The 230576-nt window shown below is 41.8% G+C and overlaps 6 protein-coding genes across 18 annotated transcripts; 3 read left to right on the forward strand and 3 right to left on the reverse strand.

Moving 5' to 3' along the window:
* The first annotated feature begins 698 nt into the window (after window positions 1–698).
* Window positions 699–54179, forward strand: KPNA3 (karyopherin subunit alpha 3). The gene is made up of 17 exons (XM_065860239.2): window positions 699–861; window positions 20779–20823; window positions 33980–34069; window positions 34228–34257; window positions 34360–34412; window positions 34501–34596; window positions 36907–36992; window positions 39927–40013; window positions 40407–40576; window positions 41692–41736; window positions 44296–44427; window positions 45538–45666; window positions 46567–46671; window positions 46807–46878; window positions 46974–47136; window positions 48077–48171; window positions 51448–54179. The coding sequence occupies exons 1-17, from the start codon at window positions 778–780 to the stop codon at window positions 51544–51546; spliced, it is 1581 nt and encodes a 526-aa protein (XP_065716311.1). The 5' UTR covers window positions 699–777; the 3' UTR covers window positions 51547–54179.
* Window positions 54180–66361: 12182 nt separating this feature from the next.
* On the reverse strand, window positions 66362–76775 carry ARL11 (ARF like GTPase 11). Of its 5 annotated transcripts, XM_071805476.1 has the most exons (4): window positions 76328–76775; window positions 72396–73323; window positions 71570–72118; window positions 66362–69858 (listed from the first exon to the last, which is right to left on the reverse strand). In XM_071805476.1, the coding sequence occupies exon 4, from the start codon at window positions 67689–67691 to the stop codon at window positions 67140–67142; it is 552 nt and encodes a 183-aa protein (XP_071661577.1). In that variant the 5' UTR covers window positions 67692–69858; window positions 71570–72118; window positions 72396–73323; window positions 76328–76775; the 3' UTR covers window positions 66362–67139. The 5 variants fall into 5 exon arrangements, with proteins under 5 accessions (XP_071661577.1, XP_071661570.1, XP_071661567.1 ...); XM_071805469.1 differs by having other exon boundaries at window positions 71570–73323; window positions 76503–76775; XM_071805466.1 differs by having other exon boundaries at window positions 71570–73323; window positions 76441–76775.
* A 223-nt stretch (window positions 76776–76998) lies between these two features.
* On the forward strand, window positions 76999–103473 carry RCBTB1 (RCC1 and BTB domain containing protein 1). The gene is made up of 12 exons (XM_065860052.2): window positions 76999–77213; window positions 83347–83517; window positions 84355–84505; window positions 84979–85145; window positions 87811–87969; window positions 89021–89128; window positions 90258–90400; window positions 93402–93592; window positions 97330–97456; window positions 97965–98116; window positions 98780–98910; window positions 102512–103473. The coding sequence occupies exons 2-12, from the start codon at window positions 83374–83376 to the stop codon at window positions 102650–102652; spliced, it is 1614 nt and encodes a 537-aa protein (XP_065716124.1). The 5' UTR covers window positions 76999–77213; window positions 83347–83373; the 3' UTR covers window positions 102653–103473.
* Window positions 103474–107291: 3818 nt separating this feature from the next.
* Window positions 107292–140023, reverse strand: PHF11 (PHD finger protein 11). Of its 2 annotated transcripts, XM_065859917.2 has the most exons (12): window positions 139852–140023; window positions 137094–137237; window positions 136342–136460; window positions 135312–135447; window positions 120887–120994; window positions 120016–120149; window positions 117940–117986; window positions 114369–114427; window positions 112848–112911; window positions 110855–110977; window positions 109431–109502; window positions 107292–107933 (listed from the first exon to the last, which is right to left on the reverse strand). In XM_065859917.2, the coding sequence occupies exons 4-12, from the start codon at window positions 135417–135419 to the stop codon at window positions 107794–107796; spliced, it is 855 nt and encodes a 284-aa protein (XP_065715989.1). In that variant the 5' UTR covers window positions 135420–135447; window positions 136342–136460; window positions 137094–137237; window positions 139852–140023; the 3' UTR covers window positions 107292–107793. The 2 variants fall into 2 exon arrangements, with proteins under 2 accessions (XP_065715989.1, XP_065716010.1); XM_065859938.2 differs by lacking the exon at window positions 137094–137237.
* Window positions 140024–143263: 3240 nt separating this feature from the next.
* On the reverse strand, window positions 143264–166368 carry SETDB2 (SET domain bifurcated histone lysine methyltransferase 2). Of its 4 annotated transcripts, none has more exons than XM_065859547.2 (14): window positions 166202–166368; window positions 165366–165425; window positions 161301–161423; window positions 159804–159869; window positions 158908–159010; window positions 157645–158211; window positions 156005–156124; window positions 154110–154252; window positions 153466–153694; window positions 151394–151478; window positions 150293–150401; window positions 149176–149507; window positions 147906–147994; window positions 143264–145742 (listed from the first exon to the last, which is right to left on the reverse strand). In XM_065859547.2, exons 1-14 carry the CDS (start codon window positions 166230–166232, stop codon window positions 145625–145627), a joined length of 2175 nt encoding a protein of 724 aa, XP_065715619.2. In that variant the 5' UTR covers window positions 166233–166368; the 3' UTR covers window positions 143264–145624. The 4 variants fall into 4 exon arrangements, with proteins under 4 accessions (XP_065715619.2, XP_065715502.2, XP_065715694.2 ...); XM_065859430.2 differs by having other exon boundaries at window positions 154110–154279; XM_065859622.2 differs by having other exon boundaries at window positions 154110–154279; window positions 165366–165420; window positions 166202–166277.
* Window positions 166369–166706: 338 nt separating this feature from the next.
* Window positions 166707–230072, forward strand: CAB39L (calcium binding protein 39 like). 5 transcript variants are annotated; one of them, XM_065859730.2, is made up of 10 exons: window positions 166712–167237; window positions 185259–185498; window positions 193857–194000; window positions 205251–205415; window positions 210116–210234; window positions 215695–215863; window positions 219359–219418; window positions 220960–221025; window positions 221699–221842; window positions 229691–230072. In XM_065859730.2, the coding sequence occupies exons 3-10, from the start codon at window positions 193899–193901 to the stop codon at window positions 229868–229870; spliced, it is 1005 nt and encodes a 334-aa protein (XP_065715802.1). In that variant the 5' UTR covers window positions 166712–167237; window positions 185259–185498; window positions 193857–193898; the 3' UTR covers window positions 229871–230072. The 5 variants fall into 5 exon arrangements, with proteins under 5 accessions (XP_065715913.1, XP_065715802.1, XP_065715873.1 ...); XM_065859801.2 differs by lacking the exon at window positions 166712–167237 and adding an exon at window positions 184864–185040; XM_065859841.2 differs by lacking the exon at window positions 185259–185498 and having other exon boundaries at window positions 166707–167237.
* Window positions 230073–230576: the final 504 nt, after the last annotated feature.

Here is a 230576-nt window from a genome sequence, read left to right on the forward strand (position 1 = left end):
ACACAGGGATGTCAGCCCTGAGGGAGGTGTGGAGCGGCACCCCATGCACCCTCACCCCGAGGCCGGCTCTGTGGGTGAGCCACGCCAGCGAGCTCACCACACAGCACACTGGGGGGACAAACCGCAGCTAACAAGGGCGCGGGGGCTCGGGGAGCTTCCTGGAGGCCGGGGGTGCCCTGTGCCCACAGCAGCCCCATCAGGGTTGATCCGGACGGGGCACGTAAGGCCCTGGCACCCCTCAGAACCACGAGGCCGCACCGCTGTCAGGGCCTCCCCGCCCTGCTTTACGCCCTCGGCGTCCAACAGGGTTCAGCATTGAGCGGGAACCCCGCGGCCGCAGCCGTGAGCCCGGCGGCGTCCCCGCCCGCCCGGCAGGGCGCGCTCCCGCCCGCTCCACGTGCGAGGCCGCCGCCCCCTGGGACTACACCCCCCAGAATGCAGTGCGGCACCGGCGCCCCGCCCCGCAGGGCTCCCTGCGCCGGTCACGCGGGGCGGGCGGGGCGAGGCGGCGGCGCCGCGATTGGCAGGGTCCGCCTGCCGCGTCACGTGGGCTCGCGGCCGCTCTCCCCGTCACTCAGCAACGGCGCGCGCGCTCGGCCCCCCCCCTTCGCTTCTTTCCCCCCTCCCTCCCCCTCGCGCGCTCGTCACGGAGCGTCCCGCGTCCCCCCGCCCCCCTCTCCTCCCCCCGCGCCCGCCCCTCGCGCGAGCCGCCGGGAGCCGCCGCCGGAGCCGCCTCACAGGAGCCGCGAGCAGCCGCCGCCGGGAGCCGCCGCCGCCATGGCCGAGAACGCCGCCGCCGCCGCTGCGGGCCTGGAGAACCACCGCATCAAGAGCTTCAAGAACAAGGGCCGCGACGTGGAGGTAGGTGCAGGGCCCCCGGCCGGGCCCGGCCTCCGCCTCCGGCGGGCGAGAGGAGGGGCCGGGGCCTGGCCGCGCTCGTGTCGCCGCCGGCGGGCGGCGGGAAGGAGGCGGGGAGCCGTCGCCCGGGGCGGGCGGGCGGGTGGCGGCGGGGAAAACGCCCGCGGGGGATTTTTCTCCTCCGTCATGCGGGCGCGGCCGGCGGGGGGCGAAGGAGGCGGTGGCGGGGGGCAGGGTTGGCGCGGCCGGGCCAAGCGCAACCCCGGCGGGCGGTGTGCGGGCCTCACCGCTCCCCCTTCGCCGCCTCCCCGGCTTACCGGGCTTCGGGAGAGCCCGCTGGGCCCCGCGCCGGCGGCGGTGCCCGGGCAGGGCCGGTAGGCGGGGGGATGCATCCCACCCCCCCGCGTCCCCTCCTCCCGCAGCGCTCCTCGCTCCCGGCCCAGCTGCCTCCCGTCCTGCCTCCTCCCCGGGCTCCCTCCCCCGTGCGCGGCGGGATCGGGGCTCGGGTGGGGTGGACAATGGTGTCGGCTGCCTTTTGTGCCAGCCCCTCGGGGCGGTAATAACCCTTCCGCCGGGGCGAGGGGCTGCCCTGCCCGTCCTCCCGTGCCCCGCTGTGCCGCTGCCGCACACGGAGGCCTGTGCTGGTGGTAGGGGCCGCGGCCGCTCCCACACTCTGATCCGCCTTTTTACCAGGTACCGTGCTGGCCCGTTTTGCTTCCTGTATTGCCTTAAATCAACCTTTTTTTTTTTTTTTTCCTTTCTTTCTTTTTATTCTTAATGCTTGTAGGCACAAAAGTAATCGTCTGCTGGGCGTCTCCAGCTAAATCGGGAAGGAGTGTGGTGCTTATTAAGGCTAATGGGGTATTAGTTTACTCTTCCAAATTTGAGAGACCCTGGGTGATTGGAAGCTTATTCTCTGGAGGTATTCCGAAGGTCTTCTGAATTTGTGTGACATTACCGGGGACATCTTCAGTTCTAGTCGCAATTGAAAAGGGAGGCAATCCCAGATTTTATGTTTAAGTTTCTGTAATAGGAAAGGAACGAGGAGGGAGTTGTTCTGGAATCAGACTAATATTGAAAGCTGATGAGGATTCGCTAGGGTGAAAACCTAGATAATGTGTCAGATCACTTTGACTTCACCTGAGGATGTTTTCAATGCCTCTGTTGATTTTATCACTTAATTCTGCGGTCAGCAGGGCTTGATTTTTGATCCTTTGAGAGCACATTTTATATCTTAGCAGAATCCACACCTCTGCTGCTATTGTTTGGGTGGAGACAATTTTATGCAGGTCAGGCTTAGCAGCAGCCGTGTCTTTAAGATGACATTCACGGTGTAAACTTTATCTTATTTTTTGTTTAACTTGGTGACAGTGAATCTTTTTCACAGAAAATATTGTATGTAAAGGGTATGGTAACTTCAACACTTCTGGCTAACCTTAGGAAATGTTAGAAAGTAACTAAAAATTGCCCATCATTCTATTTAGCGTTTGCTTTTCAGGGAAGGAGGAGGCGTGAGGGGTTTCTTTTTCCCCCTCTCATCCAGTGAGGCTCTTCCTACTACTCCTCATTCATTTTGTCCTTGTCTCATCTCCCTGTCTTGATTACTGACTTTGTTGCTGCTTTCTCAGTCACTGGCCTGAATCCATCAAAGCTCTAAACAGGGAAAGGTTAGGTATGTTTGTGCCTAGTGTGAGCTGATCTACCATCCATACTTGCTTATATTATAGCATGCCCGAGATTAGGAGAATTAAATATCTGCCTCTATGGCAGGAAGAAGGGAATTGACTGCCTGAGCTTTACTGAAATTAGTTATACCAGACCAGCTAAGGTAGTTTAGCTCCTGAAGGGGATTAATTATTTTGGAATTGGGTATTTGCTGTTAGGGAGTATATCCTCTAGGGTTATCTTCCAGTGTGCTGACTGGCTTCTTTTTGTGGCTGAGCCTGAGATTGCTTAGTGGATAACTCCAACAATGTTAATGTGGTTAAAGGTTTCATCCATGCTTTTGAAAAGGGTTAAAATCTGAGAAGCATCTTTCTTTTAGGGGCAACAAATAGATGAAACACAGAAGTATGTACAAGTTGTATACACATGGCGATAGGCTAAAATGAAATTTAGATTCATCTAAAGGACTGTACAAGATTAGAAATGTGTCAGCATCTTTCAAAATAGCCTAATTTGTGTTAAATGTCTGAAATTTTCTACCAGACCTCCTTTTTGCCTCTTATCTGATCTGGTACTTATTTAAATAAGTTTGTGTTAGAAGTACCCTTCCAGGTAAACTTTAACTTAACTCTCTAGAAGTAAAACAATATAAGTTCAGTTTATAGTGGAGAATGAAGGAGCACAGCAGTGCTGTATAATTGCCGTTACTTACTGTGCTTCTGTTGAAATACTGGTACACAGGCTGACCTGCTGATTGGACAGATTGTCTGTATTTAGTGAAAGTTACCAGTTCTCCACAAAATGTTTATTTTCTAAGTCAAATATTCTACATAATTCCCAATGGTCAGCAATTAAATACAATTGTTTTGGTGCCTGTGCTACAGTAAGGAGTTTTTAATAGAGATTCTTCCTCCAGTTTTCTGTATTTAACTTTGGAAACCAGGAGAAATCAGTGCTATCATTGACATTGATCTACACATTTTGTCAAATTCCACCAGAGATAAAATAAATGGTTAGGATGATGGAGTAATAAATCATGGTCTAAGATATTCCAAGCTGTATGCTCTCAAGTTCAGTTTGAGAACAGTGACATTTGAGTCACCTTCTGCATGGAGACAGTCACTACCTTTAAACTCATCAGGTTTGAATATATTCTTTAGTAATCTTCCTTTGGCTTCTTATAAATACTGATGAGTTATTACTGATGCCCTCTGGGTACAGACTCTTCTAGCAGACCAAAATACTTACTCCTTTAATTTGTAGTTAACTCAGATTTTATTACTAGGTTTCTTATGCCATATAATTGTCTTTGCTTTTTGTTAATGGAGTTTTAAGGGAAAGAAAAGATAGCTATTTTTGTTTTATGTTGAGACAGATCTCAGTATCCCATGCAACTTCTCACCATGCTCCTTTTCTGATAGCAAAGAAAAGGATCTCTTGAGCAGAAGTCAAAGCTTCTGAATCCTTGACCTGCACATTTCATAGTTTCAGGTCTGGGTGGAAGTTTCTTACCTTTGTGTTGACTTCCTCTGTTAGGAAGGTAGGTTGTGTATATAGAACTGGAATTCTGATCTTGAGGCTCTTAATAATTCCAAAACGTATTTAGCCCCCAAAAGGGATAATAGGAAAATCAAATGCCAGAAATGAAGCATTACTCAGGTAATATGAGTTTGTGTTCTTGTTTTTATTAGAGAGTCTCTTCTATTTTTATAGGTACTGACATGTGATTAGCAGCAGACAGAGCTAACCTGAACCTGCAGAGCTGAATGAAAAGGAGCCAAGACACTAGTGGCTTCATCTGGATAAACAACTGCTGGAACAGTTTCTCTGCACAACCTTCTCAATTTTATATTCTCCAGAGATGTGAAAGGGCTTTTTAAATTGTCTCATATATGAAGAGAAGGTGTTCCTGTGTTGATCATAGGCATGTAGTCTTTAGTCTCACTGGGTTTCTTCTAAGTGTATGGCACTGATTATTCCAATACAATTGCGTCTTTATAGGACAAGACTGAAAAGTTGCAGTCACTTATTTTGTGATAACCCTTGTAACTGCTGTATTTATTTGTTTACGTTGACATATAAGCTAGACTAGCTTTTAAAAAAGAAAGCCTAGTTTGAGCCTTCTGATTTTTCTATTTGCAGTTCTTCAACTTCATTCTTCGCTTAGTAACATCCTTCTTAGACTTTTTTACTCCTGTAACTTATTGGACTAGAAGTGTTACTTATTCTTTATTACAATAGCAAGCATCCATGTGTTGGCTCATTGTTCTGATGTTTAAGGTGACAAATCAAACAATCCAGCCCATTTCTTTTTGTCGGGCTTAGTCAGCATCCCTGACTAAAACTGAGGAAAAAATCTTGATAAATGGAGATGTTATAATTTGTAGGGCTGTCTGCATGACTTACTGTTATTTTTGCGTGTAATGCAGTGAGGCTATGTGGTCATATAATTAGCAAAATGCATAGTGGTTCAATAATAAAGCTCCATGTGCACTGATTTAAAAACCAAAACAACAACAAAAAGCTAAACACCCTCCCTCCCCTCCCCGCCCCCAACCAAACACACACACAAAAAAACCCCAACACCACCACCACCGCAAAAAACCCCCACAACCAAATACCAAATAAAGCCAAAACCCAAACCAAACAAACAAAAGGACAAAAGACCCAAACCAACAAGAACTAGTGAGGATTTAGTGCATTATAGCCTAAATATCTTTCTGTAAAAGCACTTGAATGATGGGGATTAAAATTTCATTTTTGTATATTTGTCACACCCCTAGTCATAAGTCAAGTGAACTTATGTTGTTTAGGCCATAGGATTAACCTCCTGAAATTTTTTGAAGGCTATTTACCAAAAGGAGATGTAGCTATTCTGTCATCTTTCATCTACTCCAACTCTGTTTGATTTTAAGCTTCAGAGGTCCTGGCCACTCCTGTCTTTTCCCCAGTTAGAGTTTTTTGGGGGCAACTGGATCACCTTTTGCTCTGTATCACCTTTGGGTCCAGGGACTTCGAAGTATTCATTTTCATTCTGTATCTTTATTCTGACCCCAGATGAGGCAGAAGAAGAAACTGCGCATAGACCACATCTCAATCATCAGCTCTGGCAGTTTCAGTGTATTTACTGTTGCTGCTTTGCTAACAGTGTGGATCTAGTTCTTGAGGATGCTTGAATTTATTCACCTTTTTCTGTCATGCTGCCATGATTATTTTTGCTAGCAGAAGAGTATCATTCTGGGGAGGCCAAATCTGTAGTTTGCGTGCATCTGAGAAAGGTATAGGTTGTCTTAAAGCCATGTTCTGATCAAAGGCTTATCGTAGTGGAGGTACCATAGCTGCGCAATGTTAAGAATGAGCAGATGTGATGCTACCGGCTCATTGCCTGATACTGGTGTTTTTGCTGTACTCCCCTTGAACACTACATGAAGCAAATAAGGCTTGTAGCAATCCCAGAAAGCCTTTTACTTCCAGATGCTCTACAACAACTGTTTCTTTCAGGAGCAAATTTTTACAAATTGATCGGCTTTCTGCCTTTTACTTTGTTGGTACAGGAACTGATACTGGCAAAAGGAAGAGATGGGAGGGAATAGGGCTGGGACAGCTGATTTAGGTTGGTTTGGGATACTGTAGACCTGCTGTCTTAATAACCGCATGGACTCAATGAATCTCAATAGTTTAAGTGAAAATACAGCTGTCAGGTAGCTTCCTGTTGAGAACTGGATTTCATATAAGATCCAGTACTTTCACACAGAGTTTCTAAGCTCCGACTCCTGCAGCTTCTTATTGCCCTCTCAGGCCAATATACTCATGGGAGACTACAGGTGTGTATTTGTACCTGGGAAAAAATAACATGGGTAAGAAGTAAGAGGTAGATGTGGGAAGCCTTCTCGGTTGCTATTGCTACAGGATTCTCCAAACTTTAATTAATCTGCAGGTAGGTAGTACAATGCCGTTAAATGTTTCTGGCTCTTGGCAGAAAGCAAACAACTTTTAGCTCCACTTAAATATGCTGGATTGTATTTTCCTTGTGAAGTCAAAAATCAATTGAATGTGTTGCATTTTAAAATGTTTAAAGACACAGATACCTTAGAAAGCCATAGTTTATTTCAGAAAACAATTTGGAGATGGCATCTCATGATGAACATAATCTTCATAAGCTGATTGGGATTGCTGCTTGCTGTATTGAGGCCCAATTATTGCTATTTGTTGTCGTGATATACCAAGCCCTAGCTAATCTTCCTGTAATTACAGAATCTGTTTTTCTTCATTGTTGTGTATTTGTAACACCATAGCAGTTACACTGATATCTCTAAAGCTGCTTCTATTAAGGGATTGATTTCTAACTTGTGAACTGTCAAAGTTGGTAGCAGCATAACTGGCATACTAGTTTTGACAGCTCTTTAGATACTTTCACATAAATTCTTTTAGGTTTTCATAATATTTTGCAATTCCAGCACAAATCCAAGCAGGACATTTTGTCCTCTAAAACTGTGTTATCTGACAAGGCAGCGATTGGGAGGATGTACCAGCTACAAGTGAGTGATCAAATCTTTATTTATTGTGGGGTTGGAAGTGGAATTAGGCATCTAATTTATAAGGTTAGGCCAGAAGGAGCAACAAACTGATTGAAGCTGATGGGGCATGTCATAAAGTAGTTAAGACAAATTTCCAAATGAACTGACTTGAAATGAAAAAGAAATCTAAACCTCCATGTTTTCCAAGAATAGGATCTATCAGTTGCTTCGAAAATACCCAGCATTGTGGAAGTCTGATACTGAATTTGTATTCCCGATTAATTCTGTAACAGCAGAATCTGTGGGCTTTGCTTCCCATTTCACAAAATTTGACATGGGTAGTCAAAAGAGCTAGTTTCTTCCAAGAAGTTAGTCCTGCATCATAGCTGGCGGTGCCTTGGAGTTAAGTAGGTACAAAGCTTTTCATATTTCCTTAATTTTCTGCTCCCTTAGCTTCCTCAGCCAGCCCTTCATGTCTGGGGAAGACCAGCGCTGGCTCATAGAGGTCAGTGTGAAGGGGAGGAGGTACACCTTGTCTTGTGATATTTAACTGTTGGATTATTATCTCTTCACAGTCAGGTTGACACCATTAAATCTATGGGGGAAGCTCCACATTGTTTCTTGTGGGTCAGCTGACACTCATCTCCTTTCTCAGGTCAAGCAAATGTTACAGTGAGTTTTAAGCTTTATTTTGTGTCTATGTTTAATAAATACAGCAAGTACAAAATAGGAACATATACTCTACAAATAGCAGCAGAACAGGAGACAAAATTAATATATTCTCCATTCAAAGACCTATTGCTGTTGATACAGGAACTGATACTGGCAAAAGGAAGAGATGGGAGGGAATAGAGCTGGGACGGCTGATTTAGTTTGGTTTGAGATACTGTAGACCTGCTGTTCCCCATATTCTGTCATGTCTGACCAGCTGAGGATCTCTTCTTGTGTGTTTTTAACTTTGGTTATTTTCAGATTCAGTAAGATGGACTTTGGAGGTAGTGATGGAATAGGTGATTTGCAAAATCAACTTGGAGAAATGACTTCCTCATTTGTTAGCCCTGATAGAGATGTACAGGGTGTTTCAAAAAGGGGGACCCGATTTCAAAACGGTGTAAGTAAAAAATCAGGTCTGTCTTTTTGAAACACCCTGTATTTTAGTGAGTGCTTGAGCATCATTGCAAACCTGCTGATGTGGAATGTAGTTAAAGCATGTTTGCAGGAGGAGAAGGTGGTCATACAGGGTGCCAGGGCGAGTTCTGGCCAGGTTTTCAGAGATGCAGTAAGAGATTCCTGGCCAGGTACAGCGTGAGATTTCAGGTTTGCAGTTCTCAGGATGCCCTGGCCCTTGTGTTTTCCTAGTCAACTACAGTGCAAGTCAGAAAGTTGATGGAATTATGCAGAGAGACATTGTAGCTCTCACCCAGGTAAGCTAAGGTCACCCTAACCAGCAGATACTGTCTTTGCATGAAGCTTTTTGGCATCAGGGTTTCTTGCTTCTTTCCCTGCACACAACTGTTAGATGCAAAGTCAGTGGTAGTGATTTCTCTGCACCAAAAACCTGACTTGCATCCAGATATAGAAGGCTTTCCACATCAAGAGAGAATCTTGAAATGAGAGAGCCCTGCTAGGAGTCAGCAGGATCCTGTTAACCACTGTTTGTCAGGCATACAAGGAGAATGTAGGCTGGTAATGGGTAGTGTTCATAACACTGAACAAACAACAGTGAAGAGCAACCTTCCAGACAAGAAGAGATGTTTAAGGAGCTCTGACACAGACAATCAAGATGATGGCGCTTTTGAGCATCAGGAGCCACCAGTTCAGAATCTGGCAGTACCCTCTCCTCATGCCCATTGCCAGTAGGGATATGGCCCACTATACCTCTATGGAACCTGTGTTTTGGTGGGCTCTATAGCTGCGAGGTTTGAAGGAGTTTTGTACTGGTTCTTGTCCATCAAAACCAGACTGCTTCTGGTGGTCTAAGTGGCTTCTTAAGGCTAGCTGATACCCTTTCTATGGAAGGATGTATAAATTGGAATTTTTAGAAACTGAAGGTATCCTCAAGGAGAAAAGTATGATACCCAACAGCAGAAACATGGAATTGGGGCTTATATCATGTTAAAAAGTGAGGTAGAAGCACCTAGCTTTCAGGATACTAAAATTATTAAATCAAAAGGGTTGCTGACAGGGTTCATAAGAGACTGTGGAATGTTGTTGGAGTGTATTTTCTAATTCTTAATGCTCCATCATCTTCCTGGGTTGTCAGCTGGGTTTGTTGTTTTATCTTACATCTTGAGCAGAATCATCTCTTCATAGATTTAATTAGGCAGCTAGCACATGTTTAATCTTTTTTTGCCTTTTGATTTTTATCTTTCAAAAAATAGATTAAAAAATCTGATTTCATTTGAGCCATGTAATATTATAAAAAAAAAAAAAAACCTTGCTGTGATTGAATATAGACTAGCTCTGTAGGGACTTGATTTGTTGTTTTTTCATGACACCCTGTGAATATATGCAAATTGCAATTATTGTTTCCTATTTTATAGATGGAATAATAGGACTTTTTTCTCTCTTCACAGGGAGGTGCTTATAAATACATCATAGAATCATAGAATAGTTGTCAGGTACTTTGATATTACAGTTGAAGACTGTTCACGTATCTGGAAAGGGAGTGTCTTTGTTCAAACATAGATTGCACAAGAAGGTATCTGGCTAGTATTTAGTCTAGAAGGTTTTATTTTATTTTTTTTTTCTTCCTAGGGGAAACTAGTATAAATACTTGGCAAGCTTAAGAGTGTCTGGTCTTCTGTGGCATTTGCCCCAGAAGTCTGTGAGACCTTTTTGACCAAACACTTGATTTTGTAATTAGATTCTTGAAAGTGGTTATATACTATTTTTATAAAAGTTTTTACATTTAAAAGAATTTATTTAAATCTTTATGCTGATCTAAAAATCAAAATTTTCGTATGATGTTTTCAGCTGGTTACTATGAATAATCATTTTAATTTTGCTCTGCTATTTTCTGGTTTTGTGTCCTGCACACAAGCAAAGACAGTATTTTGGCTCTGAAGTATGGCATTAAAAGTCTGTGGTGCATTTGGTTTCTGCTAACATCTGTTAGAACAATCTGTACCTATACCTCAGAATTGGGGTATTCTAGACTATAAGAGAGGAAAGGGACTCCTGCTCTTTTGCAATGGCAATCAGCTGTTCTGCTTGAGTAGACAGGTTGGTGTACTTTCCTCCCTCGCTAAGGGAATGGGAGGGACGCTTGCTTGGAAATTCTAGAAGACAGAGGTGGTGTCACGTCTTGGAGAGACCTAGGAGTCATATAGGTGCTTTGCTTGTTTTCTCTCAAGGGCAGGATAAACTTCTATTTCCAGGAGATTCTAAAGCATCTGCTACACTGTGCAATATGGGAAAATAACAAATATCTTTTTAATGTTCACATAACTAATAGAAATTTGTGTACTGACAAAAGCAGATTCCTGTGACAAAACTGTGACAAGTTTCAAATACTTGTAGCTTTTTAGACTGTGGTGTTAAGATCTACATCTGAATGGAAATGCTGTACAGCTTTTGACTAGGTATAATGTCCTTGATTCACGCAAGAGCAGTAACTGGAAATCTACTGGATTCTGTCATCCTTCCCCCAGCTGAGTTTTGATGTTGAATAGAGATTCTAGCTCTTCTTTTATTCTATAATAAAACAGCAGATAACACATTGATTATATCCTGGACTGCTTTGTGTCCTTCAGTATTGGTGCAATTTTTTGTTGAATGCAGCCAACTAAATTGCTTCAGGTCCAGTCTCCTGAGGATTGTTTGATATGTCTATACTTGTAAACTGGGTAATTGGTATACGAAAATTAAAACGTGTGATCACATCTCACTTCTTGACTGGTAGTAGCTCAGTATGCAGGTTAAACAAATGCATAGAGGATATCAGGACCTAGAAGAATATGCTCACAAAAGAACCAATAAAAAATAAACTTAGCAATTGCTTTTCTGCCAAGATATTTTGGGGCAATAGAAGTAGATAATGTGGATGGGCAGCTTTGTTTGTTTCCATAGGGCTTTCAGGTGAGTCAGCACCATCAGCAACAATAGTTGGAGGCTTGTGGCTTTCCATATTGACACGCATGTCCGACTTCGGTGAGTGATTACCCATCACCAGGTAAAAGAATCACAGTGGATATCTCACGCATCCAGTTTGCTGAGACTAGCCAGGTTCACATAGATACTTGAATTATCTTGCCACAGACTGGCTAGCAAAAAGCAGCTGGTATTCATTTTAGGGGCCCCAAACTGGGGATTTAAAAAAAAAAAAAAAAAAAAGCAAAAGCACAGCAGCTTGAGCTGCAAAAGAACTAGTTTTCCTTCAGTGGCCTTTCCTAACCCTGAGGAACGCAAGTCCCAGACAGATTATAGCATAAAATACAGTAGCATAAATACTGCACTCCGCTCCTGATGTACCATTGCTGCATTTAAAATTACAAGCCAGAAGAAAACTTTATAGTATTAAGGTTCTGCATCACACAGAGAATCTGAACTGAGTCCTATTACTTTCTGAAAAATTATAAAATGTTTCCATAAAAGAGGAGCAAATACCATTCAGGTCAACCAGTAATCAAATGAAATAAAACTCTTGGGGTCTCAGATCAGGAGGGTACAGGCACATTCTAAGTGTATTTGGCTGCTTTGGTGGATCTATGGTTCTATGATCTGTTGCTTGTACTGTGGAATCCATGCCCCCTGCCTGCATTTGTAACTGGGTCAGCATAATTTAATATGATAACAAAGCCAGAGGTGAAGTTGTTCTAACTTCATAGTCTATGTGACTGAAAAAAAAAAATCACTGCTTTTCTTAGAAAGACAATTTGGAGCTTTATGGGAGTACTTGGTAATTAGGTATATCTCGAACTTGGGTGTGGGGAAGGTCTGCCTAGAACATACACTGGGGGCAAAAAAAGGCTGAGTAATAATCCGTGATGCTTGTGACTGAAGGAATAAACCTAGCAGGAAGGGTTAATTTTGGCTAAACATTTGGTATAGTTTGGCATGGATGTCAAATCTTTTTGAACATTCAAAATAAATAGAGGGGTTCAGCATGCACAGCATTGTTGATTTTAATTCTTTCAGTTGTGATTAAGTAGTTGCATTCAGACCATCATGATGCTGCCCCAGAATTTTGATTTAGTAGTCCCAGAATTTTTCCTTCATGTATTGTGATTTGCTTGCAATTCTTGGACTAAGCTTTATGCACTTTAAAAGTCTGAACAGGTAGAACATCAGTGTCATTTTCTATCAGTGTCCATTTGTCTCTTTATTTTTGGCTGAAGCCAACTGTGCCAGAACAAGTAGAACAGTGTCATCATTCTGAGCCTCAGCTTTATATGTATTAATAAATTGTGTTCCTGTGCAAATATGGAATATTTAATTTCTACTGTTAACCAAAAATAGGCAGCTGACAACCTAAACCATCTGAACTATTGTATACAAAAAAGCACTTGAGGGGTTTTTTTCCTGCCCAAAACCAGCCCAGCTCCTGGCCTTCTGCATTTTCATGTGCATTGCAGTATTTCATGCTCATTAAAAGGTGTCAGAGAAGGAATAAGGAAAAAAAAAGCTAGTAAAGCAATTTCTAGGAAAGAACAGTGTTTACTTCATCAATGCAAACACCTTCTTTCACTGTATTGCACTCACACCTACATTGTAAAGTATTTAAACTATACTCTAGAGCAGGGGTGTCACACTCATTTTCACCGGGGGCCACCTCAGCCTCGAGTTCGGCTTTACATTCGGCCCTTTGAAGGCAACCGCAAGGCTGAGGTGGCCCCTGGTGAAAATGAGTGTGACACCCCTGCTCTAGAGTATGCTCATATGCAAGAGGGGAGGTATTAGTTAAATCCAATCCAGCTGTTGGAACTGGGCCAAATTTTTTCTTTCAGTTAGGCAGGTGGAAGTAGTCTGGAATTGACTTGCAAATGCTAAGCTCTTTGGGTACTGTATATCAAGCTACTTTGCTATCCCAGCTACGTATTCAGGGCAGCTCTTTCCTGTAAGCACGTGTCTTCTGTTTTTCTGAGTCTGGTTCCTGTAACGTTGAGAGGCAAGAGCAGAAATAAAGAATTTAAGTGACCAGTTATCTTTTAAAGAAGTTTGTAGATGCAGAAAAGTTAGAATCAGTCAGTGAATTTGTTCTCTTTTCCGCTTAATAGCTTGTTGTTGTTTAACACCAGCAGGCAACTAAGCACCACACAGCCACTCGCTTGTCCCCTTGCCGTCCCCCACCATGGGATGGGGGAGAGAATCAGAAGAGTAAAAGCAAGAAAACTCGGGGGTTGAGATAAAGACAGTTTAAAGGGTAAAGCAAAAGCTGTGCACACAAGAAAAGCAAAACAAGGAATTCACTCACCACTTCCCGTGGGCAGGCAAGTCTTCAGCCATCTCCAGGAAGGCTGGGCTCCATCATGCGTAGCAGTTACTTAGGAAGACAAACACCATCGCTCCAAATGTCCCCCCCTTCCTTCTTCTTACCTCAGCTTTATATACTGAACATGGCATCATATGGTGTGGAATGTTCCTTTGGTCAGTTGGGTCAGCTGTCCCAGCTATGTTCCTTCCCATCTTCTTGTGCACCCCCAGCCGACTTGCTGGCAGGGTGGTGTGGGGAGCAAAAAAGGCCTTGACTCTGTGTCAGCGTGGCTCGGCCAATCATTAAAACATCCCTGTATTATTGACACTGTTTCCAGTATAAATCCAAAACACTGCACTGTACTAGCTACTAGGAAGAAAATCAGCTGCGTCTCAGGCAAAACCAGCACAGGAGCTGAACTTTAAAAAGCAACTAAATGCACATCTTACCAAAGTTCCTGGAGATGTGTCTTGTGTATCCATAGAGTAGTCAAAACTGACCTTGTTGTGTGGTGTTTGTCTTGTCACGATGAGCCTGGCTTTCCCACTTTGTGAACTGGCTGGAGACCAGTGCGTGCTGGTTGGCCTGCGGGAGAGCAGGAGCAGCCAACGAGCTGCTTGCAGGGCAGCTGTCAGGCCAGCTGTCCTGGCAATATTGGTGTGCTGGCTGGCATAAAAACATCTCTTTCTTGCCTCTCAATCTCTGGTGTTATCTGGACTTGCTCCTGTTGCAGTGGAAGGGTGTAAATGTGTTAATTAAAAGATGACACTTCAGGTATCCCACTTAATGAGGTGGCTAGTCAGGGTGAGCACCACACTGAGCTCCAGATCTCATTGTTACAATGGTAGGTAGACTTTTTAGTCATTAGATTATGGTTATACTTTAATCTTCCATCTGATACAATTGGTGTAGCTAAAAATGGTTAAAATGTTTAAAACCATTGCAGCATTTGATTTTTTTTTCTATGCAGAGAATGTACATTATTAAACACCTTGTACATGAAACTTCATTTTTAATTTCATTTAGAAAAAATTTATCCCAGCATAATAAAAGGAATGTAATGACTTGAGCTTCTCACTAGTTTTATCATTCACACATATAAATAGTTTTGGTTTTCTGATTTGTACTGTAACTGGGGATGAAGTAATCTTATTGAGTATCCAGAATTTCTTGTCTCTGAAAGTGATAGACTTAAGGGACTTCAAAGCGCTTATAATCAATTAAGATTGATTTTTAGATATTGTGTAGAAATTTCAAATTAACAGAAACCGTAAGACTAGTTCAGTTATTTCATTGTGAATGAGATCTAACCTGCATAAAGTAGTACCAGTACTTTAAATTGTTCTTTCATAAATAAGATTATTCTGACTGCTTTGTCTCAGATAGGAGTTTGTTCTTTGGAATTAGCGTGAATTTTGTTCTTGTAGTCTTGTATAGTTCTGGTGGGGTTTGTTGGCTTCCTTTGGTTTTGTTGTTGTGTCCCCTTCAGGAAAAACTCTCTACATTATGGATTGGCTACAGAGGGTTTTGAAAAATGTTATCTTGTTCTGGTGTATGTTAGACAGGTACAGCTGATTGATTTTGGGATGCCTTAATTTTTTTTTTTTTCTTTTTTTAGTTTACAGAAGCTATATGAGTTGCCTTTCTGGCAGTTACATGTCTTACGCGGTTAAATGGGTTTTATGTTAAACAAAGGGTCAAGAAGCCAGAGAAGCTTGCTAGACTTTATTTGTTCCTTAGAATCTTAATGCTGTTCAAAAATTCAAAGTAATCTTTTTGTTCATTTGCCAGGAAGGTGTGCATGGGCTGTCTTAAGACATAAAGTGGTAGTGTTACAGCAGTGATGCTTGCTCTTTAACATTAATATGTAGTGAGCATCTCCTGCACCTTTGTACAGGGTTTCACAAACAATACTTGTGAAATATGACATAGTTGAACCAGAGGATCCCAAATGTTTAATTACATCAAAACAATTCTTTGATGTGCGGACAGTGAGGCTTACTGTTGGTATCAGGAGTTTTATGTACAGCTTTTTGTTCCATCATAAACCAAAGCATTTCTCTTCTCCACAGATGCCTTGAAATGGAGCTTTGAGTTTCTTGTCAGCTTCTTCTTGGAAGAGAGATACCAGCTGATACCAGCTGAAACACTGGTCTGAGGAAAGCTGTATTCTGTGTCACTTCTGCTCACTGAGAGTGTCAAAGGCAGTTTTACAGGGCATTCTTTGAAACCTTATTTTGGACATTCACTTGAGGCTTGCTCTGTTTTCAAGGTCAAGTGTCTTTTTTGTCAGCTTAGCATTTTTGTGGCTTGTATCACCATGAAAGAAGGTTCCTTGCAGCCCTTGACACAACAACCCTAATGTGTATAGTGATTCTTTTTTTTTTTTAATGGGCATATTAAATTAATTTCAGTTTTGATACTTTGAGGGAACCTAAGGATCCTTTTTCTTTCAACTGGAAGGTGTTGGGAAGAGATATTGGCATGTAATGCTTTGTATCTGGCTTTGGAATAGTATTCAGAATTTCAAGGTAGAAGTGAGAACATTGATCTATCTAACAGCATCTGATAGATTTATTTTATTATTATTATTTTCTGGTTTATTTATAACATCATGCAGAGGAACTTGAAATTAGAAATACTGCTGAATACTTCTGACTTGTAATAAGACTTAGGGTACTTGGTGAATTACTGTGGTTATGTCAGCCTGTCAAACACACTGGTAAGTAATTGTTCTTCACAGATGGGAAACTGCGGAGAAGAAATCTCTTGTTACAAAAGCTTTATGAACTTAAGTCTGACTTGAGTCATGTGTAACAATTGAGATGTAACATTGTAGCACAACTTGGTAAGTGTTGAATGTTCTTGTTTCTCAATAGTACATGCTGACTGATAGGTATTCATTTTTGCTTTCTGCACCTTGTGTGTGGTGCATTAGTACCCTTGTGTTTAGGTGTGGTCTCACAGTTCAGATTTTGCAAGAATAAACTGTCATAATTTTCTGTGATTTGTAGGGTTTTGTCTATGCCAAGTTTTCCCTCTCTGAGATTTGGAGTCTGATTTTCTTAATTCAGTGGAACAGTTCAGATTTGTCTTTGGGAGGTAGTTTTGAGATGTGCTGTTTCGGTGTGATGTGAAATTACTTGTTTGAGTATGTTAAGCTGAGAAGTGACCGTAGTCAGATGCTGTGCATGTCAAACACTCTATTAGGTCCGTTGGTAACATCTTGTTAGGCTTCAACTAGTGTAGCATATATAGACTTTGGCAGATGGTTGTCCTCCCAGCCTGAAAGCTGATAATGAATCTGTGGGGTTAAGTTGCAGAATAATTTTGTCTCTTCTCTCTGTTTCAGCTGACCTGTGTTAGCTGGGGAAAATGTTTGACCTTTCTACTACTGTGTAAATCTCTTGTAAGCAAGCCTGTCAGTTCCCTGCATGCTGGGGCTTACAGGTAGTATAAAAGTGTGGTATTCTGCTTACAGTGGTAATGCTCCCTTAAAGGGAGGCTCGCAGTGGTATTTAAGACTGCTTCCTTTATATACTGTTGGATTATAGTACGTTTGCTTTTTCGGAGGCTGTAGGAAGGTCCTGATAACCTGTTGTATTTCTAAAATGCTTCATCAGAAACACAAGTTTTAAATAACTACATTTTAAGAAATGCCAAATCGGGACAAAAAATTACCTGGATTGTTTTAAGTCTGACTTTGGGGGAATAAAATTTGGGATTTACCAACCTTCCCTGCCTGTCCCCACCCCCCATCCCCCCAACAGATTAGATTAGAAATTGTGCCTATCAGTCTGCAGGTTTTAAAATAAAGCTTACAAAACCCCAGCAGGAGAGTCCAATATATAGCATGGTGCTATACATATACCTTGATTTTGTGTAATGTAATGAGGTTGGAGCATGTTTTTGATCTTAAGAGTGTGGTCTCTCTAGGCAAAGAGAGCCAAATTGCAGAATTGCAGCAGTTTATTATAGAGCAGTTCATCACTAGTGTAGCAGCTCCTGTGGTAAAGAGAAGATCATGATGGGTAACAGCCTGAATAAATCCCAGTTAAGTAGCAGGCGTAAAACTGAGAAATCAGACCATTGTCAAGTGCATACATGTTTTGCATGTACAGTCTATAGTTGCAGCAATTTATACGTATGAAGTGGATTCTGTGGCCTTAAATATATTGGTATGCAATGGTCATCTCATGTCAGGGACATGGAAGTGGAATATGAATATCATCAAGTTAGAAATAATGTCAGCATACATCTAGCTGGGGGCACTGGCCATGATCCCACCATGGCAACCAAGTTTAACTACCAGAATGTACCATAGACTCTTTGAGAACTTCAGTACCTATCCTTGTAGGAAGACTTCTGGTAGTCCGAACACTGTACTACTGATTCTCGGATGATCCTGGTGACCCCAACATGCTGAGTTTTTAAAGATGTCATGCCAGCAGGAAGCTCTGCAAGACTGGGAGACCTTAATTCAATGGGAGCCAGACAAAACTCAGCACTTCTGTGAAGTTGAGGCTAAGTGATATCCCCAGTTATCAACCTGCTTGCTCTGTGAATAGAGAAGCAGCTCTGGACTTAATGGTGACTGCTGCCTGTTCTGTCTTTTAAAGGAGGAAGGAAGAAAAGCGAATGAACCAGAAATGAAAGAGAAGCTACATATAAAAAGTTTAAAGGGAAATACAGAAGAACAGCTGAAAGGATAAAGCCTAGGTAGTATGGAGATTGCCTTAAGATGCGTATTAAAGCTCAGAAAATGTATGCCACTAGTCAGCAAAACATCCACGTATTTGATAACCTTTTTGAAGAATCTTTCTGAAGAGTGGTAGCTTTGTAAATGAGGAAAAGATGAGAGATTCTTGCACATTAAATGTAAAACCATTATGGAGTAGTCAAATATTTTGAAGAACAGTTTGATAAAAGCGAAAAACTAGTAAAAAAATATTGAGACAGAATTGCAATAGGGTAGGATCAGTGGGGCTGAAATAATGGAAGTATGAAACAAAGATAAAACCCTAACTGAGAAGCTGAGTGAATTATTTGCCTTTAGAAAGAAGCTTAGAGTCTTCCCGGAAGAGCGTTTATGGATGGATGACTCTGATAAACTGTCTTTAGTCAAAGCATTGTTAAAGGAGGTTTTAGAGTAAATTGATGAAATGAATAGTAATGCCTTGACTGGGACTGCATTGTATTGGTCTTTTTGTAAACGAAAAATACTAAGCTGTTGAACTGTTGAACACAACATATAATCTTTCTTAAATCTGCCTTGCTTCCAGAAGAGTGGTAGTTGGCAAATGTTATGCTTGATCCTAAAAAGCTTCAGGTTTGGTCTGGTTTTTTTGCTCAATAGAAAATACTCTAGAGTATTATTCTACAGATAAATGAAAAAATAAATTGTAACCAGGAGCAAACTTAAGTAAATTGTGTCTTGCATCCATTAAATCACTGAGATTTCAAATCTGGCACAGTACTGGATTTTGGGGAGAAAATGTGAATAGACACTCAAGTTAACTAATTTGTTAACTATTTGGGTACCCCTTAACATTTAAGGTAAGTAGGAATAAAATATTAGATTTTAGAGTGGAGTTGGGGTGGTTGTTTCTAGTGGGAAGTTCCATAAAGGACTTTTGGTGTCTAGCATGTTTGGAATGATCGAGGAAATGAGCTTTTATAGCAGAAATCTAAGACAGCTTTGCCTTACAACATTTTTCCATTGAAATGGGAGTTATCATGGGGAAGAAGTGTTGAAAAACATTGTTAGGGTGTTTAGTGCCCTTAAATTTGATCTAGTTTTTAAGATAATTCAAATATGAAATTCTAATATAATGAGAAACTTGGATGACTGGTCTTGCTAGTTGCATGCAATGACTTCTCAGGTTCTTCAGTTTGTCCGTTCCCCACCTGCCCAATGCCCTCCCATTCCCCAGCAGTCCAGTACTGTCATACTGAGTGTTTACAGCAGGCTCAGATGTTCACAAGGATCAAATGGTTTTGCAAAATAACGAGAGGGAAGAAAAACGTAGTTCTGTTAGATGCTGTAGTGCAAGTGTTCTCTTACTGCAGTGAGGACTTGTTTTATTTAAAGTAGTGTAGTTGATGCTTGTAGATGTAAAAATTAGAATTGTGTCTGTGTTTACTTGAGTGAGTTGGTTAATCAAGCAGTGGACAGCAAAACAAGCATTACACCTTCCATACTCTCAAATCAACTTAAGGTAATAAAATGAATACTGCTATCCAAACTGGTTGAGAACAGTGAAGTTAAGGTAGTGATCTAAGCACTGAAACTACATCCTGTGTAGATTCATGGTGTGAAGTTTGCTCATTTTATTTACCTGTGTTTGAGCTTTAGCCTATTTGCTGTTTCTTTAGATGGCTGATGGGGAGTGCTGGTGTTTTCTGTGTACTGCTGTTCTTCACTAAGACTTTGTAGTTTAGGGAAGTTACTTGCCCAAACTCAAAAGGAACGTGATAGCAGCAGTGAAGGTCAGTAGCAAGGATAGGACACAGAATGTATTTTGAAGGCTAATTTTAGTTAGTGTGGGTGATCTTTGTAGGCTGCCAGCAGGCATCCAGTCCCGATTTTCTCTCTATTGCATTCTGATGGTATGTGTCTTTTCCATTGATTGTGAAATGAATGCAGGGAGATTGCCTTTACTAGGCTAAAATTGTTCTTTCTCAGGCTTGTGATCTCTTTCAGCTAAGAGGTATAGAAACACTGTAGGGGATGTCTTGAGTTCCCAGTATCTTTAAGGAGCTGAGATGTTTATGGGCTGGTTTTCCTTTACAGTGTTCAGGCTATAGAACTTAAGTAGACTCAGTGTCACTGTACTTCATTTTCTTTTACCACAAGCCTTATCTGTCTTGTTTGCATTGAGCTCAGTCATCTTCTGTCACTCATGGTTGACTTTGGCCAGATAACTGGCATAGGTTACGCGTTTAGGTTGTGAAAGTGATCGCGTGTGAATATGAGACTGTCTAACCTGTATCTGCTGCTTCTTTTGATGTGCACATGTAAGTACTTGAAGAGTCATTCCAGTGAGACTCCATGAGGAAGTCAGTGTTTTCTGCCTTTGCGATACTTATTGTGGTTTATGACAAAGCTTTCTGTAAGATGTAGTCTTTAAAAATAAAATAAAAAAGAAGAGAAACCCAAAAAACAAGTCATGCATCTTGCTAAGAAAGATTGAATTATAAATTGCACACACTGGTTTCAGTGTCTTTTTGATGAATAGCTGCACTTTTGACCTAGAAACAACTGACTTTAAACCAAAACACTAATTTCTTTACATGCAAATATTTTTTATTTTTTATTTACAGACTATGAGAAGACACAGAAATGAAGTTACAATTGAATTGCGGAAGGTGAGTCTCCTTTTGTTTGTCAACTGTGTTACTTTACTAGTAGTGCTCTGATATCCTAGGTAAATATTTTGCCATAAGCTTTGCTTCATGGCCCCAAACTTACATAAAAAAATTTGTGGATTACTAACTGCAGATTCTAATGTTAGTTTTACTCTCCAACTCCTTAAGCTCAGTACAGCGGAACAGTACTGCTGTATTCCAGTGTATCACTTGCAAATAATCCATATTCAGCTTCTGTAGCAGTTCCCATATCATTACAGTGAAGGTGTCATCAGTTTAAATGTTTAAAGTCTCCAAATGGGAAAAGGGAGAGCTTTAGGATTTAGAAAGTGTGGATGTTCGTTTATTTTGTTTTCTGGACATTACTGCTTCTGTGCTATAGAGGGGAGTTAATTTTAGGGTCAGATTTTGATTGTATTGGGTAAACGCCAATATAGCTGGGAAGAACATGACTGTGAGAGGTGATCTAGTTCAGTGCTCTGCCTAAATACAAGATATGTTACACCCTCATCTTTCATAACACTGCCAACAGCCTTTCTAAGCACCTTGAAGGATTGATTGCTGCTGGAGGACGTTTTCACAAGCTAAACCACTCTTGGGCTATGTGTGTAAAGAGAAAGGGTGAACTTTTATCTGCTTTTGGGTACCTTCAATATATTTGAGGACTGATACTGACCCCTTTAGCTTTATCCTGTTGAGACAAATTCAATTCTTCACCCTTTCCTTCAACATTGTTTCCTAGATTTGACTTGTTGTTGCTCCTCAGATCCAAATTACCTGTATCTTTCTGGAAGTGTGGATGTATGCAGGCCACAGCTGAGGTTTAAATGGGACAGTGAAAAACAATTCTTCACACAGTATTCTTATTTATATTGAGTATGTTGTTGGCCTGCACTCAGTCTGTGATCTGTTACATTCTTTGGACGCTTCTTCCTACAGTACTGCAAAGTGAGGATAGTTGTTTGTGTTCTCTATTTGCATAGTTAAATAAATGCAGAAGTTTTAAACATAGTTGCTTCTTGTCTTTTGAATTGTCTCTGCTATTCCCAGACTTTCTTAACCTGAATTCCCATTCTGTTCCCCAGAATGCTTCAAGACTTCCCCACCTTGGTATCACCCATGTTTTCTAACAGTTTCGTTAATGACTAATGATTAAGAAGTGTGTGCTTTCAGTATTCTAGTTGTAGGACAGTCTCCTTTGGGTCTCCCATGTGATGCATATCTCCAGTTTGCCAGTTGAACCATTGACGGTCTGGGCCATACTTGGGAGTGCATGTCCACCCAATTTCGTCTGAATTTTCTTTTCAGTACTTGCAAACTGAGAGAGAAAATGAAAACCTTGCTAAAATCAAGGTGAAGTGTTTCTGAATGGAAGTTATGTTGTTAAAGATTAGCCTGACTTGTTTTTGAGAAATTGTGTCTGCACTTATCACCTGATTGTGTAGGAGCTACCAAAAATGTTGTGCCAGTATGTTCTTGGGATCCTTCTGCTCTTCTTGAAGAGACCTTTTTTTTTCCCAGGTCTTATAGAAAGCCTTCTGTATCTCATTACAATAACTATCTGTAAGATTCATCCTGAAACTATAAGAATTAGTTGAGGAAACCTAATTGGACCCAGATGACTGGAAAAAAAATCATAATAACATGAACATGATGTGTCATCTAAAAATTGTTTAATGCTTTCATATTTTCCTAAGCAAAGAATCTAGCTGAAGATGTCTGAATGTGTTGTGTAGCTTAAGCTGGCTATGGCCTTACCAGTACTGGCAGATGACCAAGGTGTGGAGAAAGCGACTTTTACATACAGTGGCAGGTGCCAAGTGAAAAAGGAAATTAGCCAGTTTTTTATTAAAATGAGATTCAGGTAATTTTGGTTTCTGAATTATCAACAGCTGAATTTTATGTTGACATTATAAAGGCCTTCTCTGTTCAGAACTAGTGTGTTGACTCAGTGTAAACTCGCTGTGTAACTGAAATTTGCACTGGGAAGAATCATTCATAACACTTGGGCAGCCAATACCTGCTAGCAAAGCAGTGCTGTAAAAGATGGCTTAGCTAATGCAGCATATCCACATACATCTCGTTAAATTGAGACTGTATGCAAGCATTCCAGTGCAGACTTTGGAGAGCGCTTTGCAGTACAAAGTGAGAATTTTAATTTTAATTTAATTCTCGTAATTGTTTTTTGTAACAGGTCACAGTTTCAAGGTCATTTTATTACAGAAGCATGGTGGGGAGCAAGTCATACACTTAAGGAAACGGATTGTTCTGTATGCAAGGAGTCTTGTATGTGCCAGTAATACATGAGTGAAAATGAGGAAGAAGAAGCCTGTGAGCTGCTAGTGACTTTTCACTGAAAACTGCATGTGCAAAGATCAGTTACACATTTAGAGAAGCCTAAGCACTGGATGTAGGTCAGATTGTAAATCAAGAGTGAACAGCAGCTGCAGAACATTTAAACGCAGGAAGTTGCGTTCTTCTGGAGTGGTTGCTGAACATCTTTCACTGCAGAGGGCAGAAGAAATCTGCTTTACTAAGAGATTCAGCATGTGTCCGAGTTGTTGGTTTGCAGCAGTTGAACTGGTGCTTGTGGGCAACTGGTTTGCTGTGGGAACTCTGTGGCAGATATGAGGCTGTTGCTTCTGATCAAGAAATGGGACTGAAATATAAAGGGATATATTTTATTAAGCTCCAACAGTGGAAAGGATAAGCTGTAATTTCACTGCTTCAGTCTTCATCTTCGTGGCTAACACTGCTACCCTAGCAAGAGTATGCCAAACACAGGAAATGTTTGTGTTGGTGTGACTTTAGTAATCCACCAGTGCCTCTTCAAAACAAAGAGTCATCTTCCCTTTATCCCAGCTATCCAGATGCTGTGTGTGCACCTGGCTTTTGAAGAAACAGGAAAATTGAGCATATTCTCAATCTGTTCAGGTGAAACACTATATAGTAATGGGTTTGTCTTTTGAATATACCATAGTATAAATATTAAATGAATGGATCTGATAAAGTTGCTTACATCTTTATTTTGCAAGATGGAATAAATAAAAAAACTCACAGCTTTGAACAGTAGTAAACAATTTCTGCATGCATTAGTGTGAGGTGTTTATTCTTTTGAGATTACAGACATCAAGGTGCATTTGAAACACATTCTGTGTTTCAAAATGTATTATCTCTGTTCACTATCTTCACACCACACTGCAGCTCTTATTCAGAAAGAAGCCTTACTTTTTTTTTCCTTTTTTTTTCTTTTCCCACTTTTCTCACTTTCTGATTAGAAATTGAGCTAACAAAGCTATCTGTGACATAAAAGGATAGCGGTTGCAGAATCCTGGCTGAGGCAAGGCTTGGCACTGTGAGCCAGTCAGATGATGCTCCTGGTGGTCAGGCGCCCTTTTCTGATTCCATATTGGCCTTGCTGAACATGTGTTTTACGCATTTTGGGAACAGACCTACTAATCTTCTGGAAAGATGGTCTCTGGCTATATTGTTAGTGCAGCAATGGGCCAAAGCACATTTCTCTTGCCAGACAGACAAGATAACGATGTCAGTTCTGGTCTTGGAGACTGTCTCAGGATTTAAAATGTAAGTTTCTTGGAATAGTTTCTTTGCAAAGTCTGATTTAGAATGTTTAACGCTTAATTTTAGCATTACAGAAACCAAAAGGCTGATCTGTTAGCAACAGGGACTCTGGAATTAATTGGCTAACCTAGCTGATTAGTCTTATGCTAAAGGGGAGTGGGGTGGGTGAGTAATCTTAGGATTCAGTTTAAGGTTCCATACCTGACAAAGCCTGTAAGTCCATTGCTGTGAGAGCACCTTTCGTTCTTGGGCGCTTGGCCTTCGGTGAGGAGGAAGCTTGAGCTGGGCAGCTTGTGTGCTCTAAGAAAGGTGATCAATGCGGTGGTCACTGAGTCAGATGCCACCCTTCAGAGGAGGCCTTAACACTCCTAACCTCAGCAGAAACAGGGGATCCTGTCCTCCTTTAAGGCCTGCTAACTAACTGGAATGCTAAAAACTTCTAGGATCTCTCATAAGGTTTATTTTTTCTTTCTTGGCAAACTCCACTGCCTCTGAGAGCTCATAGACATGAGCTCATGAAGCTCTAATTGCCAATTAAGTTAGATGCAAGGCAAAGCAATTATTTGCTAAATAAGTGGTGGATTAAGGAGCAGTGGGCATATGTCTTTTTTTACCTGTTTCTCTGTCATACTGTACTTGTTGTCCCTACTCTGATCTTTCTTAAATAAGGTGGCTTATATCCACAATAGCACCTAAATAAAGTAGTGAGCCTTAAGGAAAGTAGTCTGTGTTCATCTTGCTGGGAGACCTAGGGTGGGAAAAATATTTTTCTGATTCCCAGGAAGTCTGAAAATGCAAAAAAAAATGTTAAAGAAGTCCACATTTTCATGTTCAAGACAGTAAAACTTGATTTGGTAACGTGTCTTTTACAATTGAATGTGAAAGTATAACTTTTCATTCACTGTAAAGAACATTTTTTAGGTCTAAGTCCACCAAGTTCAAAGAAACAGCTATAATCACAGGGAGACTGAAGCACTATTAGTAATTTCTTCTGGAGGGTTCTCTATCCAGTGTAAGTACCACAAATTCTTAGGAAAGAGCTTGCATCTACTCTGCCTTGACTGATTCCTCAAATTAAAAAAAAGACCTTAGGAGGAAAATTATGTCCTCAATGTGTTCTTCTGGAGACTTGGTTGAAAAGGGCTATGAAGAAATTCCTTGGAGAATTGCTCGAATCCGTTTTAGTAAGAGCTTGCTTTGGTTAACCTAACCAGCCTCAGTCTTTGCAATCTGTGCTTGAGGCCACATGCTGGTGTACATGTACATGTCTACTTATTTTTAGTCAATCTGCTCATCTTCCAAGATGTGCACTGGCCCAACAGGAACGTTGTGACTGCTGTCTGTTGTCACAAAAGTGAGTTAGCAGAGCTCAAATGTAGAGAACTAGCCCTCGTCTTCCAACTGCATTTCTGTAGCTGTGCTTTTTATCTGAAGAATAGTCTTGGAATCACTTTGATTTGATTGCCTTTGGATGCAAGGGACATAGTTCGCTGAGCATGTAGGGTGTAATTTTGATATCCATGGATTGTAAGATCATCACATTGAACTGTTCAGCCTTTTTATAGTTTGGGTTTATTTTTTTTAAATCTCTGTAGGTGCTAATCAGTTTTAAGACAGTGAGTAGAGCCAACTAATAGTCCTTTCCCAACCATTAAAGAAATAGAATCTTTCCCAACGTACATATCCAAAAGCTGTTACTAAATTTACTCAGGCTAGATAGGCCACCTGTGAAAACTTTGATTTGGAGGATATTCAGTAGAGGTTTTCAGAGCATCCCTTTACCACAATGAGATCGGAGTGGTAGGCATTTTCTTTTTCTTCATGATGGAATGTGGCGGGTGCTCTCACTCCCCAAAACCAAAATTGGACATTACGTGTAATTGAAACCTAGAAATTCAGCTCAATCAGTCACAACCATGGTAGCTTAAAAGGGACATCTGGACAACCTGAATCTACCTCCATCACTGGCCTGATCCTTTAGTCTTTCCTAGGATGTAAGAGCAGATGAAAGAGCTGCTGCTTTTCGCCTGTGAATAAAGCTAATGCTGGATGGCACTTCAGTTCCTAATGTTGAGATGTTCTTTAAGTTCTACTCTTTGTCCTCAGAGGACTCAAACATAAATATCGTAACCTTTATATAAAAAGAACTTCATCCTACTGGTTGCTGAGTTCCTAAGCCTTTCCCTGATCTGAAGAAGCATTTAATAATGGTGTTTCCTACCTGAAGGCAAAGATTTTTCTTGTGTATTTCTTTTCTCTTGTGATCTTGAATCTTCCCAACAGAGTTGAGACTCTTCACAGAGTTATCCCATGTGTCAAATGCTGAAAACCATATATAAATTTATGCTTAACACCTTTGACCACTCCTTTAGCATATCCTATTGGTCATGTGCTATAGTACTAAGTGGAATACTGCACAGAGCTGATGGACACCCTTGTTGCCCACAAGGATTCTTCTTCTGTTAATCATGTTGTCTTTGAAACTTGTTTGCATTGATAGGAACTTTTTTCAATCCTGTGGCCATCTTCCAAGAAGGTAAGCAAGAAGTACCAGGATCTGCAGGGTTTACATATTTACTGTTCATGTAGCCTGACCTTCCCACTGTCAGTGAAGCAAACAATGGGTATCTGTCATCAAAAACTCTCAACAGATCATCACACTGGACAAGAAAGTGCACACATGGTATCATTCCTGTTGTTTCTAACCATTCAACATTTTTGCCTGGCAAATGTGTCCACATACCTTTTGTTCATACTGAAACCTCTGTAGACAGTTTTAGTAGGATCTCTACCAGAATGCTGACGTACTTATAACCAGCTGTTTGTGAACTTTCAGACTTGGTTGTACATATCATGCATGGTTCAAGCAGTGGTTGAGGATCTTCACTTTTGAAGGACGTCTTCTCAGTTTTGTTGGTGATGAAGTCTTAGCCTTCATCGGGGATTTCAGTCTGAGACCTCTCCCTTGGAAAGGGCTCTCTCACCATGGTTTGAACAGGATGGCTGCATCCAGGTGTGCTCATTTGGTTTCATTTTCACCACAGGAGCCTGCAGAAGAGGCTGGTGCTGTGATTTAGGCAAAAACTTTTTAGTTTGTCACAGTATGGTCGTGCCAAGCTGCAAATCATATTCTGTTACCTCATGCAGGGGGATGGGATTTGTCTGTCAAATTACTGCATACAGTGGTTTAGCTGTCCAGGAACTGGATGCTTCTCCAAACAGGCAGAACTGTTTCAAATAGCCTTAAGGCGACTTCTTAGGACTGGAAGGTTCTGTGAACATTTTGACTTTATAAGAAATGCTAATAAGAATAGCTTTTACCTAGCAAGAAAATTTTAATGCTCTTGACTAAGCGCTAGCTTCTCTTCTTCAGGCTGCTGTGCAAGCTCCTCTAGGTGTGTTTCTGACAGTTGTTTTTCAGCCAAACCATTTGCAAACAGTGAGTAGCTACAGGAACGTTCTTGCTTGCTCACACTTCCTGGGGCTAAGGTCATTTTCTGTGGCACCACATGACTGACAGCCTGAAGATGTTGTCTGCGTTCACAGAAATTCTAGTATCAACTTGTGGTCAATTATGTCCTGTGAAGTTCAGCTGTATCTCCTAAGGAGGGTAAAATATCTTGGTATTAGAATACACCTGCTTACTCATATTTATTTTGGTCAACATTGACATTAGGAAGCATCCTCCTAGGCATGCTCATGTTGCCAAAGGAATTAGATGGTTGTGTGTACAGGTATAAAGGCTCTCTAAGGAGCTGTTAACTTGCTTGCTGGAACAAGTGAGAACTGGGCTCTTGGTTGGCTCAGTTATGGTGTCTATTATGGCCATTGTTAGCAATCAGCTACAATTAGAAGGCTTTTCAGTGTTGCTGTCTTATGGTGCTGAGATTTCTAATTAGTCTGATGCAGTTTTCCTCTTGCCAACAGGCCGTGTCTCATAGTGGAATTTAAACCTAGATTATATATGTTTGGTGGCCAGAGATTGAAAGGTTGTTCTTTTGTTATGATCTTCACCCATCGGTGGCCTCCCAGTGGGATGTCTCTGTTCCTGATAGCAGCGGAACAGTTAGGTGGATCTCTGCTTTATTTTACCTCTCAGCATGCTGCTGCAATTAGGAGAACAGTGCTTCAGTATCTGTTCACCTGGGGATTCAAGGGACTTTCCTCCAGGGAAATTGAATTTTTTTGAGGAATACTGTTTGGAGATACCCACTGCCTCAATGTAGGTATGGACAGTTGCTTGAAGTAGAGAGGCAAGTTACTGTTCTCCTGCTGTTCTTCTGTAAATATGTGTTCATTTACAACCTCCCCTCCTTTCTTCTTTGTCCAAGTTCCTGAGAGATTTCTACCAAAAAAAGTGTTCATCACCAATTCTGTAGCCCCAAGCAGAGACAATTAGTGCATGCCCCTCTAAATACTACTCAAGGGAATTATTTCAGCTAACAGTACTTGAGTGATTAACCATGAAGTGTGTATCAGATAATGGTTACAGGCAGGTAGTCTTTCTGAAGATCTTTGGGTGAAGTGGCATGAAATAATCCAGTGCTTTGTTCACTGGTACGCTTCAGACTTTCTGCCTGGTGTTTGTAGAAGGTGATTTTCTAGCTATTTGGCTGCTGAAGGCCGTGCAGCTCGTTCCTGTCATTCTGGGAGGATGCTGTTCGGTCACCCACAGTGGGACTCTTGCTTTGTTCCAGCTATATTCCAACCACTGCCATCCTGGTATTTGGGGATGTTTGAGAGAGGATCTCAAGATACACCTTCATTCTTGCTCTCTGGAGTAGCTGGATATAATAGCCCTTATGTTACACTCTAGTAGAGACACAACCCTGACAAACCCTTATCACTCAGAATGATGTGTTGTATATGTTGAAGAGACGGATACACACCTATAGAGGGATACACATTCAGTACCACAGTTGTTGCAGTGTGATTTTGCTTTTTGAATCCAAAAACTTGGAGATCTTTCAAACTAGAAAATGCATGATGTGGTTTCGGCTGTTTATGGTTAATGTCTTTTAGGGATGAAACGTATTGAGGGTGGAAGTAACATGCATGATAGATGCATTCCACATCTATGTGAATATCTAATATTCTTATCCATTTTAATAATGTGATCTTCATTCCATATGGATGCCATCTATTTAATTTCAACAGAATTGAGAAGGCTTTGACCTTGTTTGAGTTTCCACCTATGACAGCAGTGATGTGCCTTTTAATGGCTTTTTCTTATCCTCTGCATTTTGGACAGATTTCAGTCAAAGCTCCCCAAAGTGCATCCATTCTGTGCCAACATAGGTGCTTTTGTGGGGAGGAACACAGAATGGTAGTGTACCAGTTTCTCTCACAGAACGGTTGGGGTTGGGAGGGACCTCTGGAGATCATCCAGTCCAACCCACCAGCTAAAGCAGGTTCGCCAGAGCAGATCACACAGGAATGTGTCCAGGTGGGTTTTGAATGTCTCCAGAGAAGGAGACTCTACAACCTCTCTGGGCAGCCTGTTTTAGAGCTCTGACACCCTCGTTTCTCTGCACGTTTAGATGGAACCTCCCATGTTTCAGTCTGTGGCCATTTCCCCTCATCCTATTGTTAGGCACCATTGAAAGGAGTCTGGTCCCATCCTCTTGACACCCACTCTTGAGATATATATAAACATTGATGAGATCCCTTCTCAGCCTTCTCTTCTCCAAGCTGAACAGGCCCAGCTCTCTCAGTCTTTCCTCATGATCTCATAGCCTGCCACTGGACTCCCTCCAGTAATTCCTTGTCCTTCTTAAACTGGGGAACCCAGAACTGGACACAGTACTCCAGATGTGGGCTTACCAGGGCAGAGTAGAGGGGGAGAATAACCTCCCTCGACCTGCTGGTCATGCTTTTCCTAGTGCACCCCAGGATACCATTGGCCTTCTTGGCCACAAGGGCACATTACTGACTCACGGTTGACCTGCTGTTCACCAGCATGCCCAGGTTCTTCTCTGCAGTGCTACTTTCCAGCAGGTCCACCGCTAATCTGTACTGGTGCCTGGGGTTATTCTTCCCCAGGTGCAGGACTCTACACTTGCCCTTGTTAAACTTCATTAGGTTCTTCTCTGCCCAGTCCTCCAGCCTGTCCAGATCTCGCAAATGACAGCACAGCCTTCTGGTGTGTCAGCCCTTCCTCCCAGTTTGGTATCATCAGCAAACTTGCTGAGGGTGCACTCAGTCTCTTCATCCAGGTCATTGATTAACGGGTTGAACAGGACCAGACCCTGTACTGACCTGGGGAACCCCACTAACTACAGGCCTCCAGCCAGACTCTGCACCTTTGATCACAACCCTCTGAGCTCTGCCATCCAGCCAGTTCATGATCCGTGTCATTGTGCACTTGTCCAACCCATGCTTCCTAAGCTTAGCTATGTGTATGTTGTGGGTGACATAATTCTCCCCAAATATGGGGCAGTTCTATAAGGTCAGAGGATTCAGTGGTAGGGGAATCTGCTAATACAGTGATGTGAAGCACCTAAATGGGAGAATCTGCTGTTTGGGTGCTTAAAAAGCTTTTTCTTTTTTTAATTACACAAGAAATGTGAAAATAACAAGTGAGATGTAACATTTCCTAACTAGAATTTAATTTTCAGTAAGTTCAATAAAAATAGTATAGTAATAGTAAGTTCTTAGTTAGTCAATAGTTTAGCTAATAGCAAGTTCTTGAGCAATCTATTTCATCATCTCTTGAATCAAAGAATCTGCAAGAGGCCAGCATCTAAAAGACTTTTCTACAGAAATTTAAAAGTAAAGATCACCTGTCCTAATTGCAAGATCTTGTAAAACACATAGTTGAGTGCTGCTGATACTGAAAAAATTGTTTGAGAAACAAGTAAATATCACCAGCTGAATCTGTGAATAACAATTCTTACAACAAGCATATTTTCCAAAAACTCTGCAAATCTCTTGCCCTGACTTTTATGAGCACGAGATGTATAAAATTAAACCAAATACCTCAAGCAGAGCAGAACTGGGAAAAACCTGCCTTGTACCACAGTAATTTGCTGATAATGACAAAGAAACTTGAACCTTCCAAGTCGATGATTTAATATGGATTATTTGACTTGCTCCAGCATACTACTAGTGATGGTTCTGTACTAAGACAGCAATTCCTTCAGGCTGCACCTTTTCAGTAGCCAGGGAACATCTGCGGGACCAGTGTCTGCCCTCCTCCTAAATAAATATGTACATTCCTGTACGTTCATGCATGTACTGACTTGCTCATGCCCATGAACTGTGGTGACACCTCTGGGTGGGGACATAAGGACAGTTGACTCAAGACAGGACCTTCCTCTAGCTTCAGTCCCTTGTCCCAAGACTGACTTGTTTTACCCTGACAGCACAGCTGAACCTGGGGGAGCTGTTCATCTGAGGTGAGCAGGAGGCCCTTCCTCCCTGGGGAGATTTGTGTAGTGGCCCTGCGCTGAAGAAAGCTGACGTGAGCATAGGCCTCTGGAAATTTGGTCCGGTCCCTGTAGTTGCTGAAGCATAGGCTGCCGTTTAGACGAACAGTAGGAAAAGGAATTGTACTTGAGCAAAGCCGGATTGATTTGGTTTGGATGAAGTTTTCCTCATTAGGGATGTTCCTTTTCCCTAGGCTTCCCACAGCAGAGACTCAGGCACGGATTCCAGAAAGTCTTCTAAAACAAATAATTTATTCACAAGGTACAGTGTAGAGCAGCTCGAGCTGGGAGCCTCCTGAAGAGGGACCCTCAGCAGAACAAAAACTTGGATGATTATACCCGCGGAATCCTAGCCCCCCACCGCCTGGTGTGGCACTCCAGGCCAGTTGCAATATTGGAGTCTGGGGTCTCCCAGACTGTTCATTTTCATCAGGTGGGCTGTCGATCAAAGTCCTGACCTGCACCTGCAGCTGAAGAAAAAGTTCTTGGCAAACCAAAACATTCTTCTGATTTGTCTTCTTTTAGACACAGTTCTGTCCCTTTACTTATCTCCAGGGATGCAGCTCCCCTCATCTTCTAGCCTGAAGACTCTGAGGCCTTTTTTATTTAATGAAGCAGAAAGTTTCAAAGGTTCACAGCTTGCAGAAATTACGCAAAGCAAATTTTACCTATGCTAAGAGAATTCTATATAAGCACTTTCTAAACAAGTTGCACAAGAAGCAGTATACCAAATAATTCATTAAGCTAAGGTAGTCTGTTCCCTACCATTTCTTTGCTTAAAATGGCAGTGCCAAGTACTTTGTGTGGAAAAATCAAATATATTCTAGGTCTTTATAGTGAAAGCATCCCCCAGTGTCTACCTGTCTGATGCAGGTTGTCTGCGTAACACTGTTTAGCTGCCTGCTCATTTCCATCTTCCTTCTCTCCAAAACCACTTGACAACAAAATATGTTGTCTGTATGGATGTGCTCTGAGTATGCTGCCGTCATTAATATATTGCTTGAGAGCCTTTCAAACTGAGGCTGGAAAGTGGTTTTAAATTATTTTTAAGATGTCTAAAAAGTAAGCAGGTCCTAGAAATTTTTCACCTCAGGTTGCTCTTTTTTTCGAAAATAAAATAAAATATTGACATGTGACTCTCTTTAGAGACTTTTTTGTATATTACAGGCAAGGCATGATATAGTATGGTCTCTATAATCAGTATTGTTTGGTTGTCAGGTAATAGTTTGGAGACTGAAAAGCCTGTTTTTCCTTGTTAGTATATTTGTTTTAGGTGTTACAGCTCTTTGTTACACCTTTTCCAATGTTTTTCTTCATTAGAGGTTGAAATCTGAATGTGCTTATTAAAAACAAAAACAAAACCACAAAAAGGTGTTTAGCTATATATGTGCTACATCATAATCTTCAATTGCCTGTTTGATCTTTGATTGTACCTCTAGACATACCAAGCAAAAGATAAAGTCTAAAATTTAGACAACTCTGCTTCATGTGTTCTAAATAATAGCTTTAGTACCTTTTAAATTTGTGAAAACATGCATCTGGTTACAGTTACAGCTGATGATTTGATTCCTTTTTAAATTAGGGCTTTAAGTGTTCAAATATTCTAATTAAGCTAGGTAGAAATGTTAAATGGGTACTTTACCACTGAGAAGGTAATTTTTTAAAGGAGCTAAGGCTAGAGGATGCTTTATTTTGAGTCAGGAATCAGGCTAATAGTGTGAGTGGGAAGTATTTATTACAAGTGTCAATGTACATGGATCGTGCTACTTTATACACAAGATGAAAATACATGTAACCAGGGAATGTTGAAGTAGGTTTAGCTGAAAACTAATCTGACACTGGAAAATAATTTCTGTTATGTGTGGCTAAATGTTAATGTCATGCAGATCTATGTGTATTGTAAATGTCTGTTACAAAATTAATCACCAAACTATAAGTTTTAATTAATTCCAATGTCATGGGTTGTCATAGTTCTGTGATTAACAAGCTTATAGATTCTTACAGCTGAAATACTGCAAATTCTATTTGCAGTTACAAATGCATTTTAAAAAAAAAGCAGTCGTCTTAACTTTTATTTTTAAAGGGGCCATTATATCATCACCCTGTAGTAATAAACATTAAGTGTCTTTTTTGTCATTCCGTTACAGAACAAAAGAGATGAACATCTTTTGAAAAAAAGGAATGTTCCCCAAGAAGAAAGTTTAGAAGATTCTGATGTTGATGCTGACTTCAAAGCAGTAAGCTCCTTATTTTTAAAACTTTGGTAGTGTCTCAAAACATTGTAAAGTAGAATTACAAACTGATACTCTGTTAAAATCAGTTTGGTTACATTAAATGTTTAAAAATAATATAATTTAGCAACAAAATTACTAAAACTTTTTTTTTTCTTTTCAAGCAAAATGTGACGCTAGAAGCTATATTGCAGGTATGTTATGTTTAGCTATTTTTTTATTTTTAATTAGAAGTGTGTATTTTGTGCATTTTTAGGTTTTATTGATTATTTATTTATTTATTTATCCATTTTTAGAACGCCACAAGTGACAACCCGGTGATCCAACTGAGTGCTGTCCAGGCTGCAAGGTAAAAATTAAGAATGGCACAGAGATATATTTCCCACATGTTTTTTATTACGAAAGTTACTTATTTACTTCTATGTTTAATTTCACAGAAAACTTCTATCCAGTGACAGAAATCCACCTATTGATGACTTAATAAAATCAGGAATTTTGCCTATTCTGGTAAAATGCCTAGAAAGGGATGATAAGTAAGTATACTTCTAAAAATGTTCATCCTTACTGAAAATCTGCATGCAAAAAAAAACCCCCTCATTATTTCAAATGAAACTGAGGATTCATAGCGCCATATAATCTGACCCAGTTGATCACATTCCATGATGATAAACCATAAATTCTCCAGGAGTATTTATTCTGCCGCATAAATGTCAATTTAGTTTTTAGAGCTTGCATGAGCATATCCAGCTACTGGAGAAAACCTTACTAAATTTCTCGTTGGTTTTGAATATTTTTAAGAAACCTGTCTCAGACTTCCTGCATGTATTTGTGTGAAGGCAGAGAACGTGGCTGGTTGTGAACAGGGCGCTACTCTTTTCCAGAGCACACTTGTCATCTTTTTTCATTAAGGTTATTAGCTTAAGTTTCTAGCTGCTTGTGTTCTCACTGCAAGGTGGGTTTCCTGCTGGCTCTGTGCTGCTCCCTCCTGTGATGGTACAACACAGCGAACATGCGCTCTCTCCTGATTCTGTGCTTGAAAACAAGCTTCAGTAAAGGAGGTAGAGAACACGGAGCATGTAGTTGCAAGAATTTAATGACATGTAAGAAAAATGCCATATTCCACAATCTGTGAACCCCTTATTCAGATAGATGGGGACTAACATATTTGAGGTAAATGTTTTAGCTTGTCTTTGATATCAGGCAACCATACATGTATTTACAGTATTTCCATTTTCAAGGTGATTTCTGCAGCCACAAGGGCTATAAGCTTAAGAATGCAAATTGGCATATTGGGTATAATTTGGTGGTTGCAAAACATCAAGCGTGAGTAGCTTTTTTTCTAGGTTGTTTAACAAAACAATTGCCTAGAAGGCAACTGGCAATAACGTTCAAATCAGGATAGGATTTTAAAATGGGTCGTGTATGCCTGTTTGCTCTAGAAGTAGATGGTTCAGTGGTGTGAAGAATTCTTTTAATTTGAATTTTCTGTCTAGTTTTTGGGTGGTTTATGTGTGTTAAATAAGCCTTTCAGAATTGAACTCAGCATTTTCTGAAGCAGTCCTTTTAATTGTGATTGCTGTATAATATTTAGCAGAGGTAAATTCTGCAAAGACTTTGTGTAGCAGATTGTTAAAAGCTGTTGTTTATGTTATAAGGGAAAGCTTATTGCAAGAGGGAGAAAAGAAGGACCAACCTAGAACTAGAATTTTAATGCATTTGATCCTAGAATCTAAAGGTTTATAGATAGCTATTGACAGGTGCTATTTGTTTTTACAAATCCTTATTTACACATCTTGGGCCCTCCTATCTATTTCTTTTTCAATTTCATCCCCAATAAAACCTTACAATGCTTTGGAAGATAATGCACGAAAAAAAGCTTAAAGGAAGCAGGTGCTATGGCTATATCCAAAACATAATTGATAAAGATCCAAAAAAGCATGCAAATGAAAAATAGTCACCTAACAGTAAATATTCTTTGCTCCTCCCAGAGGCTGACACCTTACTGTTATGCTGACCACCATAAGCTGTAAACCTTTATAGCTTCTAGAACTCTTAACCTTGATCATGCGTTTGAACACCAGTTTTCATGCAAACTGTTTTACTAAACTGCTGTTGACATAGGCAACACGTGACAGGCATCTTGGAAGAGATGTTCCCCCAGCTTTCGTAATATTTGTGACTAATTTTATCTGCATTTAATAAGTCAGTTTTAATACAGGTATCATGCTGCATGATGCTGATGCTTGATCTTTCACCTGTCTGGGATGGAGCAGAAAAATGTCTTTATCCCAGTATATCAGCTTACACTTGATATGGGATGTAATGTCAGAAGGGCCAAGTTTTTGTTAATTATGATCATACATGGTTAATTTATTGAGAAGTCCTAATGGCAGCGAGAGAGTTGCACTTTCTTCACTAAATGTGGGTAGTGTTTGGATCAGATGAATGTGAAGAGGTCTGTGTTACCCGTTAGAGAGGCATAATTAAATTTTATTATGAGGAGTGCTAGAAATCTTTCATACAGGCTGTAACTAGTTGACTAGAGCAGTGGTCAGCTTCACTGGTTGGTATGTGCTTCAATAAGTATTACTGCTTTTATTTTTTTTGACTACTAATAGGAAGTCAGAATGATGGGTGGTTTACAAAAGTTCATAGGATCTGATATCATTTTTTTTTCCCCTCACAGCTTTTTCCTCTGAAATGTCCAGGCTTAGTGGGTTTTTTAAAAAACTGCTTAAACGTAGAGTGTCTCAGAGTGGATACAGCTATTAATACTGAAATGAACCATAAAATAATCAGCAGATCGTGTTTCAACTTATTACTATATAATTATTTCATTGCAGTCCTTCATTACAATTTGAAGCTGCATGGGCATTGACTAACATAGCATCAGGCACTTCTGCACAGACTCAAGCTGTTGTACAGTCTAGTAAGTATTACAGTTTGGTTTTGGGGGGATGGTTGATATTGTGGGTAAAAGCGAAGAAGGGATATTTGGATAACAAATGTTATCCAAATGTTATCAAAACTATTAAGAAATGCGTGGCTGTTGTATTTTTCAAGAAGTTTCTACATTGCTCTTAAACATTAATCTGTTTGTCACTAACAATTAACATAAAGGCTCCCAGACCTGATTTTCCCATAAAGAAGATAAAGAATGACAGATGATAGGAGTATGACAAAAAATGTTAGTCCTTTCTAATTCTTATTACTGGAGTGTTGTACCGTTAATTTCCCTATGGCTAAAACTTATGTTAGGAAGTAAATATTTTCTACCTCAAAGGTATGTTCATTGATGTTGTTGAAGTTGTTAATATATATAGTTATGTAAGGCTGCTCATTTAAATACAGATTTAAGAAAATTACTATACTTTCTTTGACCGTATGATTAATATCTCCTGTGCACACCATGTTTGTTGTGCTGCTTTTATTTCTTGCATAACCAGCCAGTGAGATTTCCATTGTGAAAAAAGATAGGAAATAAACAGTAAAGTTAATTGAAGATAAATTGTTCAAATTACTTTTTCAGGATTTTATATATAGATATTTTTGTATCAGCGCGCTTTTTATGCTAAATACAACAGGAGACTATCTCTAAGCAGATATGTGATAAATTGCCTTGGCTTATTCATATTCACTGTTTTTATAGGAGAAAATGGTGACTTAGTTCTTTGATTTATTTTTTTAAGTGTATGAACCTACCTTTCAAATAAAAATGCTGTTTTGTACATTTTAATAGCTAATGAATTATATCACTAATTTGTTAGATTCTGTATATTTCAAATACTGGAGCAATAGAATAAGAATGCTAATACAAATGATCTTTGAATAAAAATCCAGAACCTTTTAAAAAAAATGAATATCTTGAATTTGTTTGAAAAAGTCCTGATGTAATTTGGGCAACTCTGGTTTTAGATTGTTTTTCTGGTGTCTAAATAACTTTGAAAATCTATTCCTTAGTTTTTTTTATCCTTCCCAGCTTGTTCATTAATTAGTCGTTATCTTCCTTCTTCAAGTTCCATAGTGTTATCATATTTGAAAATGATGAATCTAATGAAAAGGCTTAAAAGAGAAAATATTGAAAAAAAATCTTATAGTGAAAATTAAAAATTAGGATGAAAATATGTACAGCACAGCCAAAAGCATTGCTGTTACCTGAACAATTACTAGAAGTTCAGGCTGGGGTATCTCTCTCCCAAAAATCTGTTTAGCTCATGCTTGGAAAAAAAAGAAAATATGATAAAATGACTTTAGAGAAGCAAAAAGCCTTTTCCAAGCTTTACGTCAAAAGACAAAATGAAAGGTAGTCTAGAAGTGTCGCTGCTTTGGCTGGAAGATGAGTAAGGGAAAGCGGCCTCTCAGCGCTACTCCCTTCAGATAAGGGATGGTTTGAAGAAACAAAGCAATGGGCCCTTGCGCTGTAGGAGAGGCTGGTGTGGCCTAAATACAAAAGAAGAAAATTAAAAAATACAAAAGATTGCCTCCTGCAATCAAGAGGGACAGATGGCAATTGGAAGGCCCAGCGAAAGAGGCAAAGTACTATACACACAGAATAGATGTTGGCAGGAGCCAGTGTGGAGCAGAAGTAATTCATTTTTTGAGACAAGGAGATAACCTGCACCTCGTGTTTTTTCCAGCTGTCCTTCTGCCTGAGTGCTGGTATGAAATAATTTCATTTGTACTTTTGAAAGCATACCAGGATTGCAATCTCATATACACTACATACTTGACCCTCCTGTCTGAAATATGTTGAATACAGGTATGGCTGAAGTGTAATCTCAGTAATCGCTGAGAAGCAAGCTGGAATATTCCACTTGAGCCAATAGAAGTGGGATGGTTGTTATAAGAACAGTGAGAGTGTTCTTAAGCAACGGTGTGTTGCCGTCACTCCCAACTTGTCAGTTGTAGGCAATTGCTGAATTACTCATCTAGGGTGGGGAAGGAATTTTAGGTTGTCTTTATTCTTCATTGCTCTGTATTTTTCAGGAAAATACATGAAGGATTTTTGGCTCATTATCACATGTTAAATTATCAACAGAACATTGATTCACAGTTGCTCACAAATTGTCTTGCAATTTTTTTTAAATTTCTGAAGCTATTTCTGAAGCTATTTTTATGAGAAAAACTACTCTTTCCTTCAACAGTGTATAAGTTGATCTATTTTACTTTGCTTAGGCTATAGCACAAGTATGATCATATATAGATTTAAAAAATTGCTGCAAGAATTATTGTCTTTCAGACAGTTGTCTGAAGGAAAGTAGTGTATGGGAATAGTAGAGGGATGGTTTTGTAGCTCTGTTAAGTTGATGAATTCAGCAGAGACTGAAATCTAAAATCAGTACCGCTTCCTTAATCTGGTATGTTGCCTGCGTTGTATAAGAGCAAACTAAAACGTGTCTTAGGAGTGGCAGATGGATCTAAATCTTCACTGCATATGGAAACTAACTATAGCCACCTCTTGGAAGGGGGCTGTTTTCTTAAAGTCAAGATTTGAAGCACGTTTGCACGAGTAGGCATGTCATTCTGTTAGGTGTGTAGCGTGGTCCTGGATAACTGGAAAATGTGAATTTCCAGGACACGAAACTCAGCACCTACATGCTTGAGGCTCTTACATATCACTTTGAGGAATATGGGGAAGTGTTTTAATGTGGGGAGCATTGTTGTTTAAGAGTTTCTTGTTCTCAAATCTATTTTTCCCCTCTCTAGATAAATATAGAAATGTTTAACTGAGGGGTTTTTTATGCTTTTCATAATAGAAGCATGTATTAGGTATGGTAGAGAAAGTGTTTTGTATTAATCAATTGAAAGCATTGTGCATATACCATATTTCAGTAAAAACAAATCCAATCTTTGCATTCTGCAGATGCAGTACCCCTCTTCTTGAGACTACTTCATTCACCACACCAGAATGTTTGTGAGCAGGCCGTCTGGGCTCTCGGAAATATTATAGGTAACTCTTGTTGTTATAGTGATCTGAATTCAGGGAGCGTTTCATTTTAGAATTTAACTTTTTGAACATTGGCATTATCATATGAGACTATGTTTCCTCTAAATTCTGTGGCTTAATATGATTTTTCATGTGGCTAGAATTATATATATGTGTCCTATTTTTTCTGAAGAAATAGTATCACTTCCTACACAAAATATTAACAGGATAAATTTTGTGTTTCGTAAAATATACATACATATCTGTGCGTATGTATATTTAATTGAACACGACCTTTTAGTAGTAGATTATTGGTGAGGAAACATAGAATTTCAGTATCCCAACATGTCATTGCATACATTTCAAGATTTTCCATTTTTAATGTAATTTCTTTTACAACAATTTTCATTTCTGTAGGTGATGGTCCTCAGTGTAGAGATTATGTCATATCACTGGGAGTTGTCAAACCTCTTCTGTCCTTCATCAATCCCTCCATTCCCATCACCTTCCTTCGGAACGTCACATGGGTCATTGTAAATCTCTGCAGGAATAAGGACCCCCCACCGCCTATGGAGACAGTTCAGGAGGTAAATAAAGAATTATGAGACAGATAATTTTTTATACTGTGGGCTAGAGGCCAAATGTTTTGCATTGTCACACTATGAATTTATGCATGTTTTTTTGCCAGTATCTTGTGCCACTTACCAGTTGTTAAATGAAGTAATTTGACCAATTTGATGCTTCTTACCAAGGTTGTAATAAAGGTATTTGTAACATCTGAAACTGAGTAAGACTGAAGACTGAGGAGCCATATATTTAAACAGACAAAACAAAACATTAACGCACTAGAAAGTGTTAACATACTCAACATTCCATTCTTTTTTTCAAAAAAAAGGCTAAGAACATGATATAGAAGCATTCAAATATTATTTTCAGTAAGAGGAAATGTAAGCAAGCTATTGAATATAGTTTGTTTTGACTAGCTGTGAACATGCAATGTCAAGTCCTCAAGAAGAAAAGCATCTGAAAATCCTTTTACACTGGTGAACAGAGCAAATGCAGTTTATAGAGTAGACACAGCTAGTAAAGAGATGCTATTTGACTAGAACTATAGTTGTATGGTAAGTTCTTAATTTTAAGATAAATTCCAAAATGTAGATAGTTTTTGAATACATGTGAAGTATAATATTGTTTGCAACTAAACTTCAATGAAATTTTAAAAGTGAAGCAGAGAATGGGGAAACTTCTACAAGTAATAATAACCAAATAAAAAGCCCTGTTCTAAGTAGTCTTCTCATAGCTCAGTTTTATATTTTCTCCATACATGAATACAGAAACAAAATTTTACTTTAATCCAAGAGGGTTTAATATATTGATATTAAACTAATGATTTTTATTATATTGTGTGGTAACAAAGCTTTCAAAATAACAGGGGGGATGTCTTATCTCAGTTGTTTGCTTGTTTTCCCTCAAAATATAGTCTGATCTGTGTGTCTTTGAAATACAGTACTGGCTTTTATTTTTACTAATTTTAAATATAATAGATATATTTTTATGTATACTTTGAGGGAAAGACCAGCTGCTGGGAAGTGTGTGAACGCAGTGTGCTAAAGCAGTCTCAAGCTTTGTGGCTGCTGTACATGGAGTCATGATTGTACAGCCAATTTCATTCTACTGTAGTGACCAATTAACTTCTTTTCAGATTTTGCCAGCATTGTGTGTTCTCATTTACCATACAGATATAAACGTAAGTAATTTCTCAAGTTTTAGATACTTAGATTCTTTGTTTTCTCTGAAGAGAAAATACTTCAAGATTGTATTTAAGTGGCAACCTTAGTTTTGTGTGTCATTTCATGTATAATTAACTAGTAAATGCACGATTAAATATGAAGACTAATATAATCATAGTCATTCAGAGCATGAAAAAGAAAGTGAAAACACCATTCCTGAAATATCTTTTCTTAAAGCTTTTTTAATCACATTTAAAAGCCACATTTTAAAGAAGTTCTGTCTTGCAGAATTGAGCACTGGAAATGTAAAGTGCCAACTTCACCATCAGTTTCACTTTAATTCTGCCCCACTTTATAATTTTACATAGATGATATATAATGCATGTGTAGAAAAAAACATAATTCTACATATCAGTCCAATGAAAATCGTGATCGTATGGGTAAATCTGAGTTTTGTAACCTGTTGGGTGCTTGACTTTGCAACCTGTTTAACGAAGGAAATCACATGCAAAAATGTACTTAAATAAACAGGAATAAATTATTGTTTTGTGGCACCTTTGACAACTTTTATTCATGTGTTTAATACTAAACTTTCAATACTTCTCACATTCCTGATCCATGGGCTTACATGTATTTTCTGAGTGAAGCCCTAGAGGAGTGGACTTACCTCCTGAAGGCTTATATTGGGACTTCAGGAGCAAAGATCCGTATAATTGAGGGATACTGAGCCACTCTCCTCCCGTCAGGACTTTGTGATGTCTTTACTCTTGCTCCCTGTAGTGATTCTCCAATTTAGGGAAGCAGGAATTGAACCCTTCTGGTGAGTCTGGGGATAGAGCAAAAGACTGGTGGAACTGTCTTTTGTTATTTCCACACTGTTGTAGTGGTGTTTCTGCTGCTTTTTTAATGGTGAAGTGGGCTTGGCTCCACAAAATATTTGCAAACAGTTTAATTTGGGATTTTGCCAGGGCTTTCCCAGTGTAATATGAGTGGGAGACAGCACATGGTGGCTTTCCAATTCGTAATTTGGACAAACTTGAATGGAAATTCGTAGCAAACCCAAACATGCTTCTAGCCTATAGGCTTTTTTTATTTCCTGACAAATTTGCGATCTCTCGCAAGCAATGATTGTGTGAGAGCTTCGTGAAGTAGATACAAGACTATGTGATGCCAGGTTTTGACTGACCTCAATTAGGGTGCCCATCTTTTTGATCCTGAGGGTCAGGTGCTAGTTTGGAGGTACCAGTCTGGTCCCAGGCCCTCCGTACTGGAGCAGCAAACCTGTCTTTGGAGATGAGTCAGTGATGGAGGTAGGTCAGCCAGCAGTCCTGTGAGCGCTTCTGGCGGCTGCTGCTCTCATCAACAGCGGGGCTGTGGGGCAGCAAGCTGGTGAGGCACTGTCTCTCACTGCTTCTGCTATGATACCGGCTCCACTGCAGCACCTTCTGCTGTCCCTGTGGCAATGGCAGGTGAGGGCAGCAGCACGCTGGGCCAGGAGAGCCTTGGGGCTGTGCTGGCTGGTCCCTGGAGCTGAGTGGAAGCAGCCTGTGGATCAGGACTTTGGTCCTTCATATGGTTCAGTGCTGTAGTATTTAGCTGTCTTAATAGCGAGAAATTTTAAATGGGTATCTTTGTTAGAAATAGAGTAGATACAGATAATTCAACAGACGATGTCCTCAGTTGCGTCCAGATGTCTCTCCCTGCAGTTCCTAATACCACCTCTAAGGGATGGAATATCCCTCTTTCTGCTGGCTTTGTTTCTGCTTTGGATACTACCTTTCAATGACTGTAACTTTTGTACCTTTCTGGTTTTGAGGGCTCTCAAATAATCCTGATGAAGTCATCAGTAACTTTGTCTTCCTTTTCTTTAAGACACTAAGATGCATGATAGTAATTTCTCTGTGAATTTTCTCTTTGCTTGAACAGTTGCCACCTTACAATAGTTGCTAGTCCTTTAGCTGGTTTGGTATAATAATTCCTTTCCTTTGCTGTGGATTTCATTCTTAATATGAAGGCAAAAAACAGCAGACATCCAGAACAGTTTGCAGTTTCTCTTGAGAACTGCATTATGAATCAGAAATGCTGAGGTGTAAGATAGATGGATTGGAGACTAAGGGGACTCAGGTGTTCTGTAACCAAAAGATGGCACAACTGACAAACTGTAGCAGTGCTAGGAGGCTGGGTTGGTATTTTCTTCAGAACGTTACCAGCATAACTACTTAGCTGAGCTCATTGTCTATCTTTGAGATGCAAATCAAACCCAACAGTTTACCTTTGTGAGATGATGTATGCTGTCATTCTGTGCCCCCAAATGTGGTATTTATTTTAAAAAAATGAGAGAGGGCATATATAAATTGTTATTCAGGAGCAAATGGCCCCAGTTTTCATAGTTGTATGTAATAATCTATCATTTTAGTAATTAGGTCTCATCATAATGTTTGAGTTTTCCCTGTAACTAAATTGCATGCTCTTTTCTTTTTTTACCCCAGACATGTGGAATGTTTATCAATAATTTAAGACTCCATTATATGGATTTTACTGCTCAGTGTGTAAACCATGTTCTTTCCAATTTGTAGATTCTTGTGGACACTGTTTGGGCTTTGTCCTACTTGACAGATGGTGGAAATGAACAGATACAAATGGTGATTGATTCAGGAGTTGTACCTTTTCTAGTTCCCCTTCTGAGTCATCAGGAGGTTAAAGTTCAAGTAAGTCTGGTTCAGTTGCTATTGAATGGTTCTTTGTAAGCTGTTTTCTAAAAAATGTGCCTTAGAGTGTTTATTGGTGGAGTACTGACGTGGGTGTTCGTAGCTGCATTTGTTGCAGGTAAAACTGAACAAAAGGTGTTACCTACACTGAGGAAAAAGCCATTATTAAAATGAAAGAAAACTCGAACAAAACACTTCTAATGTAGTTTTAAGTGAAGGTTAGACATTAATTTCCATTGTGTGATTATCAGGGGTGCCTTCCTTTTGTAGTCCAAAAATATTTAATGACAACAGATTTTACATTTTCCAGAATTCAAGTTGTATGCACTCTTTTCTGTGGCTGCATACAGGGTTGTGCATATATTAATATTTTGGGACCTTTTGAATGTTAAAATATTTGCAGATGCTGAGTCCTTTTAATAAAGTAAATTTCTAATTAGCTACAAAAGGTAGGGTAACTGCACTTCTTTGATTAATTTCAAAGACAAAGGGAAACTAAAAGTTAGTTAATGTGTGCTTGGTTTTTCTAAACCAGCCATTGCAGTTGGGAGCATTTTTACTGATCATTTGCTGTGCTTGTTTAGTCTGTACTTTGTATGAGACTGGGCTGTCTTGAAATTTGTCAGACCAGTTAACTAGATGAAAAGGAGTCTTTCCAGTATTCTGTCTCTTGTTAAAGCATTTACTAACCAATACATAGAGATAGAGAGTCCATTTCTGAAAGTCAACTGAGAATAAATAAGAAAAGTAGTCATGGGTTTTTTAATTCTGTAGTGGAGAGCTGAACGGAGAAGTAAGGAACCTTGACAGACATAGTCAAAGCCTAGAAACAGATAATGTAATTGTAGCTCAGATTAGATACGTGATTAATTAACTCTTCTATTGTTTTAATATTAAATTTTTAATCTTTATGCTTTTTGAGGTGAGCTGCAGTGTGTCTGTTCAGTAAAATCCTGTACTGTGTGTTTCTGTTTTGACGAAACAGTACCCATTTTTAGGAAGTAGCTCAGAGGATAAAGTGCTAAATTGTATTTTGCGAAGTGTTTTAGCATAAGTAACAGCAATGTCTTTAACATGCAATTTTTTTTCCTTCCCGCTTTGGATATTCAGACAGCAGCACTGAGAGCAGTAGGCAACATAGTAACTGGTACTGATGAACAGACGCAAGTTGTTCTCAATTGTGATGTTTTGTCTTATTTCCCAAATCTCCTGACGCATCCAAAAGAGAAGATAAACAAGGTAAGAGCTCCTTTTGAATGCCAAGACTGGAATTATTTTTTCATAAGGGGACTCTGTAGATGCTTTAAGTTTTGTTTGAGGTGCATGTTGTGAGACGGGCAAATACAAGTAAAAGCCAAATACACATCCCTAAAAAAAATTGAACTCATTATGGTTTTTTCCTGAAGTACTTCATAATTGGCTACTTGCCACATCTGGTTGGTTTTTACTTAACATCAGAGCCTTTTTAAGATGTTCTGTATTGCCTTGCCAAGTATCCCCCTTTGTAACCAGGCATTTATAGCTGCCATCAGATAGATGTTAGCTGTGCCAATGAACCCCTTGAAGGAGATAACAGCTGAGTCAAGTCTCAAGACTCAGAGTCCTGTCTGATCCTTGAGTGAGCTTTGGGAGCTCCACTTCATGTTTCAGGAAGAAAATGGGAGCTGGAGCTGTTTTTCCTTGTATCAGCCCAGAAAGATACTGCTGAGTGGCTAAGTCAAATATTGCAGGATAAGTCCTTTTTATATGAGGTTTTAGCAGTTTCCCTGTTTTCTTTGCAAAACTGATTTCAAGTTTAAAATATGGCTGTGATTCCAGCAATGCAAAGCAGATCTAAGGTTGAAGTCTGTATTGCTCCCAGTGTATGGAGACACTTCTTGTGCAAGTAATAGTCTGGCCCTGTTAATTAATCATGTTGATATTACATTGATCCCCTGTGCATTTGGCTTTCACAGTGCAGTAAAAGTTTGTGCACTAAAAGTGCTATTGGGGAGGAAACCTGGAGGCTCTGTTTGGTGGTTGGTCATGGTATGATTTTAGATTTTGAGGTTGTTTGGTTGGGTTTTTGGTTTTTATCTGTTGACTGTTTTTTAAGAGTGTTTTGCTTTTTTAAATTTTTTTTTTTTTTTCCAATTGTAGGAAGCAGTTTGGTTCCTTTCCAATATCACAGCAGGAAACCAGCAGCAAGTTCAGGCTGTAATAGATGCTGGGCTAATCCCTATGATCATACACCAGCTGGCTAAGGTCAGTCAAACTATCAGCTATGCAAGTTGTCATCCTCTTTTTATAAATTTGACATGAGGAGTCTGTGGTTTTTAATACTAAGCTTGACAGATGTTTCCATGCTGATTTTAATGAGCTATTAATTTTATTTTTCAGGGGGACTTTGGAACACAAAAGGAAGCTGCTTGGGCAATTAGCAATTTGACAATAAGTGGGAGAAAAGATCAGGTATGTGTATTGGGATTTCAGCTGGCACTAAAATGTTGCACATGCAGCCATTTGTAAGAAGCACAACATTGAAAGCATGTTTTTTCATTATTTAGGTTGAATACCTTGTACAGCAAAATGTAATCCCACCATTCTGCAATCTCCTGTCAGTAAAGGATTCTCAAGTGGTACAGGTGGTGCTGGATGGTCTGAAAAACATCCTGATAATGGCTGGAGATGAGGCTAGCACAATAGCTGAAATTATAGAAGAGTGTGGAGGTAAGTGCTTATTTGGCTTTCATAAAAATCAATTTTGGGGATATTATTCTGTCTTCCTTTTGCTGCTTTTGATATTTACTACAGCATTTTTTTACCATGGGCTATTTTAATAAGGAACTGAGACTTCTGTAATGAGACAAATGACTTTTTTTTTCTGTTTGTCTTGGTTTAGAGATGGTCATGTTGAAGCCCATCATTGAATGAGCTTTCTGTAGCTTAGGGATCTTTTTAGCTTGAAGTGAGAATTGTATTTCTTTTCATTTGATTACTGAGTGTACTTTGTTCTGTAGTAAAAGCACAATTCTTGCTTTAATTCATTGCCTTGGAAGCAGTTGTTAGGATCATAATTTCATTACAGGCCAAAACAGGATGAGGAGCCTTTTGGATATTGCAATCCAAGTTTTAACAGATGCTAATTAATGCATTATAGTAAGATAGCAGTAAAAGGATGTTGAAGAACATACTACACTGGAAGTTTTTTCCTTGTGTTATTCCATATCCAGTTTGAAAATGGGACTAGTGTTTTGAGCTGCTTTTGGTGTGAGGTTTTGTCACTTTGTTGTTTTATACTCATATGCAGCACACAAATGTAGCCACTTCCTTTTGGTGATATACATAAAGCACAGTGGCTGGAACAAAAGCTACGTAGTAGACAGAAGTCTTAAAAAAATTAAATACAGAGAGTTTTATCTAAAAAGGGAGACAATTCCATTATCCTTTCTTCATAAAAAGGGATATTACATGACATGCGAAGGTTCACAAACTACTCTTTCCTCTTAGAGACAAAGATAGCTACTATATACATAATATTTGCAAACTGAGCTACATCTTTTCTAATATGTTTCAGTAGTGATGTTTCATTATTTTTCCTAGTTTTTCCAAAGTAGTCAATAAGTCCAGTATAAACTCACAAAACTCTTCTCCATTTTCTTTTATTCAGGGTTAGAGAAAATCGAAGCCTTGCAACAGCATGAGAATGAAGACATTTATAAGCTAGCATTTGAAATCATAGATCAGTATTTCTCTGGTGATGATGTAAGTATGCTAAATATTGCAGAGTATATGTGCTGTGCTGTTAGCTTAGTAAGTACTTTGTCATTGTTTCTCAGTTCCAATCATCATGAACATAGGTTACCTGGAAAGTTGGTTTTCCTGCTCCTTTCTCAGTACAGCTTCTCTTAATTGAAAGCTTTGGAAGGGTTTCTCAATACCCAGAATTTTATTTAGCAACGTGAAGATAACTACTCTGGTTTTGCCTAATAAATGGATTGACACTGGCCTAATCTTGTCACACTGGCATGTAAATTGACATGTAATTACTTGCGATTAGCATCTAAACACTTATCTGGCTCTCATTTTTACTTTCTCATACATCAGACTTTGGGGGGAGGAGGGGTGGATCCTCACTTTCAGATAGATTGCTCTATTTCAGCTCTCTAATTGCTCCGTCTGGATTCTGCATTGAAAAGAGTCATCAAAACTGTAACTGATTGATCTAGACCATCTGACATTTTCTTGCACCCTGATTAGGTATTTTGACCCTCTGGGTTCTAGCTCTTTCTGTTACTGGCTGCTTGTGAGAGTGCCTCAGAGGCACTTCAACAAGAAATTTGAAGACAAATGATAATTATGTTTTCTAGGCCACCCAGGGTGTCTGTAGTTCTGCAGCTGAGCAGAATTATGTTTTCAGTTCTTCTCTTAAATTGAACTCGGCAGATTCCAGCTCTGACTTTAAGACTTTCAATTCACGCATTCATCATGTGACTGTGAAGTTAAAGTCACCAGAAGTTAAGATATGTAAAGTTCCCTGTGCTTGTAATGATTCTGTGAGCAATGTCAAATAGTCTCCATAATGGCTCTGAGGTTTCCATAGCCAACTGAAGAGCACAGTCTAGTTGGTGCAGGGGGGGGAATCACCCTTTTTGAGGTTAGTACTGCCCTCTGTGCATTTACTTTTTACGTACACTAATGCAATTTATTCTTTGCCTGATATGCTGAATTTACCTCCTTTACTCAGGAGCAAAACATTACTTCAGATTATTGTTTATACTGCTGTATATGCTATTTATACTATCCAAATGCAAGGTCCTGCATCTGGGTTGGGGCAACCCCAATATCAGTACAGGCTTGGGGATGAAAGGATTGAGAGCAGCCCTGTGAGAATGACTTGGGGGTACTGGGGGATGAAAAACTGGACATGAGCCAGCAATGTGTGCTCACAGCCCAGAAGGCCAATCTTATCTTGGGCTGCAACAAAAGCAGCGTGGCCAGCAGGTCGAGGGAGGTGATTCTGCCCCTTTGCTCCGCTCTGGTGAGACCCCATCTGGAATCCTGTGTCCAGCTCTGGAGCCTCAGTACAGGAAAGACATGGACCTGTTGGAGAGGGGCCAGAGGAGGGACATGAAAATGATCAGAGGGCTGGAACAGCTCTGCTGTGAGGACAGGCTGAGAGTTGGGGTTGTTCAACCTGGAGAAGAGAAGGCTCCGGGGACACCTTATTGCGGCCTTTCAGTACTTAAAATGGGCCTGTAACAAATATGGGGACAGACTTTTTAGCAGGTCAGGGGTCATGACTTTAAACTGAAGGAGGGGAGATTCAGGCTAGACATGATGAAGAAATTTTTTACAAAGGGTGGTGCAACACTGTCCCAGGTTGCCCAGAGCGGTGGTAGATGCTCCATCCCTGGAGACATTCAAGGCCAGGCTGGATGGGGCTCTGAGCAACCTGATCTAGTTGAAGATGTCCCTGCTCATTGCAGGGGGATTGGGCTAGATGACCTTTGAATGTCCCTTCCAATCCAAAATGATTCTATGGTTCAGCTATCATGTTCTGAAATGTGACATTGTAGAAATTCTATGATGGGGAGATAAAACATAAAAACAGACGAATTTTCAGGTAGTAAATATAAGTAGGAAAATAACCCATGTTGTTTGAGAACTGGTGCAAAAACGAACACCCAGGAAAAAGAAAATTGTCCTAGGAAGACAAGTGACTGGTTACATTAGCCTGCTTGGCAGTGTTGAGATTGACCGCTCAGGAATATTCCTGCCTTCTGTCAGTTCAGGATCTTCTGTGTTTTCACAAGGTGTTGCTGGCCACTACATACCCTTTCATTGTTAATCCCATCTGCTCCTGTGCTGAGCCCTATCAAGTGCACAGGCCTGTACTTTTAAGGACCAGCACTAATGGCTTTCTGGCTTTAGGTTACTGTGTTAAAGGCATGGGAATTTAGGTAGCGCTGCTGTGTAGTACCCCTGCAGAAGGCTAATTTATCAACTCACAAACATTTTGCAAAGCATTCTGAAACCAGATTTGATCTTCATTTGGGCATGACGTGCCCCCACTCTTCCTCCTGAGGATTCTCACTGTCACCAAAGGCCTTAATCTCTCCCTCCAATTTAGGTGTTATCACTCGCAGTAAAGAGAAACAAAGATTTTGAGTGAGTCAGTTCTGACGTCCGCACTGCTCCAAGGCCAGGTCTCAGAGAGCTGTTCAGACCCCAGGCACAAGGGCTCTTACCTGCTTCAGAGTGACACAGGGTTTGAAACGAGGCATTTGGATCCAGCAGCCTGGTTTGCAGAGGTGGCGTGTTCAGAGAATAGGCGCAGCTGATGGTTTGGAGGAGGATGAGGAGGGTTTGAATTCGTGCATGTTGATGCTACTGACTGTTATTTGCTGTTCCTAGAGGCAGTAAATACCTAAATTTTAACAGCTCTGGAGAAGCTGGGTGAAGATGGATACTGACGCCTTTCATTCTGTATCTATAGAGTAATGAAGTACTTCTGGTTTAAAAAAAAAATCGGATTGTGCTTATGAGACCTATATAAAACTGCTCTGAAATGAGTAATTCTAAGTCCTTCAGATTCTGATAGGAGATACTGAGTACTCTTTTAAGCTTTATATAATTATTTCTATCAGCTGCCAATAAAAATTATTTTCATGTTGAAAAAATGGGAGAAAGTACAAAACTAATTTTGGAATTCACAAGTAGTGATTAGCCAGCTCCAAAAGTACTAAAAATTGGCACTGAAATATTAAATTATACAGCTAAAATAGCAACTGCCTTGACCGAACAGCAACCCAGTCTCTAACCATTTCAGTTTTTTTTTTCCCTGATGGTATTAGAGCAGAGTTGATGTGTTCTTCCTTGTAAATGTGTTTGAGGAATTGAACTGGGAAAACTGATCCAATTTTATTGCAATAACATTTTAAAAAAGAAGAAAAGATGAGCATTCGTGAATCTCTTCTACGTGTACTGAGCCGTGCAGGGAATTGGCCTCTCATGTATTTTTGTTGTTGTATTTTATAGATCGATGAAGATCCCAGTCTCATTCCTGAAGCCACTCAAGGAGGTACTTACAACTTTGACCCAACAGCCAACCTTCAAACGAAAGAATTTAATTTTTAAGTTCAGAAAAGTGCAGCTTCTCTGTCCCACACCAGTATGAAGCACCACCAGATGGCTACCAAGTGAAGAAACAAAAGGCTCCAAGACACACATGCCTCTTCGTTTTGATGCTTCTAAAGCAAGCCATGTATCGGTCACTTTGCAGTTGCCAAACGTCACTATCACATGGACCGTAAATGCATATGCATGATCTCTTAAACTGTTTCAGAATTCTTTTTAACAGTCCCAACTACCTTTTTTTGCCTTTTTCCTGGTGCCACATGCTGACAACCGCAATCGGCAGTTTTGTTAAGAATATTCCATAGTGGTGGCACATTGGCTTTCCACGGAAAAGTAGCTTCTTTGGAAAATGGTGCGCTGTGGATCAAGACACTTTGGTATGATGCGTACATTTTGGAAGACTTTACAGGGGCCCAGTTTGCTCTGAGCCTCCATCATCGTCCTCCACAAACATATTTTCATATACTTCATGTGGAAGAATAGATTCAAAAATACAAGCCAAATGAATTTCATTGGTGAAACTGAAATAAAAGTAACTTAGAAAAAACCACTTGGCAATTGATTAAACACTTAAGTTTAAAACAAACAGAAAAACTACTTCAGCTATCAGTAATTGATGTGTGTTCATTAACTGCCTCAGAAACCAGGGTTGGAGAATGAACTATAGATTTGGACTGGTAAAGCTTTTGCCATTATACCTAATTTTTGAGAACAGCAAGCCCTATTTGACCACTCACTTCAGCCTGTGTGTTCCTGCTGTTTTGAAGTAATCAAATGCTGTGCATGGTATTTTACCTGAGCTACAACCTGTTATGGACTTGAACTTCTGGTTAAGCTGAAAGCAAGAGTCCCAGACCGTAGGAAAAAAGATCTGTCCAAAAATTGTATTAGTTAAAAAGAATCTTGCTTTCAACTTTCAGTAGTCAATATATTTTGTTTTAAATTGATAATTGGATATGGTTGATTTATATTGGGTTTAAACTGTGGAGCTTTCATGTTTACTGTAATTTAGTCTTAAACTATTTTTTACTTAGTAACCAGTGCTTATGATGATGTGGTTGGCAACAAACCAGCAACTACTTAGAAGCGTCATAAAAGCTTCATTCTTGGAGTATTGGAAGAGTAAGTCAGAAATTAGTCTCAAATCTTATTCACACGATTTTAAAAGATACGAACTGGTTGATGTGTGAGGCCGTATGGAAGCTGCCGTTATTCAGCATAAACCTGATGTGCAGCGCACATTAAATAACTTTACATAAAATATGTGAGGTCGTTGCTTTTGGAAAATCGTCTGACCCAGTAATTTTCAAAGGGATTTTGGTCTTGCTGGGGTGAAGGTCGATACTTTTGGAATTCTGTAAGCTATCACACAAACTGGTTTTGTTGCTGTTGTTTACTGGGTGTAATTTCCCAATGCATTGATGTGAAGGGATAGAAAAATCTAAACTAATTTAGTTATTGGATGTGGGTTGTATTTACTGTGATGAAGATAAGGACAGATGCCATCAGAGCTTTGTGGATCAGCTGTTTTTCCACTGATGAACAACGCATAGCAGGTGTGCATTCATTAAATATATATCTGCCAAGGTGGAGCCACTTTAAAGAGTGAGTTGTCTTGTATCGCAACTGGATACAAGCGTATGTTTAAACTGCAAGATTTTTACTTGCTAGATAATCTGTTTTAATATAGTGGTTTGGCCTCTGATTATTTATAGGTTTTATAAATTTTAGAATCAATTTCTCTTTAAGGTGGCTCAGATTTTTCAACTCTTGTGCACATAAAATTGAGTTGAAGTTCATTGTGCCTTTTTTCTTTTCCCAAAAGTTGAGTTGAAGCTTCATATGGTAACTGCATCCTATTCACACACTATAGTCTAAAATCTTGAAACTGTGTGGTGTTCGCTAAAAAAACTAAACAATAAAGCGTCAAAGTTAGGTAAGGTCACAAAGTTTCTGTGAAATTAGAGTTCCAGCAGATGTTATTGTGAACAAATATTTGCCCCCTTCTAATTCAATTTAGTCTCCCTATATGCCATATAGACTGACGGAAACCCTGGTCAGCCTGCACTCACTGTTATCCCGGAGGTTCCATACAAATTGATACTGAAACAACCGTTTTCCACTACTGTGAAGATTTGATCCTTTTCTTGCACTCAATGCATTACGTTAAAAGTGAACATGGGAGAACTGGGTAAGGCAGGACAAGGCATTTGCTCAGTTCCTCATGTTGTGACCTTATCAGCTTTTGATTGGGATTGCACCATTTCATAGTTAATAAAGGAAACAAAGTATATTGCTGCACTTTTACGTTTTCAGAACAGTGTTTAAAATTGCATTGTTTTTATTATTTTTTTAAACTATCAGTTAAAATAGACTAAAACGTTCTTTCAAAGAGGCATCTAAATGTGTTCCTAATTTTGTATATGGGCTTAGGTTTTGTAACCAATAAAAAGCTGCTATCAAATACTATAAAAAAATTCAAGAACTTATTTTGAAGATTATGAAACTGCTTGGTCTTCACAGACTGACTTCGGGGTTTTTTGTCTTTGACAACGTATTAGCAGAACTCCCCATCAAAGTTGGAAGTATGTTACAAGAATGAATAAAGTAAGCTAATGCAGTCATCTCTGAAACCTTGGGTACTGTGCTGGTACGGAGTTTTCTGCTTTTTGAGGAGAAGTTTCCCAAACATGTTCTCTTGAACTGCTGGAGAGGTAGCCGCGGCTCCGCAGCTCTGGGTTTGCTGTCCCTGCTCCCTGTCAGCTGGGGGAGCCACCTGGGGAAGCCTCTTCTCTCTGTGGGTGGGTTGATGATGGAGATGAGCTTCCCGTGCTTTATTTTAATCTTTGCAGATGCTCTTCCATGGGGATATAAAGGATAAAGATCTCAAAAGAACCCAACAGCTGTTTCCAGAAGCAGTTTAATATCTGGTTCCTTCAGCTTTTAGTTGACAAAGCTCTTGAATCTTGTGGGGTTTTTGCAACCTGTTAATTATCCAACAGGTCCTACTTATATGACTTGAAAGACACTACACTGGAATAAAGAACTCATTAGTTTAGGAGACATCTTACTTAGAAATAATAAAACCTAGAGAATATCTTAATGTCCCGATGCTTCTAAAAACATAAACACTTTCATTTTGTTTGGATGATCTGCTAAACAGTGAAATGACTAAGAAGATCCACTAACAGACATATTTAAAAAAAGAAAATCTCAGTAGACTGAATGATAGTCCAGGCCAATTTTGTTATTTTAGTCTGATCTATAATGTCCTCTGGATTCTGAGTGTGTTTCAAACTAGCCTTTTCTACCAAGGCAGCCTAGTTACATTGTGTTCCTTCTGTTTCGTTGTGTAAAAAAGACTCCCTTTTGTGGCATAATTACGCTTCTATTCAAACATATGTAGGACAACAAATTATGCCAAACCATTAGAAAGCACCTTCAGGAAGAAAAGGAAGAAAAGAGTAGAAAACCATGGGCTCCAATAGGCAAAACCTTGGGAGATTTTGCCACAGGGGTTTGTCACGATCGCCACCATCCGTGGCAGCATGAGCAGGGTGAGCTGGAACCTTCTCAGATCTGCTTCAGGGTGCTCAGGAAAATTGCCTCATGGTAAGACATGGAGTTACAAACTAGAGCAGCTTCACGCTTTCCTGATTCTGGGGGGTGTGTGTGTGCATTACCCCACTGCAGAAGCTGTCGTGGGCAGGCCTGACGTGCTGCAGAGATCTCCAGCTGCCGCTGCAGCAGCACAAGCGGCTTCCTTGTCAAATACGTTTGTGAGAAACCTTTCTTCAGCAGCACACAGGCTTATGGAGGAGTGTAGGGGTTGTTTTTTCCCAACCTTAGTTTTTAAAAAAGTGTGTTGAGGACATTACAGCCTTGTGCATCACACCTAAAAAGATAAAAACCATAATTCCTGTGTTTTAAAATGAAGGCTGGAGTCTTTACTGCTCTCTGCCTTCACTCATCAGCAGTAAAATAGGGTGAACGTCACCACACAATCTCGGTGGAAAAATTTTGTGAAGGATTTAGATGCTACATGGGCAGGCTCTTCCCTGGACACAGTGAGGGAACTGTAGGAGGAGTTTTCAGTTTGCTCAGTGTACAGTAAATAGAGCCCAGGGATACCTGAAGATGGGGATTAACCACCTTCTTTCAGTGGGGTCCTGCAGGAGACGGTGGTGGTTGGATCTTCCTCATGTGCTGAAATGGAACATAAGGGAGGGAGCTGTTGAGGTTTAACCCCAGCTGGCAACTAAGCCCCACGCAGCCGTTCGCTCACTCCACCTGCAATGCAATGGGGAAGAGAATTGGAAGGGTAAATGTGGGAAAACTCATGGGTTCAGTTTAATAGATAAAGACAGTTTAAGAGGTAAAGCAAAAGCTGTGCGCACAAGCAAAGCAAAACAAGGGATTCATTCACTGCTTCCCATGGGCCCGCAGGTGTTCAGCCGTCTCTGGGAGAGCCTAATGGTTTCTTAGGAAGACAAACGCCATCACTTTGAATGTCCCCTGTCTTGCTCCTTCTTCCTCCAGCTTTATATACCGAGCGTGACACCATATGGTATGGAATGTCCCTTTGGTCAGTTGGGTCAGCTGTCCCAGCTGTGTCCGCTCCCAACTTCTTGTGCACCCCCAGCCCACTCACTGCTGGGTTGGTGTGAGGAGCAGAAGAGGCCTTGACTCTGTAAACATGGCTCAGCAGTAACTAAAACATCCCTGTGTTATCAACATCCCTGTGTTATCAACACTTTTCTCAGCACAAATCCGAAACAGCCCCATACTGGCTACTATGATGAAAATTAACTGTATCCCAGCCAAAACCAGCACAGGAGTTCATGTCTTCATCCTAATTATTTGCAAGCTGATCACCTTTAGTGACTTTTTTCCTTTTTTTCTTTTGAACCGTACCTCATGAAGCTAGGTGATCCCCCGTACAAATTCTCTGTACACTAAAATAGAGGATGAAATTCAAATGCTTTGCCAGTGGCTTCAGCAAGTTCAGTTCCAGGTTTGTGCAAGGAGACACTTAAGAAGCTGCACCTCCTGCTCTGGAATTAGACTCATCACTGTTCCTTTCTGTTTGATGTAGTTCATAGCTGTTTCCCCCTGCATTTCACACTTCTACATCCCGGTGGGGCTCCCTGAATTCTAGATACTGCCCGCATTTTATAATATTGAAAATAAAGGATAAGATCTTCCTGTTCTGCTGTGCTGACCCTACCTTACAGGAGAAGTGACTGCAGCAAAGTCTGTCCCTGGAATTTCAAAAGAGGGTCTCTGACATTATTTCTTTGGGAATGGTTTGTGCAGTCTTGGGTTTTGCTCTTTACGTAAGACAACTCAGGGAATGGAATGTGTGGAGGAGTCGTCTTTGGACTTGTCAGATTCTCCTGTTTAAATCAAAGACTTCCACACTCTTCCAAAAATGCATAGCTTCCTGAAAAACAGTCTTCCAGCCTTTGCATACCTTGATATCTGTCGTTTTTCACATCGCTGAGCTGTTGCCTTTACTGGTTTATAACAAATATTAAAAATAATTAAAAAAAAAAAAAAGAGTTTAAAAAACTACCCTTTTTTCTGCATGTTTGGAATTGGGGAAAAAAAAATAAAAAAGGTTCAACTGCTGCTAAAACACATTCTGATGCCTGCATCTTGCATGGAAAAATTTCCATCCAAAGGGTTCATTTGTGAACACTTACAAGGAGCTGGATGTGCAGACACTGAGTCGGACACCTAGTGATTACACTCACTTCCAGCTCTGTCTGTAATCTCAGTGTTTCAGGGCTCTGTGCTGAAATGCTTAAGCCTTTGCTGAGAAAAAGGCACAGTCCAAGGGGAGTATTTAGCAAGACAGCAGCTCGTGTTTGTGCTGAGCTTTGCACAGCTATCGATATTGCGGGAGGCGTTTTTAGGGGAGCTCAACCAGAGGTCTGAGCATGAAATTTTAAAAACTGATGGGAAAGGAAGAAACCACCGCTTGTAGCAGTCACGGTTTTCTCTGTATTGAGTATTTTAGTCAATGCCTGAGCTCTCAGAATACTCCAGGAGTTTCACTGCCCTAAGCAGTTGCATATTAGCCTAAATTAAATAGAAGAAAGATTTGGCCCTTAAAGATGGGAGAGAAAATTTGAAAACGTGACTCCTGCAGGTTTAGGAATGGAAATTTATTAAACTTCTGTGTTTCTTCCTGACGTAACCTGGGGACTGCTTCTCATGCTTCCAGTTGCAGGAACCCTGCTACAAAGATTCCTCAGAACCCTTGAGTTCCTCTGTTTTTGCTCTTATCCCAACCCCAATTACCTACTCAAAGAGAAATGCTGCAAGCATTAAAGCGTTAACACTGAGGACTTGGGGGATCTTTTCTTCTCCCCTCTCACTTGGAAGCTGTCAAAAGAAGAGGTTGCTAAACTGCACCAATGCTCCTTCCAATGTAAGTTTGTGTGAGAGCTAAAAGTGGTGACAGAGAGGCAAAAGCTGGGCAGGTTTCAGCGCCAGCTGCAGGCTCCATGCCCAGGGACTGACATCCCGAGCCAGGCTTTTCCTCTCCATTACACCTGAGAAGCTCAGTGGGTGCGTACCTTGCTCCTGGCTTACTCAGTGTGTAGTTGCTCAGAGCTGCGAAGCAGACGGCTGCATGGAGGCGGGCTGGCTGCTTATCTCTGGGAACCAAACAACAGACTCGAGGCAGTTTGCTGTCTGAGGCTTTTGGTGCTGGTTTGCATCTTGGACAAGGTGACTGCTGGCATATAAGAGGTTAAAAACTGCCCTTTTGCAACATCAAACGTAGGTGCCTCACTGCATTAGGAGCTTAAGTTAGGTCACCAGGTTTAGTCCTGTGATAAAAGCCAAGTTGGGAGGTTAGCTGGTCTCAGCTCATGCAGGGCTGCTGTAGTCAGAGCTCCGGTGTCCACTTCTGCTTCATTTCACAGATGAAAACACACCTGGGAGAAGTAGCTCAATGACCAGCTGCGTGCTGTTGGGACAGGAGCTGTGGCCCACAGCTGCCTTCCTCCTCTGCGTGACCCGGCTCCTCTGTTTCTGCTAAAAAACAGGGAATAAACTGTTTTGCCTTTGCTGGGAGTAAAGGTGGCCACTTGGCAGCAATAGACTGTAAATCAAAATCAAGCTTCAATTTTTGTAACCTGTAGCCTGCTAATTAGCAGATATTGGATCAGGGCATCTCATCCCCAGGGTGTCTTGGAAAGCATGGTCTCCATGCAGCAGTCTGGGCAGATCAGGGAAAACTCGCTCCTCCAAGGTACTTTATTTGAGTACATTTGGGTTTGTTTCTCATGCTCCCAGCAGGAGGAAGGTGAATAAATCATTTTGGGAAGCTTCATCCAGTTGGGCTTTGGGTTTGAAGGTCACAAGCGAGGTTTGGAGCTTCCCCGAGACTCCTCAGCAGGGGATCTCTCCTCCTGGTGGCATCTCCATACACATTTGAGAGACCACCTGTCCTGGCAGTCTGCAGCTTCATGACAAATGCTCCCCCATGGGGCAACAGCAGCTCGAGACACTTGCCAATGAAGTCCTTGGCCTTGAAGACCGCGTGGTGCGTTGCCCCAGCATCAAGGACCTGCCCCCTTCTAAAGAGCCCAGAATTCTGTCTCAAGGTGCAGCAGCTTTCCTCCAGCTCTGCAGGGATCGCCACGGTTATCAACGCAGCTTCCGGAGGACAACTTCAGCTTTCCAGCACTGCCAGCTCTCTCTGAAAGCTTCTTTCCCATCAGCTGGGTGATGAGGTCAGAGCAAACTCCCGCAAGAGCCACGTCCTAGCCTAGAGCTCACCTTCTACCTAAACTCAGAATTTAAAGCCTCCTCAAGTATAATGTCAGAGGGAAATGCTGAGGGGAGGCTTAATGTTTTAAATATATGACAGGCAGAGCTGAACAGAATAGGCTGGTGTCTGTGCCCATGGGCAGTAAGACACACAACCTTGATCTTCCACTCTGTTTACAGACATCAGGACAAGTCAGTGAAGTCCCATAGGAGGCAGCAGGGGAGTGACCAGCAGATGCAAAGCAGGGTGAAACCACAGTGAGATTCCCGCTGTTCCTGCAACTGACCCAGGTGAGCACCGTCTGCACATCACCGAACTTGGAATGACAAAGTCTCCCAGAAAAATTACTGTACCTTTAAAAAATTATTTTTATTTCACTGCCTCTAAAACTTTAAAAATTAATATGAAACTTTTATTGGAGCACTGATGGTTCCTGTTTCTGGGAAGGTTTTTTGTCCTGAAGCTGCAGTGTGGAGTGTGTTCTGCAGTATCGGCTGCAGCTTATGCCCTTGGACTGAATGTGCTGGCTTCAGTCGCTGAATACAGAGATTGTGCGGTGCTGGAAATACATGATGCTGTGCCCCTAACTAGGTATAAATACACCAAAATCTGGGCAGGACATGACAAAATCAAACAGTCTGACTTACTTAATGACTTCTTAATTTTCTCACCTCCATAGTTGATTACTTTCATGAGACAGCCTTGTTTGGGTGTAGCTTTTGGTTTGCATCTGAAACTTCCTACAGTGTCCCTGGTTTTTAGGGTTTGGGGCTTTGCTTTGCATTTTGTTTGTTTGTTTCCCCAGAAATATTATTTACATGGCTAGTTTATCTTTTTTTCATTTTCAGAAGGCCGACATGACTTTCAGCGCAGCACTTTTACTAGCACCACAGGTATAACACGCAGTCTTGAAATTCACAGCATGTTCTCAGAAATTCTTCCCTTGCGCCCATTTTCTTTCCTGTGGCACATCACCTCCAAGAAAATGGCAAGCTCCATTAAGTCCAAACGAAACTGAAATCATTTAATTAGGATGCATCTCTCATGAAGAAGATGCCAGGGACTGAGAGATGCTCCTGTGTGGCTGGAGAGCTGGTGGCCATGAACCAGGTGGTTGGGGGACCACATCTCAGTGGATTGCTGGTGATGAAATCAAATGACAGGCAAAAGCAGGAGGAGCTGGGGCCAGCCCCACGGATGCACGGAGCTGCAGCTTGCCATAAACCCTTCTGTGGCATTTTCAGCTTCTCCCTCTGGCCAAGGCCATGATCTTCCCTGGAGAGTTAACACTCATGGCTACTGGGGTCCTCAGCTCTGCAAGGGGAGGGAACAGCAAGGTCATTTGTTGCCTCTGCTGATGGTGCTGAGGGGATAGATGGCAATGTGACTTTTTTTATATGGGAGGAAGATACCAGGCAGAAAATAACGACAAAAATATTGAGGCTGTTTTCTTTACCAAAGACTGATTGAGTGGCATCTGATTGAAGTAAGTCACAAGTGCTTCTTCCCAGGGAGGAAATACAGGACAATAAAGGTCTCTCTAAGGGAGAAAGCACAGGGGGAACCATGTGGCCAAACCATGTGGTCAAAACAGCACCTCCTGATGGGCCATGGTGCCCACATCACCCAAAACCCTGGGGCTGCCCGCAGCCACCTCCACCAGGGCATGTCCACTGACCTCCCACTTGTTCCCACGTGCTGTCTTTGAAGAGCTGTTTTTTCCTCAGGGACATGGTGAACATTGTCCCCATCACTCCTGGGGCAGCTCTGGAGCCTCAGGACTACATTCCCATGATTGCAGCCCAAAATCTGTTCTTCCTTGCTGAGTTTCCCTTGCTTTGCCGGTGATGGGCCCATCCCATCTTGTAGAAATGGGGCATCCTCAAGAACACTCAGTTATGTTTTCCCTCTGTATTGACCTTCCTCGGGAACAGGGGGAAGCTCCTTTTCCACTCCTGTGGAAGCTCAACCCTGAGGAACGCTGTGCAGATACATCACAACTGGTGCCATGCTGGACTCCCACTCCAGCCCTGTACTGACCCGAACCTTGTGTCTCTGGAAATGCTGCCTGTGTTGCGGGGTGGGCTTGTAGCATTGATCTTCATTTACGCTATTATCAAAGAGAAGGAGTACTGTTAAGTGCTGTCAAAAGCCAGAAAATAATGAGGTGTAAAGTGCCCGTCTTAATGAGCAGAACAGACCCTTGTCTGATCAGATGCCTCCAGAAAATGAAGGCCCAGCTCTGCTCTCAGCTGGTGTTGTTCTACCCAAGGAAATCTCCCGGTTTGGTCTTTCCAAAGTCCTCTCCCTCCATTATCAAACCTCACGTAGGCCCCTGTGGCTCTGTCCTCTCACTGCAGAAGCTGGTGGCTTCGTAACCTTGCTGTGGTTTGGTTAAAAAGCAAATATTGCTCCTACGTCCAAGGCAAAGCGGAGCATTACCACAGAGCTGCCAATTGCCAAGTGGTTTTTGTTTGTGTAAGCAGTTGTGGCCTGTTGAAAAAAAAAAACGTGCTGCCACATTCAAGTGTGGTTAGCCAGCACAGGCCAAAAAAGAATTACTACAAATCTGAGGCCTAAGGGAGGATTTCAGAACAGTCCATCAGCTACAGGGAGATTGTTTCCCACAGCAATTAGCACACAAGACGTTGACAGTGGAGGACTGATTTAAAGCATTAGAGCTTTGGAGGTGACAAGCATTGGATTGGGTTTATACCTCTGGTCTGACCACAGAGAGGCAGACAGGGCCGTGGGCAGAGGGGGACATGCTTTCCATGTCTGGGTTGGCATCACCTTTCTCAGCAGTTGGCTGATTTATCCTTTTTTTCTTTTTCCTTTTTGCAGTAATGTTATACAAATCGCACTGTGTGAAGCACGAGGTGGGGGGATGATGCGGTCGTAGCCAAGGATGCATCGCTGGGCCCAAACACAGACGCCAGCCTTCATCTGATGTTTTAAACGATACCCAGACAGCAAGCTTAGGGCTGCAACTCAAGCAAATGCTTCACAAAAAAATCAAGTATCGGGAAGTTTAGATGGAGTCCATTTAATTAACTCTTTGAGGGCTGTAATGTTTTGAACTGCAGTTTGACATTTGTCTTAGCCATAATTACATGGCTGGCTTTTAATACCATTTGGCAAGGAAGTGGTGTCACACATGGTTTTACTCTTTGTTTTTTCTTGGTTAGTTACACGTGGCTTATTTTTATAGTTGGTATTTCAGGGTTTCTTTGAGAGTAGGAAATTAATTTACAGCTGTTAGGTGTATTAAAGTGATAATTAAGACATTCCACTGCATTATACAGCCTTTTTCCTTGCAATCTTTAATTTTCTTTTTCATGTTGTATTTGAAAATCAAGCTCTTCTTAACTTTCTAAAAAATTATTATTGACCTTTCTTCCCCATGGTGTTTCCCAGGTCTCTGGCTGCTGCCCTAAAACTCTTCTCCCAGTGTTACAGCCGGTCACAGCTCCCAGTGGCCGCCTGTTCCCTCTTTCAATAGTTCATTGTCAACTGTTCCTGCCCTTGCCCTGCAGCCCTGGGGTTGCCTGGTTCCCCTCTGATCTCGGGCCCTTCAGAAAGACCGTGGTGAAACCCATCAGAGAAGCCCCATTAGTAACCATGCGGCAAATGTGATGTAGGTCCCTCCAAAAACAAAGAAACGGTGCCAAGAGCAGAAATCGGCTAATGCACAAGTAGAAACCATTTTGTGTCACTGACTGGCTGAAATATGGAAGTCACGAGACCAGGGAAAAGGTGAATTGTCCTTCCTGTAATGGTGAAGAGAAGGGGAAAAGGTGACTCGTTCTTCCTGTACCGGTTTTTAACATCGGTTGTTTGGATTTTGTTTTTTTCCAGGTTGCTGTTTCCTTCTATCTGGGGTGAATGAAGAACTCCTTGTCAGAAATGAAAAATAAATCTGTGCTGGGTTCATAGTCATGAAAAGGGTTTGTTGAAGCTGGTTTAAAAAACCAGTCCCACACCAGAACGCCTCTGAGGGTGTCAGCTTGTTGAACCTTCATCCTTAGAGACATTCAAACCTGCAGCACCAGGCCTCAAGCTACCTGACTGAAGAAGGGTTTTGGATCACGTGTCCCCTCCAAACCTTGGTATCCTACGAGCTGGCCACTTTCACCAATACATTTAGCTCATAGCCACCAGATTCAAGATCACAAAAAAGAAGACCACATCAGCAACGAAATACCGACTGGGTCAATTAAAGAGAGCTGATGAAGCTGTAGGAAGCTACTAGCAGAGTCCAAAGGTGGGATGCAAATTATAACAAGGGTGGTTTGAGGGGGGAAAAATGTCAGTGAAACTATTCCCAAGCAATACTTTCCACAATCACAGAATGACTGGGCTTGGAAGGGACCTATGGAGATCATCTAGTTCAACCCACCTGCTAAAGCAGGTTCACCAGAGCAGATTGCACAGGAATATGTCCATGCAGGTCTTGAATGTCTCCAGAGAACGAGACTCCACAACCTCTCTGAGCAGCCTCTTCCAGTGCTCTGATACTCTCAAAATAAAGAAGTTTCTTCTCATATTCAGATGGAACCTCCTGTGCTTCAGTCTGTGCCCATTGCCCTTCATCCTATTGTTGGGCACTACTAAATAAAGAGAACCAAATAAATATCTGTTGCTGAAGAACACCAAAAAGGAAATAAAACATCCTGCTGTTCTAAACATCTCCTTTTAACTTCGAGTCAGCCAGCGTTGGGGATAGCAACTGGATGGACATAACATCCAGAAAAGCTGCTAAAAAGGGATCTTGATCAGCTAGTGTAGGGTCTGGGACAAATAACCCAAAGGATACTTCAAATTTGTGAGGAACCTGAAACAAGAGTGTTCTCAGGATTTTATTTTGCCTGTTACTAAGAGAGAAGCTGTGATATTTTAGAAATCGGCACAGAGGCTGTGACATCTATCACACACCCAGGAAGATGGAAACTGTCAGTTTGAGGGTGCCCTTCTGGCTGGAGTCCGTAAGCACAGATGTTTAAGGGACTCATGTGGCAGAGGCTCTCCTGCAGGATTACCAAGAAAAAGAGGCAAGAAACTTCCCTCCCTAGAGCTGGCTTCTTCCTGCAATCTTCCACGCTGCTTCGTTTGAACCAGGCAGGAGTTTTGACAGTGAAGCATACAAGTGCTGTTGGGTGAGCATCCTGCACATGTTTGGTTAGAGCAATGCAGAGCTCATTAGATTGACTTGTTTAAACATGCTTTCCAATGCAGGAAAAAATAATTATAAATTGCTGTTTCAAACTTTTTGACCCAGCATCATTTTGACAGTCTCTAACAAAGGCATAAATGAGCTGAGTAATGTGACTGAGCATCTAGAAAAGCCTTATTCCAGAAAACAAGGATGCTAAATCACATGATGCCCCATGAGACAGGGTATTTTGCCAAATTACTGCTTCAGGGGAAGTGAGAACACTTTCAGTAACTACGATGTTACTTCATTGGTTTCAGGCATTTAGGGTTCCCGCTTCCAAGAACAACCCCTTCTCCACCACCTCCTACCTTGCTATTTAGATTTTTAATTGGTGGTATCTAGCAAAGGCTGGTGGTTACCTCTATTTGCTGCCAGAGGAGCCTATTTTTTCTCTTTAAAGGGTTTAAAACACACTCATGGTGGAATGGGAAGACTTCAGTGCCATTTTTAACCACCAGCAGACAATCCTGTAGAGTTAAATGCACACATCAAGAGCCAATTAAGAGTAAATCATCATCAGGACTTCAGTCCATGTTGAGTTTAAAATATTGCTGATCCACCACCCTAATGTACAATACTTTACTTTGTACCACATGAGATGAAAGACCAAAATGCCAGCGAACTCAATAAGGAGAATGTTTTTTGGCATGGCAATGCAACACAGAGCCTTTTGCATTGTGCCTCTCAGACTGATGTTCAAAATCGCCAAAAGGCCCCTGAGAAGATGCGGCTTTTTCATGTACTGGCGACCAGGCTGCATAAATGACCTGAGTTTGTTCAGCTCTGTCTAGATATGAGCACTTGTGCTGTCTCACAAAAACTGCTCGGTCTGGTTCTGACAGGTACTCCACGTGTATTGGAGACAGCTTGTGTGTGAGAAGCAAACAATGACAACCACCAACAATGCAAAGGCAGATCAGCCTGCTTATGTTAACTGCAAATATGTAATTTTTATCCTCCTTACCATGCACACAGGTTTATCATATAATTAATTATACAATTCAGTGCTGTTTAAGTATGCTCATAACCATGACCACTTACGTCAGATCAACACTGGAGCACTGTTTTATAGAATATAATAGTTCTTCTACAGTGACACAGCTAAAAAAAAGGTGACTTTTTCCATTGAAAAGGATTTATTTCATTGAGACCTTCCTGTAAATGTCAGATTATCTTTCTTCATGACTGTTTAAGCTCTCTGTTCCAGCTGCTGCCCCTTATGAAGTGAAGCTAAGAACAGCACTAGTAAAAGCTGGGCGATAATTCCTTAACAACTGCAAAATGCTCTGGTATGAACAGAAGGTTTTGCCATGTATTTCTCCTTGGTGTTTCTAGGTTGAGGAAGTTCTTCCTTGAAAGCAGCTGACTTCTGCTGCTTGAAAATTTTGTGCCCTTTCTCACCACTTCCCTCACCACTTTCATTAATTTCATAATAAAGTAGGGACTGCTGTGAAATTTCTGAATTTAAACCCTGAATAACAGAACTTTGGGTACAGGAAGGTCTTAGGCACACTTTTACAGGCCTTTCCAATGGCAGGTTGAGCAGGACTGGACAAAAACCATCACTGCAACAAGGAACCTGGCCCCATCATGAGGTGCCAGGGGCCTTTCAGCTGCCCCAGATGCAGTGGAGAGCCCTTTGGTTGCCAACCTGCCTATGCCCAGAGGTGCCCATAGCTACCAGCCATTGCCTGTAGAGTGGTCTCACCAGTTTCAAAGGTCTGCGAAACTGAGCTTCATGTTGGCTGTTAAGGCCACCATGAGGATATTTAGAGGTTGACTGGTCATGCAGATGTGTTTCCAAGCATCTAAAGTCAGGTTTGATTTCTCTATATTTAAATATAATCCAAGGAAAATGAGGTACAACTTATATTAAATCAGTATTTGATAAATATAACAATTGAACAGAAGGACCTAAACCAAGAAATACAGAAATTAATATATACACATCCTTGAACAGCATTATGCCATCCAATCCTGACTCACATCCATGGCTCAAAGACTATACCTGTAGATGCCTCATTAAAACCAATTAGCTGCTGGTTGTTCTAAGTTCTTTGCTTACACTGTTCCAGTTCAGCCATTCCCTTTTAGCAGCTGCTGATTTTCTAGTGGATGAACGTGTGATTCGAGATGACCGAGAAGCACCATGGAGCATGTTCAAACACCCCCTGTGGGCATCAGCCCATCAGGATAGCTGCATTGGGGTTGAAAGCCATGGTAAGAAAGTAATGCCCCAGTCTCTCATGTGCGTTTCTGGTGTAATTTATATTGCTCTGGCAAAAAGCGTCCCTGCTGAAGCACTGGACACATGTAAGGAGGATGAGCAGAGCCTGGTGACTGTGGGAAAAGCTGCAGCCAGTGATGAAAGTCCATGCTCCACGATGGGAGTTCTGCTCAGAGGTCTTCCTGGTGGCAAGAGGTTTCAGTGGTGAGTGGATGGGTGTTTTTCCGTGTGGCACGTGCCAAGTGCAGATCTGCTCAGTTTAGGGGGCACAAAAGGCTGGGATCCTTTATGGCAAACCTGTGGGCAGCAACGAGTGGGAAAAGTCTGCCCGAGGTTCAGGTTTGCCCTGGGGCTCAGGTTTGCTCTCAGGACGAGGACCTCTGCTCCAGACCCCGCAGCAGCACTCCCAGGATGGCCAGGGCTTCCTGCAGGCCCTGCCCGGTGCAGGCACTGCACCCCCGCAGCACCCAGCGGTGCCCTGCCAGCTGCCCCTGCTGCAGCCTCTCCCCCAGCTTGGCGGGAGCCAGTGCTCCCGGTACCTCCTGCTTGTTGGCCAGGAGGAGGACAGGGACACCAGCCATGCTGGGGTGCCTCAACACTTTCTCCAGCGCCGCCACTGCTTCGGGCAGCCGGGCTGTGTCCGTGCTGTCAAACACGAAGATGAGGGCGTTGGTGTCCTCCAGGTAGTCAGACCAGCTTGCCTGCAGGCTGCCTTGTCCACCGATGTCCCAGAGGGTAAAGGAGATGCCACAGGGCGTTTGCAGAGACTCCACGTTGAAGCCCACCGTTGGGCTAGTCTCCATAGCCAGGCTGCTCTTCAGTTTGTATAGAAGGGTGGATTTGCCAGCAAAGTCGAGCCCTAGCATGACAACTCGAGCATCACTTTTGTGACAACCTTTGGAGATCAGCTTCCCCATCAAGATGCTGTCACAAGCGTGGGACAAAAAAATGCAGCCAAAAAAATAAAGGAAGCGTATTTCCTCAATAATATTAGTTAAAAACAGTGCTCAGTTCTGCCTCTCCAAGAGAGCACCTTAGGTTTGCTGAAGACACAGGCAGTTTGCTTTTGCTTCTCTTCGTAGCTAAAACAAGGTGAGAGTTATTATTTATGAGGTATGGAGCAGAGCCAGGGAGTGCCGTTTGAAACAACTATTCCTGTATCCCAGCTCCGCTGCCACCAGCTTCCATTTCCATTCGCAACCTGAAGTGATCAGTGCAGAAAGGAGCCAACATCTTGCAGGAAGAGGCGTGGAAATGGTGGAGCAAGTTTCTTCCTCATTGCATACAGAAATAAATGAGCTTTTGTTCATTGGCTTCTCTAGGGGAAATCCACTCCTGGCAGGACAGAACAAGGAGGAACCCGGGTTTCAGATCAGAGTTGCTCTCGGAATGTGCTGAATCACAGCTCAAGGGTGTGGATTTAAACATGAGCAACAACTGACAGTTTTTCTGCCAGTCTTATGGTAGAAAGTATAAAACTGATCTCTGTAGCATCAGCTTTCACTACCTGTTATGCAGACGGTAAAAACAGCAATTTAAAATAATGCACACAAGCATGTTTTTTTAACGTCTCATTGAAATACGACCAGTCAGAGCGCCTTCCCTGGGGTGAAAAGCTATAAAATTCGTTACATCAAGGTATTTATTGAAGCAAAGACTGTTCTCTGTGGCTGAGGGGTAAACAAATCTCTTAAAAGAATGGAAAAATGTTTAGCAGGACAGCACCACTTGAACTTTACATGCTAGAGGCAAAAATGTGCTGCTGAAACAGCTCCCAGAGTCGCTTGTGCAAGAGCGGCTGTGGCAGCCAAGCAGGGGCCCCGCAAAGCCGGTATTTACCTTCTTTATTGGTTGGGTTTTGCTCCCGAAAGGCTGCTCAAAAGCACACAGAACTGAAAGCAGCCGTAAATGTCACGTCACGGCTTTAATGTGGACTTGCTCTCCAGCCACCTTTGTTTGATGGTGAAGAAGGAAATGTGATTCATCTATGCTTCTCTGGGACCACAGGGACTTCCACATGTCAGTGGGAGCTGTGGTTTCCCCAGCTATGGTCTCCACATGACGCCTCCATGTCGCAAGTCGCCATCACTGGGGATGAAGTTCAGGGTGTGGAAGGGACCATCTGGACAGTGACAAAGTCACTGGTGGCCAACCAGAAGCATATTTCTTACCCTGGGGGGAAGATGTGTCCGTTTCCCACCTTTTAAAGAAAGGAAAGATGAATGAGGAGTCCAGCCCAGACAGGCTGCATGGGATTGCAAGGGGTCCTACAGACTGTGTTTTGCAAGATATTTCTGTGACACATGTCCCTCCCATAGTTAACCCACAGAGCTGGGTGGCACCAAGAGCCTCCATGAGCTTTGTGCAGCTTGTGTACAGATAAGGTGTGTTTCTAGGGCCAGGCTTTAGGTTAATTCAAAAGCTAATGCTTATTTACAGCAGTTGCAGAGTTATTAAATGGTATAAATGTAACAGCATGCGTGTGATAAATCAGGCAGTATAGGTTCATGTGTGATCTTTTATGAAACCAGTCTATAAATGGAAAAAGGCCAGGAAGATCTCTAGCTGAAAATAAAAAAAAAGATAACTACTACGTGCAGCAGATCTTGATCCTTCAGGGAACTCTGTGCATGCTCTGCAGTGCATGTTGCTGTCCGAGGGTTACCCATTTGTCTGAGTTCTTCATTTTTAAAAAATAAGTTAAATTGTTTTCTGGCTACTTAATCTGCTTATTCTCCTTTTTGGGAAAACTTTCTTCCCCATATCGCATTGTACTTTAAGATCAATGTAGTTGGCGTATTTTCATCTATCGGCAGGTCGAGTGAATTGTCTCTATCTTTTCGTGTTTCTCTTGCATTTGCTACTGCTCATCTTCTCTAAGGCTTGATAGGAGGCTGTGGTACACAGCTGTTTCACCTGACCAGACATTTATAGCACTGAAATTTCTTTGAAGTAAGTTAAAATATAGGTACAGGAAGCAAGGGTGGAGATTCTACCATCTGATCAATAACCGAGTATTTGAAATATGATGTGACGGAGTCTTTATTGCATCACTCTCTGACATGTTGCAGAAGTAGGCTGCTTCTGTAAAAATAAAAAAATAAATAAAAGCATGCAACTAGGCTACAGTTTTACTGAAGATTACTTTCAGGTTTTCTATGGCACAGAACAGAGTAATACATGGGCAAACAGAGGGAACTCTTTTTTCTTTTTTTCTGCATTCTCATACCCTACGTATTGAACTGCAGCCTGTTTTCTTTCTTCCTGACAATCATTCCAAATATGGGGTACAAACTGTGCCTACAGAGTCTGTTCCACCCACAGCTATGTTATAAAAGCATAGTATTTCCAATAAATAATACATGGGAGCAATTGCAAGTCTGTTTAAGAACGAAAAAAAAGAAAGTAAAAGCAGATGAGATGAGCTCCCAGCGAGTCTATTGCCAGAGCAGAAAGGCCGTATGCTAAATAATTCAGAAATTGTGTTCAGAGATGAGGACAGCACCTACCCCAGCTGTGTCTTACATGGGCAGTACAAATGTTTTTGCCTCGTGTTTCTTGTCTCCAAATTCACAGAAGCAAAGCCAGTGGCCACTAATGCCATTTATAATTTCATAGAATTTCAGATCGTTCTTTTTTTTTTTTTTTCCTGTTTGCTAGCCATGCATTCGCCTGTTGCCTAGATATTCATCACAAAGAGTAATAATCAGGACTAGTACTGCAGAACAGAATCCCCTCTCCTCCCCATGCCCTAAATATTCCAGTAACTGGAATTTTGTTCCAAACACTATATTCACTGTCAAAGCATTTTGCACTCACTCCATGGACCACAGAGGGAAAGAAGAAAGAGACTTTAAACTGAAAGAGGGTAGAATTCAATTGGACACAAGGAGGACTATTTTTACAATAAGGGTGGTGAGACACTGCCACAGGTTACCCAGAACAACTGTGGATGCCCCATTCCTGGAAGCATTCAAGGCCAGGCTGGATGGGGCTTCGAGAAACCTGGTCTAGTAGAAGGTGCTCCCTGCTCATGGCAGGGGGGTTGGAACTAGATGATCTTATAAGGTCCCTTTCAACCCAAACCATTCTATGATTCTATTAATCTGATTCTGTGACCTACAGTAGGACATGAGACACCAGCTTTGGAGAACAAGCCAATAGCTGATGGTTCCACAGGGAGACCATGACAACTCAGGGTTAGACTGTGACACTGTTAGCATGGTTGTCAAGATAGTCTTCATGGTAGTGATGCCATACACCAAACCAGGCTGAGCTCTGAAGCAGGTGCGTCTAATTTTATCCAATTCATGGGAAATCGGTGTTAATCACAAAGCAAAGGTGCAGCTGAGTCCACCAGAAATGCTGCTTGAGAAGGCAGTGCCCGTATAACACATTACCAAACTACCAAAAGTATCCCCAAAAGCAAGGCAAAAACTTCCAAGCAAGTTGCACCTCGATCCCTCCCTTCTACTAGTGCAAAGCACTTTCCATTAGTGGCCTCACAGGCATTGCCCAGCCACTGCTGCTCTGCCCCTTCCATTAGACATGCAGTGGCCAAAGAGGTGATCAGAGGCATGTGAAAGCCTCAGCTCATCTCTTTTCTCAGGGAGGTGCCTGATGCTGGGGGCAATGAGGAGGCTCCCAGATCCTGCCCTGACACCCCGCTGGGAGCCCTCACTGCACCCTGACAGTGAGGCAGATGTGGAGAAACACAGCACAGAGCAAAGACTTTGCCCTCATCCTTTGGTTGGCAAGTGTTACAACAGCTAATGAGGAAAGGAAAGCTACCTACCTTGCTTTGATGTGTGAACTACTGCATCTTGTGTATACGACTGTAGAGTATTTTTCATAAATATTTTTACTCCAGTCTCTGAATTTATAACTTCCAAAGCTATTTGCAACTTCACCAGGATGCACGTCCTCTCTGTAGGCTCATTTATTGAAGTGCTACCCAAATTCTTTTAGTTTTTTCCACATAAAATCGCAATGCTCTGTACTCCTCTTTCTATACCACCAGAACCCTCGTTCTGGGTCATTCTTCTTATGTCTTAAATTCACAGATCTCTTCCTCTTTGACTCTTGACATTTCAGATTTGTCTCCTCCTCAGGGCAATTCAAAAGTGAGCTGCTTTGGCTTCCTTACCTATCCTAACATGATCACCCCCTTTTCCAAGACTATTCATTAGCTCTTCCTCTTATGGTTGGTCTCTGTCCAAGTTTAGGTCATACATGAATCCATGCTACATACTGCATACACGCTGTTTTCACCGTAGAAACTAGTTAAAATACAGCTCTATCTTGAAGTGCCTTCATTTCAATTCTTCCATTGTTCTTAAAGTTTCTAATTGAAAATTTAAAAAAAAAAAAGGGAGAAAAAAATAGGTACACACGAAAATATAAATTTTGTGTGTGCCAAAAAGGCTTACTCCATCCTTTCACATATCCTAGTTGAATGTAAAACCTATGAAGCAATGACTTTTTTTTTTTTTTACTATTCCTTCAGTTGCTATCAAGAGGAAGCCCTACAGAGGCTATCTAATGATGGCTAACCATATCACCCACCTGTGCAATATATAATATAGGTAATATTTGTTACTTCTATGGGAAATAAAACTTACAGCTTGGAGGTGGTCTGATGCTCATCTCTCCATGTTAGTCTGGATGAAATTCTGCTTTGCAATTTACAAATCCAGCTCCCCTTGCGGGGCCTTCTCTCATTTCAGTTCCACAGGAGAAAAACGCGATTAAAATTACACTGTAAGTATGGACCTGAAAAATGCCCTTTGTACGACTTGCCAAGTTCCAGATCAACAGTGGAGTCTCCCTCTCAGTGCTTCTCAGATTCAGGGGTTTTGGATGATCATTTGCTCTTAGTTTTTGTCTTCGTTTACATGGTTAGGATATTTTGAAACACCCAAGGAAATGTCTTGAAAAGATATTGGAAATTATCAACAAGAATGAAAGCTACAAACTGATCATTACTACCTTTCTGTCTGGAAAAAACAGATGAAAGCGAAGTAAAGTAGTGAAAATCCAGAAATTGCACTTTATCTGGCTGGCCACAGGGTGTCACTGTTATCCCACACATCTCTCAGTGGAAAGGGTCTCCAGGGGAATCGGCTCCTGCCAAACAGCAGACGTCAGAGCTCACACTTTGATCAGGGGATGACTTAGCAACCTCAGGCCTTTGGCACCCTTTTGCAGCACAATCACTTTGAAACAGGTTTTGCTGAACAGCTGTGCGTATTTTTGTATACTTGTTCTTTCACATCCATAGAAAGCTGATGGTGAAGAGCGCAGAACAGAGTTGGAATAAGACGCCAGTTCTGAGAAGGTGACATTTAGCTCCAGATTGTTTTCCTGTCAGATTTAGCTGGCATTGTATCCTAGGAGTCTGCAGTTCGAATTAAAAGTTAATAAACTGATGGAAAAAATAACACTGAATGAGGAGAAGAGAAACACTTTGAAGAGCTTTCTTCTTTTAATGTCCTTTGACAGGTCACTGACAGTTGCCACTGTGATTCTTCACTGTGGTCACTTACAGAGCTGCAGAAACAGAACAGTCTTTAATCTACAACTGATAAGCTTATAAATTCTCCTAAACTTGGATTTATCTATGACTATGCACACCTTTGTAATCTCCAGTTTCAACAATATATACTTAGGAATGAAACCACTGTTTCAGGTTGCATTAGGGTTTGGGATGTAATTCCAAGCCACGTTATTGTTCATTTAGAATCCCAAATGTTGCCAGTTTGGTCACATGAGAAAGGTACTTCAGAGTCACCTGCTACTGTTATCAAAAGAGATGTAAACTGAGACAGTTTAAGAGAGGGATCAGCATCTGAGCTAACCCACTGAAGTCAGCAACAAGTTACACACATTATCTGTATACTGTCTTGAGCAGTCTGATGAGGAGCAGCTGAGGGAACTGGGGTTGTTCAGCCTGGAGAAAAGGAGGCTGAGGGGAGACCTTATTGCTGTCTACAACTACCTGAAAGGAGGTTGTAGCATGGAGTACTCTCTCTCTTCTCGCGAGTAACAAGTGACAGGATGAGAGGAAATGGACTTAAGTTGCACCAGGGAAGATATAGATTGCATATTAGGAATAATTTTTTCACAGAAGGGGTTGTCAGGCGTTGGAACAGGCTGCCCAGGGAAATGGTGGAGTCGCCATCCCTGGAGGTGTCAAAAAGGTGGTTAGATGAGGTTCTCAGGGACATGGTTTAGTGCTAGAGTTAGGTTAGGTTATGGTTGAAGTTGAAGATCCTGAGGGTCTCTTCCAACCAAAATGATTCTATGATTCTATAATAATTCCTTTTATTCTACAAAACTTGTCTCTGAATATCATTGCTTTGCCTGGTTGGCCTATTTAATGCTTTCATAACATTTCCAGTCTGTTATAACTTTTCCAGGGTCGATGTAAGGTTTCATATCCCTTTTCCTTCTAGAAAAAAAAAATGATTGGGGGAGGTTGCTTCTTGTTATTGTTTGCTTTTATGAGAAGCCAAACTGAAATTAAAATAACTGAAACTAGATGTTCGTGAGATTATAAAATTACCTTGGCTCCATCCAGAGCACTTTTTAGCTGTTTCAGCTGATTGTCAAGCTCAGACACAGTATCAGCTGCTTGCAACTACTGCTTAAGGACTTACTGCACACCGTAAAAACTAATTAGTGATAAGTAACAACAAGAAACTTAAAGCACATGAATAAAAAACCTGACTGGGGGCTTGTGTTGCAGTACTTGATAAAACAACTGGGTGTCTGAATATCATAACTAAGCACATCTGCTATACAGTATTAAATAGGATCAAAGTTCTGTTTACAGAGTTCCACGTTCACACCATTTCCTAGCAATGTCAAGAAAAGCAGCTGCTCTTGACAGATGATTTCTCTGCAGAATCATAAACACAAGCAGAAAAAAAAGTGTTGTGTGTGTTCCCTTCCGGCCCTTTTAGGGCTTCCCGTGGAGGTTCTGATGACACTTTTCCACATATCTTCTTATTTGTGCCGCCTTCTTTTGTTGCTCCAGAATTTGTACAACCTATTCAGCAGCGCCTTCCTGATGCCAGCTAAAGTCACTCAACAGCACAGCAAGCGGGAACTTGCCACGGAAAATCTCTTTTGACCCTGGACCTACTGCTGTGCTTTCCTTGCCTCATGTTCCAGGGCAGAATTTCCTCAGCATAACTGATTCCCTGTCAGAGCAATCCATCCACGCTTGATTCCCGGGAACTGAAATTGTTTTTTTCTTGTCTTTAAAGAAAAAAATTATTCTTTAAACAGCTTTCTCCTAAATTGACCATCCCTAAAGATAGATTGATACTTCCAGTGGGCTCTACCCTACTGGTTTGTGTTTCAGATCGATCAGCTTCCCACTCACTGCAAGCCCCAGCTGCCTTCTGACCCTGTGCACCGTCAGGAAAAAAAGTTAATTTTTAGAAAAATTGAAGTTATTTCCTGGTAACAACTTTGTGTAACAAAAGAGCTCTCTTGGGAGGGCTGGTCTCCAATCTTCCCTTTCCTGGACGCTCCCCCACAGCTCTGTCTTCTACTTGTTCTGCAGTTATAAACACAGAGAGAGCTATAAAGAGACATAATTATAGAATCACACCAGGTCAAAAGGAACCTCAAGGATCATCTGGTCTAACCTTTCTTGGCAAAAGCACAGTCTAGACAACATGGCCTGGTACCCTGTCCAGCTGAATCTTAAAAATGTTTGATGTTGGGGAATCCACCACTTCCCTGGGGAGATTATCATAATAGCTGATTGCTGTTATTCTGAAAAATTTCCCTCTTGCATCCAATCAGACTCTTCCCAGGAGTAACTTGTACCCATTGCCCTTCCTCTTTTCCATGTGTCTCTTTGTAAAAAAAGTCTTCATCTTCTTGGTGGCGATCCTTCAAATACTGGAACAGGCATGGTGATAAGGTCTCCCTTAAGCCTTCTTAAGGCTGAACATGCCCTGTTCTCTCAGCCTTTCCTCATATGACCGCTTCTCAGTCCTTTGATCATCTTTGTGGCCCTTCTCCGGATCCTCTCCAGCCTGTACAGCAGGGACCAAAACCAAACACAACATTCCAGGTGTGACCTGATGACGGCTAAAAAGAGTGTGATAATGACCTCTTTGTCTCTGCTGGTGATACAGGCACTAGCCTTATATATAACCAGCATGGATCCTGCCACAGCCCTGTGAGATTCTATCTAATTGCGGTCAGGGCAGGAAGCCTGGGCTGGTGGCAACTCCATGTTTTCACAAATTGTCAGGGATTGGAAACGACCTCGAAAGATCACCTAGTCCAATCCCTCTGCCACAGCAGGAACACCCAGATGAGGTTACACAGGAAGGTGTCCAGGTGGGTTTTGAATGTCTCCAGAGGAGACTCCACAACCTCCCTGGGCAGCCTGTTTGGGTGTTCTGGCACCCTGAGAAGTTTCTTCTCAAATTTAAATGAAACCTCTTGTGTTCCAGTTTATACCCATTGCCCCTTGTCCTAGCATTGGTTGTGACTGAGAAGAGCCTGGCTCCATCCTTGTGACACTCACCCTTTACATATTTATACACATTAATGAGGTCACCCCTCAGTCTCCTCCAAGCTAAAGAGACCGAGCTCCTTCAGCCTTTCCTCATAAGGCAAACGTTCCACTTCCTTAATCACCTTTGTGGCTTTTTCCCTCAACTTCACAGCAGTGAGGATGCAGCGGCAGAAAGGTGCCATACCCGTCAGCCTGCCCGTGCCGAGACCCCTCCAAGCACCAGCAGCCCGCGGAGCTGCTCGCTGGGCCCGGTCGACCACGGCGCCGCGCCCCGTCCCGAGGCCTCACACCAGCCGCCCGCACAAGGGATCAAGCCCCCGGGCCCGCCTAAGCGCCCTCGGGGCGATGGCTGCAGAGACACCGGCTGGGGCGGGGAGGCTGTGCCGGAACAGGAGCCGCAGCCGAGGTGTCGGGAGTGACCTGCCAGGCACCTCCCACCACCCCTCCTGAGGAAACAGGGCTCTCGCCGCCGGGCGGGATAACGAGGAGTCACATGGTCATATTCACAGCGCCCAATAGGAGGTGAGGAAAGAGGGCGAAGATCCGCCTACGGTGGGCCACGTGACGGCGCGCGCGAACGGTCAAGCGGGAGGTCCCCCTTCCCCCCCTCGAGGCTTGGCGTCACGTGACGCGCTTCTTCCCCCACCCCCCACCTACCCCCTCCCCGTGCGCGCGCTTGCTGCTGTCACGTGGGTGGGGCTGGCGCGCGCTGCGCACCCCTTCGGCTGCTGGGCGCGCGGCGGGGCAGACGCCGGGCGGCTGTAACGGTCCTGACGACTCTAACGGTTGTGACGGCAGCGGCTCTGCCGGGGGGCACCTTGGAAGCAGCGAGAGCGCCCAGCCCGCCGGGCGGAGGGGCCGCAGGGAGCCTACCGGGGGATGTCGCAGAGGCCGGGTGAGGAGCGCTTGGCGGGGCAGCGCGCGGGGCCAGATCGGTACCCCGCAGCCTCCGGGCTGCGCATCCTCCCGACCCGGGCAGTTCTGTCGGGGCGCTGTGAGGGCTGCGGTGTGGTGGGGGCGGGAGCTGTCGGCGGTGGGGAGCGACTGGACGGAGGTCACCTGGGAGGCCGCTGTGAGGATCTGTAAAACTGGTGCTAACCATCCGGATGGGGAAAGGGTTCTTCTCATGTTAGCAGGTCTTGGTTGGGGGGCGTCATCCGAGTGACTTTTCTCTTGGTCTGCCTGTGAATTTCTCCCACAAAGCTTTGTCCAGCTCTCTGCAAGTCTCTTCCTGCTTGGCACAGCTCACAATATTTTCTTGCAGTTGTGCGTGTCGTTTGTTGTTTTTGTGTTGTGCTTTTTTTTCTGATTCGTGGTGTTTCAGTTCATTCTTTCCTTTGTTGTCAGCTTCCTGAAGGCTGAGATCTAACTTACTAAAAAAGCAAGGCTCTTAATATTTTTTTCCCTCCTCACTGGGCTTTGTATAAATAATTAGTGTTTCTTCAGGTTTTAATACAGTTCTAAATTAACTGTTAAAGGAGTATTTACTTTTTTAAAGGAACTTTCAGAGTTCTAGTTCAGGCAGTTTAGTTGACCTTTTGGAAAGCATGCTGTTGTCTACGGACAAACGGTAAAATAGGCTTATAATTGTTTCAGTTAGGGATGGGGTCATGAGAAGAAGATGCTAAACATCCTAAATGGAAATGTTTTCGGAGCACAAAGTTTTTTAGGAAAAAGAGTGATTGGAAGATTTAGTGATTCTTTGGAGCATTAAAATTAATGCTTTCCTTTGAATACTTGTCTCTGTATGCATTAGAATAAAATATAGAACATTAGAAGATGTCCTGAGTGAATAGATTCAGTAAATTGCAGTAATTGCTCAGATTGATTGTGGTTATAGTCTTGTTGTGGTGGATGGATGGCTGTCATCCTGCTCGAAGGGTTTTTTTCCTGTGTGGTTAAAGCAGTATCATGGTTAATAGTATTAATGTACATAATGCTTTTTGCTTGTTTGTATCTCTTTCAGCTGATTACTCAAAGCAAATAGGAGGTCTGGTTGTCAGTTCTTAGATCAGCAGGTTTTTCTTTCCCTGTATTATTCATAAAAGACATCCAAAAATAAAACGTGCAGAGGTTTGAACACAGATTTTGTCATAGAAATCTTGTCTTATGTAAGGTCTAAGGAAAGTAAGTTAAGGCACATGATTTCAGGGAGTTCAATATCTTTTTGTTGGCAGGAAGAAAGCTGCAATAAAATCACTTGGTTCACACATCTGATTAGTGTCAATAGAATGTGTTGTTTCCCTGTTGTTTCTCAATACTGAACTATGACATTAGAAACCAAAAACTGTAGAAAACATGAGGGAGATTAACATGTCTAGAATTTTACTTTCTTGGTTGAGGTGTACTTAAAATTAAAAAAGGATCAAGTGTGACAGACCTTTCTTGTTGTTCTAAAGACAAATATCCCAGCTTTTTTGTCATCACTGCTGTTTATAATTCCTGTAGACAATTAGGAGAAGTGAAGGCCTGAGCCTGCAGTTTCTTTCTGTGCAAGAGTAGGTCTACCCAGCTAGAACAAACCGCAGCATTGGAGCCTGAGGAAAGAGTGAAACAAACACACAATTGTGTTCAAATAGTCTTTACAAATAAGGTCTTCAAGGAGTTAACTATGGCTTTTTGTTGCAACTACAATTGGTACTGTTTCCTGGTAGGATGTCATATTTGGCTATTGTTCTCCACAGCACGGATTTGTTTAGCTGAATTATAAACTCTCTAAAATTTTATTTGAAATCATTTAACAAGACATTCTGTAGACACTTTTTTTTTTAAGATGGGGATACATATTTGCCTCCATGTATTGCTGAGAATAAGCCTGCATGCTGCTTATTTAGAAAGCAAAATAGCGAGAAGTTGAATGCATAGGCAGCAGTTTAGCATAGAACTTTTGAAGGACTTCTGTCTCTGAAAGCATGTGGCTTTTTTGTGAGCAGATCTAGATTTTTTTCACTGTTAGTGACTGCTCCAAATTCAATTTCTCTTTATCACAATACGTAGCTGCTTCAGTTCCCGTCTCACCAAGTCATCCTTTCTTGCTTATTTTTAGCCTCACTGAAATTAAAACAATCATCTTTTGTTTCTGTTCCTGTTTGCATACAGTTATTGTTGGATAACTTCAAAAGAGGTCAAAGCAATTAGAAGAGGTGATGCTGATATTATAGAAGCTCCCTCTGCTGGTTAGTTCTGCAGCAGAAATAAAGCTGCATGGTGTGTAGTTGTTTATCACTGAATCATACAACAGAAATGAAAGGATAGTTAAAAGCAATGACATATGGTGTTTCTAAAAGCAACTGTCTACCAGAGCACTGAGTTTAAGCTTATAACTTTTATACTCATAAAGTTTTTAATTGCAATTAACTTAAAATCTAGATGTTGAAATGTAAGTGACAGATACTCCTTAAAACTGCTGCTGCCATGTTGCATGAAGAATCTAAATAATAGCTTGAGAGCTAATATATTGAGACAGCTATTTGCATACAGATTAAAATAACTTCATTACTTCGGACTCCATCTGGTACATGTACTACTACATTGCTCTTACAAACTTTCACTTAAGGTGCAGTGGTTGCATAGTATGTAATGTAGCAGGGTCCAGTCTAAATGTGATTATCAGCAGAAGTGAAAAATAACTTTAGCTCTCTTACTGATGCAGTACAGGAAGGTTGAGAGGACACTGTTTCTTTGTGAAGCTGCTTGCAACAACATGACTGAAGTCTCCTAGATCAGCCTTCTGTGGCAAGGATTTGCCCAGAGGAAAGTCTGTGCAAGCCTTTCCCCTCATAATCAGGGAAATGTTGCACAAGGATGAAGTTTGAATGTGATTCGTGTGAGAGGTCAGTCACAATATTGCAGAGTGTCTGCCGTTTTTAGAAAGTGTACAGTATGTCATAAAGGATGCTAAAATTAATTTGGTTTCTTCTTTGATAACACTGAGTTACTTTACTGACATCTCCCATTTACAATGCTATATATAAGTATGTATTCCCCAAATACTTCTTTTTCCACTATAGACCTTTTTTCCCTCCTGTGACAACTAGAACTTTTATTGGAAAACTAGGAAAGTGGCTAAGGTGGTTAAGAAATCCATCTTTAGAGAGGAAAAAGGTGATGCTTGTGCCTAGGTTGGGCATTTCTGCAGAAAATGGATAATAAGTAGTTGAAACAGCTTTCTATGCACACTTATATCTAAGAAACAGTAGCCCATGTATAAACCCCAGAACTTTCAGGTTTGTATGTTGTGTCACTCATTTAGACACAAGCATAAACAAAATTAGCTGCTGTTGTTACCATGAAAATGTTGCAGCTGAATCATGATAGGTACTCCAGCAAATGGCAGCATTTAAGGACAATACTTAGTATTTGTAGAGGATGGGAAAATGTTGTATGTTTGAAGATAAACAATACACATTGTATAAAAGGCAACAGATATTTTCTGTTGTTTTGTTGGTTTTAAGGATTTTTGTTAACTTTTATTGGTTGCTAAATCTGAAGATAATTTGGGATTGTGATTTATTAAAGAAACTAGCCTGCCAGTGGCAGATGAGTTGTCATTAAAAACCTTTTAGGGATAACTCTTGAAATTACTTTGTAGAATTGTAGTGACAATTCAAATTGGAAATATACAGCATTGTTTTAGATAAAGCAGTGTTACATCTGTAAAAAATTATAAGGTTCTTCATCTGTGAATGAAGTTAATTGTTCATGTCTAATCTGGAAAGTCCTCTGTGCTTGAAAGCTTTTCTTTTGTTTACTTCTATTAGTTTGTCTGACAAGATATCCAGGTGAGCTTTGAGGTATGGGAAATGCAGTGTAACTCACATAGGTTTTGTCAGAAATGAATGATTAACTTGAGTCGTGCAGTAGTGAAGAATAAGCCAAGAGGATTAAAGACCTAGTGCAAATATCGGTAAGATCATAAAGCAGAACATTTTAAACTGGTTACCTTTAGAGTAGAAAAGGTTCTCAGGGTGCTGTAAAACTTGTTAATGTTAATTTATCAGGACACGCTCCATCAAAATAACATTTGTCTGCATGTCTTAAATTGACAGGATGTGTTGAAAAGAACTTCAGTGAAGAAAATATTTTTCCTAATGTCCAGTTTATGAGAGGTTTGTGCCCTGCCAATAGTATATTATATGGGCAAAGTAAATACATGAAGTTAGAAGGGACAATTATTTGGTCTGCTCAAAAAACCAAGTCATTGCTGTCTCCTTTTAATTGATTGGCATTGTCATATGTTAAAAGATTTGCCAAAGCGAGGTAACCAATCTTAGCAGCTAACTAGCCTGAGTTTGTAACTGGACTAGAAATTAAGAAGGCTTAAATGCATTCAAATCTGTTTAGCTGTGTAGAATGTGATGTGGTCTTGGCATCAGGTAGACTTCAAAAGCTCTTCTACAAATACATCTGTTGTGAATGTGCCATCTGGAGACTTCGGGTGTTTTCAAGACCTGCTTCAAATATGAAAAGTAGAGTGAAGTCAGGCTCTTGGTGAGGGAGGTGCCTATAGAGCAGAGCTGGGTTTGTTGGAGCAAGGTTACAAAATCTGGTAAGGAGACAAGTCTGGTTTTTGTTTGTGTTGGGGTTTTTTGTACATGTACTTCCACTGTGACCTAAGTGTTTCTCAGACTTTAAAAATAATAATAATAATAATAATAATAATAATAATAAAAAAACTCTTCTTCCAAAAAACATGTACGCTGAACAACCTGTATTTTAGGATTAACTGCTCATCTTGAATAGCTTTCTGAAGCCATGTCTTGGCTGTCAGCACAGTTTTGAGAACCAAGCATCAGAAGCAAAGAGGCTGTCTTGTGTTCTCACTGTTGTTCATATCTGATACCCAGGCATCATCAAGAAGAAGCCTGACTTGAAAGCAACAGAGCAAAGAATAGGGGGATGGGATAGGGCTGGAGCAAACAAATGAAAAGAAAGAACTAAATGTTGATGAGAGCATGGCATCTGAATAGAGACTGCATTTCTTGCCCATTGAATAGTTCCTTAGCTGCATTTTTTTTTTGTTAATGGTTTATTGCAATTTGTATCGTGTCACTGACATTCTGTGGAATTCTCCACCTAGTGCTTTTCAGATTTCACAAAACTCACTGATACCCTGAGCATGGATCATAGATTGTCAGTGACAGAATCTCTTCAGGGTATGAGTAATGTTACAGTTTTCATGTGTGGCATTGAAAGCCTAAATAAGCACTGTAGGTTTCTGTTGACTGTCAGCTTTGTTCTTGAACTGGTGCAACTGCCCTGAGGAAACTGGGAAGAATAAGCATTGTGGAAGGATGGATTGTATGTATGTCATGTGTTCATTGACAGGTGATGTCTATACCCAGTCATGTTTCCAGCTTTTGATGTGGTCCAGCTTGTTTCTAAGTAACAGACTATGACAGTTTCACTTAATCACGTTCTTCCAATGTGTTTCACTGCTTAATTGTAGGAATGCATGAGTTTATCTCATACTTTTGTGCTCTCACAAATGTTTTTTGACCATAATAACAGCTTTTGATTATGCGAGATGTGGCAGATTTGGGTCATATGCACAACAGCCCTAGCTTTGGGTTTTTTGCAGGATTCACAGATACATCAACAGCTTGCTTACATGGCATATATAGATTGTAAGACTACAAAGAAATTTCACACGTGAAAATCTTATAAATTGGAATTTTGGTTGAAATCCCCTCTGAAAATTCCTTCAAAAATCCACTCTGTCACCAGTGGATATTTGCCAGATCACGAGCTTTAAATGTTTGCTTGTAGAACAGCAGATGTTCAGCTGTACTGAACTGTACGGTTTACCTAAATATCCTATTAAGAAAAGATCTGTTCTTCAAATGTCTTACCAGTGACTTTCTATTTTTCACCTTAATACATGGAAGTAGGATTACATATTTCATATAGAATAGAATGCTATACTTTCAGAGACACAACATGTACCTTTTATTTAAAGGAAATTATCTTATTGCCTGTTGGTGAAAATGCAAAATAGACCTTTTAATATACTTTTGTTTTTATTACAGCAATGTCATCTTACTTGTAGAAACATCATGACACATAGCAGCATCATGGTGGATGTAGGAAAGTGGCCAATATTTACCTTACTGTCACCTCAAGAAGTAGCATCTATTCGGAAAGCATGTGTATTTGGTACCTCAGCCAATGAAGCTATATATATAACGCACAATGATGAGGTAAGTCTGTAATAAAGCAGAGCATATACTCTACAATTATCTGTTTTCAGAGTCCACTGAATACTTGCAAATTAATAGGTTTTCAAAAGCATTGTGTGAAATTTGTGTATTTCAAAACATGTTGGATTTAACTTGTAACTTTTTTTTTTTAGTCTTGTATGGGGACAATGTAGATGGAGTATTTAGAAAACTAACAAATGACAAAGGCCAGGATGGATTTCATACACTTTTGAAGACAGTCAGAATTCAAAAGAAGTTGTGGTAGCTTGAAATTAAGTGCCAAGTGCTCCAGGTATGAAGATATAAAATGAGGTTATAGCTTGCTAAGTAATAATAAAGCAGAAGATTATCTGTGGATTTTAATTATTCAGAAAATCAATGCAAATTAGCACTGTGCTGCTGAAAGGAAGCAAGCTAGATGTTCTGGGATGTGGTAATAGGAGGGTTTCTTGTGAGACTGGGTAGAGTAGGATTTTTTTTCTCTAAGTCCTCTCAAAGCTGCCTGTAGGATGACCCTCTCAGCTGTAACTATTTACAAACTTCTTTTAGAAAAAGGTAGTGTCTTCCACTTTCACAGTTTAATACTTTTTCTAGTATAGTTCCTGAAAATGAGAAGCCTGGCTTCCAGTCCTGCACAGATCTGAAGAATTCAGACTCATTAACTTCTGAAGTGTCCCCATGCTGAATTTTGAGCTTATTAACTTCCACGAGGGAAGTCTTCAACCCTTAAGAGTCCCTGACAAAACTCTGTCCTGCCTTAATGAAGACATGGATATTGCCACATCTGTGCATACCTGAGTATACATAATTTGAAATTAGTTTTCCTCTGTTTTTCAGGTATTTGTTTTTGGACTGAATTGCAGCAATTGTTTGGGAACTGGAGATAACCAGAGCACAATAGTACCAAAGAAATTAGAAGCCTTATGTGGAAAGAAGATTTCCAGTCTCAGTTATGGAAGTGGACCCCATGTTGTACTTTGCACTGAAGGTAGAAAATTAACGTTTAGTATAGAAAAATAAGTTATAGATTTCAAGTGCTACTTACACTTAACAAGAGTGGATTAAGGTAGAATGGTATTAAGTGGGCAATGCACACTGAGGGGTTCTCACTGGTCTTAAGTGGAACTGAATGTATTCTGTAATAGGTAAATTAAATATCTGTTGCATTTCCATTATGTTGCAACTGTAGAGTTTTTCTCTATAATTTATGATGTGCCAAGCCTTACCTGTGCACTTTCATGTATTTCCACAATACATCTAGAGATTATACTGTGATATATGTATATAAAAACTGTATACGAAGTGCATAGTTGTTTTAGTATACAGATGATTCTTGTAATAGTTTCACGATTTGTTACTGTCCTTTCATTTTAATGTCAGTGTTTTCTACTTTCTTAGAATTCTGTCTATCTTCCTTGAAATTTTTGACATTTTTTATCACAAACTTGAATATTTTTTCAGATGGTGAAGTGTATGCTTGGGGGCATAATGGTTACAGCCAGCTTGGGAATGGCACAACAAATCAGGGCATTACTCCTGTTCAAGTTTGCACAAATCTGTTAATAAAGAAAGTGGTGGAAGTAGCCTGTGGCTCTCATCATTCCATGGCGCTGTCATTTGATGGGGATGTAAGTTGAAACCTGTTCAAATCCCTTAATCTCTTTGAAATGAATAGTGCAGATGACCTTGCAGTCTGAAGTTCTCTGTTTCTCTACAGTGTAATTACAACATAACCTTTTCTTCCTGCTGCTTCAAAGTAGGGTGTCCTTTTTTAAGAGCGGACTTGAAAACAAGTTAAAAAACCCCACACCCACAAACCCCAATGAAAAGACCCCAACCACAAAAATTAGAATAAAAGGCTTTTAAACTTTTGTGTCTTTTCGTTTGTTGTATGTCTCACAAGGATGAGACCAGAAAGCTGTGATGTAGGTGAAATAATGATTTGTAAGGTGTAGAATCTAATATGGTTATTTGCTTGCCATCCTGTTATTAAGGGCTATATTGAGTTGTTTGTATTCACTGGTAGCCTTTAGTCTGTTTCTTGTAGTCTTCATGATTTCCTCACTGGTACTGTGAAGGAATGTTGCTCTGCGCACCTCTGAATACCTTTGTGTGTAACCAGTGAAAGAGTCTCCTTTATGCTGTTTACATGACTTAAGGCTATGTGTCAGGAGAAACATGTACAATTAGTTTCCAGTTAGCTAGATTTGACCACTGCATGTGTGTGGCTGGTTTGAGTTGCATGTTACTGCATGGAGGAAAGCCTCGTTTCAGCTCTGCTTTCACAAAATAAGAGTTCTAATTTTAAAACCTTTATAACAATGAAAATGGAAACCACAATTCTTTCCATTCTGGTAATCTGACCATGTTTGTTGATTCAGTATGAAGTCATAGTGCAACAGTAATACAAAGTAGCAAATCAGTATTTTGAGGGCAGGAAAGCGACATTGTGTTAATTTAGGTGATCTGTGTTGTATCTGAAAGGAGAGTGTACACTTAGGAAAGATGTTCCTGGCTAATCTATAAAATTTGGTTTACGCATGGAAGGCAAGGATGTTCATGTACTAGTCAAGCTAGTGGTACCAGCTGCTGTGTGTTAGCTACCAGTGATGGCCATACTGTCTCTTGTAATCAATGTAACATGCTTGAAACATCAATGGAAGAGAGGAAGAATGTTTGTATTTACCATGGAGTTGATATTTTCAGCTCACTCACCTTTGTGGCTAGTTAATGTGCTATAAATCCATCCATAGTGTACCTTGCAGTAGCTTAATCTGTTTGTGCTCTGAGGTTTTATCTTTACCAGAACTGATTATACTAAAAGCACAGAAATATGTTGAGTAGGGTTTTATTTACAGAAAGATTTATCTGCAACAACCATTGTGACTTAGATATATCTAGAGTTTCAGAGAGGCATTGAAGTTGGAAGTATTAGTGGAAGTACTTGGCATGATTTATTTGTACAGTTGGTTCAGTACAATTTTAATACAGTGCAAATTAAAAAAAATGGTGGACTTAAAGGACTGCAGACATTCATGCTTCTCTGAGAGGCAAAACTGATTAGTTCTTTGGCATTTTGATCTAGCTTCTGAGATTTTCCACCTCAATTTTTTCCATGCCATTGAAATAAAGGTATTTTATAGAGCATCTTCAAATATTATATAGGATTCAAAGAACCAGCAAATATAAGTAACAAAAAGCAAAGGACTGATGCTTTCTTTTGTTCATATCAGACATGGTAAATAAGTTGTGTTGGTGATAGGGTTTTTGTTCTTGTCTTTGGTATTTTTCTTTGGTTGATGTGGGGTACTTTTTGGATGTTGGGTTGTGGGTTTGTGGTTGGTTGGTTGGTTTGTGACAGGGGAGGTGTTTGTTTCTAATGACTTGACTTTCGGTTTGGTGTCGCAGTAAGCAGGCAGCTTCTGGCACCAAAGGGTGTACAGACTTCACATTAGGGTATCTGTCAGTGTGCTTCTACTGGCTAGCATGTCCATGGCTGGATATTTCTAAGAGAACAAAACTGTTTAACTGGGTGAAGCACCATAGGATGAACAATCAGAAATAGTCTATAGGTGTGTATACACATAATAAAAATTGAAGGAACTGAAAATACAAAGCTATATTTTTTTTTTGGTAGCAAACTACTTCCCTGTTTTCTGGACTTCTAGATGAAAGGAACCAATATTTTTGTTTAATTATTATTAGTTTGCCACTAGCAAACTTTGAACTGACAGAGATGGTGCTTTTTTGTTAAGGCCATTGTGTAAGAGAGTTCTGCTACTGTGAAACATAGGCTGACAAAACCATCTCCTTTCATAGCTCTTGAAAGATATAAAAGAGGTAAGATGAGAGTCCAGAAATAACCTGATTGAGAGTTCTATGGAGAGAACTAAAAAGCTGTAAATTGGGGAGTTTAGCCTAGGAAACAAGTGACATTTGGGCTTGCATTCCTTTTTCCAACATCATGGAAGTATTATATGAAGACAGTCCACTCACTGTGGTCTTTTGTCTTATAGTCTGACTATTTATATGGAAATACATTTCTTTTGTTTCCTCTTGTAGTCAGATGCTCTGGTTCTGTAGCAAGAAGCTAAAAAAAGAACTATGTTCATATTTGCTACATCAGTCCTATTGCTGTTTATAATTTTCAACTGCTGAAAATAATTTTAAGTGTTTTAGCTCATTAAATAGGATAGTTTACCCAGTCTGATGCTGACTACAGTAAGATTATAATTTATTACTGTCATTCAGACTTATACTGCAACTTTTTGCTTGTTTGTTTTTTATGGACAGCTGTACGCTTGGGGCTATAATAACTGCGGTCAAGTGGGATCTGGATCTACAGCAAACCAGCCAACTCCTCGTAGAGTTTCAAACTGTTTACAGGGTAAAATGGTAGTTGGCATTGCTTGTGGTCAGACCTCCTCCATGGCTGTAGTAAGCAATGGTGAGGTAAGCATTGCTGCATTCTCAAGTTCTCTCGCTCTCTCTGTTACTCAATTTGATTAGGCTAATGTCTGAACGTGGCATGTTCAAATTATAGAATTATATTGATAACTTCTGTGAGACAATTTAAAGGAAAACTCTGCAATTAGCTAGAGATACTGTCTTTGCTCTAAGCATTATTTCTTATGGCAAATGCTGTACTGGAACAGAATTCTTACTGAGTCTGCAGCTGCAAGAATTTGAACAGTTGTATTAAACATGTCTGTCTTCCTTATTTCAGTAGATTGTTTAACATATGTCTTTAATTAGACTTTTTGAAAGCATGCACAATTAAATAGTTAATCTTTCTGCAGGAATACACTGACTGATCCTGGTTCTTAAGCACATTGCTTACTTGCCAGCAACAAAACCAAGCTTTTTAATGTTGTCCAAGTGTTGTGCAACTGTTCTGTTTCACATGTTTATGGTGCTATCTTGCTTCTAGGTATGAACCGTAACCTCAATTGTACTACATTTCACCAAACTCAGAGTGTAGCATTTCTTTGTGACTGCAGGGACTATAAAAGTCCCTGAGGTTGAGATGAGATTTCATTGTACATACATTTGTCTTGATGTGTCCACCATAACAAAACTAAAGGAAAAATTAGTTTAAACTAATCCTATAGCTAATCAGCTGATCACAACAACTAATTTATTGTTTTCTTTAAAGAAAAAAGAAAAAATAATAAGGAGAAAAGAAAGTGTAAAAGTCAATTAAAATCTTGTGGCTATGGGAAATATTTAATGTATTGTTAAGTTTAGTGCAATATTCCTAGTAATTCAAAGACAAGTATATTTTAGTAAGCTTCTTTAAAAGGTAAATGCAGGACTGAAAAGTGGAATATAGTCAGTCATTGCAGTATATTTAATATCTTTCTGCCTTCTCTATATTAATATTGAAACAGTGTGCAGTTTTTTTAATAAGATGTACATTTTTTACTTGTGCTTGATGCTAAGTCTTAAATGTTCTGTGCTTCTATAGAGGAGTGGTTTAATTTTACTTTCCTTTTGCCATTAGGTTTATGGCTGGGGTTACAATGGTAATGGTCAGCTAGGTCTTGGAAACAATGGCAATCAACTAACACCATGCAGAGTGGCCGCGTTACATGGTGTGTGCATACTCCAGGTATGTCTAACATGCAGATGAAAATGCAGTAATGTTGTTAGCATCTGCTAAAACTGTGTCTTTGGAATCTTATACCTGCTTCTAGATGTCACGGTTCAAATACTGAATTTTTTTAGTTCCTATTTAGGCATATAGGAAGTGCGAGTAAGCTGTAAAATACTTGCTTTTGTAAATGTTCTGAATTATTTAAAGTTAGCTAATGTAACTGTAAGTAAAGTATGTTATGAATACAAATGGCATCTTTGTTACAAAGACGAATGAATGACATGCGCTAGGCAAAGACAAGAAATTAAGGGCAACAAGATGTTCAAATTAGAATCTACTTTACTATTCTAATTAGTCCTTCAGAAGTAGCTCCCTGAGCGGGGTGAAGCACTGGAACAGGTTGCCCAGAGAAGCTGTGGGTGCTCCATCCGTGGAAGTGTTCAAGGCCAGGCTGAGTGGGGGTTTGGGCAACCTAGTCTAGTGGAAGGTGTCCCTGCCCATGACAGGGAGCCTGGAACTAGATGGTCTTTAAGGTCCCTTCTAACCCAAACCATTCTATGATTCTGTGATAAGTAAGGGGAGAGGGAAAATGAGAGTCATGGGTGTGGATTTGATTGTTTGGTGGTTGGGTTTTTTGTTTGATTTTGGCTAGGTTTGTTTGTTTCCAGCTGAAGAATAAAACTAAAAATTGGGATTTCCTGGGTTTTTAGTAAGGTTCTGTGGAGTTTCATGTCATAACTTGGGTTGAACAGTTGTTGGCTGTTGAACTGCAGCTCTTAAAATTTGTATAGTATTCCAAATAACAAATTCTGAAAGTATTTCAGAGTTGCAAGACATGGTGATGATCACTGTTCTTTGTGTGAAGAGTCTGCAACTGAAAGCAAGTAAAGGTTAGCGAGACTTTGCAAGAGTGCAGTAAATTATTTAGGAGTAACCAATGAACATTAATAAAGCTGGGACTTCTCCAGTATGTAAAGTTAATGTATTTTGTGTTAGCTTTAAGCACTGAGAAATAACACATTGTAGTGCTAAATGAAGAATGCCCAAGGTATTTAACATCAGCTAGACTAAGGTAAAGTGTGCGATAATTTTGTTTGTCATCTCTCTTTTTGTTTAGTAGTAATGCTTTTACATTTACTTACAGATTGCCTGTGGCTATGCACACACACTAGCACTAACAGATGAGGGTTTGCTCTATGCCTGGGGAGCTAACACTTACGGGCAGCTGGGAACTGGCAATAAAAGTAACCAGCTAAGCCCGGTGCAGATCATGATGGAAAAAGAAAGGTAATCTTGCTGAAGCTGTTTCTGGATTTGTAAGTCTGAGCATGTGTTATGCAGTCTCTAGCACTGGAAGCATGCGTGTGTAGGGCTTGGTGGATTGTTTTCCTATTGCTAATGTTAAAAGCATAGGAAAGGATGGTAACTTACTGTTTAGTATAGACTCAGTACTTTTCGTGATTTGTAATGATTACTGAAACTAAACATACTTTGTGCTTACCTGATACTGAAAGATAATGAATGACTGTGTTAGGCTATTCTAAATATGGTGCCTTGCATTAAAAATTTGGAGCTGGGAAATTGGTAAGCCAAGCTTTTAAGCTGTATTGAGGCCTACATTAAAAAAAAAGGGGGGAGGGGGAAGTGACTATAGAAGTGACACGTGGGGAGTAAACAACTTTCTGAAAGGCTGACAATAGCCAACCATGTAAAAAGAACTCAATTTGTAAGGTTGCTAGAGCTAGGGACAGATAATACCACTTTTATCAGTAGTACCACTTAATACTTTGTAGTTTCTTAGCTTCCTAGGCTCATAAAAGAATAACCCTAACCCTTGTCCACCCTCTTTCAGCACCATTGTCATACTTGTATTTGGGATGGCTCATTTGCTGTTCACCTACAAACTTGGACCACAGTCCTGTTCTCTGGACCCATGTGTATACCTATAGATTAATGTACCTCTATTTGGAAACCTCAGTCTATAAATCCCTTAACCTGTAAATCTCTTAATTTATAATCTCCTCTTAACTAGGAAACACTTGTGCTTGATTTTTCTCCTCCATTTCTGAACTGTCCTTCAGGGAAGTCATTCCTTTTTTTTTCCTGTTTCTCACGCTTATCTTTAAATTAAAAGCTGCACAGTACTGAGATTATGTAAGAGCTTAAAAAAATGGTTGGAGGTAAAGAAAATGGAACCATCACAATAGAAACCACTGCAGTGAGGCTGGCTTATTTGTGAAGGAACTGACACTAACGAAGCAAAATGAAATATCCTTTAAAAAAGGACTGGAAGAGAAATGTGTAAGTTTGCAAACAGATCGACTTTGTTTTCTTAGTTATTTATTTCTTCAGTGAACTAAGAGGAACTGTGCATTTAGAACTGTATGTGAACTCAAGCATGGGATGATAATAAAACTGGCATTTGTTCAACAACTGAAGGAGGGAGAAAAATATCATAGAACTTCTGCTTGGAATCCAAGGGAGAGATAAGTCACTTGAACTTACTCATCTTGCTTGACTGGGCTCCCTTGGAAACAGTACTATAAGTGGGTGAGCTGTTATGTCCCATGAAGCATATTAATGCTGCTTTTCCTGGTCCTTTCATTTAGATAACTCTTTTGTCATTTATATGTGATGCTGGTGGCATTTGATGCTATCTTGAAGAATAGTGCACATATAGCTTGTAAGGAACTTTTGGACTTTGTGTTAGCTTGGAGGAACAGTTATGAAGGCCAGCTTCCTGAATTTTGATGTTAAGTATGTGCTTAACATGTTATCCTGTACGTGTACTGTAAGTACACAGTACGTGTACTATACATATTATAGTGCATGTTCTATTATGCTTCTTAAGTATAGTATAGTTAATCTAAAAATGAGAATCTGTTCTGCTAAGGAAAGTTTGGGGAAGGACGTAGTTTAGGTGGATAGCTATGATGGACAATAAGTTGTCCCTAAAATAATTACTTTATGGTGTCTCATGTAAAGGTGCTGAAAGATTTCAGTGTTGCATAGAGGTTCATAAGTTGATGATGGTGTAAAACAACACAGTAGTTTTTTATCTGCCAGAAATTGTCGATAAATATACTGAAAGTGATTGTAGATTCTTTGTGTTTTACCTTGAAATAAATTTTGCACCTAAAACGTGGGCTTTGTGCTGAAAAAGCTTCTTGCCTAAAACGCTACCTCTTCATGGATATTATTCTGTAAAGGAATAGACATTTTGATACATATATTCTTAGACTGCTTGGAAAGATATTTATTTGTCCGAGTTGATCTGTTTCTGGCACAAAGGCATGAAGTCCTGTGCTGCGTTTTTAACAGGGAGGAAAAACAGGAACTAATGCTAGAAGTTCCCCCAGTTTTCACTTATCCTGTGAACAGAGACACTGGAAACATCCTTGTAGTCCTTTTAATGGAAATGCGATTCTTCTCAATTCTTGTGATGTTTCAGATAGCAAGATAAGGATTGTATGAGCAATGAGAGAACATAATAGATAAGTGTGCATCAGCAGCTCTGATATTTAAGGAACTATGTGAGATGAGTGAAAATACTATATGGACTTTGTTTTAAAAGCAACCGTAGCTCTTCAAGAATGTGAAGTTAAGTGCCTGTTTTCACCTCTCCTCAAATGAAGCACTGTCCATGTTCCATGCTGAATTTCAGTTTTGAGGAAAGGAGACTAACAGCAAAATAAGAAGTCAGAAATACAGACAGCAGGTCAGACCTCTGTCTACATACGAAAAACAGATTAAAGGGTTTCTAGAAGCGTTTCTTAACAAACAGTTAATTGAAAAATACATAGAATCCTAATCTCAAAATAAGAGAGTTTTTCCAACATCTGTTTGAATGAAGTCCTGAAAAATGCCCTGATAGAATCTTAGTAGTATAACTTTGCTGCCTGTTCCCTAACTGGGAGTTTCAGAAGCTCCATAAGCATTTCTTCTTGAGAGTAAGTGTCTGATGCGTATTGGTTTTAAAGGGAAAAAACAAAACTTCAATTTTCTTCATCCCTTTTCCATGGTTATGAAAGAAAAGGGGGAATGTCAACTGATGAGAATGACATGATTAAAGCAACATCTGATTACAATAAAAATGTACAAGCAATCTGAAAATGTCACTGCAGTTTTTAAATAGTGATACATTCAAACTATAGCATTCATTTAGGACAAAGAAAGAAATACAGGAGTGTAGATGCATAGTGTTGTTGGCTATTATTTTGGTGAAGTATTTGAAAAGTCACTCAATTCCTTACCTGTAAGTATCTTACAAGGTTTTTTCTGGTTGCAGGGTTGTGGAGATCGCAGCCTGCCACTCTGCTCACACGTCAGCTGCCAAGACCCAAAGTGGCCAGGTGTACATGTGGGGCCAGTGCCGTGGGCAGTCAGTGATCCTTCCCCACCTCACGCACTTTGCCTGCACTGACGACGTGTTTGCTTGCTTTGCTACCCCTGCCGTTATGTGGCGTCTTCTATCAGTAGGTAAGAATAGGCTGCGATATGGCAGCCAGCACTATAATCTCTGTCTACATTTGTAGTGATTAGTACAGGTTACAACTTCTGTGACAGGATGGTTTCTGCTTTATGGAGAAGCTGCGATTAAAAGTAATTCTTTTAGCTAGGTTTTTTTTTTTCCTCTGAAGAAAGCAGTCTACCGCAGCAGCCAAGGAACCAGAGTAGGGTTAACAAGATTGTTTCCTTGCCAGTATACAACTGGAGAGAACCCTGTTTTACCACTGCACTGTGTATATTGTATATTTCTTATATTTGTATTGAGCTCCAGCTCAGGACTGGGAAGGACTCCTGGATCATTAAACGTAACTTTTTTCTCTTAAAACTGTTTCTACTTGAAAGGCTGTTCCTGATGCTTGTTACTTTGGCATCTACCAACTTAGAATTCTAAGTGTTGTCTCTAGCTTGCCCAATATGAATATGTAGGAGCAAATCTTTCTCCTGCATTTCATGTTAAGAAAGTAAAGAAACAGAATTCCAAGTTTTGATTTTGTGAGATGATTTATCTCAATTTGATTTAGTTTGGCTTTCCCCAAAGACAGGCAGCCTTCTAAATGATAGTCACTGTATAACAAGAGCAAAATATAATTGTTTTCTCTGTTGGAACTCTCTTATACTATCTGTGATTACACTTGGGGATGGAGTTTCTGTGTCCAACAAATAAGCTCAAGGCTGTCTTCTTTATTATCTTTAATTCGTATGCTTCTAATTCTTTTTTGGCCCTAAATATGCTATGAAGTGCTTATCTTGCAATTTCTTGAAAACATGAAAGTGTTTTCATGTTCAAAACGTGAAGATGTTTTCATCTTTAATCTGCTGCTTCAGTTCTCAAGATCATTCAGGATGTCTTACTCTGTTTCCATATTGACAACAGATCTTAATTTTGTTAGTCCCTGTACAAAATTGGTTTTGTGGAGGGAATCACATCCTAAGGAACCTTTTCCCAGACTCAGATCTTTGCATGTGGCATGTCTGAACCCAGCTTCTCCAGTTTAACTTGTCATTTAGCATGCTATCCCATTTATATAGGTCCAGATGATAGCATTTCATCTATAGAGGAAAACTGAATAGTTTTACTGAAGAGAGAATAGATTAGCTTGGAATGATCTGCTTCTGGGTAAATCCAAGTCTTGTTTCATCCCACTTCTCACTTTCTCCATTCTCTAATCCTCTGGGATATGTGTTAGTCTTGCCTTCTGTAGAGGTCTGATGGTTGTCCAGGTCTGTTGCCTTTTGCTAATGGTGAAGGCTGTTTAAATGGCATCTCCCCAGTTTCCTTACCTTTCAAGTTCCTGATTTTTTTTAAGTGCTCCAAGACTGAATATAACAAGGAATTTGAATTTTGTTCCTGTATTTTAATTTCTTTTGGCCTTTGGGCCTTCCTCCACTCTGATGTTGATAATTCTACTTACTGAATATTTGAATCAAAAGCATTAATCCTGGGGGCATTTTTAATTTCTGTTTTCCATATACATTTTTCCTTCCCCATCTTTTTTATTCATACAAGGTTAATGTTGTGGTTTAACATGAGCTAACAATACAACCACGATAGCCACTCGCTCAGCCCCTCCTCCACCCCTCCAGCAGGGGAGAGAATCAAAAGGGAAGGGAGAAACTTGGATTGAGATAAACACAGTTTTATAAAATAACAAAATACTAATACACCACTAGTAAATATTTATATAAAAAAATAGAAATAAAAGATACTCAAAGCAATTCCAAACTAACTCCATCCACAACTGGGCAGCCAGTCCCAGCAAGCCACACCTGGTCCTAAACTGATCCCAGAGAGAGAAAAGAGAGGAAAAAGGCAAAAAACTCCCTCGACTCTGACAAAAAGAGTGAAGAGAGGAAAGAAAGCGGAAGAGCCGACTGGAAGGTACCAGCTCTCCTTAAATATGAGGCATGGTGCTAGTGGGATGGAATACCCTTATTGATCAGTCTGGATGTCAGTCAAGTTCTACCCCATTTCTGCCCCGCTTCCTCTATGCTTCATACTTGTGGGGAAAGCACTCAGAGTGTCCTTGGCTCTCAGACCAGAGCAATTAAAAACATTAGCTCTGTGTTATCTCTTGTTCTCAAATTAGGTCCAAATAATGAGCATGCTAGCTATAAAAAAGAAAGGTTTCTAACTGCATGAGGAAAATTAACCCATTTTCAGTCAAACCAGCACAGTAAAAACAAACAAAAAACAACAACAACAAAAAACGCACAAAACCAAAGAAAAAAACACACACACACAAAACCCCTTTTTTGTTTTTCTTAGTAAGAGCTAACTCTGCGTAAAGGTTATTGTTCTACTTCCAGTTATGATGGCTGTGCCAAAAACATGAATCAGTCATTCAGGATTGGCTGTGGTGAAATACAAATCTGCAGCCTTTTTTGAGGAATGAACTTTAGGTATTTGAAGTGAAAGTTGATCTACTGCATAGCTTAAGCTAAGCTGATGACCTAGAAAAAAAAATCACATGAGCAGATGGAGGGGGATTGGAGCATGGTTTAGTTAGCCCTGATGAGGTGCAGGTTCTGTGGATGATCCATGGAAATCAGAGGAGTGTATGGTCTTTTGTAGCACAAACATGGCTTGTCTGATACAGCAATTTGTTATAGCAGTATTTCTTTTTAAATACAAAGTAATTTAGCTGTTCCTAATGGTGAAAAGTAATTTGTGGATAGTGTATGGATGAACAACATGCAGTCCTGTGGGACACAGGAGATGTACCACATCCCATTATAGGGGAAATCCACTTTTCTATCCTTTGCTGCTTAGAAGCCACGTGTTTTGAAACACACCTTTAAGATGCATCAACGGAAGCTTCAAGTAGTGGGTTCTGTTAGGTTTTCTAAAACTTCAGGGTTTTTGCTTTACCACAAGCCTTCACCAACTTTGTGCTGCAACTCTTGTATGATTTCTAGAGACACAGAATGGAACATCTGGGGGGACCAGTGCCATAGGCCTAAATATAAAGAACTGTGATATTTCAGCTTTAATCCACTTCCAAAATTGCTGAAGTCCTTTGTCCTTTGTTGTACCAATAACCTACTGTCATTCTTCTTCAACTGCTTTTGGATTTTCTTTTGTCGTAACTGACTAATAAACTGAGTATAATGGTGTCAATGATAGTTCATGTTAGTGAGCCGCGGAAAAGACGTTAACACACAAGCTGCAGGCACAGACTATATCTGATCTGCCAGCACAAAAAAGTGGTCAACTGATGTAGTGTTTTCTTACTATTTAGGCTCAGATCACACCATCCCAGTGCAGCTGAAGTACTGTACACCCTGTCTCAAGTGAGTTGTAGGTGATGCTGTAGACTCCCATTACCTGCAGTTTGCAGAGCTGCCCCAGCACTAGCAGTGGGCTGCCAGGAGGCTGGCAATTTCATGGGTGCTGCCCAGGTGGAGAACAAGAACAGAAGTTCTCCAGGTACTTTCCTTGGTGCTGTGCTACCTCTGCATAATGAGCTGGAACAGGAACTGCTGGCCACTGTTGCCTGTAGCTGTTGTGGATTAGACCTTGCCAACAGGAAATGGTGTTGGATTAATTAATGCTTCCCATTTCACCGCTTAAGCCAGTAGAATCCTAATACTGACCTATTTTCCCTGAAATGCGCTTAGTTGAGCTGCTAGCTTTCATTAGTGATGTGTATGTTCTGTTTAAGATGCTTAACATGTTTGTTTTGTTCATTTTAAAATTATCTCTGTAGAGCATGAAGACTTTTTAACAGTAGCAGAATCTCTGAAGAAAGAATTTGACAGCCCAGAAACCTCAGACCTAAAGTTCCGTGTGGATGGAAAGTACATCTATGTCCACAAAGCTGTTCTGAAAATCAGGTAGTGGTCACGTTTCACAGCTTTCATTTATACAGAATAACCTCTTCGTATTGCATCTAAGGAGGGTGGAAAGTAAGGGATAGGGAGGGACCCCTAAACCATCTGTATATCTATAATCACTTTAAATGAAGTGACTGTGAAAGGAGTTGAATCAAAACTCTTTCTTAAAATGGTTCATATTAAATTTTGTCTTAAAATTATCCATATTCAGTTGTCACTAAGCCTATTTGTTGTTTCCAGGATAATAAACACTGTTAAGTTGATCTGATTGCAATGTATACAAAGACATTTCTGTAGCTTAGATCAAATAAGAGTTTTATCTTAATGCATAAGTGTAACAATGCCCACAGTATTAGGAAACAAAATGCGGGCCACTGGCTGTGATGGGGTATGTTAAAGTATTTGTGAACATTGCAGAGTGTACCAAATACGTATTTCGGGGGGAGGCTGTAATGTAATGTTCATGTGTTCGTATAATAGTGTTCCAGATGATGTCTTTGTCTCTTAGGTGTGAACACTTCAGAACCATGTTCCAGTCATACTGGAATGAGGATATGAAGGAAGTGATAGAAATAGACCAGTTTTCTTATCCTGTGTATCGTGCCTTTCTTGAGTACTTGTATACAGACAGTGTTGACCTTCCGCCTGAAGATGCAATAGGTATTGCTTATGGTCCAATTATGTTAGAAAGCAGCATCTGGAAAAACTGAGGCAGGGGATGCAGAATAAATGTATTAATATAGGCTTCTAGTCCAACCTATGATGCATTTTACTGGTGATTAGCTAAGCTATCTTTAAAACATGGTTGTAGCAAACTTATTACAGCAAAAGTGGTGCATATTTAGAAATAAACTATGAGCAGTATTTTCAAGCTTGGGAGTGAAGTTTCTCTCTGGGTTAAAATACTTGTATATTTTACTAAATTGGATCAATTAGTGTTTAGGATTATATGAAAGAATTTCAGTAGATCTAATAGGGGAAACTGGGACAGCAGAGGAAAGAGCAAGCTGTAATTTAAGCACAGATTTTTATAGTAATAGCTTTTTGCTTGTGTTGTGGTGCTTATTTGGTGACAGTTCCACTCTTGTAAGCAGTTAGGTATGCAAATCAGTGGAACAGCTTGTGTATTTACAGATTAACAGGAGGTAATAAAAGGCCTTTCTTCCTGTGTAAAGGTAAAATACATTTTTTCTGAATAGTGACCTACTTGCAAAAAGTATATTGCATACAGACTACAGATACAACCTGTACCCCAGGAGCAAAAATTTGTTGAAAGAGCAGAGATCATTACATCTGACTAACACAATTGCATTTTAATTGCAGGGCTTTTGGATTTGGCTACTTCATACTGTGAAAATAGACTGAAAAAATTGTGTCAACACATTATCAAGAGAGGAATTACTGTGGAAAATGCGTTTTCATTGCTTTCTGCTGCTGTCAGATATGATGCAGAGGTAAACTTCTAAGCTTCAATCTTTTAAATAGGTGGTTGCTTTCTGACTTAAACTGTGGTGAAAAGCAACTGGTTATATTTTTCGTGTAAAGTCTCACTATCGGATAATACTGTTTGCTGTTTTAAGAATTTGAGAATATTGGACTGATGAAATCTGTATTTGCCATGAAAGAGGTATATTTTTTTTTTCATATGCCCGTACTGGGAAGTTGAACTAGTACAGAGATATCTAAAGATGACTTAAGTCCCAGGCTGAGACTCAGTATCTGTAAATGTTTGCATTGCTTAATTTCATGGTAAAAGGTTATGACAGTGTGCCAAACTTCATGAGTTACTGTTTGTGTGGGAAAAACTGCAACAAACAATTTCTGAGGATCAAAACACTAACTCTGAATCAAGGGAAGGGTTTAAATACAAAGCAAAACCCATAACATTATGAAAAGCAGTGTTGCAAGCCTTAAGTTACTTACTTGTAAGGTTATGTGGCGTGTGTGATGTGATATGGTGGTAGGTTTGGCAATCAAGTGCATTTGGGTTTTTTTGTTTGGCAGGGTGTTTTTTTGTTGTCTGCTTTTTTTGTTTTGTTTAGCTATAGTCAAATACACTTTTGTAGTGGGTTGACCGTGGCTGGATGCCAGGTGTCCAGCAAAGCTGCTCCATCACTCCCTTCCTCAGCTGGACAAGGGAGAGGAAATATAATGAAAGGCTCGTGAGTTGAGATAAGGACAGAAAGATCACTCACCAGTTACCGCTAAGGGCAAAACAGACTTCACTCAGGGAAATTAATTTATTGCCAATCAAATCATAGTAGGATAATGAGAAATAAACCCAAATCTTAAAAACACCTTCCCCCACCATTCCCTTCTTCTTGAGCTCAACTTCACTCCCAAATTCTCTACCTGCTCCCGCATGCAGTGAAGGGGAACAGGGGGTGGAGGTTGTGGTCAGTTCATCACCATCGCTGATGAGCTCAGCCTTGGTCAGTGATGGGTCTGCCTTGGAGCCGGCTGGCATTAGGTCTGTTGGACACAGGGGAAGCTTCTAGTAGCTTCTTACAGAAGCCATCCCTGCAGTCCCCCCAAATACCTAAACCTTAGCATCCAAACCTAATGCGACTTTTAGCCTTCATAGTATGCTAATGAAATGGCAGGATAAAAACTGCTTTATGGGCCTAATAAATTTTTAAGATGGAAAAATTGTGTGAAAAGTGGGAAAGGCTAATGAAACTTCCCTGCTGCATTATGTCTGATTTCACTACTCGATCACTAACGTGCCTCTTCGTGAACTAAACAGAAGTATTTTGGGGCTTGCTTTGGCTCTTTGTGTTCAGTATAGTATCTGTGCATCATGTTTGCAGCTTTGTGATTTGTTAGTTTTTAACTGGCTACTTAACCTTGTAAAGCAGTTTCGGTACTAAGTAACACAACTCATTGCTTTTTCTTGTACTTAATATCCAGCAATTGGCATGCAGACATCCTAACTTATTTCAGAGCCTTGTTCCACGTTGCTTGTTCAATATACCTCAACCAAAGGGCTGCCTTAGTGTCTGCATTGTGGCTTCAGCTCTACTGTGAATAATGATTTATTTGGGAGTTAGTGAAAAGTAGAAAGATTTACATATTTTAGCCTTAGAAGATTTTTTGCAGGATGGGTCCTCAGTGTGTGGTTTATTGCACTTGTGAAGGGTAGAAGAAATCCAGTTGCTATGCCTTGGTGGTACCTCATGAGCTAAATGAAGTTAGAAATGAAGTTAGAGCTGTTGGCTTAAATGCAGTGCTACATCGTGGAGATAATGGGTAACACCAAGGGTTTGGGTTTTAGTAAAAGGCATTTTTTATGTGCAGCAGTACTAGATGGGGGCTTGAAATAGCCTAGGTGATGTAGTTCATTGAAGGGACTGTGTGTCTGAAAGACAACAGTTAGAAGAACCAGCTTCACTATTTTAAAATACCGCCGTGATATGAAACTCTCCTATACTTTCTTTTGGTGACTGACTGAGGTGGGTACGATTAGGTCAGGTCTGGCTTCTTATTGTAACTTTAAAAATAATCATTTGATGTACCTTGTGCCTTTATCCGCTTCAGTCTATATTAAGTACAGTTTGCTGGGATTGCATCTGTTTGCAAATGAAATGCAGCCTTTTCTTATACAGAATTTTAATTTTTCCAAAGTTAGTTACTAATATTATGTTATTTCTGTTTATTGTACACTTCTGTTGCATTGACTTAGAATATGCTTTTTTAATAAAGCAGTGCAAAATATTTTAATGTGTATGATGTAATTTTATTTTAAATGCTAGTTCATTTTGTTACATTAAAAAAAAAAGTAACCCCCCAGTGTTCAGTTCTAATAAGTTTGTCTTTTTTCATTGCACAGATGCCACACAAGTCAAGATCTGAAGCTTCAGAATGCCTGGTTTTAGGCCAGGATATATTTTTATATTGTTGTGTTGAGAACACTCACTGGCACATAGTTGCTGTAGCCTTCAATGTTGACCTTAAGTGAAAACACGAATATTCGTCAGTCTTTCATACCTCATGTGGGCTTAAAGAGCTCTGCAAATTTGTTATGCCTTATTGCAGCACCCAGTCTGCTGAGCAGCTAAGGAAGGGCATGTTCTCATGTATAAAGTACTAGTTATACAAATGTTTTGTGAGGGCTGCAGCATCCTCCTTGTAGCAGCTTAGATCTACACTACGAAGAGTAGATTTGCTTCTCAAAGCAGGAGCTGGAAACAGATAATCTGAGTGGGAAACATTCTGTGGTCAAGGTTATATTGACAACAACTGTTTCTTGTCTTTTTTAGTCATCCTTTTTCTCTGACATCATGTGGGTGCAATGATGTTTTTTTGTGAGGCTTTTCTAACCCTCATATGGAAGGCATTGCCAAGTAGACTCGAATATCCAGAGTTCACTGTCTGCAAGAATTATTATGCTGTATTGTGCCATACTACTTCTTTTGAATCATTTGAGGAACATCTGTGAAATACTTTGTAACATGAGTCTGTTTTTTTCTACACAGAAAGGCTTTCTGCCTAAACTGTGCTTTAAAACTCCCTGGTTAGCACATGCTTGCATTGAGCCTGATGACATGCAACTTTGAGGCTTTAGTTCAGCCCCTAACTAAACAGGAAGTCAAGCAACACTATTTATAGATTTGAGTTTATGGTATGGAACAAAAGAGTTGGATTTCTATAATCCACGGTCTTGGTTATATATCATTACCCCAAGATCTCCTGTCTGTGTTGGGTTTTACTTAGCTGTCAGTGAATGCAGATGAAATGCCTTAAGTGGGAAACTTAAAATACAGATTGCTCAGAAGAGCTGATTTTTGTGACTGCACTTATACAATTAGAACCAAATTATGGCTACTTTTCCCTTTGTAACAGTGTTATATGGGTAGAATTATTATTTGCTGTTGTGTTTACATAGTGATGCTGTGTGGGGGGAAAACATTGAGAGCCACTACATTAATGTGTTTATCTTAATCTCTGCAAAAATAAAGTATATGCAAGCATTTCTGCCTGGCTGAGCGTATTTTTCTGTAATGAAAACAAAGATAATAAGACTTCTTTCTTTTTTTCTTTTTTTTTCCTGTTTAGGACTTAGAGGAATTCTGCTTTAAATTTTGTGTCAATCATTTGACAGAAGTGACACAAACTACAGCATTTTGGCAAATGGATGGTCCCCTGCTAAAGGAATTCATTGCTAGAGCCAGTAAATGTGGAGCCTTTAAGAACTGAAATGAGGCTGTAAGTTCCAGAGGTGTGTGTAGGGTTTCTTGCAGTTGTAGCAGGATGTTGTAACTGTACAGATAAAAGCAAGTGCTACCTGGTCTGTTGTACCAGAAGATGTGAGAGGCCACACTGATAACAAATGTCTGTGCTCAGAAGTGAACTCTTATAAAAATGTCAAGCAAAATATTTGCTTGCATTTCACAAACCTCGATGGTGGAACCACCTCAAGATTCCAAACAGAGGAACCACTGCAGGATGCAAAGGACACCAGCTGGTGTTAAGGACTTCTTACCTTTTTTGCCTCAGAAATCTCCACTCCGACACCACCTGTGTTCATATTTTCAGTTTACTTTTGGGGGCTAGAGAATAGTCTGACCTTGAGCTACTGAATGATGTCAATTAAATCCTTAAATCCCTGAGATTATAGAGAAGCAAATGGCATGGATATCTCTTACTGCATTTGCATGATTGTGAATGAATCTGCCATTTGCTGTATGTGATTAATCAAGTGTATTTGGTGCTTAGAAAAGCGTGCAAAAACAATAAATCCTCAAAGCCTATGCAAGTGGCTTTGAAGAAATGGGTAACTAGCAAATCTAATTGCAAGTAAATCTTTGGGTATACCTTAATATAAACTGTAATGTGTAATTTGTGTAATTTGTTCAAGCAATATTTATAATGGTTGATGGAAAAAAAAATCCCTCTGTTGACTTCAGATTACACTGGTTCCCTTGGAGGGGAAGGGATACACTGTTCTGAAAGTGGGGGGTTTGCATTTAAGTGTTGTATAAATTCAAACTACACATAATAAAATTCACTTTTTTGTATTTTGTACCTGTTCACTAGCAAACTTCTTCAGACTTTGAAGAAAATTGCAAGCTTTCCATGTTACATACAGCATATAAGTTGCTTTATTTAAAAAATACAAAATCAACAACAACCCAGAAAACCCAGAGCCTGTGTATTACTGAATCCTGCTGATTTCACTGTGCTTGGCAAATACTTGTCATTTCAGTTTTAGAGAACTGCAGATTTAGTTCTAGGCACTAATTTAGAATCCAGTAATTACGATCTGTGGATCTGATTTTTTTTTTCACTAAGAAGCCCGTATAGGAGTGTAAACTTACAGCAGGTTATGTATGGTCATACACATTTCTAATAAACTTGTTTTGCATTACAAACTCCAGACTAAAGGTCAAGCTTGGTGGGGGCATGAACAGAAGAGGATGGGACCTTTCCTCTGCCCTGGAGCTTGTCAGTAATTGATTGCTGCCATAGGGAAACAGAAGTTGCCTAAGTTTTTATGCTTTTCCCATGGAGTGCTCCCTCATGACAGATAAATCAGTGCTGTTATTAGGCAGAAGCAAGTGAAAAATATCAGGATTTTGTTCAATTTGGCACAGCTCCTAGCTCTACCCCAAGAACTAATGTTTGGAAAGTTGTTGTTTTGTGCTTGCTGATCTCCACCTTCATACAGAACAAGCTGAAGTTACAGATGTTTACTAGCGCTGGCACCAGTACAGCTGTTTTAACAGGGTGGTGCTGCAACCTCTCATGATGAGCAGTGTTTGACATGATCATCAGGACAATGGAGGCTCAGTGTGGTTACACCAGAGTGTGACAGTGTAAGCCCTTCTCAGCCATGTTCTGTGCAACAGTGGGCTAGTGAGCGTGACTGAAGACACAGCTTTCTGAAAAACATTTTATTTCATTAACTTACTTACCCTTTTGTAGCTAAACAATGCTTTTGTGTATTTAAACATTTTTAAGATAAAAACACATGGGGCAGTTCACATGACTGGAATGTGGTCATGGATGGCTACGCCCTTTTCAGGAAAGACAGGCCAGCCAGGCGTGGTGGTGGAGTTGCTCTCTATGTGAGCAACTACAATGTGCTAAATTCTGCCCAGGAGCGGATGAGGAACGAGTTGAGAGTGTATGGGTCAGGATCAAGGGGGAGGCTGGAAGGGGTGATACTGTTTTAGGTGTCTACTATAGGCCACCAGATCAGGCTGAGGAAGTTGATGAGGCCTTCTATGCGCAGCTCAGAGTGGCCTCACAGTCACAGGCCCTGGTTGTTGTGGGTGATTTTAATTTCCCTGGTGTTTGCTGGAAGGACCATTCAGCCAGCCACCCACAGTCCAGGAGGTTCCTCCATGCATTGATGATAACTTCCTCATGCAGATGGTGGAGGAGCTGACTAGGAGAGGTACACTGCTGGATCTCATCCTCACTAACAAGGAGGGTCTGGTCGAAACAGTAAAGGTTGAGGCCTGCCTGGGTTGCAGTGACCACGAGATGGTGGAGTTCAGCATCTTGTGTGGTGGGAACAGAATAGCAAGTAGAATTGCAACCCTGGACTTTAGCAGAGCTAACTTTGGCCTTGTCAAGCAATTGCTAGGGGAAATCCCATGGGCAAGACTGCTTGAAGGAAAAGGGGCCCAAGAGAGCTGGATTGCATTCAGAGATTGCTTCTTCCATGCTCAGGATCAGAGCATCCCCACACGTAGGAAGTCGGGGAAGGGAGCCAGGAGGCCTGCGTGGTTGAATAGGGATCTGTTGGGTATGCCCAAGCAGAAGAGAAGAGTTTACAGATCATGGAAGCAGGGGCTGGCCACTTGGGAGGAATATAAGGCTGCTGTTAGAGGATGTAGGAAGGCAGCTAGGATAGCCAAGACCTCCTTAGAATTACAACTGGCGAGAGGGGTCAAGGACAGCAAAAAGAACTTTTTCAAATACATAGCAGATAAAACTAATACCAGAGGCAATGTAGGCCCACTGATGAATGGGGTGGGTGCCCTGGTGGCAGAAGACACGGAGAAGGCAGAATTGCTGAATGCCTCCTTTGTCTCTGTCTACTTTGCTGGAGGCTGTCCTGGGGAGCCCTGTACCCTTGAGACCCCGGATGAAGCCAGGTCAATGGAGGAGTTTGCTTTAGTCGACGAGGACTGGGTTAGGGAGCAATTAAATAGTCTGGACATCCATAAATCCATGGGTCCAGATGGGATGCATCCATGGGTGCTGAGGGAGCTGGCTGAAGTCATTGCTAGACCGCTCTCCATCATTTTTGCCAAGTCTTGGGAAACAGGAGAGGTGCCCGAGGATTGGAGGAAAGCAAATGTCGCTCCAGTCTTCAAAAAGGGCAAGAAGGAGGACCTGGGTAATTATAGACCGGTCAGCCTCACCTCTGTCCCTGGGAAAGTAATAAAACAGCTTATCCTTGGTGTCATCTCAAGGCATATCAGGGATAAGAGGGTTATTAGGGGCAGTCAGCATGGCTTTACCAAGGGTAAGTCATGCTTTACCAACCTTATAGCCTTTTATGAGAATGTAGCAAGGTGGATGGATGATGGCAGGGTGGTGGATGTGGTCTACCTTGACTTCAGTAAAGCCTTTGACACAGTCTGTCACAGCATCCTTACAGCTAAGCTGAGGAGGTGTGGTCTAGACAATAGAGTAGTGAGGGGGGTTGCAAACTGGCTTAAAGAGAGAAGCCAGAGAGTGGTGGTCAATGGTGCGGAGTCCAGTTGGAGGCCAGTACCTAGTGGAGTGCCTCAGGGGTCAGTACTGGGGCCAATATTATTCAATATATTCAGTAACGGTTTGGATGAGGGAATTGAGTGCACTATCAGCAAGTTTACTGATGACACCAAGCTGGGAGGAGTGGCTGACACGCCAGAAGGCTGTGCTGCCATCCAGCGGGACCTGGACAGGCTGGAGAGGTGGGCGGGGAATAACCTAATGAAATTTAACAAGGGAAAGTGCAGAGTCCTGGATCTGGGCAGGAACAACCCCAGGTTCCAGTATAGGTTGGGAAATTACATATTAGACAGCAGTGTAGGGGAAAGGGACCTGGGGTTCCTGGTGGACAGCAGGATGACCATGAACCAGCACTGTGCCCTTGTGGCCAGGAAGGCCAATGGCATCCTCTGGTGTATTAGAAGGGGGGTGGTCAGTAGATCGAGAAAGGTCCTCCTTCCCCTCTACTCTGCCCTGGTGAGACCCCATCTGGAATATTGTGTCCAGTTCTGGGCCCCTCAGTTCAAGAAGGACAGGGAACTGCTGGAGAGGGTCCAGCGCAGGGCAACAAAGATGATTAAGGGAGTGGAGCATCTCCCTTATGAAGAAAGGCTGAGGGAGCTGGGGCTCTTTAGTTTGGAGGAGACTGAGGGGTGACCTTATTAATGTTTATAAATATATAAAGGGTGAGTGTCATGAGGATGGAGCCAGGCTCTTCTCAGTGGCAAACAATGATAGGACAAGGGGTAATGGGATCAAGCTGGAACACAAGAGGTTCCACTTACATTTGAGAAAAAACTTCTCAGTGAGGGTACCAGAGCACTGGAACAGGCTGCCCAGGGAGGTTGTGGAGTCTCCGTCCCTGGAGACATTCAAAGCCCGCCTGGACACGTTCCTGTGCGACCTCACCTAGGCGTTCCTGCTCCAGCAGGGGGATTGGACTAGATGATCTTTCGAAGTCCCTTCCAATCCCAAACATACTGTGCTACTGTGAAGCATTATCCTTTCTCAATGGTGAAAGGAAGACACAGTCCAGTGTTTGATTCCTTTTCCATTGTACATGTTGTTTAGAGTATGATGCCCAACCATTTCTGGCAGTGTTTCACTGCCACTACAGCAGAGCTCATTATACATTAAGCAATCAAGAATCATTTAATTATAAAAACAAACTCTTGTTTATAATTCAGAAGACTTCTTCAAGTGCAAGTTCTGCTGATTTATCTTCTTTGGAAAGCCAAAGCAGCAACATGATCCATCCAACATCATTGTCTAGATGCAGAGAGGGAAGCAGCTACCACCCACAGTCCAAGTGACTTTAACCAGCATGCTGTGGAAGCTGATGTACCCTCGTCTTCGAGAAAAGTGTCTTCATTGGAGGGCTTTGTCAAGCTTTAAAAAAAAGCTAAATTTGGTGTATAACACTTATTGGTCCATGGTAAAATTTAAAGAAAGGGACAACTTATAATTATTGCAACAGTGAAGTATAAAAAAGGAAAACACAGAGTTCCATCTTGTGTCCCTATCTTGGGGGAAGGGAGGGGAATTACTTAGACACTGACAGATGTGCTCTATAGTTCATATCATCAGAAAATCCTAAATACCGACACCATTACAAACAGACTTAGGGGTTATTCAGAAATGGTACTAGATGTACTAGCAGTGTTCTCCTGGGGAGGAAGGACGACTTCTTTTAATTCCTGCAGTAGCTCAATCTTGTTATCCAGTCTTTTCCTGCTTTCCAGAAGCTCACGGATTTTTTCCTCTGTTCCTATAATGAAAAAAAAAAGGGGATAAAAGCGTTTATTCATATGTAACTATTATTAATTTAAAATACATGTTATATATGCATTAACACTGCAGAGCCTAACAATGCTTAGTTTAACCTACAATAAAACCCTGGAAGACAGATTGGGACACAAGAAAAAAAAAAAAGGAAAAAGCCCTCTCTCTCCTTCTCTCCCCACAGTTTCACTTGCAACTAACACGGTGTTCATTCCTTTCTGACTGATCCATTTTAAGAGCTCCTCTTGGATCAGTTTTGGAACCAACTTTGATGTGTGTTTTCATTATTAACCTTGAAATTAAAAGTAGGGTGATGGTATCAGGAAAAAAGATTCTGTGATACAGGAGGAACTGAGCTGCTGCAGTAATGGGGAATCAGAGAGGACAACTTTTACATGAGAATCACATGGTTGAGTGTGTGTAGTTGCCAATATCAAGAATTTCTCAAGTAAGTTGAGAAGAGGATGAAATAATTGATGCAGCTGTGGAAGAAACAAGTGTGATCCAAGGTTGTGTCACATGAGGAATTATAAATGGAGATGTTTTAATGCTCTCAGATGAGGCACTGGTGGAAGCTTGTGTTGGATAACTTTGCAATGCCAGTCACTCCCATTTCCAAAAGAGGAATTAAAATGTGATAAGAGGAGACTAAAGAGAGGAGCCTGGATTTTTCAGTCAAGTAAAGGTGGAATGGGAAAACATGCAAACATCATCTTCACACACTGAACCTCAGTGCTAACTGATTAAAACCCATTTCCCTTTCCCACAAGGATAAATTAAAGCCAAATTTAGAACAACACTGTTAACTGTTAGAGGGTGAAATGGGAGCAAGAGACCTGCCTAGCTGAAAATCAGTTTTAACCTTGTTGCTTTCGATAGCTGAGACTGGAGTCCAAGCTCCAGCATCTCCTTCCACACTGGTGGTCCCAAGCGACTGCTCCTGCCCATGTTTTCATTTCACTCTATGAACATTCTCAGCTTGTTTTTCAAAGCACCTTAGTTAAAAGTGCCATCAGGTTCAGGTAAGCCTGCTCAAGGCATTTAGTGCTCTTAACTGAAACACACAGCCAGTCTGAACAGTAGGTGTCAACCGGAAGTAGAGCTGTGGCGCAGACAATCTGCAGAAGTGAGGCTGTGGAGAGGGAGGGAAATAACCTGCAGAGGCAGGAGCTGAGCTCCCCTTCTCCCCTGCAGGAGAGGGGAGAAGGACCAGGGACGCTCCTCTGGGGCAGAGACCCTTTGGTCTTTTAAAGCTGCGGAACTGCCACTTGCCTCCCCTTCGGGTCAGCCAGCTGGACTGGACATACTGTATTTCTAAAGATTCAGGTAGCAATGGCTTTTATTCAGTTATGTATATAGTGTTGAGAAATCATTTCTTGGGATTTTCATGTTAAATAGTCATTTTATCAAAATCCTCAGAACAATAACTTCAATGTCAAAAACTATCCCAACTGCTACTGCTCTGACAGCTTTTTTCACATACCTGAATGAATATTTGTCAGTATATTTTCAAACAGTCCACAGTCGAAGAGTGACATCACTGTCTCTTCATACTCTGGGGAAAGAGAAAATTTGGTTTAATATTACAGGGTAAAGGTTTACAGAACCCTCACATTAATGCAGAGCACTAATTAGAAGTAGTGCAAAAACAGTAATTATTTTATATCATACCGATTGCTTGAGGTTTTAAGATGTCTTCCTTCTCATCTGATCTATTTGAGAAAGAAGGATCAATCTGTCAATTCTACTTTCTTTGTTTCATACAGAAAATAGGAAAGGGGACCTATTGTAATTCCCTTTTTGGGTTTGTACCACATGAACAGTCCACTTAAAAACAAGTGATATACTTAACTCATATTTCATTCCATCGTGTTAGGACTGTACATGTAACAGCAGGGCTGACCGTACCAATTTCTCTTGATAGATCACATGAGAGGTGGCACAGTGCCATCGCTGCCCCGTGTTAAAAAACAGCCCAAAATTACACCTCAATTTCATAACTGGGGCTTCCATTGAAACAAAGCATGAAATGCCTACAGAGCTTGCACGACCGTTAAGAGACCTGCTTAACGGTGAAGACCTCTGAACCCCTTATGTGTCCTGGACTTCACGACTGCTTCCAGCAGCTGCTGCCGTGTTACACACAAGCTGCTCATCAGGAGGATTTAGCCGGGTGGGACATTTCACTTTCCATGCATATGCTTCAGTTATTTTGCATAAATTAGAGTTCTTTTGCCAAAGGTACTGTTCATAACTTTGTAAACCTGGGAGGACAATAGGAGACAAAGGTTTGACATTTTCTTTTTTAACTGTGCTGTGGACAATGCAACATCAGAGTGGAATCCTCCAAGAATGAAGTGGTTCACACAAGCTGATGTTTAAACCAATGAAAGCCCCAAATACACACTAACAGTTGACCATAAAGTTCTAATGAATAATCCAAAGATTTAAAACATATATACTCAGGGATTTCTCCCTCAAAAGAGTTTTGTTATTTCCAGACAGCTGCTCTCTCTGTGAAGCTGCAAGAACAACACAGACTTACGATCCAAATAAAACCTTCTGGTTGTCTTCAGGACCTCTCCCATCTTCAGTGCCTGGGAGAACAAGTTTGGCTGAACCCACCTATGCTTATGCCAATGAGTAAAAAGGTGGCTTCAAAAATTCAAAATTAGGTCTTACTAGAGCATGCTGAGTTGGCAGCCTGCCAACTGACACATCTACTCTGTATCTACTGACACAGGTATACCATAAAATACTCACTGTCGACCTGCTGTGCAGCTGCAGAAATAAGACAGGACTCAGGTATTTAGCACCACAGAAGCCTCCTCAGGAAAGCGACCCAGTGCCTGGTATTCTGATCAGCGATTCTGCTCAGGGAGCAGAGTCCCCCAGGGGTCTCCATACCTGTTTCTGAAGTGTTGTCATCCATCAGTTTTTCCTGCGCCAGGTGAAGTGTGTCCAGCATCTCTTCAAATATGTCATCCAGAAGCCCAGCTTGCTTGCATTTTCTAACAAAGTCTATTTGGACTGTTAAAACAAAAAACCCAGAAGTGATCTGTAAAGTGGCCTATACTCGCTTGCTTCAGAAACTATAATCAAATTTTGGCTCAAGTCCCCCTTCCAGTGAAAAATGCTTATGCAAAGCTCCTCCAGCTACTTACTCAGCCCTTTTCAGCGGGAACAGAAATGTGATCAGGCAAACATAAGCATTACACTGGGTATGAAACTACCTAAGCTCTAGATTTGGCTTCATTCACCAAAAGCAAATATCTCCACAACTCCAAATGCATCATTCCTAAACCCTCCCAATACTCCCTAATATAGGAAAGCAAGTGATTTGTCTTGCTTTTTTTTTTCCTTCTAATTCTCCGGACCACACCGTGGACTGAACAGGCTAAAGGATAAAAAACAGTGCAAAGAGTGAATTGGGGAATCCAAGTATTGGATTTGGTAAGAGAATTAAGGCTACTTTTACTCCAAGTGATTCAGGCATTAAACTCATTTATTACAACCCATTTTATATACCTCCTTTGTCAGATTTGAATTGCTAGGGAAATAACTACCTATTTTTTTCTTCATCTCAGAGCAGCAAGTCAGTGACAGGTTTCAGTAAGATCAATTCAATGGGCTGTTCAAAAGGAAAGAGCTATCAGACAGCTGACAGAAGTCTGCCAGTATTAAAACCAATGTTACTTTTTACTGAATGAATTTGTGAGAAAAGAAATGTCATTTCACTTGCACTAGATGCCCTACAAAGTATTCCAGGATGGTAGTAAAAATTAAGGAAAGACACTAGGAAACCACCTACTGTTCCAACACCATGCTCATATACTAAGCACAGTCATAGGAAGGTGAATAATCATAAAATCATAGAATAGTTTGGGTTGGAAGGGACCTTCAAAGCTCATCTAGTCCAACCCCCCACAATGAACAGGGACATCTTCAACTAGATCAGGTTGCTCAGAGCCCCATCCAGCCTGGCCTGGGATGTTTCCAGGATGGGGCATCTACCACCCCTCTGGGCAACCTGGGCCAGTGTTGCACCACCCTCAGTGTAAAAAATTTCTTCCCCATGTCTAACCAGAAGCTCTCCTCCTTTAGTTTAAAACCATTACCCCTCCACCACTAATACCTTCTAAACTTCCAAGCAACAGCAGGACTTTTGGGGTAATATGAAAACTGCAGAACTGAAGGATGGGTCCAATGGTTGATTTAACTGTTTTAACACGTATGTATGCAGTAAAATCCTATATTGACTTAAGCACCCTGTGTACACCTAGGGCTCACAAGGTAAGACAAGCATGTCATGGCAGCAGTAACTGTAGCAGTGTTTCGTGAGCCCCATTTTCCCCCCACGAGCTGGAGCTCCTGCTCGAGGGGTGCTGAACTCCCCTCCCACTGCTGGGTCACCGCTCAACCCCCTTCCTCGCAGCACCTCCTCTGCTGAGCCCTGCCAGAACTGCTCCCCTTGCCTCCTTCCAGAGGCACTCAGAGCAAGGAGATGGACATGAAGGACTGAGTGCCTTTTAAATTTAACTATATTGACAGGGAGGAGGGGGGGGCAGGCAGAGGCATCCCTGTTTGCTGGAGACACACTGCTGAACTCAGCAGCCAGACAAAGCAGGGGCCTTATAAAAATCCTGGTGAATTTACCAGCTCAGGTCTTGCAGCATCTTCCAACCAAAGCAGAGATTCGTTCACTGCACAACTATTAAAAGCTGCACAGTCATTCTGCAAATCAGACTTCTGCTCCCTTGTCAGAGCATGGAAAGTCACTCATGTCAGGAGAATAACAAAAATACATTTGCAGCACCACTGCTATCAATGGCTTCCAAGGTCTAAACTTCAACACAAAAGATCACCATATCTCCTAGTTGTTCTATAAAGTGAGTCACACCTTTATGCCTGTTTTTTCTTTCCAGTATTCGTAAACTGTCTTCTTCTGCTGTTTCTTCTGTGCTCTGTAAGAAAATCAAAACAACATATTTTTACACCATACTGACATTCACTGCTCTGTTTTCATTATCTTACCTCTATATTGGCAGAAAGATAAAAAGCAGCACAGATTTCTGTGAACACAATTGGCTTCTCTGCACAGCTAACAATATTCCTCTCTACTCCGTTTTGCAAAAAAAAAAAAAAGAAGCAAAAACTGCTTCAAAGCAAGAACTCTTTCAGAAAAGCCCAACACCTGGGACACCACCCTCCTTAATTATTATTGCATTTGCAAATAGCACAGCCCTGAACAAATGCCCACTGCCAACTCACAGGGCAAATGATGTTCAGTTCCCTAGACCAGCTGTAATGGTAGAAATTATTTGAGAGAAGGGGACATATTTTTCTTTTCATTTGGACAGGACACAGTCATTTTCTGTTGTTCCGCGCCATACCACAGTACAACAAATTATTCTTATGCTCTGTCACAAAACTCCACCAGTGTAAAAATGCAATGCTTACACAATGGTAAGCAATTTATCCTGCAGTGATAACACCTTATTTTCAGTGTTTGTATTGATTTCTGAGATCGCTAGCACTGGAGAGCGGCAGAAACAGCACATTGCTGGGGGTAACAGGTGACACAAAGCTATAGTACCATGGATGTAAGTGGATTTCCAGCTGATAAATTCTTTGAAACAAATAACCTTCCCTTCTGAGAGTGCAAAAGCTGCAAAAATCCCCTCGCATGGCCTCCCTTTCATCTCAAGACCTGGGAAAGGCAGAAGTTTTCCCAAGGAAAGCTGGATGCCAAATCCTCTAGGAAGCAGAAATCTGGACACCCACAAGAGCCCACGGGAGTTCCCATGCATACTTTCATGAAGCCAAAAGAATCGCCTCTAAACTTAAGCTGTTTTTACAGGTTTTCTAACAGCAGCCCCTAAAACAACTGCCCCTGCAACCAGAGGGATGCCCTGCTCAATAGCTCCCAAACCCTTGGAAATGCCATCTCCACCAGCAGAGCTGAGAACTGCCAGATCAGCAACGAAAACCAGACACATTTACTGAGTGCAGGCTCCCAGACAAGGACATGCTGGTTTAAAATGCCAAGTGACCCTCCAAAAGCAGCTTTTCCTGGAAACTGTGTCAAGCCCTAAGCAAATCTGAGGGCCACAGTACTTCCAAAGAGAAGGAGTCCCCAAAGGGAAGCTCCTTCTGATCACGTCAAGATCACAGCCTGGCTCAGTGGTTCCTGTCGCATTCGTGCCACGTTACCCGATGGCAGCGCTGGCTCTGCCTGGAGCAGCTCCACATGGAAACAGTTTTGTTTTGACAGAATGACAAGATCAAAACAAGGCAGCTGTAAAGGAAAAGTTACTGCTTCCGTGAAGAAGTCTCTTTCTGAATCCACCATCAAAATACTCCACTAAAGAAAAAGCCAGATGTGGGGTCCTCTTTCAGAACTACTTAAAGTCAGAATTACCATTTGTTCCGTGATGGTGGAAGACTTCAATGCATGTCTTCTCCTTTTACTAGCTGCACCTAGGAATCAAGAAACAAAGTGAGAAATGTGCCAACCTCTGACGCTTTCACATCATTGAAATTCTCTCTTTTCCCAAAAAGCTACGAAAGTGAGGCACTTTGGGTGGCAAGGCAAGACTATGCTTCAGCTTCCCCAAATACTTGAGGTTTCAGTGGAATTCACATTATTTCCATGTAAGAAAAAACTACAAGCCTGAACCATTAGGAAGAAGTGCAAATCACTGTAGCATTACAATACCACTTCGCCTTTTAAACTCAGTGTAAAGTAAATTCCAGCTTTTAACATAAGATTTTAGACTGCAGCAGAGTGAACTGATTCTCCCCGACAGCAGCACTAGCTCTGGGTGGTAAAAACATCAGGCAAATTTATGAAAGATGACTGTTTGTTTTCAGTCAATCCTTGTTAATGTTGATACATGCTCAAATCTAAGACTACATAAAGAATTATTTTAGGTGCCCAAAGACATATAAATGGCATTACGGTTTTCATCAATAAAATGACCTCCTAAAAAGCCTCCAAAAGCAGTTTGACTTGTAAGTTTAATAGTATTTACGCTACAAAGTATTTTTAGTGATGTGGTACGGGATCTCTGCAGAATCATCTGCTTTTGCTCTGTCCTTTCTATCAGCATGCACCAGCCACCTTCCAACATCACACCTGGCAGCTGCTGCAAACAGCTGTAGCATCACAAGCAGAGGAGGGTAAATCTGGCAAGAAAGACATAACAGGAGCAGAAAAAGCCAGAGAAGAGTTCAACCACCCACCAAAACCAAGGTTTTTAAATGCAGTGGGGTTACTATGCCCCCCTCCCATTGAACTCTACATCCATTGGGCAGCACTTAGTAAGGTTTTTCCTACTAGAAACAACTCTATTAAGAGGAATGTTTACAAATATGTAAAGGGTGAGTGTCACAAGGATGGAGCCAGGCTCTTCTCGGTGACAACCAATGGTAGGACAAGGGGTAATGGGTTCAAACTGGAACACAAGAGGTTCCATTTAAATTTGAGAAGAAACTTCTTCTCAGTGAGGGTGACAGAGCACTGGAACAGGCTGCCCAGGGAGGCTGTGGAGTCTCCTTCTCTGCAGACATTCAAAACCCGCCTGGACGCCTTCCTGTGTAACCTCATCTGGGTGTTCCTGCTCCGGCAGGGGGATTGGACTGGATGGTCTTATGAGGTCCCTTCCTATCCCTGACATTCTGTGATTCTGTGAATGAGAAATTACTGTTGGTACAGGAAGACAGTTGAAAGATTGGGGTTTGGTTACTATTCTCTGAGTGTGGCGCTGTACATTTTCATTTTTCATGGCCTGAAAGGAAATCACTTCATCCAAAATAAAGCTGGGTGTCCTAATTTGCAGCAGTCTAGGAGATGCTGCTGCAGGCACCAAGCATTGCTTGTTGTCTCACATGACATCTTTGATCTGCAGTAGGATTTTCTCAAATCTTCCTGACACCTGTTTTAGGGATGCCTTATAAAACATAAGGAACATAGTCGAAAGAGCAGCCTGACCCTGATCCCCACAATGTCCTCTGGTCTTCTACGTTTGTAAGGTTTTGGGCACACCATACATTTCCAGTTAAGCAGAGGCTGGAGCCTGTTTTCAAGTCCAAACTGCCATCCCATCCCTGCTGTACAGAGCTGCAAGGTGACCTCTTGGCTCCTAAGGCACCAGATCTTCCAGTCACACAGCAGAGCCCTGACATTTCAGCAGAGGAACACTGACAGGAATTTTCCTTGACTCCGTTTTCTCCAAGCTACTGGGGTAAACAAGCCTGGAGAGGTAGCCCTTTTGTACCAGCTCCTGCTCCCACACAGCCCAGTGCTGGCACAGCCTGCCCCAGGGGAACAGCTGAGCTACTTTGCCCAAGTTGGATTCTGAGTCAAAACTCCACCATGGAGCGCTTCCATCCCAGCCTGCTGGCAAACACACTGAGCACGGGTGTCCCCTGCTTGCCCACATGGGCCAGGAGTGGGCCAGACAGAGCACTTGCTCCTTCAGCCACCTCACCAGCAGATAGCCCTGGCTGTTCTGAGAACCATACAGGCATCTTAGAGCTGCTCAGAGGCAGATGTTGGGCTTGGAGAACCAAGTGTCATTTACCCAGCCCTCAGAGCTGCTCGCCACCTCCTGGGGTACAGCTGCTCTCTGGGTGTGGGTGAAGCTCATTCAGGAGGCAGGGCAGACACTGCCAGCAGAATCCAGCTACCTGTCATTAACAGAGGGTCTCCAGATTACGTGTCTCTGGAAGATCTCCTCTAGGAGAAAACTCTTCTCGGGGAACAGGCCACACATTGTACATGCAGCAGTTGAAGACCCTAAGAACTTCAACCTCATAACATTTAAGCCTTTCTTATGAAGTAGTTGGTCTAACACCTGAATCTCATCTCATCTCATACTGGAAATAAAACAATCCTGGCCTTGTCTAGTACCTGGGCAGGAGACCACCTGGGACCCTGGACAGACCAAATAGACCAACAACCATGAGAACACAGAAATCAAATTAATTTTAAAAAGGGAGGGAATGTCAGGCCTCAGAATTATGGATAAGTAAAAAGCAAAACTACTAAGTGAAATAAGAAGCTGCATTGGGTTCCTGAACGACAGCAATATCAGGTGTTAAACAGACTATATGTCTGGCTAAGAAGCCCCAGACCCTGTGACAATCACCTAATCTGACCCTTGAGCGGCATCAGGGTGGAGACGGACTTTGTCAAGATAAGCCAAACTTCGCTAGACTTCAGCGGGAGCACACCACTCCTAGCATTAGTGCTCTCAGTTTCATTGAGCTTAACTTCAAAGTGAAGGCCAGCCTAGGACCCACTCCATTTTGAGCAGGATTGTATGCATCACATTAACAAAGTCGCAGCTTTGGTTGGTTAATTCAGCGAGATTCCTGACTACTTCTGAATCAGCAAGGGCTAGGACTGCCCAAGAAACCTGCATTTTCATAGCATAGGAAGCAATCCTTAAAGAGGGGTGGTATAACCCTTCTGTTACACTTAAGAAGCTCTTTGGGATCCTTCGGAATGAAAGGCCCTATTTAAAAAGCTACTGCGGTGAATGCAGAAGATGGAAATGTGAACGTTTTAACATAACTGCAGATCAAAATCCCAAAGTGACCACTCCTGTAACAGCCCTCTCTTTGCTAATTAAGTGCAAGTTTGTGGATCACTTGTTAGCATGGCTCTCATCTCTCACATGGGATTTACAAGCTGCTTGGGCCTACTTGCCTGCACACAGTCAGAGTAATTCCATCAAGGATCAGGTCCACAGTGTCAGTTTTGAGGGAGAGCCGGGGAAGATAAAATATAAACATTTCCTACTTCAAAAAGCCTTCCTGATTTTTGTGCATATGAATGGATCTCAACCAAACCACTCCTACAAGGTTAGAAATCCACCACTCAATATAGAGGTGGAGTAACGTTTATTTTGTTCAAATGAGTTACTGACTGTAGGACGCAAACTTTTAAAACAAATGAAATCAATGAAGTCATTAAAGAAACTCACCATAATGATTGGTCCTATTGCCTGGGTCATGTTTTGGGCAGAACACTCTAAAATTTAAGTTCAATTTTAAGAAAAAGAGAAGAAGTATTAATAAATATGTAAACAGTTATGCTGACTGATTTTAACAGGTATTTCCCCCTCTTTTCATTGAATGTGAACTGAAAGATGCTTAAAAAAATATCATTATTTTTGTTCAGCATTACCTACCTTGGAAATCACCTGCTGTACAGTCACACAGACAGACAAGCTTGTATTCATATTGTTAGAGCCTCAGCTCTGAACACTGAAGCTTTGACTTATCAGTTTAATTAGCCCCCTTCGGACTGTTCTAAGCCTGAGTCAAACACATTTCATCTGCTGTGAAAATCACTGTGGCCAAGTTACTCTTACTGAAACGCCTTATTAAAATGAGGTTCGTGCTGTCAAGATGAAACACCACAGTACTAATATTGATCACAGCTCCTGCAATTCTGCCCCTTTGCCCTGTACCACTCACACCAGGTCCAAAACTTCTCCAGATGTATCTGCTTACCAGTCAACTTGAACTTACAAGCCCTGCACAATGTGCTGGCACAGCCACAGGGCCCTGCACCATCAGTTACTGGTCAGAGATCTCTGTGCCCTAAACCCTCCCCTTTCTGCCACCCAGTGCTGCTGAGGTGGTCCCCAAATCCTGAGGAAGCAGGGGACCGTGTTTGACACCCAGCAGCTTGAAGCTGCTCAATCCATTCATGCCTTAAAATACTTTAATAGTATGCAAGATGGGATTATTTTCTTTGGTTCCAGGAGAGCAACACAAATTCCTTGGAAGAGGCAAAATGCCACAAATACAGCTGGAAACATTCCTTATTTTCTGGATACAATAACAGGGAACATGAACCAGCTTCTATAGCCTGCCTTTCTTACAGAAGGATCCCAAATCACTTTTTAAGCAAAATTGCCTTATCAAGAGTGTGGTTTAGCTCATTTCTTCATTACGAATCCATTTGCCAAGACTAACACTCAAGTGTCTGGAAGCAATTTTTAAAGAGATCTGCATTTGCTAGGACATTTTCTCATTATTGTCATTCATTTATCTTAACAAAATACAAGCAGAATCATAGTCTGTTTCCCTGATCAGCCAAGCTTTTTTTGTATGAAACTCATTCTGATCCACAAAAAACCCAGATCTATGCATGCCTAACAATTCAATCAGAAAGCTAGTAAGTACTGGAGGCACCTTACTTACACCCCTGAATTTGTAATATTACCCTTTACAGGCTGCTTTTTTCCTCCTCTTCCTTTAATTCTATTATTTCTCAGTTAAAAACAATCTTCCTAAGTACAGAACCATCTTATAAAGGACAATACCTTTTACTACTCAGGCCACTTTAGTTGGAAGCACTTCCCTAATGTAATTTTTGCAAGATGACAGTACCATTTACACTTATTTCCCCACTTCTCATCTTACTAGCCACTTCCACAGCTCTGTATGCCTTCTCTTTTTTGTTCTGTTCTACTTGTTTTGATAATCATTTCTCATCAGCACAACAATGGCAACTCAGAATTTAAAGTCTGTTTAATTGTGTTCATGCTAGCAATGCAGTTGAAGGTCATTGGTGGGAATAAAAAGTTCTCTGCTCGCACAAGGAAGGAAAAATACCAGAATTTGCCTAATGTGAACAGATCCAGAAGTGCTATAACCTGCTCTGTGCTCAGACCACATTTATTGAAGCTTCTGAGCCAATAGAAATCGAGAATTTGAGTGACATTAAAAAAAATCTTGGTCCCTGAAGACTAGCTAGATGGTCTGTAAGGACTGACTTCCCCAGTTTTGGCCTAGTGATCTTTCAGCTGCGTTGCAGGCTTAAACACAGTGTAGATTCCTTCCCACTGCTGTGGTGTTTTCCTGTTAAAGGAGAACATTTTCCCTATTGCTTGTGAACAGATAATGGAACATCACTTTGAGAGGGCGACATACTTCCTTGTCAAAAAAAAAACTTAAAAAAAACCAAACATACAATTTTTAGTTCTTTCTTCCTGACACCACCACCAAAACCTTGACAATAATTAGTGAGAAAATATTTGGTTAAATACCGGTAGACTCCATTTACTTCATCTGTTTCTATCGTTGCATCATCGCAGAGTGCACAGAAGTAGTGATAACTCCTGCGACAGGCTCTTTCCTCGCATCCCACAGTGGCTCCTTTCTTGCGACAGAAGTTGCACACCTAGAGCAGGATGAGATTTAGCAAGTAAACATGACAGACAGCTGCTGAAAATCTTGCCACAGAAAGCAAATACTCCCCTCTGTGGGAAAAGAAAATCTTTCATTGTGCGTCACTTCTGTATCAGGAAAGTTTGCGTCTGCAAACTCCTACCCCGGCCGTTATTTCAGCTGCCTTTTTGCTGTCTCACCTCTATTTTGAACTGCTGAATTTTGTAAAATGATGCAAAGACTCATGTGGGAGCACTGGGCAACTTCCCTCCCTCTCCTAAATCTTGCCCAAGTTATTTCAATATCTATTGGTAACAGTGCTTGTATTTATGTTTCCTAGGCTAACTTCGTAGTGAAAAGAATTCCACTCGGGATGGAAGGAAGGAGGGCAGCTGAGGACAAAGCCAATAAGAAAACCTCATATAAATTACCTTCCTTCTGCTAAAACCAGGTGTTTCCCTTTACACTTATGGATTGCACAATTTTGTTTCAGGCACGGGCTCAGTCCACTATCAAAGTCTCTTAGGAAACTTAGACTAAGGACTTAAAAGCCAGAAAAAACACATTTTAATACAGAATTAACTAAATTTCACCAAACACAACGTCAAATCAATGTTTCTAATTCTAAATCTGTAATCTCCCTAATCTTAGTAGATGCTTTCTGCACTTTTTTTCAAGCATAAAACAGGTCAGACAACCTTCAGTACTATGAGATAGGACTAAGTGCAGATTCAGAAAGAAAATCCTTACCAGCCGCTTTCCTCTCTTAAGTTCTTTCAATACTGATGCCACATCAAACCTTAGATCCAGATTATTTGGGTTATACTCTTCAGATTCCACAAATCCTGAGGAAAATAACTAAAGACAAAAGAGACAATATTAAGAATTGATAGAAGGACTCAGTCACCAGTGCATTCCAGAGAAAAGAGAGGAAGAGTACATAAAATCATTTTGGTTGAGACCCTTAAAATCATCGAGTCCAACCATAACCTAATTCTGGCACTAAACCGTGACCCTGAGCACCACATCTACACATCTTTTAAACACCTCCAGGGATGGTGACTCCACCACTTCCCTGGGCAGCCTGTTGCAGTGCCTGACAACCCTACCCATGAATAAATTTGTCCTAATATCCAACCTAAACTTCCCCCAGTACAACTTGAGGCCATTTCCTCTCCTCCTGTCAGTTGCTACCTGGGAGATGAGACCAACACCCTCCATGCTACAACCTCCTTTCAGGTAGTTGTAGACAGCGATAAGGTCTCCACTCGGCCTCCTTTTCTCCAGGCTAAACAGCCCTAGCTCTCTCAGACGCTCCTCATAAAATCATCTTTTCTTCTTGCACTTGCCCTACCTAAGAAAGGCTGATTTTTGTCTGTAGTTTTAGTGTTTTGTTGTTTTTTTTTTTTTTTTTTTTTAAGAGGTTTCGCTTATGTTGAAGAAGGAGATGGGCCTAAAACTTTCCACAGTCAAAGAAGTTCCTCTTCCTATATATTAACAGGAGATTTCTGAAGATAAATAGGACAGTTTTGAAGGTGAACTAAGAAAAGATAACAAGGTGAGAAAATTAAGTTAGCAAGAAGCATGAGTGAAGCAGGTCTGGAAGTCCACACTACCCAGAGTAATAAGGAGAAGCTCTTCAGTTGACAGACCTCCACACCTTGAACATCTTGTTATCTGCCCAGTTGTTCAGCCTTACAGCTTGTGGCAGAATGCAAACCCCCCTCTCTCCCCCCACCTCCTTCAATATGGAGGGAGTAGGCACATCTCCCTGTCTCTGCTACTTGAGGCTGACGGCTTCTTTTGTTTGGCCCAGAGCACCCTGGCTAGGGCCATTAGGAGAAGGGAGTGCCAAGGCGCCAGTGAGCCGCTGGGCGCCTGTGACCAGTGTGGGGGGTGTTTGGAGGCTTCAGGGGCGCCCCACACACGGTGTGGGGGTGCAGAGAAGCTTCTAGAATGCCTACAGTCAGGTCTGATCAGCCAATAAAAACGGGACTCTCGTCGAGACTGAGCCAGTTGTTGCCGGTCTCTCGGAGCTACGAGCAAGATTCTGCTGCTGAGACCCCGCCTCCCCGGGATGGAGACCCCGCTTGCCTTGCCGCCACGTGCGTAAGTAAAACACTCGCACAATTGCGAGTGTATTATAAATTTACACTCGCGGAATCGCGAGTGTACGCTTTACCTTTATCTCTCTAAGAATAATCCAGAAACCGGATTCAGGCAAGTGTGTACTCCTCTGGGACTCGAGGGTGGTTCCAGCATAGTTTTGGGTGAAGCCACGTGTATGTACTCTGTGGACCGCCTGTTGTACTAGTTGTTACCCCTTAATAATTTTCCTCAACTGATACCCGAACCTATATTTAAGTCACTTTTGGAGTGTTAAAACCCTGTTTCTCACTGGTTTAATAAAAGTTGTTTTGGACCCTGTTGTCCCTTAAATCAGCCTCGGGGTGCCTCCGTGACAATTTTGGCGCAGCGAGCAGGGTATCAGATATGGAGGAATTATTTAGAGGGTTGTTTAATGTCTCTGCAGTAACCTGGGGTCTTGCCGTAATGTGGATCGCGGTGTGTTTCAGTTTGGGTGTTTGCTTAAAGGTAGCACAGGATTTGTGTAAAATTAAGCAGCGAATGGAGGAAAACCTTTCGCGGGAAAGTGAAAAGTTTGACTCTCTGATACAGGACTTTTCTCGGCAAAGCATACGGTCGGATTTGTTAGAACAGAGATTTGGCTTGTTAGAACAGAAACTTGTTTTTTTGGAACAAAAACTTGAGTTTTTGTTAATTAATATGAGAACTTCCTCTAGCGTCTCCCCAGTTCAGGTGTGCCCCTCGGCCCCCCCGTTTCTCGACAAAGATACTGATTCTGAAAACAGTGTTGATGAAGGGGGGGTAGAAACAAAGGACGTGCGTCCTCTTATTAGAACTGAAACACATACGGATGGACGAGGCAAAAATCCACGCACGGCTACCCATAGCACGCCATATTCAGGACTGGAGCTAGGAGATTTACAAACTAGATTCTCACGCAAGCCGGGCGAGACAGAGACTGAATATCTTTGGCGCGTTTCACTTACCGGGGGTGATAGGATATTATTGAGTAAGGACGAGGCCACCGGCTTCTGGGGCCCAGGGGTATTTTTAAGTGATGGTCCGGATGGTAATCACTCCATCACATCTCGTGTAGCTTACTGGGCTGGCGGTATAGATCCCAGGGAACGTGGGGAGCCAGTTGCAACTGTTGTAAAAGGCTTATCAGATCTTGCTGAGGGAGTTCAAAAGGCGGCTTGTATACAAGCAATGTATGAAAAGGGCCGGCAGTCCCCCCCTATAGCGGCGCCGGTGGATCCGGTCCACCTTCGGCTGCTTATTAAAGGATTACCGGATGCCTTAAAAATATATGTCCAGTCCCTTAAGGAGAAAATTCAGGGGACTATTGATCGTAATAAGCAAAATCCCCGAAGTCCTCCTGAACATGTATTAACCTGGGCGGAAATTTTACACAATGTGGTTACACATGGGCGCGAGATGGGGTGGGTAGACCCGAGCGGCGGCCCGTGCAGAAGCCGGACGGTCCGGAAGACGAGCCGAGCCGAGCCGAGCCTCTTCAGAGGCCGCCCCCCCCGTCCCAGAAACCGAAGCGTTTTGGCTGCCGGTCAGATCAGAGCAGCAGCTTGCAGCAGAGCAGCCTCTGGCGCCGCGCGGCTGCTCTGGGTGTGCCCCGAACACTGCTATATAAGCTTTCCACCGAGCACCTACAGGAGCTGGTGGAATACTTAGAGGGAAGATCAGAGAACAAAGGGAGCCAAAAAACTAGTAGAAGCGGATGGGAAGCAGGACCGCCCCACCCGCTTTGTATTTTCTTGCCAATGGTCCAGTGATAAAGAACCATACATACATATCCCCGTTGGTCCAAGGCGAATAAGTGTGAAATTTCTAATTGACACAGGCGCACAAATCAGTGTTTTGAACAGGCGGCAAGCTGACAAACTTGGGATTAAACCATCAAGGAAAGCCATCAATATAGTAGGGGTAACAGGTGTAGCAGAGAGATGTCCTTTAGCTCGAACCCACCTTTTGCTACCTGGGGAAAAACGGACAACAGCTGTGGAAGTTGCCCTGAGTCCTTATAAGGCAAACATATTGGGATTTGATATTTTGGCGGGTAGACGGTGGTGCTTACCTAATGGGGAGATTTGGAGCTTTGGAAACCACAGAGCGGAGGTAGCCCGTATTAGAATATTGCCACTTACCTCTGCACCCTTGCAGTTCGAAAGAACTACTGACGTTAGGATTTTGCAACTTGCTCCTGCTCTACCCACATCTACAATAACCTGTACTCCACAGTACCCCCTGCCAAATGCAGCAAAACGGGGCATTACGGAGGTTATTAATGATCTTGAAAAAAGACAAATAATTAGCCGCACCCATTCTCCCTATAATTCTCCAGTTTGGCCCGTTCGCAAGCCTGATGGGCGATGGCGCCTAACTATTGATTATCGAAAACTGAATAGTAACACTGCACCACTAACAGCTGCCGTCCCAAACATAGCCTCAGTGGTGACTGTAATACAAGCAGCAGCCCACCCATGGATGGCTGCTTTAGATGTTAAAGATATGTTCTTCATGATTCCCCTAAGGGAAGAAGACAAGCCACAATTTGCTTTTACCTGGGAAGGGAAGCAATACACTTTTAATCGGCTTCCTCAGGGGTACAAACACTCTCCTACTATTGCCCACAATGCCCTTGCTGCACTCATTGACACTGTACAGGTACCCTCAGGCATTTGCATATATCAATATATAGATGACATCTTAGTGGGTGGAAACAATAAGGAACAGGTGGGGCAAGTAGCAGAAACTCTTTGGAATTTATTAACACAGAACGGATTAGATATTCCACCGTCCAAGCGCCAGGGTCCCAGCCAGGAAGTTAAATTCCTAGGGGCTTGGTGGATAGGAGGAGCCATAGCAGTGCCTGATGATGTTCTGGCTACTATAGACAAGGGACACACCCCAAACAGCAAAGCGAACCTACAATGCCTGTTGGGTACATTAGGGTACTGGAGAAAACATATCCCAGGATTCTCAGTGATTGCCCGTCCCCTATATGACCTACTCCGAAAAAACAAGAAATGGAATTGGACTCTACAACATACAGAGGCCCTTAATGTTCTAAAAGATGAACTTAAAACCTATCAGAAATTGGGCCCACTACATCCACAAGACCCATTGAGAGTGGAATGGGGGTTTGCAGAACATGCCTCCTATTGTGCCATATTCCAAAGGGGTCCAACAGGGCCAGCTAGACCTTTGTTGTTCTCTTCCACCGCATTTAAGGGAGCTGAACAACGATATTCGGAGTGGGAGAAGGGGCTTCTCTCACTTACCCGAGCAGTTAAGGAGGCAGAGAAACTGTGTACGTCACAGGAAGTTATTGTACAAGGCCCTTTCCCTCTGTTGAATTCAATCCTTAAAGGGTTACCGCCCCCTGAGGGGGTGGCACAGAAAGCAACAGTACGAAAATGGTACGCCTATTTAGAGGGAGTTAGCCAATTGTTACTACTAAAGGAGGGTTCTGTAAAAGTTTCAAAACTTCAACAACCTGTGAACGCTGATCCGGTCCTGTTGAGCCTGCCTTATAAACCCTCTCCTATTAAAGAAGCACCTAAGCTAACTCAGGACTCAGACACACAAGGAGTCTGGTTCACTGATGCATCAGCCCATCGGGTAGGGACAAACTGGCAGTACAAGGCAGCAGCATTGGAGATTGCTACTGGAAAAAGAATAACAGAGGAGGGGGAAGGTAGTGCTCAAGTAGAACTGCGTGCTCTTTTATTAGCAGCAGAAGGAGGAGCCTCCATGATTTACACTGATTCCTATGCAACCTATAAGGGTGCCACTGAATGGATATGCCAATGGGAATCTAACCAATGGGAAGTAAATCGCACCAAAGTGTGGAGAGCTGAAGATTGGCAAAGACTATTAGAAATTGGCAGGTCACGACCTTTGAGTGTGGGTTGGGTAAAAGGACATGCAAAGGATGGAACCCTCGCTGCCAAATGGAATCAACAAGCTGACTTTCTAGCCCAGATCAGGCTGGCTGAAAGCATACCAGAGGAGTGGGCACGGTTAGCTGAATGGTTACACCTTAAGCGAGGCCATTCTGGAAAAGCAGATCTTTATTACGAATGCCGATCCCGGGGTTGGCCAGTGTCCATGGGAATATGTGAAGCAATTCTCACAGCCTGTCCACAATGTCGGATCAGACTTAAAGCTGATCACCCAAATCAGGCCCCGGCCCTACATATCAGGCAGGACAAGACTCTCTGGAGCACGTGGCAAATTGACTATGTCGGGCCACTGAGACCCTCTAATGGAAAGAAATACATCCTGGTGGGGGTAGAGGTAGTATCAGGATTATCAATGGCCACTGCTGTCAACACGGCCACTGGAGATCAAACCGTGCAAGCGCTGTGTGGGTGGTTTGGTATCCTACCCACTCCTGAGAATATCCAGAGTGATAATGGCACACACTTTTCAGCTGCCGTGGTTCAAGACTGGGCTAAGGGAGAAGGTATTAAGTGGGTGTTTCATACACCATACTATCCCCAAGCCAATGGGATCGTGGAACGAACCAATGGTTTGATTAAGAAGTATGCAGATGTATCACGACACAACTGGGACAAGCGATTAGCACAAGCTGTCTTCCTTGTCAATAACCGCTGGGGAAGCTATGGGAGCCCCAAAATCAGGGCGTTCTGTCCTGAAAAGCCATTGACAGACAGCAACTTGACAACCAACACAGAGGAAGAGCATTCCTCAAAAATACAAGTGGGCCAGCTTGTCATGGTGAAATTACCGTCTATTGGTATTGTACCCATGACTCTAGCAAAACCCAGAGGGTTATATGCCTGGGAAGCCCTTGATGAGAATGGGAAAACCCACCGTATTAGTGCTCGGTGGATAGTTCCAGACTACTAACCCTGAAAGCCCGGTTCCTCCTCGAGGACCGAGGTCTGTTCTTGTGTTTTCTTGCAGGGCAAAGGACAATGACGGGGTGGAAGAGGATCCAGATGCCTTGGAAACGAAACGACACCAGCAATGACGGGGTGGAAAGGGATCCAGCTATCACCAGCAAGAGATGGAAGAGAATCCAGATGCAAGCCATTCAGAAGGAAGGCAGTCACAGGAATGGAAACACTAACGAACTGTGACTGATGTTTGGGACTCAATAATTACCTTGGGCAATTGTTGATTGTTCTAATTATTTCAATTCTATTGTTGATTGTTATTAATAACTGCGTTGCAGGGGTAAGTCAACCCATGAGATACGGTGATCCACAGTGGACATTAAGGCTCACCGGCAGAAGTGTCCCCTTTTTACTTTGGAGGCAAGAGGTGACTGCACCACCACTCCAAAGTATCAGACCATGACTGTAGTCACGGGGTGGATTGTGGCAGAATGCAAACCCCCCTCTCTCCCCCCACCTCCTTCAATATGGAGGGAGTAGGCACATCTCCCTGTCTCTGCTACTTGAGGCTGACGGCTTCTTTTGTTTGGCCCAGAGCACCCTGGCTAGGGCCATTAGGAGAAGGGAGTGCCGAGGCGCCAGTGAGCCGCTGGGCGCCTGTGACCAGTGTGGGGGGTGTTTGGAGGCTTCAGGGGCGCCCCACACACGGTGTGGGGGTGCAGAGAAGCTTCTAGAATGCCTACAGTCAGGTCTGATCAGCCAATAAAAACGGGACTCTCGTCGAGACTGAGCCAGTTGTTGCCGGTCTCTCGGAGCTACGAGCAAGATTCTGCTGCTGAGACCCCGCCTCCCCGGGATGGAGACCCCGCTTGCCTTGCCGCCACGTGCGTAAGTAAAACACTCGCACAATTGCGAGTGTATTATAAATTTACACTCGCGGAATCGCGAGTGTACGCTTTACCTTTATCTCTCTAAGAATAATCCAGAAACCGGATTCAGGCAAGTGTGTACTCCTCTGGGACTCGAGGGTGGTTCCAGCATAGTTTTGGGTGAAGCCACGTGTATGTACTCTGTGGACCGCCTGTTGTACTAGTTGTTACCCCTTAATAATTTTCCTCAACTGATACCCGAACCTATATTTAAGTCACTTTTGGAGTGTTAAAACCCTGTTTCGCACTGGTTTAATAAAAGTTGTTTTGGACCCTGTTGTCCCTTAAATCAGCCTCGGGGTGCCTCCGTGACAATTTTGGCGCAGCGAGCAGGGTATCAGATATGGAGGAATTATTTAGAGGGTTGTTTAATGTCTCTGCAGTAACCTGGGGTCTTGCCGTAATGTGGATCGCGGTGTGTTTCAGTTTGGGTGTTTGCTTAAAGGTAGCACAGGATTTGTGTAAAATTAAGCAGCGAATGGAGGAAAACCTTTCGCGGGAAAGTGAAAAGTTTGACTCTCTGATACAGGACTTTTCTCGGCAAAGCATACGGTCGGATTTGTTAGAACAGAGATTTGGCTTGTTAGAACAGAAACTTGTTTTTTTGGAACAAAAACTTGAGTTTTTGTTAATTAATATGAGAACTTCCTCTAGCGTCTCCCCAGTTCAGGTGTGCCCCTCGGCCCCCCCGTTTCTCGACAAAGATACTGATTCTGAAAACAGTGTTGATGAAGGGGGGGTAGAAACAAAGGACGTGCGTCCTCTTATTAGAACTGAAACACATACGGATGGACGAGGCAAAAATCCACGCACGGCTACCCATAGCACGCCATATTCAGGACTGGAGCTAGGAGATTTACAAACTAGATTCTCACGCAAGCCGGGCGAGACAGAGACTGAATATCTTTGGCGCGTTTCACTTACCGGGGGTGATAGGATATTATTGAGTAAGGACGAGGCCACCGGCTTCTGGGGCCCAGGGGTATTTTTAAGTGATGGTCCGGATGGTAATCACTCCATCACATCTCGTGTAGCTTACTGGGCTGGCGGTATAGATCCCAGGGAACGTGGGGAGCCAGTTGCAACTGTTGTAAAAGGCTTATCAGATCTTGCTGAGGGAGTTCAAAAGGCGGCTTGTATACAAGCAATGTATGAAAAGGGCCGGCAGTCCCCCCCTATAGCGGCGCCGGTGGATCCGGTCCACCTTCGGCTGCTTATTAAAGGATTACCGGATGCCTTAAAAATATATGTCCAGTCCCTTAAGGAGAAAATTCAGGGGACTATTGATCGTAATAAGCAAAATCCCCGAAGTCCTCCTGAACATGTATTAACCTGGGCGGAAATTTTACACAATGTGGTTACACATGGGCGCGAGATGGGGTGGGTAGACCCGAGCGGCGGCCCGTGCAGAAGCCGGACGGTCCGGAAGACGAGCCGAGCCGAGCCGAGCCTCTTCAGAGGCCGCCCCCCCCGTCCCAGAAACCGAAGCGTTTTGGCTGCCGGTCAGATCAGAGCAGCAGCTTGCAGCAGAGCAGCCTCTGGCGCCGCGCGGCTGCTCTGGGTGTGCCCCGAACACTGCTATATAAGCTTTCCACCGAGCACCTACAGGAGCTGGTGGAATACTTAGAGGGAAGATCAGAGAACAAAGGGAGCCAAAAAACTAGTAGAAGCGGATGGGAAGCAGGACCGCCCCACCCGCTTTGTATTTTCTTGCCAATGGTCCAGTGATAAAGAACCATACATACATATCCCCGTTGGTCCAAGGCGAATAAGTGTGAAATTTCTAATTGACACAGGCGCACAAATCAGTGTTTTGAACAGGCGGCAAGCTGACAAACTTGGGATTAAACCATCAAGGAAAGCCATCAATATAGTAGGGGTAACAGGTGTAGCAGAGAGATGTCCTTTAGCTCGAACCCACCTTTTGCTACCTGGGGAAAAACGGACAACAGCTGTGGAAGTTGCCCTGAGTCCTTATAAGGCAAACATATTGGGATTTGATATTTTGGCGGGTAGACGGTGGTGCTTACCTAATGGGGAGATTTGGAGCTTTGGAAACCACAGAGCGGAGGTAGCCCGTATTAGAATATTGCCACTTACCTCTGCACCCTTGCAGTTCGAAAGAACTACTGACGTTAGGATTTTGCAACTTGCTCCTGCTCTACCCACATCTACAATAACCTGTACTCCACAGTACCCCCTGCCAAATGCAGCAAAACGGGGCATTACGGAGGTTATTAATGATCTTGAAAAAAGACAAATAATTAGCCGCACCCATTCTCCCTATAATTCTCCAGTTTGGCCCGTTCGCAAGCCTGATGGGCGATGGCGCCTAACTATTGATTATCGAAAACTGAATAGTAACACTGCACCACTAACAGCTGCCGTCCCAAACATAGCCTCAGTGGTGACTGTAATACAAGCAGCAGCCCACCCATGGATGGCTGCTTTAGATGTTAAAGATATGTTCTTCATGATTCCCCTAAGGGAAGAAGACAAGCCACAATTTGCTTTTACCTGGGAAGGGAAGCAATACACTTTTAATCGGCTTCCTCAGGGGTACAAACACTCTCCTACTATTGCCCACAATGCCCTTGCTGCACTCATTGACACTGTACAGGTACCCTCAGGCATTTGCATATATCAATATATAGATGACATCTTAGTGGGTGGAAACAATAAGGAACAGGTGGGGCAAGTAGCAGAAACTCTTTGGAATTTATTAACACAGAACGGATTAGATATTCCACCGTCCAAGCGCCAGGGTCCCAGCCAGGAAGTTAAATTCCTAGGGGCTTGGTGGATAGGAGGAGCCATAGCAGTGCCTGATGATGTTCTGGCTACTATAGACAAGGGACACACCCCAAACAGCAAAGCGAACCTACAATGCCTGTTGGGTACATTAGGGTACTGGAGAAAACATATCCCAGGATTCTCAGTGATTGCCCGTCCCCTATATGACCTACTCCGAAAAAACAAGAAATGGAATTGGACTCTACAACATACAGAGGCCCTTAATGTTCTAAAAGATGAACTTAAAACCTATCAGAAATTGGGCCCACTACATCCACAAGACCCATTGAGAGTGGAATGGGGGTTTGCAGAACATGCCTCCTATTGTGCCATATTCCAAAGGGGTCCAACAGGGCCAGCTAGACCTTTGTTGTTCTCTTCCACCGCATTTAAGGGAGCTGAACAACGATATTCGGAGTGGGAGAAGGGGCTTCTCTCACTTACCCGAGCAGTTAAGGAGGCAGAGAAACTGTGTACGTCACAGGAAGTTATTGTACAAGGCCCTTTCCCTCTGTTGAATTCAATCCTTAAAGGGTTACCGCCCCCTGAGGGGGTGGCACAGAAAGCAACAGTACGAAAATGGTACGCCTATTTAGAGGGAGTTAGCCAATTGTTACTACTAAAGGAGGGTTCTGTAAAAGTTTCAAAACTTCAACAACCTGTGAACGCTGATCCGGTCCTGTTGAGCCTGCCTTATAAACCCTCTCCTATTAAAGAAGCACCTAAGCTAACTCAGGACTCAGACACACAAGGAGTCTGGTTCACTGATGCATCAGCCCATCGGGTAGGGACAAACTGGCAGTACAAGGCAGCAGCATTGGAGATTGCTACTGGAAAAAGAATAACAGAGGAGGGGGAAGGTAGTGCTCAAGTAGAACTGCGTGCTCTTTTATTAGCAGCAGAAGGAGGAGCCTCCATGATTTACACTGATTCCTATGCAACCTATAAGGGTGCCACTGAATGGATATGCCAATGGGAATCTAACCAATGGGAAGTAAATCGCACCAAAGTGTGGAGAGCTGAAGATTGGCAAAGACTATTAGAAATTGGCAGGTCACGACCTTTGAGTGTGGGTTGGGTAAAAGGACATGCAAAGGATGGAACCCTCGCTGCCAAATGGAATCAACAAGCTGACTTTCTAGCCCAGATCAGGCTGGCTGAAAGCATACCAGAGGAGTGGGCACGGTTAGCTGAATGGTTACACCTTAAGCGAGGCCATTCTGGAAAAGCAGATCTTTATTACGAATGCCGATCCCGGGGTTGGCCAGTGTCCATGGGAATATGTGAAGCAATTCTCACAGCCTGTCCACAATGTCGGATCAGACTTAAAGCTGATCACCCAAATCAGGCCCCGGCCCTACATATCAGGCAGGACAAGACTCTCTGGAGCACGTGGCAAATTGACTATGTCGGGCCACTGAGACCCTCTAATGGAAAGAAATACATCCTGGTGGGGGTAGAGGTAGTATCAGGATTATCAATGGCCACTGCTGTCAACACGGCCACTGGAGATCAAACCGTGCAAGCGCTGTGTGGGTGGTTTGGTATCCTACCCACTCCTGAGAATATCCAGAGTGATAATGGCACACACTTTTCAGCTGCCGTGGTTCAAGACTGGGCTAAGGGAGAAGGTATTAAGTGGGTGTTTCATACACCATACTATCCCCAAGCCAATGGGATCGTGGAACGAACCAATGGTTTGATTAAGAAGTATGCAGATGTATCACGACACAACTGGGACAAGCGATTAGCACAAGCTGTCTTCCTTGTCAATAACCGCTGGGGAAGCTATGGGAGCCCCAAAATCAGGGCGTTCTGTCCTGAAAAGCCATTGACAGACAGCAACTTGACAACCAACACAGAGGAAGAGCATTCCTCAAAAATACAAGTGGGCCAGCTTGTCATGGTGAAATTACCGTCTATTGGTATTGTACCCATGACTCTAGCAAAACCCAGAGGGTTATATGCCTGGGAAGCCCTTGATGAGAATGGGAAAACCCACCGTATTAGTGCTCGGTGGATAGTTCCAGACTACTAACCCTGAAAGCCCGGTTCCTCCTCGAGGACCGAGGTCTGTTCTTGTGTTTTCTTGCAGGGCAAAGGACAATGACGGGGTGGAAGAGGATCCAGATGCCTTGGAAACGAAACGACACCAGCAATGACGGGGTGGAAAGGGATCCAGCTATCACCAGCAAGAGATGGAAGAGAATCCAGATGCAAGCCATTCAGAAGGAAGGCAGTCACAGGAATGGAAACACTAACGAACTGTGACTGATGTTTGGGACTCAATAATTACCTTGGGCAATTGTTGATTGTTCTAATTATTTCAATTCTATTGTTGATTGTTATTAATAACTGCGTTGCAGGGGTAAGTCAACCCATGAGATACGGTGATCCACAGTGGACATTAAGGCTCACCGGCAGAAGTGTCCCCTTTTTACTTTGGAGGCAAGAGGTGACTGCACCACCACTCCAAAGTATCAGACCATGACTGTAGTCACGGGGTGGATTGTGGCAGAATGCAAACCCCCCTCTCTCCCCCCACCTCCTTCAATATGGAGGGAGTAGGCACATCTCCCTGTCTCTGCTACTTGAGGCTGACGGCTTCTTTTGTTTGGCCCAGAGCACCCTGGCTAGGGCCATTAGGAGAAGGGAGTGCCGAGGCGCCAGTGAGCCGCTGGGCGCCTGTGACCAGTGTGGGGGGTGTTTGGAGGCTTCAGGGGCGCCCCACACACGGTGTGGGGGTGCAGAGAAGCTTCTAGAATGCCTACAGTCAGGTCTGATCAGCCAATAAAAACGGGACTCTCGTCGAGACTGAGCCAGTTGTTGCCGGTCTCTCGGAGCTACGAGCAAGATTCTGCTGCTGAGACCCCGCCTCCCCGGGATGGAGACCCCGCTTGCCTTGCCGCCACGTGCGTAAGTAAAACACTCGCACAATTGCGAGTGTATTATAAATTTACACTCGCGGAATCGCGAGTGTACGCTTTACCTTTATCTCTCTAAGAATAATCCAGAAACCGGATTCAGGCGAGTGTGTACTCCTCTGGGACTCGAGGGTGGTTCCAGCATAGTTTTGGGTGAAGCCACGTGTATGTACTCTGTGGACCGCCTGTTGTACTAGTTGTTACCCCTTAATAATTTTCCTCAACTGATACCCGAACCTATATTTAAGTCACTTTTGGAGTGTTAAAACCCTGTTTCTCACTGGTTTAATAAAAGTTGTTTTGGACCCTGTTGTCCCTTAAATCAGCCTCGGGGTGCCTCCGTGACACAGCTGGATGCACCATCTCTCTGTAATAAAATTTCCATGCAGTCCAATGCTGCCAAGAGCTGACCACATGAGAAACACAGAAGCACTGTATGAAGCCAGGGAGAAACCCAGAGAAGATGCACACATGCACATTTGGGCCACTGTCATACCCACAAAAGCACTCAGCCATGACAATAAGTGAGGAAGGGGAAGATATTTGCAACTTTTTTTTTCTAATCATTACATAGAGCTAATTCCAAACAAGAGTGAGCTACCCTTCCGTTAACTGGCAGGCACAGTCTGTCTGCTCAGAAGGGGATGGTTAACTATGAAAAAGCCAAATAGCACAGAGAAGTCCAAGGCAGAGAAATTAGTGAAGTTATTGCATAAAAAAAAAAAAAGACAGAGAAAACGTTTCAACTTCAAAGCAACACTATAGCCCTAACAAAACCTGTTTCAAACACAACATCCAAGTAACTCTGTAAAAGAGGTATCAGATGTTTCTGCAACATTCTACAAAAAATAATAATTAAAAAATATCAGAAAAATAAAGATGTAAACATAAAACCTGCAAGAGTATGGCTGCTGGAACAGTGAAAGCCAGAAAGCTGTTCCAGTAGCAGACTCATCTGCTGCACTAAGCAACCCTCACTGAAGGGATAATATGGCACCTGTAATTGATTCTGCAAACCAAGAACCAGCTCCACTAAGATCCCAGAATAAAGGAGAGGCATTTTGACAGCAAGAAGAGTAAACCCATTCTAGGATCACAGCATACTTACAGCTTTTTCAGATATTTTTATATAATCAACTTCTGATTTTTTTTCCCTTATTTTATATAAGGCACAGATCGGGAAGTTTCTTACCTTGATATATCAAGTGATGTGAATATTTTCCTGCAAAGGTTCAGTACACAACTTTCTGTGGTCCGAGACGCCTGATCCAATTTAGTCTCTCAAGAAGAACTATTCCTACTGCTAAACTGTAGGTGTGTCCAGAACCACTGATCAGGAACAGATGTGCATGAAAACACCACAAATCAACACCTCCAGTTCTGGCTGAGTCCTGTTGCTTTTGATAGCTTTTCAATTTAATATAATTTGCTGGTTTGTGTAACCAACCTTTTAATTCAGACATCATTGCAGTGTCAAAAATAGACAAGCAGTGGAAACTTCCCCTTTAGCCCTTCTTTGCCATTCCACTTTGGTACTAACCAACTAAAATCCACTTACCAGACAATCCTGATGAGCTGCAACATTTCGCTCTTTGGCAATATACATTACAGAACCAGCCTCCCCTTCCGAACAAAATGCACACGTTCTTCTTACCATCTTCGCCATTATCCAGAAAACACCTGGAGCAGGAAAACTGGGAAAAAACAGAAAGCAATTGATGCAACTAGCATACACCAAGCATGACGAACCAAGGAAAGCAGAGCTTGCTAGCTCTTGCCCTCTAACTACTCCATCCCTACATTCCCTGAACCTTGGTGCTGTGTTCCTCCAGCAACAACTACGAGTAGAAAAGGCAAAGCCCAGTCTTGGGACAGCAGTGGGATGGAAACCAGCTGCCAAGAGCTCCAGCAGTTAAGAGCAGGAGGAAAACTGGTTTATTTCCTCTTGAAAAGTCACTAACAAGTCATGTGAGGTGACACAAGAGTTTTCAAGCTTGGCTGGCAATATCTGCTCCAACAACAGCCCCAAGAACAGGCCAGCACATCATGCCCTAGATGTGAAACCTGTTTTATTTGCAGAAGATCAGTTATCCACAGCAGTGCTTTCCTTAAGCTAGTTTTGCCCCATGTGAGTCTGCAAGTCAACCAAGGAGAGAAAAATTGCTGTCCTTAAACTTCTCCAGTACCTTCCAGGAGTTCAAAGAAAACAAGGAAGAAACATTAATTCCTTACTGTGACAAGGATGTAACAAAGAAGGATGCAGAAGCTTGCAAATAAAATGCAGCAGAAGAGTCAGAAATGAGAGATCTGACCATTCTCTCTCCATGAGGTAGAACGCTAACATGAGTGACAGAATTTTCTCTGTACCCTGGGATTTGCCCCATGGACATCTGTTCTCTTTTTATCGACATATCCACTCAAGTCTTAATTGTTCTTTATACAGCCTCTCTTTTCCCCAGCAGCTGCAAAATTTTAAGGCCAGCTACTTATTTTACAAAACGGTCTAAATGTTTCTGGATAAGCCTTTACCCACATCCCTCACCAGTAGTTTAGAGCATCATGCCACACATTAGTAGCAAAAGTTTTACTTTGTCTGTGGTTTCTGTGCAAGTCTGCTGCAGAAATCTTCAACAATTTCCCACTCCTACTGGGTGTGATACTCCAAACTGCCTTTTGGTGGAGATGTCACCTCTGACAGCACCAACTCCTGTAAGATAACAGTAAGAAAAGTGTGGTTTTACTTTTAAGAAACAAGAAGATTTGAAGTTAAATTATTCTAGTGAGAGAGAAGCAGTAAGGTTGAAGTACAAAACAGGCAAGAAGACTCACAGCCCAGTAAATCTCACACACTCTTCTGCAGCTTTCAACAGCCAACCTCTGTTTTCACTAGACACAATCTCCTTTCCATAAAACAGATGGGGTAGTCTCAAGTGAGAACACCACTGGAGTATAAGTTTAGTTTGTGGTTTTTAGTTGGTTTTGTGTTGATTCACCCGTGCCCCACCCCTCTGGTTCTGCCACTGAGAACTGACTTAATCACAGGCAAGTCACTTCAGCTCCACACAAATCTAGTTTTTTTTTTTCCCCATCCTTATATCTCTTGTAAGCAAGAGATAGGTGGGGTAGGGATTGATTTCCAGTATCTATCTATACAGTGACCATCACATGAGTCTCAGAACTTAAGCATTAAATAAATATGATAGAAACAAACAGCAATATATATAAATAAAAATATTCGAATTAGAATAGAAAACAAAGACAAAAAGAAATTAAGAAGCAGAGCAAGCTAGAGTTTAAATGGTTTAGAACTCAGGAAAAGTTCTCTACAGCAAGCTAATACCTGGAGTGGATGGAGGTACATAGGCCCTGCTCAGGCCCAGTCAGAGGATCCAGCTCCAGGGACTCTGGGAATTTTGTGAGGAAGAGGCTAAAGGTGGAGTCTACAGTCCCTGGTGTTCTTACAGGCTCAGGAGAAATCCTGGTGCTGCAGGAGAACAGAAGACACTCAGTCAAGATCAGTCCTGGGGTTACTCCAGCCCCTTGGCAGGACTCCTGAAGCAGTGAGAGGGCAGCTCTTGGCCATTCCTCACGGTCACAGCAGCCAGTCTGCCCCCACTGCCACCTTCAGCTCAGTGTCCTGTCCCCAGGGGAGCATTCCTATGGCCCTGTGCTCTTCTCTAGCTTTCTGCTACAGACTGCTGTCGGGGGGAGGACACTGAGCCAAATGGTGCAACGGATTGGGCTGGCTGCTCTCCAGCAAGAAGGAAGAGGTGCTAAGGGCACAGTTCCAGATCCACAGTTTAATCACTTTTCACCTAAACAACCCCTTGCTTTCACAGGTCTAAAGGCTGCTGCTCATGGGTTCCAGTGACACCCCAGGACCTGCCTGAAGAGGCAAAAAGTTGCTGTTCCTTACTCAGCTCCCCCAGTAACACCCATGACAGCACAGATCTATTATTCTTTCTGCCATTGTCTCTTCTTCAAGTCGAAGAATCTGAAACTATTTAGTTGTCCCTTGTACAGAAGCTGCTCCGTATCTTTGATCAACCCTGTCACTTCTCAATCTCGTCTCTGGTCCTGCCATGTTCCAAGAGGAGCAAACAACCTTCAGAAGGGTGGTCTACCATTTACAATACAAAGTCACAATGGCATTCTGTATTTTTCTTTTTCTTAAATATTTCAGTCACATTTTGGACTGCTTCTGAGCACAGGCCTGACACTTTCACAGAACTCTGCATTATAGTCCCCCAGATCTCTTTCCTAAGTGGTGTCAGTAAAGAGCACATCAGCATTACGATTGTTGCTCTGACATGCATAATCTTCCACTTATTTTAGATTTTCACCTGCTATTTTATAGCCAAATCATTCAGAGTCACAAAGTCCTTCTGCAGTTCCTCACTACCAGCTTTCACTGCCACAGAAACAGGCTTTGGGAACCTAAAGTGACTAATTCATCTCGAAGAAGTAGAACCCCTCTCACTGTCCCCCAGTACTGTCACAGCAAATTAAGCAGCAAAACAGAAGACAGCGGAGAAGTGAGAGGGAAAGAAACAGTCACGTCCCTCCAGCTGCTTCTCCGGTACTTGTGCCATTTCCTACAAGCAGGTTTGTTTGTTTTGTTTTCCCAACAGTGACAAAATGGCAGAAATCGGGAAACGAAACAGAAAGTAAAAAAGGAGAACATTGTTAGCAAGTGCACAGGGACTGCACCACTTCCAGTTACACCTTGCTGAAACATTACTAGTTTGTCTAAGCATTTCCTCTCCTGAATCAACTCTGAAAACATCCTTACATGAAAATACACACATTTTACACAGGAGGCAACTGAGGCACAGAGTATCACTCAGCATATCTGTAGGAGAGTCAGGAGAGAAGTTGCCCAACTTCCAGTGTGCCACCTAAACTCACTGCCTGAGCTTCAGCTCTGCTCTCCTCTTCACCCCAGCATGGTGAAGGAGTTGATTTCCTGAGGCAGGGAGAAGGAAAGAAGGAAATCAAGCACCTATTACCCTACACTCACTGCATCCTTCATTTGCACTTTGTGGGGAAAGACACAGTGTTGGTCATATATTAGCCAAGCATGACCCACACAAACACCCCTCTGTTCTTCACCAAGTCATCAGCAGCATAAACACATTCAGTCTTCACAAAACGTCCAAAACAAAAACAACAGAGAAATCCATCTGTCTTATCACCTTTCACTTGCTACAGAGGAAATATTTTTCAAGATATAAAAAAAAAAAAACAAACATTTTCTTTAGAAAGGTATATGTTATTACATCTGATCCAAGTGATGAGGGTAACTGGAGGGTTCCTCATCAGAGCTAAACTCTCACCTATTTGCAATGGTTGGGGTTGGAAGGGGCCTTTGATGATCATCTAATCCAACCCCCCTGTCATGGGCAGGGGCATCTTTCACTAGAGCAGGTTGCTCAGAGTTCCATCCAGTCTGGCCTTGAACACTCACAGGGATGGGGCATCCACAGCTTATCTGGGCAACCTGTTCCCATATCTCACCACCCTCCTTGTAAAAAATGTCTTCCTTATGCCCAATCTAAACATATCCTCTTTTGGTTTAAAATAATTGCCCTTTGTCCTGTCACTACAGGCCTTGGTAAAAAGTCTCCATCTTTTTTATAATCCCCCTTAAAGTTCTGGAAGGCTGCTAGAAGGTCTCCCCAGAGCCTTCTCTTCTCCAGGCTGTACAAGCCCAACTCTCTCAGCCTGTTTCCACAGCAGAGCTGTTTCAACCCTCTGACCATCCTCATGTCCTTCGTGTCTCAACCGATTTGGGCAGGTGGGTGCTGATGGGGCCTGCTGCAGCGATGCCTTCCCTCATGCCCTGATGCTTTGAGGCCTGACAGGGTGAGCTGTCAACTGGCCGGGCCTGCCATGTGGCCTCCACAACAACGACCACCCCACTGAGGTAAAACCGGTGGTCGCCCCAACAGGCCTGTTCTCCCCCGAGCTCCAGTCGGGCCCGTTCATCGACGCTCCGGGCGCGGGGGGGAGGTGCCAGGCACTGAGGGGGCGCCGAGCAGCGGCTGTCCCCACTTCCACCACCCATCTCCCCCACCCGTTTCCGCAGTGGGACTTACCGCGGGGCGGCGGAAACCATGCACCCCAGTCCTCACACACCGGCCCGCGACACTGGCCACTTCCTCGTCAGCGAACCCTCCCCCCAGTGCCGTAAGGAAGTGGGCGTGTCCAGCCGCGGCACCCAGCATGCTCAGCAGGCGCCCACCGCTGCTCCCTGCACCGTGTGGTGCACCTTCCCGGTGCTGATTGGCTGCGGCTCCGCCGTGAGGGGTAGGGAGGGTGGAGGCGCACCGCCCCTCCGCCGGTCACGTGGTGAGGGAACGGCGCTCGGCCCATCCCCCGCGCCTTCGGTAGCGCCGGATTCCGCGCCAGAGGTTCGATACCCGCGCCCGGCAATTCCGATGGCCGCCCTCAAGTAGCCATTTCCCCATGGAATTCCCTAGGGGTTTCCCTGACTGAGACCACATCTGCAATATTGTGTCCAGTTCTGGGCCCCTCAGTTCACGAAGGACAGGGAACTGCTGGAGAGAGTCCAGCGCAGAGACACAAAGATGATTAAGGGAGTGGAGCATCTCCCTTATGAGGAAAGGCTGAGGGAGCTGGGGCTCTTTAGCTTGGAGGAGACCGAGGAGTGACCTCATTAATGTTTATAAATATGTAAAGGCTGAGTGTCACGAGGATGGAGCCAGGCTCTTCTCAGTGACAACCACTGATAGGACAAGGGGTAACAGGTTCAAACTGGAACACAAGAGGTTCCACTTAAATATAAGAAACTTCTTCTCAGTAAGGGTAACAGACACTGGAAGAGGCTGCCCAGGGGGGTTGTGGAGTCTCCTTCTCTGGAAACATTCAAAACCCGCCCGGACACCTTCCTGTGTAACCTCATCTGGGTGTTCCTGCTCCAGCAGGACATTCTGCAGTTCTGTGATTCTCCAGAGGGAAGAGGACATCCTTCATCCTCCCATCGCCCCCTGTTCATTTTTGCATGTCCCTTAACCAGGACAGACAGGGCTGAGGGATGGCAAGTGAGGGACCTGATGTGATGGGGATGTCATGATCAGTACCCAGTGTGGGGCTGGTAGGGTGACATCTGACCAAGCAGCTGATTCAGGAAATGTGCAGAAAAAGCCAGGCGATGTCCATCCTGCACCCATCAGGCCCTGCATTTGGTCCTGCCTCCATGGCAGAGGAGGAGGTGGCTGCAGTGCACTGGCTTCAAGACCAGCCATGGTGGTGCTCATCCAGCACAAGAAGGACCAGGCTGTTCCAGTGCCACTGGTCCGCGCTTTCCTTGGTCAGGAGGTCAAAGACAGGCTTGTCCTCGGGCAGATGGAGATGTTAGACCTCCTACCATGCCTCTTGCCGTGAGACTTTTTGCTGGTGCTTCCTTGCTTGTAAGCCTGATGGTTTGTACTGACCCTGGTCCCCTTCAGTTGCCCCTGTGAAGAGGTGATGAGCATGCACCAGGTCACCCCAAAGTGTCAGCAATACCGGGAGAAGCTCATTGCTCTGCAGGTCTCAACACAACACACACCATCGGGAGATTTCCTCTTCCTGCTTCACACAGGCGCAAAGTTTCTGCAACTCAAAGCTTAAGGCAAAATCATGGCAGTGAGACCAAGGTTTAGGCCCATGTGAAATTCCTTTATGTTGCATGGGATAATTAAACAAACCCTAGATTTCTACCCCATACGGCTCAGCAGCCACAACACAACATGCATGTCCTGGTCCACCAGGAGGCCACACCAAACACAACATAGAGTTTTTTAAGATCAGTTCCCTTTGCTGGATAGAACAGCTTCAGCTTTTCAGCACTGCTGGCGTTATTCCAGCTGGTTTCCCAAATTCCTTTGTGCTAGCCCAGATGCAGCACTTCAGAGATAAAGTCAGTCTCTCAGTCTGGGCTTGCAATTAGACTGTATCCATCACTCAGATGCTGCTACACAACACCTGAATCTATTATCTAGATGGTACTCAAATGAGTCAACTGGATACAAGCACTCTCACAAGTGCATAAGTCTTAAACTAGGAAAATTTTCCTAACACAAGACTGTTCTTCAACACAGAAAAATGATTCTTTGTGGAGGAAACCCAAGTGCAAATCCCTTGTGATCTCTTCTTCCAAATCCCTGCCCTACAGAGCCACGGAGTTCTGCTGAAATAGGTGGAGCTGGAAATCAGTGCTCAGTAATTCTTTGGGAAAAAAAAATAAAAATAAAAATCAGTGTAATGTGCTCCAGTCCGGTTTCTTTTATACCTATGCCATAGGTGATCTTCAGCTGTCTTTGCATTTGTATGCTTGCCTTGGGCGCTAATAATTATTTCCCTGTAGGTCAAGGAGCCCTTATATGTCCTCACATTGCTGTCCCTCCATTGGGACAGTCCTGCTCACTATGTTGCTCACCATGAGAGAGTGTCAGCAATGTCCACACTCCGTGGCTGGCTGACACCATTTCACAGAAACAAGGTACTGCCCTGAAAAAGCTCAAATTGGTTTCAGAATTCCCCTCTGCTGGTCCTCCCTCAGTGTTGTAAAACCTACGCTGTCCTGCAGGTCAACAGAAACTCTGATTTTGGGGCATCTCCAGAGCTCTGCTTCATGTCTCAATGCAACTAATTTCCATAAGCCATTCTTCTCTCCTGATACCCCCTGACAGGCTGACAAGAAGTCCCAAATGTGTCATTCCAGAGGTGCTTTCCAGTGTTTCACCTGGACCATTTCCACCTCTTCTTCCATCAGTGCTTGTGCTTGGTGCTTTTACATGATAAAAATCACAGGTGACACAAGGGGTTATGTGCAGAAATACACCCTTCTCCTGAGCTGTGTACAGGCAAGCAGAGGAACCGACAGCTGAGCAGAGACCAAGTTCAGATGAGCACTCTCACAATGTCTATTCAACTGGCACAGCCATTATTTGCAGAGGATACTTGCCAGCCACCTTCACCAGAACCCTCTCCAATAAAATTACAAAACCAGGTGTAAAACATACCTTGTAAGGTTAAGTGTGCAAAAGGATAGCTTGTGTTTTCTGATCTGCTATGTCAGATTCACAAGCAGTGAAAGCATCAGACTGAGAAGGGACCAGAGCTGGGTTGCAACCACTGTATCAACTGTGTCCTCATGGAGGACGAGAATGCAGAAGCACCAGCCTGAAGACAGGCCTGATAAACAGAGCAAGGCAAAAAGCCCCATCTCATACCGTAAAATCCATGTTGACAGTAGGCTCTCTGATAGTTGCAGACCACACAAAGCAAGGAAGTGCTCGATCTTTTGAAACTTCAGGTCTGTTTTCTACAGCAAGAAACAGCTTTTCCTCACCAGCCCAGTACCGGAATTCCTACCACTGATCTGGGAAATATAATCAACAGCAGTAAAATGTATGGTTTTTTTTCCCTCCCCTTTATGCTTTAATGACATTCCCATCTGCTTTTCCACATTCAAGTTGAGCTTAGAGACAGATATCACTTAGCTTAGAGACAAGATATCACTTGTTTAAAAGGTTTACAACAGTGACAGGTTACCGGTGGGTTTGCCATGTGGCCCAGCATGTGTCTGGAGGTTTTAACATTGCACAACGTTATCTTAAGGCATATTTCCTCCGAGACAGATCTTCAACGAAGCAAGAAGCAACAGAGCTGAACGCTGACTGATGCTAACATGGTGGTGCTCCTCAGCAACAAAGAGGTGGAAGGGGAGGGATTAGAGCAAGAGCGGGTGGCTCTGACCCTTTGAAGGAAGACTGCACCAACATTGTGGGTAATCTGCTCTTCTGCATTTAGCCCTGAAGATGCATGACAAAACCATGCAGAAACCCGTAGCACAATGACTGGGACAAAAGCTGAGGAGGGGTTTGCTTGATGGCTATGTCAAGCTCTCAAACAGGGCCATGGGAGAGCAGAGCTGAGGTTTCACAGTGAGCAGGATGGTTCACAGGTCTGATATATCTTTTTTTTTTAACCATTTTTAACAGGCTGTTGAGAAATTTGAGAATATCATGTGTTGCAGCACAACCACATGTCTTTTAAGCTTGAAGCATCCAAATCAAACCCAAAAAACAGCTTAGGGCCACAGGTACCACGTTTGTCCACAGGTACACAGCAGAGATGCAACTCAGTTAAAAGAAGACTAACCCTAAGCCATGTGGACATAAGCCATCCATTGCCTGTGGCCTCAGGGCCAAGAACTGTTTCCTGCTTCTCTTTCATTTTGCAGAATAGCTATAGGTTTAAAATCTCTACTCTGTGGCCATAGCAGTCTCTCACAGGCACGTTTCGTTCCCATAGACAATTGCCTAAATCATCACTAACTCTTGCAAATGGTGCTTCTCTCCGCTCTGCAGAACAGGAAATCCAGTGACAGAAAAGCTGCTAATGGATGAAAAGACAATTCTACATGATCTGCCATGCAAGGCCTCCCACAAATTCAGGAAGTGAAGGTGCACAGCAGGGCCAACTTTAAATCCACCTGTGATGGATGTGCTTGACTCCCTGACCAAACTCATGGTAGTTTGGTTCAGTCTCCAGAGGAAGCAAAGGCTTCGGCCACAACCAGGTCAAAATTGTCTCTAGTTCCAACCTGTTCTCTGAAAACCCTCACAGGAACAAGGTGACATGGTGACAAACAATGCATATAAGCTTGGAAACTGGAACACCAACCATACCATTAACACATGAATAGCAGGTGGTTCTTCCAAGACTCATTTATCAAGGAACAAAGAAAGAGGTGGGTATAAAGAGTCTCATGCCTACCTTTTCCATTGCAGGTAATCTGACTACAAGCCAACCACTGTATTCCCTAAGTGTGGCAGCTGGAGGGAGCCGCCTTTGAGCTCTCCTGTAAGCAGCTGGCTGCACGGTGGGGATCTCCCCTGGAGCTGGGACACCTCTCATGGTTACACCTTGAAGCTGAGAGACCCTTTACCAACTGCAGAGGTATCTTTGGTAAGTGACCGGTATCACACATAACCTTGTATTATAGTGCACTAGATTTTGTATTGGTGAGTTTGATTTTGATTTGGTAATTTTGAATCACAGTTATATCCTCTACAGTAACAGAGTGAACCTTGCCATTGAACTTTGTTAAGTCTTACTTCTACAACATCTTACTTCTGTAAAATTACTTTTGCTGGTGGTGTTGTTTCAAGTGGTCTAAATCACCCATCTGCAACACCACCTTCTTTGCCCAAGAGTCCACCACATTTAAAAGCCACATACCTGCACATCCATCCGTTGCTCCATTTCAGTAATTTTCCTCCTGCAGCAGTAGGACTTACCCAGCTCACTTTGCAGCATGAACACAGCTGTGCAAAACCATCCTGATTAATCTCATCTCTGTTCAAGACTATCTGTCCCACTGGATCCATCAGGATTAGGTAGGGTTTAATAATTCTTAGCCCCCAAACATGCAGACTTGCATTCATAACGAGTTTCAGAAACCCAAGTTTTGCTAACTCAGCATTGTGGAACTGCACAGAAAACATCAACTAACAATTGCTCTGCATCAGCCATGTCTCTGCTGCAGATGACACAGAAGCATGAGTTCTTCCAGTGCATTGTGAACTTTGCTTGCAAATGAAAAGAGAGGCGGGGAAAGACTAGGAGCACAGAAATTATCTCGGAAAAGTTTGATGCCTGTTCTATTGAGAAACAGTTCTAACTTTGTAAACTACAAAAGTAACATTTAAATGTAAATTTAAAAAACGATCAGGTGACAGACATTTTAGTTGAATGTAATTAGCACCACAGACTTAAGTGTACTGTTTGCTGTGTAGTAGTCCCTTGCAGCTTATAAATCTTCAGGTACATGATGTGTTAACAGCAGGAAGGCTTTGCCTATAAGGTTTTTTTCCTGCACTTCTGAACTCCACACTGACAGGAAATCTCTGCCTCTGGCATGCTTCCAGGTTCATAACCATAATCCCACGTGAGTTCAGTTCCAGCTTTCACATGCCTAAGAAATAAAACACTCGGTCAGTTTGTTTGAACTACGTGAATCAGTACTGTGCTTACAGTTTGTCACCAATGACTCACATGCAAACCTCAAAATTGTACGGGACAGGGAGCATCACACAGGCAGCTTGTTGGGAGAGAAACAAGAGATAAAAGCAGTGTCTGGCACACGCATGCTGCTTGGGCTGCCAGAGCTCTGGAGAGAGCAAATACCCATACCTAAGAGAAAAGAATTTATCAAGCAGTGCAATAGGGCCAGAGTCTAAACAACCTGCTCTAACTTCAAGGCCTGTTCTGGGAAACAGGACAAAAAAAAAGTAAAAAACACATAAGTGAACACAGCTAAATGAGCACATAGACACTTTGTTATTTTTACTATGTACAGTACATCACTGCTCACAGCAGCTCTGGCAGTACACCAAAGACAAGGAACTTCTAACGTAGTAAATTCATTGCCCAAAAGGAGTGCCAAATTAAACACCTGAGACTAAGATGCTGAGGGGCAATTGAGGGAAAATACAATGAAATAGGAGTATTACAAATAAGAGAGTAATTGTCTGATATTTTTCACTGAATATAAAATAAGTTACATCCAGGCAGCAGGCTGAGAACAAACAAAATGAGGAATTTTCAATCAGCACATAATTGCAACCTGGGACTTGCTGCCTTAGGATGTTCTGGAGGCCAGAAACACAAAATGGATAAAAGGGTGACTGTGCAAGTTCATGGAAGATACATAATTAAGCTCGGTGGTCCAGATGCAGTCCTTAATGTAGAAAAGTTGTTTAAAGGGTGGTTGCCAGAAAGCAAGAGGGCCAGCCAGGGGAACATTCCTTCCACAGCCTTCTTCCCTATGTATTTTCTGCCAACCACTGTTACCACTCTCCACTGGCCTCAGTCTCCACTACACACTTTTTTACTGAGTACCTGAGCAAGCAAGACTCTAGCTAAAGTAAAAATTTCACAGTTCTTGGAAGCACTCCTCACAGCATGATCTGCAGCATCTGTGTCAGTACGGACCAGGGCTGCAAGGCTCCACAGAGGGTCAGTGTTCCCTGTGGTCAGTTTGTCTGGAACAAGTCCTCCCCTCTCTGTTGTGAGTTCTCACCCTGCATTCCCACTGTCATGTGCATCAGCTGTCTTCATTCAAGCAATTAATTTTTCCCCTCCTGGGTTTAGCTGCCGTCTTCTTGTGTCTCCCTGGCACCACTTCTCTGTACATCCTCTCACAACTTTTGCTTTCAGAGGAAGTTTTCACCTCTGAGCATCCTAGTGTTACCTCCCCAGGACATACTGGGCTATGCAAAGTGAGAAGGTCTGGAGTCAGCTTGTTTGGCCAACCAAGTGTCTCAGCCTTAAGACCCAGGAATCCAATCCTGCCCTAAAGGATCCAGACCTGCTGGCCATTCCTTGAGACACAATGCTGGAATCAGTGAATCTTGGCTTTCAAAATGACTGTTCTGAGTTAAACCTATTTTGCCACTGAAGAAAATTATCACTGAAAAGGATGCATCAAAATTAAGCTTCCCCACTTCACATTTCAGTGCAAAACTTAAGAAAAACTCATTAGTGATAATCAACAGCTGAATTTCTTCAGTCTTCATTGCACAATAAGAAGTCACCAGTAAGACAGTAGTTTTACAGTTTCATGATCTAAGCATCTGCCTCCCTGTGGGAATATAACAGAAGACTGTGGAGGAGGATTGTTAACATGATCTTGCAGTCAGGGTAAAGAAAAACACATATATCATACTAATTATTATTTGATCTTGTGTGCTTGCCAAGTAGAACCTCTGTGTTTCGATAATACAGGCCTGTGATTTACTGAGTGGCACCTTATCAAACGTGCTTGAGATTCCAACCCTCCTGTGGAGAAGATCAAAGCACAGCATGGAAAACTGTGCCTGTATGAATCCTTGAAATACAGGTGAAAACAGCAGGTTCGGGGATCCTCTAGCATGGACCGAGCTCCGCTGCTTCGGCGATCCCCGAGCTGGCGAGGTAACGGAAATGATTTTACTCTTTGCATTTCATCCAGGGTTTTGTGGTTGCTCCTGCATCCTGCCTGTGCTGGCTCACCAGCTACATAATTATTTCCTAATCACTAAGCACTGCTTTTTCCTCCAGTGCTCAAATGAACAACATTAAACTTCCAAAAATATACCTGTTTGTGAAGAATGCCACCCATGGGAAGCTTCTGTTGTGAGTCTCTACAAACACGCTCTGTGCAAAGAGATTTGGGCAGCAGCTGTGCTGTAAAACAGAATATCTGAGTTAGAAAGAGTGAAGCACCTTGTTGTTGGCTGACGAACCTATTTTGTGTCAGATATCTGTCACTAGTAAGGTAGTTTCTTCCTTCCCTTCCCCAGCTCACACAGATTCTCTATTACTCAATGCCATGGCCAGTTCTTTTTGCAGCAACTATATATCTTGAAGTATTACTTCCATCATATTATGAAAGCACTTTTGTCTAAAAACACCAAGTTATTTTATCAAGCCCTCCTCTAGAATTTTATGGTGAGAATTCATCTTTGATTCAGGATGCACCACAAATAACCAGTATGTGACAGATGTATCTCCCTGTCAGCCTAGGGACCAGTACTAGGGAGCAAGCTATAAATTAAATTATTGTGTCTGTTGGCAAAGAGACACAAGATGTGAAAGTTCATTCAGGTGCACGTAGAAACATGTGTGGTCATGGATGCAGAAGAAAGGTTTCAGCAAGAGGCACTACTAATCTTACCACCATATTACCTCGGCAATGAATAATAGCTTAAATATATGCAAGGATTTTGCTGTAAGACACATATTCATGCCAATAAAGTGAAATAAGTTACTTGAAGAGTACATGCAGAAATGTTTATGAAAAATTCATCTTAGTTGGAGGTACTCTGTAATTCATTACTATTCCTTGTTAAGTCAAAATTCAGAGACTTATTTAGCAGGTATGTACACTGTATGACAGGACACTTCCTGAACTTGTGATTGAACAGTAATTTCCTAAATATCACAACACTTACCCTAAATTAGCATAAGCCAGAATTTACAATGCTTTGGGAACAAAAAAATGAGGCTGAGAGAAGGCTTGTGGTTTAACAAAACACACCATTTGCTCTGTGGATCCCAAAAAAAGGCCATTCAAAAATTCAGGAGAAAGATGTCACTCATTACTTGGGACTATTTCACTCAGGAATCTAGTGGTGCCAAAAACTACAGCTAGTACGTAGCATGTACCACCTTATGGAGGCAGGAACAGCTGGTGTGGCCCACCCCGCTGTTGTCACTTCAGAGTGCAGACAGTGCCACACAATCTGCCTTGTCATGCACCCACCACATATGTGGCTTATTTGCAAAAGCCTTCTAGCTTATGCAAATGCATAATTTATATATTTAAGCTAAAACAACTATGAGAACACTTGCAACTTTTTACTTACATTAAGAAAACGACCCACATTTCCTTCTTTTGAGGCATCCAGTACATAAATGTTTTCTTCATTAGCATTCTTTAGAAGTGTCCTGTCACCATCAGCCTCCTCACAAAATACATCTTGTTTTGGCTGCCTGCGATTTTCCTCTTTGCAGTCAGCTTTTACTGGTACTCTTTTGGACAGCCTCGCAACACACGTGTTATCCAGCACACCTGATGTGCCACAAGCAACACGCTGTGGGGACTGACTCTTTCTTTTGCATTCTGCACTGTCCGTGCCAGCAGGCTCGGTCTGTCCAATTTCCATTGGACGTTCTTCCTTCTGCTGCTGAGGGGATTCTGTCAACGGACACATAAGTTATTTTTCAATGCCAGTTTAAAGCCAAAGTCTTTCTTTTGTTTGGCCCTGAATTCTTATCCACCCACCCTTCTTTGTACTCCAAAATGTACGCAGCTTCCTTGCTATTTACAAGTCCATAACACATCTCCCCTTTTCCGTGCCTCTCAGCAATCCTCCCGCAAATGACTATGTCTCCTGCTGCAGTGCCTAAAGCACTTGGCTCAAGTCTCCTGCGACCGATCTAGTCTCTCATTCTTCTCAAATCCTATTCCAAACTGATTTCTTCCACACAGCATTTGATCATCACTCTCCACCTTAATTCCTGAGAGAACCACAAACTGTAATTAAGACAGAAACAAGATGCATGTGCAAACAGCATCAGTTTTACCCTGCCTCTCCAGCCTGAGGACCTCCCACTCCCACATGATATCCTGTTCAGCTTTTGTTGACTGGAACATGCATTGCGTGTGACACAAAAATATTTGCAAGACTGACTTTCCCACAATTGCAGTGCATTTGAAAAGCTGCTGTCAGGACTGTTCATCATGGCCCATGATCAACTTTGCAGGCAAAAGACTGACCTGTACCAGTTAATAGGCAAAGCAGCAATAATTTCCATACTGCTGAGCTCTCTTAAGACAGTCTAAGCACTACGCAGACAACATCATTCTACTCTCAGAATAGGTCTGCCCACATCCAGAGATCACTTTCTACATTTTAAGTCTATGATCTGATGGGGCACAAGTGTACTAAGAGTGAAGTATTTATAGCTCTGCAAACCTACTTTCTTTTCCTTTCTTTGTTCCACTGGTTAGTTTTGTTTTGCTTGACTGATGAATCTGGGAACTATTTTCTTCATCTGAGCTGGCACTGTGCACCAGTGTATCAATTTCCTTTAAACAGAATAAAAGATAATGAAAAGGCTGTGATGTATTGCTGCTGTATGCAACTCTGGGTCAACACAGGATAGCAAGTGGCTTTTAGGACTCTAGGGCTGAAGTTCCAAACTTCTGTAAAGCATGGCTATGGCTGAGTTTCAAAGGTTCACACATTTACTGCAATGCAACTTTTATCTTAATTTCAAATTATGCTTCCAAATAACCTGGAAGGAGCTCCCCACTCAACAAAGCATTTAAGTAAGTGCTTAAGTCCCAACAACTTCACCGGAATTCAAACGTTTGTGTTAATTTGCTGAGCCAAAACTCAAAAATGCTTTTTACACATTTTCAATAAGATGAACAGAAGTGGCAAGATTTCTTCTCTCCCACCACAAAAAGGCGATTTGTTACGGGAGCTCCAGAACGGACAGCACTACCAAATGTTATCATCAAAATGCCACATGCATTTCTTAAGCGCAATGAAACCAATGAAACATACAAAGTTTATCCCGTTTTCCCTCCTTTGCACATATTTCCATGCAACACTTCACACTCAGGTCAGATCAAATTCTCCCAATTGTGCCAATGCATGATAAAACTCTGTCTAACTCCTGAGATTTTCTTTTCTCCTTCCTACGTCATTTTCTAGGGAGACATCACAAAAATATTATCACTCCAACCCCATGACCTGGCAGTTATTTACAACTGGGGGTGGAAAGGAGAATGATTTCTTAAGACTCTTGAGGCTGGAGTGTAAGTGAAGGGGGGAGAAGGGAAGGTTGTGAGAGTAGTTGGTGCTGATCTCTGGGAAAATGCTGTAGGACAGACAATGTCAGAGAAGGGACAGGGTGTAGCTTCCAGCACACCAGCTTAGCTCACAGTGTGACACAATCTCATGAGGAAAGATCATTAGAACAATTTAAATGCATAAGATGAAAAGGTTAAAATTAACATACATATTCAGCACAGTGAAAAATGAATCTATTAAAGCCACTTATTATTATTACCATGTTTAGCTTGCGATCATGAAAAACAACAGTTCTAGTTCCAGGCCTTCTCGAGATTCCAATACTTAAATTCCTTGGATGAACCCTGTACAGAAAGGTCAAAAGAAGATTATAAAAGACAAAAAGACCCATAAGTAACTCTCTCAATACACATTTCTCTAAGACCCTCTAGTTCATAAAGAACAGACTATACCAGGGCCTGCAGTCTGGCCTCAATCCACATTCTGTGACTATTTTGCCTTTAAGAACTGGGGACCTAGGTTAGGTTTTCAATAGTATTTGTAAGAAAACAGTTGTTCATACTTTCCTTGAGAGATCTGCAGTTGCTTTTATATCCTTTCCAAGTTCTCCTGCTGAGAATCAAATTTTTTATTGATTTACTACATTGGAAAACCTCAAAATAGAGCACCTACAGACAGAGTTTTGCTTTTTTCCCGCTACCAATTTCAATAGTTTTAACAGTGTAGCATTCAAACAGGAAAGCAAAGATGATGCAGGGACAAAGGACAGAGAGGGAGACAGAGGGGGAGACAGTCAATGTATGGCAGATACAGAAAAGTCTCGCACAAAAAAAACCTCACTCCTTCATGTCAGGAAAAGGTTGAGGAAAAATGGGAAGCAGTCTCTGGTATCTACATTTAAAACACCCAAAATCACATGGATTTGGATTACGTTAAAAGTGCAGTAGTAAACACCAGTTTCAAAACCAATCTTAATACCTGTACAATGTCTAGCAATAAGTAAAAGTTCTTATTCTTCAATATTTATATGTGTTTTCTTGTCACGAAAAACATCATGGTACTTCTTTGGGCCATTGGTAACGGCAACAAATATTACTCTTTAAGACTTTCTTAAGATTTAAACCTCTTTATAAATTGAAAAGCTGCAGCAGCCACAAGAATTTGTGACATTATTGCATGGTTACATTGTTTGTCTTTTTTAAGGCAATCTGTTTGGGTGAATGACATGTCAAGCTTAGCACACTGATGTCCTCTCAAAGGCTTCTCAGATCAGCTGGACTGTCATTGCTTAAGAGGCAGAGAACAAAGTATTTTTGTTTGCCATACTTTTTACACAGCCCACATGAGAAATGTGTTTATTCTCGGGAAAGGAAATTTTCAAGATTTAAAGTAGCGGCACAGTAAACTCAACTTTAAAACTGTGCTTCCCTACAGTTTTTAGTAACAGTAATTAGTAGAAGTAAAATCTAGCTGATTGCTGATAATTATGTAATTTACAGCATTATTAATTCATTAGTTTTCCAAGATATTAAAATGCAAGTGAGAATATACTGGCAGGTATTTTTAAAAGTTTCCATTTGCAATTTCATGGTGCTTCTCAAAGATTCACAATAATCTACTATGAAATAAGCAAGAATGTGCAATCATTTATAAGTAGTACAAAGGAAGTGTTTACAAAGTAGTGTGGCAGAGCAGGGAATAAAGTTTACGAAAACAAGTTCCTGACTTCCATCTGAAAAGACTACAGCACGCTATTGATGATGCCACAGTCATTTTGCAATAATTTTGTTTTAGGAATCCTGATGGGCTATGAGGCCCTGACTGTACAATGAAAATAGGACCAGAACTTTTGCATCATTCACTGCAAAAGTGAGGAGCTGTCAGGCTCCTAACGGGAAAGGTTAAGACTCTCAGCAGGAAAGGATATGTTACACAGAACAAGAAGTTTAGGCCCAAAGGAGAGGACAGTTAGTGGCTCATTTGTTAGCAAAGCCTCCAGTGTCATCAAGTATCTTTAAATCATTTATCTCAAATATCTTTTATTAACTCTTTCAAATTACCATAATGATTAATGCCCTGAACAGATCAAGTACATGCAGGAAATGGCTTGGATTTCTAGAAAATGTCAAGTGGTACCTACAGTAAGTAAAATTAATAGAGAGGAAAAAGTCTGTCCCACTAGAAGAAACAATAAAAAATTTACAAAAAAGTTGAGAAAAAAAAGACACCCTCAGCTGAGGATATTCAATTCTACTCTAAGTTTTACAAAGGACTTTGTAGAATTGCAGAATATTAGTTTTGTTATGTTTAAGTTTGTTTTGGTAAACTTACAGGGTTGGTTTATTTTCATTATCCACAGTCTGAGACAAAGGTTCGTGCTTCTCAAGAGCATTGTTTTTGCCAGTCTGTGCTACTTCAATCACAGAGTCCGAACAATCACTGTCGAGTTTTCTTCTTTTAGAAAAAAGGCCATGGCCTCTGCCATTCAGAGCACTCTTATCTTGCAGCTCTTGACCAGCATCTCCCAATACCTGAAGTTCAGCTCTGCTCATCAATCTGCCTGGAAGAAAAAAAAAAAAAAAGATTTTTGAAAAAATTGTTTGTTTGTTAAGATGGGTCACACTCACAATCACAGCTCAAACTTATATTAAAAAAAATACAAGAACAATATTCAGGAAAGCAAAATATGAATGCATTTATACTAGCCCTGACACAAGGTGCACAGACCTGTGAGGGAAAAACAACAGTCTGAGATAGGCTTTGCTCCAGAATGTGTTATTTGTCTGATACCATCACTTTGCAGAGTTCTTCAAGGTTCTTCTGTCTGTTTGATCATCTTGCAAGTTGAGATTATATTGACTCACTTCTCTTCCAAGCCCATATTTCCCTATTTGGTTTTCAAAAAACTTCCATGGCACAGGCCACAGGAGAGGGACAATTATGGTACACATCTTCTACAGGTCACCTTCTGTTACCTGAGTAAGTACAAATAAATGTCCCCTTGTCGATATCATCTAGGCAGCGGACGGCCCAGCCTTTCTTCTCGGTGTTGAACACTTGCAACCTGACTTGAATGCCATGCTGTACAACTCTGTTCTGACACATCATCTTGTCACACCTGCACAACACACTACACTCATAAATTCTGTCAAAAGGAAGCAAAACAAAACACAATATAAAAGAATGCATTACCAAAACAAAGTTGCTACCATTATTTTCCCTCCTGAGTATTAATAAGGCGGTTGACTGAAAAGATAAAGACTCTGGCTAAAACTCATTATACAGCACTGCTCTGAAGCTCATGACTTGCTTGATCACTGCTTCACCAATTTTAAGAGTCTGTCACTCAGATTTTGGCATAAGTAGACCAGAAAAAATATATTATACCTTTTTATTTCATAGGAGTAAATCACAAAGAAGCAGAAATGCCTATGAAGCACATTATTCTATGCTGGAACACCTTTTAGCAAATAATACCTGGACCTCACTGTAGCTGTCTTGAGTTTTAGGATGCTACAAAATATTTTTAAAAGCATTCACAACTGTGCTTTCTTTTTCATATTTGTTTCTGAATCCACTGGCAGCTTTAATTCTGCACACCAATGATAAACTAACATGACACAGCAACAAAGGACTGAAAGGGGCTCCATAAGCCTGTGGTTTCAGCCCTTGGCTGCTGCAGAAAGCTACCTTTGCACAACTCCTCTCTAAACACCGGAGGTTACTGGCACCTTCCCCAGGCTACATATTAAACTATGGGAGCTGAATAAGAGAAAAAGCAAACACTTGTAGCACTGAGATGGCTTTGGAGATGCCTGGAAGAGCTGCACATCACCAAGCCTGGCAGCGGCAGCAGCTGGCTGGTATTTCAGTAGGACTATGATGCCACAGAGCAAATGGGTGGAAAAAATACAGGGCAAAAACCAAGGTGGGCTACTGCTTCCCACTTCTTTGGCTGATTTATCCTGTGATGGTCTTGTGATAGATCTTCCTTTGTGGCAGGTTGCCCTTTCCTCTCCCTCCTCCCCTTGGCATGCCTGAATGAACCAGCACATGGGCCAGATACAGCCTGAGCTCCTGGACTAACTAATACTGTTATGCTTCATACTCCTCCTGGACCTTGAAATAAGGTGTGAAAATTGTAGTATCTGCAGTACAAATGTGCTTTTTCGCCTCCTATTACTCGAGTCACATTAATTATTTCTTATCACCCTGATCTGCCCTGGTGAGACCACATCTGGAATATTGTGTCCAGTTCTGGGCCACTCAGTTCAAGAAGGACAGGGAACTGCTGGACAGAGTCCAGTGCAGGGCAACCAAGATTATTAAGGGAGTGGAGCATCTCCCTTATGAGGAAAGGCTGAGGGAGCTGGGTCTCCTGAGCTTAGAGAAGAGGAGACTGAGGGGTGACCTCTTAATGTTTACAAATATATAAAGGGTGAGTGTCACGAGGATGGAGCCAGGCTCTTCTCGGTGACAGCCAGCGGTAGGACAAGGGGTAATGGGTTCAAACTGGAACACAAGAGGTTCCACTTAAATATGAGAAGAAACTTCTTCTCAGTGAGGGTGACAGACACTGGAACAGGCTGCCCAGGGAGGTTGTGGAGTCTCCCTCTCTGAAGACATTCAAAACCCGCCTGGACACCTTCCTGTGTAACCTCATCTGGGTGTTCCTGCTCTGGCAGGGAGATTGGACTGGATGATCTCTTGAAGTCCCTTCCAATCCCTAACATTCTGTGATCTGTCAGTAAAATTGTGGCAAAAACTGAAGGTTTCGGTAATCCAGAAATTGCAGTTATTTTAGTCCTGTAGTACTTACACTAAAAGAGCATACAAATGAAATAACAGTTAATAGTTCTGTCTTTCTTACCCACTAGGAACAGGTCCCTCCAGTCTTTTGTAACTGTATCCATTGGATGTTTTACTACTTGCAGACAGAGAAATTTTACTACAGCCTCTCTCAGTTAGTTGTAGGCATGCACATTTTGACCTATAAGATAACAGTAAAACATCTCAGAATGCATTTGGGGCTGCATAAATCAAACATAAATCTAAATAATTTAAAATGTACTTGACTATACAGACACACAAGAGTTTTATATATATATTTTTCCTCTCACTTTTATTCCACAAGGCCACTTCAGGCACCCACCCTTCTCTTTGTCTCTTGCCTGGTTATGCCTGCTTTACATTAATCATGTTCTCTCCACCCCAATCCCATTCTTCTGTCAAGCTCTGTAAAAAGGCACATGCAAACAGCTGAAGTATGACAGAAATTTATTATAAACAGGACACTACCAAATGGCTTGAACAAATGAATGAAAATCAGCTGTGCTGGCACAGCCTCCCAGTCTGTCAGCCACTACCTTGTTACCTTTCTCCCACACTAGTCCCCAGGAAGTGAAGAATTTCACACTACTGATTGTAGGACTCAGGCAATAATGCTGCTCTTCACCATCTTACGTAATGACAACTCCAAAGACCCATGGTGTTCGGGCAAACAGCAATGGACCAAATCCTGAACCCCAAAACAGCACATCAAAAGCATCTCAAGTCTCAGGGGAGTTCAGTGCAAAGAAGCAGCATCCTATGCGCTTGCTGTTCCCCGCTGCTCAGCTGAAACTAATTACTGAAGCTTCACTATATTAGGCTGTGATTTCAAGCTTTTGTTGTGTCATGGGCAATTATACTGTACACCAGCACATGCAACTATTCTAGCTATCAGTAATATAAAATGGATTTGACACCAGATAACACCTACAGGCAGAAATCAGGTCAAAGACAAACACCCTTCAAGAAAGAGGACATTATCACCAAACTTGCATATGTTAACTGTGGCAAGTTCCCACAGTTATATGTAGCCCAGAGTTATTGGGCTTTAGAAAGAAGACTGTGATGAGCAACACTATTTGAACTGCTAGGAACATAAATGTGTTTCATGACTCCAAGATTTCACAGTTTCTGTTTACACAAGGGAAAGGACGGGATGTAGAAGTTGTGAACTGGGATGTTCCTTCCTCTGCCCTCAGTAACCTTCTAAGTCCCAAATGATCTGATCTCTTCAGGTTGTCCCATCCCATCTCCAGGACACCATCCCACAGCAGGAGCTGCAGCAGCAGTTGTCATGCAGGATCCTTCTCTGCCTGCCAGGAAAATGAGCCTTCCTCTGCTGGCACAAGACTCTCTCCTTTCCCCACTCCTTTCCCAAAGCTGAGAGATCTGCTTGCCAGCTCCACTTGGAGGAGACACACTGCCAATTTGGGAAGGGAAAGAAACACAATAATCCACCTGTTGAATGCTTCCACCCCTACAACAGAGGCTGGAGGTGCAGGAGCACCCAAGTTCTGGAGAAGACAAAGACACAGTGGTGTCAGTCAACACAGAACATGGCACAAGACAAGTATCATAGATATTCCAGCAGTATTAGTCCTTCATTATTTAGCACTATTTGGTAGTGAGCACCTTCACACTTACACCAACACTTGCCTGGGATCGGATTTTTCTACCTACCTATCAACGCAGCCATCCGTGCAGTCACATGAATCAACAAACACGCTGGAGAAATTGTTGAGATAATATCCGCGTGGCCACGATGCCCTCCGATATTTGAAATAAGGTAATCTTGCACGGTCAAGATCATTGCAGAAGGAAACAGGCACTGACTCAGCTCCGTTGCTGATGTCAAAATCAAACACGAGAGGTTCAGGAGTTACAGTGTTCCTGCCCAGCAGTACGTACGTGTTGAAGGAGAAGTGATCAACAAATAAGAAATTGCACTCTGTTTCAAACAGATAATTTTGAACATCTTGGAAGCTTCTCAAACTTCGGCCACAAGGAGCTTTATAATTCACATCCAGTGATTTTGAAAGGCAGTCTGCTTTTGCGTGGCGTCTTTGAAAGTCAAACAGGATTGGTATCTTAAGAGGATTTTCACCCTTGTAAGAGCCTGCTGGTCTGTTGGCAAGACATGCACTAGAGCACTTGTGGTTCTGATATCCCCGGTTTAAAGGTATATCTTGAATTTTACTAGATGCTTCTTTACTCCCTGAACCGTTTTTTTCCATCTTTTCCTTTTTGCTATTTGGAATTTAAAAAAAGAAAGGAAAAAAAAAAGAAAAAAGAGCAGCATCTTAAACAACCAGTAAAACACTCAGTTTTTTAGTGGTTCAATATTACTAGTTGAAAGAAACAGCCAACTGATTCAAGTTCAGAGGTTTCATTGAATCACTGCTCATATTGTGTTACCATCCAAACATCGTATGAAGACATGTTCAGTGGCATTAAAAAAAAAAGGCAACAGCTTCTTCCCAGGAAGAACTTACATACTGAAACACAGAAAGGACATTTAAAAAAAAAAAAAAAGGAACAATATCTTTACCCCCATCTTCCAAATAAGTACCTGGGGCTAAATAGCTACATATGGACAGACTACGTCATGTTCCTGACAATCTGCAGAGTCTGGGAAATCTTGAGAACTCAAAAATTGTTAAATCCTAACCCTGATAAGCCTGGTAAGACTCATGGATCTCTATTCACAAGCAAACGCCCTGTTTTATTCTGCAATGTTCTCATGTGGTCAATTAGAAAAGTCTACTCAAAACCACAGGTTCTGCATGTAGGTCAAGTTAAAAATATTTTCACTCTGAAAACTGTCAGGATTCAAAACTGGGTTTAAAACTTGGAATTTAGAAATACAAGAGATTAAGATCTCCCTCACATGCACAAAAGTATATGTCAAATAAGGAACTGGAATAAACTATCACACACACTGACCTGTGACAACCTTCTACAGCATTTGCAATGTTCTCATCTGTAAGAAGATGCCACAATTTGGGTTTCGTTTCCTGTGTGTCACCTCCATCAGACACATCACTTACTGAAAAAATGTGAATGCAATTAACAACTTCAACAATCCACATTTTGATTTATAATCAAACTTGGTTACTAAAATGAAAAATGCCAAAATACATGAAAAACAATGCATTGCTATGAACTACAGCTAACAAAAAGCATGCTAGCAAGTGCCCTCCTAAAAAAAGAAGCTGCTTTTTACAGCTTATACAAAAATCATGTTTGCATATAGGTGTGCAAGTGAGTGAGTGACACACAACACGCATGCCCACGCTTCCTCTCCTGCTCCTCCACTCCCTCCCTCCTTCTCTTTTCCTTCCTCCAAGGGGGAAAAACTTGGGTGTGCACTGATGAACTTGAGGCAAAATGCCTTTTTCCACAGACCATCAGGGTGATCCACATATTAAAATCTTCCATGCAACTTTCAAAGTGCATGGAGACAACATGCATATGAGGCACTAATCTGGATTTCTCTTCGTTATTTGAGGTGAAAGGATACCAGCGTATTACAGCTGGTGGAACCATGCACAAAATCACTCTGCTTGCAGCCAGCTCAGGTTCATCAGGGCTTATTAGTTCAAACCCTCTTGATACAAGCCATATGCACATACATACAAACTACAAAACTACAAACTCAGCTTAGAGTCCATAGTCCAGTACCTGAGGACAGTAATAGTTACGTTTTTTATTCCTTGTAATGCTAACAGGCTTCTCAGATCTATTTTATGGATTTCAACAAAAGAAAACAAGCTCCTGGTGAAGTAAAACAAGACAAATTAAATCCACATACCAAATAAATATAATCAAGATGCACGTACCATTTGTCAAGTTTAAGAGATCACTTAGTTTAGCTTCATTCACCAGTGCCCAAGCCTGACAGCATTCTATGCAAAAAATGAAAGAGAACAGATATGAAATGCAATTTATGCAATGACAGTAGGGACAATGATATTAGGGACTACTGAAAAGGAAAACAAAATGTAAGTCCTCCAGAGACACGTTTCCTCATTATGCTAGTCTAGAGCATTGTAAGACTCAAGACTATTGGAAACCTTTGGCACCACAGTCCTTAATAGACACGTCTACGAATTACAATAAAATTACAGCTCATATTAGGGGTTGTGAATCTGCACTGAATATCCTCTGGCTTTTGAAAAGCTGCCAGAATGTTTCCAAACACACATAAACCAGCAGCTTCCAGTGGCAGTAATACAGGTAAAGACAATTTAGCATAAAAGTTTCTCTCTTTACTTTGTCATCAGACCAGTCATCTTCTGGCTACGAAGGGCTGGATCTTGTCAGACCAAATCAATGCTGCTCCTAAACTGGTGGAAATGGCCTTTGGATAGTAAGAACACACAGGAGAGACCAGTTCTGTCTCAAACTCTTACCTCATGCAATAAATATTACTAGGTGACAGACAAATGTCAGCAAAATCCATGTTAATATTTTAGTTTGAAATCCTTACAGAACAAAGCATAGAAAAATTCAAAGTTAAAGATGTCAGATGGTGTCATCTAGGGATCCAAGTTCAACTTCTCGCTAAACACTGCTGTAATATTTTGTCATAAAAATCAAGATGTGGGACCTCAAGTACACAAAAAATGGTGCTACCCATTTATAAAAAGCAGTACAATGCGGCTATACCAGTTAAAAAGCATCTTACACTAGTGTACATTTTCTTGCATAAAAAAGCAATAAGAACCATAGATTACATTTACACGGGTAATGCACAAAAGAAAAAAAAATATATTTTTTCCGAATTAAATAAACCAGTAAAAAGAAACCTGTGTACATCTCCAGGCTTATCAGACTTCTGATTTTGACGTAGATAAAGGTAACTTAATTCCATGAAAACCAAGAACAATCTCAAATGCATTGCTGTCACATTTTTCTACTAATGTTTCAAGTTATAATGGTGTCTCCAACATGAAATAATACTTATAATCCCACGCCAAAACCATTCAGTTCATCGAGATCAGCTTGAAAGGCTGAAACTTCTGATGATAAATGAAACACAAGGCACTGCAGATATTTCTTTACTTATCAAGAATAAACATTTCAGTTCCACGTGCTTAAGAACCACACATTGTTTGAAAACGTATACAGGCAAAATGAGAAAATGACAAGATTCACCTGAAATGATTAGTCTTCTTTTTAAAAAGCAGGTATATATTTTAAAGTGCCTAAAAATGCCAACTAATAAGTAATTTAAATTCAAAGGTATCTTAATTGTGGCAGATATCACATAGCCCTACACAAAGCAGGCCACAGGTCCTCTACAGTCCAGCTTAACTGTTACAAGGATTTCAAACCTTGGTTTGTGGCAGTTCCATTCTTGATCTTTTCCTTTAGTGACAGCAGCACATTTTGCATCTGCTCAAATATGATGTCCACTCTTCTACCTCCCAGTTGTGTCCAGAACATTTTCAAATCACCTGAAATGCAAATTTCCATTTACAAGCCTGTACAGCTCCCAAGAAGTCTAAAAATACAAGTAGCTCCTCATGGACTTTTCAAAGGCTCCCACTCATTTGAGGCACTTCGAAAAAGCTGGCCAGGGCAGCTTTCTTCTTTTTCAGGCTTTCACATTCAGAAGTCTATTCCTAAACCCAATCATGAAAGTGAAACAGAAATCAAGTGATGAACAGGAGTGGCTTCTGATGGTCCGTGATGCTGCCTTCAAGTAACTTTTCCAGTATGTCTACAGAGGGTGTCGTGGGAGCCGTTCTCCAAACACTAGCAAATTATTCCACTATAAATTAATTACCACTGAAACTCATAGAAGAGACACAGGAGAATATTTTCAACCGAATGAACTAACATATTATGAAACAAAAAGACATGCTACACAAGCTGATTATCCTGTCCCATCAGTATTTTTGGTATATTTCCTAGGGAAAAAAGTGTTCACAATATTTTCAGATAAAAGCAGCTTGATAAATTTTGTTCACCAGGTGATACCAGTTGCAATAATTAATACACCCCTTATATCATGCCTCCTTCCTGCACTAGAGTTATTTATAAAGAACATTTTGTCTAAATAAATGTTTTTTAAGCTACTGCTTCAGAACCACTTCTCTTCCAAGTGGATGTATCTTTGAGGTACTAAGCCCATTCATGAAAGCCCTTGTGAAAACATTAGCAGGTGCATCTTTGACAGGGACTCTGAAAACGGAACATGGTTCAACATGTCAACAGATGATGCTAAAAAAGACAACCTGCTCTCATGGTTAATGTTTCTCTTCTTCAATGATCAAGCATAAAAGAATAAGTAAATCTGTTTTCCTGCTCCATTTCTAGAGGTAGACTCCACTGCCACCACACTAGGTTTACGTTCTTGTACGGCAAGTAAAAAAGTATTTCCTTAATTCTTTCATTAGCAGAGAATGACTCCTGTTGCCTAAGACATCAGGAACTAAGTAATGCTCTAGCAGTATAGAGCCTATGGCTACTCTCAAAATTGTCAGTCACAACAGCAGTGAGGAAAGTAACAATCTTTTGTTACCATGTGAGCTGCTTATGTCACCAACAGCTAAGCGCATAATATTTAATACTAACAGACAATGCTGAAAGTACTTTATCTTGTAAAACAACTAATTCAGCGCTAAGTCTCAACATCATGTCATGAGGTTTTACATTCACAGAACTTTTAAAAAAATGTGAAAAGGTCGAAGTCCCATTACAAAAAATGCCCATGACACTTCTTGGAACCCTACAGTACCGTTCCAAGAGACATCTGCCCTGGGCCATTCCCACCCTTTTGCTGTGCATGAAAGTATCACAACTTTAAAATACCAAGAAATATGTATACTTAATATGTGTTTAAAAATACACATTCAGAAATTCTAGTAAGAGGTTCCACCACTACAGATCAAAACTGCTGCCCTTATTTCTCATATGTTTTCAGATATTTCAATACATTTGCTAAGCCTCAATAGCACCGGTGGACAGATTACTTCAGAGGATGGGTGAGGGAACACAGTTTTTAATTTCTGGGTCATCAGTTATAATCTTGCCTAGGCCAAAAGGAAATCAAACATATACTACTATGTGTAGTGCTCAAACCACTCACTCACCTTGCAAACCACAGAATCACAGAATGTTAGGGATTGGAAGGGACATCAAAAGATCAGCTAGTCCAATCCCCCTGCCAGAGCAGGAACACTTGGATGAGGCTACACAGGAATGTGTCCAGGCGGGTTTTGAATGTCTCCGGAGTAGGAGACTCCACAACCCCGCCCCAGGCAGCCTGTTCCAGTGTTTTGTTACCCTCACTGAGAAGTTTCTTCTCATATTTAAGTGGAACCTCTTGTGTTCCAGTTTGAACCCATTACCCCTTGTCCTACCATTGGCTGTCATGGAGAAGAGCCTGGCTCCATCCTCGTAACACTCCCCCTTTATATATTTGTAAAAATTAATAAATACTTCCCCAGTTCTTGCTCTGGAGTGCTCTGAAACTCCAGCAGCAAAAATTTGGTTTTGCATAGAGAAGAAAAGATTGCTTATAAAGTTTATAGTATAATTTTCATTTCAAAAAAGACAGAGGTCCACATCACTCATCTCCTCTTCAGTGTTAATGCTGCCATTGTCAAGTCCAGCCAGGGCGACAGGGAATGAACAGACACAGGTTGCATCTACCACATCAGCGTTCAAAATGATCTCACCAGCTGATGACTCAGGGTGTGGATGGGCATCTGGTGGCAACAGCTCTAAACCTGGCTGAGGCCATCACCTCTGGAGAGATTTGCTTTTCCCTCGATAGGATCCTTGGGACCATATCTCTTTGTTCAGCATTGTGCACGAGAATGATGCTGGAGCAAGAAACAAGCAGCCAAGGCCAGGGCTACTTATGTTAGCTATCGGAAAAATAACTTGGGTGTGTGTTTCCTATAAAGGATCCATAGTGCTGCCAACTAATATCTTACACATACACCATAACAGGCAAAACTACTACGGGGGATAACCTGATGGAATTTAACAAGGGAAAGTGTAGAGTCCTGCGTCTGGGCAGGAACAATCCCAAGTTCCAGTATAGGTTGGGGCATGACCTATTAGAGAGCAGTGTAGGGGAAAGGGACCTGGGGGTCCTGGTGGACAACAGGATGACCATGAGCCAGCACTGTGCCCTTGTGGCCAGGAAGGCCAATGGCATCCTTGGGTGTATTACAAGGGGGGTGGTCAGTAGATCGAGAGAGGTCCTCCTTCCCCTCTACTCCGCCCTGGTGAGACCCCATCTGGAATATTGTGTCCAGTTCTGGGCCCCTCAGTTCAAGAAGGACAGGGAACTGCTGGAGAGGGTCCAGCGTAGGGCAACAAAGATGATTAAGGGAGTGGAGCATCTCCCTTATGAAGAAAGGCTGAGGGAGCTGGGGCTCTTTAGCTTGGAGAAGAGGAGACTGAGGGGTGACCTTATTAATGTTTATAAATATATAAAGGGTGAGTGCCACGAGGACAGAGTCAGGCTCTTCTCAGTGGCAAACAATGATAGGACAAGGGGCAATGGGATCAAGCTGGAACACAAGAGGTTCCACTTAAATTTGAGAAAGAACTTCTTCTCAGTGAGGGTACCAGAGCACTGGAACAGGCTACCCAGGGAGGTTGTGGAGTCTCCTTCCCTGGAGACATTCAAAGCCCGCCTGGACACATTCCTGTGCGACCTCACCTAGGCGTTCCTGCTCCAGCAGGGGGATTGGACTAGATGATCTTTTGAGGTCCCTTCCAATCCCAAACATACTGTGATACTGTGATACTGTGATACTTTCTACTGGTTAGCATTTTCACACCAGAAGTGGTGTCAAATATATACTACCTTCTCCTTTCCCTCCATAAATCCAAATACTACTACCTTGTCCTGGTTTCAGCTGGGATACAGTTAATTTTCTTTCTAGTAACTGGTATAGTGGTGTGTTTTGGATTTAGTATGAGAAGAATCTTGACAATACAGGATGTTTTGGTCGTTGCCGGGTAGTCAAGGCCTTTTCGGTTTCCCCTGCTCTGCCAGATGCACAAGAAGCTGGGACGGAGCAAACCTAGGACAGCTGACCCAAGGGGCCAAATGGCTGTTCCCTACCATATGACATCATGCCCAGTGTATAACCTAGAGTTGATCAGGGGGCAAATACCACTGATCAGGAACTGATGGGCTACTGACGTCACAGGCAGCGACCAACTGCATTGTGCATCACTTGTTTTGCATATTCTGCTATTATTGTTGTTATTAGTTTTTCTTCCTTTGCTGTGCTATTAAACTGTTCTTATCTCAACCCACGAGTTTTTTTTCCTTTCCTGTTCTCTCCTCCATCCGACTTGGTGGGAGTGGGGAGTAAGCGAGCAGCTGCGCGGTCCCCATTGCTGGCTGGGGTTAAACCACAACATACCTTCAATCCTCTCCTCTCTGGAACTGGCAAGATTCTTCACTTCAAAGCAGTCACACTGCACTTCAAGAGGTACACAATGGACAAGTAAGTGAGAAATTAAAATGATCAGGTGAGAAATTAAAATGATTGTAGCTACTTAGCTTTTCAACATTTATACAAGTAAATACTACAGCAGGTATCAGTGGGAGCACTATGTGATAAAGCTTGGGAGTAGGAGTCATCTCACTTTCAAACAGTCATCCACATCTTGTCAAGACGTAGCTGAAGAACATTCAAATGAAATGGGCTGTGTGAGGCAATTTTTTTTTACATGGGTCATTTCTTACTATCCCTCAAGGATGGCACTGTCACTAAGTGACCCATACTTTCCAGCATATTCAGCTGAGCCCACATAACTCCCACATCCCATTAGCTCACTTTTTTAGTTTTTAAATTAATGCTGCCAGTACTGCAACTAAACTGATTTGTTTAGGAAAAATAAAGGCTTTTCTAGGTTAAAAAATTAATTAATCTGTTTCTCAACAGATGCAAGATACAGCAGGATGTCTCCACTGAAATAACATCTGGGAAAAGTAAGGCAGCATTCTTCAACCACACTGAAGATACCACATTTCTGACTATGATCACTGACACAAAGAGTATAAAATACACCTGACTTGTAAGTCAGCTACTTAATTTTTTTTTATGCTATAAGCAAAAAAACCATTTCCATTCATTTTGGCATGGAAATTTCATTTGGTTGACTGGGAAACGAGACTAAGCAAAGAAAACGTTTCTCACAAGATCTGCCTAACGGCTGTTCAAAACGGGGTTTTTTTTGTTGTTTCAAGGCTTACTTTTCTGTTCCATCTTCTGAGGTGTCTGCATGGGGGCCTGTGACACTCATTGGGGTACCGCCAGCACTGAGCCCAGCTCAGGTAGGCCAGTGGAGTGTTGATCTCGTTGTCCTCCCTCCAACGGGCAGGAGCTGAGCGGCCTGTCAGGCTGGGGGCTCCGTGACATCCCCGGCCGACATGGGCTGAACCTGCGGTGAAGGCAAAGCTGTAGTGAGGAGAAACATGTGGTGAGGACAAACCTGTGGCGGGGCCAACCTCTTGTGGGGGTGAGCCTAGTCACCCTGCGCCACTCGTCCACCCCCCGGGGCCTCTCCCCAGCACCGCCCCCCTCCTCGGGCCAACGTCCCTCAGCCCATCTGGGGTTTGAGGAGAGAGAAGGGTTAAAGCGGCGATGACGGGAGGACACGCCGCCGCGCTGGGACGCGGGAGTTACCCCGTGTTTCCTCCGACTCCGTTCCCGGGGGTGCAGGGAGCCGATCCCCCCGCAAGCTGACGGGCCCCGCACGGCTGCGCCTGCAGCACCCACCGGTACCGACCGCCGCCGCAGCGCAGGCAGGGACAGGCCCACCGGGGCTCTGCTGAGAGACGGCGCGGAGCCGTGGGCCGGACCCCGACCAGTCGCCCTCCTCCTCGTTCGCCGCCACCCCCAAGCCCGCTCCCGCTCGGGGGTACCTGCGCCGGGCCAGGCTGAGCCGCGCTCCCACCCGAGCGGGGACCCTCCGCCGGGAGCGTGCACTGCAGCGGCGCCCGTGTCCGCCAGGGGGCGCCGCCCCACCGAAGAGGCCTCACTCCCACCGCTCCCACCCCTGCTCAGGCCGCCACTGCGGACACTGCGCGTGCGCACTAACGCCACACTGCACCGCCCCCTGCCGGGCTGGGTCGAGAGCGCATGCGCCGAGCCTATAGGCCCTCCTTGTCCCGTGAGGGGCAGGCGAGCCCCTGATGATTGGACGCCGAATCTCCTGGGTTACAGCTTTGCTAGTGCGTATGCGCAATGCGGGGCCAGGCCGGAAGAGCGAATGGCTGTGTGCAGGAGGTGGGTCGCTCACGGACGGACGTGCGCCTTTCTTTGTTGCTATTGGCTCCGGCGGGAGCGCCGGTGCGGGCGGTGCTTGGGGGGGGGGAGGGGGCCATGTGGCGTCGGAGCAGCGGTGGGGGCAGAGCCGAGAGACAGGAGGTGTGTCGCCATCTTAGGGCGGGGCGAGCGGGAGGTGGGGCGTCCTGGGGTCGGGGCGGGGCGCTGCTGTAACCCCTTGGTGGGGCCCCCTGGCCTGAGGTCGGGAGGGGTGTGGTGCTTTTCTCAGTGGAGAGGGGCGGCTTGTTGTGCCCCGATCGCACGGGGGCTTCCTACAGCCGGGGTGCAGTCTTGGCCTTCACTAGGCCCCTGTGGGAAGGTGTCCTGGCAGCCAGCTGAGCTTAGCGGGGCAGAATAAAAGCAGGTTTCTGAAGGGTGTTTGGGCTTTAGGTTCCAGTCCACCAAATTAAAACATTTGACGAGTGCTTGAGTTGCTTGACTTCACTGCTGGCCCTTGCCATTTGCCTTTGCAGTTGCAGTTGTACCCTATGAAGTGCTAGATTATTACTGCTTTTTTTTAATTCAAAGTGTACATCACTCTTATTTTTTTTTTTTTTTTAATGAATCTTTGCATTGTGGCTATATAAAGGGATTTTTCAGAGAGGCAAAAGTTAACCCACTTTTAAAAATTGTGGAGGGTGTTTTGTCATCACCTTTTTGTCACATCTGTTTTTTATCACCATTTTGAACTTAATTATTACAAGTATTTCCTTAGTGTGTGGGTGGGTGGATAGAAATTTCATTTGCCTCTGGGGGAATGCTATGTTTACATGACCAGATCAGACCCAGGATCCTCCAGAAGGTTTGGATTTCCAGTACCTGCTTTGTACCTTTTACATATGTACCTTTTAAATGTTTACATAGGCACACCTGCATCTGTGCCTCTGTTTGAAGTTCACTGATTAGTCTGTGAGTACTGCCTAACTACACAGAGAGATGAGACAACTAACAATAACATCATTGGGAACAGAGTGGCTCAGCAGTACTAAGGTGCTGACAAATCTCCCAATAAAAATAGTGGGTTATGTTTTAGAAAGAGAGATTTCTGTCCTATATGGTTTTTTGTTTATTTTAAAATTGATTACAAGCTTTTCTTCCCCTTGGAGTATACTGCAGTATAAGATTATGGTTGCAGGTTAATTAATTTTATTTTACTAAATTATTGATATATGTGCACGTGCAAGTGAATACTGACTGTTATGAAGCAGTTGGGGCATCTCAAATTGTATATGAGGGGTATACCAAATGCAGAGAAGATGGAGCCAAGCATCATAACGATTGTATTAATTAGAAGTTATCTTAAATAATTATTTTCTTATGAAGTTTTCCTTCTTTAAATGCCTCCTAAATGGCCTCCTGTGTTTGCCAGCATGATTTGAATCTATGTGGTAAGCATTAATCAGCGATATGGAGATGGTATCTCATAAACAATGAGTTGTTAAATAATCATATTTATGGATGGATTGTATATGTCTGCTTGCCTGGTACGGTTAGGAAATTATTGGGGTTTTGTGGTGATAAAGTTGTCATATGCTTCATGGTTATGAGCAGCAAATAAGCTTAAGCCTTTTTCCAGCGATAACTCATTGCAATGTAAGTATTAGGAATCTGACCGCAATGATGGTTTTACTTGGGAGCATTTGTCCTGGAGCATTGAGAGCGGCTCCGCTGTGCTGAGCGAGCTGCTGGAGCTTGTTCCACCCACTGCAGCAGGGTCTGTCACCCAATGCCTGTCAGTGAACCCCAATGGTCACACAGCCTGCGGCCTCCCTCCAGGAAAGAGGGCAGGGAAGTGCCAATGCTAACCCTGGAGTCTAAAATAGAATTTAGGACTGATTGAAGTCAGACTTCCGCATTATTCGTGTACATAAAAATGTTTTTTTATGTCAGTGTGACTGGAAATGCAGTTTTCTCTATTTTAGAAAGTGCGTGCAGAGGATGAGTAGTAAAGAGGTAGCACTGGTGTAATCTGTGTTATTCTCTATAAAGTGTTAGTAGCTCTCAGAAGCTTTTATTAGCAACTGGGAGTGATGGAAGAAGCTGGAAGAACATGACTGCACGTCTCAGACAAAACAAATTAGTAATATAATTTGCTTGTTATTTGAAGCAAAAGGAATGGGAAATACGTTTTCCTTAAAACAAAGATTAATGCCTCTGAGTCAGTTTTGAAACATACCTGAGTTTCCTTGGTTCTGCTTTTACCTACAATTGTAGGATGGGCTTTCTGAAACACAGCAGCAAATTCTGCCAGTGAGATGGTAACCTCTGTTCTTCCCAAATTTGTTGAGTGGCAGGAGCTCACAAGCGATGCTGACCTGACATCTCAGTAACCCACCTGCAACATTCCTCTGGCAGTGGGATAAGCTGCTTGGGGCTCTCCCCCCAGTTTCTGCAGTCTAGACCTGGACTGACTGCACCGAGAGGTGAGGACAGCCTGTTCTGTGTGCTGATGCATCTGCTGGCACCTCAGTTCAGATGACAATGAAAGGGCCAACTGTCCTGGTGAACGGTGCTGCTGACTGAGTTGCTGAATGATGTGTTTGCGTTACATAGTTCTGGTCGTATTTGGAGACTTCAGATGAACGGTTGCATAGAGAGGCTGAATGCAAATGGCTCCTTTGAGTGTGACAAGATGAGGCTGGTTCGAAAGGAACTATTTCATCCAGTTCTCCAGGGATATTTTTATCGTCTTGGATGGGGTGGGAATTTGGGTGTATCCCTCTATGGCCCAGTAGGCTTGTGTGAGGTACAGCGACATGATTCAGACTCCAGAAAACAGCAAAACACTCAAACCCATGGACTTTGGAAAGCCATGAGCATTCAGAAAATGTTTTATGATTCTAATTTGCCTTTTTGTCCTTTTCTGACTGGATTTGCTCTTTGTTTTATTGACCCTTCTTAAAATATCTTTATGTTCTTAAAGGATGAGTACTTCTACCTGCTCCTTTTCTGTCATATCCTCCCTGTTATCCTTCTCAGGGATTTAACTTGATCCTTTACAGATGAGTGCCTACACCTCATTATTTCAAAATGCAGGTTTAACATAATGTTTTTTTATTTTGATTAGTTTAAGTATAGTTTATAAGTAGTCCCTTGTTTTTCACCCATCTCATCTGTCTTAACTAAGATAACAGACAGATCAGAGAACGGGTAATTTAAAAGACCATGGCTGCTTTACAGAACTTGTTCAGTGTGGTATCATTTGGTTTATCGCAGAAGTTTTGCTGTAACCCATCATTATTTATAAAGATCCATGCTAATACTTATGCCCTGTAAGTATGTTGCTTGCTAACTGGACTTGTCAGAGACTGTTTACAGGCCATCAGTGCTGTGTATTGTAATTCTTTTGCTAGTATATATATGTTAGGTTTTAAGTATTATTAAGTTATTTGGATACTAATTTTTCTAGCTATTAAATCAAACAAAGGGGAGATTTGGGATGTCCAAGAAGCCACTCAGGCTGTAAAATTATTTGTTCTGCCTGTGATGTAAGCATGTTTGCATTCCTGGCAACTAAAAGTCAAACAAATTGTCTGTTTGAGAATGGAGCTTCTAAAATCGTACACTGTTATGGTCCTAAGGGAATCTTAAAACACAGACAGAGACTGGCCATGAAAAGGAAAGGAAAAATTAGTGTCACTGTTTAAACAATAGGCTTCTTTCATGTGGAGGACCTCAATGTCTGTTAATTACCAACTGGCTTGAGGGTTTTGGAGTCTGGCCCAATATGCTGAAACTCTTAACCATCCAATAGCTGGCATATCCTTTAAGGTCTGCATTTGGAGATGGGTAATGTAGTGGATTTCTTCTTTATATACTCTTTATGTAGTAGAAACGTTATCATTTTTAGCTAAATTTCTGTCTTACAGGCTCAGTATACATTGCTAACATAGATTCCAGATAGTTGCATGAACACAGAAAGAACTGGTTTAGATGTGCAGTAATGCCGGAATAGGTTGAGCAGCATGTGTTGTCTTTTCTGTGCCACAGCCTCACCACAGTACACTGATCAGCACCTAAAACTGTGTCCTCTAATTTTGGGTGACTTGGGTGAATTAACAAGATTTGAAAGCCCGTGATTACAGTTGCACTTGAAAGGGCCTGAGATCCCTGCAAACCAGGCAGTAGACGTATATGATGAAAGGAACCTAAAATAAATAGATGCCTAAAAACCTTTTCATCGTCATTTCTCCATTTGTACACAGCTATGTATTTATCTGAAATAAATTTTCACTGTCATTTTCTGAAATAAAGCTAGTGATTGTAAAGTATTCTGACCTTTTGGATGGGCTGTGTTTGTGGGTTTACATGCAGATTAAAGTCTGCGCACAAAGTGTTTTCATTAAATGAATATGTAGCAGAAAAAAATTTCCAAGCAATCTTCAAGATTTAGTGAATTTGCCACGTTCCCATTCTTAAGAGATGTTCTGTGGAGTCTTCCACAACTTCTTTTTGATTTGCTTTTTATTTTTTAAAACAAAGCTTAGAGCAAGGTGTCCTTGTGATGCCAGCTGTTGTAAAGTTATCAGCCTGGTCTTGGTAGCAGCTCTACAAAGGCAAAGCAGTGAGTGCCTGGCATAGGATTGGACCTGACCTAGTAAAAGCCATCAAAAGGAGACAAATGGCTAAAACCTGAGGTCATTATTGTGTATAGATGGAATGATTGATTTCAAATAAAACTGAAACTTCTAAGGTTTCAGATATACTAAAAGGAATTTGACTACAACCATAGAAAACAGGGCAAATCCGTGTAGAGGCTCAACAACAGGGTTTTTAAAAAGAATATTCTGGACTAAGTAGTCCTTAGTCGCAACCTCTTCTGAGAAAACTAATTTAGCTGAAGAAAACCCTGTTTTTTTAGTTGATGGTTTTTCCTTATCCGCTTCACTGTGCCGCATCAGCAGTTGGTTTGGCCTAACTTTGTAGAGGTGTGGAAACTGGCAGTAAGGTGTGGAGAACAGGAGGAGCAAGGATGAGAAGCAGTATTGTCCAATTAATATTTACTGCATTTGGTTTTGTTAATGAGTGTTATGAAGTGTCAGGGAAGCCACAGTCCCCTGAACGTTTTAAATTGGCACTGCTGAAGAAAGAAACAGTTCTGTTCTCCCTGTGCTTCTCAGCCCTCCACTGTTCATTTGTGTGATTGCTCAAGGAACTGGTTGAGGTTTAAAAAAAAAAAAGTTACTTATTATCTGAATAACTTTTCCCATTTAATTTGCTGTGTAGCCACTTGGTATTTCTGCTTCTCTCAGGGAACTGGGGGTGGCCTAGGGGCAAAATGAGCACCTGGAGATGGATGGATTGCTTTCTAATGTTATTGTCAGTGTCATTTATCGGAGTTTAAAGTGTGCAACTGCTTTTTTTAGTATGAGTGAAGTGCTGGTATGGGCAGAACACTTATTGTGTCTATTGCACAGTACAGCTGTCCTAAGCCCCCTCTGCTTTCTCAGTAGTGCTAAACCAAAAAACCGTCCTGCTTTTTACAGGTAGTGGAGATTAATGGGTTTATTCTGGAGGTGGCTGAATGAGCTTATATGGAATTTTTTCTGTAAAATTCTTGAATGACTGGAACCAAAGAAGCTGTATTGAAAATGTGTGAGCTGCCCATTTCAGCAGCACTGGATAAGTGAAGTGAACTGTGGGCCCAAACCTTTGACCTTTGCAACCCTTTTTAATAAGAAATGTTATTTAAGTGGCTCTAATGTATGAATTTGACATTCCTTTCACAGAAGTAGGTAGATATGCTGTTTGTTACAAAGTAGTAGCAATGCCAATGTAGAGTGCATGCAGGCTGACATCTTAAAAAAAAAAAGAAAAAAAGCTTTAGGTTGAGTGGTGAGCACTGCCAGACAAATAGATTTTATGTATATCTGCCAAAAAAATAAATGTCCACCAAATGCTGCTGGCTAGCTTGATTTAGTGTGCAGCTATGGTTTCTGTCAAGTTTGTGATGAACCAGTTGAGTTGTGCTTTGGTAGCATAAGTTTTAAGTGAAGGATTCGTTTTAAGATGAATTGATTTTGTTAATGAATTCATAGCGGGGTGCTACAACCCTTGCATTAGCAGATCAAGATGTGTGGTTGCAGCCTAGGTATAGGAATGAGAGAGAAGGGACAGGACTTTTTTTTTTTTTAGCTCTTTTTGCTACCACATATTGTGGAAATATTTTAAAATTGCATCTCCCCTCCTCCAAAAAAGTGTTCAGAGTGAATGGATTTTTTTTTTTCTTTTCTTCTTTTAGTGTCATAGCCTGGATAGTCCATTTTAAAAATGACTGATAAAGGTAGCACCAAAAAATTCACACAAGTTGCATTTAGTAAGTTCTAGTAACTTCTCAAAAAGCTGCATTTTTAAGGGAAGTAAGAGGGGCTTGATTTTTTTCTAGCTGTTAAATTTTCAGGGTGCCCAACAAGCTGCCATTCCTAGAACTGGCGCAGGGGAGGTGATGGCAGGCAGGGCATAACTTTCCCTTTTTGGCAGCAATGTAATCTTAGAGCAACTTAATCAATTGTGAAACAACATCTTTAAATTACGTTACAGCATGAGTTCAAAAACAATTTCTGATATCTCAGTAATGTTTGTGCCTTGTGTTTCCTGTTGCAAGAGATGATAGTTAAGATGAAAGAAAGTGCTACTGCGTAACCAGACTTTGAAATGTAGGGACAGTTGAGTGACAACCGTTGGATTGGGTGATCTTTGTTAAAGACCTCACACCGATCTAGCACAAAGGCACTTGTACAAATTTATACGTACAAATGTATTGCAGCAAAGAATACAGTTAACTTGCTCTTAGGTGTTGGAAGGAAGTTGTGTGGAGCTTTTTAAGTCAGGGCACTGGAGATTGCTGAATATGGAGAGATTAAAATAATGTGGAAAGAGAATTCACTTCCAGCATCTGAGTGATCCTAGCAACATGTAACGTTTAGCTCTCTGTTACGCCTTTTTTTCCATGTGTTTGTGGGGAGGCACCGCTGGATCAACTTTCCCTCCTCGGGGGTAGCTTTTAATGAACTCTCACTTTCTGCTGTTCACTGGCCGTCTAGCAGCTGTCTTTCACTTCTGCAAATCAGCTAAAGACTGCCAGTTCATGGTGGTCATTCAGTAACTGTTGGGTTTGGATATGGGAGAAGCTGTCAGCAATATTCCGTTTGTTTGATGTTACAAGTAAGGGACCAAATTGAAATTTATATGGTGAGGGCAGGATTGCAGGGTAGTTGTAGTCATCTGTTAAGGTCAATACCATGTATATCATGTAATCAGTCTCTCAGGCAAGTGTGGGATGTTTTTTTTGTTGTTGTTTGGTGGGGGGTATTTTGTTTGTTTGTGGGTTTTTTGGTTGTGTTTTTTTTTTAATTGGTTAACGTATCTTAGCAAATGAGCTAAGTAAGGCTGAACCTTCTGAATACAAGCTTATTACATAGAAATTGTGTTGACCTTTGCTCCTGCTCCTCCTCATCTGTGGGCCATTGATAGCTCGTGTGTTTTACCTTACAATCCATGTTTACGTGTGTAACTGTACTCTGTTGCAAGCATCACACCCAGCCTTGGGCAAAATACAAAAGTGCTTTTGCTTAAAGGCAGTCTGAATGAAGGGAGGCTTGAATGAACTCTGAGGCCAGATTGGCTTGGTAGTTTTTAGCATATGCACTGTTTGGAAAAGGCTTTTCCCTTCAGAAAGAAAAAAAAAAAAAACGACGCTAATGTAAGGAGATATATGTCCCTGCCATTCATCTGTGTTCCACCCTCTTTTGCCATGGAAAGGAAGGTGTTGCCAGAGGATTTCCTGAGATACTCTCATGCTATTCTGGTTTCTTGGGCAGCAGTTAAATGCTGAGAAAACATGCACAGAGATGCTGCCTGTTGTTTTTCTCCTCTCGCTGAACTCTCTCTGCCCTGTAAACTGAGGACTTCCTCATGGCGGTTCATAAGGTCATGGGAGAAGGTGGCTGGAGAAGTAGGTGACATTCCAGTCTCTGAGGGTGGAAAACATGGAGGACTAAGCAAATCTTCAGTTTTGCATGATGCGATGTGTGCTGTTACATCACTAATGTATTTCTGACATCGTTTACAAGAGTCCCTCTCAAAGCTGGGGGCAGAGAAGAGTGAGAACATGTGGCTGTCTGGAATGTGCAGAGCCAAATACTAAGAGTCCCATCTTGATTTAGAAGTGGTTCAAGGGCAGCAGGAATACGTAATTTTTTAAAAGACAATTAAAGAAAACTCTTCAGATTTTCTTTAGGATCTAAGGCTAATGAGAAATTCTAAAAATACCAGGAACAAAAAGAACAGTGACATATGTTTGATGGCTGCACTAAAGTTGTCAACAACGATGCTGAAAAGACAGAACTGTTAATGTACATCTGTACTGAGAACAAAGCTGAATATCACAAATAATCATATAACAACGAACAAATCCATCATATTGCAGAGTAAATAAAGACTGAAAGAACACTTTTGAAAATCTGAGTTACAAATTTTTGGAGACTAAGGATATTTTTTTAATGGCGAATGTAAAACTGTCCAAAATTTTAAGGGTGTAATGAGTGCAATTCAATATGATTAATAGAAAACAAATATTATAAAATATCTGGTATATCAGTTAGATAAAGGATTTGATCTCATCTAAGAAACTGACTTCTGAAAGTGTTACACTCCATGAAGAATCATTGAATTAAGATAAAATTTTCTGATGTTCAGTCACTGGATATTTGTTTGGAAAAAACCCACAAAACCAAACAAAACCCAAATGAAAACACAGTTGGATGAAAATGCAGTATCCTTCCTGATAGTTTTATCCAGGCCACGTAGAGTAGAAAAATGACAAATGATGGCATGGTGTCATATATTTGATTGAATTAAAGAGCATATTAGCCGACTCTTTTGGAAGATGGAGTCAAACCTCCAGGAATTTAATCACCATGAAAGAAGGCTGGATGCACCTTAAGTATGAGGAACATTATCCTAAAAAACAGCGCTGTAAGTTGTCAAGGCTCATGGGCAGCAGACAAGATATCCCTGTAGATAAGTGTCAACCAAGAGCTGATAGTGGTTGAATACACTGAATGCAGAACAGGAGATTTCCTTCCCAGTATTATTGACCTCTCTTCTGGAATATATTAATAATAGAGTTTGATGGATTCCCTTCAAGACACCTGTTTAAATCAAAGCCAGTACTGGCTGTAGGTGTTGGAAGCACATATCTATATGCTTAATGAGGATAGTGACGTTGAAGCAAATTCTGAGTTTGTTAAAGTGATTTGATCATGTACCTATCCTTGAACAAAATGGGGAGCTTCGAAGAGCGTACATTTGCAAACACAGGAGTCACAGCAGCAAGAAGCAGTAAGTAAAAAAAGGATATGAACTTGCATAAAGTGAAAAAATATTTTAAGTGTTAACTAGTTAACTATTGCACTTGCTTATTGATGGACTTAATAGATTCTCCAAAACGTGAAATTAATGTCAAGATCCAAAATCTTTTAAAAAACTTATCTTGTTCAAGAAGCTGTTGAGCTATGTCAGACAATAATTGATGCCTTGTGATAACCAGAGTAGATCTTTACAATTTTTAAATTCTTTTGTTTGTAGTAACAACATTCATTTCTTGAGAAGAGGAAAAGATGAGTTTCAAACTTTTTTTCTTTCCAAATAAGGTTATTTTGTAAGTCTATAGCAAGCATTGGACCTCTCTGCAATTTACATGTGAATTGTCACAGATCCTTATTATATATTACTTTTAAACTTCCTAACCATGTAATCTACATTCTTTTTTTAAATAGAAAAATGTAAAAATAGGTAGTGTGGTGGTTGGGTTAAATGACAAGGTTAGGTTTACATCCTTAGTTACTTGGCTAATATGCAGCTGTTTGGATACAAGTCTTTGCATACTGAAATCCTTCAATGGAAATTCTTATGCTCGTGAAAGCAATTTCATCCCGTGATGACAGCTACTATAGTCTGTCTTGCTGTGGTCATGGAAAGTTAAACTGGAATGACTCTTAGTAGGTGACCTTCTCACAGGATCTTGCCTGCTCTCAGAAAACAAGCTGTTTCTTTTCCCTTGTACTTGGGTGGAAACTCCAAAATTGGCAGTAATGCCAGACATAGTTGTATGTCCTTATGAGCACTGCTGTTTTGAAAGAAATGTTTTATGGAGTTTTGTATTTCAATTCCGCTACCAGGCCTATGGCTCTGATGCCTTGGATTTAGGAACCTCTGCTCCATTCAGTAGATACAAAATTTTGTCTCCTTGTGATGTTAGTCTTGGACATGACATTGAGGAACGTCATGAGACAGAAATGAGGCCTTGAATGCATCTTTGATATTAGAAAATGTGTTGTGCCAGTGTTCAGACTTGGATGGTTTCTGACTATGATACAAGTTGTTTGTTTGTTTTTGCAAAGATATTGGGTAACTTCTTATGTCTGAGCTGATACAGCTTGACACTCGTTTTTCATTTGTGAGGGAGTACACCTTACTAATTTTCAGTGTTAATCATGACTTTTTTTTAATTGGAAAGTAGCAGTCCAGTAGCAGTAGATTTTGGTGGCAGATAAAGTGATTTTGTGAATGCACACTGCAAAAACTCACACAGTGGAGAAAAATTATCAGTTGCGTCCACAAGAAGAGAGCAGATTTATAAACTACCATTAGCATGAGAAAACAGTCATTTCTTGAACTGTTTCCAGAGGGTATGGCCATGTTTGTAAGTATAGATCTGTATGCTGTGTAATAAAAGAACTGCCAGATTTTATTGAGAGATGTGTAGAAGAGTGGTGTTTGCCAAGAACGTTTCCATCAGTATATTTAACCCAATACAACCTATATATCTAGAACGTGCTGTTTATTTCACGTGGTAAGTTATTTTCTTCCAAGTATCCAGCGGTCTTCACTGTTGAGGCTACCCAGGAGAAGAACTGGATCAAAGCATACCCACATGCTTGAGCTGCAACACCTCCAAAACAGAGATTGTCCTGAAGACAAGAACACTTCTGCATGTTGGTCCTTGCTCAGGACAGGCTTCCCATGCTAAAAAATGCCAGCCTCCAATGGGCTTGCTGGTTTATTAATTAAACCTAGAGGAACTTGGCCCTTAATTGGATACTTTGTGTGGTTGTGTGTGTCTGACATAATAATTGTGATGTCAGTTGTTGGGCAACACAGATGGGGAGAGCAGCAGATGGCTTTTTAGTAGGGTGGGCATGTTCATGATTAGGTTTTCCCCAGTTGGGGGGTAACAGTATCGAACTTCATCGGATACCATGCCGGTTAATTAGTTCAATATAGTCAACTTTTGGCGGGGATGGACAACATAGCTCTTTAGAGAGGCACAGGAAGCTCCATCCTGGGACCAAAAGAATATGTGACTAGAGTCTGTGATAGGGGATTCGTGGAAACAGGGACCATTCGTCACCTAACAGTTAGGATGATACCCTTGTAGTCATGTTATATTCCGTACTGTGAGACAGAAATTGAAAGCATCCAGTAGTAATTGTTGCTCTCGCCTGGGGCAATCACTTGAAAAAATAATTATGGCTCTGTGGATAAATCGTGACCTTTGCTGCCCTGAAGAAGTAACTAACTGGAATGCAGTAAATCATTGATGGTGCTGATTTCTCTCTTCATCTAGAAAAAACAGCACTCTCTGCGCTCTCTTGGCTGCTGTGTCTTGAGAGTCAGGAACAATCTGGAGCAATCTGTTGTATCCAAGTATTGCAAATATGATTTCAAAGTCCACCAAGAGGAATAGTTGCTCTTTTAGGATCTTTAAAGCGAATAGGTGTGGAGCCATTCGTAGCTGATTGGCATAGTGATTTTGGGTAATGCTTCAGGAAACCTCTAGGGTGCTAATTACCAGAAGCAGAGTGGTCCTTCTTCTGGTATACATTTATTTTTCTACTTTGCACTTGGTGTCAGCTGCTCTTGGAGGTGGGATTTGATTGAGACTTGTCTGATCTGGAATGACAGTTCCTATCTACTGACATTCTTTAACAGTACATTTTAGAGTGCACATCTCTGGATGTTTGCTTGGTGCCAACTTAGTTTCCTCATGCCAAAGTGGGTGTTACAGTGAGTGCCTCATGGGAGAGTTTAACTTGTGTTTCAGATTAAGCTTGATTTTGTTTGTTTGCAAGTCATCTTGAGAGCATCTGATGACAAATGACATAGGAATGGTCAATAGAGGAGAAGTCTTAATCCCAAACTGCCTCCCACCTTGTCAGAAACAGAGCCACATACTGTTTATAAAGAAATTATGCTTATCAAAAGTCAGTTGATCTGCCTGGTATTTTCATTGCACATCACCATTAGTGCGAGGAATGTGCACTAATACAGTTTTCAGCTTTAAGCACTATTAGGAAGTTTAAAGTTCTGGTTAGGGATGCTCTGTTGTCTTTCACCCCCAGGGAACATTGTAGGGGACATAGATGGGGTGTTTTGCATACATGAGTGTGTTGGAAGGGGATGTCTTAACATGCAGGACCACATGCTGTCCTACTAACTTGTGCCTAACATTAAGAAAATCACTTACTCAAGTTATGTGGAAACCAGCAATTAAATTCAGTATTTTCAAGGAGACTAAACACTATTAATGTTGTTTGAATATTTCAGAAATGGGAGATGGTAGATAAATTCTCTTATCCACATTAAAGAATTTTGCAGTCTAATGAAGAAAAATGCCAGCAGTGATGCAAGGACTGTCTTCCAGCATACTAGACAGAAAGGGCTTATTTGGCTGTATATAACTTCTGTTTGTTGCTACTGTAAATAACTTTTATTTTAGTGTGCTGTGATGCAAACTGTAAGATTGGGCCTCTCATGTACATGTGTGATGAGATGTTAAATTTTAAATCTTCAGCAGAGCTCTCTTTCTTGTTCCTTCTGAAATGAGCTTTCTTTTTCACATTTTAGATTCTGTAAATGGACCTTAAACAAAAAAACATGGCCACTGAAGTAACTGACTATACAGAGCTGAGAGAGAAGCAGTTTGGAGAGGTGAAGACTCTAATTATATTACAAATACCTGCTCAGCTCTTCAGGGAGTTACTGATTTTAGAGGACTATTTTATGTTTGCGTATGTCAACAGGTAAAAAGCACGATGCCATCATGAGTTCCTTGTTCCTCCACTCATAAAAGTGGGAGTGCAGTTGTGATTCTTAGTTGTGTTTTATGTTGGAACACAGTAGATAAGGGATGTGATTAACATTTTATAAGTGACTCTTTAGAGCAGGCATAAAATTTTAATCTGTTTTATTTTTCATCTTTTAGGCTTTAGTAACCTCCTGTTTAGATTCCTTTTTGGGGTGAGAATGTGCAAGGAAAGGGATTCATTTTAGCTGACTTTCTTGAAGGATGGAGTTGATGGATGCCTTTAAAATGAATGAAAGTCTAAACATGCTTGTCTGTATAGAAAGTATTTAATATATAAAAGATTCTGATAGAAAGACCGGTATTAGTGCATGATTGCTGGAGTGACATACATATGAATAATATCTTCAGTAAAAACTCCTGAGCAGTTTATTAGAGTTAGTGCAGATCTTTAAAGAAAAAGAATCTTTAAATTGCCTTAGCAACTGCTTATATTTGCATAAATCAGGAAGGGAAAGGCAGTATGTGCTTAAAAGCACTAGAGGGAGCCTGGAGGAGGAAGAGGGGAAAAGCATTTAAGACATCTTTGCATTTTTAGGAATAGTTTATACAAAGCATCCATTTAAATCCTCCCACCTACTTCAGCTGCTACACAGCTACAGGTCGGCCGATGCTTCTCACTGCTCGCTAACCCCTCACGCTTCAACAAAGAAATTTCAATTTCCTAGTCCTGAGAGAGGCCAGAAGCTTTTTAAATGGCTGTAAGGAAGCCCACCCGCCTCTCTGTAGACCATACACCCTTTTTTTCCCTTGTTTGTGTTTGGATGAGCAGCCAAAGGTTAATTTGCCTTTCAGCGCTGGTGGGTTTTTTTAGAGGGAATCTGTGTATAGGCTCAGTTCTAAGTTAGTCTTCCTCCAAGATTATATGGGAGTGGGGTGTGTTTGTATTGGGGGTCGATTAGATGGGTTTTAATGGTGCTAATTTGGAGTGGCCATGTTTCTCTTGCAGGGGATCTGAGGAAAATTAGTATCTGTGAGCTTGCAGATTAACATACAAACACAAAGTTACTGTAAAGTCTCTCTCTTACAAGGTTTTAGAAGTGTCTTTGGGCACACTTTTTATATTGCTTTGTCTTAAAGCTAAATGCTTGGAGTTAAAGTGTAACAGCTTTATGATGTAGATGATATAATTTGTTTTTAGTTCCCTCCCACCCTGATAAATTGCCATAATATTGATATCTTGGGATCTGTAAGAGTAGGACGAAATCCTGTGATGGCGGGGCGGGGGGTGAGGAGGGGCAGTTCTTTAGTTTTCAGGTTTTGGAGGGTGGGGGAATAATTTTAGAATCCTAAAGTTCTTGTAAAGTATTACAAGTATTACACATAATATTCCAGTATTACACAACTAAACCAGTCACTGTGGAGAAGAATTTTGATGGCCTGGGGCTTTGTCATTGAACAGTTTTGGGGGAAAAGAAGGAAATTTTTTGTTGTTACTCTCTGAGACTGCTTAGGGCTTTGGAATGCTGGAAGTCAACTCGGAGGAGGTAGACAGCGTGGTAGTGGGTGATTAAATGAGCAGAATTAATATACATGTACTGCGTGTTTATCATCCACCTCTGTAATTTATTGCTACCACACTCATTGTTCAAGCTCCCTAATTTCTCTTTTCCACTTTAGAAAATAAATGGAAAGGGCAGGAATAATGGACTAGGGTTTCCTTCCTTTGGTCTTTATTAGATGGCGTGATATTAAGTTATGAAAACAAGGACAAACATTTCTCAAAAGTACTCTAACCATGCTTTAGCCTGAGGACTCTGCTCACTTTAAATGAAACAAATATAATGGAATTGAAGTGTGTGGAGGCTGGAGTTCTTTAGCAGTGCACAGAGGTTTTTTTTTTTCAGTATACTTTGAGGCTATAAAGAATTGTTGGATGTTCATAATTACATCATTCCAGATTTGAGATGGCTACAAATTATGAATTGAAGCAAACACTTCTTTTGAATTATTTAATAACCTCTTGGTAACAAAAGCATAACAGGTAGGAGCACTAAGTAATTACGCCTTAATTCATGTTGGATGCTGCAGGGCTTTTTCCTGTCATCTGAGAATTAACTGCACAGAAGATGAAATAGAGTATTGCAAAAAGCAGAGGGTTTTTTGGTTTTGTTTTGCCTGCCTCTTTAGCTACTCTGTTTTGTGATGTTTCTCCTGCTGCAATACAGGGATGGAGGTGGACATGTGTCTTGCTCTCCTGGTGTCTAGAGGGCTCCTATTAAAGTCCAGAAGTATTTCCTCAGGTAGAATATTGGCAGAGTTGAACTAAAAATTGAGTGCAAATTCAGTTTACTCCTCAGAAACAGGAAAATGGTCATATTTAGTCCAAAACAGAGGATAGTGATTTTTCTAGATAAAGTTCTTATACTTTGAGAGTGCTGCTTACTGAGAATATGCTGTGAATGCTTTGGAGAACTCTGTGATACGCAGATTATCCAGTGGGGCCCCTTAACGTGCAACTACATCAGTTTTTTTGTGATTATTTCATCTTTTTTTGGTGATTATTCAACTGCAGGGTAGCACACACCAACGCTGAACTCCATGGGATGACAGAAGGTTGTCTTTTTACCTGTTGAAGTAGTGGTGGGTGCACTACAGGAAGGATATAATTTCCCTTGGGAGAGGAGAAAAAGGAGTTGGTCTCTTAGAAGTGCAAATTAATGACATAATATGCTTGATTTTTGTGTTGCCTTAGAAAAAGCTGATACCTTCAGTAGTAGCCCAAGGGCATGGTTTTTATCATTTGACTTTCACTATGACGTTTACCCAATGGCCATGATATCTGATAAAAAAGGCCAACCCCAGAGTGGGTGTGAGGTGCCAGGGTGCTGTGGGGTGCAGCACCCCTTCCATCTCCCTGCTGAGCTGGGGCACAGCGAGGCACCCGTAAAATGGTGCCTGGCACTGGATTTTCCCCCCTCCTAAGTCCTTCATGTCACAAAATGTCACTCTGTGCTGATTGCCCATGTGCCTGCCAAGCTCATGGAGAAAGATGCCGCTTCAGAGGCAGCTTGTTGTGCTCCGAGCTTGGTGTCCACGGCGTCCCTTGCTGAGCTCTCTCTGGTGGTGACCTGGAGAGGAAACCTGGCCTGGGTGTCCAACATGGAACCTTTAATTCTGTGCTGGAGCAATATCTCACCACAGGTTTGGAGGAGATATTGCCACTCAGTGTCACTTGGTGCAGCAGGAGCAGCACTAGTGCCTGTTCCCAGCCCTGTTCAGGGCAGCCTGAAAACACAGGACTGAGGTATCTTGATGATCTGTTAGGTAAAACGTAAGCACAGATGGTGGCATGCTTTACAGATAAGTCTAGAGTACAAATCTGCTGATCTGAGGTCAGCTCAGCACCTCCTGTGCAAACCCAGGAGCAAATATGGGGAGGATGAGGGAGTAGGGGGGACGGGGAGCGACCAAAGCCTGGCAGGCTGCTGGTTCTTGGCTCTTCGAAGTGAGGATTTGGGGTACGCCTGTTTGCCTCAGTTAGGAGCTGGGATTGCTGGCAAAGAGTGTTAGCCCTTTAAAGGTGGCTGGTTTAGCTGTATTGCTCAGAAATGAGGCTTCTCTTTTTTAAGGCAGGGCTGTGAATAGCTACTGCAGGTGAGCCCTAAGTTAAGATCTGATGCAACTGTAGTGCTGGTATGCGGCAGGGGCTGAGATCAGCTCCCCAGGCAAACATTGTAATATACAGAATTATTGATAATAATGTGGGACTTTGGTTGGGCTTTGCCATAAGGAAGAGGAGATGGGAAGTGAAATCTCCCCCCGAGCTGGTGAGCTCTGCATAAATGCATGCTGGGCTGTCATCCTTGCTGGGGCTTGTCTGAGATTCGGGTGAGGATGAGATTGAAATCCCACCCTGCAGTGCCCGTGGTGGCTGGTAAAGCATCCTCCTTTTCCCTGCTCTCAACGCCTGTTAGACAGCCGGGGGAGGGAGTGGGGGAGAAGGCCACTTGCCATTCCCTTTGGGAATATGTGGCGCTCGATGAGCAATAGCTGCCAAGAGAGAAAAGTGAAGCATTAAAAATTCCTGTAATTGCATTTTGCTGTATTTCTATGCCTGATAATAGCTGGTAGTACTTGTTTCAAAATATTTTAATGGTGTGGTTCCCCGCCCCCCATCACATTAACCTTTGAAAAAATATGTTAGACTAATGTATTTCTTCAGTGGGATTTAAATTTTGCTTAGAGTATACTGCAGATTTCCCCCTCCCCCCCCATTACTGTGGAAAAGTATTCAGATCTTCATGTTATGTAGTCGGGGATGAAGCAGCTTAACTTCAGCTTCTCTGGGCAGGACTCTGCTGAAAGATGTGGTGCGTGAGCATGTTGATTTTATTATTATCTTGTAACAGCAGCCCGCTGTCGGGCTCCCTTATTTGCATTCTCAGCAGGACGGCAAGGTGAATAATTTAATTCCAGCAGCCTCCGCCACGTGATGGTGCGAGGAGCCATCAGCGATGCTTCCCCAGCACCAACAGACTTCGGAGGGGAATGGAAACTTACTGAAGTGATACGAAATCCTCACATCTCCTCCCTTAACCCCAGAGAAATCTCTCGGCGGAGCGATCGCTTCTTCCTTCGCCTCTCCACGCGTTCCTCTGACGTGGAGTTTTGGGGGTGTGTGAGCCTGCGAGCGAGGGGAGTGGGAAAACGGGGAGGGCGGCGGGGGGGAAAAATGCACACCCATGCACGGAGCTAGTTGGAGCAGGAGCGACGAGGAGCCGGAGCGAGGCCGGGAGTCCGGCGGCAGGCAGCTGGGAGTGGAAATTTACAGCTGCTTGTGAGCGCCTGTGCGTGTTCCAGCGATCCTTTCTGCATTTCTCACGCTTTTCCAGAGGCTGGCAGTCGCTGGGCAGAAGAGCGGGAGGCTGAGTCGCGGGAGGCCAAGTCGCGGGATCCCTCGTCTCTGCCACGTGTCGATAATCGTCGCGGGGGGGAAATAAAGCGGAATTAAATGGAAGATAACTGAAGGCGGCTGTTGGCGGCGTGGGCTGCGGGGAGGCGGCAGAGCTGTCTTCAGCACCTGGCGATGGGGCTGCGCCGGGCTGCGTAGGAGCCCCCACCTTCCGCACACAGTAAGTGTCAGCCGAGATGATGTCCTCTGAGCGACAGAAAGTTAAGCAATTTAATAAAACTTTTCTTTTTTTCCAGCGAGCATCATCCTTTTCGAAATAAGCCGCTTGCCTGCTTGTTCTCGATAGTTACGCTGTTAGCTTTTTATAGCTTTGTAAACTGTGTTACCAGGAGTGGCTTTTTAGAGCAGGCGACCCTAAACAATACTCCTCCTGTTACATAAGGCGCTGGCTCCGCAACTGAGCGCTCCGTGTCCATGGAATATCTCTGGGAATGGCTTTATTTACAGTGCGGTTTCCAAAAATAAAATATCTGCAATATATCATTGCTCTTGCTCCTCTCCGCTGACTGCCTGCAGCTGCATTCTGGCTCTTGAGATGTGGAGGAATGAGAGCGTGGCTGTTTGCATAAGGCAGAAGGTAATGGTGAGAGATCAAGGGAAGATGAGTGTGTGTGAACTGTCACAAGAAACGTATGTAAATTAACCATCTCGTTATCTACAGTCTCTAGGTCTTGACAAACTGAAATGCTAATTCTGTGCAATGGGCTATTCCTGAAGTGGTTATCAGGTACAACTTTCATTGAGCTTAAGGGAAGTGTGGGGTTTTTTTTCTTAGCAAAGGCTCTTTCTTGGGCTAATATTAGTAGTAAAGTGAAATCACTGCTATAGCAAATTATTTTGATGTGTTTTGAAGCTATTGAAAGTAACATAGCAGGCTTGCTAAGGACATGGTCAAGTGAATGCTGTGTGGAGGGGTAACTTTCAGTAATATTGAACAAAATGCAAAAATAGTATTCACGTTCCTTGCTAATGGGTTTAGAGGAAGTCCTATCCCCTCTTGGCTTCTGTCTATGTTATTTAAATTATATTACCAGTTTCCATTATTTCTATAATTATAAGTACTACTAGAAATGGAAATTTAACTTGGTTTCCCTTTTACTTAAGTAAGTGAAAAGCTGTTAAAGGGCTGTTACCTTGGAATTGTGTGTACTTCAGAGACATCTTTTTGCATGACTGAGCTTGTGGGAATTTTGCTATGGACTACAGTTAGGCATGGAATTGAATTCTTAATTTTTCTAGGTTTGAAAGACCTTTATGAAAATAAGAACCCCAGATATTCTTGATTCATCAATCCTGCATATCTAGTGGCTGTAAAATCTGCTCGTTTCTTGTCTTTCTAGTTTTATTCAACATAGATAACCTACTATTTCTACTTAGTTTATTAGCATGAATGGAAGTATCTCTGTATCACAGGTAATCCTGTAGCACCATACTCAGACCTGCAACAATAACCTCTGTATCACAGGTAACCCTGTAGTTAATGCAGATGCTGCTTCTGCATGGGTTTAGAATCTGAATGTTACCTGACATTGCAGTGTGCATATATTTTTTTTATCATAAATATTTTATAATAATAAATGTGATAGCACAGGACTTGTTGCAATAAAAGGACAGTAGGCAGTGAAGTCAAACACTCAAGAAGTTCCTAACTTTAATTCTGGCATTTATCTGTGCCAGTGTAGTCTGTGCTCTGTACCCCACTCAAGACACCTAGATTAACTTTCAGTCTTGATTTGTATCATCACACATTTATAGCTCCTTTCCCATCATTGCTGCCTCATTCTGGGTTTGATTGGTGAACTCCTGAGCTGTAGCATCTGGTCCAGCAGCCTGGTGTCTCTACTTTCTTTCCATCTTCTTCTCCCCATCTTGTGCTGGAACAGCTCTCTGTAAGGCTGTGGGGAGAACTGGACTGAAAACCCGTGTGAGCTTTTACTTCCCGACCAGCCTATTTTTGTTAACCTGGGTCAGTTCCCTGACCTGGTTCACCATGTGGCCCTGCGAACAGCTGTACCACTCCAACAGAGGCTGTAGAGATGGGAATGGGTGTGGAGCAGGGTGGCACTGTCACGGGACAAAGCGTTTATCAAACTGTGGCCTCTGTGACCAGAGAGCTGTTCGATGTTTCATTTTATCCTATGTGTTTGCTGAGAGACATATATGCTCTTTGTTTTGTGTTGAATGAACATTCAAGCACTGAATTTAGAACAGAATTACTCATTTCTTTGAGTGCTTCCAAAGAGCTACACTGCAGCACTTGAGTGGAGCATCACCATGTGTGCCTTCAGTTTCATAATAGTATGAAACAACCATGTGTTATTATTTAGTAGAGGTGGTCAGACTAAGGGCAGAGCTACCTACTTACGTTCCATGTCTGATTTTTTGGATGCTTGCCACCTGTTAAAAAAGGTGTTTATGGTGATGGTAAGGCATTACCACAATGTTTTGTGTGTTCAGATGAACTTTTGGCCAATATCCACCTTCCTTCCAGGTAATGCACCAAGTAACCAACAATGAGGCTTATGATGAGTAAATTATTGAGGTTTTTTTCTTGCCAAGCAGGTTTGCAGAGAGGTTACTTGTGTAGCCCTGATTCCTTCTGCGTACCAAATGAAACTTGGGTTGTGTGAGGGGACAGCAGGGGAAGGATGGATTTGACTTCTCCAGGTGATCAGATTACTTCCATTCCCTGGTTTGAGTATGTGACTCTGTAATTGCAACAACTTTTCCAAATGTTGCGGAAGGCAGCGACAAAGGAATGAGGCATCGCTTTTATTATGAAGGCAAAATCATGAAGAAAGCGTGCTCGTTCAGGCCCAAAATATATGAGTTGTAGGCAAACTGAGGTGAATGGAAAATGAAGTTCTTTTTTTCATCAAAGAAGCTCTCACCCAGTATGAGTTAATCATAGAATCATTTTGGTTGGAAAAGACCCTCAAGATCATAGAGTCCAACCATTGACTTAACACTGTCATTAAACCAATGTCCTTAAGAATGTAATTCATGCATCTTTTAAACACCTCCAGGGATGGTGACTCAACCACTTCCCTGGGCAACCTGTTCCAATGCCTGGCACCGTTTCCGTGAAGAATTTTTTCCTAATATCCAGTCTAAACCTTCCCTGGCTCAACTTGAGGCTGTTTCCATCAAATCTTTCCATTATGATCAATAAGTAGGTGAAAGTTAGGAAATAAGACAAGATTCTTCTATTCTTCCTTCACTGTGCTTACAAGCTCAGTTGGGCTGTAGTCTTCTGAGACAGTATATGACTAAGAGCAAAAAAACTGGGGAGAGTGCTTATAAACAGAACCAGATTTCTTAGTGTATTTTATAGTTGTATTAAAGAACTCAAGATGCACTATTTTTTTTTTTTATTATTTATTAGTGCATTCCTTTTATGAGCAGATAACCTGTCGGAAAAGATACTTTGAAGACTGATAAAGCACTGACTTTGGTGTTGAATGATCTACCTTTCATTCCTGACAAAACTACTGTTTGGTTGGGTTTTTTTTAACGTTGGCCTTGGGTTGGTCTTCTAATCTTTCTGTGCTTCAGCTCCTCCCTTTGCAGAGACAGAAGAGTAACAGCAGGTATATAGGGTTTTTTTGAAGTGTGCTTTCCATCTTGGTTAAATGTTTGCAGAGTTGGAGGCCTCCAAGGGAAGGCATGCCCTGAGTATGAAGGGATGTTGTGTTACTTTTGACAGGCTACTGAATACCCTAAAACTTACGTCTTGTAAACCTCGTCTACTTCTGGATTAAACTTGCTGCTTTAGTCTATGTGATATATATTTCTTTTTCATTTTTTGAATCGAACAGAAACAGCCAAACATTTGGAAAGTGGCGCTTTAAAATTGCCTTTTGGTGTTTCTGTTACTTACCTAAAATAAAACCAATGCGTTTTTTTTTCTCCCAAACAAACGTGGGATCATATTCCCTGAGAAAGTGTTTTTGTGAAAGTGTGGCTTGTAAAATGCGCTGAACTCTCCAGCTCTGGTGGCTGAAACATCCCATTCGTGCTGATGGCAACAGCAGGCTTTGGAAACCACCATCTCTGCTGCAGCGGTGCCGGGGTGTTCACCCCGTGACCAGGAGAGACAACCCATGGGGCCAGGAGCTGGTCTGGTGAGATACTGCTATTTCTTCCTTGGTCTCATAAGCTCCTCACAAGAGCACTAGTGAAACAAAATCATCACAACTAGACGTTTCAAAAGTTGGCTCGTCCCCCGTTAAGAATTCAGGAGTGTCCACGATGCATTTCTTATGTTATAAAAACATATGCTGTTGAATAACCATTGGTTTTCTAAGAAAGTAGGAAAGAAAGGGGCTCATTGAGCCCTGTTCCTTCGTGCTAGACAGCAGCCTCAAAACTTTATGAACAGTTGCTCTGTAGTGAGCCTGCTAGAGGAGGTAATTTAAAAATGTTAAAACTCCAACAGTGAGAAAACTTCGAATTTTCAGGTTAAGTTTATTCATCGGCAGTTTATAGCCACTCAATTCTGTGTAAATAAAGTGTTATTGTTATTTGAGCTGAAATAACTTCTTGGGCTTCCCTGTATTTTTCTTCTAAGCTTACCAAGGCAAGCACTTGTAGCTTCCTGTTTTTCTGGCCATCTGAGGGTCCCTCTCTGCACCTCTCCAATTTCTGTTGGTTTTATGGTGTTCAGTATTGTTTACAATGTTCCATATGAAATTCCGTCAAGACTTTGTACAAAGTCATGCGTTACTTTCTTAATTAATCACAAATTTGTGTCTTTCTCTTGTCAGTAAAATACCAGTGTAGTCATTTGTCACCTGTCTTTGTAATTTCTCATGGTGACTCCTCAGCTTGAAGCAGATATTCATAGACTCATAGAATAGTTTGGGTTGGAAGGGACCTTCAAAGGTCACCTAGTCCAACCCCCTGCAATGAGCAGGGACATCTTCAACTAGATCAGGTTGCTCAGAGCCCTGTCCAGCCTGGCCTGGGATGTCTCCAGGGATGGGGCATCTACCATCTCTCTGTCTCTTCTCCAGCATTATCTGATACTTGTTACTCTTAATTTTTATGCTGTTTTTATTATCTCAGTCCTTGAGGCCATCCACTTTCTCAGTTAGTGATATTCCAGTCCTTTTCTGTGTTGATAGTACCTTCCTGTTTTGAGTCACCACAATTTTTGGGTAGGCTCTTAATTCTCATGCCTCTCTAAATAAGATCTTGTCTCCAAATTGCTCTTGCCTTCTCAGATAATCAGGCATCCTGTACATGGTAATTTTCCTTCAACTAGCTTATTTTCAATTACATTCAACTGAGTGTATTTCCATGTCAGATGCATGGATTCTGCAGTGTTTTCTCTGCCTAAAATGTATTAATAAGGGATTGCAGTATGAGCTACTGTTGGTAAGCCTGTGTTGCATTCTTGTTGGTTGTCATTCGTCTTTGTATTTCAGTTATTTTTAGACTGCTTTCTTGAGGAAACGAAGCTTATGTGGTCATGCTGTCCATCTCTCATCCTACTTGTCTTTGCATGGTAACTTCTGAACATACTGGCCGATTTCAAGCAACCTTGACAGAAGGCTAGATGCCTGAAAAAACACAAGAGTTCCAAAAAATGAACTGAAAATAGGTGATGAAAGGAATAGGGAATTTAAACCAAATTAGTGCCTCTACCGAAGAGAAGACTTTCCAAGTAAAGCTTGGTGAGCGAAGAGCTGATCTAAGGAGGAGTATGGGCAGAAATGCCTCAGCTGTGTTAAGAGCTTTAGCAAAGTTTATGCTTCCTTTGAAGCTAGAGAATCCAATCATGAGGAGCGAAGCTGGAGCTGTTTTGCCGTGTACCTTATGGAATACCCAGCCATAGGACTAAGAAGCAAAGTGACTTTACCCCCATTTGCTTCTACCTGCCCTCTGGGAGATTCCTGCATGGAGAAGCGAAAGGGGCCATAATCTGCAGCTGCCAGTGTGTATTTTCTGAAGTGATGGATCATCTTTTGCCAGATGCTGATGGGTTCAAAAGTGTCTCCTGAAAAGGGGTAAATCAAAAAACGTTATTTAATGCCTGTCTGGGGCTCTTCCCCTTTTTCTCTCTGTCTCCTTCCACTTGCATACAGCAGATGCTTTGCTTTGTATGTAAGACTGATAAATGAAGTGAAGCAAAGACCTGAATCTGTTCAGTGGAGGGATGAGATAAACCATCTCTTGAGTCCCTTCCTGCTGTATTATTGGTGATTTTGCTGTTGTGATCAGGACATTGGTAGGGTATGAAGTGAAGAGAAATGCTATTTTATCACGGAGCTGTGCTGTGGTGACTTGATGGTGAGACTGGAGCTGTACAATGGAAAAACACTAACCTGGCTTTTGGAGTTTTATGGCAGAATTAGTGATTATTTAAATACAGACATCGTACTCTAGACAGCTATGTAAGTTACTTTTTTGCAAGAAAATGTGTTTATAGTCAACATTTCAGTTAGAAATGTGGACTACTTTTTTTTTTTTTTAAATCTCAGAACCTCTAGCTCATGAGTATTTCGATTTAAAAATTAAATTAGCTACCCCTTTGCTCTTCCTTGTCTGGAGACTTCTAAAAGGGAAGATGAAAGGATGGCTTCAGCAATCTGATAAACCTGCCCTACCTTGGATGAAAACACTTCTTTTCTGAAATGCAACGTGTCTGTTTATCTCCTGCTCTCAGACTCTTTCTCTCTTGCATTTTCGCATCCTCATGCCATGTCTTCACGGATAATAAAAGCATACAGAATCAAGTCCTTCTGGAAGTCTGTTGTGAATTACTAGTCTTCTAATTGCAACACGTGCAGGATTATGGGGTGTTTGGCACTTGCTAGCAGCATTTAAAATTAATTTATTGTATAATACTGGCATTTCAGTCTTTTCCAAGTCTTGTATGTCGCTGGACATGCCCAAATGAGTTAGTTGTTTGTATACCCCGTCTTCAGTCTTGCAGGTTGTCAGGTTGAGGTGACTCTACTCTGTTGCTGGTTGGATGGTGCTGGCAGACCTTGCAGTTGTGAGCTCCATGGGAGCAGGACTCTGCAGTTGAGAGCTCAGCCAAGGAGTGAAGGTTATGTAGCCAAAACTGCAGAAATAAAAATGAGTTTGAACTGAATTGTGAAGAACTTGAAAATTACAATCTGAAAGAGGTGAGCTTTAAGATATTCAACATGAAAACAGTCCTGTAAAGCTCACCTACATAGGAACAAATAAGAAGCTATATGCAAATTCACTTACTCTGGGCACTATAAAAAAATTTTTGGTTGAAATAAGACATTTAAAAATATTTCCTGCATGTCTACAAACTGTTCTTGTAAAGATAATCTGCAAAAATATTTGAAATGTTTTTAATAAGACATTAGGACAGAGTCTGTGTAGATTTTTTTTTTTTGTAAGGTACTCGTCTGTGGTTGGAATTTTGTACTTTTATGTGGTTGAGATTTTTTTTTTGTCACTTTTTTATTATTGTACAAACTGGAATGCAGTGCAGAATGATATTGGGCTCTCCATGGAAGGTGGTGCTGCCTTAACCAGAGCATATTCCCATCTATAGACTCATAGAATCATTTTGGTTGGAAGAGACCCTCGAGATCATCAAGTCCAGCCATTAACCTAACATGGCACTAAACCATGTCCCTAAGGACTTCATCTATAAGTCTTTTAAACACCTAATCTCATTCATTAACTTAATTAGATCTTTGTATCAGACCCTCAGCAAAACCCATGGGAATTCACAACTTAATGCTACGTAGAAACTAAGCTACCTGGTTTGTTTCATGTATAAATACAGTGATGTGGTGTTTGCACTTCTAACCATACAGAGGAAGAATGTTTTAAGTTAAACAAAACCATTTTTGTTAAAATACTTAGTCTTTCATTTAAATGTCATGAAAATATTTGTGTCCGTATTTGGGCCTGATCCTCCGTTCCTTATTTAATTCAGGCAATGTTTTGCACAAGTGACATCTGACCCATAGGTTCTCGAAGTCTGCAGACTTAGGGGTCAGCTTAAACTGCTGCTTCTTGAGAAGATTTGGGCTGTAAAAGAGAACCAACTGAAGAAGAAGGAGCAATGGTGGAGAAGCTGGGACCTTATCTTGCAGTGCTCTAAACAAGGGACACTTCATATTCTGACATCTACAGTTAGTTATCTGCAGTGAGATGAAGCTGGTGAATTTTGGCAGAAACCCCTATTAGAAATCTAGTGGAAGCTGCCAGATACACAGTGTCCAAAAACCCTTGGACATAGGCATAGCCTTGCTGGAGCGCCGGCCTGTAGGTCGGGGCTTTAGGGAGCATCCAGCTCCTGCAGAGGTGCAGAGTAGTTGCTTTTCACATGGTAACAGTGGCTTGTGAATCCTTGATGAACTTGCAATAACTGCGTGTGAGAACTTTTACTGCTTTACTGAGTAGCTGAAGCAAAATATAGTGCCTGAGGCATATCCTTTTCTTATTCATGATGTCTTTGTGTGTTTTTATTGCATTTTCTCATAAACCTTAAAAGCTGTTTTTATTTCTTGTTTGATTTAAGGCAGTCCTATCCTGAAGGAAGAAATCCAGGTGAAGAAAAACCATGCCTTTGTTTAGTAAATCGCACAAAAATCCTGCTGAGATTGTGAAAATACTGAAAGAAAACATGGCCATATTGGAAAAACAAGACAAAAAGACAGACAAGGTATGAGGTAAAGCTGTAGAAGACCAATAAGGTTTTTATGCTGGGGAAACAGTAGAACAGAGGGACTAAAATTGTGTTCGCTTACTGCTCTGATTCTGCAAGCACTTGCATGTGTGAATAGCTTTGTGTTTGAATGGTTCTGCTGAAATCGGAGGCCTTTTGCATAAAGTACAACAGATCTGGGGGTCAAACAAAATGTAGAGATTTAGGAGCCTCAGCCAAAACAAAGTGTGATCTACTGCTTCAAATAGTAATACATCTAGTGAAACAGTTTAGAAGGCTATTTGAAAACTATTATACAATTGATTGTTTTAGCAGGATATCACATGAGACTGCCAATTAATGTTTAGTTGCCCACAGAGCAAAACTTACTTCTGATGAATATTGTTTGTATAAAACAGCAAACCTATATGTATTCTGATGTATATAAAAAAGATCTCTATCGATCCTTACTAATCTTCTGGGTGCTAGTGTTTCCTAAATGGACTGTGCTACTTGTATTCTAACTATAGTGCTGTTTTTGCTAATTCTGTTGCTCTCCTCTAATGCTGTGACACAGGCCTGAGTTACTTTCCCCACTTTTCCAGTGATTCATTGAGAAGATGCACCCCAACATACAAAATCCTCCCAATTGGGAATTTGTGCTTACATAATTTTTAAAATTTTAAATTTTTTTTTAATCTGAGATTCTGGCCCTCTATATTATTACTGTAGTAGAAGTACATGAAGAAGTATGTGATTTTAATAACTAAACTATTTTAGCTTAAAACAATGTCAGTGGAAACAGAAATAGCTGATAAGTGACATCAACACAGTTTTTGTGAAGCTGCATGTTTGTGTTTCCCTCACCTTGTGCAGAAGTCTATATTAGAACAAACCCAACCCAAAAGGTAGTCATGGAGTCCTTTGCACCCTTAGTGAAATCCTCTTGAAATTTTTTGGTTCAAAGCAAGTAGCTCAGAGTACGTTAATTATGTAATATCAGTCACACAGCTTTCAGGGAGGCCTCTAGTACTTGCTGTCTCATGCTGAAATACATTCAGTTAACTGCGAAACACTGAGAGGATTTGACTCTGAACTAAAACTTAAGTAACTAAATAAACCAACAGAATGTGTCGTCCCCTACTGAATTCATCCTTCAGAACCTGATTAAAGAAGACATTCAAAGCAGAAGCTCTAGACTTGGGTTTCTTTTCGATTTACTTTGCAACATGACTCCTCTGGGTTGTGGTTTTCAAGATTTTTGGCTTTTAGCTGATTTGGTTTTTTGGGTGTCAGCGACGAAGAGAAATTCAGACTTCCTAGAAAATCAAGGACTCAATGCAAATTTTGCATAAAAGTCAAAACAGCTGATGTGTGAGTTCCTCACAAAGCAAAAGATATGGGAGCGTTCTGCTGACGTATTAGGGTGGAAATAATTTGTGAATTTAATGACAAAGCTTATTTTACAGGAGGAGGGGTTTTTTTGGTATTTTCTGCTGTAGTTCATTGCTGTGGGATGGAGTCTGTTCCTGAGGTGAATGTGGCTGGGGGGACGAGGGGAGGAAAGGGGGACAAGGCAGCCGCTTCAGCAGCAAGGCAGCAAGTGAAGAAAGCAGCCTTTTTTGGGTGGTATTTACACATCTGCTTTACATGGCTTGTTGACTCAGGACTTAGCAGTGTGACGCAGAGGAAGCACATAGGGCCTTTCTCCCTTCAGAAGGGAAGATGTGAGACTGCCCAGTAAAGCCGCCTTTCATCGAACATGTTGCACTGAGCTGTCTTGAAATAAATACCCATTAAAGAAAATAGCCGGATTCATTCTCCTGAGTTTAGGGAAATAAATCATAAGGAATATCTTTAGTACTGTGACAACGATAAACTTTAAAAAATGGCAGGAAAGATAACTCTTGCAAAAACAATTACCCTACCACGTCTCTTACTATCCATAGAGGTTTGTGGGCTTAATAAAACCCTTTGTAAGTGTTGTTTACATTTTGAATTGAAGAAGAAAAAATTATGGGGAGACTTTCAATGGTACCTAGATTTTCAATACTTACTCATTTAATAATACTTATGAATAACATCATGTATTTTCATTAGTATGATTAGATAAATGAAACTGAAAACGAAAGCAAAGAAAAACAAAGCACAGTGCTGCACTCTGTGCTCTTCAAAACCTGGCAAAGTTTTAAAATTTGCCTCCAGTTTGATTTCCAAAGGGAGATGAAATGTGTCACACTTTCATAAAAGGGCCCAGAGGTCTGGCTCCTGCAAGAGCCATAGACACTGGATATTCCAGAGCTGATTTTGGACCTTTTGGGCCTATGAATGCAGATGTTTGGTGATGAGGGCTCTCAGATTTTTCAGATTTCTGGCTCTTTCTCATCTTCCATATGAACTGGAGAAGTGCCATTTTGCCTCACCATAAAACTGAAATTTTCAGGACTTCTGAGGTTCCCAGGACTTCTGGGGTACAAGTCCATAGCACCCCTGATTTTGGTCGTGTGCATAACAGCTTCCAGCTAGGACTTGCCTTGGATGCTTAAACAAGAAGATTTATCCTGTGACGATTGAGCTGTTATTGTAGCACAGCCAGTGTGTTATGTGGGCTGAGACAGCTAAAAGCTGCTAATACAGCCGGAATTGGCAGAGAAGTGTGGCAAAGCCTAAATTAACTGCAGGGCTAGCAGAGAACCTCCTCGTTTCCTTTCTCAGTTGAGAAATCATAAGTACGAGGTGAAGATGCCTTGGGTAGCTGGGGGGGCTGCAAGGTTGGACGGGGAGAGGGTTGATGCTTCTGTTACAACTTAGTACAACTTTCTTCAGGAACCACCTGTGCCTCGAAGGGGCTGTTTTTAGATAGTGAAGAAATTATCATTCCTACCAAGCTATGCAGTAGGGAGGTAAATGGAGCTTTGCACCAGATCAGTCAAGACTTTCTGAGAAACGGGAAGAGCGGGGAGGACACAACTTGATAGATGGGATGCAGAGAAGCCACTTAGAGGTATAAAGGCAATTATACGTATTTCCCGAGACACATTTCCATGCACACACATAATATACAGAAGTTTGCACTCTTTCTTAACGATGCTTTTTGTTAGTTGTAGAATTGGATCCATTCAGACTTTGACTAAATTCTATTGACTGTGCTAGCACCTGTCTTAGGTAAGGATTGAATTTGAGCCAGTTCCTCCATGTGTCTTTTTAAAAAAAACAAACCAACCAACTATTAATATGTGCAGTATTGCCATAATGCTTTTTAAACATTCTCAACTGAAAAGTATGCTAAGTTTGAATGTTTGGTTCGTACTTTTATTTTATGGGTGGGTTGTTTTGTTTGTTTGCAGTTTTCTTAGCTACATTCTTGTGGGATTGATAGACCACTAGTTAAGAAGTGCCACCACATGTGGCTCCTCTTCCTCTGAAGTACTCTTTCTAATACCTTGCTTTTGAATTTTTTTTAAATAATGTGTATTTTAAATAAGATATTGCAGCACTGGCAAATCAAATGTAATAATTGGGGGATTAAGTAGGGTAAGACAGAGCTGGAAAGTGGACTAAATCCTTCTTTATCAAGCATCCTTCTCCCTTCCAACATCTGAAATAAATAAGGTTTTCTTGTGAAATGTAGAATTGCTGACATCCTATTCAGGCTTTGATGTGGTGAAGAACAATTAATTATGCTTTATTACAGAATTCTATTAAATATCATAAAAAGTTAATCTCAGTCAGGTAGACCAAACTGTGCCTGGATTTAGTGAGAAATACCTGTTCTGGAATTAACTAGAAAGCAGGAAAGTATTTAAATAACTACGAAATTAAGCCTTCAGAGCTTAGACTCTCATCCTTTCTGGCACAAACTCCTGTAGCATTTGGAGGATACATGTAAACAGGGAGCAGGAGGGGAGAAACCGTGATATCAAGTGGACAGATCTGTTGAACTTGAGGACAGCATGTGACACGCTGGTGACACTGCTTCATTGATTACTGACCTGCTGCCATGTCTTTTGTTGATGGATGTTGTAAAAGAACATTAATAGCAAGGATATCTGAACTATCTCAGAAAACTGGGGTTATATCTTGACTTCTTAGAGTCTCCTGTTCAGCCACAGAGCCGGGTGAGCACAAAGCAGGGCAGGTGGCATCCAGCATGTCACTGAAGGATGTCCTTGAGCACATCGCTGCCAACCGCACACCTCTGGGTGCGGCACCCATGACTCAGTGCTATCTGTGGCGCATACAGGTTTGGTAACATTTTCTGAACCCGTTCTGCAACAAAAGCCTTCAAAATGTCACAGGCTTTTAATGTAGAACAGGAGATGGGCCTGGGGTCAGTTGAAACTTGGCCTAGTCTTTGCGCTTGGCCTAGATGGGCTGAAAGATTTGCAGTTTCTGGCATAGCTGGTCCAAGACTGGCGTTTATTGTGGAAGCTGAGCCCAAGTGAGTTAGAGCTGGTTCACTGTACTGAGTGTTTCCTGGCAGAACTGCAGGCTGCAACACCCTTAGTCAATGCCCAGAAACATAGTGAAGCTGCTTGTAAAATAACCTGAAGTGTCTAGCGTCTTCTTCTTTCAGTTAAATATATTTAATGAGGCTGCTTGTTTAGGTAGGTCACTGTAATCTGTCCTCTGTTTTGTCTTCGTGTACTGTTCAGAAGGATCAGGAGAGCAGCCTTTAAATAAGGCTACAGTTAAAAGACTTTCAGATTTCCAGAACAAATATTTATATTGATAAATCCCGATTTTTTACATGGCAACAATGAAACCGCTATCGGCTCCTGTTCACCTTGCTCGCCCCTGTGCTAATAAAGCGGCCGAGGACTGGTGTGTGAGATGAGGTGTGTGCAGAGGATGTGATGTGAATTTGCGTGAAAGAACAGTTGCCTGACTACTGGGAAGGCAAATGCCCCTGGATGCGATTCTGCAGCTGCCAAAGTCAGTTGCAAAATTGCCTTCAACTTCATTGCAGGACATTGAAACGAAGGGAGTGAGATAAGAAGGGCTTGGCACCACTTCCTTCTCGCTCTGCATGTCCTGGTGTTTTTGGAAGCGTTTCATGTTTCAACTTCCCTGTTTTGCTAAAGCCTGTTGCTGCTCTAGAGAGGGGAGAAGCTCCAGATACTATCAGGTTCTGGTTTAAAACCTGTCTCTTTTGGTTGCCCTTTTTTTAAAACAAATAAATTATTTTTAAGGACTTTACAACGTGTAGTTCTGTCTTATGTGCAGGATTAACAGTGGGAAAGAAATTTATGTCCAGGTGAGGCAAGCCTGTCACTTCCATTTAATCATAAGACCTTTTAAAAGGTGCTTCCCTGATGTGCCTCCTTGGCCAAATTGTCTTTGCCAGGCTCCTTGAGTACTAGGCCAGAATATTTTGCTAAATTACAGAGTTCATTCTTCCTGGTCCTAAATGTCCACGATTTGTTCCTATATATCCATTTAGCATGAAATTGTAGCAAGAATAAGTCAACCGGGATGATCCTGAAGCTACGTAGATGTTGGATTCAGATTCTGCTCATGGCTTTTCTTAGGAGTCCTTACAGTTGCACATAGATAGAGTTGTGTTGGCACTCTGGTTTTAGGAGAAAAATGTTGTTTGAATCACACAGTGCAAATACATTTAAGCAGGACTGTAAGCTAAAACAAGACAAAGCCAAAACAAGGAGCCTTATGGTTTTGGTTGCAGTGTATAGTCTGGAATACTGGCAGTTCACTGAATCACACATTGGAGTATTTAACATCACACTGGCAGGCGTCTGTGTGTGTTACTGTCTGCTGCTGTGCAAGATAGGAACAGTTTAGAAATATATTTTTGCCCTGGAAATATGCTAGGTACACAAACAGAAGCTGTATGATCCTATTAATCTTGTTCTTGTGAACAACTGAGGATTTCCTTATGGCTATACACATGCCAGTGTCGGGCATCCTGTATTTTTCTTATGTATGTTTGGTATCTGAATTTGGAAAGGTGGAAGAAGTTCATGCAATCTGTTTTTTCTTCACTGTTATGGTTGGTCATAAATGCTGTATTAAGTTCCCAGATAAATAAAAGCGAGAATAAGTCCTTCTGACCTGTAACATATGTCCGTATATGTGAAACCTCTAACCTGTTGGTGAAACAGAGGTAAAATAGAGACAACCCACTGAAGGCTTCAAAAAGTTGCAGTTCAGGTGTAAGGGCTCTGACTGTTCATTATTCAAGGCTTGATACTTTTCCCCTTTTGTTCTTTTGTTGTATTTTCTTTTTTTTTTTTTTTACATCTTTCTTGCAGAGGACTAAAAAGATGCAATGAATCTACTTTGTACAACAGGAGATCCATCTCTCTGTCCCTCTGGCAAGCATATTACATCTGAATCATGAGTACTTAATATTGGCACTTTTAAGATAAATGTGGAATTGCTCTAAGTAGCTAAGAAGAGGGAAAGGGTAAGGTTCATAAGTAGAGGTAACTTTTATTATTAAGCCACTTGGAATAGGTAGAAATTTAAGTTGCTGAAGTTGGAGATTCTTGGTAAAGGATCTTTGTGGTGTGCTAATTGGGTTTTTAAAAAACTGCCTTTATGAAGTTTTGATTTCTGAACCAGAAGATCTGCTTTGTTTGTTTTGCTATATCACACACAAGCAGTGTTGGAGCTAACACAGTTTATCCTTTGAGTACGGAAAGTCCCAACTCTTGTAATTATGGAAATAAAAATCCAGCTTTCTGCATAAACAACAGATAAGACCTTTGTTTTAGCCTTCTATGCTACTTTTTAAAATCTCTCTGGAAGATTTTAGAAGAGAAATTTTAAGTCTTGGAGGATTTATTTGTAATCCCTTAATGAAGAAAAAAAAACAACCAACAAACTTCTTATTGAACTGTCTTGTATAATTGTGGAATATAGGGAAAAAATTAACTGTTTGACAGCATTCCTCAATAATGCTAAATTACTGCCCTAAGGACATTGCCACGTTCTTTGGCCCTCCTGTAGAGATCAGTCAAAAGAATGGATAAAACTCAGAAATCGTCTTCTAGACTGCACAGAGCAAGTTAAACTGAAGAACTCAATATATAAGCATTGTGGACAAGGAAGATCAACACTGGAGTATGGAAATATTTCAGTAGTAGTGAAATAGTAGTGTTATCCATTCTTTAATAAAGAGTGGACTGTTGCAACAAAATCGACTGGTCTTCACATGTGCATTACGTTGTGGAGAGGAGAGTCTTGAGGTCTTTCAGGGAAGATTGTTAACAAATATAGAGAGTTTCAGGGAACAATGTCTTTGTGAGCTCCTTTCCTTGTGTTATGATCGCATTAAGTCAACAATGACAAGACTTTCATCTATGAGGAAAATAAGCTTGAGACCAAGTATCTTCAATTCATAAAGTTTCCATCTCTTGTTGTTGAAGCTGTTGGTAGGTTTGGAGAGACACATGAACACTGACAATCTCCCAACTTTATAAGCAGGGGTCATCGAGTATGTTTGTAATTTAACTTAAAAACATTATATGTGCTTATCTATGCTGTCAGTTCTCAAGCTCCAAGCCTATTTTATGTCATCTAATCCAGTAAGGTTAGCAAAGTGATACAAGAATTGTTAGACTTCCACATGTACACAAAATGTTATATTTCCAAATGGACCCAGAAACTTCTTGTCAGTTGTTGGCCACTATAAACTATGCTCTGTGGATAAAGAGTTATTTCTTGTTGGAAATAACTTGTTAGTCCAGTGTTGGGCCAAAGTAGAGAAGAAATGCTATCACTGAAAAAATCATGGCTTCACTGCCCGGATCGGTGCGGGTTGTGCTCTCCTTCAACCCCCCTACACAGGTATTGCAAATCGACTTGTCATTAATTTGTGAGTTACCCATGTACCCACCTTGAATTTTAGTATTCTGTGGTGAAATTGGATCCTCCCAAGTTTGAACGTTGTGAACTGAGATGCCTGTAGACTAGAAAACCGTGAGTTGCTTTAGGAGGTCAAGATCCTAATGTCTGTACAGCGACAGCAACACAAACGTTAAATAAATGCATGTGGTAGGAATCACCTTGCAGTTCACTTTATGCTTTGTTGTCCCTGTCTGCAATTTTGCTTGTCCAAAGTTCAGCCTATCTCACTTTTGACATTTGTATATAATATATATAAGCTGTTCAGTTTAGGATTCTGTGTTCAGTTATCTCCTCTCCCTCTTTTTTCCTTCTGCTCATACCGACTTCTCTAAATATAACAACACAAATTCAGTCACGATATAAAGCTAGAGGACAGAAGGAAAATCTTCTGGAAATAAGATCATGCTTAAATGCAAGGACAAGACAAATGGCTTAAAGTGCTTAGATATTTCATGAAACCTTTTATTTTGCTCTATGTGAGAGTTGCAGCATTTTGCTATTGTTGCTACTGATGGAGAACAAGTAGTAGTATGGAAGTCATAATATATTTTGGAGCTTTTAGCAAATCTCTGGGGTTTTTATCACAAAATTCTATTTGCCACATTGTTGGGGAAAGGGTGCGCTGCTGAGTTTTTTGTTGGGTTTTGCAAATTTTCCCAAAGGGAATCAGGACTGGTCTGGCTTCTGACAACAAGCTGTTCTGCAGCTATATTTCTGTCATCTTGTATTTTTCATATGTTCAAGGTAATGTATTTGCTTTGTTATTTGTTTTGGACAGATCTCAGGTCTTTGGGTCTTGGAATGTTGTTTTTTTCTTCCTCTCTCTTCTGAGTCTTGAGCAAGCTTCTATCCCTTACGGTATTATTCTAAAAATGCTGTAAGGTTAAGTGGAAATGTCAAAGTGGAAGGTAGAAGTGGCTGTTAATTTAAGAATATCTGTGTTCAGGATTATTCTCCAGATAGATGATAAAGAGTAGAAACAGAAGAGCAGTCCTTAGATTTGACCGGGAATAGCTTTTGATGGTGGGTTGAATGTCAAACCACAGACTATCCAGAGGAAATGAAGGGGGAGGAAGTTAAACACAAAATGTAAATTGCATGTAAAAGAGCTAAGAAGATGAGCGGATGGGATGGCAGATGATTAGAGAAATACAACTGTTGTACCCAGTTGTGCCTGTCAACACCGAGGTGTTCTGTAGTTTCTTTTTCTCCAGCAGTGCTTTACTTTTTGGCCTCTTTTTTGACAATTAAACCTAAAGCTGAGTCTTGCAGGCATTTTTCTACATATCACAAAGGATTACGTATACTTGTATACTTGAAAGGGAAGGTTTTGTTTTGTTTTTTTTTACCACAGAATGTCAGAGATATTCACACCTGCCCAGCAGAATGTATGGCTTTTTCCTTTGATATGAAAATATTTGCATGGCTCTTATAAAGATTTAGAGCTTTAGTTTCCAAGATAGCACCCCTGTTGTTAATCCCATCTGGACTCTGTGGGATATCTCTGGTGACATACCACTAACACTGAGGTAAAAATAGGCTCTTTTGCTGAGCAACAGTAAAGAACAACAAGACTTGTGCTGTGGCTGAAGTTATCACATAGTCATATTCATTTACGTGCTGCTCATGCTGACCTCTCTCAAGTAGCAGAAAACTGACAGTAGGTACAAACAGATTGGGGGAGAACATTTCTTTATGCTGCACAAAATTAATGCTTGAATCTTCCAGGTAGATGCAATGTGAAGGTGGCTTTTTTTGTTGTTGCTTGGTTTTGTTGTGGTGGGTTTTTTTTTGTTTGTTGGGTTTTGTTTGTTTGTTTTTTAATTTCTAGGCTTTTTCTATGATTTTTATTTACTAACCTGCGATTTAAATCAGCGTTAAAGTGTTGGGAGATCAGCAGTTGAGGGATGTCTCTTTGCAGCACTGTGCGGTTATTTTATACAGATTGATGGGGTGGTATTTCAAAGCATGACATTTTTCCTTTCAGGTATGTGGGAGATGTATTGAAATTATTGATCTGGCTTTGAACATCCATTAATGTCCACTTAGCTTTTACAAATGACTCTTGTGTTTTCTATGTGTCTCTTGATTATTTATTTATTTTCCCTCGTCCCTGCTAAACTAACAAAATGCTCATTTCAAATAAATGTTTTGCAATATAGGCGTGAAATGCTGTCCTATCTTCAGCATCTTTAACCATCTTGCCTGGCACTTTCCTTCCATTCTCGGATTTGCTTTCAAACCTCTCCCTTGCTTCCTTCCCACTCCCTGCCAAAAAATCCAACCAGCCTTTCTGCAGATCATGCGTGTGTTAAATATACCCCAACCCAGAAAGAGTCATTGCCTCCATAGCCCTATGGCTAGAGCAGGTGGGATTTAAAGCACACACACACACATACATGAAAAAATAACACTTTTGCTCCATCAGTCTTTATTTATACAAAGTGGAGCAAACCTGGGAGGAGAGGGTGAGCCAGAGCTGCCGTGCTGTGGCCAGCAGTTGTGGGAAGTGGGATGGTATCATTCACATCTGATTTAAACCTGCTGACTGCCACAAACGCCAAACTGTTACCTGTTTATACACGTTGCTCTTTTGTTTTTTGGTCAAGACATTTTGTAAGGTAATTCCTGATTTGTCCTCTACATTAGGTACCTGGAACATGGCACAAAATTAGTATACACTACGTGGGAGTAAGAGATGAAAGACTGATTTTAGTTTGCTTGGTGGCAAGGAGCTTTCCTAAAGCAAATAATTAATTTCCCAACTTGACACTGACATGCCTGGGTGCTCAGTAGGCAAATTCCTTGCAGGAGATGCTGGCCAAAACCACACGTGATGAGGAGAAGCAGGTGGTGGCAATGCAAAGCTGGTAAAGGTACAAGGATAGATTTGGGTTACCAGTAGGGGAACCAGGACAGTCCATCAGCGAGCAGTTGGTGGCGAAGCGGCACAGCAGCCACTCTGCCAACAGGAGAGGCCCGCCAGTTCGGTACCTCTGTCTGGCACCTCTTGCCCCACATGTGCTGATGGACCTCACTGGGGAGGATGTGGGGAGAGATGGTCAAAGTGCTGCTGCTTCTGTGGGGCAGCGCCTACCTCCAAAGCCTTAAAGGATCTTGCTGGTGCTGATTGGTAATTGCACTCCTGCCCCTGGTCTGTTAATGAAGACACACTGTCTTTAAAATGCATATATCTGTGTGTATGTGTAGGACCTGCAGGATCCAGGGTGGATGCTCCAGGCTCAGTGATTACGTGACATTATTAAACCATTTTACAATAGCTAATGATCGTTGTAAGCACAGTTAGAAACTTTTGTTTTGAACTGTTTGTCTTTTAAAATAAAACGCTATTTTTTTTCTTTTTTTTAAACAAAACCCGCATCTGCTGGCAAATAGGCATCGGAGGAAGTGTCAAAATCTCTACAAGCAATGAAAGAAATTCTGTGCGGGACCACAGACAAGGAGCCACCTACTGAAGTCGTGGCTCAGCTGGCTCAAGAGCTATACAACAGTGGCCTTCTAGTGACGCTTATTGCCAACCTCCAGTTGATAGATTTTGAGGTGGGTCAGCATCCATAAATCTTTCCATCTCCTTGGTCTCAGTGTTGTCAGTGAGTATAGCTGTATTTTCCTGAGGTCTAAATAATTTTATTGCATCGAGACTGTTTTTTGCATGCTGAAGAAAGTAGCAGCTGTAGATTGGTCAGTGTCCTGATAGATGTGCCTATATACTGGAAGCAAATGCAATGCATCTGATTTATTTTTGAGGGATTTTCTGAAAACAAAAACAAGAAAAAAAATATTGCCATGTATATCCAAGCAAGATAGGAAATAATGCTGAGAACACTGTCTGTGACCAGCCTCGTAAGCTGCAGTGACTAACCTCTTACTTTGGGATAGTGCAAGTAGAGCCAAACGCCATCTCTGAAGAGTGTTTCCAGGGGTGGGGAAAGGAAATAATTGGAAGCATGTCAAAATGTTATGTGAAGAAAACTGAAAAAATTGGGATGGTATAGTTGAGAGGAATGGAGTTGAAAAAGGTGTTAAAAACTGACAGCAGGTAGCAAGGCAAATTGGGTTGCTCCCACTTAATCTTTTAGATTAAAAAAAGAAAGGAATATATCTTCTTGCCAGCAGAAGGAGTAATATTAATATATTTTTTTTCATTATCTAGTTCATGGAAGTCCTTGACAACTTTGTTTGCCAAGAACTTAGTAGATAACTACTAAGATAACTGAACTTGCTTATAAATAAGGAGAAGAAGAGTTATGGTAGAAAAGCTTGCAGTAATTTGGGATAAATATAAACTCTTTTTAATTGACCTTTGACTGGCAGGGACGGGCAAGAAGCTTTGTCGTGGGCAGGTCATTATAGTGTTCTTGTGGTCCATGGTTCAGATGAGTTAGTGGTTCCCAGGGGCTGCTTTTGTGAGTCTTCTGATTTTTATGGCTCCCGGGTGCTGGTGAATCATCACAAGTGCCTGAGCATCACAGAGCAGTGAGAAATCCCCAGGAACCAAGCTCCGCTACTGAGGTCTGAACCTGACAGGTAGGGCAGGGCAGCCACTGAATTTAAAAATCAGGTCCCCAGAGAGATCATCTGATGCTCTCAGAGTCACCTCTTGTGGGAGTTAGTTTCTTGTGGAAGATTTCTCTCCCTATTTAAGTTATTTGTTTTTACTTTTCTTTCAATCTTATAAATGGTGGGAGGTGGCAGGTGTATGTTTACTTTTGCCCCATCTTCCCCATATACCCAGTAAATCCAGGATCCAAGGGACAGATAGATTTATTTATTGATTATTCCTTTTTGAAAATGTTGCTAGTGGAGTTCTCCCACTCTTCATCAGGTCTTGAGTTCAGGAGATTTTTTTTTTTTATGCTAAAATTTCTTTCATTTGTCATCTCCCTGCCACCCCTGGTTGTTGTTAAAAGTCTTAATTACACACGAAATGCCCCCAACAACCCAAACCCCTTTAAAAATATTTATTTATTTTTAAGAAAATAGGAGGTGGGGGAAGATATTATTAGCAAATACGCCATGGAAGGGAAACTACTGCATTATTTTATTTGCCTGGCAGTCTATATTGCTTTTGTCAGACAAAAAAATTATGTCTGGACATATCAAACATAGTCTTCAAATGCAAGCACTGAATAAAATACCAAATGTGTTGCTGAATTACTGTTATTACAAACAGTTCTAATAACTTTTATTGCAAAATAGATTTTTCTATGATAAAATTTTTTCAGTCATTTGGCAAAACTGTTATGCGTACTCTCAGTGCAGATGAATTGTCATTGAAGAAGATGACAGAGGAGCATTTGTTGCTCTGTGTTCATATTCTCACTGAGATTTTCAGTTCCTTAACTTTTCTGCTCCTGTTTTGTTATATTGGTGGCCACAGTTGGCATTTACGTTTCTCTGTTGATCAAGCAATTTCACCACTTTATAATATGCGAATTAATTTTTTCATCCATATGCAATGGTGGAAAGAAAAATTCTAAGTCACTTGTAAATCTGATTTCTGAAGGGAATCGGAGAATCAGAGAATGTGCTGAGTTGGAAGGGACCCACAAGGATCATCGAGTCCAACTCCTGTCCCTGCACTAGGACAACCCCACAGTTCACACCATGTGTCTGAGGGTGTTGTCCAGTCTCTTCTTGAAGACTGTCAGGTTTGGGGCCGTGACACCTCCCTGGGGAGCCTGTTCCAGTGCTCCACCACCCTCTGGGGGAAGAACCTTTTCCTAATGTCCAACCTGAACCTCCCCTGGTACATCTTCCTGACATTCCCTTGGGTTCTGTCACTGGTCACCAGAGAAAAAAGATCAGCGCCTGCCCAGTTTTGCACAGCTGTAGTTCCTTTTTGAAGGTGTGTTTTCAAAGACTTCAGGAAACTTGATGGCTGTTTAGAAGGGTGAGACCAGAGCTAATGCCCGTACCCAGGAAAAGACAGAAGCAGAGACTCGAGTCCTTTCTTTTTGTGTTTCATCTTACAGTACCCTACAGCACATGTGGCTGGGGTGGGCATGCGTGTAGGGGGAGGCTGTCATGTCCTTGCACATGTTCATCGCTCATTTATAGAAAACACAGGTTTATTGCTTCTGCCACTCATGATACAATAGATAATTTTGCTGATGGTGCTGTTTATGAAGCAATAAAGCTGGGTTTGAGCAGGAGCTCGGAATCAAGGTCAGGCTGGATTTTTTGAAATTTAAAATACAAAATTTATTGTTTGGACTAGATGATCTTTCGAGGTCCCTTCCAGTCCCTAACATTCTGTGATTCTGTGAACTTTGAACTAAGGGAAGTGTGCACAGAGAAAAAGTTAATTAAAAGATGCTATGTTACTAAGTGCATAAAGGTAAGCCTAAAGGTTCACAAACTGTAAAGCCACTCAAGGAGGCAATTAATAGCCACAAGCCCAGAACTGGTGATGTTAGAAACTTTCCTTTATTTTATCTTGAAACAGAAGCTAAATTATGGCATAGGTGTCGTGTAATTTGTTATTTATATAATGGCATCCTTGGCACTTTTTTTGTTCTCTCTGTGCTGCCTTACCTTGTGCTTCAGTGGCCATATGTTTTTCATTGTAAGGTAAAATCAAATTGCAGATCCAAGTAACAGTAATGCAAAAGCATTCCTACAATTTTTATAGATGTCTGGCAGTGCGGGAAGTCTGCCTTGGTTCCCTCCTACTTGGCTTCGTTCACACCAGGAGAACCCAAAGAGACCAATTTCTCTGGCTTTTACCATTGCTGGTCTCTAGAAAATGTGATATAATTACATATATATATATTCTCTGCTATTTGCTATAATGCTGTAGTGCACCTCATATTAAGTAACTCATGTAAAATTTGGCATGGCAGAGAGGATCATGGAATTTTTTGGCCATTTTCACCTTACCCTTTCAACAGCTCTTCTCCATCTGCACTGGTTTTGTCTTGGAGTAACTGCTGAAGCTGTTGAAGATCACAGGATTCCAGACATATGTTATGGGTGTTGTAAAGACAGGGGAGAATGGGATGACTTTATAAAGCATTAGCCTAATGAAAAAAATGTCTAAGGGTCGAAAGTGTTGCAGACAAAGGCAGATGGACTGGCCTGCTCTGATTTGATTCTCCTATTTAATTCCCCGAGTCCCCGAGTCTCCAAACCAGCTGGGTTGGAACGAGTAGGAAAGCAGAATATTTTGTGTTTCTCAGCGGTGATTTATTTGTAGAGGTGAAACTAGGGAATTTCCCTCTGTGTGAAACTATCTGCTCCTTGGCTTCAAACATTCAGTAAGTTTCCTGCCAAGGAAAGTTTGTCCTCTGAAGACAGATCAATGAGCATGTACAGATTGTAAGTAACCTTTTGCTTTAGCTTGCCCTGTGCATAGTGACCCTGTGTTGACTCAGTGCCTTGATTACTGGTCTCCCAGTGCAGCGGTCTCCCCGCTCCATTAATTTCACACATCAGTTTGTCTCCTGTGGCCAGGGGAGAAAGTGGTGGGGGAGGAAGAGGACATCTAATGCAAGATGTACTGGCAAACACTGTGGCTGAGTAGAACATAATTTGGAAAGACCTTCTGAAAAGTTGTTTGCACAGGGAAACATTTGACGACAAAATGTGATTGTGCAGATGCATGTATACAGGAGAAAATTAGGACAAAATGAAGGATCTTAGTTGTGACAAATGCACGTGTGTGACGCAGCCTTTTTATGAATAGTAGTTATTTCATTCTTCATAGTGAAATAATGGGTGCAGTTTAAAATTTAAACCGAATTTCCAAAAATGCAATCAGACTTGGCATTGATTGCATTTGAATAATGAAAAGCTTTAGCTTAGTAAGTCTAGGCTGTGGGGCGGCATACTTGGTACTAGCTTGACAACTTAAATTTGGAGGCTGCTGGAGCAATAGTACTACGCTGCAAAAGTCTGTTTGCCTCAGGGTAGTGGCTTGCTTTTTTGGTACTGTGACGTTGCTATTTAGATAGCCAGGGATTTGTTTGACAGGATAAGGGGGATGCACATCTTCACTTCAAAAAAGAAAAGTGTAAATTGCGGGATCAGTAGCCTTCAGAGCCACCTGAGGGAGGAAGCCTTCTCGTGGTGTTGAAGACAACAGCAAGTATGAGGTGGTGGGACTGTGGAGAGCTCAAAAAAAAGAGACTGACTTGTTTTGTTTTCTATTTCATTTCCAGTTTAAATAGAGATTATCATAAACGGTCTTTTGTTCATGTTTTTACTGTTGAAGATATATTTTGCTTTTTTTTTAACAGGGCAAAAAGGATGTTTCCCAGATATTTAACAACATCTTGAGAAGACAGATTGGCACACGCAGCCCTACTGTGGAATACATTAGTGCCCATCCACATATCCTATTCATGCTTCTAAAAGGGTGGGTGCTTTAATTTGATTTTTATTAAAGAGCGTTGCCTGGAACAGGCTGGCAATGCAGTTGATCTGCTTCCTCACTTTTGGGTGTTTTTGTTGTTGTTTTGTCTGGTTGGTTGGTTTTTGTGTGTTGGTTTTTAATAAGAGGGATTTTCAGATTTTGTTCCAGATTTCTTATTTTGTTTCTTTTGTACTGATTGACTCTCAACTTAGCTGCATACTTTGCAATGACTGGATTATTTTAATTGGCTGTTATTTCTTCACCAGATTTCATGTTGGAGTGATTATGTGTGATTGTTTTTGACTGCTCCCCACACGATGTGTATTTCAGTTCTTGCCGTAAACTCTTGTGTAGCGTTGTTGACAACTGCTGAGTTTCATTTAGAGCTTTTTGCACTGCAGGAGTGACTTACAGCGCTGTCTGTAAATAAGTGGAGTCAAATGCTGGACCCACCATGTGGTAAAACAGGGAGAAGGAAAAATGCATAAAAAGAATAGTTGTGTCTGTGCAGCAGACTTCTCCAATGCTTGTAGCCACATGCGAATTTCAACTTCAAATTAATTCAGTGATGAACTCCACAACTTCCAGCATTATTTTGTGTGTGTGTATGTGTATGTGTGTGTGTCTTTTAACCTTGGAGGGAGTCAGTGCTCAGCTATAAGCCGGTGGTTCCCAAGGTAAGCTGGCTAAGGATGGGGAGCACACTGCTGTGTGGTGAGGACCAGCTGGAGTTGCATTCAGGAGTGCACAAGTGTTGTCCTAAAACTCTTGAGGTTTCTTACCTCCTTTGCTTTTGACTGAAAGCACTTTCCATTCAGTGAGAAGCTTTGCTTTTCCAACCCTTGAAGTCTACTGCGTTCTGCTCAGTTTCCTGTGGTTTTCCAAACCACACAAACCAAAGAAGCCAAAGCTTTAGGATTTTGTTTATTTTTCCCTAAGGAAATGAGAATATATGTGATTTGGATTGAAGAAATGATGCAGAAACAAGTGCATTTATTAGCTGATCAGGATGAAACAATGCGGACTCCTATAGTTGTATGGTCACACTAGTAACAACCATTCAAAAACATGACATAAGCCTTTTAAACTAATGGTACTTAAGAGAATTATATATTATATATATATTTATAAAGTGTCTGTCTTGCTTTTGAGGCTGAAAATTTGCAGTTTTGCCATTTGCTCCACAGCCAGAGTTAGGAAAATACTTAAACACCATCTAAGATTTGTGCAGGACAAGGCTGGAACCCCAAGGATCAACTTCCCCTCAGCCTCTCTCTTCTCCCAGGGGCAGACCTGAGCCAAGAGAGGGATTTGCATGAGAGTCTTCCAAAATAGTTACTTCCTTCAAAATTGGCCACATTCCAGCACAGCTGAGTAGGGTGAGGGGGAAGTAACCAAGAGAACTGGTCAAAACTAGGGATTTCAGGAACTGTGAGCTTGCGGTTGGCCATGGTGGCAAAGCTCTTGGTTGCTGTGACAGGAGGAGGCCTGGACCTGCTGCCGTCCTTGCGGGCAGGCTGGTGGGGGCCCAGGTGGGCAGCCGGGCTGAGCTAGGTCTTACTCTTACAAGTATGGTGATTTGTTGTGATTTAGTTTTAATTTTGAAACTCTTGACTTGTTTTGTGTTACTAAATACTGGCTTCCTCAGAGAGGAGACGAGCAAGCTAGTTAAATGCATTTTGGTTTTGTTTGTTCATTAAAATTCACCATTTATATGAACCTCGAACTGGTTGTTTCAGAACAGTGATGATAGTTCTCTCAGTTGTCGCTAAGTTGTGCAACTGTTTTCAATTTCATATATAGATACAATCATTTTCTTCCCTCATCTCTGTCTTTGCTTTGGCGATCTCCTCCTCACTTTTTCACTCAGTTTGGTTTTGCATGTTGTGCATGTATCGTTACCATATGTCTGGGTTTTATTTAAAGCTAAAAAATAATTTTGGGTGATGTCCCAGATATTCTTTGGCATCTGTAACAACCAAGGATATTAAGATGATAGTAAAGATTTTATGTTATGCATACATACTGCTGACAGACATTTTACTGTAGGCGATCAGAATCACTGGATATATTCAAATGTCATTGTTTAGGTGCTTTTTTGGAGATTGCTGCTGCATGCAGCAGCGTGTCTGTGTTAGCTGGTCCTCAGGCTCCTTGTTCTGGATTTCTTGGCTATCTCTCCACAGCACTGCACTGTATCAGAACTGCCGTTTCTGGAGTTTCTCGTTAGAAAGCACTGTTGAATTCATCAGCAGCAGTCCAGAAGACAGTCCTACCCAACCCTGATGGTGTCTGAGCAGCTGCCGCAGAACAGCGTAATGACATCAAACGCAATACTGTCTTACCTACCTATGTCCTGCTGCCAGGGCTGTTGAAAAACGATACTTAAAATATGTGCGAAAGCAAGGGTAGGGCCCCGAATGTGCGGCTTTCTGTGTGCGGGCAGCACGCGGTGCTGGTGTGCCATCGGCTCTGAGACTGGGAAAAACACACTTCATGTGTTAGACGCCACCACTTGAAAACGTGACTTGAGGTTGAAGTTAAATTAAGTATATGATATCAAAATCTGCTTAGAGGAAAGTGGATTTATCTGGCTTGTATATGGCATTATTTGAAGAGGTAAAAAAAAAAAGATCAGCCATGGCTATAAAACAAACAGCCTGGGATTATTGTGAAGACGCGTCATTGTTTTACTTATATCGGATGCAAAATTCTCAACAAAAGATTGCTTTTTCATTGCATAATGTGAGTGGGAAGGATCCTGAATCAGAGCTCCCGCCCAGTGTTTCCTGCCTAATCCTCCCGTGGCACTGCCAGCTTGAGATAACTGTTCTTACCTTTTAGGCTTCGCTTTACTTGTTGGCTACTTCCTTCCAGCTTCCCAGCTTCAGAAAAACATAGAACACATAGTTCACTACTTTTTTTTTTTCCTTCTTTTTTTTTTTTTTTTTGATAGGTTGACTTCCTTGCTGCATGAGGACTTCTTGCTTTAATAGTACCTTATTTTCTCTGTGTGCAGGCTTTGTGTATGAATAGGATTTCAGATGAATACAATGTTTGGTGCATATTATAGAGTACTGGTTATATTTGGGACAGTTTTTTCTCCTGTATCAGCATATTGCATTAGCCTAGAAATAACTTTGGTCCTTTGTAATTTAAAATATTTTCCCTCTAGTACTATGACTGTAGAGGACTTGAAGTGGCACTTGCATTGTTTCTTCCAAGTGACAAATTTGTAAGCTCCTTTGTGAATATATATCATGCCACATGCTGTCTAATGTACTCAGCCACTGCCTTAATCTGTTTTTTGTGATGATCTCTTCATATTACAGTGCAGTCAAAGTTTTAATGGTATATTGGCTAAAGTTGCAGAATTCCCCTTGAGTTTATCCAAGGATAAATTTGTTATCCAAGGATAAACTCAAGCTATAGGAGTTTTAGTGTAAAATCAGATCAGAATATAGCTGTTTGTCAAGACCTTGTGTCTCCCAGGCTCAATGCCTTCCTACGTCCTGCCTGTAATCCTTACCTTGTGCCATCTTCCACACTGGCCACACAAGTATGATTCCCTTTGTGCTGAAATGCATCTCTGTTCTCAGTCTTCCCTCTTTCAGCCTCTACAATAAGTATTTAAAAATATTTCAAGTCCGTTATTTCCATTTCTGGTTGTCCCTGGTGGTCAGTATGTGGAAGTTTCTTTAGGTTGTAAGCTCATCCAAACAGGGGCGTGCTCTCTATATATTTTTTTTTTCTATTGCAGGAGTACATAAGCATAGAGCACTGATTGCTCATTAGAAGTGATTTGGAACCACATCTTTATCGTTCATGCTTGGTTGCTTTGCCTGTAAGTGTGGGTGAGGAGAACATACCAGTTATGACCAGGCAGCGTGTAAACTTCTTCAGGCATATTTCAGGAGCCAAACCCAACGTCCCTCGCTTATGTGAACAGCCAAAGGTCCATAACCCACCTCCAGATAATGGGGTATTTGACTAAGAATGATTCTGTTGATACTTGTGTTTTAAAAAGTTATTGTGCTGGAAACAATATAATTTGCTCTTATTCCAACCAAAATATTCTGTAGCCAACTATTTAATATTTTCCTGGCTGTGCTCCTAAGAGCAACTCCGCCTCTTTTTGGTTGAAAATTAGTATTCCTGTTAATGACACTGAGGAGAGGTACGCCTCAGCGGAAAACATCAGCGAATCTCCATTGTCTAGAGAGTTATAAATTCACATTTGCAAATGTTTCCCAAAAGGAAACGAATAAGGGCTTGAGTGCCTGCATTTCCTTGAGGGTGGTAAATTTCATTTGCCTGTTTGGAATAGTAGTTCATTTTTCATTAAGACAGCTATTGTTCACATCAGGTTGAAGTATGCTGCTCTGGTATGCTCGCAAAACACTACCATTCTTTTAAATTGCAAGCTGGTGGTAAATTTGAGGGCCCACTCACTTATAGCACAGATGGCGTTTTGTGTTTTTCTTTTTTTTTTTGGCCTAGTGATAAGAATGAATTGTGCAAAAGAAAAATGATGCTGATAAACTCCGGCTGATAATACACAGTTCTGATATAGTATGACCGGCTTATTGAAACAGAGCGTGCTTTCTGTCCCCCAGGACTTCACCACTTTCACATGACTGAAGATTGCTGGAAGAAGTTCATTTTAAGTCCTTCCTGACTGTTGGATTTTTTTTTTCCTTAATTGTGTTTCTAACAGTTTTGTTTCAGATTAATTTCAGCTTTAAAGTAATCAAGACTCTATAGAAATAGAAGATGATCTGAATCTCCTCCCCCCTCCCTCCCTTTCCAAGATGGAGCAGTGTGCTGGCTCCTGGCTATTGCAGTGCTTGTGCCGTAACAGGATTGTAGCTTGAGGAATGAATACTTGTCTCCTGAACAAAGTCATAGCTTCTGCAGAGGGGGGATTGAGCAGAATTCCTCCTAAACTGCAACAAAGATCTTCAGACCTGCAGAAAGCTTAATCCTCTGTAGACTGCCTGCATCAACTCTTCCTATCTTCCTCAGTAGACATTAATATTCTAGAATGACATTCTCTAGAAGGAGAGTAGGAGGTGATGGATGGTCATGAGGTGTTACATTTTTCTTGGATAAACTGGAGAGCTCAGAATTAAATCTGAAAAGGGAGGTTGTTATATTGTATGGACTTTGCTTTCTCATCAATCCTTAAAGGGAGAAGGAGTTCTGCGGAAACATTACATGCTCCTCACGGCCTTTTGGCAGAGAGGAGGTGCAGTGGACGTTCACACCAGGATGTGTTTTGGCTTGGGAAGACAAAGGTTTGCAATGGAAAGCACCGGCAGCCTTAGTCTGCTCCTTAGCTTTGTGATGTGTCCACACTGGCACACGTCCTCCCTGTGCTACAAAGTTCCTCATTGCTAGAAAAGTGCCTGCTTATCTTTGTTCTTCTAGGCTTGATCTTCTCTGTTTCTTTTTATTCTTCAGGTATGAATCCCCAAATATTGCCTTACGCTGTGGAATTATGCTGAGAGAGTGTATCCGGCATGAACCCTTGGCCAAAATCATACTTTTTTCGGAACAGTTCAGAGACTTTTTTAAATACGTGGAAATGTCAACATTTGATATAGCTTCTGATGCCTTCGCTACATTCAAGGTAAATTATTCAATGCCTGCATCATAGTGTTGTGTCAAAAATGTCACTCCATCAGTAGTTGCCACTGAATGTTTTGTTGCCTTTAAACTAGGTGACTTTTTTTATTGTTCAGTAAAGGATATAATTAATCCTTGGTCTGTTTGTAAGAGGATTCACAACAGTGATCAAGTCTGCAAAGAATCTTTAATTCAATACAGATTTACATTTTGCGAATGTTCTTCATCTTGAAGATGGTCTTTTATGCAGCCTTTTAAAACTCAAATTAATCATGTATTATGTACAGCTCTTGTAAAATGCGTAACATTTTTCGCTCCCTACCTTCCCTTGGAGACAAAACCACTACCCATCATAACCACAACCTGTAAATAAAAAGAATCATTTCAAATTCACTTTTAAAAATCCTTTCATTTTTGCTGACCATTCTGAGTTTGACAGTCAAGTTTAGACTAACGCCATGCCCACTGATTATTTTACAGCTTGTTTGTATGCTTACTTTTGTGACCCATAGTTCAGTGTAAGGACCATACTGCTATAAGTAGGAGAAAGCACTGCATAGACTCTGTATAGAGTCTGAGTTGTATTAAAAATGAAGTTGGGTGAAGCTTGCCAAGTTTCTTGGAGTTTGTATGTGAGCATTGTCTTTCCTGCAAGGTGCTAACAAAATCTCTGAGCAGAATTTGGTGCCTATGAGTTTTATGTGCAGGGAAGATTAATTTAGTTCTGTAAAATAATTTAAGAAATATGGAGAAAATTCTTTTCAGGTAAAGACTCTTCTAAATATAGATGTAACTCCCTTTTTTTCTTTTTTTTCTTCTGTCATCGGGTTCCTTGCTGTCATAGAAACAAGTTGTTCATTCTTTCTTCTCAGAGCTAATTAGAAACATGATGAGATAGACCTTAAGAATAACTGTAAGGAATGTTAGAATTCAGCTCAGCAATTCAATGCATACTTAAATCTGGCTTCTGTTTTTACTGCTCTACTGAATGGGGTTAAGATTTGCATGATAGAAATAACATTTCATTTGTCAGTAATGAGCAGGATTGCCAGTTCAAACACTCTTTAATCAATAGCAGCATCTTCCACTTATTTTAAGTTGTGGTGTAAATGTGATTAAAGTGGAAGTAGCACAGAAACACAGACAAGTGAAAGTACAGTGCAGGACTATATAAAAATGCTACATAACTGAGATATTGAAATCTTCTGTCTGTGGCATTTTACCCTGTGCTCGGAAGAATATTTATCTCTGGTCAGAAAAAGTGCTTCTGGACTCTGTTCCCAGCTTGACAGAACAGATTTACATCTTTTCCCCAGGTCCTGCTTTGAGCATGACAGCAGGTTGTGTTGGTGGTGATGGACAGTCTTCACCCCAACCAGGACGCAGGATGGGGACGGGGGTCAGTTAAGTTAGGGCAAGGACCACAGACTGCTGCAACCCTCCCAAAAACACAGAGATTGATGTTGTTCACAGATCTACATCTGTGGAACTGACTTCTAACCCCTGTGAACCAAGTGTATTTTTAGCAGGATTTAAAAATAGGATTCCACATCCTCATGTGCACTGGAAAGAGAGGAGTGTGAGGACAGTTCATCCTCAGACATAGGTCGGAATCACCTTTTAAAATGCTTGGGGAAAAATCTAGAAACTGTATTTTTTCTCTTAAAATTCCCTCTTAGCACCTGTTATGTGGTCAGGTCTGGAAATAAACCAGCTGCTCATCTCATCTCTCATTTGTCTGTTACTCTGCATAGCTGGAACAGCAAGAACTGATGTGGAAGTCATTGAATCATGAAATATGGAGCTACCTAATTTCTAATACCATAGAAATAAGTGCTATGATTTCTCGCTGGCTGGATTACTGAACTCATGTTTTAGGTTCTGTTGCCCCTGTGTTGTGTTTGTAGTGTTGCCACCAGGGTGTCTGGTGGATAGCCTGTGCACCAGAGGAGTGCTCAATTAAATGTGCATTAAAGTCTGAGGATATTTATAGTAGGGAAGTATTGGAATTTTTGATGATCTGGAGATGTACTCCTTCATTAAATGCAGCCAGGTGTACTTCAGAGAGGAAGCAGAGCTGTTAAAAGTGCAGAGGAAAATGGCGTGTATTTAGAGATATAGTTGGCTGTGGAGGGTACAAGCAGCGGCTGGAAAGAGTGCTGATTGAATACCGCTGCTCTGTGCTCTCTCGCGATTTTCTGTGAAAAACTCATTTTGGATTATATTGCATTTGTGCCCCCTATTGAAAAATGTTGTACTTGTCTCCTAAGTGCCCTGTGTAAAAGCTCATGAATCATGTTTGTTGCACTCAGCCATTTAAACTGCTATCACTGCAGTCCTGCTAAATAAAGGAATGTATTAAAAACACGTACTGGATTTTATAGCACTCTGCTTTCCTCTTATAATTGATGGTAAAAATAAATTAAAGGATTAGTATGTAAAGGATTTCTTTTATTTGCGGTGCTGTAGAGGACGTGTCTGTGCATCTGCTTCAACTGCTCATCAGCTTCAGTCTCTGATTGGGTTGGGAAACCAAGGAAAAAAATTACGAAAAAGATAGCAGAAGCTGATTCAGTGGAAAAATACCGACTTGAATGGACTTCATCAGGCATTCTTTGTGATCAATTTTATGTTTTAAAAGAGGCAATAAGATAAAAATTAAACTTAAATGCCTCAAACTAGCCATTTCATAACTATTCATCCAGTAAAGAGACCTGATTTCCTCTGGAGCTGAACATTTGCATGTCTGTCACTGTGCACCAGCATTCCCATTCTGTGGGAGAGGTTACTTGAATTTAAATTTGAATTAGTTGACCTTTTAGCATGGGAGGCATCCCATCCAGCTGCCTGAAAGGTCCGCTACTGCTTGTTGTCAGCCCACTGTGGGTAGACAAAGAGCTGCAGAAGGGATTCATCCCACCTACCTGAGGACACTTTCTGGTGATGGAGTGGCTGTGAAGGGAGCCTGCGTGGCTGGCTTAGGTTGATGCCTAACTTTTAGGCTTTAAATAAATAAATGTATGTCCAGAGTGACTGATTTTGAGTCTGTCTTGTATTCATTGGAGATGAGCCATACCAATTGATCAAACTTAGCACAATTTTCCAGCTGTGGAGTAGCATGTAGATCAGTTTTGGCTTTGGGACCATAGCTGATCCCCCCATAAAGGATTAATTTACTTTCTTCCTTTCCCACACCCCATTTTATTGTAAGTACTGTGCACAATGACCTTAAGGAAAGGTGAGAATAAAAAGGAATATAAAGAGCAAGTGTTTGAATAGTTTTATATTGATTCTGTGAGCACTCACTGAATTCTCCTTGAAATCCTAATAAAAGCACAATACAGCCTTGTTTTTAAATGCTTTCTGTCTATAGAAATCACATTGTAGATACCTTCTAAAAGATGACCTGGTAAAAAAAATACACTAAAATACCTTTGAGAAGCAAGGGACAATATAATGAGCACAGTCTCTCAGATAACCTTTTTCTGTTCTTCCCCAGGACCTGTTAACGCGACACAAATTGCTGGTAGCCGAATTTCTGGAACAGAATTATGATGCGGTAAGTGTAAAAGATAGAACAATTTTTAAGAAAATCTGTTCATACTTAGCTGGAAGAAGTGAGCTTTCAATAGCAGAGGGCTTCATGCTCCGCATAAAATAGTCACATAGGACTGCAAAACATTGCTTTTAGTAAAGCAGAATCCTTGTGTGGTGTTTGAAATACAGGTACCCCCCCTGCACACACACGGGGTATGTGCCAAGGTTTCAGGAGCATTCATAGTTTAAAAGCAAGTTTTATTCCTCTCTGCATGCATTGCATCTCCTCATCTGTGAATGGAACTGTTAACTTTGTATGTAAATAGATCATGGGGAAAAAGGTATGTGCATTTTTGAAGAGTTTTGTGATATTCCAGCACTGAGAGGGCCATGCCAGTGTGATATATAATACTCTGAGACAGAGGAGAAAAGGTACTGGAAGAAGTTTTAGCATTACTGGAAATTACATACACCTGACAGGGGGACTAAGGTGCAAGTATTCTTCTTACCATGCTAAAGCAATTAGTCCCTTGGTTTCCTGCCAGTGTTCACTTTGAAATTTTGGCTCAGTTTTGAACTAAATGTGAGTCAGAAAAATTCCATTAGAATCAACTAAAGTTGGGCTGATACGGATCATGGAGTTAGTCTACAGGTTGTGTTCTCATGTTACCTGAAATATTCTTTATTTAATTGCCAAAGTGAAAAGGCTAAAGACTATTTCTTTCATTCTAGAGTTACCAAGAAGGTTAAATAAAGATCAGACTTATTATTGCTGAGTCGCAAATGGAGCTGAACTGGAGCAAAATTAGTATCTCTGCTAATCTTTTATCTTAGTACTGAAGCACTGGCATTGGAAGAGCCCCTGTTCTACCTTTGTTTAATAATTAAAATTTTAAGTATAAGTTGTGGAAGTGAGCATTTTTTAGATGATTCTTGGACAGCAGTGTTGGGTTTTTTGCTTGTTTGTTAGATGGTTTGAACGTATCAGAGCCCTCTCACTCAGTCTTCTTGACCACAAGATTCCCTTGGCCTGATCCCACAAAAACCAGCACATGCTTGGCTCCCAGTGGCCCTTGTTGAGCTTTAGTGAGTGAAGGTACTGAAGGCAGGTGGCACCTCACTGAAGGAGCTTTTGGCGTATGCCAGTATGGGATGCACTGTCACCAGTTTGGGGTATTGCATTGAATCACAAAGCAAGTCATGACCATGACATGAGTGAGTGGATGTTACGTGTGGGACCCACATGTCCTGCCCCCTCATAAGAGAAGGCTCTACAGGCACTGGCTTTACTTCTGTCCTAGTTGGCTCGCACCAGCTCCTGATACATCCAAGCCATATGTGGTATCTGTCTCTGCAGTACTTGGAAGAGGAGTGTTCCTGGGCGTTAATTCACTGCGTGGTAACCAGCCAGGAAAAAAGGCGATGAGAGCTGGAGCTGGCATTGCAGTGAGATGTTTGAGGGTGGCACTGCTGCAGCCTCTGCTGCTCCTCTGGGGTGGGAAGGACCGGTAGGAGGAAGGATGGACATGAATCAGATGCATTTGTGTTTTCTTGTTACTCTAGATCTTTGAGGATTACGAAAAACTCCTTCATTCTGAGAATTACGTAACGAAGAGACAATCTTTGAAGGTAAAGTTTCTCAGCACTTTCCTTCTAAATTTGAACTCCACATTATGCACAATATGAAGATGCATGTATAGCAACAGAGCAGCCACGTACTTTCTAAAAAAAAATAAGTGCTTGGGGATGCTGCTCTTACAGTGCTCAGGAGTTCACTGTAAATTTTCTTTTCTGGATCTCTGGTGAAGCATTGGGCCATTTCTGGGGAACAAGCACTATCATTTTTTTTCTGGCCTCAAATCTGTACTTTGGTTCAGAACGTAGGTTAACCTGAACTTGAGAGTAATGTGATGGTCTGTCTGGTGCTGCTTGCTGCTACAGCACCAAGTCTGACATGACCTGCAGATGGGACCAGAGAGGTGTGTTAATGTAACATCCACATGAAATGAAGGCGTCTTTGTGGGACAGCTGTACTACACTTGCTTCTGTCCTGGCTGGCTCACGCCAGCTCCTGTTCCACCCAGCCCATATGTGGGATCCCTCTCTGTGATATTTACAAGATGAGCATTATTGGGCACTAAGTAATTCACTGCATGATAACAAGTCTAGGTTCTTGGGTTTTTTAAAGTAGTGACATTGAAACTTCTTAGGCAAGCATCAAAATAAGTTGGTGCTTTCTTTGCGTTCAAAAATCATGTGGTAACCTGAAAAACCTGGGGTTTTTTTGCGATTGTCTCTATAGCTGCTGGGTGAATTGATTCTGGACCGACACAACTTTGCCATCATGACAAAATACATCAGCAAACCAGAAAATCTCAAGCTGATGATGAACTTGCTGCGAGATAAAAGCCCCAACATTCAGTTTGAAGCATTCCACGTGTTCAAGGTTAGTATGAGCTGTAGAGATGGTAGACTTCTCCTCATAAGAGTGTTTTTCAAGGTGGGCAAAAGAAAGCCCAGAAAAAAAAGGCTGAAGGTTGGCATTTACAGTCACTTCCAGTGTTTGAGAATGTCTTAATTGAAAACCTTCCTATCACTCAGCCTCTGATTTCTGTTTGCCTTCCTTCAGTTGAGATCTAAAGCAGCATCACTTTGGTTTGTGCTGTGGGTAGTCACTCAAGTAGCTATGAGGTTGATGCTACAGGTAATAAAATCTTAGCTTTTAGGTTTTACCCTCAGTACCCTCCCCCAACTCTTAGGTCATTTTCCCTTGTGATTCTGGGTAAAGATTAAAAAAAAAGTCTTAACATTCCACATTAAGACTAAAAGTAGATGGTGTTAGCGCTGTGCATCAAGTGTGAGCACAATTTGGTTTTAGAGGTATTAGAAAGATTTGGTAAATCTGAGCTTGAAATGAGTTTAATCCTTCCATCCTTTGCAGTGATCATTAATGCAGTCTTAAACAATTAGCAGACCCAACCAGTGTCTCTTTTTTCGTGATGATTAATAAATGAAAAGTTTACAGTTTTCCTATAAAATTGGATTGTTATTATGCAAAACTACTTTTACTTGTGAATGAACACATTAATTTCAAACTATGTAAATAGGGTTGTTAATGATTTTCAGTAAAGGAATACTAAGCCTGTGAGGATATCCTTCCCCAGGATAGTTAAGGAAGATACCAGATCACACCAAAAGGCATGCTGTTGCGAAAAAGGTGACATCACCCTCCACAAATTCAGGTTGACTTGTTGAGTTTTGTACTTGTGCCATTTCTGATTTGAAAAAAAGCTTTCAGATCTTCAGTGCAGAGGCTTAGAGGATGTGCAACCTCTCCCCAGAGCTTTTCATTTCCAAAAAAAAAAGCTTCAAGGAGGATTAAAAAAAATCATCTCCCTGAAATAAGCAGCTTGGTAAACTGTTCTCTTGCTGACTTCCTCCATAGTCAGCTGAACCACTGTAACTTCTACTCCTTCTTATCAGGAGGTATGTGGCTCCAAGATAAGAGAGCAGTCAGGCTCCAAACACTTGCAGTCTTTGCGATGTCTATGGAGGGAAGGGATCTCAGAGGACTGGGCTTTCTTAGCCACTCTGTTGATAAATGCCAAGCTTTTATGTATGAAACATTTGTTGCTGTTCCTGAATTAATGATAGGCATGGCCTAGGCCTTGGGAACAGCTGATTTTGCTTATTTTAGGAGACATTTGAAAGGATTTGGAATAACTTGAAAGGATTCCAGTGTGCAGCCACGTCACACATTGCTGTTGCTCCCATTCTGCGTTCCCATTCCTCTCTTCCTTTCCTTTTCCAGTATGTTGCATCCCATTTGCAGTTAGAGTGGAGATATTGTAGGCACAGCCTTGCTTGAGCATTTGCAACCGCAACCATGTGGACGTAATGCTGAGACCTTTGGGTACCCAGCAAAAAAGAACATGTGGTGGTAATGTCATATCTCTCCAGTTCAAGGAGCCAAACTCTGTCCTCAGGTACCAACCTCCATGAGATGATATTGTTTTTTTCACATGCACAGGGTAGGTATAGGGTGTGTTATAGAAATTTACGTGGTGACTTAGCTTTGTAGAATGACTTAGAGAAGAGTGTTTACTTCTGATTTCACTTTTTAAATTGAATTCTAACTTCTTGAGAACTACTAAACAAAATCTTAAAATATTTAATAGAAAGAGGGAAAACACTACTGCCTTGTTGTGGCCTGTTCTGCAATGCCCCCGTGTCCTGTTTCTGGGTTAGGGTCTCTCAGCCCAGTTCTCTTGTCAGCTGTAATAATTCCATGCTAATGTAACTGGGAGAGGAATCTTGTCCTCAGCTTTTAATCTCATAAATTTTAGACTGTGCCTGCATTTTTAAATTGTGCTTGCAAAATACCTGTGTGGACCTGGTTGAAATTACAGTAGGCTAACGACAGTAATTTGAAATCAAAAGTCTGCTGAGAAGCAGATAGTTGCTGCTCTGTCTGAGCTGCCAAAAGATTTGGGTTTAAATTACCTGATTTAGATGTTTCACCAGTTAGACACATTTGAAATGAAAAAGTGCTTGTTTTGTGAGCGTCCAGATTCCAACACTCCCATGCCCCAACTGACCCAAAAAAAGGCATGTGACTCTCACCTCCCTGAGGCAATTTCTAGCTGTTGAAGATTCAAAACTGTAAGACAGAGATGAAAATGATGAACACCTCTAGTGCAAAAATACTTTGCAGGAACATTTTGTGGCTGAAAATGCCAGTACCCCTTCAAGCTCTAAGAACATTTCACTCATCCAGGGTGCTTTGGGTGAGAAGCTGAAGACAGAGAGCCCACTTGCAGTGGGCTTCCATTCTCCATTGAGGAGATGCTTGATCTTCCTCCTAGCTTCAGCTCCTTCTCTTCCTTTTGCTTGAGCAAATGGAGCTGCTGCCTTGCAGCACCATCCTAAATGCCTACAGCTGCTTTGTAAAGCTGGATATCCCAGACAATGCATACATGGGGTTTAACCAGTATTTAATAATTAGAAAAGGCTGGCACACCTCACCTCTTTCCTCCTGCTCCATAAATAATCCAACGTGGTCACCTAGAGCTGTAGGCTTCCGGAGTCACCGGTTCTTCTCTGCACTAATTTCAGTAGAGAGGTCTCAGTCTTGAGTGTGCACACTTTGGGGACCGAATATTGGGAAGGGCTCTCCAGCTTCTGTGACAGATTTATGAGTTATTAGTGGAGGCTACTTTGAGTTTGCCAAAGCTTTCAGACGTACATGAACACGGTGAAGATATTGCTTTAACCCTCCGCATTTAGAAATAAAGGCTAATAACAAGCTCTCTTGGCTTTCACATAAACACGGGGATTATTTTGAGGAAAACACCCTGTAGCAGTGAATTGGGATTATGCAACTTTCTTGTTCTTAAGCACACATTTAGCAAGATATATCTTACTGCTTAAATCTAAAAATATAATGGGTACACTGTGTTTTGTGACCTTAGTTTCATTTTTCCATGCTCTTTCGTGCACATTACAAAGCTACCTCCTGCAGCTTGCTCTGCAAATGGTCTCACATAATTGGACCATACTGACAGTTTCCTCTTGGTATGAAGCTGAAACCACATTTGTGGGGATGTGTCATCTCTGTTTCTTAGGTGGAGAGTTTAAAGGGCAAAACGTGTTGTGTGAAGCATTGTACTATAAGAAACATGAAGCATAAGGCACTTCTGTGTGCAGTTTCCTGACACAGTAAAATTCTGCATGACCCCAGAGTAAGACTTAAAATACCCAGTCCAGGTTATCCAACCTCTGTAATCGCTTTTGCTCTGCTGTAGTCCCAGAGGGTGGTGATGCCTCATTATTAATTGCAAAGAAACAAGATCAGGTTCTCTAATGAAGTGATTTTTGGTGTGTGTTTGAAGAAATCTGGTGTATAACTTTGAATGGAGAAAAGAGCAACATTTCCACTCTGGACAACTTTTGAAGCTTCAGAGCTGATTTTCTTTCCAGGCCTTTTGCAGATATTCATAAAATGAAACTGTGCTGAAGCAGCTATTTTTAGACTTGGAATTTTAACATGAGTACTGTCTTTATTTTGGTCTCTGTCTCTCTCAGATATCTGACTTAAGTGCTCTAGAACATGCGACCTTTCATAATAAAACCATGGGTGAAATGAGATTTTCTGTGGAGTGTTTTAGCTTCAGTTGAACTTCGTTATAGTAGAAATGTTCCAGATAACATGAATAATGATTTCTGTTTTCAGGGATTTGTCTCCTTCTCTATGACAATACAAAGTTCTGAATGAGGGGGGCTCTTTTAAAAGTAGAGTCTCATGGTGGTCCTAATCCTGGCCTTTGTGAAGCTGATTAGTTGGTACTGGCAGAATTGATTCTGTTTGCTTAGCTGAAGTATTGAATAACATTTCAGGAATTTTCTGGTCCTTTAACCTTCTCTCTTTACGAGTCCCTGTTGACACTGAGCAAGACTGGCAATCAAGATGATCTTTGTTTGAATGCTTGGTTTGCAAGGGGAAGATTATAAATAATCAAGCAGGAAGATAAACAGGATGTGATGTTTTCTATTAAACCAAGTTCTTTAGTTTTTTGCTATGGTAATGCCAGTTGTAGGACCAATATAAAATGCTGGTGTTTATTAGGTTTACCACTAAAACGTTCCAGTTCTGTTTCCAGGCCAGATAACTCTTACAAGAAGAATGATTTAGATTTATTCATTTGAGAGTCAGCCTTCAGCTATCTTTATAAGGAGGCCTAATATTAATTGATGGAAGATGTTCAGCACTTCAAGGCCAGGCCTTCTTTAATGGATCGCATTTGCACTGTGATCAGATTATTTCTGAAAATGTGGGTCCTGCTGCTGTGCTTGATGGTTTTCTTCTCTTGGTCACAAAGGAGGAACTGAAATCCAAAATTAAAAACTTTCAATGAAGATCTGTAACGGTTACTTTCCTCATCCCTGCCTGTAGGATTACGTACGGCTTTTCTCAAAGGAAGCTTGTCCAGGCTACTTAGGGCTTAACCGTGGTCCAAATCCTGAAGTATCCAGCCTCCATCAGCGTGATGACCTGCTGTAGGTCAGCACATGGGGAGATGCACCGTGGGGCTGCTCAAGCTGAGAGCATCAACTACCGCAGTCTCAGACTGAGCAAAACGTTTGTACACACGAGATTTCAAGATTTGTATTCCTTAGATTAAGGCACAGACTGGAAGCTGTAAAGTACATTCAGTGGTGATTTACATCCCCAAACCCTTGATTTCTCATACAGGGAATCAATGCATCAATAGCAGCATCTCAAAGTTATTTGCAAGGGGAGGGGTATTGCTTTGAGATGCTGCAGGCAGCGACAGAGCAATCAGCTATTGACAGTCCATCAAGTGTAGTGACAGCTTGGGCTGTCCAACCCACTGATTGACAGACGTCTCCCTGGTAAGATGTTGCACGTGAGTGCTTGGACCATCATGCAGGAAAGCTGTTATTTTAGAGGGGCTGCTCTGAAGGGATCCTTGGGAGTTGGGGCTACTCCTGAGAAGTTTTAGGTAGCAAGGAGGCATAAAAAATCATTTGAGATTATAGCTCAGGGTGATCAGAGGAAGGCAATATGGAGGCCTGTGCAAAGAGAGTGTGAATAATTGTGTATATTATACTGTCACAGGGACCATGGGCCTGGCCACTAAATCAAGAAAAACTTTGTAAACAACTCTGGGCGTGGGCTGAGAGCATTTACTGAATTACTGTAGTACAGAATCACAGAATGGTTGGGGTTGGAAGGGACCTCTGGAGATCATCCAGTCCAACCCACCTGCTAAAGCAGGTTCACCAGAGCAGATCACACAGGAATGTGTCCAGGTGGGTTTTGAATGTCTCCAGAGAAGGAGACTCCACAACCTCTTTGGGCAGCCTGTTCCAGTGCTCTGGCATCCTCAAAGTAAAGAATTTTTTCCCCTCTCAGCCTTCTCTTCTCCAGGCTGAGCAGACCCAGCTCTCTCAGTCTCTCCTCATGAGAAAGGTGCTTTAGGCCCCTCATCATCTTTGTAGCCGCTGCTGCACTCCCTCCAGTAATTCCTTGTCCTTCTTAAACTGGGGAGCCCAGAACTGGACACAGTACTCCAGATGTGGGCTTACCAGGGCAGAGTAGAGGGGGAGGAGAACGTCTCTCGACCTGCTGGCCACACTTTTCTTACTGTACCCCAGGATACCATTTGCCTTCTTGGCCACAAGGGCACATTGTTGATTCATGGTCAACCTGTTGTTGACCAGAACTCCCAGGTTCTTCTCTGCAGCGCTGCTTTCCAGCAGGTCTGCCACTGACCTGTACTGGTGCCTGGGGTTATTCCTTCCCAAGTGCAAGACCCTACACTTGCCCTTGTTAAACTTCATTAGGTTCTTCTCTGCCCAGTCCTCCAGCCTGTCCAGGTCTCACTGAATGGCAGCACAGCCTTCTGGTGTGTCAGCCCTTCCTTCCAGTTTGGTATCATCAGCAAACTTGCTGAGGGTGCACTCAGTCTCTTCATCCAGGTCATTGATGAACAGGTTGAACAGGAACTGGACCCCGTACTGACCCCTGGGGAACCCCACTAACTACAGGCCTCCAACCAGACTCTGCACCATTGATCACAACCCTCTGAGCTCTGCCATCCAGCATGGGGGAGGTTGTAGCTCTTTCCCCAGGGCAGCGGAAAAAGTACCTTGAAGCAGGGACTCCTAGGAGTGACCTGAGGAGAAGGGATCCAGAGGAGACAAAAGCACAGGCAGGGATTAGGGCTCTTTGGCCTCAGAATTACAGGGTTTAAGAGTAGATGCTTTGCCTCACCTTTATGGAATTAAAAAAATAGTCTTACCTCCCTGTCTGGGCAGAAGTACTTAGCGTGGCACTGTTCATGTGTGCAGAACCCCATTCCTTCCACACATTCCCCACGTGTGGTGTTTTCCACAGCACTCATATAAAACCCCCCAGCTGGGGGGGGTACAAAACCTGGTGCTGGGTCCAGGTTTCCCAGCCTTTACTGGGTGTTGTTTCTGGGGGCAAGGGGCTGTAACGCAGCCCCCCAGGACAGTGTGTGCATGTTCCTCATCACATCACACAGCACCTGCGTGTGTGTCTGGAGATGACCCAGGTTCTCATGTGGGCACAGTCTCAGCGGAGAAAAATGAACCTGCAAGGAGTCCCAAGTGGTGGTGCCGCCTGTGCTGGGCCTGACAACATGCCATTCTGTCCAGTCAGCAGATGTTTGTTTTCATTCTGGTTTGGACAGGCTTGGAGGAAGACTGGACATTTTCCAGTTCTGTCCATCCTTAATTTCTTCTCATTGGGTAGAGAATAACTCAAGTTATTTATGTTGTTGCACAAGCGCTTGGGCGGTGTTTTGTTGACCAGCCATGGTAACCTTGGTGCGAGCCAGATGTGGGAGCTACTCCCGGGGTAGCCAGGGGCGTGCTGCACCCCCGTTCCCCCCGGCTCATCTGTCCCCTGCGGCTGATGTCCACAGAACCCACATCTCCGTGGCATCCTGAGGTCCCTGGGAAGAGCTTGTCACCACTGGCCTTTACAACCAGCCTGAAGTTTCCTGTCATCAGCCAGCATATAAGGCAGAGAAAAATGTTAAAGAAACAGCGTTGTGGCGTAGGGGATCGTGTTCAGAGCTGGAAAACTCTGCAGCTTTAAGTTTTACAGGAGGAAAAAGCACCACATGGCTAGGTTAATCCATCAAAACTGCTGCTCTTCTCAAACATCGCCTCCCTGCATGGCCACCCTCCTCTGCTTGGCGAGGGCAGCGCAGGCACTGGGAGCACCACGGTGTTCCTGCTCCTGCTGCTGGAAATTTCCATGCTCCCGTGAATGGATTAGGCAGAGGGAAGTGGAGCCTCTGACATGTTTTTCCAAACCAAAACAAAGCTGGCAAGTCTAATTTTAGGCCTGGTTTTGTATGGAAATGATATCAATAGTGACACAAAGCTTTTCCGTTCTCCTGATAATTAATTTCTGTGTATTTAAGTCTTGCATGTGGAAGAGGCTGAGAATTGATAGCTCGCTCTCAACAGCTGGGTTTACAATCAAATGCTTCATCAACAAAGAGCAAAATTAAAGGGAAGTGATACCATATGCAGGCGTAACTTTGCTTCAGCTTGCTCTTGAACCAACATGTTTGTAACTCCTCTCTCTGCCTTGGGACAAGGTGTGTAGTGGAAGAGCAGCTGCCTGGCAGCCTTCAGATGACTTCTTAAAAAATAATTTAGGGTGATGTTGTGACTGATGTATCTCTCTCTCTCTCTGTGTGTCTCACTGTGCCTGGTTTTGTTTGCATGTTAGGTTTTTGTGGCCAGTCCAAACAAAACACAGCCTATTGTGGAGATCCTCTTGAAAAACCAACCCAAGCTAATTGAGTTTCTGAGTAACTTCCAGAAGGAGAGGACGGATGATGAGCAATTCACTGATGAGAAGAACTACCTGATTAAGCAAATCCGAGACTTGAAAAAGCCAACAGCATGAAGAACTACTCTTGTTTTCCACTGTAGGTGTTAATCTCATTTGTTAAGTTTCTCTGTGTCCCTTAAATACCACAATAGTGCTTGAGAAGGCACAGCAAGTGCCTGGGTTTTATTTTGTCTTTGTTCCTAGATGGCAAGAGTAGAGGGGTTTTACATGAAAACTAAAAATAAATAAATAAAACAAAACTACACCACCACAAAAATCTAGAATAATATATTATTTTTAATCAAGACTAATTATTTATGTCAATTTAGAATCTCTCTGTAATAGAAGCTGGTTTGACTGCTCAAGAAGAATGAACCTCTTTGCTTCACTTTATCAGCAAACTCAAGCTGTTGGTGTGTGCACAGAGTTGGTCTCCTGGGGACTGTAACGTTGTTCCTTTGCACCTGTAATTGTGACTTTGTTCTAGCGCCGCTCACACACAAGACTGTGAAAGAGTACTTCTGTCTCTGGAGTTAGCTGCACTTACAGATCAGATTTTTTAGTCAAAGCAGTGGGAGATGAAAAAGCAGTATACATTTTTGCTTTATTTTTGTTTTCTTTAGTCTTTAAGCTTCCTTTTCCCCTAGATCAGAGGTTTTCTGTTCAGTGCTTGGAAATGGATGAAGACATCAGCCAGGTGTTGCTGTCTGCCTCTGCCTTGTGGTAGAACACAGGCTGTTCCCACCAGCTCCCAAGCAGACTGATGAGGAGCAGCCCCAGG

This window comes from Patagioenas fasciata, chromosome 1, assembly GCF_037038585.1.
Source record: "Patagioenas fasciata isolate bPatFas1 chromosome 1, bPatFas1.hap1, whole genome shotgun sequence".
Classification (NCBI taxonomy): Eukaryota; Metazoa; Chordata; class Aves; order Columbiformes; family Columbidae; genus Patagioenas; species Patagioenas fasciata.

Bases quoted from the DNA above. Each gene is read 5' to 3' on its own strand.
- KPNA3 (XM_065860239.2), top strand. From the start codon at position 778: ATGGCCGAGAACGCCGCCGCCGCCGCTGCGGGCCTGGAGAACCACCGC. The intron at 34,258-34,359 runs GTATGTTATGTT...ATCCATTTTTAG, and splicing joins CGCTAGAAGCTATATTGCAG to AACGCCACAAGTGACAACCC. The intron at 40,577-41,691 runs GTAAATAAAGAA...ACTTCTTTTCAG, and splicing joins CTATGGAGACAGTTCAGGAG to ATTTTGCCAGCATTGTGTGT.
- ARL11 (XM_071805469.1), bottom strand. From the start codon at position 67,691: ATGGGGAAGCTGATCTCCAAAGGTTGTCACAAAAGTGATGCTCGAGTT.
- RCBTB1 (XM_065860052.2), top strand. From the start codon at position 83,374: ATGACACATAGCAGCATCATGGTGGATGTAGGAAAGTGGCCAATATTT. The intron at 89,129-90,257 runs GTATGTCTAACA...ATTTACTTACAG, and splicing joins ATGGTGTGTGCATACTCCAG to ATTGCCTGTGGCTATGCACA. The intron at 93,593-97,329 runs GTAAGAATAGGC...TTATCTCTGTAG, and splicing joins GTGGCGTCTTCTATCAGTAG to AGCATGAAGACTTTTTAACA.
- PHF11 (XM_065859938.2), bottom strand. From the start codon at position 135,419: ATGGCGAAGATGGTAAGAAGAACGTGTGCATTTTGTTCGGAAGGGGAG. The intron at 117,987-120,015 runs GTATTTAACCAA...CTTAAATTTTAG, and splicing joins GAAGTAAATGGAGTCTACCG to AGTGTTCTGCCCAAAACATG. The intron at 107,934-109,430 runs GTATGTGAAAAA...TTTTCATTATAG, and splicing joins ACTGACAAATATTCATTCAG to GAACAGAGGAAAAAATCCGT.
- SETDB2 (XM_065859430.2), bottom strand. From the start codon at position 166,232: ATGCAGACACCTCAGAAGATGGAACAGAAAA. The intron at 159,011-159,803 runs GTACGTGCATCT...ACATTTTTTCAG, and splicing joins TCTCTTAAACTTGACAAATG to TAAGTGATGTGTCTGATGGA. The intron at 145,743-147,905 runs GTATATTTTTGG...TTTATTTCTTAG, and splicing joins GTGGCATTCTTCACAAACAG to GCATGTGAAAGCTGGAACTG.
- CAB39L (XM_065859841.2), top strand. From the start codon at position 193,899: ATGCCTTTGTTTAGTAAATCGCACAAAAATCCTGCTGAGATTGTGAAA. The intron at 194,001-205,250 runs GTATGAGGTAAA...GCTGGCAAATAG, and splicing joins AAGACAAAAAGACAGACAAG to GCATCGGAGGAAGTGTCAAA. The intron at 219,419-220,959 runs GTAAGTGTAAAA...TTGTTACTCTAG, and splicing joins TGGAACAGAATTATGATGCG to ATCTTTGAGGATTACGAAAA.